The sequence below is a fragment of the Boleophthalmus pectinirostris genome, unplaced genomic scaffold (assembly GCF_026225935.1).
Source record: "Boleophthalmus pectinirostris isolate CB_2022bp ecotype Guang Dong unplaced genomic scaffold, ASM2622593v1 HiC_scaffold_1, whole genome shotgun sequence".
Taxonomy (NCBI): domain Eukaryota; kingdom Metazoa; phylum Chordata; class Actinopteri; order Gobiiformes; family Gobiidae; genus Boleophthalmus; species Boleophthalmus pectinirostris.
In genome coordinates, this window is record NW_026570970.1 from 32,044,609 (window position 1) to 32,332,966 (window position 288,358).

General features: G+C 38.2%; 9 protein-coding genes and 1 long non-coding RNA gene across 14 annotated transcripts; 6 read left to right on the forward strand and 4 right to left on the reverse strand.

The window, feature by feature from the left end:
* Nucleotides 1–445: 445 nt before the first annotated feature.
* Nucleotides 446–38,559, forward strand: hecw2a (HECT, C2 and WW domain containing E3 ubiquitin protein ligase 2a). The gene is given in 31 exon segments (XM_020925454.2): nt 446–830; nt 8,638–8,745; nt 10,988–11,088; nt 11,238–11,304; nt 11,596–11,765; nt 12,330–12,469; nt 12,567–12,658; nt 12,874–13,170; nt 13,878–14,428; nt 16,377–16,686; nt 17,303–17,395; nt 17,922–17,953; nt 17,955–18,073; nt 18,192–18,298; nt 19,013–19,137; nt 20,289–20,474; nt 21,649–21,783; nt 22,891–22,993; nt 23,700–23,796; nt 23,914–23,997; nt 24,277–24,359; nt 24,931–25,051; nt 25,295–25,408; nt 25,842–25,994; nt 27,163–27,261; nt 27,758–27,887; nt 28,427–28,573; nt 29,450–29,564; nt 32,888–32,973; nt 34,294–34,406; nt 34,890–38,559. Coding segments are annotated over 31 exon segments (4,575 nt in total). The 3' UTR covers nt 35,002–38,559.
* Nucleotides 38,560–43,242: 4,683 nt separating this feature from the next.
* On the forward strand, nt 43,243–64,226 carry stk17b (serine/threonine kinase 17b (apoptosis-inducing)). Its single transcript, XM_020925437.2, has 7 exons — nt 43,243–43,791; nt 50,123–50,335; nt 53,303–53,441; nt 55,065–55,191; nt 55,960–56,008; nt 56,129–56,308; nt 57,192–64,226. The coding sequence occupies exons 1-7, from the start codon at nt 43,661–43,663 to the stop codon at nt 57,412–57,414; spliced, it is 1,062 nt and encodes a 353-aa protein (XP_020781096.1). The 5' UTR covers nt 43,243–43,660; the 3' UTR covers nt 57,415–64,226.
* Nucleotides 64,227–65,367: 1,141 nt separating this feature from the next.
* Nucleotides 65,368–71,440, reverse strand: cunh2orf69 (chromosome unknown C2orf69 homolog). Its single transcript, XM_020925456.2, is given in 4 exon segments — nt 65,368–68,801; nt 68,992–69,230; nt 70,883–71,017; nt 71,020–71,440. Coding segments are annotated over 4 exon segments (1,002 nt in total). The 5' UTR covers nt 71,167–71,440; the 3' UTR covers nt 65,368–68,320.
* On the forward strand, nt 71,247–82,456 carry ftcdnl1 (formiminotransferase cyclodeaminase N-terminal like 1). 5 transcript variants are annotated; one of them, XM_020925445.2, is made up of 7 exons: nt 71,752–71,860; nt 71,948–72,009; nt 72,361–72,476; nt 73,013–73,108; nt 74,871–75,026; nt 79,558–79,746; nt 80,869–82,456. In XM_020925445.2, exons 3-7 carry the CDS (start codon nt 72,362–72,364, stop codon nt 81,288–81,290), a joined length of 978 nt encoding a protein of 325 aa, XP_020781104.2. In that variant the 5' UTR covers nt 71,752–71,860; nt 71,948–72,009; nt 72,361; the 3' UTR covers nt 81,291–82,456. The 5 variants fall into 5 exon arrangements, with proteins under 5 accessions (XP_020781107.2, XP_020781102.2, XP_020781104.2 ...); XM_020925448.2 differs by lacking the exons at nt 71,752–71,860; nt 71,948–72,009 and adding an exon at nt 71,247–71,286; XM_020925443.2 differs by lacking the exon at nt 71,948–72,009 and having other exon boundaries at nt 71,740–71,860; nt 72,358–72,476.
* Nucleotides 82,457–94,473: 12,017 nt separating this feature from the next.
* LOC129408668 (uncharacterized) lies at nt 94,474–96,358 on the forward strand. Its single transcript, XR_008632070.1, has 4 exons — nt 94,474–95,000; nt 95,077–95,144; nt 95,223–95,546; nt 95,637–96,358. It is a non-coding gene; the product is annotated as an uncharacterized LOC129408668 (long non-coding RNA).
* A 16,155-nt stretch (nt 96,359–112,513) lies between these two features.
* LOC129407978 (nck-associated protein 5-like) lies at nt 112,514–230,562 on the forward strand. The gene is made up of 14 exons (XM_055150638.1): nt 112,514–112,594; nt 173,077–173,222; nt 182,028–182,118; nt 185,820–185,996; nt 189,330–189,398; nt 191,337–191,375; nt 191,454–191,573; nt 210,709–210,876; nt 211,171–211,798; nt 213,287–213,791; nt 215,227–215,341; nt 216,819–216,894; nt 230,434–230,518; nt 230,556–230,562. Exons 2-14 carry the CDS (start codon nt 173,194–173,196, stop codon nt 230,560–230,562), a joined length of 2,109 nt encoding a protein of 702 aa, XP_055006613.1. The 5' UTR covers nt 112,514–112,594; nt 173,077–173,193.
* On the reverse strand, nt 121,302–129,480 carry LOC110160769 (histamine N-methyltransferase-like). The gene is made up of 6 exons (XM_055153763.1): nt 129,323–129,480; nt 128,661–128,710; nt 128,383–128,490; nt 127,181–127,311; nt 126,575–126,668; nt 121,302–123,805 (listed from the first exon to the last, which is right to left on the reverse strand). The coding sequence occupies exons 1-6, from the start codon at nt 129,457–129,459 to the stop codon at nt 123,435–123,437; spliced, it is 891 nt and encodes a 296-aa protein (XP_055009738.1). The 5' UTR covers nt 129,460–129,480; the 3' UTR covers nt 121,302–123,434.
* On the reverse strand, nt 138,147–142,190 carry LOC129407909 (histamine N-methyltransferase-like). Its single transcript, XM_055150544.1, has 5 exons — nt 142,054–142,190; nt 141,354–141,403; nt 141,092–141,199; nt 138,829–138,963; nt 138,147–138,460 (listed from the first exon to the last, which is right to left on the reverse strand). The coding sequence occupies exons 1-5, from the start codon at nt 142,188–142,190 to the stop codon at nt 138,147–138,149; spliced, it is 744 nt and encodes a 247-aa protein (XP_055006519.1).
* On the reverse strand, nt 147,247–154,525 carry LOC129407929 (histamine N-methyltransferase-like). Its single transcript, XM_055150608.1, has 6 exons — nt 154,389–154,525; nt 153,689–153,738; nt 153,411–153,518; nt 151,242–151,372; nt 150,249–150,342; nt 147,247–147,617 (listed from the first exon to the last, which is right to left on the reverse strand). Exons 1-6 carry the CDS (start codon nt 154,523–154,525, stop codon nt 147,247–147,249), a joined length of 891 nt encoding a protein of 296 aa, XP_055006583.1.
* A 25,441-nt stretch (nt 230,563–256,003) lies between the features above and the next one.
* Nucleotides 256,004–281,133, forward strand: LOC129408044 (ly6/PLAUR domain-containing protein 1-like). Its single transcript, XM_055150683.1, has 3 exons — nt 256,004–256,052; nt 257,625–257,753; nt 280,889–281,133. The coding sequence occupies exons 1-3, from the start codon at nt 256,004–256,006 to the stop codon at nt 281,131–281,133; spliced, it is 423 nt and encodes a 140-aa protein (XP_055006658.1).
* Nucleotides 281,134–288,358: the final 7,225 nt, after the last annotated feature.

The window sequence follows — 288,358 nt, forward strand, 5'->3', positions numbered from 1 at the left end:
GTGGGGTTGTATTTTGTTTCTTTCCCGCATGTTTGAGTAATCCTCCATATTAAGACTGTGTCCCTCTCATGAGCTCAAACTGCATGGGCAGAAAGCATGATGTCATTATGTGTAATCCACAGCGTGTATTCAAAATCCAGGAATGCATTTAGTAATTTGTCTTTTTATGTATGTGATGTTTGAATGTGAACAACAGCCTGTGCCTCAATTTCCCTTGGTATTAATAAACTATTTGTCTATGTCATGTCTACGTCTGCAAGTCATTCACTGATTTTATCTTTTTTTCTCTTCCTGTCTTTAGGCTGTCATTGCTACTGGATGAGCCGTACTTCTCACCGGACAAATCACCATGGCCACCCACCCAAATCCTAACCACAACAACATGCTTCTGTGGATTTCATAGCTGCTTTTTTGTCTGATAGTTGCTTTTGCTCTATACACCACCATGCGCCCATCACTTGCCACTGCGGTCTTGCCTCCCCGGACACGTGCGCACAATGCCCCTAACCTGTCAGTAGGGGGCCGCGAACACTTATCCGCCCCAAGAAGACGTAGCCCCAATCTCCGGCACACCCTTAGCCCCGAAAATTTACGAACTCTGACCGAAAGGGGGGCAACCGCAGCGGCTGTGGACAATGCATCGGTGGTGAGTGGGCCTATCGGACTAACAAGAGCCAATAGTGACACAGATCTGGTCACGTCGCAGAGTCGCTCATCGCTCACGGCGTCTACGCTCGAGTTTACCCTGAACAGAGGGCAGAATCTGGTCATATCCTGGGACATCAAGGAAGAGGTGGATGCTACAGACTGGATTGGACTCTACCACATTGGTGAGATATGTTTTTTACATTACAAACACATAACAAATCGACATCACAATTTTACCGTGTATTGTTTTTGAAAATATTTGCCAAAAACAACGTATTAACATGTTTTATAAGTTTCACTGTTGTTTTTAACACTCTCTCTCTCTGAGTCTCTCCTTGCTTTACTCATTGTGTTAAGCCACTCCGTCTTCTGAGTGCTATCACATTACAATCAACGTGCATCCCACTAATGAAACTACTGCTCATCACATAAGATTTGTCAAGTTGCAGTATACAGTTTTGTATCATGTTTTTTTAATATTTGGAGAGTGGAATAGTTGTGTGAGAGCTGGATGGTGTAGGCTTCTGGGCTGAGCATTAGACAGAGTCTTACAAACTAACTCTAAGAAGGTTCTGAATAGGGCCCGGGAGAGATTGCTAAAATACTAAAACATGCATGGATAACAACTAACGACAATATACTAATATACTGTATTTTTTGGACTATAAATCACTCTGGAGTATAAGTTGCACTAGCCAAAAAATGCGTAATGAAGAAGAAAAAAAACATAAGTCACACCAGACTATAAGTAGCACTTTTTGGGAGAAATGTATTTTATAAAATCAGAGACCAGGAACCGACATTTCATCTTGAAAGGCAAGTTATAATAATAACAATAGAACAGAGAACAACAGGCTGTTAACGTCACATATGAACAGTTCTTCAGATAACTATAGCATAAACTACATAACATAACAAGTTTACCAAACTCTCCATCTCAGTCCAAATAACTACATCCATTGAATTCTTGATCCTCAGTGTCACTTCTGAGCAACTCTGCAACCTCCGGAGGTAAACGTTTCCTCTTCTGTCTTCCTCTTCATCAGACTCAGGATCAGTTTCACAGTTCTTAAATTTTTAGAATTATTCCGGCCTTTCTAAATCCCGACAGGATGGTTTCGGTTGTCACTGAAGTCCAGGTTTGGTCGAGCCATCCAATGACTTCCAGGAAAGTTGCATGCTGCATCCTCCCGGTTGTCGCAAGTTTCTCGCTCACTCCAAACTTTCTTTCTGCTGCTCGATTACCGTTTTCAGCTGCATATTTTGCTCCTTGCAGCTTGTAATCTGCAAAATATGATTTTCTATTTGGGGGTATTTGTGTTCAGTCTTCTCAGTTGTTTTCTATGTTTGTTTGGTTGTTTTAAATTTCCAGTCGTACAGAAGTAATGGTGCAATCAACTGACATGATACCAGACAGGACAGCTGTCCTTTCTGCAAGAGACATGCACAAGTGACAGTGGTTTAGGAGTAATGGGAGTAGCAGATACTGGCACACAAGCCTAGAGCGCCCTCTCACGGCTGTCAGTGTGAACATTTTAATATATAAGTCGCACCAGAGTATTAGTTACAGGAAACACCCAAACCATGAAAAAAGTTAAAAAGTTAAAACTTATAGTCGGAAAAATACAGTATATTTATATATGTATAATATATTTTGCATAATACCCCCTCTTTAATGATGAAAAGACTGAATTTACTAATTTATGAGAATGAGTAATGCAGTTTTATGATAACAGTTATTGTAACGATTTGATATTTAACTGGACACTTTGATAAATGAGACCAATGTAATGAACAGATTACAGAATAGATACACTTTGGCACGTAGACGTGAGGTGAGGTGATGAAAGAACAGTGTGACAGATTTGTTTGGAAAAAAAATTCTCCCTGGGGCCTAGACACTGGTGACAGAAGCGATGGATAGGCTGAGGGGGCTAATGTTTCTGCTGCTGCAATGGTAGAATATTGTATAGGTGTGAACACATGTCACAGAAAATACATATTTGAATGGCATGAGAGGAAAATGTATGGACGTACACTACCGGTCAAAAGTTTTAGAACACCACACTTTATAATTTTTTTTACTGTTTATTCATCAATTTGAGCTGAAAAATGAAACATGGAATCAATTTATAGACCAAAACATATTCTAAACTTTTAACTCATGAAAGTAGCCACCTTTGGCAGCTATAACAACTGAACTCGTGGCATTCTTTTTACAATAGACATATTCTTCAGACAGTTCTTCCCAAGTCTGTTGCAGAAGTTCCCATAAATGTGTGGCACTTGTAGGTTGCTTGGCTTTCACTGTTCTGTCCAGTTCATCCAAAAACCAGCTCGATGAGGTTTAAATCTGGAGACACTTCAAGTTTTCAAGCTTTACCATCTTGTTCTTTTTTCCTGAAGTAGTTTTGGCAGAGCTTGTACTTGTGTTTTGTATCTTTTATCTTTTTTTTTAACCTCTGGTTGTTCTGTACTTACAAGTTTGTGCAAGTCCAATCTCTTCATTGGACTTGCACGACTTGAATTGCAATAAATAACTGGAAAACTTAGGGGGTTCTAAAACTTTTAACCGGTAGTGTACAGTATACGATGTAATGTATGTAATCTATGTGGTCTTATACTTGTTCTGATAAAACTCAAGTTAATTTGAAAGGTATTCAGGAAAAGATCATTTGTGATTTGGACTTTTTTTTACTACCGCTCAAATGAGTATCTAGTTTCAGTAATAGTATCCGTTTTGATTAGTATCTGATTTTTGACACTTTTGACAACCCTATCTCGAATGTCATGAAAATTTGTTACAAAGGTCAATTACAAAAGTGGATTTTTGAGAGAGTTCATTTTTTATTGAATATTTAGATTCAAAAGGATGGATGTATGAGGTATTAGTTGTTCTTGGTGTATAAGTAAATATATGAGTTATATTCTTAGGGTATCAGATCCAACTCTATCTTTAACATTGCTCTCGTATCTAGAGCTAAGTATATCCAGGAGATAGTGCCACTGCCTCAAAGTGAACCCTGAAACCGGAGCCTTTTACGCAGAGCAGAGGGCTGAGTTTGCCCCGGTGTACGATAACACACAGCCCATCACAAACCAGGGCCCTGCAGAGAAACTGTGGCCTCTCCAATAATACACGACAATCCTGCTTAGAGGCACACTTTAACGGGAGCCATAGTGATACATTGATCTGGTATGAAAGGGTCAGGAGCAAAGTGTCCATCACTGTGTAAAGTAATAGTCAAATACACCAGCGCTCATGCATCTCCACATCCATCAGAAGATATCCAACTGCAACAAACGTTCTATATGCAATATGTGATAACTAGTCTAAAAACAAAATTATTGCAATATTAAAGTATTACTGAAATGGTGAAAAAGTCATATTCAAAACGTAAAGCTTTCTTCGCAATGCACAAATTATAGACTAAGTTAAAAGCATGTATTGTTTTTTTTTTTTTTTTTTGTTTTTTTCTTACACTGAAAAGCATATCCTTACTTTGAGCACGTTTGACTCACCTCCTGCTTGTCTCCATGGAAATATTGTTTCTGTTTGGCTAATATTCCACAATATGGTGTAAACAGGTGTCTCCCACCATTTTCACAAAGTTGGGCTACAAAATGATACATGTACTATGGTAATAGTCATGTAATTAACCACATTTGTGTTTGTCAGCACAATGGTACACTACCAGTCAAAAGTTTTAGAACACCCAGATTTTTCCAGTTATTTATTATAATTCAAGTCGTGCAAGTCCAGTGAAGAGCTTGAAATGGTGCAAAGGTAAGTACTGAACTGCCAGAGATTTTAAAAAAAGATAAAATATAACAAAACACAAGTCCCAAGTTCTGCCAAGACTACTTCAGGAAAAAAGAACAAGATGGTAAACTTGAAAACATGGAGTGTTCAGCACAGTCTCCAGACTTAAACCCCATCGAGCTGGTTTATGGGATGAATTGGACAGAAGAGTGAAAGCCAAGCAACCTACAAGTGCCACACATTTATGGGAACTTCTGCAACAGACTTGGGAAGAACTTTTAGAATATTTTATTTCTATTGTAAAAACTTTCATGAATCAAAAGTTTAGAATATGTTTTGGTCAACAGTGTTCTAAAACTTTTGACCGGTAGTGTATAAGTCTGAAATCCCTTGGAAGGGGGTGGAGAGCTACTATTAGCTCCTGAGCTACAGGTTAGAGACCCTGGTGTAAAACGTATCTATCTCCAAGAGAGAAGGCAGATTTATGTTTTTAACTTCGTATTTCCGTAGAATCATGCAGGCATCATGCCACCTCCAGAAAGGTATGCTTTTACCAAGACTAATCTAGGATAAAATCACATGACTAAAATGGAATATTTGGAATATTTTAAGCACATTTTTTTTGTTTTGTTTTTTAAAGCTTGGTAAAACTGAATGAAATTGATTTCTTTATTTCTTTTCTTTCAGTATTCTGTCAGCTAATAGCTAATATAGCAATAACAACATAATACGCAGCCTGATTGGAAGGATGCATTGACCCACTCAGGAAAACTGTCCATCACTGTGAAAAGTAATAGTCAAACAGACCAGTCCTGTATCGATGCGTCTCCACATCCATCAAAATATATCCAAATGTATTGATAATTTCATTCACAATAAACGAACATGGGCAAAGTGAAGCCACAAAGGAGCAGTTTGTGTTGGTAATCAATGCTGTTAAGAGCACCGCTTTGATCACTTCTATAGATTTGTAACAGAAGTGCTGCATTTAAAAGTTGTGTTAGCTTTAACCACAATGATGTCAGTCTAGCTTATTGTTATTTCAGCCTGGACAGACTCAGACAGAAAAGCTGTATGGGAACAAAAGCGGTTTTAAGAACTTTTTCCTATTCAAAAATGATAATATTTTGCTTTTTGTCCATTGTTATGGCAACGGTCCTAGTTTTTTTATCACTCTGAAACCTATTAATATACAGTAATGTCAGTCAAGCTTATATTGTTGTGATTTCAACCTGGACAGAGCGAAACAGCTGTATGGAAAAGGTGATGCATAGGAGGTACAGAGAAGCATATAAGGTATGTAAGGTAAGTCTTTTCTTCCAGGGCCTAGACTCAGGGGGTTATCATATACAAAAATACAAATACAGATGAACTAAATGAACTAAAAGCGCTGGGGTAGAGGGTTTCTGAACTCAACAGATGACTGGAGAAGCTGAGATTTTAATACAAACTGACTAAAAAGTAACTGACTGAGACAAATGATCATGTTTTTGTTAAGTGAAATTATTTTGACCATGATGATGACAAAAAAAAATATTCAGCCCCATCCCTACTTAGTCTTTTTAGTTCATTCTGAGCACTTGATGGCACGGTGGCTGAGTGGTTAGGACTCACACTTCACAGCAAAAAGGCTCCACTGTCGAATCCCACGCTAGACCGGGCCAAGCATCTCTCTCCCTTTGTCTGATTGAGTCCCTCTGAGCGTTTTGGTTTCCCCATCAACCCAAAACATACACAATAGGTAATTAAGGTAGTCCTGACCAAGCCTAGCTCAAGATTTGGAGATGGGTCCCTGAGCGCTGTATGACTGAGGTAAATATTTCATACCTTACAAATGTTGCGTTTTCTTCTAATAAGACACATGGTGTAAAAAAAGCTATTGATTATTTACTCGACATGTTTCGGCAACTGGACTTCCGCCTTCGTCAGATGTGTCAGCTGACTGATGTGACATGTCTCTTTATAGATGTTGTTCACTATAGGCTTTATTCAGGTTTATGTCACAAACCAGGAAGACGTTTGGAAAAATGCAATTACAACTTCCCAGACCCAGTTTTCTTCATCTACATGTCATTATACCGTTCCGATAAATTCGGCTTTTACAACCATTACTCAGTTTTCATAATTTCCCCACTGACACACAACTCCGAGCACACTGGGTACATGCAATTAGAAGAAATGAGGGCGCAAAATTCAACATGATTCCAAACCGCACATATGCAGTCTTCATTTTACTGCTGATCACATTTACTTCAATGGGTTTTATCACAGTTGGTTTTTATAGATCCATGTTAGGTGAGTCCATTGTCGGTAACTACACCAGAAGTTGTAATTGCATCTTTCCAAACATCTTCTTGGTTTGTGACTGAAGTGTGAATAGAGCCTATTGTACACTTTATTAGAAGAAAAGGCATAGTTTATTATAAAAAGAAGACAAAATGAATTACCTTACATGTTACTAATTCAAAAAAATTCCCTTGGTCATATACAAACATATATCTAGTCACTTTCCCTATTTGTAAGCCTTGAAGAACATCCACAGTATTTACAGCCTCTCAGTCTGAACAGTGACCTCCAGGAACAAACCATCTGCATAAGTTACCAGGTCTATCACACAGGGAGGAGACTGAGACCTGGTGCCAGTCAGGACAGGGTCACTGCTTATTGATTATAGACCTGAAGAGACTCTATCACTTGCCCCACGCTCTAATACCCAAGAGGGGCACCAGCTTTCCTTGACTAAGCAGACATTCAATGATAAGCAGGCTGCCCTCCCCCTCAGCACTGCACTCTTTGGTCAATGTGAAACTGCTAAACACAGCGGATTCCCCCTCCCCGATATAACGGAGGAAGTTTGTGCCCGTCCTCTGGCTGAAAGGTTGTGCCGGTGCGAAGGCTATTTTGGGAAACGGATTTCACTGATTAAAGGCAAACTTGTATTTTGGAGTCAGCAGAGTAAACAGACTGTGGGTGTATTGAAAGAAAGTTACATCCTGTTTAGTGGGTGGAGTTGTTGTTGAAATTGCTGAAATATTTAGTTTATGTGTTCTTTGTAAAAAGTTTGTCATGTAAATTTGATGGTCTATCAGATATTTTTCATGTTCAAAGGAAACGCAATGATTTACAGGATATCGCATTATTATAGTAGATTGTTCATTGTTTCTGAATGAAAGTCATGTGGCAAAGAAAAACACAGGAAGATGCAGATTTGACACAGCTTTCATTTTAGATTAAAGTGGGTTACTCAACCATGTGTGAATGAAACAAAACGCAACTCCAGGGATGTTTTTGATGAGGTAACAACATTCCAACATGGGTTAAAGCTCAAAAGAGTCCATTTGCACAATATAGGGTCTTTAAATTGAACCATTTGGTCCCTACACACAGGAAATAATTGAAAAAATACAGTGTTGTTAAATAAAGTTTTTTGCTAAATAAATAATTACCTTTGCCATTTGATAATTGCACCAAGTCACTGCATTTTCATTTTGATTGCGATATATTGTATAGCCCTACCTTGGATATGTATTATGACTGTTCACACCATTTGTCATTCTGAGTACCACCAGATCAAAACTAGGTCTGTCACATGACTACTTCATTATTAAAGTAGAAAATATGCAGAGGAATTCCATTAGCGTTAATGATGTTCTAATTCAGAGGTTCTCAAACTGTGGTTCATTAGTATAACATTCTTGATAAATTGTGTCATTAGCCAGTTGACCCTTTGAGGCTGCTGTAGTTTCAGTTCTTGACCCCCTGATGATGTCACATCCTCATAATTTCAGTCAAGTAGAGGTTAAACTGTTGGCAAAGAGATCAGAACATTTTTGACAGTTTTTACCGTTAACTCAACATAACATAAGATGGGAAAAGCTAAATGTCCAGTAAAGGTACACTATGTAACTTTTTTGGAGGAAGGTGCCACCAGGATGATCCAGAGTGTGGCACTAAACAAAGTAATAGATCTGTGGAAGGGTAACTCCGCTCACAATAAGATTGTTTTTCAGTGCATTTTTGAGCAGTAAAAACAGCTGTAATTGAGTGCAAATACACATTTGTTTATCTTTCTGTGGAACATTCTTTAATGAATATCTTCTCCATAGAAACAAACAGGTGGTGTACTCTGCTGCAGAAAAGTTACATAATGCATGTTTAAATTCTCATTTCCAGTTTCCCAGCCTGAGTAGATCACTGACCAGTGAAATCTTCACTTTGTTTTCCAGATGAGACCAGCCCGTCAAATGTGTGGGACTGTAAAAACAGAGGAGTCAATGGCACCCAGAAAGGACAGATCGTTTGGAGACTCGAGGCTGGACCCTATTTCATGGAACGTAAGTCATCTTTTAAACATTGACTGTTCATTAAATATTCCAGTCCAAAACAAAGCCTTACATGAACGCATCACCAGATAATTTATTAATGATTAAGTATTTTTCATCTTTCAAGTTAAACATCATTCACTAGCACAACCACACCACAACAATTGAATATGATAAGATATTGACGATGGATAGATGTGATGGCTGGGGGAGACGTAGCGGTGGGGGTACCATCGCCAACCCAAAATGGTCACCCAGCTGATTCGGAACCTCCCCTTCTTAAAGATGATGTCTTCGGGCTGAAGGATGGACGAGAGACACAGGGTGGGATGAAGGGGGTCAAGAGAGCTGACACTCACGGTGTTGTTGGGATTAGAGCCCGACCGATATATCGGCTGGCCGATATTATCGGCCAATATGGGCACCTGGAGACATATCGGCTATCGGCCGATATGCTTGCTGGTATGGGCCGATATTTCACGTGGGCATGTTATACCTCGTTATAAATCTTAGACTCTCTAGGTTATGTTCATATACTCCAATTTATAGACAGATAAATGTCCTAATATGTGGCTCCGCATCAGTATTTATTTGCGGTGTAATTTGTCTGTGTCCGTACTGTCCCTGAACACACCCCCAGAGTGACGTCACTTCACTCACGTGCTATTGTTTACATCCGCAGCGGTGCGCAACACTGAGATTATATTCTTTTTACGGACAATCGTCTTGAGTCTGGATTAAAAGGACTTTTATTAGTGCAGACTTGTGATGTGAGGAGGAGCCTGTGTAAGCAGTGAGTGTTGGAAATATGTTAACTTTGAAGCTAGTTAGCGATTAGCTGCTGTAGCTCCCGCACATAAACAGGCTGTTTTCTATTGGCCTATTGTAAAGTGACTGTATTGTCCGTATATTTGCTACTGGACCAGCATTGATATGTAAATGAGCTGTGAATAGACGTGTGAATGATCCACATTTATGCATATAATTAATTACCGCGGTGCGCACGTTTTTACGGCTAAAGGCTAATAGCGATAGTTTATTTTCTAGCTAGGAGTTATGGGTCGGTTGCGATCGAAGCGGCTCTTAGAGCCGACTCTTTGAAGCGAACAACAGGAACATGTTTCTTATTGGGAGCCGTGTTTTCTCTTTTTCTCACTTTTTCTCTTCAAGCCGCTTGTAGACCCGTAGTTTGACAGCAGCAGCAGCTGAAAACGAAACTTTCAGAAATATGCGTGTGCATAGGATTTAAAAAAAAAAAAAGTGTATATTTGGCTGCAGGTCAGCATAAAATGAATAAACCAGGACTAATCTTCAGGTCTTGAGAGAGAGATGGAGAGAGATGGAGACCGAGTCCCGACACTCAGTCCTGGTTCAGTTCTGGTTTAGTCCTGTTTCACACATGGTTTAAATCTGTTTTAGTCCTGGTTTAGTCCTTTTTCAGTCCTGGTTCAGTTTTAGTTTAGTCCTGCTTGCAACAAAACAATCTCAAGAGTCGCTTGGGAGCCGAAAAAGCCAGCTGCTTTAGTGAGCCGAGCCAAAAGAGCCAGTTCTCCAAAAAAAAAACTGGAATACCCATCACTAGTAGCTAGAACGTAATGCAAAAATGCCATTAGGCCAATCTACTGTATGTAAATATGATGTAAAGAGTCAGAATAACAATAAATGTTGCCTAAATAAACCCAATTTAGAATCCACTAGAGCCAAACCTAAGTTTTTTAAACAATTCAAGATTTACAGTGAATTTTTACATCACTAAATATATCGGCGATTATATCGGCTATCGGCAGCGCCAACTCCCATTATATCAGTTTCATATCAGCCACAACAAAATCCATATCGGTCGGGCTCTAGTTGGGATGGCCTTATAAATAGGGCTTGTGGGTAATTGAAGGCATGGTTGAGATAAGATGTGGTTGGCTGAAGAGGAGGTTGAGGCGTGGTCCAGCTCCTGAATCTCAATTAATCACATTCACTCCACATATGAGTGGTTTTGTTCCATTACCATTTTTCAGTCATGTGTGTAAGGTTATGACAGTTTAAATGTAATGTTCATAAATAATGTTTGATGTCCTGATCCTCTAACCTGTATTCATCAGTACCTGGGCACCGCTTTGCTCCTGACAGGTTGGCCCAGCGACACTGAAGAATGGGTTCAATGCAGAGTATTAATTACTCTATAGGGAAAACAAAAATTGTATATACATTCTGAGTTTCTGATGTTTTTGCTTGTATCTCTGTTTTGTACTTTCTGTAGCTGAGACAAAGATCTGTTTTAAATACTACCATGGAGTTAGTGGAGCCCTGAGAGCCACCACCCCCTGCATCACCGTCAAGAACCCATCTGTGCCAGCTTTTGTATGTATCTACTGGATCCCTTTTTAAAATGACTTAACAAAAAGTGTTAAATTATTTCAGTCGAAACATAAAAATTTGCATTTTTGAGAATTTGAGCTTGCAATAACATTCTTATAAAATTTTATTTTTTCATTTTCTTTTTCTTTTAGGTGGAGGGTTTGGCTGAGCAGGTGGGCATAGAACACCCACGGAAACTGATCAGCTTTACTTTGACAGGTAAAAGTAACAAAGAAACTATATTTTTAATGAATATACTCTGTTTAAATCTATACTGAAAACCCACCTCTTATGCCTCGCATTTAATACTAGTTAGACATCTTGGTATTTATTTTATGTTCTTTATATATTTTTTTCTATGTATGATGTTATTTGTGTATGTCCTGACTTTGATCTAGTTGTTTTAAATGTGCTAAAAAGAGTCAGAATCAAACAGCTCCCTTTGATAGTATTGTCTATTGTCAAAAATGCACTTAAGTATGTTTTTCATTTGTAACCTCTTTAATCTAGATCTTCGAGCCACAGGCCTGAAAAAGGGCATGTTTTTTAACCCGGACCCGTATCTGAAGATGTCCATTCATCCCGGGAAGAGGAGTGTGTTTCCTGTTTTTAGTCATCATGGACAGGAGCGACGATCAGCTATCATCGCTAACACCACCAACCCTGTGTGGCACGGAGAGGTGTGGATTTTAGTTTTAAAAGTATACAATTATTATTAGGGCTGAATAATATTTAAATGTAATTCTATGGCATGCTTAGTATTATAATCTTGCACAGTATCCCCGTAACTAAATACTGTACGTATAGCCAAAACAAGGGGGCGCTCTGCGACAGTTATCCATTTTCTTTTAGTTTTATTGTTTGATTTTCTAACTTTCGGTTGGTTAAATCAACAATTCTTTAAGGTCTGTGACTGCTGTTGTGATTTTGGGCTGTACAAAAACAAATTGGATTGAATTGAATTGTAAAACTACACCTTTTCTTCCCTAAAATTGCCCTGAATAACTTTTGGTCCAATCAATACTGTAATTTTCAACAAATTAAGATTGAAGTAACAAAGGATTATGGTCTGTGTAGCTGCATCAGTTTACTACGCCACTTCAGCAACAACAATAATGCTTTTTAAACCACTTTTTACATTGCGATTTTACAATATTGTCAATATTTTTAGTAGTTAGTAGTTTTTAGTTTTTAGAATAAGCTATCCAAATTGTTGTTTATATGCAATGTTTTTCTCTTCACAGAAATACACTTTTGTGGCTCTTATGACGGACATTCTGTACATTGAAGTAAAAGACAAATTTGCCAAAAGTCGGCCAATCATCAAACGCTTCCTGGGTCAGCTGACTATACCTGTGCAACGTCTTATCGAAAAAATACCTGGGTTTGTGATTTTTAAATGAATTAAAAGCTCCTGATTGCCTTAAAACTATTTGTAGTCATAGTTATTATTATTTATTTATTTATTTATTTTTTGACAGTGTTCAGCCTGTGAGTTTCTCTCTGTGTCGGCGTTTGCCCACTGAACATGTGAGCGGTCAACTTCAGTTCAAAGTGGAGCTCACTACAACAGGTTTGAATATTGTATTTATTCCTTTATTTAGTATTATTTAGTGAGTTATTCCTCCCATTGCTCTGCAGTCTGGCCATTTTATATAAGTGTGTATTAGCTTTTTCCTTGAAATAATATAAAGTAATGAAACAATTAACATAACTCCAATAACTTTATGAATTGTTTCTAGAATTATGAGCTAATAAAGTATAAAAACTCCCATTGTGCCTGTCCAGGTGCCTCTCCAGAGTCTATCATTGGTATTTCTGCTTTGAATGGAGCTCCTGGTACACCTTCTGATGATGAAGACCTGCCCCATCACCTCCCTGGAGTCTCCTCAGTTGCTCTATCCCCCACTGGCTCGCAGGGCTCTCCAGGACCATGGGACAGTGGAGGAGCATGTGCTTATCCAGAGAAAGACCCCTCTTTCCTGGGGGCAGAGAGCAGATTCACAACTCCCGAACCCTTGTCCACTCCGGAGGTTTTGCAGCGATCGTTTACCGAAGGGTTGGATGCAATTGAAGCACCAAAAGGTCTGTACTCTGCAAGATAACATGTCATTTTTAATCATTGTCACAACTGTGTATATCAGGGGTCTCAAACCTGTAGCTCTCCAAGGGATTTCTGAATTTTGTGTATTGTCCTAAATCAAATTTGATTAAATGCCTAACTGTGCACTAAAAAATAGATCATGTTTTATGTTTTATAGTCATCTAACTCTACCCCGTCTAAGGGTTGTCGTGACTCTTATGTGTACTAAATTTTTTGCAGCTGCTAAAAAGAGTAGCTCTGTGGCTTTTTCGTTTTGTTTTGGCTCTATTTAATTTATTTCTGTATACATTTTACATATTTTAATGGTACATTATTTAACATTTTTTTGTGGAGGGTCTGCTACCTGCTTCCATGGAGATGTCATTGCTTGTCTGAAATATTCCACACATGGCATTAAACCTTGTATCTTGTATTTATTGAATTAAAAGTGCTGTACTGCTCTAAAATATTGAAAATCCTGCTGTCTGGCTGTGAATGGGCTCGACTCTCCATTGGTCTGCCCTGTAACTTGGTGGTGTCACCTGCTTGTCTCTACGGAGATAGAAACTTTAAATATCCATTTTGGGAAATATTCCAGGCAAAGCAATAACCTCACCATGGAGACAAGCACATGGCAGATTGTTAATGTTTTTCTTTTTTGCTCATTCATTAAGAGGTGACAATAAAAATACTTTTGATCTGATCTTAGGTCCTGGGGAGAGACCTTTGGGTGCTGCATCACCCAAATTACACTCCAGTTTCCCTACGCACACACGCCTTAGCGCTATGCTACATATTGATTCTGATGAGGATGAGGAAAGATCCGGGGCTAACGATATACCCCCTGTCCCACTCTCACCTTTGCTGCTAAATGGGGTCCCACCTGAAGTCACCATTCCCGAAGAGGAAGACCCTTTTCCGGACGTGGAATCGGACCAACTGGTGGTCTCAATACCCCAAGATGGCGCTTTGAGTCCTGGGATAATCATGGGTAGTATTAGTCCTATGTTAGAAATAGTCCCAGACATGGGGGGCCTAGATGTTGATGATGCACTTGAGGTAGATGTGTTTTCGGAAGCGGAGGAGGCGCCCTTTGCAGAGGCGGTATCCCAGAATGCTTTGCAACAGGGCACAGAAACACAAGAGGAAGTGAGAGGAGCAATTGAGGACCAGTCTTCAGAGATGGATTCCATGGAAACGGCGCAACAGACGGTTTTCTCAACATCAGATAGCTGTCCAGTAACGCTGACTACAGCTGTGGTGAGTTCTGCGCCTTAGGTCTACATTATATTTTTTCCCTTTTGTTTTTCCTTCCAAATTATGAGCTTGGTGGACACATGAAGTACGCAATCATAATTAAAACACATTAACTTATACCTGTTGTGACTTGGACTAGTGGCCTGTCCATTTGTACTGCAGCAAAGAATCATCTGTAGCCCACAAAGCATTTTTCCAGTAGTGCGCAAAGTAAAAATGAATTGCTCGTGACTGGCTGACAAGGCACCTACAGCTATCAAAAATGATAGATTTTATGGCGATTATTGACTATTTTCAAATCATTCAATCAAAAAATCTTCATTTAAATTCTTCAGCAACGAAGGGAGTTTTAAGAATTGGCCATGCATTGCATTATTGCAATATTAGAATTCCCACTTAACTGCCTGCTGACGACTGCTAGTCTTATTAAAAACAACGTAACATATGTTTATATATTTATATTATACAAACTGCATGTCTAGTTTTCTAACTAAAGACTGCAGTGGTGCACATTTAGTTTCAAACACTTTTGACTTGTTAGATAAATGATAAAAGCGTCACAATTTGCCCTTTACGAACCCACTGGGATGCTTGGGTTTTGACCCTCGGAGGCGACTGTACTTTGTCATTGCAGTGGAGTTTGAAGCAGTACAGTAAAGAAAAGTTTAAAGGTACAATTAAACAACAGTGTCAGCTTTTCTGTAATGAAAGTCAGACTATTCTATTCAAATGTTTCAACTTTTGACAAAATATTGTTGCATAGGTGTGATGAGCTACATTTACTGAGTAGTACCTGACTGTCTATGTGATCACTAATACTAATGTGGTTATTTTACATGCAAATTCAGTATTTTTATATGAAATAGCTTTTTACTTTCATTAATATTTATCCAGAACGGTAGAGGCATCCCTGTAGTGACATTATAATGTAGTGTTTGATATTATCAGAGGTAACAGCCCCTGCTGTGCATTATCCTTCAAATGAGATCTCTGCTGGATTTGGCCTCCTACTGTTTTTAAATGTTGATATTTTGGAAATGATTCAAGAGTAACATTTACAATATGAGAGTTTCACCAGAAGCTTCTTTTGGCATTTGGCATGTAAACTGTCCTACTATGTGTACAATTAGAGATGTTTAAAGGGAAATTAAGTGATGTACTTTATACTTTATAACATTGTGCATAGTCAGACCTGTCACGATAACACAGTTGAAGTATGATATATTGCTACAGAGAAATACTGCAATAAATGATAATATGGAAACTACTTTATGCCACTGATACAATAACAATAAAGCAGGATAACCCAGTGAACTGTTTATTTAATTTTTAAAAATGTTTTATATTGTATCATTAACAGGCCTAAGCTTCAACAAATAAATAACAGAATGAAGCAATAATTAGCTATAGAAGATACTTATTCAACCCTCTACAGCTTAAATCTTATCATAGTACAACTAAAACATGGGTGTTCAAATTAAGTGCTTCCTACAGAATTGGCCCAAATGATTATAGGCAATACTTTTTGCTTGAAATGTAAGTGTACAACTTTAACCTCAATACCATCACATTCTATTCTTATACGGGCCTAAAATTTGTATTCAAATACATTTTGAAGATACAATGGCTTTGTAAAATCTATGTAAAATGCTTCCATCTGAAAGACTAGTAGCCTTCAAGTTTTGACACCCCTGAACTAAAATAACAAAACTCCCCACTACAGCAAAGAAATGTACACACGATAAATATTGAACTCAGTGTATTAAGCATGATAATAAGTAGACTGTTAATAAGTAGATTAAATGTTGTATTCATGAGTTTCAGAATGATGAAAAACTATATTTTGAATGGTGAAAAGTCCTTGAAATGTTGCCTTTAAACAGGAAAATCCATGAACAATTAATGTTGTCAAATAGATGAATTAATAAAATTTTCTTTGTGATGTTTTTAGGAGCCAGAGGAGGGAGCAGAGGCAGCCATAGACCCAGGGGGAGAGGGAGTGTCCCGTGCTCCTCCAGACCCTCAGGACATTGGGGCAGAGGGATCCGGGGTGGTCCCGGAGGCAGATGGAGCAGAGCTGTCTGTGAGCGGGCGACTGGAGGAGGTGGAGGTCATCACTGTGAGGAGGCTGAGTCTGCAGGCCACAGGGGGAGGAGGGGGAGGGGAGGGGAGAGAGGAGCAGGAGCGACCGGACCCCAAACCAGAGGAGGAAGGGCCGGCTGCAGACAGTGAAGCCAATGCGGAGACTGACGGTGATGAGGGTACGTTCATTACCAATGTGCAAAAAGGAATTGTGAAATGTCAAAGTAAACATTAAAGGGCCCATATTACGATAATAATAAAGGGTTATTGAAACATGTGTGATTGAAACAAAACACAGCCCCAGGTATTTTTTTTGGGAAGGTTACAGCATTATAACTTGGCTTAAAGCTCACAAGAGTCAATTTTATGTAGTATGGGATCTTTAATGTTACATTATTGGTAAATAATGTAAAATAAATAAAGCGAGAGATACTGATATGGGCTTTTGTTTAGCTAACACAATATCCAATTGGTCTTGCTGTTGCACAAATAAAGTGAAGTTGTAATTAAGTTCACAAATTGCTTTTCCTTAAAAATTATCACAAAATGTGTGCATTTTTGTCCTGTGGTTGTTTACCTTTCAATCCTAATTAGAATAGGGTGTGATTGTATGAGGAAACTAAAGGGTAAGGCAGACAGGAAACCAAGCTTTTGTCGATCTGCAAGTAATAGCAGTGTGATTGATGTTTAAATGAACAATGTACCCAAATGCACAGCAACTCTTCTGTGAAAATAAGACTAAGCCACATTTGTTATTATGTAATTTTAATTTTAAAAAAAAATGTTGTGTCCCAGGTTCCCACGTAAATGGTCACCCAGTGCGCTCCCTCCCGTCAGTTCGACAGGATATCCACCGATACCAGCGAGTGGACGAGCCTCTGCCTCCGAGTGAGTGTGTGTGTCTGCATGCACCGTCGTGTTTATATCTCTGTTTGTGTGTCTATTCTAATGCACTATACTAACCCTTCTGTTATTATGTTTTGTCTGTTTTTATGTTAGTGTTATACATGTCACAATGTCTCTTCTAGAAAACAGGCATATTATTTATGCCCATTCTCACAGGCATATAGCATTTCTAATTCTTTAGTATAATACAAAATATATATGTATTGCAAAAATGTGGAAAACTAGATGAAAAATTTTATGCATGTACTCATTTACAGGTGTCTTTATTGCTCAAAAAACATGTGTTCTCATCATGAGTGGAGTCGCCTCTCCATAGATCTGACCTGTAACCATCTGGCACTGGCACTTGCTTGTCTTCACGGATATAGATAGTGTCGTTCTGTTAGACATATCTGCAATAATATCCCAGTGTAGACAAGCAGCTGGCAAACCCTGCACTAAAAAAAGTGACATAGTGCACCTTTATTTGTGCAATTGACTGCTGTGTGACTGCTGCCTGTGCTCTCAGACTGGGAGGCTCGGATCGACAGCCATGGCCGGCATCTTCTTCGTGGACCACGTGAACAGGACCACCACGTGGCAGCGCCCCACTGGCCCCCCCGCTCCACAGGGTCTGACCCGCTCCAACTCCATTCAGCAGATGGAGCAGCTCAATCGAAGGTCTGTCAGGAAAAAAAAAAAAAAGTTTCAGTGTTCCCCTTAAAAGCCTTTGGCAGCAGTACCAGTATAAATGGAGTTGCTTTGTTCATGATAGCAATGTTAAATTTCTTGTCCTCAGATACCAGAGCATCAGGAGGACCATTACCAACAGTGACCGATCCGAGGAGAGCTCCGTGGACCTTCTTCCTGAACCAGAATCAGAACTATTGCCACATTCACTCGCTGGTTTGTGATAAACTTAAACAGTTTAATTCAATATTTACGTTTAAGTTTTTAACTAGTTTTGATGGCTCTCAGACTTGATGAATTGACCCAAATTACCATAAGCAGTTGTTTTATATATAAAATTCCTTCGATTAACCTCAAAAACAAAGATTTTGGTGTGGGACAAACCACGCATTAAGGTTCCAAGCCTGACTTACATACTAATGGCCATAATTGATTTAGAGCATACAGGCTATTGCTCTCAACCTCAACTTGAAGCATCAGCATTGATCAAGTTACAGTGTCAACATTTCATACTACTAATAAAATAGACAAAAATGAAACTTGTTGTTCCATGGTCTATAGGGGGGAGGTATCATTAAAATGATGTCAAATAAGTTTTAAGATCATCTGAAAACTCAACTCACTTAACTGTGGTTAATTCAAGTGTTCATGGTTCTGTTTTGGTGTTAAATGATCAACCTAAAGGTGAGAGTGACTTACTGAAAAACTGTTGGCTAATTCTTGTGACTGTAATGTTATTTGAGAGGGGCTTATGGTAATTACAGTTTAGCAAAGCCTCAAACAGAGCAGAGCCTACAGTTAGCATCACATACCCAGGGAATTTTTGTGACTTCAGCTGCAAAGTATGAATATAGCTCCATACAGTACTAGGAGATAGAAATCAATAAATAAATATGAAAAAATAATATGTTATTTCTTTCTCTTTGACAGAGTACAGGAGAGAGAGTGGTGTGGCTCACTCCAGCGCGCGCTCTCGTCTGTCTCTGCTGCTTCAGTCGCCCAGCGCAAAGTTCCTCTGCAGCCCCGACTTCTTCACCGTGCTGCATTCAAACCCCGTCAGTATCTTTGAATATTTCATCACTTTAATATATAATTCACAGTGTAATTACCAAAAATGTCCTTTCTATTTCCAGGACTGAGACAGGGCCTAAGTGACATTCTGAGTATAATTAGTCGTAGCTAAATACATTGCACGTTGAAGCTTACACTGAGCTGTATTCACTGCCAAAATATCACAAAATGGCTCATGTGTTTGGCTCATTTTTTCTTCTAAGTGTTAAAGGTCCTATATTATGCAAATTTGACTCTTATAAGCTTTAATCCATGTTATAATGTTGTTGCCTCCTCAAAAATATACCCAAAGTTGTGTTTTCATTGATTCACACGTTTGAGATATTCTTTATTATTAGTCTGTCTACATCTCAGAGCTCAAAATGCTCTGTTCCACCTTGTGATGTCATGAGTTAACAGTTGTCTTTTACTTTTTGTTTTGAGACTGGCAATTCCAGGGCTGAAATTGTTCAAATAATTGGAGTGAAATATGAAATGACTATATTTAGATTATCACTACTTAGTTTAGTCACACTTTCCAATAACTAGACCTTAATAAACCTTAATAAAGCATTAACAAAGACTTAATTAATAATGAACAAATAGTATATTACACATTTTTAGGCATAAGTTAGGAGTATCACACAGGAGCCTGAATCAGTCTTTGTTCATACTTTATTGAAAGTGTATTTAGTGTTGCCAAAAGATTATTCAAATTCTTTCAAGTTTAAAATCTCAAAGGTCTTAATGTTTAAGAAATGTGACCTTGTATGTTACCCTTTTTTAAAATTAACATGAGTTAATGACCATGAAAATATCTTGATTCTCAGACTTTGGCATTGAAACTTTGCAGTGACATCATGATAGGGGTTTTCTATATGTATCTCTATTGGGGAATGTTCAGCGGTTGCCACAGAGACACGCACGAATCAGCTCATCTGTTGTAGTTCCAGCTAAGTTCGTTATTTCTGGTCAGACGGTGTTAAAACAAACTTCTGATTAAAGTCTAACAGAGCCTCAAACAGAGCAGAGCGTCTAGTTAATGTCACACCCCCAAGAAATGTTGATGACATCAGCTGCAAAGTGTCTATATCTGTACCGTTTGAAGCTAAATGCATTGTTTATTTATTTCTCCTCCTCCCTCCCCTTTTGCCAGAGTGCCTATCGCATGTTTACGAGTAACACCTGTCTGAAGCACATGATCAGTAAGGTTCGGCGCGATGCTCACTACTTCGAGCGTTACCAGCACAACCGAGACCTCGTCACCTTCCTCAACATGTTCTCCAACAAACAACTGGAGCTGCCCCGAGGCTGGGAGATGAAGCATGACCACACAGGAAAGGTACAGTGCAATATTTAGGGTTTGTGTGCTTAAAGGTGCACTACGTAACTTTTCTTGTTGGGGATCTGCCACTATGGAGATGCTATTGCTTTGCTTGGAATGTTCCACAATATGGTATTGAACTTATTTAACATGCATTTATTCAGTTATGGATACTTTAATTGCTCAAAACTATCTTCAAGAACATACTGTTTTATTACTATATCTAACTGTGAACTGTGTCATCTCTTCACAGATCTGACCTGTAAATTGGCCTGATAGCATCTCCTACTTGTCTCCATGGGGGTTAATAACTTAAAATGTCATACTTTTGAACATTCCAGGCAAAGCAACAAAATCTTCAGGAAAACAAGCAACTGGCATGCTCTCTACTAGAAAAGTTAACATTTAAGATTTAAGAATCTAGGGCTGGATGATCTGGTGAAAAAATCTAATTGTCATCTAATTTTGTGCACTTTTGCACTATTTACATTTATTATTTATTTATTCACATGGGAGCGTGAAACACAATTGCGATTTTTTACATGTTTTTCACATGAAACATTTTTTACAATTTTTTTTAACTTTGAACTTTAAATTCTGTGAGAATTAGCTTTTTTGGTAAAACAGATCATACAGTGGTTCACTCATTTTCTGTTAAATTTAGCTCTCTGCTTAAAAAAAGACACTTTTCTTCACCCACTTCTCCTATTGGTTAACCTCTATATGTTCTGAGTGACTGACAGGTGGATTTAACCAGTCACAGTGAAGTGTCAACCTTCTGGAGAAACAAAACACTTTCCTCTCTTCACTCTTCAAGGCAATATAAAGATTATAGGTGTTGATGATTTGTGATAAAACCTAAATCTGACTCCAGGAAAATTGTGAAAACCACTAAAATGCCTACTTTGACTTCTGTCCTTTGATGTTTGTGTAAATGGAATGGTGGGCTATTACTCTCAGAGACAAAACAACTGAACTGTTCAATTATCAGCATGTGCAGTATTGTGCAGTAGCCTACTTTCCAGTTTATTCAGGTCATTTCTTGACTGGGTTCATTGGTTTATATTAAGTTGTTTCTGAAAGTGTGATACCCTTTGGTAAACTCTGCAGTTATGAATGAATGGTGTTAAAACACTTGTCTTTTGCTAACACTATAGTTATTTGAGACTTGAGTCTTGGTCCTGTTCCTCAGCCTTTCTTTGTGGATCACAACTGTCGCTCCACGACCTTCATCGACCCGCGGCTGCCACTCCAGAGCTCACGATCCACCGGGCTCCTGGCCCATCGCCAACACCTGAGCCGCCAACGCAGCCACAGTGCCGGAGAGGTAACGCTAACACTCATCTACTGTCATGGACTCTGAGCCTCTGTTTGGGACATTAGGGGCAAAATAGACTTAGGATTGTGTTGTTGAATTGCAACAAATTTCCAGTAAGCCTTAAAGAGTACTAATTAGTTACTAATGGAGAAGTAGCATTCACTTCACAAACTATGTCTATGTTCACAATCCCTTTTATTAAAATCTAGATTTGTATTTTTTCATTATCCAAAAATTGTAATTGATCAATCTGAGGAAAATAATTAAGAATGTTTTGTCGTATTGCCTAACCTTATGGCTGACCACTGGGTTTAGTTATTGGGACAATATAGTAGAGACAGTATACACTACCTGAGAGTGGTCAATGCTAATCTACTCTAAACTCACACAGTAAGCTTTCTACATGCTATGTTTAGATGCACTACATATTAGAGGCTGCCACAGAATCAATACTTTGTTTACATGGCATAGTAAAGGTATAATGCAGTTTGCTTGGTCCTTGTTGTCCTTCTTTTGTATAGTAGGATGGAGTAATTCATTTAACCATTTATTTCAAGGCAGTAATTCACTTGATTCAAATGTGTACGTTCATTCTTGGGAAAAAGAAATGAACTGTGGGAATTATGTTAAATACCAGTACCAGTAAAGAACAAAGGAATTGTCAATGTAGAATCCTCAAGAACCACTATGTAGCCTGCTTGTCTCCATGGACATGCTTCCATTGTGTGGCATTAAACCTATCCATGGAGAAGAGCATATAATCCCATTAGGCCAATTTACAGGTCAGATCTGTGGAGAAGTGACCCTGCACACTATAAAAATGCATGAATAAATGACTGAATAAATGCATGGTAGATATGGTTAATGCCATACTGTGGAACATTTCAGGTATCTCCATATCATTTTTATAGACAAGTAGGTGGTAGACCTTTCACCAGAAAAGTTACGCAGTACCACTGCACCATTTCACGTATATAGTGTCACAGATATAGTGACCAAAAGAAACACATTAAACGAACAGTGCTCTTATAGTTCAGTTGTGTGTTGTTGTCTGTCTGGAGGATTGAGGGCAGAGCTAAGATGCGAGCTGAGCTGTAGTCTGTGCTGTGCTCTCAGGTAGTGGATGACTCTCGACAGACCAACCCCCCCCTCCTGCCCCGCCCCTCCAGCACCTTCAGTGGGTCCAGTCGGAGCCAGTACCACGACCTGGTGCCTGTTGGTCAGTCACTTTGTTAATGTTTTTTGTTAAGTATTGTGAGAAAACCTTTACTGATCGCAATCTAATCGAAATTGTAATTTGAATGGACATATTACCAAATCACAAAGGCTGCAGTCTTTGAAGTACCATCATATCCTCCACAACCAATTTATCTTAAGGAGTTTAGATATGAAAAGTGATTTCAGTTCAAGATTTCAGTGAACGGAATCCTATTTTTTTAAAACATAAATCACAAGAAAAACAATTGCAATCGCAATGCTTATCAGAGAACTCACAATTAGATAGTTTTCTGTAATTGTGCAGCCTTAGTTGCAATGCAAGAACTACAGACTGAGATTACATGTTTCTCTCCATGTTGTTGGGTTTCCTCCAGGCACACTGGGTTCCCCCATCAACCCAGTTAAGGTAGTTCTGACCAAGACAAACTCATGATCAGGAGATGGGTTCCCACTGCTCCTGAAAGACTGTCCCCGTGACATTGAAGGATGGGTCAAATGCAGAGGACAAATTTCTCAATAACATGTATCTTAATCATAACCTAAAAATTTGCAGTAGTCTGTACTGGTTAAATTGACTGATACATGTGGAGTCCTTTTTCACTCCATCTTGGTGTGGTCTTGGTTTAGTTATGTTTTTGTTCTGGTTTTGTCAGCAAGCCAGTTTGAATTTTGTGTAATATTTTTATTTATTTATTTTTTCTCTATAGCCTACAATGATAAGATAGTTGCGTTTCTACGGCAACCCAACATCTTTGAGATCCTGCAAGAAAGACAGCCAGAGCTCGCCAGAAATCACTCACTCAAGTACAGCTTTTATTCACTCTATAAATGTCTAAACTAAAAATTCAACCTTAGACACATTTTTGTACGTGCAACATTTAAACTTTTCATCAGTTTTATTTTTACGTCTGAATTTCACAGGGAGAAAGTGCAGTTCATTCGCAGTGAAGGGGTAAACGGATTGGCGCGTCTCTCAAGTGATGCTGATCTAGTCATGTTGTTGAGGTAAGAAATAATGGATTTAAATTTATTTCAGAATGTATGGAATTACTTTATAATAACAACACCTTAATAGTAATTATAATGATTCAGGCCGGGTCACTACTTATTTAGCGACTGGTGTTCGGACATTAATTAAGAAATGATTAATCTTTCAATCATTCTTGTTAATTCCGAATTAGGACTTTGTTATTGCTTTATATGATTTATTATAATGTATTTATTTTTCACAAACCAAATTTGTATGACATAATTACTAAATCTGTTTGCATTTTGTGTCTGCAGTTTATTTGAAGAGGAGGTCATGTCATATGTGCCACCGTTACTTCATCCAGGTTACTGCCTCTCGTCCCCTCAAAGCTCCCCTGGTAATCCTGTCTGTCTGTGTGTCTGCAATAAGGTCACTGCTGTACCCATACCATATAGAAAGTATAAGAACAATACTTGATCTGGTTTTGGTCTTGATCTGGTATGTTTTTCTCATAATTTCATTTTTTTATAGCTTTTCTGTGCATTAAGGGTTTAGAGATATCACAATGAGTTAAATTTGCAGTCATATTCTATTCTAAAATCTACAGAGACCTTAAGTACATCCTCATACATATCTATAATACTCTGCATAATTATAATTTTGATACAGTATTTTATTTAGGGGATCTTGAACTTTTCAAAGCCCCAAAATAACCATGCAACCAAGCCAGGACCCACACAGCAATCAAGACATTAAGATCATGTTTAAAAACATTTATTTTAGAAGACATTATTTGACCCATTTTCACACATGTTTTTAGTTAAAAGATAGATTGAATATTCTTTTTTTTTTTATTATTATTTTGAAATCATCTTTCCACCCCCAGCTCAATCCCAGCTCTCAATGTAGGCACCTTTGTTTTAACACAGTATTCTTCTTTCTTCTTTGCTCCCTCGTTTGTTTTACAGGGACCCAAAGAGCCAATGCCCGTGCCCCAGCTCCATATAAGAGAGATTTTGAGGCCAAGCTCAGAAACTTTTATCGAAAATTGGAGACGAAAGGTTATGGCCAAGGCCCTGGGAAAGTCAAGTAAGTTTTTTGCTTCTTGCTTTTTGCTTAAAATCACAAATAGTAAAGCTGTCGGGGGTAAATATTCTTTCCTTTTACATTATAGCATGTAATAATTCATAGTCAAATGAAAATTTTGTAACTAGTATTTTAAAATTTTCAATACAAAAGTCAATATATTGTTAAAACATGTTGTACAAAGTTTCTGTTTTTAAGGACATTTTTTGTTTGGGTTACATCATGTTTTTGTTTCTATGCTTCCAGACTAATCATTCGCAGAGACCACCTTCTGGAGGACGCCTTTAATCAGATCATGTGTTACTCTCGGAAAGATCTACAGAGAAGTAAACTCTACGTCAGCTTTGTGGGAGAGGACGGGTCAGTTAATCACTGGCATTGTGTAACTAAATATGTCAGACAAAAAGGTTGAAGTAAAAAATTTGAAGCATCTTTATAGAAAGTCTTAGGAATTTACATTGAATCATCAGATAAAAATATAAATAACCAAAGATTAGAATAGCATAGTACAAGCTCCTCTAATTTGACACTTAAAGGTACACTATGTAACTTTTCTGCCACCTGCTGTTATTGCTCTGCCTTGATTGTTCACAGCACACTTTTAATTAAATAAATGCAGATAAAATAGGTTTATACCATACGGTGGCATATTTCAGGCAAAGATAAAGCATCTCCACTGAAACCAGAAAAGTTAGATAGTACACTTTATTTTCATATAAAAATAATAATTAATAGCTTCTTATATTTCGGCATAAAGATATAAATACCTTTATCTCTCTCATTATCTCTGCAGCCTGGACTACAGTGGCCCCTCGAGGGAGTTCTTTTTCCTGGTTTCTCGGGAGCTGTTTAACCCGTACTATGGCCTGTTTGAGTATTCTGCCAATGACACGTACACGGTCCAGATCAGCCCCATGTCCGCCTTTGTTGACAACCATCACGAGTGGTGAGATCACTGTTGCCCATAGTATTTGTTATTTTTTCGCTAATTTTATTTCATTCAGCTCAGCAGTTACCACCTGCTTCCAAGAATACATTTTTTATTTATTCATTTTCCCCATAGACCTTTTGAAAAAAAATGTATTATTTTAGAGTTCAAAGGCCTCTAGGCTAACAAATATCCATGACGTTTTAAGCACATTTAAAACATAAGACTCGAAAAAAATATATTTTAATAACTTGGCAGTTTATAAAGTTTTAGAAACAGATTTTAAATAAATGTATAGGGCTTGTGGTCATTAGTTACCACGTAGACCTGAGTTTTCCAACTATTAATATTATTTTTGTTCATAAGAAACTCTATGAGATAAATGGATGAGTAATATCCTTCGGAACCGGGGGGTGGGGGGTCACTGTTGAGATTCATTTGTTTAGTATAAATGCCACTTACTGCCTATATTTAAAACACTGGGTGAGATGTCTGCTTGCTCTTTAGATTTAAGAGGACCAATCATCTTATGCCCCCTGATGCCATACTGGACCTAATAGCTAATTTAAACAAATGCAAACTCCAAAGGAAATATAACATAACTGCTTAAATCATCAGTATTTATTTTTTAGGAGATTCTTAGTTTATTAACTGTTTATTCCCTTTATAAGTCTGTGAAAAGCCATGGAAAAAGCCTTTAGATAGAACCTTTATATTGTAATTAAATTGTATAGTTTATTATTAAAATAATACAAATCATGTCAATATTCTAAATATAACATAATAAAACTAAACATAAACAATTATTTAAGATTTTCACAACTAATTTAATAATGAATTTTTATTTCACATGTTAATTCTCCACTGACATCTCTCCATTGTATTTGAGTCTGGAGGCTGCATGGAAATAAATCCAGCTTAGTTGAGGTAATAAAAGCAGAAAGTCAATTTTAATGTTGTACAAACGATTTAAGAGGATGCGTGTTCTGCTTGTTGACTCTGCATGTGTTTGATGTTTTGTTATTAAAATGAGTTGATGTATTTTGCCTTTCTCTCTCTCTTTCTCACTCTCTCTCTGTCTCTCTCTGTCCCTCATTCTGTCTCTCTATTTCCCTCTCTTCTTCTCTCTTATCCATTTCTTTCACTCCCTCCCATCTCTCTCCCTCTCTCCTCATCCTCTCTCCAGGTTCAGATTTAGTGGGCGGATCCTGGGGTTGGCTCTTGTCCATCAGTACCTCCTGGATGCTTTTTTCACACGACCGTTTTACAAAGGACTCCTGCGCATGTAAGCCCTGACACGCTTGTCAAACTATACAAACAATAAATAGAAGTATAACAATGAAATAGCAAAAGCATGCATACATTCTATGAGCCTGAGATCAACATGTTTATCATAACAATAGTCCAGCAAAGGAAATTATCAATACTAAGTTTTTTTGCATTAAGTTAAAGGTACAATATGTAACTTTCTGGAGGTGGCATGTCACCCATGGAAATAGAAAGTTAAAACCATACTTTGGAACATTCTGCATGGAGATTGAGAGGTATTATGCCATGTTGGGAAGATTATAGCCAATGGAACAACAAAAGTTGGATTTGTAGAGTTGCAAGCCCAACACATGTTTCATACCTTTTTCAATATAAAAACATCCAAAATTATAAATTATATACTGTGCCTTTAACTAATCATTTGAGAGTTGTGTGATTAAAGCCAATTTAATTTGACAGAAGATAGAACTTTTTGTAGCAAGTTAACATCATTATATACCTTGTTGATGCAGCCCGTGTGACCTGAGCGACCTGGAGTTCCTGGATGAGGAGTTTCACCAGAGTCTGCAGTGGATGAAGGACAATGACATCGAGGACATGTTGGACCTCACCTTTACTGTCAATGAGGAGGTCTTTGGACAGGTGCATGGAAAACTAAACTAGATTTTCATAACTTAGTTATTAAAGCTACCATCTGCAAGTTTATTTGATTTTATTTTCACCAGCCAATGGCAGATGTGAAACCTGTTCCTATAGCAGTAGCGTAGATAGCTAAATACAGACAGCTTCAATTCTTAAGATTTCAGTTTTCCAAATTATATTATTATCCTGCCACTGTCAGGAAAATTACTTGTTTGAAGCTAGTGAATAAAAAATGAATGTCTGCTTGTCTGCTACTTCCTAGTCTCCCTATATCTATAAAAATACTTTGAAAAACATGCATTCTTATGCAAGCGAGGTCGCTTCTCTGCAGATCTGACATGTAACTTGTTCACCTTCATGGACTATGTAAGTGTAATGACAAATTATTTAACATCTTAGGCAAAAGAAAAACATCTCCATGGAGACAAACTAGTAAATAAATCCCGATTAATATTCTGAAGTCAATTAGAGTAATGTAGATTTTGCCTTTGTGCCAAATAGACTCTTAAATGTATATAAATGTATTTGCCGTTGTTTAGATCACAGAGAGAGAGTTGAAGCCGGGCGGCGCTGGGATCCCTGTGTCAGAGAAGAATAAAAAAGAATACATTGAGAGGATGGTGAAGTGGAGGATCGAGAGAGGAGTGGCCCAGCAGACGGAAAGCCTGGTCAGGGGCTTCTATGAGGTACAAAACATGACACTGTGTTTTGATGTAGCAGCAGTTTTAATAGTTTAAATGTTTTACACATTACATATTACATTATTTTCTGATCTATGTTATAATGTTGTCATCAGAAATATACCTTGAATTGTGTTTTGTTTCATTCACACATGTTTTACACACATTCTGCATATTTAGGCTGAATTCTTCTTTCAAACTGAAAACATTCTTTTCCTTGATCTTGTGATGTCATTTGATAATACAGGAAGTGCTCCAGAAGTTGTGATTTATTTCACACATTCACACATGTTTGAGTAATCATGCATTATTAGTCTGATTAAATCTCCAAGGCACAAAATACTCACAATATGTTCCACACTGTGATGTCATGAAGCGATAGTTTCCATGTTAACAGCTGTCTTTTGCCTTTTGTTCAGTAGAGATTGGTATTTCAAGAGCTGATATTATCCAAAAGATTCTAGTGAAGGTGCTTCATCACAAAGTGGAACAGAGTGTTTTCTGTTTGAGAAAAGAACACCTAAATATGCAGAGTTTGTGTGTTAAAGATGTGTGAATGATGTCTGTATGTTTGTGATGAGGAAATAACATTATAACATAAGAAAAAAGTGTAATATGGACCTTTAATATAGGATTTGTGGCACTTGCTTGATGAAATAAAACAAACATTTTATGTGTCCTGCTATATTTTTGGTGCATTATTATCCAGCTAAACATTAGAATTAAGAAATTTATATTATGTGGATACTAAACTATGCAAGACAGTTTTCTAACAAGGTCCTGATGTGACTCATGTATAGTTGAGGTTGCAAATGCAGTCCACGTTTGCTAAGTTTGGATAGATACATGTAATCTAAATGAGTTTCTTTTGTGCTTCTGTAGGTGGTGGATGTGCGGTTGGTGTCTGTGTTTGATGCTCGTGAGCTGGAGCTGGTGATCGCAGGAACAGCTGAAATCGACTTGTCAGACTGGAGGAACAACACAGAGTACAGAGGAGGTACAAAGAGAACATATGACTAAGTACAAGAGATACAACTACAGTGTGTTAAAATGCAGATTGTTGTTATAATCCAGTGAAATCTAATAGAAATGATCAGGTTCAACATTAGTGAATTTACCTTTTAGATATTTCAACAGAAAATACAGTGTAATAATTAATAGGAAAATCTGTCTCTTACCCCCCATCGAGAAGTATAACAGCATCACATTCGAGAATCTGAAAACTACCAGTCAGGTACAAAGGTACAGAGGTAGGACCAAAATATTGCTATTAGTCCAGATAAGTAAACAATAAAATAAATAATAATGAATAATAAGTAGTAGTCAAGTACTTTTTGCAATTGTGACATAGATCCTAGCTCAAGATTTAGACATGGTCCTAGGTGCTCCAAAGTCTGTCTTGCCCCATGAAGAGATATAATTTTTAAGCACTTCTAGCTGCATCTAATTATAAATTGATTTATTGTCTATATATAAAATCAGGAGGTGTGTGGTCAGTATGCTAGCTGTTGTTAGCTTTACCATCATGGCAAAACTGAGAGTTGTGAAAAAGCTCATCACAGTGAATAAGTAGGATGCTCAAAATGCATAAGGTAAGTGAGGTTTAAAATAAATTAGTTCTGTTTTTCAGAATTTTAAGACAGTAAAATCAGGTACAGCTCCTTTAAGACATTGTTTCCCAAAGCAACTCTCAGGTGGGTCACAAGAGATTTTTTAGGTCGCTTTGTCACGATCTGCATGTTGGTCTGCAATATACAGTTCTGACATGTTGAAAGGTTAAGACACGCTCTGTATAATTTCTAATCTTTTTGTAATTATTTTATTGACTATTTTGTTCCAATATTGCTGGTTCAATTGAACATTGAAAAGAAAAAAAAAATATTGTTCAAATAGGCGACTTATGGATCCTTTTATTGCTGGTTCAACTACAGTTTTTCATTGTTTAAAACTTGAGTAATACTAATTGTTCAGAGAGACACAATCACTCAGTCAACAATTAAATATTCTTATTAAATATTGGTCAAATCTACCTTTAATATGGGTCTCCAGAAAAAAAAGTTTGTGGAAACACTGCTTTAAGGCACAAGTTAAAGGATGGAGTAAATGTAGAGGCTACATTTCTTTACAGAGCCTAGGACAATATAATATACGAATGTGAATACAAGTAAAAAAAAAAAACACATTTCTAACTTCTTACAAATAAGATATGATGCCACACACATCAACAAGTCAAATTATTCCTCTAGTGCTGCATGTCATTTTACAAATTTGTGATAATCACACTGAACACATTTGCAATGTTTTAATTACCACTCACAGATAGTTCTTACAGCATCTTGGAAAGATGATTAGCAAAACTGTTCATATGCACTTTTAATGGTCCTGGAAATATGTATTTATGTTTTAGCCCAATCACAACCAGTTCTTGGTTGCTTATTTGCAATCTCATTGTATCCAGAAACAGTCTATAGGTAATTATCTTGTGTGTTTTGAATAGTTCAGAGTTAAAGGAAATATTACACAAAATTGAGAAAAAACATACTTGGAGTTGTCGTTTGTTTCAATCATACATGTTTGAGCAGTCCTTTATTATTAATCTGTCTGCTCAAAATGCTCTGCAATGCTATATTACTCTAGCCTGATTCATCAGCTGGTTTCACTTCATGGAAACCATCTGGCCTTGCAGCATTAGATAGGAAGATAGGAACTTTTAAAATTTAACCAATAGCTGCTACTTGGTTGTGATGTATGTAATGCACCAGAACACTCAATGGTGTCCAAGTAACTGCCGGCACAACACAGCAGAGTGAACATGTCTGTCAATGATCATTATCGTTTCTGGGAGATGAACTTGTGAATTAAAGTTGCAATAAAAAAATGCAAAGTTTGTATTTGACAAAGGAGGTCCAAAGGAGGATAGCATATGTAGTCTGCAATCGCAACTCTGTTTGGTTCAGCTCTTCGCTGATTGGCCGGTGCGCGGTTTACAACTTCCTAGGTTCTTGCAAACCGCTATTCTGATTGCTGTCCTAGTCGTTGAAGAGAAATGAAATTGAGTGGAGGCACTAGGTGGTGCCAGCCTGGCATGTCTTTGATAAGGAAACAACATTACAGCTCAGCTTAGCTTATAGATCAGAAAATAGCTTAATATTTGCCCTTTAAGCAAATATTGAATCTGCAGAGGACCTCAGTTTGTGAAACACTGCAGTGCACTATGGTTGCACAATATTTTAATTTGAATGCAGGAGTATACAATTATAATACATACAGAGGACCAGGTGGGTTGAGACAATTGCTCAGTGAATTATGCAAAAATCAAAGCGACACTCACAACAATACATCCATTTCCAAAGATCATTTTAAAAGGTTTTTTGAGGTCAGAGCTCCAGTAATTGAACCTGGGCCAGAATCTTAGACAAAAGACTCATGCTCTCGAGCGCTTAGGAACAGTCTGGAGTTTTTTATTTGACCCAGTGACAGCTCCTTCTGCCATTAAACATTAAAGACCAGGGTCCATTGAAAAGTCACTGAGAGACACAACTTCTTATTTCAGGCTAATTTCTTTGTCGATGGGGTAAGAAAATCGCCCTTAGCTCATTACCAGATTTCCTGCTTCCTAATTCGTAATTACCTTGAAATCTATCAGAAAAGTTATTAAACAAGTAAAATAATTCTATTGTTCTCAGTTAAATCAAATGCCATAATATTCAAATCAACATTAAAAGTACCCTGTAACTTTTCTAGTGGAGGGCTCACCACCTGCTTGTTTCGTTAGAGGTGTTATTGCTTTGCCTGGAATCTTCCACAGTATGGCATGAAACAAATCTATTGCCATGGAGACAAGTGGGTTTCTAGACCTAGTTGTAAGTCTGATCTGTGGAGAGGTGACCCTGCACATGTTTTTTTTTTTTTTTTTGCAGTTAAACACTTGCAATTTCTTAAATGCAAGATAGATATTCCCGACAAGGAAAAGTTACTTAGTGCACCTTTAGAACAACACATAATATAGAAACTTTTACACTGGAAAATTGGTTGTTTTTATCATCTACTACTGCTACTACTAGTATTGTTACTGCATACTATTTTGATTCTATGATAGTGCAACTGGTAGTGATCAGAGCAGGTTGTAGGCACAGAATCGCTGTCACACCTCTGTCCTTTTGTCTTCCTGCGACTACAGCCACAGAAATGCATCAGGACCTTTTCTAAAATCATAGTTCAGAAATAGGAGCAGAAACACAGAGGGCTTATTTGTTATTCATCTGACTCATGCTCCTCCATCTTCCTCTCTCTCTTTCCTCCTCTTCCTCCTCTCTACAGGTTACCATGACAACCACATAGTGATTCGCTGGTTCTGGGCGGCGGTGGAGCGCTTCAACAACGAGCAGAGGCTGAGGCTATTGCAGGTATAACCGCGCTGATGCTGAACGAGACACACGTACTATAGATAAGTGCTGCCATCATGTGGACGGATAGGGATCTGCATGTGATCATTAGTAGCTTAACATCACTGGGTTTATTTACATGACCAGTAAAGATCAATAATCAGATAACAAACTAATTAGATGGAATATTGGTGTGTGTTGTGGTGGTGTCAGTTAAATACATTTTAGAAGTGATTTTTTTTCCCCTGTGCATCATTTGTTTCTTTAACAATTAACATACCAAAGAACAAACATGCCGGTTAGTCAACAAAAAGTAAAACAAGACCACAACCTAACCTAACCAACTATCCTTTTCTACATAAAAGTGTGGTGAGTGTGGTACTTCTCCTGATGTAAGGTATATAAAAAAAACAAATATAAAAAATCCTACAGCTATTAGCAATGGTGAAAACAACCTGCATAGGCTTATAAAGTCATGTCATGCCATAAGAGGGATCAGGACTGAACCAGGACTGAACCAGGAGGAGTAAACCAGGACCCAACCAGGACTAAACCACGACTAAAACAGGACTAAACTAGAACTAACCCAGAACTGAACCAGAGCTGAGTGCTGGGATGGGCATGGAGGTGCGCCTGCATAGACTGTCAGGTGACCGCAGGAGAAAGGACCGAGCAGAGCTCCGTGACCCACGGGGCTAAGCACAGCCGTTGCCCAATCATGCTTTGCTTTTCTCAAGTCAAAGATTAGTCCTGGTTTAGTCTTGGTTTAGTCCTGGTTTAAACCTGGTTTAGTCCTGATGTAGTCCTGGTTTAGACCTGGTTTAGTCCTGGTTTAGCCCTGGTTTAGTTCTGGTTTAGTCCTGGTTTCAGTCCTGGTTCATGTGTTGTAGTCTATGATTTATGTTCTGTAGGTGATTATGAATGGCGGTAATATTAATAATGTGATTCTGCATGATTTTGAGTAAAAAAAAAACATTGAATATTCCAGATTTTTACCGGGCTGGCACCTTTATGTATGTACTGAAAGTGATTTTTTTTTAAACAAATATCTTCATCAAATCGATGACGTCACAAATCGCGTACCCCCATTTAAAAAATCCCCAGTACACTGCTGTAAAAGTATAATTTCCTTCCTAAGAGTTGCCATATATTGTAACTAAGCTATTAAAAAAGAGGTGTAACTCTGCAAGAGAATCATGGTATTAACCCTAGCGGCTGGATTTTTGCTTAATTTGTATAATGGTAAAAAGGTTTCAAAAGTAGTCATCTGAACAGTGTTTTTGAATCAAGTTGAAAAGCTGTAGGTGGTGTGAATATTTATTTGTGTCTTCTTTTGTTTAGTTTGTCACAGGCACGTCCAGTATTCCTTATGAGGGCTTTGCTTCTCTTCGCGGCAGTAATGGACCTCGCAGATTCTGTGTGGAAAAGTGGGGCAAAATCACCTCATTACCCAGGTACAAATAAAACTCTGCCTATGAACTGAACTAACATTTGTGAGTTGGCACCAAACCCTCTGGCTTTCAAATAGCAATGAGAATAGTTGGGCTCTTGGCCTTTTGTTGCGTAGTTGATTAGCTTGTCGATGGTGTCTTAGTCGAAATTTTTATCAGGTGACTCATTATTATCTGCAGATTATAAAAGACTGATGTGGTCAACTGCAGAAAGAAGAGAGGAGTCAGTTAGCTAGAGATTTGGAATGAAATGTGCCTTTTTTCATACAAAAAAGCAATTCACTTGGGGTCAAATTGGATCATAGAAATAGTTTTGAGACTTTTATTTATGCCATGTCTCCACTTTTAATGGACCAGTCATCAGAGATTTTTTTTTGTAAATTAGAGCCGTAGAAAATAGGTCGGCTCCAATATTTTATAACATTATTTTCAGCAGTAGTTAGTGTCTTTTGTCTCTTTTTTACACAAATCTTTCCGTCTCTTCAGGGCACACACTTGCTTTAACCGCCTGGACCTTCCTCCGTATCCTTCGTTTTCAATGCTCTACGAGAAGCTTGTGACCGCTGTGGAGGAGACCAGCACTTTTGGCCTTGAATAACTCAGCGAGGTAAACTCACAAGAGAGAAGAAAGAGGAGAGACATGTTTAATTAAGACTGACTTTTTTTAGCCGAAATCACCAAAACCACTTCACATTTTCTGCCTTTTTACTTTTGACTTTCACTGATAAAAGACAGTGGAATTTTTTGTTTATTTTTCACTTTTTGTTCCTATTCGAGCCACATGTGCTTTGAGTTAACAGCCTTGGAATTACAGCTCTTCTTTTCCTCCTCGTCATCAAAAAGACAGATTTTTTCCCTTTTCCCCCCTCTTCCTGGACCTCAAAACTGTGTCCCATGTCCTCCTCTGGGCTGCAGTGGAATAAAGACCTATAATACACTCACACACACTTTACACTAACAAAAGCAGGACAAACTCAAATCTAAGCATTTATTTTTACAGTGCAGGTCAATATGATAAATGGTGAGACGCAAATGAGTTGATAAATCGGTTTTCAGATCAGATATACATGGATACTAATTTTGACGGGATTTAAAGATGATTGTACCGAACTAAGCTGTGATAGAATGTATGTAGTTAGATACACCATAAAATGTACATTAAAGGGCCTATACCAACCTTTTATTTCTTCTAGTTTGAGCATTGAAAGTATTGATCCGAAAATATTGCTATTTCGATTCTGACCGCGACCTGGCCCCAGATAAAGCGGAAAAAAATCTATGGAAGATACTGACAAGGTATCGAGAAGAGTATTGATTCTCGTGCAAAAACATGATTACTTTTTATCTTTTATTTTGATTTTGATTGAAGTGAATAATGATACTCTCTACACACCAAAGTAAAATTCTTTAAAATTCAATTAATTTTAACACAAAACTCATCAATACTGTGATCAAATCAATACTGAAACAAAAAACGCTGGTATCGCCAACCTTTTACTCCTTAAAAACATTATTATTTGACTGAACAATATTGCCTTACGTACATTTTTAAATAAATTTAGTTGAATGAGAACCATTTGGAAACAACTGCCAGTAACAGCCAGTTGTATGTAATCAGACTTTGTTGGATGTGAACCATTTGGAAACAGCTGTTGGTGATTATTCCCGACAGATGTTTCTCGTGGTTCAACATTAGAGTGAAATAAGGGATTAAGTGGGCGGGGCTTAAAGTTCATTACATCTTTATTTATGGTTCAGGATTGGGTACAGGCCCTTTAAAATGCTATCACCTTATTTTTCAGTATAAACCAATGAATTTTGATGTTGATTTTGATGTAAAACTGCATTAGAATGGACTACAATAAGGAAGTACACCTGAAGGTTTATCACAATTTAATAATTTTACACAAATAGTATAGATTTCATCATAAACATTGTATTCTTTGAGTTACTGGATAATGAAGCTTAATCAAGTAGAACCAGTAGCATATGAATGTCATGGATAACCTCATGGGGGCACCAGAGTTTAGTTTTTATTCTAACAGCACATAAAAGAGTGTGATGTTTTCAATACTTTATCGCCTTTAAGGAAGATAATAATATCAACCTATTTACGTTACAATATCAGCAAAAGTTAGTGCACAAACTCACACACGTTTACAGACACACAAACACAGTATTTTCTATGGGTGCATGCAAGATTACACCTTCTGTACAAAGTCTTATCTGAGCTAGACCGCAAAAAGAACTGGGAATAGTTAGCTAAAATCAAATTAGCTAAACATTTCCACTCGTCTTTAGCCCAAACCTTCTGCATGTGACTCTCTGGGGGTCCTCCTGGTCAGCTCTGTGAGTTGGCCTAAGGAGGTAACACTCCTCTAGGTGGCGTTGTGTCATAGCTCGATATTGCATGCTGAAATTGTGTCCTTACTAGCTTTTTGCATGAGGATATCGCCGTCCATCAGAACAAATGAGCAGGTCATATTGTGTCACTTTACATTGAAGCGTGCTGCTAAAGAGAAACTAACCGTATACACTAATCATAATCAGAGGTGGGGAGGGTGAGAGTTATTTTAATTTACTTATGGCATTCAGTCATTTTTTGGCCTTTTTATTTATCTTAAAGGAGTCAGCCCTGTGTTCCCTCAGCTCTATGTTTCTTTATTTCTAAGATTTATTCTCAAAAATAAACTCTAAATCAAGTCATTTTTATTTTTATACTGCATTTAAAGGGATGATTCAGAGTACTTTCAACCTAGGATCCTTTGCATCATGAACTCTACATTACAATTGTAGTTAACTGCTGCTGGATAATGTTGTCGAAGTTTTCAGCTTGTCCAAGAAAGGGTGGACGTAAAAGGCTGGAGACCAACTGGATGTCTTAAGCAGGAGAAGTTTATTTACCATCAGTAATACAGGCCTGTGAGGACTTCAAAAGTCAACATAGCATGATTTCAAAAGAGAACATAGTATGATCTTTGAGTGTTCACGCCCCTTTACTCTGCTTTCGGAGGAGGAGGTTTATAAAGCAAGTGGTGACACTATGAAGGTCAGTAGACACCAGTTAGACAGAAATATGCCACAATTTAGATAATGGTATTTCAATGATATGCCAAGGGAAGATCATGGTGTAAATATAGCTTTTGTGTCAATGTTAAACTGAGATATACGTGGAAGATAAATTACTTAAATTCTCTTACAGATAATCGGTTGGTTGTAATTGATGACCAAACTGGGAGAAATGGGGATAAATTCTGATGCAAACTGATGATAAAGGAAATGTGGGAACATGGGACCAAATTTTGGAAACCCCCCCAAAACTTCAGAACATAAGGCTGAGGGAGCATAGGCACGTTCCCTTATTAAATGTTATTGCATTTATCTGTTTTAACTATTTCCAAAGATGAATACATTAAAAATACCCATTTGTTAAGATGTCACTGAAACGATTTCTATTATTAAGCAGTGTTGAGCCAATATTGCAGTTTACAATTCACAAAATGTACATTGATTATCCTGAAAACTAGTATAATGTGTCTTCTTTGATTTGTAGATAGGCCTAGTTATTAGCCTATAAGTTGGGTATGCATTTATTATTCAAATATTAACATCAGTCAGGGTATACTTTAAAAGGGCACATTTTTTGCCATTCCACCCACCTCTACTTATAATGGTAAGTGAAGAAGATATTTTGATATTTTTAGAGTGAAATGAAGAAATATATTCCATTGACAGTGTATTGGTGAGTTTCCATGGCAACACGCTTTATATTAGTTTTACATGTGCAAGTCTGCCTATCTTAGTAATAGGTGAAGGTTACTGTCCATATCTCTTGAATGGGCTAATGTTAAAGTATAGGGCTGTTATGATCCTTGCAAGAGCACATGTCCGTGTACATTGAGTGCAGTCCTATTTGTCTCTGTATATAACTGTACATGTCTGTCGCGTTCTGTGTCAATGATATATTATATTTTGCACCGAATCTACCAAAGTTTGGGGCTTGCAACCATATTTAGGCCAATTTTCACTCTTAAAACCACATAACATGATCCGAAAATCCACAATAAAGTCAAGGAACAGTGCATTTTTCACATAAATTGGTTACTTAAATCACTTACCACACAAAAACAGTTGAACCACACTGTCTTTTCTTGTACATTTGATCCACTCCAGATTTCACTCTATGCAAAGCTCCTGTATGTGTGTCTTCATTTCACTGATGATTGTAATAAAAGAGAAGAAATGGCTAATTTTAATTGACCAATCATGTGTCTGTTTATTTCAACAAAGCGGTCAACTCATAAAAGTATTACACAAAATACTGATACTGTGAAGCTGATGTCATCAACATTCCCTAACTGTAGGCTCTGCCCTGTCTGAAGCACTTGGAACACTTTTTTTTACTCAGTTTTACCAAAAAGAATTGACTTAGCTGAAACTAGAACAAGTGAGATGATTTGTTCTGTTAAACAAGTCTCTCTCAAATAACATTAGTCACAAGCATTTTTTACATCAGCTTGCAGGGACTCCAGGTGGGAATTACAACTTTTGCAGTAACCCTACTTCCTTTGTTGCATTAGTTTGTTGTGTTGTTTTTATGTAGCCCTACCTAGTGCCTCCGATTGAATCAAAATACACTAGATGGTTTGCAAGAACCCTGGAAATTGTAGACCGCACATCGGCCAATCAGCGAAGAGCTGTGAAGCCATGATGTTAAACTCAAGTGCCTGTCTGGGTCCCTTTTTGTGGTACAGCACAACAGTAAACAAAGCGTTTGAGATGGATGTAGAAGAAGACAGACATTCTGTGTTGGCAACAATTCCTGAGATCGAGGATTTAAAGCTGGAACAAAGTGAATTTTATCAAGGGGAAAGATGCTATTGCTCTTCTTCCTACAGTACTTGGGAAAAGCTTAATATACCAGTTAGGTATATTGGTTGGTTAAAAAAGTACCCGCCTACCGTCGAGCGAATTAATCCTATTGCTGTGAGGTCAGGTTTCCATGAAGTAAAACTGACTGATGAATCCTTCTAGTTTTTATGTGCATTGTGCCTGAAATATAAACAACTAAACTAAATGCATTTGCCCATTGCACCTGACATTTTGCCCCAGTGACATTGAAGAATGGGTTAAATGCAGAGAAATTTTCCAATGGGGCAAATATAATTATAGATTTTTTTAATTTTTTTTTTTTATTTTTATAGGAGAAATTGACTGGTACATGTTTTCTTTTCAGTTTTAGACTATTGCATCTCTTGGATCTTCTCTCGCACAAAGAATAACTAACAGCCTCTTTCGCAAAATTGACTCTTGTGAATTTTAAGCCATGTTAGAATCCTGTTACCCTCTCAAAAACATATCTCGAGTTGTGTTTCATTTCTTTCACACATGTTTACAGTTTAAGTAATGCTTTGTTGACATATCTCAAGCTTTTACATTTTGTTTAGTAGAGAACATGTAACAGCATTTTCTGTTTGAGAGAAAAACTCTGCCTAAGTAAGCAGTATTTGTGTGAATGACACAAAACAAAACTCCAGATATGTTTTTGATGAAGAAACATTATAACAGATTGGAAAATAACACAATATTGTCCCTTTAATATGTTTTAGCTCTTTTTGCAGCGTTGATTTAGGTCATGTGCGTTTTAGTATTTGGGTTGCATCAATCATAACAAACTAATCCTTCCCCTTATTTAGGTCTATTGTAATAAAGGCTCTGTAATACCAACATTTAAGGTGGATTTCAAAGTGGCCCTACTTAAACCATAGTATTTTCACAGGCATCCAGGTCATGAGGACTGAAAGAATTAAGCATCATTATGTCTCCATGCACCATTGTTGCTCCACTATGTTTAAGGAATTGTTGAAGATACAAAATATAAGGTACGTACTTGCAATCAAAGAACCACCAAATCTACTACTAGTGCTCAAAAATAATAAAAATATACCAGGACACAGGATAGTAAACAGGGGGGACAAGGGGGTCTGTTGTCCCCAGGTTTTTAGGACCCCAGAATTGGATCCTCTTCACATTAATTTATATTAGAGGGGGCTCTTGTAAGGATTCTTGCCCCTGGCCCCAAAATTTCTGTTGACAGCCCTGCTGAGACACACCAAATTAGGGTAACCAGAACTTCAAAATAAAAAACTGGGACATCCCCGTTTTTGTTTTTTTTTGTTTTTTTTGGTGGTTGGTAATAATAATGTTGTTGGATAATTGTTATGCAGAGACCGTTCATGACTAACATGTGAGCCAGTATAGTCACATTTTCTTTGTGTTTTCATCATTTTTAAGCAGAATTTTTGTATTTTACCTAAACAAATTACAATGTATGCCTCTCTATACTCTTGGCAGGTATCAAATTGGTCAAAAATAGGGACACCTGAGGCATTTCTTGTATAAAACTGGGACAAATCAATAGTTTTGGATAAATCCACAGGGACGCCACCCAGTGCCTCCGCTCAATTTCATGTCTCTCCAGCGACTAGGTCAGGAATCAGAATACAACAGACGGTTCATAAAAACCCCGGAAGTGCAAGTTCGAGCACCAGCCAATCAGTGAAGAGTCATATATTCAGTGCTGTCAACAATTCCCAAGATCAAGGATTTAAAGCCTGAATAAAGAGAATGTTTGGTGAATTTTATCAAGGGGAAAGACGTTATTGCCCTTCTTCCTACGGGATTTGGGAAAGTCTTTTTATACCAGTTATCCCCGTTAGCGGTGCATTCGATACGTCATGACCAAATAGCAGCGATTGGTTAAATTAAAAAAGTACCCGCCTACCATCGAGTGAACGAATTCTATCGTGGGTCAAACAGTTTCTATGAAGTGAAACTGGCTGATGAATCAGGCTACAGGGACAGGGGACACATGGCTCAACACTGGGACTGTCCCGGGAAAACAGGGACATCTGGGGCCTCATTTATAAAAACTGCGCAGGAGTTGTCGTAAGTTAGTGCATACGCCTAGTAGCTACGACAAGGCGTGCGTATGGCCACGCAAACTCCATATTTAGAAAACCCACCGCACGCACCAAACCACGCAATCTTTGCTTTATAAATCCCACCTGCAACTACAATTTGCGCACGTAAACCTACGTCACGTCACGCCCTCTCCACACCTCCACCTCACCATAAAAGGAGCATGTAAAGTGACTCGTGAATGAGATTTCCCTAAACGTGAGCCGATAATCAGTGGGTTTGACCGAGACACGCGGGACAGAGGGAGGAGGAGGCTCCACGCAGCACCACGTGATCACGTCAAAGACTTTATTAAAGACTTTATTAAACCTTGTTTAATAAATAAATACAAAACTAAAAGTGACAACAATGACTCATCTGTTCATTTAATCATATTTTATAATATTTAGGCAGAACATTTTTGCAGTAAAGCCCATGTGTTTTTTCGCTGTTTCAAGAGTTTTATCGCTATATTTTTAAGTCTGTCTATGAAGTGTGTGAGGACTGGCCCTGTGTATTTATGCACATACACGTAGATACGTGCACGCGCTGATCTGAATGGTCAAATTATGAGCGCGTGCGAGAGATTCAGATGCCCTCCCTGGAGAGGGAAAGGAGCGAGGGAGGGACACAAGGATACGAGGACACAGATTTAGCACGAAACACATCAGATACAGATGTTATTCTGCCAATTAAAGTCCACACGAAACATCCAAACTGCTCACCTGTGAGTGTGGGTCTGGGTCGGGACGGGCACGGGCATTATTCTGTTCTTCATACAGTCAGAGAGCAGCTCTCATGTACAAGAGTTCCCCATTACACAAAAATGTAGGGAAGATTTTGGTTGGGGTCAGGTTCGGGCAGTGGGCTTCGTGTTGTCCGCAGACTCAGGTCACTCTGGCGCTCGGTGCGTAAAGACTAAAGTAAAAGTGTTAAAATTGCGTTCATTAAATCAAAGCCTGGCTCCAGCTGCGTCCAAGGGAAGAGTTTTCTCTCAGGTTGGGTCATTATTTCGTCCTCTGTGTTGGTCACAGTCTGTGTTCTATAGAAGTCTATGGTCGCGGTGTGGACTGTGGGACTCTGCGCTACACGAGTCCGGGAACGTGGCCGCGCTCGTGCACGAGTGTCAAATGTATAATATTGTGGAGAATAATGAGTGGAATAAACAGCCCTTCTCCGTATTTTGGCGAACCAAACACTTAAATGCGCAAATCAGAAGGTAATTCTTCTATATACGTGGATTTTCTGATCAAACACTTCCTCAAACTCTGTTCACTTTTGCTTCTCTCCACGAGTGTCGCTTTTTCCCCGTGTCTCCAGACTTTGCGTAGAACTTACAGGAGGTCCCGAGTTGGCGTAGAGTTAAGCAAAGAGCCACGCCTTCGGCGAGTTTTATAAATACCACGCGGTTGGCGTAAGAAGCGCGCACGCACGGATTTTTGCGTAAGCAAGCTTTATAAATGAGGCCCCTGGTCACCTTATGGTAATTTCACATGTGTTTTATAGCCTACATATTTTTATAATAGAAAACACTGGGAACAAACCAAAAACAACCAAGTAGTAGATTTATACATCCTCAGGCTCATTACAGATTTATTTTGAAGAAAAGCTACTGTAACATAGTTCTTAGTTGCATATTGTATCTGTGCAGAGGCCTGTATGCCCCTTGTTTACACTGGGCCCTTTGTTATCGCCTAAAGCCACTGCAGTAGTCCGTATATAGGTCACGGTCGCATTGTAGCATAGGCCTGCCCAGTGCTTACAGTCAGCTCTGCACATTGGCCTTCAGCATGGCCTGCCCTCTGCATGGGACCAAACAATTTCAAATCTTTTCAAATCACTACCACCCAACACGCATGCGCAGTCAGTGACGTGTCCACAAAGCGTCTGTCAGGCAGAAGGGATGCAGGAGGAGCGAAGGGTCTCTGCAAAAACTTCCAAACCTTGCACTTTTATCCATGCTGTAACTTTGGGAAATAGTTTACTTAAATCGTGTGTTGTTTGGGATTTTTGATGCCAGTTAGTGTGGCGTTTTGAAGCCGTTTAATTTAGTTTTTAGCCACTTTTCAGTCACTGACCTTCGTGCTAACTCAGCGAGCTAAGTCGGTAAACTAACCTAAACAAACACCGGTGTAGTTAGCGATAATATGTAACAATTATAACGTTAGAGATGTTAAATTTAGCTAGCACGTAGTTTAGGTTTTATATTTTTATTTTGTGGTGGAGTACCGAGCGTGAGAAATCGCTTGCTGGAGGTTTGACTGTCAGCGGGACTGCGATCACACACGAAGCCGAGGATGATGTCTCGAAGGCGGATAGATTGTCGGAGTGGACCCGCTACCACCACGGGGCTCCTCAGTGACATCCACACTCCTATCTCCTCTGATTCTTTCGAAAGTGTCTATGAAATCACCGGAGAACTGGGGAGGTAAGTGGCCAAGACCTTAAAATAATTTAAATAATAAGTTTTTACAGAAATATTTTTTGTTTTGGTCTGGACTATGGACCTTGAAACGACATATAGTTCAATGAAGTGGGTCTGGAGTTTGCATGCATGGGTACACATTGATAAATTTATGAAAGTATAATTTATTACACTATGTTGACGCTTGCATTGGCATTCTTGTGCTTTTTTTACAATTTGGGGCAATTCTTACTCATTTGTGTCTTTTATTTCTAACACCTACAACAATATTTCAATCAAAATACCAATTTATTGTATGACTTAAGTGGCCCTTTTGAAATCCGCTTTGTTTACTTTACAGTACTCCTCCTGTCATTGTGGTTTAATGATTGCTCATGCTTGATAGCTTTGTAATGGCAAAGATCCAGCATTGCCTTTCGTGGCATTTGATAAGCTTATTTCTTCTTATTTATGTATTTCTTTATTTATGTGTAAAGGGACAGCACATATTCATAAATTTAAAATGTATTTAAAATGTAAATGTGCAAAGATTATAGCAAGCGTGGTTAATTTCCATCTTCAGTCCCTCGGCAGGTTGATGTGAAATCATCTACAGGACAGGGAAAAGTACAGCAACAATCACTCAAAAGTACATAACACCAGCACACTCACTGTACACTCACTGTACACTTACTGTACACTTACTGTATACTCATTGTACACTCACTCACTGTATACTCACTGCACACTTATAGTACAGACAATTAATTTCAGACAGTTCGGAGTTAAGAGTTAAAGTGTTAAACCAACAACCCCTCAGTATAAAAAATGTAATTTTGTTAAACATGTTGACATATTTAACCATTGGGCAACCACTTTTTTAAAGCTTTAGAAAATGCTGCAGTGTTGAAAGTTCTCCTATATGATCTGCACTGTATTCCATGTTTGACCTGCTCAATAAGCAAAAGAGAGTTGTCCAAAGGCACTTTTCGTAAACAGCACAGAGCAGTCACCTCTAGAGCTGCTCTTGTTGTTCGATTTTAATTTCTTTTCACAAACTCCTTTAGAGGAGGTGGAGACAGATTATTAAAAACTTTGTATACCAAAATTAAATCTGCATATTTGAATGTGTTATCCCAATTAAGAAATTTGTATTTGTCAAGTATTCTGCAATAGTGATAGCTTTTTGTCTAATATCTTAAGTATTTTCTTTATCGATAATTTCAGTTAATTTAAAAGTAGTTTTGCTTGTCAGAGTCCAAATAGTAATGCAGTAATTTAGGTGCGACAAAATCATGGAATTTAAATACATCATTTTATGACTTATTGTTAGGACCATAAATCTATATTATATTCTACAGTAGTGTTCTGTTAATAGTTAAGAGTTAGGGATGTTAATGAATGAAGAAACCTTGTATATGACCGGTGAGACCTGTTTTATTATAGGAGAAGTCGTGACTTAGTCATGTTTCCTATTAAAAGTGACAGTATAGTAATGGTCATCCAGTAGTCAGTTTCCTCATTCGTTATCTAAACAAGCTGGATAATAAATTGACGTTACAAAATATAAAGCATTATATATTTGTTTTCTGTTGCCTTTTCACAAACATATAAAAGTAACTACTGCAAAAGTAATAAGTTAGACTGCTATTCAAAATATGTGTTATTGTGATTCAAATATGCATCACCAAAACGTGTAAAAGTGGAAAGCAATAGGTTAAGGGAGGTAAGTTACTTGAACTTACTTTGCTCGATGTTTGACTCATTATTGTACCAGTTTTTGTAATGACTTTATGGAGAAGTGTGCTTTTCTGTTTTTTTAAGAGATTAATTATGATTATTTATCTTAATTTATGCATTTTTCTTCACTCAAACTCAAAATACATGAATCAGTCACACCTTTTTTGTTGTGTGATGACACCTATTCACATGCGTAGATACAACTGCACGTGTCGTCACTCATTTGAACTTTTCCAGTAACACGCTGCCAACATAGAGATAGTTACGTAATAGTTTATTGCTCTGAAAACCAACAGCATGCTCCCTCCTTTGTACCTGTTTCATACATAATATTACATAAGAATAATCAGATTTGTTTGGTTTGAGCCACAGGAAATCGATATTTCTACATAACATTAAGCAGATTATAGTGAGTGGAAAGCCTCTGCAAAAAGTAACACAATGGGCATCAGTAAGGTGTATCTGATAGTAGTTTTTACTGTTACTAAAATGACAATTATAGAATGTTGAGCTCAAATTCATATTTATCTCAATTACATTTAAAGTGCATTGTTGTTAATTAGTTAGTGGACTCTTTCTCTATGAAAATTACACAAATGACTATAGAGAAAATGCAATAATATTTCTTGAATGAAAAATTGTTGCTTGTTTAAGAAGGATTTTGGAGTGCTTTTTTTTTTTTTTTTAGCAAAGATCCAGTGTAAAAATGTGACATCATCTTACGGGTTAAGAATAGACTGGAGCACCATAAAAACCTATCTGGACACAATGGCTGGGAATGACCATATTGTTGCCAATGTAGCTAATGTAGTTTAAAGAGCCCATATTACACTTTGTTCTGATGAGTTCTGAGTTCCTCTTTCAAAATGAAAACACTCTGTTCACTGTTGGAGATGTAGACAGACCAATAATTCAGGGTTACCAAATGTGTGTGAATGAAACAAAACAAAACTCCAGGTATGTTTTTAACCATTTTAACATGGGTTTAAGCTCATAAGGCTCTTTTTTGTGTCATCTAGGACCTTTGATACTATCTAATATGCTAAATAAAGATTTAAAAATGTTAAAATATAAATATTTAGTTTGATAAATAAAAGCTTATGATTTAATAATACATTTTATTTATAGAGATTTGAGGACACTCAAAGACGCTTACTGTATTCTTTGATGTAAAGTCTGCAGATTATATTTTCACAATGTGTTACTGAAAGGCCGTATTGATAGCTGGTACAGGGCAGTGCTAAGTTCAAGGGTTTATGAGGAAATCAGTCATATGGAGCAGGAAATACATCTTAATACCTTTCTATGTAACACACCCTCCAACGGATTACAGCTTTCAATCCATTTACTGACTGTATAGTGCAAAGCCTGTGTCACTGCTCCTGTCTGCACCAGCACAGGACTCACAAACAGGAAAACTGTGCTTAAACACCCCCTAATTTTAATATTATACTGCCCCCTTTGATGAATTCTAGAACTGGCCTCTCAACCCTGATCTTTGTTCAATGGTTTTACTGTACGGCTTTATTTACAGAAACAACTGAGCTTTATTAGTTCAAATATTCTACCAAATGAAAGGGCTATAACCGACTGAACAAAGCGCCCCAGAGAGTACATCACTAAATGCAGCTTTTATCAAATCGTAAAGTGTTTTCATCAACTGTGAACCAGGAAGTAAGGCTAGTGCGCTGTTATCATAGATAATGTTTTCAAGAAATGTAAGATGAGTTACTTTGTGGTCACCAACCAGAAGGTAGGTGGTTCAAAACTTAATTGAGTGTAGTTAAGTCACTGAGCAAGGCACTTCCATGACCAACTTTATAAAATTATTGGGTATGTAATGGAATGGATGGTTGCTAATGGAAGGCAAAGTTGACAACCTCAGTTTAAGGGAAACTTTTGTACAAAAAGCCAAAATGTAAATAAAAATGCTGTAAATGTATTATGGTTTAAAAATGCAGCTGTATTATTTTATATATTTAGTATTTTATCTATGTACTTCAGATAACAATTAACAAGTATCAACATACATGTCTCTGTACTAGTGACAATTATTCTGATTAATTGTTGCGGCCCTATAAAATATATTTGATTTAAATGTAAACATTTTTACAGTTTCATACTCCTAGTCTACACATGTTTACGTAAACTTGAACCTCCCCCACCCCAGTGAACCTGTATGTAAACAATAGACTGTGTAACTGTAATGCATGAGCTCATAGGTTACATTAGACCTTTGTAATCCCAGTGTCTTTGAATGCATCACAGACACAGCACAAAGATGGCTCTGTGTGGTCTGCTGGGATCATGAAGCAAACCTGTGATTGTCTATGACCAGAGTAATGTGATGTCTTCTGAGCATTTCTGGTGGTTTCAAAACACGAGGAAGGAAGTGCGCTCATGTAGAAACTTAAAAAAGGGGAAATTACTTTAGCCTTGCAAAGTGTGTGAATTTTTTGGAAAAAGATGCTTAAATAGTTGCGCACATTGTGAGCTATAGCCAAATATGTAGGAACAGCTAATTTCTGACTACATTGTGACTAGTTGCTCTGCCTACACTTGTAACAATAAAATCAGAGAGGTGGATGGATGATGGATGGATGGATTTTGTAGTGGGGGTTGGAGATGTTCTTGCTTTACCTGGATGTTCCTCAGTGTAGCATTAAACATGTAGTGGATGTCTAGTTCTATGAGGGTCTATGTGTTTTATTGCTTAAGACATACATTCTTACTGTGTACATCTTGCTACAGATCTGACTAGTAACTTGGCTTAGTGGGATTACCTGCTTGTTTCCATAGAGAGACAAGTTTAATGTCATACCGTAGATCATTGCAGGCAAAGGTAGATAATGGCTTCTGGTTTGTGCCAAAACGTCAAAAACAGTGTCCCTTTTCTTCCTTGGACCATAGTATATTTTTAAAGGACCTATAACATGCTATGTTCTTATCTTGATTATAATGTTCTTTCCTCATCTAAAACATACCTGGAGTTGAGTTTTGTTTCATTCACACTTGTTTAAATCCATAGGTCTTCACTAGAATAATTTGAAATAATTTCAGCCCTGGTCGTGTCTGTCTCTACTGAACAAAGCATGTTGAGCTTTGGAGATGAAGACTAATAACAAAGGATTACTTAAATCTGTGTGAAGGAAACAAATCACTGCTCCAGATATGTTTTTTGATGAGATAACAACATTATAATGGCTTAAATCTCACAAGAGTCATTTTATTACAATAATTTTAAGTTTTGTTCAATTTTCAGAGGTTCAAATAAAACATTAGCAACCTCAGATTTTCGTGTTAACTATTTTGTATTTATATTCATGGGTTTAGACTTCCTGGTGTATGTAAATTCCTGAGGACTTCCCCATTGAAAGATATAATATTTTCTTTGAATTGGTTATTGCTGTGGCAATAGTTATAATTTCTTATCATTGTGAAAACCATTAATTTGTCAAGACATTTCACGGCCCTACCTTGCCGGCCAAATGTTTGTTTACATCTTTCTTATCTCTGTTGCGTGAGAACAGAAGCTAGCTTAGATAAACTAAATGCTGCTAATTGGTCTCTATAATGTTTCGTAAACATGTCTGTCATAGAGTTGGATTGTTGATGTTCAGGTTTTTCGGCTCCTGTGAATTTTGACACTTTAATCTGAATAGGCCCTATGCAGGTGGTTACCATAACAACAACTATGATCCCATCAAAACAAAACAGAAGCCATATAATCTGACCGGAATGTCTCTGTATTGAGTTCCTATGAAAACCATGTCTATTATCTGTGCAGTTGTAGCTTTAGGGCCATGACAAATAATATGTGATCATGGAAGTGAAGTCATAAGTGAAGTAGTAGTCTCCAGTTTTTCAATGGTATGAATTTTATTTTTTATATATATACATTTTTTGTCAAGTTCCCATAGTGAATCAGACGCACAGTAATGAAATTTGACTTCAGATGCCCTTCGTTTTGCAGCCATCCATTTGCATATGTTGTCATGTTACAAAACGTAGGGTGTCTTAACACTTACGTGCGATGATGAGATTCAAAAAATGAGATTAGACTTTACTCCATTATGGGTTAGTTTTATAAACACAGGGTTGTGGATGTTTAAACATAATTTCAATTGAAAATTCTTTTTCCTTATTATAGTTTCATTATGCAGAGTAGTAAACAGTATAGACAATATTTATGTTAGTTGTAATTTGAAATCATATATTTTTGGGGCAAATTATCAAAATCGGCTCTACGTAACGGACATATTATAAACTGAATATCCCAAGTACATTGAAGCTTCTTTGTAGCCGTTGCCCCGTTTGACCCAGTTTTACCCCTTCCCCCTCAGATGGAATCCCTGTTGAATGTGGGACATGGCTTTGTGCATGACCCAAACAAAACAAATACAGTGAGAACCCAAATAACAGAACAATATGAGGCTTAGAAATATATAAATAATAAAAACCGAAATCATTCAAACTAGATAGGAAATGACTGGCTTATGATTTAGGATACTGTTGTTTCATTCACATATGTTTGAGTAATCCGACTGTGCTACCATTGTACTGTTGTACTAACGAAAAATCTGACCATATATTCTTCTCTTCGTCTCTTGTCCAGGGGTAAGTTTGCGGTGGTGAGGCGCTGTGTGGAGAAAGCCTCAGGTAAAGTGTTTGCTGCTAAGTTCCTGAAGAAGAGGAGACGAGGGCGTGACTGCAGAGCAGAGGTAGTCCATGAGATGGCTGTCCTGGAGATGACCCGAAACAACGCCCGAGTGGTGAACCTGCACGCCGCCTACGAGACCGACCACGACATCGTCCTGGTGCTAGAATAGTGAGTCTACACAAAACTGTTCTATTGATACTTCTACATGTATCTCTATTGGTGGAATATTCAGCAGTTACTTTGGTGACACAAAGAAAACACAGACTAAAAAGTTTTAAGATAGTCTGAAAACTCCAAGAAAAAATACAAAATGCATTTAAACAGCACATTTTTAGCAGAAGAGCGTTCATGGTCCTATTTAGGCCTTTGATTTTCATTTTTCTCTTTCTGGTCAGATCGTGTTAAAACAAAGGTCAGTTTGAAGTTTAACTTGAGTAACAGAGCTTCTAACAGAATAGTGCTTTAGTTGGCATCACACCCCCAGAGAATGTTAAAGACATCAGCTGCATAGTAACACTTATTTAAAGCTTTCAACTGTAAGAGTACCAATACCAGATGTGAAAACTGTTCTTAGGCCTGTCCAGATAAATACCATATCAAGTTATCGTTCCGTACACGGCAAATGGAATAATAATTTTTGGAGGTCACTATTTGTCATGGGTACTTTTTCTTTACACTAGTGGGAAAATTTTGGCCTGCTTCATCAGCTGGTTTCACTTCATGGAAACTGCCTGACCTCGCAGCATTAGGATTTGTTCGCTCAATGGTAGGGGGTACCTTTTTTATTTAACCAGTTGCTTCTGTTTGGTCGTGACGTATGTACTAACGGGGCTAACTGGTATATTAAGCTTTTTCCAAATCCTGTAGGAAGAGGGCAATAACTTCTTTCCCCTTGATAAAATTCACCAAACATTCTCTTTGTTCTGGCTTTAAATCCTCGATCTTGGGAATCATTGCCAGCACAGAATGTATGGCTTCGTCCATTTTGACCACTTTGTTGTGCTGTACCACAAAAGGGACACAGTCATGGCTTCACAGCTCTTCGCTGATTGGCCGGTGCGCGGTCTACAACCTCCGGGGTTCTTGCAAACCGTCTACTGTATTCCTGACCTAGTCACTGGAGAGAAATGAAATAGAGTGGAGGCACTAGGTGGAGCTAGCCTGGCTAGGAATATTGTGGTTATTTTTCTGTTCTATGATAATATATGAGCTGTAGAAGAGTGAATTATGAACTTCTGTGACTCATTATAGATACAAACTAACGGTCATTGCAGCTTTTTTTAAACAATGTTGTTCATTTAGAGCACATTTTGATGATACTTCTTTATGGTTTGGTTTAAATATTACTGTTCATCGTCAATATTTACTTCAACAATATATTACACTTAAAAATATGTTTTTGTGACAGGCCTGTCTGTTCCCTCATCTGACCTTTGTTCAGGCTCACCAGTGCTCTCTGCTCTTTTCAGGCCAAAGCAGTACACTAGCAGACAGCAGTAACATAGATAGCATCTAGGTGGTGATATGTGTGAATACACCAGTCACGGGTGAAGTTTCTTGTGTCTTAATTGAGGACACAAGTTAACAACAGTATTGATACCGAAAAAAACACACAAATAGAATGCATTTTGACCTTTCTTGATCTATATCAGAATTATTCTAAGACCACACAGTACTGTTAAATATACTACTAATATTGTGTTTAGAACATTTCAAACCTTTTCCTTAGTATCTAGGTCAAGTTTAAAAATGTATTAGCGTGACAAGGACAAATCGATACTCACATTTGACAAACCAAATTTTTCAGTGTCATTTTTCAAACATAGGTGTTAAGTATTAATATGATTTGTGAAGGTACTTAAAGCCTATAATGATATGGCGCTGTTATCTGGCCAAACCTTTTACTAATCTTTTGCTTTTGTCTCGTGAGCTTTTCTTCAAATGCGAAAGTCCAAAGTCCTGTTTAGTTTTAAAACTAAACAGAAACTAAACCGACATGTTCCCATTACATTTATCTGAACTGTATTTTACCCGACCAACCCTTGAAACTCTTTATGTTTTTAAATCAGCTTTATCTGACACTTACCGGTAATTCATCACCTATTTAAACTGACAATCGAAGTACATTGACGGACAGCTCTTCAATAGGTCAATACTGTGTTATTGGCTGTCATTTGGGAAAGGCGTGCTTGGTTCTTTCTTGTTGCAAATATTTTCTTAAATCAAAAAGCAAAAAAACAATTGACTTTGAACCTGTTGACATCAGCTGATCCTAAAAATATACATGAACTAAGAACTAACCACATTAATAGTTATAATGTTGTTTAGTTTGCGTAGAGCTTAGACGTCTTGGCTGTGGAGTTGTCAATAATAATTTGCAGATCAGATGCAACAATGACTTTGCAATATTTTATTTGAAATCTCATTGTACACATGTTGGTCAATTATATTAGGAGAAAACAAATTTAAAGGTGGACCACTAAGTCACTTTTCTGTAGATGTTATTGCTTTGCCTTGCTTGTGTCATCAATGGCTGACTTAGTAACTATTAAAAAGAATCAATTCTTACTTTACATCCTCATTTTGTGCGTTTTGTTTACCAGTACCAGACTAAAATCTTTATGATCCTCTACGGGACTTGTTATTTCGGTAGTTGATCCTTTGCAAACCTGAATAACTAGAAGGGCATTAAAAAGAGGGGCACAGAAGGGTTGGTCTGTTTAGTCAGTGATAAACCATGAGTGAGTAATCAGGAAACTCTTGCACGACTCTTGCTCAAAGTTGTGCCATAGCCTGTTTATGAAATGACTAATATGAAAAAATAGTGATTGAGAAATCCACTAGATGATAACACGCAAAAATGAAAGAGTCTGCAGTTCGTCTGGTCATGATAACACATTTTGACATTGTTGAAGAAAACATGATGATAAACGAAAATACTGATACAAATTTTTGCCACTGACACAAAAAACACTCTGATCTAAACAAACAGTATGGTTAAAACAAACATGAACTGCAATAAATAAACAGTAGAATGAAGAACTTTTAGTTATATTTCTGCAGGATAAGAAGATTTGAGCTGTAGAAGGTTGAGGGTGATCATGTTCTAACCACATATTTTCCTCTTGTCTTCAGTGCTGCCGGAGGAGAGATCTTCGACCACTGTATTTCTGATGAGCTACTCCCCGAGGCTCAGATCACTCGTCTCATCAGACAGACACTGGAGGGAGTGCACTACCTCCACCAGAGCAGCCTTGTGCATCTGGACCTCAAGGTACAGTACACACCAATATATAATAATACATTGCCATGGTTACGTGCAGACTAGGGTTGTCAAAAGTATTGCAACTCTGATACCAATCAATACTAAAACTAGTATTGAAACTAGATACTCATTTGAGTGTATTGATAATAAAACACACACATTCACATTCACAGGACAGAAATGAGCCTTTCCTGAATAGTTTTAGAATGATCTTGAGCTGTATCAGAACAAGTGTGAAACCAAATAGACTAGTATACCACTATGGACCACAATGGAAGCTACCTGGACAAATAACTGTTACCTAGCAACCGTAATATTAATAAGGGCCAAAACTTGTCTAAATTGCACAATAGTTATGATTTGACTTACAAAGATGACAACATCTTTGTTAAATGAAGATGGATGGATGGAATTTTCTGTGTTTTAGAACGCTGCATTACTTCCTGTATATATTTTACACAAACTGCCACTTGACTGATGTAAAACTATGATAAATATTTACCACTTTGGTGGGCTACCAAACCAAGTAATAATTAGAAAAACATGAAAATATATGTACTTTTAAGATGCATTTGTAGTGTATTGGACAATACAATTAGATTAGCAGAATATATTGGTAATGGCAGCTTTGAGTCACTCATGTAAATAGTATAATTTACAACAATACTATTATAGTCTAATTAAAGATGTGCTACACTGTAATCATCATACACACTACACGGTGACTGGCTCAGGACTGTAATTACTCTAAATGTGTGATCTCATAGTTTTCTCCTACTGTCTATTGACCAATATTATTCAGAACTATTATGTGGAATTGATTTAATTGTTCAGCAAATGTCAGGTTAGTCATGTTGTTGATGCAATTTTGACTCTTGAGTAAAATATGTTCTCAAACTGGGTATAGTAAACACAGCCAATCCTCTGTCTATAAAACATGTGGGTTGGAGCAGAGAACAGATTTAGGAATAAGAATTTGTTTTGTTTTATACTTGTTTATGTTCAAGAAATGAATATTGAAATCTTGTATTTGTTTTTATAGTAAACCATTAGATTGTGATCTATTTGAAGGCTAGCTAGTATAATTCAAGAAGATATTAAAAAGACAAGTTAAAACACAAAATAATAAAAAAGGAGTAGGTACAAGTGAAACTATAGAACTTACTCCTTTTGTGTAATATTGACTTACTTCATTTAAAGCCACAGTATGTAACTTTATAGTCAAATAGAATTGCATCTCCACAAACCTGACTCTCATTTGGCCTGGAGGAGGGCCTCATCCTGCTTGTTTTCATGAAAATGCTGTTCCTTTTTGCCATAATATACCACATTATGGCATAAAACGTATCTGTCTCTATTGAGGAATGTGCTGAAGTAAGATGTTCACTTTCTATTTCCGTGGAATCATGTAGTTGATTTTCCACCTCCAGAAAGTTATATATAGTACCTTTAAGAAGACAATACAATGTTACATACATACATAAACATTATTTAGTCTGTTTGCTTTACAGAATTGACTTTTCAAATGTCTTATTTCTTGCACACATTTATAAAACATTTCCATCTTTGCTCCATTCAGAATGTAACTGTGAACTGCTTATTTCACATAACTAATCCTTTCTCTCTTCTCAGCCTCAGAACATCCTCCTGACCAGTCTGACTCCAGTGGGCGACATTAAAATCGTGGACTTTGGTTTGGCTCGACGGCTTGGAGCGGTCGGAGAGCTCAGGGAGATCCTGGGCACACCTGAATATGTGGGTAAGGACTGAACACGTGCACCATAGACCACTGGGTAATAATTATACATTTTATTTATATAACGCTTTTCCAGACACTCAGACTCTGCTAAAATTGTGCTATATTAAAAACATGGAAAGCAGTACAACATTTAGGCTTCAAAATTTGTTATTGTGATAGGTGTGACTCAAACTTGCTCAAACTTCTCACTCACGTCTCATCTCTCAGAGCTCCAATCTACTTCTGTCTCTTCTCCGAAAGCCCTGATGCCCTGTTTTTGGATTGAACCACTCATTTTCATATTAAATTCTCTTTTTATAGATAAACAAACATTGAAAGTAGCATACGGAACATTTTTGTCCATACGTTTGAGACCCCTGAACCACAGACCAGTGAGTGAAAGAGCTTCAGTTTGGATTTAGCTGAAGTCAAAACCACGAAAATATGTATAATGTCTGCGAATGTCATTTTAACTTAGAAACTGTATTAGTAATTAGGAGACATATGGCAAATAGATTTCATTTGTATCATATTTATCCGACAAAATGAAGGCAACCTGAGCAGGGATGTCTATGGTGAGATCCAAACATAACAAAGTTTTGTATGTAGAGAGTTAATCTTTCACGAAATGTGTGATTAAAGTGCATATAATTATTTTGTTGTTTAGGAGAAAAGACTGTAGGCATACTATTTAAACTTGAATCAAAATTAATACAAATCTGGGCCAAAAAAATTACCTATTAATAAATAAATGTGAAATGAATAAATAATGTTCTGTTTTGTCTTTAGCTCCTGAGATCTTGAACTATGAGCCCATCACAACAGCCACAGACCTATGGTGAGTCAAACCCAAATCCAAACTATATATTTTCACCCACCTCAAATCTAAACTCTTCACCCTTCACTGCTGTTGCATGTTTAAATAAAGCTTAATTCTGTGTTGTTTTTTTCTTTTTAGGAGCGTGGGGGTGATCGCGTACATGCTAGTGACCGGAGAGAGTCCTTTTGTGGGGGACGATAAACAGGAGACCTATTTAAACGTGTCTCAGGTCAATGTGGACTATAGCCGCGAAGCCTTCTCTAGAGTCTCTGAGCTCGCTGTGGACTTCATCAGAAAACTGCTTGTCAAAGCCCCAGAGTAAGTGAAACGGTGTAATCTTTAAAGGTGCTATTCTATGCATAACCTTCTCTACATACAACATTTCTTTCTTACTTTTGCATATCGTACACTCTCTGATCACTCACTACTTGTTTTTAGGTTAATTTAACTGACCTAAAAGCTATGGACAAGTATTAATTGAATCTGATTTGCCCAGTTTAATTTGGTTGTGATATTTGGTCTGATTAAAATATTTGTGTTATGAAAATCTGGGGGTGGAAAGTCAACTGTATAACTCCATGGAAATACAATGGAAAGTTATGCAAGTTGTTTCTATATCTTTCAGTTCAATAAACACATCAATAATGAAAAAAACTGCTTTTATTTTAGTCTATTTTTGGCACACACAAAAAAAGTTACATAAGAGAAAATACAATAGAATCCAAAATCTTTAACAATGTATATATAGTGATGCATATATTTGCAATATCAGCCATACCAGTTTGTCAAAGCCTGATCCTGTCAGATCTCAGAAGCTAAGCGAGGCCGGGCCTGGTTAGTACATGGATGAGAGACTGCTGGGAAAATCAGGTGCCACAGTGGGGCGCCAGTCGCAAAAACTGTTGTTGTGTCCTTAGACAAGAAACTTCACCCACAATGCCTAGTATTAAGGTGGTGTGTGTGAGTGATGGTGATCGGTGGTGCCGATGGCGTAGATTCACAGCCGTGCTTCCCTCAGCTGTAGCTACAATAGTATCTTACCACCACCAGGTATGAAGTGAATGAATAATGATCTATGAAACGTCTTTGTGACATATGTTTGTGAAAAGTTCTCTATAAATTAAAACTTACTTACTTACATATCGCCCGAGACAATTATAAACACATCAATTTTGAACCATCTCCTCTCTCTCCTCTTCAGAGATCGTCCCAGCGCCGCAGAGTGCATGAGCCACCCCTGGTTATGGCAGCAGTCCCTCTCGTTGACCTCTGACCCCTCCTGTGCCCTCCGCCCTGTCCGTGAGCGCAGCTGTGGCACCAAATGGACCATCCCACCCGAGGACACAGAAGACAAGGAGAACATGATCGACTCGCCTCACTCTCACGCCAAAAAGTTCAGGTTGGAAGAAGACGGGGACTTTTGAGATATGGAGAAATCTTTTTTTTTTTAATATATATATATATTAAGCTTTTAAATTGTTTTATTATTATTATTGTTAAGACTGTGCAAAACCAGAGGCTCGATGCTCACTGCCCGCATTCAATATAATCTGCTATAAGCTCTGCATTTCAGCCAAAGATAACATGTGAGATGCATTACTGATTCAGTGATAGTCAAGTGTTTTGTTTTCTGTCAAAATCCATTATAACAGCTTCAGTCTCAAAAAGAAGTATATGCTACACTGAAGAAATAGGTTATGTCTTCATCATCTGTCCATGGGTTTTAGAAGTATCAAAAATGATTAAAATCTTAAACTATATCTTTCGAATGGTGAAAATTCCTCAAAACGTCACTTGTAAATTATCAAATATAATCAGAAGTTGGAGAGAAGCACAGGTCTTAGTGTGTGTACAAAATATCTAAAATGCTCTGGACCCAGTTTTGTAGTACATAGTCTTAAGTACTGTGATAGCTTTCCAAATTTTAGCCATTTTTCTTGAATATTTCTTAGATAGCACATTAAATTAAAATAGCGTTGAAGATTTTGTCAGAATTCCAATATGAACTAGAGAAAGATCCACTTCCAGATTTGTGTCTTTAGCATAGCAACCAATTAGCATAGCAGCCAATTAGCATAGCAGCTTAGCCTTACATTGTTTAGCCATTATTCTGAGCTGTCTTGTTCCTCTCCGCTAAAAATGTATTGGTAAAATTATGTCTAATAGACTCAAAAATACAAAACACTTGACTATCCTCACCTCTTGATTAAATGGTGTAAATAATTCCAGGTTAGACCAGCGTGTGTAATCTAAGTATTTAATGATAGCTGTTTAATTGTCTGTTATTCTTAAAAAGGGGGATTTTTAAACCCACTCCTGGATGAGTGTTAGTTGTCCCTGTTCAAATGAAGGCTAGTATTTTGAATATTTGTTGTATTTTTCTATGCAATAAGTCAAGTTTTAAATGTCTTTTAAATTAAACAATATCATAGCAATAGCAATGATAGTATAATACCAGCATTTATTATTTTTACTATTAAAGGGCCAGGCAGCGTTAAATATAGCACAAAATGAATGACTGCATACATAGTTTTATATAAAATGTGGTTAAATATATTCCTGTTGCGTGTTCCAACATTCCTATTGCACTTCCAACGAAAACTTTCATTTACAGATTTTCTTTCAACATTCCTACAGTTTATTTTGCTTTTTCAAAACATATTGGATTGCCCTTCTGTTTTAATAGTACGCTTTTTTTCCTTTGTATTGAGTGTCCTTCTGAAGAACCATTGGTAGGTATTACTGCACGTTCCTCAAGATAGATTTCCCCTTCACAATAAAAGTATTGGGTATGTTTTTAAATTTACTACTATTTAATATGATACATTCCTCATATCCTCCCCTTCACAATAAAAGTCTCAAGTGTGATGCATTGAAAAACCTTGATCATTAGTACATAACTTGAACCTATATGTAATATAGTTTTTTCTTACATATGTCTTATCAGTTTTCCCTTTTTAAGGAAATATGTGAAAAATAAACAATTATTACTACTTGAAAGCACAAAGCATTCCTAACGGATACAACAGAAACCTGCAAAATCTAATATTTTAACTTTTTAATTCTAAAGAGAAACCTGAGCCATTTTATGTCACCAATTTTCTCCCCACTGGTAGAAAATTATCACTTTAAAGGAGCACAGTGTAACTGGTGGAGGGTCAACCAAAAAAAATGTTATTCCACAGTGTGGCATTTGACTTATCCATCTCCATGGAGACAAGCAGGTGACACAACCAATTAATAGTCGGATCTGTGGAGAAGTGAGCTCGCTCAGAGCAGGAGTGCATGTTTTTCAAGATATTTCTGAGCAGTAAAATGCCTGTAATTAAATAAATGGGAGTTAGATTTGTTAAATGTCATACTGTGGACCATTCCATGCACATCAACCAATATCTCCCTGGAGACAAGCCATCTCTTCAAAAAAGTTACATAGTGCACCTGTAAATGAGAAAATTATACTTATTTGACTACTCAAAATAAGATTAACATTCAGAAGAAGTAATTTAAAGAGATGCTTCATTTTTGCTGTGCTGTTTCTATTCACGAATCTTTGCGTCATCATTATTAGCCAACCGTAAGTTAAAGGACATTTTGTTCACATGCTGCCCGTGCACTTAGTCAGATAATTTCATCATAAATATCAGTTCCTATTTCTTTATTTACAAAAATTGGCACTTAGCTTAAACTGATAAGGCAACACGAATTTCACTTCCTGAATTGTAATCTTACATTTAGTTTTTCTCTGGTGCCTGAAGTTATATATCTATCTCAATACTCAGGACAGTATGTTAACTTTATTTTGAAAAATTTAAAGGCCTACTATACTTATTTATGTGCTGGACTTTTATTTTGGTGTAAATATATTGTGGTCTTAAAACTAAAGGAAGAGGGGAAACAAGTTGGTGGAAATTGCTAGAAATTAGGTGATGTTTTAAAATGAGAGTATTGGTTGGTTAGTGGTTGCTATAGTGACATAAAGGTGAAGTGAATTGATCATTTTGAAAGTTGAAGGATTGTGAAAGTAGGGTTTGTAACTCAGGGTTCCCACATTTAAAACAAGCGTGTTACAATTTATATATTTTAAATTTCTAGTTTTTAACAGTCCCTGCCCTCTAGCTTTCAGAAATGTTATAATTTATAGGATAGGTTTAAAATGTTAAATTTCTTTGCTTGTTTGACCCTATATTTCGATATCCTAATTATTTACTGCAATGAGTTTATACGTGCTTTTTACAACTCTCAGACCAGAGCAGATTTTTGCCGTCATCTTCAGCTGGCATTCTAACAGTGCATGTCCTGATTATCGAAACAAACAAATGAAAACGCTTTATAATCGGCGACAGACCTCACACTTATTTTGACCTGAAGAGCTGCTGCTCTGTATTGGGGCAAGACATGTTTTGCTCAAATGCATGGGATAAAAATCAGGTACATGGCCTTTATTAGGTCAAATTGTATAGAAAATAACCTTTTATATTTTCCTAGAAAGAGATTTATTGAAAACTGTGGGAACCCTGATCGTGAATGGACAAGAATGTGGATCGAAACGTGATATGAGTGTTCGTGTTTTGTTGCGAGGAAAGAGGAATTTCACGAAGGCGTTGTCAGAAAGCTGAGATATGTAAGAAAAGAAGGTTTAGGACGAAGAGCTTGAATTGAACGGACATTTTTTATTGTGCGGATTTGAGAAGTATTAAGAATGATCCACTGTACAGACTGTGCAGCATGAGGAGCTATTGATGTGGGATTAACCAGCTTTTGTTAAATTGTAATGGATTTCTACTTCATAACAATCAACCAAAACATTATAACGTTACAAAGAGTAATTTGTCCTCATATTTGTATGTGTTCTGATCGTGAAAAATGGGAGAGTTTTTGAGCAAGTTTGATCAAATGTGATGGCTACACAACTGGGTCAGAGCACCTCCAATACTGCAGCTCTATCGGGCATGTTTCCAGTCTGTAGAAGTGCTGTAGACCTTGGTTTAGTCCAGTGTAGGAACTGCTTTAGTCCTAGATCTTGTGGTAGACCTGGGTTAGACCTGGTGAAGTCCTAGTTTAGACCTGGTTTAGTACCAATCTCTTGTTTTTTTTTCTGTCTGCACTGTCAATCTAAAATGCTTTAGACCTGGTTTAGTCTTGGTGTAGTCCTAGTGTTTCCAGTCTCCAGTGGTCAGTATCTGTCAGTGCGGTCAGTGTTTAGTTCTGGTTTAGTCCCATAATAGACCTAGTTCAGACTTGAATTAGACCATTTTTAGAGGTTTAGAGCTGGTTTAGTCCTGTTTTTTATTGCAGCCCTTGCCAGGTCTTCCCATCTGCTGTGGTTCATATCTTAAAGTGCTTTAGGTTTAGACCTAGTTTAGACCTGGTTTAGACCTGGTTTAGACCTGGTTTAGCTTAGTTTAGGGCAGTTTTTGTGAGTTTTTCTGTGTCTACAATGGTCAGTAATGTCAAAAGTTCCCCAAGGAAGGAACAATAGATCTTTAGAACAGGTGTAGTGAAGAGTGTACCTCAAATTGCTGAAACGTACTCTATAATCTAATAGAGAGCTATGTTAATCAGTTGCATTTGAAGTTTCATTATAAATCAGTTAGTCATAATGTTTTGGTTGATTAGTTTAAGATTGCAGGCAGCTCTGGGCCCATTCCCTCTCATGTTATGAGGTGCCAAACATAAAGTCTATTGTATCCACGTTGTATTGTTGTGGTTGGGACAATAGCTGTTCTTTCTTTGTGGAGAGGGGCGTCCACAGCCACTGATCTCATCTCCATTGAATGCTGTCATCGAAAAACTGTACAAAATCAAAAATAAGGCTGCTTAGAAAGAACTCGGTGCTTGAAAGTAAAGTTTGTATATTTATGCTGCGTTCATGTGGTCTTTGAAAAATTATATAATTAAATATAAAAATGCATTATGTTGTGGTGTGATATGACAGTAGTTTCTAAGGAACTACTTGGACAATTTAGGATTACAACAATTTGTCTTAGCTTCCTCTTTGAGGTTAGGTAGGTTACCATAGTAATTACCAAACTGTACCAATTTTGCTAAACAGTTTTTGTACAATCTGGACAGTGTTCTTTTAGAATAGACACCGGATAACCACTGACTTTTGATTTCATCGAAATAAGTATTGGTTCGTATTAGTATACGGTTGTGCAATTAGTCAGATTTTAAGATTGACTCATTTTTATTAGGAAATACTGAGCTTGGATCTTTTTAATGGAGAGGTTCACAGCCAGTCAGTAAAAGCATGTGGTTTGGAGCAGAGTTCAGACTGTGGAGGAATAAATAGTGTTTTTGTGTTAAATGATTAAATTAACATTGAAGACAAAAAAAGCTATTCATTTTTTCTATTTTCCAGCCTTTCTAGCATTCAGTTAAATCGAATTGAACTATTATAGACAGCAACACCACCATAACGTCATTAATAATTTGTATATAGCACAGTTAGTTGTCTGGCAACTCGATCAAACCCTTTGCAGACCACACGAAAGCAGCATATTGGTATTTAATGAAGCAGGGCCAGTACTACTTCCTGTTTGGTCCACCACTGTAAAAGGAAGTCACTTGAAACAGTCGCTCATCTCAATACTTTAATTTAAACGATATAATAAAGATTTCATTGTAGACCTCTTTAAGTTTGTATATAAGGATTGTGTGTGTCAACTATAGCTCCTGTTCATGAACTAAAAGCTGGTGATTTCATACAGCATTGTGCAAATGGCTTCAGCAGGTTTGAAATTAATTTACCACGCTGATCGCAGGATGATTTCAAGATATGACGCTAAAATTTTTACACTGTTTTTGATGCATTAAATATTTTGATCTAGTGTGTCTATTTTGATCTGGAGTGTAGCGGTTCAAATCCTACTCTCGACATAAAAACATCGGTAGAGTGATCAGATCCACAGACCTACAGGATTATGATTATCTTGAAGGCCTATTTTATACAACACAATATACATTTCCTTTTGCGTTTCCTACCTGTTAAAGCCTTTTGCACCGTGCTGTATGTTTAAAACGCACGTCTAATTGAGTTGTACTGTATTGAATGGTCACATATATTGCTGGTATAAGTCTCCATTGTGTCTGTGTCACTTGACCATGACTTATGCTGCGGGCTGGTTTGTTTTCATTCTGTTATTTTCAGCGTTCGTGTGAGAGTCCATTGTTTTGAATAGGTGGGGCTGAGTCGGGGAGCCCCTACAGTAGTTTAGTCATACTATAAATATAAACAGAGGAAAGTGGAGCTATTTTTGTTTGTTTTGGAGGCCACTTCAGATCTTGCATTGAAATCTGTAAACCTATAAGAGCATAACATGGCAGCTTGGGAATTGGAATTTGATGCATTGAAAATGAATGGGAGTCCAATTTGAAATGAAAATTGTAGATTTCTTTTTACGGTGAATGGTTAAGTCAAGCATTCAATAAAAAAGTAGTTATATTGTTAAAAAAAGACTTAGTACATACTGTATTTCTAAAACCTAAATCAAGATCAAACCAGGATTATAGCCAGACTAAACCTTGAGTATATCATTACAATACTAACCCAGAATCAAACCAGGACTGTACTAAGCCTAAAATTGTTCCAAACCTAGACTAAACCTCCAGTAATATATGTTTATTAAACTAAGCAAGAACCAAATCAGGTCTAAACCAGGACTAAAGCAAGACTAAAGCAGGACTACAGGATGAGGAGTCTAACCCAGAACTAAACCAGGATTATACAGACTGAATCAAATCTGGACTATAACAATATTAATATATCCTAAACTAGAACTAAGCAAGGACTAAACTAGGTCTTAACCAGTGAAACAGGAGCAAAACCAGGACTAAACAGGGGCTTAACCAGGACTAAAGTGAAATAATATCAGGAGTAGAACATAAATGCTGACCGGGGAATACATATTTAGTATGTAGTATACAAGATCTTTTTTTTTTTTTTCAAAATCTTGAGTTCAGATTTTGATGCAAGGTCTGATGGGAGCTTTAGAGACTGAAAGATCTAATAAAAGTCAAAACCAGCCACAAGCACAAATGTATTGTTCACGAAATGTTTGTTTATTTTGCATTTTATTTTATATCTATTTTTATTATTGTTTGATTGTTATTGAGCGATGATGATTTGAAAAGACTAAAAAAATAATCTGTGTTGTACTCTGATCTGCTGCAGGCTAATTCCTAGAGGCATTACGACGCAAAACTGGAAAATACATTAAAGATTGTAGAAAATGTATCATGGTGTCTTGTGTTCATTATTAATTAAGGTTTTGCTTCCCCCTACAGGTATAAACTATCAACAACTGTGATTCTTTGATCGCTCTCATAAAAGGTGTATTGTGACACTTTTCTGGTATTTGTAACTGCTTGTCCATCAGATGGTCATTTTAAGTATATAATAAGGAACTTTTCAGGTAAAGCAATAACATCTATAACACCTCCATGGAGACAAGCAGGTGGCATACCCTATACTAGATAGAATACATTGTGCATCTTGAATTCATAATTCATAACATTTTACATAGTTTATTATGCACTACATATTCCATACTTTACTTATTTGGGTAAAAGTTTTTGTTCCTCTTCCCACTGTGAATAAATCTACAAGCGACAAAAGCTTTGAGTTGACCAAATTAAATAATTTGTACACTTGTATTTCTTGCACTGTTCCTTTAGATATGATTGTTATTTATTTATTTATATATTTGATCTTTTGTGTAAATCCTTTGAAAAAAGCAGACTTTGTGCACAGTTTAATGTTTTGCCATTTTAATAAAATTAACCTCAATTTACAAAGGCAGTAATTCTAACATCAGTAGCAGTTTTCTCAAATACATTTTTACTATCACTTGACTAATTTACTTGTACCACAACTTTGTATTACTATTAGCTAGGGATGTAACAATAACTAAAATATTGTGATACTGTATCGACAAAAGTCTTAATAATATTGTGGGACATCACAATATATCAAGCCTTTTTGCTTAAATGAATAATTATTGTGCAGCAATGGCTAAAAAGCAGATAGAACAACATAGACCATGATCCTTTGCTCTGTATTAGTCCAGACGTCATGAAGAAATAACTGTTCTAAGCACTTTTAAAGGACATTTTAAAAGGAAAAAGTATTATTCATAGTTTTCTTAGTCTCCAAAAAAATCGTACCGTGAGATACAATATCGTGAAAATATCGTCAGATTAGAGATTTGGATATCGTTACATCCCCACAATTAGCCAACATTATTTTGAAGTAACAGCACTTTTAGGCTACTTGAATTTTAATACATTTTAAGTAGCCAGTTAAATATGTGGCCACTCTCTCCACGTCATACCCTATAGAAACAAAAACAAAACAAAAAAAGAAACAACGCTTGAACTTTTATGTGCATGGTCATTTATTGCGATTCAGAAATCCTCCAGCAGATGGCAGACTCTTAGTAAACATGAAGAGGGAATGATGCGGCAGTACATTCAGCAGATACAGCGCTAAAGTGCAAAGATGCTACATACGTTTGAGTCACACTGAAAACCACCTGAAAAGGTTCACATGCTCACATCAAAACAGTTTATATGAAATAAATCTGCTGAAAAATATACAAACTCGCTCAAATTGTTTAAAAACAAAAAACCTGGCAGATTCACTACACAGAGCATATGTTTTCATTTTTGAATAGTTATTAGCTTTGGGTAAGTGCTAGCGATGGAAGACAGAACAGCAGCATGCTAGCAGTTCAATATTTTGTTAACATTTGTATATTTTTGCATATTAAAGTGCACTGAGCGACTTTTCTGGTGGATTGTAATCATTTGCTAGTCTGCATGGAGATGTTAATAGCTTTGCCTGGAATATTTCACAATATGTTATTAAACGTTCCGCATGGAGATAAGCAGGCGCTACCAGACCAAGTTACAGACAGTGTTGGGAAGGTGACTTTTAAAATGTATTCCCCTACAGATTACAGATTATATACCCCAAAATGTAGTTTGTAACGTAATCCATTAAATTACTTAAAGTGAGAAATGTAATTGATTACTTTGGATTACTTGATATTGTTATGCTTTTTAAAACTACATGAGTGTACCAACCACATCCTGAAAATTCTTGTTCTCTTCAAATTCTCTGTTGAGCCCAAGTCTCCATGAATAAGCAACTGTTTGCTGTAGAGAAGCAAAGACCAGGAAATCATAACATAATTGTCTGCTAAAAGAAAATAAAAAACCCAGTCTTTACTTAAGCATATAAAAAATATTATTGATAGAGAAATGATTTCTATATGAGATCACTGCTGCCTTAAATTATGTTCACTCTACTGTTAGGTGTCATATTGTTTAGACCTAGTTTAGGCCTGGTTTAGTCCTGATTTAGTTCTGGTTTAGTCCTGGTTTTAGACCTGATTTTAGTCCTGCATTAGTCCTGTTTTAGTCCTGCTTTTAGACCTGGTTTAGTCCATCTTTTAGACCTGGTTTAATACTGGTTTAGTCCTGGTTTTAGACCTGGTTAGTCCTGCTTTTAGTCCTGGTTTTAGTCCTGGTTTAGCCCAAAATGTGAAAACCGGAAAATACCGCCATGTAATCCATTTATTTCAACGAAGTAACTGTAATCCAATTACCACTCACTGAAACAGTAACTGTAACTGAATACAGTTACTCATAATTTGTATTCTGATTACGTAATCCCGGTACATGTAATCTGTTACTCCCCAACACTGGTTACAGGTCAGATCTGTAGAGAGGCGACCCTGCTCACAGTAAGATTTAGTTGTAAAAACTGAAAAATTATGAAATAATGTTCATACTGTGGAACATTCCAGGCAAAGCAATAACATCTTCATGACTTAGACTTAGGCAAACGTTTTTGATCCACAAGGGAAATTATTTGGAAAATGAGCAGGGAAATGTAAAAGTTCCGTAGTACACCTTTATGTTCTCCATCTTGAATGGGAAGAGCAGACAGGAGCGTACTGAAAACTCTTATAATAAAGTATCTAAAGGCTTTTTTTTTGACAATTAAAAAATACTATTGGCATGTAATTATTTTTGGAAGAAAGTACATTCAACTTCTCTGATGTACTTCTTTGGAAAATATTAACGACTATTATTAACAAAACATTGGACCAAGCCAAAAGTGCAGAAATTGGAACTTAAGGAATGATAGCGTGAGCATCTTTACCATTAGGGGTTGACACTTATTGTATTTTAGAAGTTAAGCAGACAGCCAAACCATTTGCAATTAGCCTCAACATGCTCAGAGTATTGAGCAAAACAATGTAAACTCAACTCACACAATAATGTAGCTTCAGTCAAAACAAAGCATTAGTTTAAACACTTGTAAACATTTGATGCAACATGATTTCATTCATGTTTAAAATCACTTTGCTGCATTTTAGAGCTCAGACATTTACTTAAGCCAGTGATTCAAGACAAAGATACCAATAGAGGAGCCAGTATGAGTATGTGGCTCTATTCACATTTTTGTAAGAAAAATACATAATTAAAGTTTTAATAACCTTCCTTGCAAAATTTCTGGTGCTTTCTACTTGTGACAATGTTAACTTAAAACAATTCTTGATGAAGTGTGCTGTGTACCCTAAGGGAAATATGTATCGTTGACTATACTCCAACTTATATAGAATTTGTTGTGTTTTGAACGGTATGTTGTTAATATACTTGAATTCAACATGTAAGTGTTTATGGATATTTTGTTTTTAATGATCACGTGTTTGGGTTCATGGCCCCTATAAACAGTCACACCTGCTGCTCATTCTGTCAGCCCTGATAAAGACTCATAAGTAGTCGAAACCCGCTCATGACCATCAATAAATACACCGCAAATAAGAGTGCCTCTGCCATCCTCTTTCTACTCCACAAGAAGTAATAGCCCTCTGGTCTGATGAGCACCTGTAAATTCTGATCCAGTGCAGCACTCCAATATCATAATTTTTACATAATTAAAGTGTGTTTTAATTACTGTAGAAACACAGTAGATTGCCTTAACTGATTTGGTGTGTGTTTTGATTTGGTACACTAGTATGGAGCACAACAATGATTGCCTGCATTTTCCATTCATTTTTCCCATAAACTTTTTAATATTCCAAATATTATGAGGGGATATAGCCTGAACTTACACGAAGATAATCTGAAATACAGTGAAATTTGAAATTGAAAAACTGGATCCATAATAATTTGATAAAGACAATATATTTTTTAAGAATCACTGGTTTAAGATTCATAATTAAGAAGCTGTTACCTCCTAAAACCCCCTCTCTCTCTACCTCCCCTCTCTACCCTCTCTTAAGACTTAATACATTCACTACTCGCTTTAATAATAACTCAAAACTCCTGTATAACCCTGAAGTGGTTTTCGATGGAGGGCGGCTCATCTTCGAAGTGTAGTTTCTTACTGGGGCAGGCCCCAAACTCCTCTAGCGTTTTCACAAACAGCTCATGCTCCCTCCCCACCCACGCCCTCATTGGGTCGCATACCTCGTAGGGCGTCACGTGGGCGTGCACCGAAATCCCCGAAGATGCTAGCTCTTTCAGTACTTCCTTATTCGTCACCCAAGTCTCGCTACCTCCAGGATGCCCTCCATCCAGCCAAAACATGTCCGAAATACAATGCACGAACTTGGACATGAGAGGGTCAGACTGGGCCCCCGGGAGCTCGTACACTAGCTGGTTCAGGACCACACAGCCCTTACTGAAGCCCACCAGAGTCAGAGAGAAGCCGGGTGGGATGGTGGTGTCAGCGCTCTCTGGTGGTGGAAGAGGATGAGGCAGGCTGGCACGATTCATGGCATTACTCAGCAGGGATCTGAAAGAGCGAATGCATACGTTAGATGCAGTTTACCTAATTTTTTCTCTGAAACTTGTATATTGATACTGTGCATTCCTTTACATTTGCAGATCTGATACAGTATATGATTCTGTCCTAGGCCTGGCCATAACAGCTTTCTTCTAATACATAAAGTGCTACAATATCCATAAAAAAAAGTAAAAACAACCTGAGATGACAGAAGGCGCCTTGCCCAGGTGCATACGCTGAATGCTCTGGCGCTCCGAACATGTTGCACTGCACAAAGTGTTGGTAGCAACTGAACTTGTGCAGGTACATCCTCGAGGCTCGGACCACCCATATGTGACTGTCCGGAAACCTACGCCCCAGCACCTGCCCCACCTGCTCCAGGGACCAGCCTATCCACTGAGCTGCATCCGAGTGAAGGCTCATCTCCTCCTGAAAGTTCTGCAGAGATACACAATTAGTCAGAAGATAAGGGTCACTTTAATGCTTTATTACGTAACTTTTCTGGTGGAGCTTGCCTCTATGGAAATGTCATGTTGCCTGGAATGTTATTCCACAGTATGGCATTAAAAGTAGTTCTCTATCAGGTTGTGTCCATGGAGATATTCAAGTCTTGAATGTTTAACATTAAAACTAGAGATCAACTGATTTGTTTTTTTTCATGGCCAATGCACATACTGTTTGTTTAGAATCCAGAGCAACCGATAGTCAATAAGCTCTGACAATACTTTTGGGCCAATAAGTAGGGTTGATTTTGATTATTTTCCCCAAATTCTGAAATGTACATTTACTACACAGCTTGTTTTTATTACAAAACTATATTTTGTGCAGTTATCGCTTTACATTTAAGTGAAATAAAGCTTTTCGACTTTTTGATATTTTTAGGCAGCAGGTTGGCTGCCTAATGGTATATTTGTGCAAACAAATATGCAAGTATGATACATTTAATTAAACAGTGTGGAACATTTCAAGCAATGCAAAAATATATCATTACAGACATATACCACAAGAGCGTTACAATTGATGTTCCTAGTCCAGATTGAGAAAAACTTCTTGCTTCTGCTTCTGACCCATCAATCAATCCAGCAGAGGGCAACTGCAGTGCAGCACCAGTGACCCTTCTACAGATTCTGAAATAGGTTTCAAATGGCAATAACTTTATGCCCAAAGTTGTCATTTTCCCTATTTTGCAATTCATGGAGAAAGAAATGCTCACACATTTGTGATGCCATCTTGTTAATACCATTCCAATTTATAATGATCTCAAAGGCACAATATTTTCAGTATATTTTAGCCCAGAATATTTTGTAGTATTTTAAGAATTTCCTTTATTTAGTTTATAACTGAATCCAAATAAAAAAATTAAAAAATAAATCAGCTGCAATACAATAATAATACCAATGTTTGTACTGTGAACACAGACATGCTGGTTTAGGAAGGATTACAGTTGAAACTCTTAATGCACTTATCCTTCTACATGATCCTGCATTTAGCTAACAGGTTATGACCACAGCATGAGTTAGGATAGGAGTATAAATAGAACATTTCTAAAATTGCAAGAGTGTATTTTGTCTTATCAATATGTCCAAAGTCTACCAACTGAAATGAGCCTTTAAAAGTACATATTTACGAAGATTCCTCACATAAAATAAGTTAGTCAGTAACGACATGACATGTGGGACAAATAACCTCTCTTAATTTTCTAGTTAATGTTCAGGTAGGGTCACGAGTGTAGAACTGTGTGTGCAATTAATTAACTTTTTTTTTTTTTATCATTATTACAAATCTTGCTCTAATCAAGTTTAAATGGATTTGAAAATGAAGTACACTGTTCTGAATGATACTGATGCTGGGGTTTCAAATCATACAGCACAAAACATCACTAAGATGATAAAGCCTCTTCTAGGACTTTTACATTTGTCAACATAAATAATCGTATCAAATAATCGTAACTGATTTTTGTTTAAGTCACATAATAGTGATTGCATTATTTTACCCATCGTAGAGCTGCCAAAATATGAATTATGCACAATTTAATGACTTAACACCTAATTATTATTAATCTTTATTTCTTCTACTCGTCCTGTCCTCACCTGAATATCCCCATGGAAGAACACCACATGTTTGGATGCACTGCTGTTGTCTTGTGTTTGTGATCGGAGTAGCAGCAGCTCGTTGGTTCTGCTCGGGTCACATCCAGGCACTGCACCCAGCCTCTGCAGCTCCTGAGGCGGGCTGTCAGGCGCACAGCGTCCCGGGTACCTGATGATGATCCCAAACCCCTAGATCCAGAGCACGTTGATCCGAGTAAACTGCTCATGGTCTTGGCTACAGATGCGAGTGTCACTCCCCACGCCACAACACGAACAGATAACATTAAATGGCACCAAATTAATGATTTATTTTAAGCCTGATTGCTCCATGCCGTAGTAGGCTAATGCTAAGAGCTAGCGATTCTTCAAAGTAGCAACGTAGACTCGATCGCTTACGTAAAACGGTACGCAATCAGACGCTATTTATAAAAACATATTTTAATGTATATTTTATCTACATCTTCTGCCATTTTATATTTTTAGAGTATCGGAATCAGGCTGCATGTTTATTGTTTATTTTGACAGCTCTACGTTTGCGTTGTATCCACGAAGAGGCGCTGTCCGTCACTGTTTAGGCGTTCCCCAAATGCTATTAACGCAAATGAGAATAACTCAATACTTCCTGGTTGGTTTACAGCCTATAATAAATTCTTAGCTTAAAATACTTTCAGTTTAATAACACCATGCCATCACATTGATATTTAATGCATTAAAATATATATTGGTATTGTTATACACGGTGCGGCATACAAATTACTAATATTTCCGCTTACTTTGACGATTGGATTTAACTATCTTTGTACGTTCTTCTCTTTCTTTATCTCGCAAATAAACGTGTCCATAGTGTATGGTCCATGGGTCCATGCTAAAGTTGTATGAACGTGAACGCGTCATTTCATAACAAAATATATTGTATACCATTCGTTCTGTGAAGTGCAACACAGCCGCTTCTGCATCAGGGTTAAGTACTTACTGCAGGTACTATTTCATTTGCATGTCACATTGTAGAAAGTTAGCTTCTTAATTTTGTACTTTGAACATGTTTTGTAACTGTTTGCACTGCAGATAGATTCAGATATAAACCAGGACAAATGGCCAGGACACACAAGGGCAGATTCAAAATTACAGTACATGTATAACTTTACTTTTGAGCAACTGACAGAAATGTTTAAAACTCTTATTAACTCTTTTATAACTCTGCTTCAGTCCTATAAAATGAAATGAATGATACAATTTGTAAGATTTTTGCCAAGCTAATACTGTATAGCCTACAAATTAAACAAGTAAAAGTCTAAGCAAGCTTATAACAACAGTTTATTTAAAAAGTCTTGTAGAATCAAACTAAAGACTGGGATGCAAATGTCTTATTGTTATTATGTTATGTGTTATTGACTATAACATAAATCTCCACTTTAGACTGTACACTGCAATTGCCTAAATATCCAGCACCTTAATGATGTAACTTTATCTGGCAGCAGAATGGCATCTACATCTGTGGGCAGACGCCTCGTTGCTTGTCTCCTCAACATCTCTGAAGCTCGAAGGAAAGATCTGGTGGAAACTGTGGCCAAAGCAGCTCTGTATGACCCTAAAGGTAAAGATTTGAGTAGCATCAAACTTAGTGACTTTACCTATTTGAAGATGATCAAATTCTTCACAGACCTGTGGATGCTCTCATTGTGTCCTTGGGCAAGCCACTAAATTCCCCTTGTTTGTTTATCTATGCATGAGTTGGTGATGGCACGAGAGGCAGAACATACCCCTTCTGTGCCCCGATAGAGTGTGATGTGAAAACGAGAACAAAAGTGGTTATAAGCTAGGATTAAAACAGAGTTATTGAAAAACAAATATATATAACTGCTACTATAATTTTAAAATTAGTCCTTACGATCTAACTAGCTGTGAAAATTGAACTTTCAAGGCCATTTTTTTTTCAGAAAAGTGAGTTTAAAAGTATTTCTTCTTAACTCCCTGGAATGTCACTTATGCCCCAAAACAGGTTAACCAATGTAACCCATTTAGATTTAAACCAGGATTAAAGCAGGTCTATAACACATCTTAAAACAATAAAAATACCCACATCACAATATTGATTAATTCATCTTAATTTGAACACATCTCCCCCTGCAGGCCTCAGAAGAGAAGGCACCACAGTTCTGAACATTTTTAACGACCACGACTATAACCGCTCCGTCATCACTATTGTGTCGGCCATCGACTCCATCCGTGAGTATTGATTTCTCTTAAATTATGGCTGTCCAATGCAAAACTGACATACAAGTATTTTTCTATGTATATTTATTAGTTTTATGCCCCCAGACCTGGTTGAACTACTAATTATAATGTAATGTTAAATTATTTTTTGCATTGAATTATTTATGTTCACAACTTATAGACATTTTGTACAATTGACAGATTGGCTAATGCACTTGATAATGTAATAATTATTTAAAAATCTTATCTGGACAATACATTTAATTTACATTAATATTTGATTTAGTTAACCTGATAAGAGTGATGAGGTGTGTTACCGTGTTCACCCACAAACCAGCTGGAAGCTTTTTCAAACTTAACCTGCACTCAGACTGTTTTTGTGTTGTTGTTTTTTTGTGCCCTGTGCAACATTTCTCACTTTTATTACAATGTATCAGGCTATTTGGAAAAGGAAACATAAAAAATATATACTGTGTTAACACTTCTGGTGTTTGTTTGTCTCCATGGAAATGTTATTGATTTGTGTGAAATGCTCCACAGTATGGCATTAAACCTAATAAACACATGTTTTGTTGTTTGTTTTTTTTACTGATAAATGCAATAAATGCAAGATGGATAAATTTAACAATATACTGTGGAAATTCAAGACATGGCCATAACATCTCCACTGAGACAGGCAGATGACAGACCTATAATGCTGTTGATATAAATAAGTGTATAATATGTGTGTGCAAATGTCTTTCTTGTTCTATAAAAAGCTTGTAGTGATCCCTTTGAGGCAGAAGTCACGGTTGTGTGGTGGTCTGCTGCTTCTCTCAATCCTCAGGGAGCAAAAGTAAAATCCTGTAATAGGCTTTGTCAGGGATTTAAATACAAAAACTGCAAGAAGAACATTTTCCATCACAGTTTATCACACTGAGCTCCATATACAGAGCAAGCACACTGACAGACTCAATACAAAGTAGTAAAAATGTGCAAATCCTTCTTTTTATTTTGTGACAATTGTCATACCACCAACAATTATACCTGACATTGTCATCTAGGCTTCTTATGTGATTGGATGTCCTCAAGGCTGTGAATCATGTTTCACTGGCCTTGTTCACATGCACACTGAAAACCTGATTATAATCTGATTTCTGCACCTTTAAGATTACTTAAATGAAATGTCAATCAAATACAGTTGCTGAGCAAAATGTAAATGATATCTGTTACCTCTTCATAAACATACTTGGAGCTGTATTTTTTCATTCACACATGTATGAGTAACCCTTTATTTTTAGGATGTCTATATCTCCAAAGCTCAAAATGCTCTGTTCCACTTTGTGATGTCATGAAGTTGTTGTTTTCCAGGGATGAAATTGTCCAAATTATTCTAATGAAGGTGTATTTGTTTAAAAACACAGTGAAGCACTTCCTGTATTACCACATGACATCACAAGGTGGAGCAGAGTGTTTTCTGTCTGAGAGAAGTACACAGTCTAAATATACAGGGTTTGTATGTATGTTCATTGTAGTGCAGAAATGTCACACATTTATATCTTTATTTCATAGTTTACTCTTTTTTCATTTCTTAAGCATTTTGACTGTAAATAATATACTCAATTTTAAAATGTTGCATATCCTTTTATCAAAATTCCTGATATTTTCCGAATCTAACTACCTCAAATTGCAATATACATTAAAAAGGGAATTAGACTTATATGCAAAATTTTGTTAGTTTGTTTTGTTTTTCCAGAGCTAAATACTTAAAAGTGTATTTGTATGTTTGTCATAGGGGAGGTAGTACTTTCTGCCTGCGAAAAAGCCTGTACTCTCATAGACATGCGTTCACACAGAGGAATTCACCCGTGCCTCGGAGCTGTGGACCTCATCCCCATTTACCCCCTCGGTGAAGAAGTCCTGCCCCAAGACTGTGCCAAAGAGGCCAGAGGTACAATATTTTAATATTCTGGTCTTCGACTGTATAAAAGAAGTGGACTAATCGAGTGTGACGTCACCCATAGCGTTCAGCGCCACTCAAATGAGGCTCGTGATGTAGCATCACGAGCCTCATTTCAGTCAGAGCCTCCTGGTGAACTTCCTATTTGGCACGTGGCGGCTAGTGCGTTAGCTATGACCACACCTATATATACATTATATATGGTTCTGGTCTGGTTGTTTATTGTTTGAGCACAAGAGCTGAGTCTCAAAGCCCATTTCCAAATTAATAAGTAACTGACAATGTAACCTTCACATCAGCTTGTCGGCATAGCAACCAAGTTTCACATATATGTAACTTTTCCGGTGGAAGGTCTGTCACTTGTTGTTTCCATGGAGATGTTATTGCTTTGCACGAAATGTTTCACAATATGGTATGAAACTTATCCATCTTCATGGGAACAAGCAGGTGACAACACAGTTGCAAAGTTACAGGTAAAAAGGGAACCGCATTTTCATGTCAAGGCCAGACAAATGTGATTGTGCAATCAGATTCTTTTTTTTTTTAGTGACATGTTTTTCAGTCCACTATGATACTTTTTCCAATTTGGACGGTGACCAGACTCACATCTTTGTAAAGTCTTGAAGAAGTGTATTATTTTGGATCCCAGGCAACACACACAATGTATATTGAGCCCAAAAAATACTGTTCCAAGTTCCAGCTATTATTTAGTGACAATAAGACAGTATAATAATTACCGTGACAGGCCTCCAATCAACTGTAGTAGGTCTATCAACGTGATGATATTAAAGAAGGTACTAATGTTGTATTGGAAATAACATTTGTCTTAAAGTAGGTAATTAAGATAGTGATACTGAAATTGAGTATTGAAATTTTTCCTTAGTATCAAGGCTGACAAACCTGTACCCGGGTTTGGCGATGGTGCCTGCTTGTCGCCCTGATGATAGATAAGTAGATGTGGAACATTTCAGTCAAAGCAATGACATCTCCACACAAGAAACGTTTTATAGTGCAACCTTTAAATAAACCAAACTAAAGAGTGTATAACTTGATTTAAACCTTTGCCACTTCAGTGATTACCACTACCTTGGACACCTTTTAGCATTATGTGTTCTCGGCAGTGATTGTAACTATGTGGAAATGGTGATTGACTTCAGGAAGAAGAGGACACCAGTAGAGCCTGTCACCATTCAGGGCCATGAGGTGGAAATAGTGGACTGTTACAAGTACCTTAGAGTCCATGTGAACAACAGGCTGGACAGGAGGGACAACAGCAATGCTGTGCACAAGAAGAGCAGTAGACTGTACTTCCTAAGAAAGCTCTGGTCTTTCAATGGGGGAAGCATGTCACTGGAGATCTTCTACCAGTCTGTGGTGGGCTGCACCCTGTACTTCACTGTGGTCTGCAGGGGGAGCTGGGGGAGCTGGAGACATTTGTCACAGTGAGGGACAGGAGGACACTGGACAAACTGCTCTCCATCATGGACACTCCTGCTCCCCCACTGCACCAGACTATAGAGGGACAGATAATACTCCCTACAACTGTACAACAACTCCCCCACTGCACCAGACTATAGAGGGACAGATAATACTCCCTACAACTGTACAACAACTCACCCACTGTACCAGACTTTAGAGGGACAGATAATACTCCCTACAACTGTACAACAACTCACTCTTATGTAACAGATAAGCCTATGTTCTGTCAATCATATCATCTTTGCCCTGTTTCCTTATGACCTCTTGTATATAACTGTGATATACTGTATTTATATTACAATACAATACAATACAATACAATATGTACTTATTGTACATACATTTATAGAATTATTGACACTAATCACTTGCTATTTTTATTGCTACTTATTTAGAAGTTTATTGCATTTTTTATATATATATATTTTTTTTTTACTGTTATTTTAATATACTGTGATGTCTGAGCTACTGTGTCCAAGTAATTTCCCTTGTGGATCAGTAAAGTCAGTCTACATATAAACCTAAATCAAATGATTTTTCTCAGAACATCAGAATACTCAGAAAAACAGACTGCTGCATAGAAAACTATTATTAGGCATATTTGCATAGAGAAATGCTGCAATGTACTGCATATATTTACAACAAAGTGACAAAGCTAAACTTCTTTGAATTGTGTCTGTTTTATCCACAGTTTAGTTTTCTTGCAACGATAAGACTGTAAGAGAATATAGTTAATCTAGAACTATTTCAATAAGCCAGGAAAAGGAGGACTAAACCAGGACACCAGCCAACAAGGTCAAGTCGGGCTCAGGACTAAAATGATGCAAACTTAATTTAGTCCTCAGAATCTGAATAAGCAAAATAAATAAATAAATAAATAAATAAAAGGCAATAAGGTGCTGGGACCACGTAAGATGCCTGCATAAAATAAGGTTTTGGAACTAAAATAGACCTAGTCCTGGTTTAGTTCTGGGACAGTCTACATTAAATTGGGGCTTAAGTTTGATGAACCAGAAAAGTTACACAGTACATCTTTAACAACCAGAAAGTCAGAATTGGATTTTGACCACCAATTTAACCCTGAACAAAAATATCAACGTATTAGGCTAAAATGTGGGTAGGGATGAGCGATATATTGGTTCCAATTTCACTAACGGATGATATCAGATAGTTTTTGCAGATACCTGTATCAGCTGATATTTGGCATCAATATTTTTTGCATCTGTCAGTCTCTGTGTTCCCATGTATCCCAGGATGTTCACAGTGCATCAGATTTGTCTCTTTGAACAAACTAGACCAGAGTAAAAATGGAAATAAAAACTCAGACTAAAATATATGTTTACACAATGATGCAAAAAATAGTTTATTTCAAACATGAAAAGTTAACTTGTGGTCTTTATTTAAGATACAGTTGTGGGCCTTTCTTTGGATTTTAAAAGCTAAATAGTCAAAAGCAGCAAGCCAAATATCCGATATCTAGACTGTATCGGCTCAAATATCCTTGTTGAAATGTCTCTACCATTGATACAAAGATAAGATACAGCTAACACTATCCATGCTCTTTTAGTCTTCAAACCACTTTACTAAATAGCTTAATTTCCATCAACATCCCATAATATAGCTTTAATACAGCCTACTTTCCATGTAAATGTCTGTCCTCTCCTCTTTATCCCAGCCCCTCTCTTGTCACTGCTGATGATTAATTACACAGTTTACGGCTCCTTGTGTCTCTGTGTGATCTCTCAGCCTGAGGAGCACTCACAGTATGCTAATATGTGTACTTTGCCTAATAAGAATTGGCAGAGTCTCTAACAAGCTCTGCGCACAAGCACGTGATGATAAGTGGGGCCATAAATTAGCTTTTCCCATGAGAGGTTTGGTCCTATTAGCCCTGTATGCCTCTGCTGACATACACTCAATTTGTGGTTTAACTAACATGTCCAAGCACAGACTTAACTGGTAACGTTGCATGTGCTGACTTGAGGAAGCTAGAGAAGAGCGTGTAGCAGGAATAAAATTGATGTAGGTCTGGTTTGGACCGGGAATAGTCTCCTCTTTAGACACAAAATAGTATTGGTGTAGTTCTAGCTTTGTCCCAATGTTGGCTTGGTCAGTGTAGTCCGAGTTCACTCCTAGTTTAGTCCTGTTTACTGTAGTTCGAGTGCTGGTTTAGTCTGGATGTAGTCCTGCTTTGGTCTATTTATAGTTTTGTTTTAGCCCCAGTTTAGTCCTAGTTAAGGCCTGTGTTAGTTCTGGGTTAGTCCTGTTAAGTACTAGTTTAGGCCTAATTTTTTACTACTCTATTCCCAGTTCATCCAGATTTAGTCTAGTTATAGTCCTGGTCTAGTCCTGGGCTAGGTCTGGTTTGGTTTAGTCTAGTTATAGTCCTGGTCTAGTCCTGGGCTAGGTCTGGTTTGGTTTAGTCTAGTTATAGTCCTGGTCTAGTCCTGGGCTAGGTCTGGTTTGGTTTAGTCTAGTTATAGTCCTGGTCTAGTCCTGGGCTAGGTCTGCTTTGGTTTAGTCTAGTTATAGTCCTGGGCTAGGTCTGGTTTGGTTTAGTCTAGTTATAGTTCTGGTTTAGTCCTGGTCTAGGCCTGATTTCATTTAGTTATAGTCCTGGTTTAGTCTTAGGCTAGACCTGGTTTTGTTTAGACTGGTTATAGTCCTGGTCTAGTCCTGGGCTAGGTCTGGTTTGGTTTAGTCTAGTTATAGTCCTGGTCTAGTCCTGGGCTAGGCCTGGTGTGGTTTAGTTTAGTTATAGTCCTGGTTTAGTCTTAGGCTAGACCTGGTTTGGTTTAGTCTAGTTATAGTCCTGGTTTAGTCCTAGTTTATTCCTGGTTTATTTATAGCATAGTTTTGGTTTAGTCCTATATCATTCTGGTTTAATCCTGGTTTATTCTTGTAAAATTATTAGGAGGTGAGGTTCATAGTGAGGTACGTAGCTCAGTTGTCACCCAAATAATAAACTATTATCAAGAGTTTTTCACTGACCATATGAAATTTTAAATGCAAATATTAAGTATCAACACGTTTTGTTTTGTAGCTGTAGCAGAGGGCCTGACAGAACGCGTCCAGGGCACCAGTGTCTTCCTGTTCGGGTGGGCTGACTCCCCTCTGCAGCGTGGTCTGGCCCAGAGGAGGAAGGAGATGAAGTGGTTTAAGAAGTGTCCGGACTTAAACCAGATCAAACCAGACCTGGGCCCTGCTCCTGAGAGACAGTACGGACTAACAGGTAATGGACATGTAGGCCCGTCACACACATATTTTGAAGAGTTATATATTGATGAAGTAAATATAGTGAAACTAATTTATACCACTGGCACAATAACCCAAGAGCAGATTTAAAACACAAAAACGATTCTAAATTTACAATACTGTTAAAAAACCATGAGCTGTAATAAATAAATAGCAGAATAAAACACTTGAGTACTTAAGTTGCATCTCTCTTAGTTTGTATTTAATCAACCTTTACGTCTTAAATTTTATTAAATAGCTAAAAAATAACCCAAAATTCCCCAGCAGTGCAAAGAAAATAAACCCACTATAAATACTGACATCAAAAAGTATTGTTCCTTCTATCATATATTGAACAATAAGATATCATAAAGTTATTGTAATATAGTTGCATCTAAATGTGTATGTATATGTATTTTGTACCTGCTTGCCTCCATGATGATATTTTTTCTTTGCCTGGACTGTTCCACATTGCATTAAATAATCTGTCTTACTGTCATGCAATTACAGGTGTGTTCTTTATGTGGGTCAAAAATACTATAAACATAGATAAATAATTCTGCTCAATACAAGACAATTTTGTCAAATGGAATTCTAAAATAAAATCCAACAGACCATATCTATGAAAATATATACCGTACAATACATGATACCGACATGACATTTTCCAGTAGCTGTGTTGGTTTTTATTCTGGACTGAGGAGAGGCTGTGTGGTCTCAAAGTGGTCCACTCCACTAAATAATTAAACACGTCATAAATGGATAACTGGTCTATGATAGATTTTCTAAATTCAACACAGTTTTTCCGAGAATACAATTTTACATCTTAGCAGAATTTAGTTTTACACATTTTAAAATTCCTGCTTATTATTGTTGTCATATTTTTAATTAATTAAAACATCTGTAATGGAATAAATCCAAAATAGACATTTAGTGCCATACTGTGAAAAATTCTAGCCAATACAGTCATATCTCCATGGAGACAAGCAGGTGGTGGACCCCTCTTCCAGATATGTTACACAGTGCACCTTGAAGTAAGATTTTCACTGAATGGCTAAGTCACCTGTCTTGCTTCATATAATTTGTCCCTCCTCTCTAAAAATTGCACTTTGTTGTGTAGGTGTTGGTGCCAGCCCTTATGTCATGAACTGTAACGTCACCATTGACTCTCAGGACATTTCACTGGGTCGCAGCATTGCCTCTGCCATTCGAGAGTCCACTGAAGGAGGGATCCCAGGGGTGCAAGTCCTGGCCCTCCCACATGAGGGTGCTGTGGAGATCGCCTGTAACGTAGAAAGTGTTAAAGGAGAACCACCTAGTCAAGAATGGCCTGTTTTTGATATCGGAGGTCAGCCATACTGCCATGCTCCTGCTTCGGTTATCACAAAGCGAGTTTCAGAGTTAGCAGCGGCGAAGGGGGTGGAGACCAAAGGTACGGCGATCGTGGGGTTTACTCCTGGAGAGTGCAGGGGCCTGGCGGAGCTGGCACTGTCCCGGAACATTGGAGAGTTTTGGAGGGAGCAGCGGAGAATTCGAATGTGAAACAAATGAGGAGGACCACTGGGCTACAAAATTCCTATATTAGAAAAAAATGACTCTTGTTAGCTTCAAGTAATTTTATAATGCTGTTACATCCTCAAAAACATACCTGGAGCTGTGTTGTGTTTTGTTTCATTCACACAGGCCTGAATTTACAGGGTTTTTGGGTTAAACATGCAACAAAAAGTCCACCTATGCTTTTGGTGAGAAAACAACATTTTAATATAAATCAGAAAATAGCATAACACAGACCCTCTTTAGACAAATTTCTATTTGAATGGTTGAATTGAGCTAATCACAAAAGCAGCAATTATTTATTAACATTTGTTGTCTATGGATCTCAACAGTCAATGCCTTTTGTGCAATTTTGAATGTAACTCTTACTCTTATTGTTTATGCTGATTTATCAAATACAGGAAGTCAAACTGGCATCTGTAAATGCTATTTTGATGTTACTTCTTGTTTTCTTCCCCTTTTATTATTATGGAGCAAGGCTTACTACTGTGTCAGATGCCCTCCCATCCTTATATGTCCCTTTGTTAATAATCATAATAATAAAAGTATGTATTGGAATGATATAACACATTTGAAGACACTCAAAGGGGCTTTAGTACAGTGCATTATTCTTTCACTCCACATTGTGGTGGTAAGCTGCTACTGTAGTCACAGCTGTCCTGGGGCCGTCCTGGGGCCGTCCTGTCCTGTCCTGTTCTTTCCTGATAGAAGCGAGGCTGTCCCTCCAAACACCAGCACTCACACACACTCTATAATCACACTAGACAATGTAGATGAAGAATTTTGCCTAAGTGCGCCAGAAGTACAGGACCATTCTCCTTTATGTTTGTTGTAAAGCCATTGCTATGTCAAGCTGCACAGAATTCAGGAAGACGCCATGTGTAGCACCACATCAAACTATGTGGAGGTTGCCAGGTGAGCTTTATCTGTGTCTGTGCATATGCCATCATTATTACTGTCTATGTTTTAAATGCAATGATTTATCGAAAAACTGGAAAAAGCAAAAATGCATCAAACAAATGTGTGCAGCCTCATGCCCTGAGTGTGATGAAAGGAGTGCAAATGGAAAGGCCTCTTGAATAAAGTGCAAAACACGCAAATGTTTTGTCAATAAAATGAAGGTTATGATCCCAGACAACATGCTCTTGAAACACAAAAGCACCGCGTGTCTCAAATAAAAGAATCTCTGCAACTTTGAATGAAAATGTGTGAAAAAGCCATCACTGCTGCTTCTGCCAAAGGATAAAACTGAAAAAATGAATGGTTTTTTACACATAATGCGCCTCAGTGAAGGATTTAAAATATACACAAACATGGATTAACGAAATGGAACACAGTGACTCAGTGACAAAAGAATGGAATCCAAACATGAAATATATGGAGGAGGAGCAATGACCTGCTTCAAATACTGGAGTAAATTCTAAATATTTTAAAGCAAGAACATTCTTTGAAAGCTTAGCTTTTAATATTAATATTCTATCCCTTCAACAGATTACACTGGTTTTATTGGTCTGTTCATGCAGACCCAGGTGACAGCCAATGTGAACCTTGTATTATCGTAAAACTGTCTTTAGTTTTGAGCCCAAACCAGTCTAAAAAATGCATTAGCACCAGTTAAAGGAATCACCTCTAAATCCAAGAAGTGAACTACTGTATAAAGTACAGGACCCATTTCTCTGTATTTTGCGACACAAGGGATATTTATTTGAAGGCTATTGCTACATCGAGCCACATTAAACTGGTCTAAACATGGTCCAGATTTTAAACATTGGCACACTTCCCTTTTTGAGCCAATTTTTCAGTCTTGCGACTGTTTTGGGGATCGGAACGACTTTTAGCTTAATCGTGTATGGTGTTTCAAGTTGTATACAGGCAGTAACGAGAACTGATTAATACCTCATGGCCAGCTTCCGATCAGTAATTGTAAGTCGTAAGAATATCAAACCTGCTTAAATCCACTTGCTCGTGAGGGTTGCATCCGAGCATCGGATCGTATAGTGTAAGAACATGAATGGTGAGCTGTGAACTTTTAAACCCTGTGATTGGGGCGTACAGTTTTAGCTGGGGCTGAGTGAAACGATTGAAAATATCGCACAGTGTTGTTGGCGTGTTCCAATTGTAGAAAATAATGACTGGAATCGATCGATTGAAATCACAAAAATATATTCCCTATTCAATACAATTCTAATACAGAGCTCTGGGTCAAATCACTGTCCCTGAAGGCCTATTCTACACAGGATTTACAATCAGGTAATCTGATGCCTGCGTCTGTCCCTTCACCCAGTAATATACATTCACAGAAATATGCAAATGATATGTTGACCAGGTTCACGCCTTGGCTCCTCCTTGAAGCCTCTCCGTTTATGGGAATGACCAGATCTATTTAGGTTTAGTGCCAGCCAGGATGACCCCATGTCAGCTGCTCTGTAAAGAATGTCCTTAAAAAGACACAACCTACACAGCAGTATCTTTAAACACATATATCAGATTTCAGTAGTTAAACATTAATTGTGTAACTTCATTAACAATATATAATATCAGTATTTAATAATTGCATGTGGTATACTCACGGCACTTTATTATTTGTTACGGCCTTCAGTGTGTATCCGGCTTTAGGCTTACTTTACTCTTAGCAAGTTATACTTTGTTAGTTCTTTGTGACAGAAATCTTTACTTTTCATATCGCTGGTTTTAACCTGTCAGGTGTAGTGAGCTTCTGTTGTACAGCACTCGGTGACGCAGATCCAGAGATAGAGGTTGGTTAGTTTACCTAATTTTGTAACCTGTGAAGAAACTGCAAAGGTAAAATATAGGCAGTATACTCCTGAGATTAAATATACAAGCGCTTGTTGAGCACTCCTAGTTTGAGTTGTGTGAAAACATTACTGTAAATGTTACTAAGGATGTCCCTGTGTTTGCAGGTTCGGGAGGCATCTTTTACAGGCAGCACTAAAGTTTTATTATTGAAACATTCATACTGGTAAATTAAATCTTTATTTTTTCCATCATGTAAGCTAAAGTGAAATCTACTTCAGGTCTTGTAACTGTGAGAAAATCATCTGCGGAAACTGTAACAGATGTCAGCCAATGATGTAGTTCTAAGCTAATGTCTTATTTTACTGAATAGTGACTAACCTTTGAGTTTTCAGGTTTTAGTCGGGCGTCTAACCTTAACATTCTAACTCTTCCATAGGTTGGATGTAGGACGTCTTGCAACTGTAAGTCATAAGATTTACCTGCTGCAATTGTAGCAGATATTAACTAATGTAGTTAATGTGACTTGATGTTTTAGCTTAGCAACAGTTTTGTGACTAACCTTTGAGTTTCAGGTATTAGGATTGCATCTAACCTTAAAATTCTAACTCTTCAATAGGTTGTTCCTGTTTCTTTGACACTGTTAAGCTTAATCATGCTGACTTTAATTGCTTTTAGTTGTAAGATAAAACACTTCTATAATATCTAAATGACTAGCAAGTTTTCAAGGTTTGCTGTAGTCTAACCTTAATCTTAACCCTTTTACAGAATGTTTACCAAAAAATCTAACTCCGCCTATATTTGAAGTTTTAAAAGATATCCATAAATGAATCAGGAATACAAAAAACTCAAAGTAAATGCTGAACAGATAAAGGATGAAGGGGGGAAAAAATGAAGAAGAGAAGAGAAAATTGTTATAAGATTGGATGAATTCAGTTTTTGGACCCATACCAAAGAAAGCAAACACCTTGAAGTTTAACAATGCCAGCACCGTTGCATTGTTAACTTATTAAAACCACAAAATCAGGACCGGCAGTTGGGATGGATGAAAAAGACATTAATCAATACAGAGTTTGTTTTTACCAGTACAACTGTGAGTGCCGTAAAGCCTTGTGCCATCCAATGATAATACACAGAGCTGGCTACATACTGAAGTGATGAACAGGGGAATGTGAGGAGCTGCTGTTGAGCCAACTAACAGTGTAAAAGCTGGATGGACTGGAGAACACAGTGACAATACCATTAAACATTTATACATCAGAAAATGTATGGATTTAATTTGTACTGTAAGTGGTGTTGTCGTTCTGCTACAAACTGCAAAGAATAGAGCAGGGTAATGATTGATACAGTCGGCTTATGAGGGAACGCCCACTAACGGAAGTTAGTGGGCAGAGTTCAAACTCTGTAAAAGAAGTAATCCATTCATTTTAATGGAGAAGGGCTGTTCTGTTCCCCACTGTTAAACTACAAGAACAGTCAGTAATCTTTTGGATCTTTGGATATGCACCAAATACAGACAAACATATGGAAAAAGAAAAAGTGGTCCAACGGCTCAACTTTGTATATAAAAGCACTAGGGGTGTAATGATATCCAAGTCTCACGATACGACATCGTCACGGTATGATATCATGGGAAAGTTCACAATATGGTGGGGAGGCTCACAATTAAGGATGTAACAATATCCAAATCTCTCTGTTCGATGTTTTCACAATATTTTGTGGAGGCTAAAAAAACTGTTAATATTCTACTTTTTCCTCTTAAAATGCCTTGACAAGATTTAATCCAAAGAGCTAAGACTTAAAAGTGCTTAGAACTGTTGTTTCTTCATGTAATCTACACTCAAATGGAGCAAAGGATCATGGTCTATGTAGTTCTCTGTCTTTTTTTTTTTTTTTTTTTAGCTATTGCTGCACCATAACTCTTAATTTAAGCAAAGAGACTTGTTAATAGCCACGGATGCTACTATGATGCTAGCTGCCTGGTGTATTTTTACATCAACAGAACAATCAGTTTGCCTCTCTTCTCTGGGGTAATGCCATGTCAACATAGCACTTTTCTGGACACTCAAAGATGCGACTTGCTTTGAATTATTTGTTTAAAATACACCTAATCCACCAGGAAACGTCAAAATGCAGAACATATTCAGCCAGAATATAAGATTGAAACCAGATGGAGAAAACCTGATGTGGAAGGCCACGTCTGTTCAAACCTGTTCAAACCTAATCATGTTAAATGGATGATCACGTTCATGAGTTTGGTCCAAAAGTTGAAGTCCTTGTTTAACTTTTGGAGACTAAACTAATCCAAAACTCTGCCTCTTCTACATGTGGTTTTATTGGGCTGTTTGTGCAGACTTGAATCCAGGCAAGTAAAATAAGGTCTGAAAGGCCTCAATGGCCCAATTCACTTACCTGGTAAAATATTGAATAAGAAAAAGAACAATATGATGATGAGTCCACATGATAATTTATGGTCTAAGGCTTTAGTTTTGGGCCTAATCTGGTCCAAATGCGGGCCAGATTCTAGATTTGTTTGGAGACTGCATGGTCTCTTTTGGGCTGATCTGGTCTAAATATGAATGGTGGATTTGGACAGACTGGTAAGGTTTTATTCTAAGACAACACTTCTACAGGTTAAACTTCCAAACTTTATTTGTCAGTTGATTTGGTTCATTCTACATCTGAATTCTCAGTCTTGGGTTTTTACTTTGTCTTTTGTATTTCTGTACTGGTTTAAACGAGGGCCATATTTGGACTGGTTTATAAAGTGTGATGGCTCTGGTCCTAACCCTTACACTGACATACTGTTTATTCTAATCTACAGTAACTCTTCCACTCTTTGTACTGGTGGCCAGTCTGTTCTATTGTTGCTTGTTAATTGTTTTGGGCCTTAAGTGCTTCAAATGTGAGTCTAATTTTAATGTTTTCTCTTTGCAGACCTAATCCACTTCTACAGATTAAACTCATTTTCTTTGTTCATTTTTATTTCCAACCAGGTCTGAAACTGACAGTCTTGGTTTTTGAGGGAAATGTGTTTTATTATGCTTGGTTTGAACTGTGTGATGATTGAATCCTAATCTATTTTTTCCACAAGTTGTGGAAGAGTTATCAGCCTGTTCATTTGGACCTTAAACCAGTTTAAAATATGTCAGCTGAAGTGGTTCAAATGTGAGCTGAATTATATTTTCATTGTGTAACATTTTGTCTTCACAGGTCACAAGATGAAGATATTTTGCTTGTCTTCCCCTAAGACTGAAGTTTGTGAGCAGTACATTTACACTTACTAACACAATACCCCTGTACAAGCACAGTCGGTGGGTCTAATGCAGCCACAGAGGGCGCTGTGTGTCCCTTTGTGTCACTCCCTAGCCTGGACAAGAGTTGCTTTGGCATAAAATCTGCCTTTTCAGTCCAATCTCAAATATTATGCGATAATTACTTTTTTGTTAAGTTTGTTACAAGCATTTATTTACACAGCACCTTTCAAGACATCCTAAGCACTTTACAATATTCATTCACTCCACACTCTGATGGCTTCCAATCTGCACCATCAGCCGTTCCAACCACCACCAACACTCACCTTCACACCAAATTCATATTAGGCAATGTGAAAGTGAAATGATTTGGCAAAGGGCACAACAGTAGTTATGACTACAGTGACTCTGCCTCCCAGTGGCACTTGGTGTTCCTAGCGATCCAATTTTAAAAATGGTGCAGATAGATAGATTAGGGTGACCAAACGTCGGTTTTTCCCCGGAGAAGTCCGTACTTAGAGTCTTGTCCTGGGCGTCCAGGTTTTTTTTTTTTTAAAGTGATGGAAATGTCCGGGTTTTCATTACAGTTCATTGGGGGCATTAAATTGATCAGCTTTCATAGTTCTCTGTGACTCAGAAGGAGCGAGCAAACACAAACAGTCGGTCAGCCTGCAACATACCGAGGCGTAAATGTGCATTTAACAATGACATGTAAAAGAAATTCTCTGTTTTCCGTCCCGGTCGGGACAAGTGAGAGGCCATGTGCACAGGTTTCGAGTGAGAGTACAGTGGTCCCTTGTTTATCGCGGGGTTCCGTTCTAAAAATAACCCGTGATAGGTGAAATCGACGAAGTAGTCACCTTTATATTTTACAATTATTATATCTGTTTTAAAGCTGTAAAACCCCTCACCACACTTTATACACTTTTCTCACACAGGACAGTTACAACCCTTTTTGCATCCTTCTTCAAACTTATTGCTGCTGTCGTCCTTTTGTTATTTTCCTCCTTCTTTATGTAACGAACCCAAGATTCATTTATTCCGTAATAGAGCCCTACAGTGCAGAGGCCTGCACGGGTCCATTTTTGGAGACCTGCAGTACAACACCGCACCCGCCGGTTAACCCGTGATTATATCAAGCTTTTGCGCTGCCTACACCATGGACTGAACCAGGACTGAACCAGGACTGAACCATGGACTGAACCAGGACTGAACCAGGACTGAACCAGGAGTCAGTGTCGGGATGGGCCGGAGGTGACCGCAGGAGAAGGGACCGATGGAGAGCTCCACACCTCACGGAGGTAAACGCGGCAATTGCGTGTTCGCGCTTTGCAGACAAACTGCTCGGCGTTTTCCCCCTTAAAGGTTGTATAGAGGATTTTCCAAGGAACGAGAAATCCAGCGACTGTTTGTCCTTTTTCAAATGTTGCACATGCGTGAAACCCCCCCCCCCCACAGCTCCTACGTAGAAACGCCTTCTCCCTCCTCCTCCTTACGCCAGAAACAGGATTGTTTACAGCCGGTGCGCTGCACATGACTTGTAAACAACTAACTACAGTGTTGGTTAGGCAAGGCGGAGAAGTGAGGAGCGGGTGCGCGGACATTTCGTGCGCGGACGAGAAGTAGAGGTAAGATCTTAAGACCGAGCCCAAGCCCGACCCGACCCGACCCGAATTCTAAAATGTCAATCATTACTTCGGGTCAGGTCGGGCTCGGGCTTCAAATAAATATATGTTTATAAAATGTATGCTAAAATGATGTGTGGATACTAAACTAAGGAATACTTGTTATAAAATAAATAATATGGATAAAACAGAGAAGTAATGTAATGTAATTGCTATTTAACTACTAAACAGGATCCGCAGAGCCAGAGCTCTGCGCACGTGAACGCCCCCTCTTAATTTAATAATCTTCCCCTCCGCAAGTTTGCATCTATTTTGACCTGGTATCCCCAATATGGAGGAGGAAGAAGTTAAACTAAAGGCAGGAGAACTGAAAAGACAAACACACACCGGTAAGAGTGAGGTGTGGAAAAGCTTCAAATTGATTGTTGAAAATGCTACAGAAACTTGCGTTGGCTTCGCTGAATGTCGTCAATGTGGCGCTTTGCTTTCATACGAGAGCAAAAAGACTGGCACCTCGACGCTGAGCACTGCTCCTCCTCCCGAGTCCTCACAAATAAAATATGACATTTCGGGTTTGCTTCGGGCTCGGGCCTGCAAATCAAGTTAATTGGTCGGGCTCGGGCCGGGTCGGGTTTTAATACCCGCGGGCCGGGTCGGGTCGGGCTGGATTTTTTAGGCCCGATCTCACCTCTAACGAGAAGTGAGGAGCAGAGAGAAGAGCGGAGCAGGGAGCAGGGAGAGGAGAGAGGAGAGGAGAGGGGAGCGGTGCGCGGAGATTCCGTGCCCGGAGAAGTGAGGAGCAGGGGGAAGAGCGGAACGGGCAGCGGGGACAGGAGCAGTAAGGGGAGCAGAGAAGGTTGCGCGGAGATTCAGTGCGAATGAACTAGCTACAACACGCAGCAGCAAGCGGACTCTTTCTTTGCATTGAAAATTACGTTTTCAGACATAGGATATCGCTTTCGTGTCCTGAAAAACGTTTGACTAGCTCTTGGAAATAAAGTACGTTTTCATAATAAGCAGAAGTTTCCTGTCCAGGAGTAATTTGGCGACCAATGCGTCGGTCTTTAGACCCTGCGTCTGCTTCAGTTGCGCCATCGCTGGAATGAATCTTCAAGAATCACCTTAGTTTGGCTTCGCTGCTTTTCCCCTTGTCTTCTTCTTTCAGCGACCTCAAAAACTGACTTTCTTTTGCGGCGAACTGCTCCTGGATTCTTGTCGCCATTGCAACAAACTTTGTGCGAACTGCGAGGAAGATATAGGTCAAAAAAGCCGCTAAGAACTGTTGTGTTGGTGGAGTAAACAGCGTCTGTGCGGCTTGCGTCTGTGGACTGCGTGACAGGCGTACGTAAACCACGTACCGGCAGCACGCAGGCAAGTCAGTTACGCTAGAAACGTAGGGAGATTGATTGACAACCTGTCACCTAACAGATAACGAGGCAGTGTCGTTATCTATTGGCAAATGTTTAGCTGGCCCCACCACGTCCAGAGTTGATGAATTTTTATTCTCTTTTTTTTGGTCATCATAATTACAAGGCTACTGCATCTCTATAATGCTATCATTGACAATTTGAAACAAAAAAAAATCCTCCATACAACCTTTAAGTCCAAGATTAGTCCTGGTTTAGACCTGGTTTAGTCCTGACCCACCCATGGGTTAAAAAATTAAAAATAAAAAATCAGCGAGACCATGAAAGGTGAACCGCGATATTGTGAGGGACGACTGTAGCCCCCGTAAGGTGTCCGGGTTTTCACAAATGGAAATATGGTCACCCTATACTAGTGTAACCCTAAACTGTTGTCTGTACCAGTCTCTTGAGGCTGTGGGTATGGGGGTTACACTTGGATTTGAAATGTTGTATTTTCTTGATGTCTTCCTTGTTTACAAAATACCAACACGGCAGGACAGTGTACAACTCGTTTTATTCAGCATCTTCTCTCTCTCTCTCTCTCCCTGCGTTCAGTTTTATTAAAACCCCGGTGCGCTGATCAAATGCGCTCCACTGAAACAATAGAACTACACTATAGAACTCAACATAATGTAATAATGAATTATTAATTAAATAAATGCAAAGTAATCTAAATTAATTATCAAAATAATATACAAAATAATAATTACCCAAATTAATGTTAATAAAAATCAAATAATACGTGAAATAATATGTGTCAAATTAATCAAAGGTTACGCTAGAAGTCAATAAATTAGTTTCACTTGTCACTTTTCTTTCCAAACGTTAAAAGTGGCCTGCTGTTACATCAAATCGATTTCTCATCTAACCTCTGGTCAAAGTTAAAATTAATGTTAAAGTTTAAGTAAATTCTTCCTAAACCCGGTGAACGGGGAGCGGCACGTCCGTGCGTCGGTGTCATAGCAACGCGCGGTTTAAATCGGTCTGTTTCACTTGAACGCTCGAGTGGGATTCTTAACCCGAAACTCTGCTGCTGGTAAAATACGTTTTTAGAGTTCTTAAAACAAATATTTGTTTAAAGAAAATACACTTAAAGTATCAGCACACTCTCTAATCCTAATTTGTTAACTCTTTTCAAGGTTTGCAACTGGAACTCTGCCTTCAACTCAGCCATGGGCCGCCGTGGTGAACACCTGACCTTCTTGGACCATCTTGGAGGTAAAATAAGTCACTGAAATATTCGTGAATAGAGAAAAAAATTAACGAAATGCTACAGGTTATCAACAGTTTCTACTCGGCCAATGTTAGGGTCACATGGTACCATAGGTCGAAGCTTATGAAACTGAATCATTTGAGAGGTTATGACTTTCAGTCGACGATTTCTTAATGTAGTTGAAAAATACAAAGTCAAAGGGGCCTATTTTTCTTGGTATGGGTGCAAAGTAACAGGTTATCAAAGCATTTTCTAGAGAATTGGCTTATTTTAGTTTGTAGATGTCAAAATTCATCCGCAAAAAAAAGATGGCAGCCAAAGATTCTACACTAGAATATTTGCTGAGATGTAGATTTTATGTTGAAAGTGATCATGTTATGAGGTTTTGATTGAGTTTTACTTGAGTTTTAGGGATGAATGGGATTACTGAGGTGCACTGCACACTGTCAGATGCACTACAGATTTGAGCAAGAGAAGCCAGACAGACCTCTCTGTTTAGAGTCTTGTAGGCCTGTATATAGACCTAAAACCTTGTTGGTATAGTAATATTTCAGGATGTGAGCCAAGGAAAAAGGAGTTATAGGCTACTAAATTGCACTGACTAGCAGCTCTTGTCTTTCTCTGTTTTTATAATTAGGCTGTGTAGAATCACTTGTGTGTAAAAGTTTGTCTGGCTCCTTGTACCATCTACACAACAGCAGGAAAACCTTTGTATGGAGCAAGTTGTTAAAGTTGTAAAATTTTGCAGCGCCTCACGACGTGTGGTTTCCTCCTGTTGTGGATGTCCCGCCAGACGAGGGCGACGCAGGTGTGGCGGCGGTAAGTATGCCTTTTGGTTTTGCGCGTCTCTTTCCGTTTTGGACAGAGGAGGTGCAAGGACAAGAGGAAGAGGAGGAGGATGATGAAGAGGAAGTGGAAGTGGGCTGGAGGGCTGAAAAGGAAGAGGACTGGAGCGAAGAAAAGGAGGAGGACTGGAGTGAAGAAGAGGAGGAGGACTGGAGCGAAGAAGAGGAGGAGGACTCTGGCTACGACAGTGTCTCCGAAGAAGACAGTGACGAAGATGAAGATACGGACGTGGAGGCGGAAGAGGATGACCAGGTTTTCCCTCCAGAGGAGTTTTGGGCCGGCTGGCACCAGAGGGCTCCTCCTGCTCAAGCTGTGGAAGTGGTGGGTCATCGAGCAGAGAGCCCTTCTCCTCCGTCCAGTCGCATCTTTGAAGAGGAACGTCGCCCGTCTTCTCTCGCTGCTGTCCCCCCTGCGCCCTCCTGCAGTCCTGCTGCTTGCCTTCCCCCTGTGGGCCCTGCTCTGGACGTCCTGCGTCTCGGTGGATCCAAGCGCCACAGGGATGAAGGTGAGGATGAAGAGGGAGACCCCAGCTCCAAGAAGCTACGCCTTTCCTCGTCTGAAGACCACTCCCAAGGCCCTGCGCCCTCCTCATCTTCTGGGACGACTCTGAGCCTCCCGTGGTACTTCCGCCCCCTGCTCCAAGACCCTGAGTCGGACGATGACTGAATTCAGTCTCTGAGACTCTGGGCTTGGTCACATCACATCGGCAACATTTACCACCTTCAACACCGCCGATTTAATCTCATGTATATAGTTTTTCAATTTATTATCTTAGCTGTGTGTTAAGTAGTAATAGACAGTGTGTGCCAAAATAATTTTTCATCTTCTGTGTGAGAGAAAGCAAGCAATAGTATGTAGGATTTCTAAAACTTGAAATTCTGAATAGTCTTAAAATAAAAAATAAATAAAAAAAAGTTAAAACCTGATCAGTAAGTAAATAGTGAGAGATAAACCAAATTTACGATGCAGTGTCACAAATGTCCTGCATAGTACGCCTTTGCATTCTACTCTGGGCATAGGTGGTGTCGTAGTAGTGGGGTCGCTGGTGCGATTCCCGCTCGTTTGCTGTGTTTGTGTGTTGAAAGAGAAGGAATATTATGTAGGAACGTAACAGACACAGCACAAATAAATTCTGTAAATCTCCTCAGTGATTAAATTCTAATTGAGAAAAAAGACAGTCTGACAGTTATGTGTCGTTTCCTGCATAGTACGCCTTGCCTTGTGTTTACTTTGAGCTGGTTCCACTCTGGCCATAGGAGGGTTAACTACTCAACTCATTAATATTATTTTTAAAATAATAAATAATATTCATTTTAAGTATAACTTAATTAATTTTAAGTATAACTTCAATTAAATCCCTCACTGGAGGAAATATTTCCCTGTCTTCGTTAGGAGACTTGTGTTTGTCCACTCATTCAGCAGTTGGTCAGACACTTTTTTGTTTTGTTGTTTTTTGCTTTTTTTTCAGTAATTGCAATTTAAGGTTGTATGTAGATTTAGCACAACCATTGTCAGCTGTTGGGACACTCCCTACTTCTTCTGTTTAAGTTGTTGTTTTATGATTATTTGTACTACAAGTAGTATACAAATGAACAAATGTATACTATATTGTAACGTTACACTCCTGTAAACAGTCTCTGTGGAGATTGTATTTTTATTTTATTTTATAATGATTTGTAAGATGTGGAGACTTGGATTTGTCCAATCACTAGAGAATTAGTGGGACACTCAGTTTCTCTCTTTTTTTTCTTTTGTTGGTTTTGTTTTTTTTTATTTTTCAGGAATTGTAATTTAAGGTTAATATGTAGATTTAGCACAACATGGTATTTAGAACTAAACCGTTTACACTACATGTGTATCAGTGTTATTGTGTCTATTCTGTAAACTATTAAAACTGATTTGTAATGTTACACTCCTGTAAACAGTCTCTGTGGAGATTGTATTTTTATTTTATTTTATAATGATTTGTAAGATGTGGAGACTTGGATTTGTCCACTCACTAGAGAATTAGTGGGACACTCAGTTTCTCTCTTTTTTTTTCTTTTTTTTCAGTAATTTGTAAAATGTGGAGGCTTGGGTTTGTTCACTAACTTGTCGGCTGGTGGGACACTCCCTACTTCTCCCGTTTAAGTAGAATTTTAATTGTGTTTACATGATACAAAACTGTACTTGCTTCTTTGCACAGCGTATCAGTACGCAAAAGCCTCTGTTTTTCAGGATGGTTGTTCATTTAAAGGAGGGCCTAAACCAAAGTGCATCTCTATAGTATTTGTGGATTAATCCCACAGAAGGAGTGTAGATGCGCTCTTAATACTCTCTTCCTAGTTCCATAAAAAGGGCTTTAATTGGGGGGCAGGCCGCTGTGTAAGTTTGTCCAGAAATGTGTTTGAGTCAGATCCACCGTGTCCCTGGTGAGTAAAGATCAATAAGGTAATATTTGTATTAATTGCTAAAGACTGTTGTTTGCTTTTAAAAGAAAGGTGCATCTCTTTTGCTTTTAACAGAAAGGTGCGTCTCTGTTGGAGCTATCCCTGGAGTCATCCACAAAATGCAGTGAACCACCACCAGAGAGAGCCCTGATTCTAACGTCAGAACACAAGGTATTCTGAGAAAATGAGACAAACAATAATGAAATAATGATAAATAACGTGTTTTTTACTTTTATTGCAATTTTAGGATCCATAATCATCGTCATCTCTGCTAAGAGGTCTACAGCTACAATGACAGATGATCCACAGACCTCTGTAGGTTCTTATTTGAAAGTACAGTTTAAATCTGTGCGGTAAAGTAGAATATAAAGTTACACTGAACTTGTGTTTTAGGATCCAAAAACATTCCTGGAGTGTGGCCCATCAGATGCTGTCGCCCATATGAGAGGAAGAGGTGAACGAGGCCTGGTCCAATAAGAGACTCGGCCCAACACATGGGAGAAGGCCTTCAGTCTGTGTAATCTGCTGTTACTCTGAAGTTCAGTCTAATCTAAACTAAAGCACCATTCCTGATGAAGATCTCCAGAGGAACGAGAACCTCCAACAAAACTAAAGCACCACTCCTGATGAAGATCTCCAGAGGAACGAGAACCTCCAACAAAACTAAAGCACCACTCCTGATGAAGATCTCCAGAGGAACGAGAACCTCCAACAGTGGTGAGAGAAAAGAACCTATACTAAGTTTTTGCAAGTTTTACAACAAGATTTTTACTCTATGATCCCTGTGTTTATATTGTGACTGTGCAGGTGCTGAGGGGCACATTGGACCTGTGAATTTAATGGAGGAACAAAAAGAAACAAATGGCTTTTGGAGGACTCAAAAACAAGTCATGAAGCTCATCAAAAGACTGCACGCCAAGAGAAAAATGACAGTGACGATGAGACGGACTACAGGAACGATATGGGACATCTGGCCTCATGGTGACACCCAAGGAGATTATTGTGGACTTCAACAAAAATGGGCAAGATAACCACCAAACTCTGTGTCGGCACTGAGGTAGCAGAGAGGGTGATCGTGACTGAGGACCTGTCCTGACACATTCACACTGCCTCCGCTCTGGGGAAAGCCCAACAACGCCTTTACTACTTGAGGAAACTGAGGAGCGCCAACATCCCCAGTCCAGTGATGGTGAACTACTACAACTGTGCCATCAGAAGTGTTCTGACATCTGGATTTTTAGTGTGGTTCTCTGCTGCTCTAAGGCCCATCTACAGGCTCTCCAGCGGGTGGTAAAAACAGCAGGGAAAATCACTGGGGCGCCTCTCCTTCAGATCAGTAGCATCTACGCCACTCGCGGTCTGCCTGACCGACACCACTCTGCTCATCACCTTTTCCACCTGCTGCCCTCAAGTACAAAGTACAGGTCCATAGAGTCCAGAACAACCAGACTGACCAACAGCCTGTATACCTCGGCTGTGAGGATGCTGAACAGTGCCCCTTTCCCCTCTTGGCCTTTCTCCCTTGGACAATAACCACATCCACCAATAAAATATTGAACTGGACTTTCCATTGTTGCATTATTACAATTGTGCTGCACTGAATGTCCTTATTGTGCAAATGTTTACACTGGAGTTATTTAAGGGGTTATTGGGTGGGGTCTTGCACCTGTAGTATTGCACTTTACATCCAAACTATGCAGTGTTTGAAGCTCTAAACGTATTTTTGTTGTTTTCTCTGACAGTGACAAAAAAATCTCTTGAATCTGAAATAAATAAAGATAATCATCTAAATCTTTCCTTATTGTCTAGTATATTAATAGTGTATTTATAATATTAGCTCTTTGACACTACATGGCTAATGGGAATACGCTAAGGCTGCAACTGATGATTATATAGCGATATAGCGAGGGATGACTGTAGCTCAATGTCGAGGCTCCACCTCCCCCCCAGTAAAGTGTCCAGGTTTTCACAAATGGAAATATGGTCTCCCTAAGATAGATAGAGAGATAGGTATATCAACAGACAGATAGATAGTACTTTATTGATCCCCAAGGGGAAATTCAGTATTCAATATTTGTAATTGATCACCATGACAGGGTGGACTTAAGTTTGACCTCCTAAAACAAAATGATGATTGTGGAAAATCTGTGGACTGGAGTCTGATTCATTTGAGTGAAATTGTCTCTAACTGAGCTATCACATCAGTCTGTCTCTGAGAGGAACAGTATTATTTTAAAGTGCATGTATCCTTTTTTTTTCTTGCCCCACAACAAGCAGATTTTGACTGCTGTTTTTTTTTTTTTTTTTTTTTCAGTCTAGACCATTTCTTTACTTTACAAATTTCAGAGGCATTCATCATCTTTGTGTCTCCATTGCTCTTGAGTCATTTCCTGTTTGGATCAAAGAGGACATTCATGTTTACTTTGCTCCTGATGGGCTTTTTCCCATAGTTCTCTTCTGTTTTCAGGAGTGCGGAATGTCGACACAAATGTACTCAAGATAACAATGAGGTTAAGTCAAAGTAGGAAGTACATATTAATTATTGCAGTACTCAGTGAACGAAAATACTCAAAAACAAAATATTAGATTCACATTTTACTTTTGAGGTACAAACCAACAATGAAACTTTATTATAGGTCTTATTTAATAAATTTACATTCAGTTAACAGTGGATTCTGTTTTTTTTTTTCAAACTGCAGAAGCTCATAACATCAAACATTAATTAATTACAAGCCTGCAAAAGCGCTATCTGTACCAATTCTGCCTGTTTTAACCATTATTCATCAAACAACAAAAACTGCCACAGTAAAAAAGACAATTTTAAAAGATTTTAGATGTCATCCATGCATGTTTCAGTATTTTAGCGATCTCTCTTGGGCCATATTCAAACCCTTTTTACAGTTAGCAGTAAGATTCTGCCCAAAGCTCAGCTCACAAGCCTACGTCATCCTTGCTCCCACATGACAATTCTCCAGAAATAAACCAAAACATGATACAAAACTGTGCACAACAGCCTCTCAAACCTGATGCAATGTGTAGTAGTTTCTTTAGCAGGATGTACGCTGATTGTGTTGTGATGACATTGTGAAGGACTGGAGTGTCGTGGTATTTTCAAAACAAAGGGTAACAATATAGTGATCTAAATATATTCCATGTTAGCAGTTGATACCCCATAAACATGAAATTGCCCCATTTTAAAAGTTTACAAATTTTAAAACCACAAAACGTGTCTCCTTTATCCATTTTGCCCAATTCCATTTTGTCCTTGTTCTTCTGTTTCTGGCTCACACTTTTGTACATGCCAAAATTAAACCTTAAATTCTCGTTCTTGTAAATTGCTGCTTAAGCTTTGAAATGCGCAGGATTAACCGTTTCAAGAACATTGTAAGTTTGGCCCGGGGACAGGTCAGGCAATATCTAGGCCAAGAAGAATCCCTTCATATGTCGCACTATAATGCTTTGAATAGCCGCATTCACTCTCGTATGGAAATAGATCATTAAGTAATAATACATGGGACCGTATGGAGCCTATAGGCGACACAAATGCAAGGTCAGGATATAGAAACACTGAGGAGGTCTTGAATGTAAGGTTTCATTTTTAGTGTAAAGCAAATTGAATAATCCTTTGGTGGTTGTAAGGTTTTTAATCAGCTCACAGTGAGTAGGAGGAGAGTGACGCATCAAATCCTCCAGTGAAATCCTACACAGTTTCAGAGGCCATTTTCTGTTGTTGAATATTTCTATGCACATTCTTTGAAGTGGGAGAGATAATTAAACATGTAATGAAGTAAAATGGCTTTCAAATGATCATAATTTATGCATAAGTGGTTGGTGTGTCTTTTAGTCAGATGTATTATCTGTTGTGAGTTTAATTGCATTTATTTTAGTCTATTGAGCTCATTTTAGCTTTTCCCAATTTTTTTTCCAGTGGGTATTATAGTAAAACATCTGATGCATATGATGTTTTGCCCCGTGACATGTCCATTCAAGGGACGTTTGAGCTTCCTTCGCTCCAGATGCTGGGTTAATGCTCACTATGTCATATCTACTTCTCACACGATCTCTGAACAGTGTTTTATAACCTGCATATTTTAACCGGATCAGAAACAATCAAATCAAATCCAAGTTTATTTATAGAGCACATTTAAAACAGTTACTTTAAAGTGGATTTAACTGGGTACATAATAGACCAAACCAAGATTTCACAGGACCAAACCAGGATTAGGACTCAACCAGGACTAGGACTCAACTAGAACTAGGACTCAACTAGGACTCAACTAGAACTAGGACTCAACCAGGACTAGGATCCAATCAGGACTCAACCAGGACTAAGACTCAACCAGGACTCAACCAGAACTAGGATCCAATCGGGACTCAACCATGACTCAACCAGGACTAGGACTCAACTAGAACTAAACTAGGATTAGGACTCAACTAGGACTCAATTAGGTCTCATCCAGGACTCATCCAGGACTCAACCAAAACTCAAACAGGACTAGGACTCAACTAGAACTAGGACTCAACCAGGACTAGAACTCAACTAGGACTCAACCAGGACTAGGACTCAACTAGAACTAGGACTCAACTAGGATTAGGACTCAACTAGGACTCAACTAGGTCTCATCCAGGACTCATCCAGGACCCAACCAAGACTCAAACAGGACTAGGACTCAACTCTAAGAGTCAGCTAAGACTAGGACTCAACCAGGACTCAACCAGGATAAGGACTCAACTAGGACTAGGACTCAACTAGGACTCAACTATGACTAGGACTCAACCAGGACTGGGACTCAACTAGGACTAGGACTCTATTCTAGGACTCAACCAGGACTAGAACTCAACTAGGTCTAGGACTCTTCTCTAGGACTCAACCAGGACTAGGTCTCAAATCTAGGAGTCAACCAGGACTAGGACTCAACCGGGATTAGGAGTAAACCGAGACTCATCCAGTTAAATGTGTGTGTTTCCGTATCCAGGCTGCTGCTGCTTGGTGTGTGTGGCGTGTGACAGAGGCTGAGGAGCCACAGAGGAGCTTATGCAAAGAGCCGTGACGATGACGTGGATCAGAGCAAAGAACAGAGACACTGAAAGAGCAACTCACGCAATAACAGAGGCAGCCTTACAGTGACGCAAATGTGACAGAGAAAACAACACAAGACAAATGAGAATGCGGGTGATTTGGGAAAGCAGAGGTGAGTGGTATAGAAATAAAGCATGCAGTAAATGGACCATAAACTTCAAAGAGCTCTATTATTACAAAAAATATGTTGACATTGAAATGGGGCTGCGTCTCAATTCTCTTTCCTCGATTCTTTCTCCTTGATTCGTCCCCTCGATCCTCCATTTTTTGGCTGTCGATCAAATGCAATGCTAAATCATATTAAGTGTCCCAAAGCTCAGAGGAGAAAAGGGAAGGAAACCACAGAGGAAACATAAGAGAGGAGTCACAATACATCAAATAATATAACTTTTTGTCTCACAGTGAGGACTTTAAATTGTTGTAACAACACACGTACAGGGAAAGCAGCAAAGGATGTGAATGTGAGAAGATGTTCAAACACAGTTATCTGAACGTTGGTCTGACATTGGTTTAAAAGTCCTGGAATAATAGAAATAAAATAAGACTGGGTATAGTCCTCACTACACGGTCAGTTTGGTCAGAACCAGTGCCTGAGGAAAGGCTTGACTCTCAACTTAGTGTGTCCTCCATGCCTCTCTCCTCTACTCCTCTGCTCCTCTCTCTCCTTATCCTCTGCTCCTCTCTCACCTCTGCACCTCTCTTCTCTCTCCTGTCTCTCCTCTATTCCACTCTCCTCTGCTCCTCTCTCTCCTCTCTCTTCTCTGCCCCTCTCTCTGCTCTATTCCTCTCTCTCCTCTCTTCTCTGCTCCTCTCTCTCCTTTCTTTCCTGTCTCTGCTCTCTCCTCTGCTCCTCTCCCTCCTCTGTTCCTCTCTCCTCCCTCTCCTCTGCGTCTCTCTTCTCTCTCCTGTCTCTCCTCTATTCCACTCTCTCTCTTCTCTGCTCCTCTCTCTTCTCCTCCTCTGCTCCTTTCTCTGTTCTGCTCCTCTCTCCTCTCTCTCCTCCTCCTCTGCTCTCTCTCCTCTACAGCTCTCTCCTCTCCTCTTCTGCTCCTCTCTCTCATCTGCTCCTCTATCCTCTGTTCCTCTCTCCTCTGCTCCGCTCTCTCCTGTCTCTCCTCTCTCTGCTCTGTTCCTCTCTCTCCTCTGCACCTCTCTCTTCTCTCTCCTGTCTCTCCTCTATTCCACTCTCCTCTGCTCCTCTCTCTTCTCTGCTCCTCTCTCTCGTCTGCTCCTCTCTCTCCTCTCTCCTCTGCTTCTCTTCTCCTCTCACCCCTCACTCCTCTATTCCTCTCTCCCCTGTTCCTCTCCGTGTCTCCTCTGTTGCTGGGACGTCCTCACCCTCCTGTCCTGCAGAATCAAGGCGAGAAGAATCAAGGAGCCATTTTCAACGGGAAATTGAAAATGAAAAAAAGATGCATTAAATGGAAACATATTTATATCGAATCTTGTATAGAGCAGTTTTAGTTTTGGATCTGATTTGGTTCTAGTCTCAGGATCATTTAGTTTTAGTTTTGGTTTAGTTCTGGTTTTAGTTTAGTCTTTATGACCCATTATTTCTGAGACACGTAACCTAAATTGTCATTGATTTCCATTAAGCTACACTGTTTTCTGGCAGTCAGTGTAGCTTAATGGTGTAGCAGTGTCAGTTAAAATGGAAATGCACACGTTTGGGGAAACTTGACACATGGATTTTAATGACAAATCTATAGAAGCAAATCATTGTGGGCCTGAAAGATAGACCTGGTTAAGACCTGGTTTAGTCTTCATATAGTCCAAATGAAATTGTGGTGAAACCCTATTTACATCTAGATTGGCTGTGTCTGTTGGCTGCTATTTTGGTCCAAATTATACCTATTTTAGCCTCGTGTTTTTGTAGATTTTCAACTACAATTTCAGTCCAGTTAAATTAAAATACATTTCAAATCAAAACACTAAAACTAAAGCAGAAAATCAAGACCTGATCAGCACTAATACTGCACTTTTCAATATGATAAGCTCATTTGATGGTATGTGTTGAGATTTTAGTGAATTTTATTAGCCTATTTAGTATTTTTTATTTCTTGTGATTTGTTATGATACTTTTTTCCCCACTGCTGCCTTACTTTTTGTTACAACACTGCAATTTCATTCCTCTGCTTCTTTTAGGCTGCATATAGAAAAATGATGACTAAAAAAACAGTATATTTACTTTCTGTCAATATGGATATGAACTAAATACTATAAATAAGTTTGCGATATATTGTACAGCCCTAGATGGCAGCAGTAAAAAGACTTGTCGTGCTTTAGTCTCTCTCTCCCTTTCTATCGCTCTGTCTCCCTCTCTTCCTCTTCCTCCTCCTCCTCCTCCTCCTCCTCCTCCTCTTCCTCCTCTTCCTCCTCCTCCTCCTCTTCCTCCGCTCTGTCTCTGCCAGGGCTCGGAGCATCATGTCCTAATCTAGGTCACAGCATAAACCCAGAGGTATAGGCTAACACTATACTGCACACACACACACACACACACACACACACACACACACACACGCACACACACATATACACGCACGTTGGGTTTTCATGCTTCTTTGGGACATTATTCACTTCCATTTATTTCCTGGAGACTGGTGATAACCTTAAAGTGCATATGACATGTTTTCACATCTTTCTCATTTTTTATTACTTGGTTTGGTGGGATAGTAGCGGTGGTCAGTATTCATCATAGTCTTGTCCTGTTAACTGCAACAACTGCAAAAATCTGACATGAAAAGTACAAAAATACAAAATATAATTGTAGTTGATTGATAAACTCTAAATCTAACCTATTTGAACTCGCATCTGATCTTTAAATCACGTTGTTGATCAAATAATAAAGGTTTAACATCATGGGGAGCTCATTTTTCTCTCCATAAATTGAGTGTGTGTGTAGATTTTAGTCACCACAATGTAATTTATACATGCAAACACACGCACGTTTACGCATTTATAAATTAGCAGTCTCAAGCTCCCATCCTGCAGCTGAGGTTATGTTTATATGATGACGATCTGAACAGAAGACGCAAAAGTGGCATCGGGTCTTCTCTTTTTATTTTGCATTTAGACAAGCGTTTTCGGGAGGAAATCTGCGTGCATACGGTGACGCAAAAGTGTGTAGAATATATAGGCCGTGGAATTTGATTGGGAATGCATGCCAGGCGGTTAGGTAGTGATGTTAGGTGGAGATGTACGTGATGATATGATGAACGCAACATGAGCAGATCCGAACAGAGTTTTGCGTCTTGGGCAGTGTAGACGGAAATGCAACGGCAGAGCGTATTCAACTTTTCCACTCAAGAAGGTAGTTTCAGATTTTTGCATTTTTAAGCCCCAAAAATGCTGTCACCACCTAAACAAAAGGCACTTTCGATAAAATATTTTGTCGTTTTTACCCTCAAGCGTAAACAGGCCCTGCTATCCATTTGGAATGCTCCAGATTTGCCTTATAGGTCAATGTCATTAAATGTCCCTATTTCCATACTGTGGTTTTAGTACTTATGAGCACATTATCTTGAATTAAATGTCTGTGGATGTTTTGGTGTAGTAATAATAATAATATTTTTAATCTATTTTTGAGCCTTGAAATTGCTTAATTTTTTTATGTAGAGTTTTTGTGCTTGCTTTAGGACTGTGTAATTGTTAATCATCTTGTAATTGAGATTGGAAAAAAATGCACCAGTAATTTACAAAACATACAAATTAAATCGTAATAATATGGGTTCTGCTATGTATGATCTTTCATAGGCCTTGAATTTGATTATTTTACATGTTTTTGAACAAAATTTTTCTTGCCCCAGTACAAATATAAGCAGCTCTTGAAGCCAAAATAAGTCTGCTGTTTACTGATTATAAAGTACTCTATTGCGAATAATAAGAAAGTTCACAGATAACATGCTAGTTGTTGTTAGTAGTCTTTCCTTGTCTTTCCAAAAAGCATATGTCCAGCACTGATTTCTGTTTTACTCTGCATATATTGACAGTCAATTAAAATGGAAATGTTCTAGTTTTAGCTTAAATGTCAGGCCCATGTTGGAGTCAGTGAGCCTGGTTAACTAATGTGGGTGTAATGGGCTGTCACTAAGTGCTTGGAAGATAAGCTGGTGATGCATTAAGTGCGTCCTACAAGCCAAAAGGTTATTACTGCCTTCGTGTCCTTGGGCAAGACATTCCGCCCACTTTGCTTATATGGAACAGTGCGATTGGTGGTGGTCGAGATCTTAACATTACAGGCTTTGGAAATGGTAGAATTTTAGATAGAATAGAGTGGCGGACTGTGATAAACTAAAAATCTGTCTGCATCTAATTATAAAGCTTTATATTGTCCGAGAATCAGGGAGTGCACAATTAGTATTCTAGTTGTTGTTAGCATTTCCATTATGGCAAAACTCCTCTCTGGCCTCTGAAAGCTGTGGAAAATGATCTTTTATGACTCTGCAAAGTGCTGTAATCCTATACTGTTGTCGTGTCACAGGGCAAGACATTTCGTGCTTGCACTTTGACTATATGGCTCTGTTGTGCGTTGGACTGTTGATGGTCGGAGAGATTGTGGTCTCTCTTTGGCATCTGCTTCTCGTCACAACGGCCTGTGATGGACCATATGTTATAATGAATGATTAATGAAGCCTAAGACGTCATGGAGCTGCTTAAATCTGTTATGTAATAGTAGTTCAAAAGAATTGTCACTAAAAACAGGTACCCTAGAAGTCAAGATGCAATGAGATGCAATGATTACACAGTGTATACCCAGAAAAACAATGGTTTGCCGTTAAATCCCAGCTCAAGCCAATCATGCCGTCATTCTGTCCTTTGGTAAGACACTTCATCCACCTTGCCCTGGATGTATTCATGAGTGATTGCAGTTGCAATTTTGAAGAATCTCTGGTTTCAAGGGGCCCATATTACGCTATTTTCTGAGCTATGTTATATAATCTTGTTTCCTCATCAAAAACATGCCCAGAGTTGTGTTTTGTTTCATTCACATATGTTTAAAGCACAAATCCTGCATATTTAGTTCCTCTCTCAAACGGAAAACACTCTGGTCCACCTTGTGATGTCATAGTAGTAATACAGGAAGTGCTCCATACACCTTTTGGATGATTTCAGATTTGGAATACCCAATCTCTGTCGAACTAAATGTAAAAAGCTCTTCAATTCAGTTCTCTGCAGCAAGTGATTGGAACCACCTTCAACAGACTTTAAAACTTAGTTTGTTTTTATCTCTGTCGACTTTTAAAAACTCCATCCAGAGTATTTTACAAGATCATTTTAACACTTTTATATCTTTAATCTGCAAATGTTTCACTGTCTTATATCTCTATTCACTGTTTCATGTTATGGTGAATGTGTAAGTGTGCTCTGTTTGTGCTTTTGTTTTATACTGCCTCTTGGCCAGGTTGTCATTGCAAATCAGAAGGTGTTCTCAGCTGACTTACCTGGTTAAATATTGAATAAATTAAACATTACATGAGATCACAAGGTGGAACAGAGCATCTTGAGCTTTGGTGTAGACTAATAATAAATAATTATCCAGACTTGTGTGAATGAAACAAAACACAACTACGGACCTCATTTCACCTCAGTGTTGGAGACGTGTGGAGACACTTTTTTAAATATTCCATCCAGTCCTTGTATTTGTCTTACCCACTCCACAAAACACTATTATTACGCCAGACTGTCGATGTGAATGTCTGTGTTGATAGAATAATGTTTGAAATAAAACTAACCTTGCATCACATGAATTGTCGCATGTTAAATAACTATTTTCTGAACAGCAGTGGAAATTTACTTTGCCGGTAAGATTGGTGCTAGGTGAAATCAGTCCACTGCTGCCAATCAGGAAGTACAACTCACTGCTGCTGCTCAGACATAAATCCTTCAAAAGCAAGCTAGTTTTACTTCTAAAATTATTCTATCAACACATTCACATCGATAGTCTGGTGTAATAATTGTTTTGCTTCGGGTGTTTTGTGGAGTGGGTAAGACTATTTTTAGTGACAGGATAACTATGACCTGGTACTATGGCATGCACTAGCCTAGCACCAGTGACCTCTGCAAAGATAAGAACAGGATGGAATTTTTAAAAAGGTGTTTCTCCAACACTCTGGCTCACTAGGAAATGAGGTCCTATGTCCAAAATTGTGGACTGTCCCTTTAAAGAGTCAATTTTGGGTAATACAGGACCTTTAATTGGTATAAGGGCCTGATGGGGCCATTATTCTAGCATCAACAGGACATTCAATCACTAGTGGTTTTATTCTATGTGAACTCAGTGAATAGGCCCTGCTCATGTGATTTCGAGCTGTACAGAAAATACACTGAATTGAAATTAAATTGAATAACTCACTTGCTCTGGACCTTCCCTTTTTTGTGCTGCAGTTGCCTATTTTATTTAGAAGTCATATGTTTTTTTCTGTAAATTCAGTCACACAGTTCATCACAATTTGCATATTTCCTGGACAAGTGTTACAGTTAACCTAATAGCTAGACGGGTTTATGTACAATTGACAATGTTGAATGGTTTGACTACTCTATACTCTGTGTTTCTATACTATGCCATTGTGAGATAGTGCTTCCATAGACTCACTTTAAGCGCATTTACAGTCTTCTTCTTTAAGAGCTGACCTCTGTGATCTGACCCAGGCTGACAGCGAATGATCCGAGCACGACCACGTGTCACTCTCCACCGGAAAATGAGGAGCTTATTTCTCTACACTCGTCTATAAATACTCTCTCTTTCTCTGTCCTCCTCTGTCTCTTCCTCTCTCTTATTCATCCTCCCCCGATCATCATTTGTTCTTTTTGTGTCCCGCTGGTTCGCTGTCACATAATACTGAGATGTGTCTTTTATTCAAACAAGAAAAGTGTTAAGCTCCGATCGGCACTCTTTTGTCAGGGGTATGAATGCGTATCTCACTGGCTTGTTTCTTGATTTGGCTGGTAAAAGTTGAGAAAAGGACATCGTTTCAACATCAACACCCATAAACAAACACTTTTTCTAAGCTTTAAATGCGCCCTACAAGCCAAAAGGTTATTACTGCCTTCGTGTACTTGGGCAAGTCATTCCACCCACTTGTGATTAGTGGTGTTTGGGCTCTTGAAGGACCTATATTATGCTGTTTTCTGGTCTACTGTAAGCTATAATGTTGTTTCCTCACCCAAAACATACTTGGAGTTGTGTTTGTTTTATTTAGACCTGCTTAACACACAAATCCTGCGTATTTAGGCTGAGTTCTTCTCTCAGAACCACCTCATGATGTCATGTGGTGATACAGGAAGTCAGGAAGTACTCGATTGTGTTTTTGAACTCCATACAACTTCACTAGAATCATTTGGATAATTTTAAGTCCTGGAAGTGTCCATCTCTCCTAAACAAAAGGTAAAACATAATTCAGATGAAGAAAAAGAGGTAGATTGTTTCATTGGGTCATAAAAGAGTTAAAAATAGCAGTACAAGTGCTCTATGAGGGTTAAAACGGTAGTCTTTACACAGAAAGTTACCCTTACTGTAAAATGGAAAAGTGGGCAAGGTATGAGCAAGGTATGACAGTCTTTGTCATGGCGTTGGCGTCCCTTCATGCAATAAAGGACTTTTAATATATTCAGTTGGATTGCCTCGGGTTTGTACCTTGCCCACTTTTACATTTTCCAGCAAGAGTAACTTTCTGTTTAAAGTAAAACATAACTGTTCACTTGAAAACTGCCACTACGTGACATCACAATGTGGAAAAGAGCATTTTGAGCTTTCAAGATACAGATAGACTAATAATAAAAGGTCACTCAGACATCTGTGAATGAAATAAAACACAAGTCCAGGTATGTTTTTGAGGCAGCAACACTATTCTAACATGCCATAAAGCTCACGAGAATGTTGTGTAATATAGGACTTATAACATTCTAGGCCCTTAAAACCTTCAACATCATTTTGATAGAACAGACTATAGACACATAACATAAACTAAAAATCAGGTGACTGTGGTTCATTTTAGTAATGCTACTGTGTAATGTTGGCATCTAATTATAAAGTGTTTTATTGTCTGATAATCAGGCAGTGCAAAGTTAACATGCTAGTGGTTGTCCACTCTGGCCTTTGAAAGTGCTGACAAGCTCTTATAAACCCAGGCAATAGAAGTGAAAATTATGAATGTTCAGTTACATTTTTAGTGAAAATGATTTAAGATGCAACCTTTTGTCCTGTGGTAAAGCTTACTATAATCCATTCACATTTTTGGTTAGTTTCGCTATAAAGTTTTAAATATTTTTTTGCATTTACTGTAAAACTCCTCTTAGGTGTAATTATAACCACACACCAGTGAATGCCTCAGTCCCACCTTCAGTCGGTGTATGGTGCTGACTCACTCACTCTTTCCGTGTGGAGTTTGCATGTTTCTCCCTGTGTCTGAGTGGGTTTTTCCAGGCACTCAGATTCCCCTCATTAACCCAAACCTGCCCCACAGGTAAAATCCTCCAGCTAAGCAAATCCTGACCAAGACTAGCTCTTATGGAGATGGGTCACACTGCTCCTGACAAGCTTCCCCAGCAGCACTGGTTGAAGGATGGGTCACATGCTGACGCTGAATTTCAATCATGAGTGATCAGTAAAGTGTACTTAAAGGTGCATTATGTAACATCCTGGTCCTTGTAGGAATGCATATTTTCTGTAGTATTTTTGTAGTAAAACACCTGTAAACGTAAATATGCCATAGGTGAGTTTAATGCCATACTGTAAGATCTTTCAGGGAAACAATAAACAAGCTCATGGCAGACGCTTACCAGAGAAGTTACACAGTGCACCTTTAACCTTATATTTTTGGGTAATACTTGCTGTTTAATAAAACTCCCAGCATTATTATTGTTTTCCTATCAGTCCTTTTGTGAAACATTTAAACTCTGTCATTTTAAAGTGGTGACATCTATAAGCTGTATTTTCCCACTGATTTGATGGACGGGTTTAAAGTGCAGCTAAAGTGAAGTCTTTAATCTGATCGACAGTTGCTCATATGTTTCTTAGGGATTTTGTGCTGAAAAGAGGCCAAGGCGATATTATCTCCAACAGTCACTCAAGAAGACTGAGGATGTGACTCACAAAGCAATGTTAAACACAGGAAGAACGCAACTGTACCATCTTAATGAGCAAGTACGCATTTTTTCTTTTAGCTGAGGAAAAGATGGCATAAGACGGGTACAAGATCTGTATACAGCTTTGTAGAGAAGAATATTTATGTTATTTATTTATTTAAAATCAGTGTAATGCTGTAACATGCGCTTCAGTTCATGTAACAATCAGGTTAAATTATATCACAGAGAGACCTTTTGAATTTAATACCAACTGTTTTTTGTTGTAGGATCTGTCAACCCCAAAGTGAGGGGCTCATTCTGCGTTCTGAAGAATTAATTGGATCCAAAACATTGACGCAAGCAATAAACATATGCAATGTAATATGTACTTGGATATTGAACCTTACAATTGTGACAGTGAAATCCATATTTGCTTTGGACATGCTGCAATACAGATAAGCATACAGATAAATATACTGCCACACAAAGGCAAAAGACCTTAACTCTCTAGAGTGTGAAACTGACAAAAATGACTTCAAAGATTCAGTTTTGTCCAGACAAAAGTATAATAGGTAGGGCTCCCAAAATTTGACAATTACCGACTATAATGAACAAATGTGTGTATGTGAAAAATATTGAGCTCAAAATTGACCTTCTATCCTCATTTGTCAGTTCCTGTTCTCTGCCTTTGTATCATGAGACAGAAATAAGGAGTCGCGCAAAAGCAAAAGGCAGGAACTGACGTGATCATTATTTGATTGATTTTCTCCAGACTTCCATCCATTATAAGAACACCTCACCAAGGTCGAGTCATCATGGTGTTTGTTTGAAATGATATAGAAGAGCTTTGGATTTCCTGTTTAGTACTGATCAAGATCGTGCAGCAACACTTACACAGTTAAACAGTTTGACAGACAAGTGATTTTGCAGTATATTATGTACCGTTTGAATAAATACACCAAATACTTTCACATTAAAGATAATTGATGTCTAACTGAATACAAAGGTATATTTTTAACGTGTTTAAACCCCGTGCAAAAGCCCCAACAAAAAGAAGAAGGCCAGAGGTTGGATTTTAAATAAAATATATTTATTAACTAATTCACAAACCAACATACACTGTTTCTGCCTTTTGTCTTTGCACGACTCCTTCTTTTTGACACATGATACAAAGGCAGAGTACAGGAACTGACAAATAAGGGTCAAAGGTAAATTTTGAGCTCAGTATTTTTCACTATATTTATTCACATGATAAAGGAGGTCTCAAATACAAACAAAATGACATTAACTAATTTTTGACCAAACATGATGTTACGGCGTTCTGTCTTTGTAGGGCAGTAAAGGTATTAAGTAATGTGACATATTAAAGAAAAAACATACCACTTGTAATAACAATATCACATTAATTTTAAATACTGCCTGTGAAATGACCTTTTGTCTATAATGAAAGGACATGTTCCACTTAATAAAAACTGGTGGTGGTGGATGGTTGCCAGAGCTGTCCTGGGGGCAAATGGCTGAGATGTGGCAGCCTTAGATGAACACTCACCCACTGTGCCAACTGGACACTATGTCGGTGAAGTGTCTTGCCTGAGGACACAAAAGAAGTATGTCACCAGATAGTGTAACCAGTTTGTCACTATAGGGCTGGGTATCATTAAGAAGTTGCCGATACGATACAAACCTCGATACATAGGCCACGATATGATACATACCTCGATACAGTGCACTTTCGGTTCGATACGATACATTTCAAATCCGTTCAATAAGGTTCAATAAAAATAATGTCAAATAATCAAAGTCAAATATGTGTTGCATAAATGAGTTTCATTCCTCTGAACAAGCAACAAAAATGTAGCTCTGATAAATAATTTATTAAAATATACCAAAAAATACTCTTGGTGATATTGATACAGCATCATCACTTTAAACCATAGTTTTCCAAAGACTGGGTTGCAACCCTTTGGTGAGTCGCAAGAGATTTTTTTTGGGGTGACCTTGTCACAATCTACATGTAGGTCTGCAATATACAGTTCTGCTGATACGCCTGATATGCGTGTTGTGCTTTCCTCCTGCACCCCAGACTAGCCTGATTCATCAGCCGGTTTTACTTTGTTTCACTTCGTACAAACCGTCGAACCTCGCAGCCTTAGATTCCGTTCGCTCGACAGTAGGCGGGTACTTTTTATCATCTAACCAATCGCTGCTGTTTGGTCGTGATGTATGTAATGCACCGTTAACGGGGCTAACTGGTGTATTAAGCTTTTCCTAAATCCCATAGGAAGAAGAGCAGTAACGTCTTTCCCCTTGATAAAACTCACCAAACATTCTCTTTGTTCCGGCTTTAAATCCTTGATCTTGGGAATCGTTCACAACACTGAATATATTTTGTATAATTTCTAGTCTTTTTGGAATTATTTTATTGAATATTTTGTTCCAATATTATTTTTTTTTTCAATTAAAGGCTGAAAAGAAAAAGAAATATGTCCTTTTATTGCTGTTTCAATGATTGTTTTTCATTGTTTAAAACTTGAGTATTATTAATTGTTCAGAGAGACACGATCACTCAGTCAACAATAAAATATCCTCATTAATGTTCAATAATGGTCAAATCCATTTTTATTTTGTGATTTACGAATAATGTCTGTTTACTTGGGTCGTGAAGGTTTGTGACTTTTAAAATATGTGTGCCCAGAAAAAACGTTTAAGAAGCACTGCATTAAACGATACGATATATAGATAATTCGATATTTTTTCCACACCATATTTATCGTTACATTTATCATACTCTTCTCTGAGCGACTTATGTTTTAACCTAATATTTTTTGGAAAGGCATTTTACATGTTAAGCCAGCAATCTAACTAACCTATATTTTGATCCTGGTGAAACTGCACGGCAAGCTAAAACTGTACAATATTCAGTCCCGCCCCGAGTCTGAAAAATGCATATCTTTGTCCTCTATAACCTCTCGTATCACGGAAGAAGAAATGCATGCTAAAGGACCGTGCCACCTACGAAGCCATCAGCAGCAGCAGCAGCAGCAGTAGCGGCGATGCCCAACCCCCAACCCACATTCAGCACATGTTTAACAACCCCGGGCGCACGGAGCTGAGAGAGGGGAGAGAGAGAGCGCGCTCAGCCAAGTGTAAATGTGGACTAGCATCATAGGAGGACAGAAATAGAGCGATAACGCCGTGAATTAGGCAGGAGAGGAACGGAAGAGGCGGAGGATAGCGAAAAAAGAGAGAGAGAGAGAAAAAAAAAACTGACGCCGTTACGCACAAGGTGACAGTCTGCATCCGACCTTTGCCGTGTTATGGATTTCTCCCATTGGTCAAAGCGCGTAGCCACATCTGGATCGCGAGGATGGCGCTATGGATGCTGATGGGATAGCTACCTCTACGCGTACGTGTGGGCCACCGTGTACTCAGCGCGCGTACTGACCAACAGCGGCTATCTTCTGCGTTAGGATGGCCCGAGTGGCATTGACCCAGTTTGCTAAGAAGCGCATTCTCGATTTATGAATGCGGTAAGCTACGTTTAAAGGCATGCACGGCTTCTCCTCTTGCACATCTGGATAGCGACTGCACGGACTGGACACCTCGCTCTGCAACCTGTGAGGTAAGGATGCTAAAATGGCACGACAATATTGGGGCGCATTGGGGTGCTGTTGTTTCGCGTGCGTAAACAAACCAGCTCCATCTTGCTAGAATTCATTTCCTCTATATACTAGGCTAGATATTGTTAAACTGCATTTTTTCCCTTTCCACGTAGCCTATATGCGTCTGTCTATGTATAATTTATGATAGGAAAGAGATAAAAATCAACAAGTCAACGCGTTCCCCCAAGTGCCAAGCAAAGTAGGCTAGGATGGCAAACGTAGATCATCGCATAAATTATTGATCGCTGTTCTTTTGGGCTCTGAAGAAGGCATTTAGATGGCTCTTGCGTGGTTGGAGTACTATGCTTGCGTGCTGGTGACGGTGTAGCCAAAATAGTGCGCTCCGACTAGCCCCCCTGGTCATCTAGTGGTTCAGCTAGGGTCAGACAAGCGAGTTTGAGTCACATTATTTGACATTAAGTAAGGCTAGGGCAACTCGCCAAGCCAAATGCGCCATGTAGGATGTTGTCTGTCCGCTAAATAGGATGCTAGCTGATGGTCCAAGGCCGTGGAATTTGACCGGTTGCCAAAGAAGGAGGTCAGTGAGTTCATTGGGGTAAAATGTGAATTATGATGGTTCATGAAACAATTTTGATGCACGGTTATGGTATTCATGCGTTTGTGTCATTGCTTCCTGTTATTGGTGACGTTTTGAGGACTTTTCATTGCCCAAAAGATATATTTTGTTTTGGAAAAGATTTGGCTTCGTAGCTGCTTTGTTCTGGTTTAGCGCTGATGAAGCCAAATAATTAGTTGTAATGATACAAAATGTACTTGTTTTTGGAGCTTTCTACCATGTTATAATGTTGTTACCTCATTAAAAACATGCCGGAAGAGGTTGTAGTTATCATTCATGCATGTCTGAGTAATTTAGTGATCTCTCCCATGCCTGATTTAAACCCTCTTTATGTTTATCTGTAAGATTTGTCCACAAGTCTACATCATCCTTGCTCCCACATGACAATTCCCCTTTGATTTCATTTTGTCAGCACAAATCTGTATCAAAATCACTAGATTTGAAGCTTTATTAGATCTCAAAATCTTTTACTTTTACTTTAGTATTTGCTTCGATATCGGTACTTTTATTGACTACTTCCTCCACCACTGTTTATTAAGGCTATTAAACATGTTATTATAGTGTAGGTCATTATAAGGTGTTACCCTTTATAGTGTATGTTGGCTAAAGGTATTTAATGTTGAAAGCAGGTGGGTGACCATGTTCCCTCAGCCTTATGTTCTCTCATTTCTAAAGTGATTCTTTTTGTCTTTACAAAATTAGGTCCTGTGTTCCAACATATTTCTTTTATCATCAATATGCATCAGAATTTATCCCCATTTCTCCCAACCTATTATCCAGCAGACTACTGACTACAGATGTAATGTAGAAGTCATGGTGCGAAGGATTCTAGGTTGAAATGACTCTGAATCATCCCTTTAAATGCAGTATGAAAATAACGTGATTTAGAAAAAATCTTAAGAATAAGAAAAATCTTAAAAATAAGGGAACATAGGGCTGACCCTGTTAAGTAGAGCCAAATTAACATTTTCTCATGGTAGCTCTCACCTTTACACCAACTGGATTTAGTTCAGACTTTTACAGAGAAAAGGGAAAATCTCCCTCATCATTGGCCCTTCTCATCAGACACATTGCCTTAACAAATGTGCTTGAAGCTAACCACAGTTTCTTTATAGGCCCAGATTCCTTACTTCCATTAGCGCTTGTGGCTTCTATAAACTTGGACGACGAGGTAATTACAAAGCCCACAGAAACACTAAAGCAGGCCTGGATACAAACAACCACCCAGACACAGCAAACACGAGACATGTGTTTCTTAAATGCTCACTTTTGTTTTCTACTTTTAAAAATGGTGCTAAGAATCACATTTAATGAACTTATAGCAAGCCTTTACATGTTATACTTAAAGGGCCCATATTGTGCTGTTTCCTGATCTATGTTATAATGGTGTTTCCTCAGGCTGAGTTCTTCTCTCAAACTGAAAACTCTCTGTTCCACCTTGTGATTTCATGTGGTAATACAGGACATGTGTTTTTAAACTCCATACACCTTCACTAGAATCATTTGGTTAATTTAAACCCTGGAATTGCCAATCTGTAAAACTCAATCTACCGCTTCATGACAACACAAGGTGGACTGGAGCATTTTGAGCTTTAAATATGTAAACAGGTTAATAATAAAGGATTACTCAAACATGTGTGAATGAAACAAAACTCCAGGTGTGGTTTTGATGAGGTAACAACGTTCTAAGATGATTTAAAGCTCACAAGAGTCAATTTTGCGTAATATAGAGTAACACCTGCTTGTGTCCATGTAATTCGCAGTAACAATGATATTGCTAAGAGACCCTGTATACCGACTTATTGAAGCTCCTCACGATCAATAAAGTCTCAGGTCAAGGTTAGAGGTGAAAGAGGCAGTGGTAATAAGGAGAGGTGCTACAGGAGCAAATGGCGTCTCATGAGCACGATGATAAATACTAGGTCAAACAAAGACTATGGCTGTTTACTTTTGTGTCTTAATCTTAGTCATAAAGTTGTTGTGTTTATTGTTTTCATGCTGTGTAATATTAGTGTGAGCAAAATTTGTCAGTGTTTTATTGTCAGATAATCAGGAAGAGTATGTTAGTATGCTAGTTGTTTGTCACTGAGAGTTGTGAAAAGCACTATAAAGTCATCATGGTGAGTAACGTTTTTTGGACGGTAAAAATCAGGTACAACACGTTCTAATAAAATGTATTATTTTATTTTTTATTTTTTATTTTTTGACATGACTGGACTTGACTGACAGTTAATGTTTGTTTGCCCAGTGTTTTTGTGTAGTTTTGTGTGTGTTGATTGAATGCGAGGAAAAGTTTTTTGTTTGTTTTTTACTATTTTTGTTTTCATTACGTATCATTTCAAAGCTGAAAATAATAAATCACTCAGTAGTTTATATTTTTTGTTTTCATTTATTATTATTTTTCATATACAGTATTTCTTCTTAATTTATTTTTTAACTAAGTGGCCCCAGCGATGTGCACCAACAGCCAACCCAACCTCTTGAACTTGACCCGGCATTGTACCAGCGCATCAATCTCCTTATGAAAGCAGAGGAGACGCGTAAAGGGAATATCCAACATGGCCGCCCGTTGACCTATAAACTGTAGGGTATACAGAGCGGTGGGGAGTGAGTGGAAGCACTGGAGCAGACAGGAGATGATCAGGGCCATAGAGGAGCTCATTGTACAGTATGATAAAGGGGACAGCAGTGGCCTTAAGACAAGATAGGAGCCAAGGACTGCATCCAGGCCTGTCAATGACAATCACTTTTTGAAGTGTGATATATTACTGAAAGTACAGAAAACGGAGATGATTAATGATATTAAAACTAATTTATGCCATTGACACAATAACTCTAAAGTAGAATTATCCCAAAAAAACGATTGTAGATGTACAATATTGTTAAAAATCATGAATAGCAATGAATAAAAATAGATGAATGAAACACTTTAGCAGTTAGTTTGTATCTGTGATGAGTTTGATCATAGAACAGAAAATCTATTCAAAGCTCCTAACCCCAAAACAAATGAATCGACTGTTTTGTTCCTAGCTGTTTTTATTTCTATATTTCTTTTTTGCTCAAAATACAGTTGTGTTAAAAATAAACCCCTCAGCATTTTCAGTGGGTCTCAAACAATAATCAAAATACATTTACTTTTCAGCCCTGTTCAAGTAAAGTACTAGCCAGGCTGGTGCCACTTAGTGCCTCCGCTCGATTTCATTTCTCTCCAGCGACTAGATCAGGAGTCAGAATACACTAGACGGTTTGCAAGAATCTCGGAAGTTGTAGAACACAGCGAAGAGCTGTGAAGCCACGACGCCTTTTGTGGTACAACACAACAGTAAACAAAGTGCTCGAGATGGATGTAGATGAAGCCAGACATTCTGTGTTGGCCAAAATTCCCGAGATTGAGGATTTAAAGCCAGAACAAAGAGAATGTTTGGTGAATTTTATCAAGGGGACAGACGTTATTGCCCTTCTTCCTATGGGATTTGGCACATTTCATACGTCACGACCAAACAGCCGCGAGTGGTTAAATAAAAAAAGTACCCGCCTACCATCGAGTGAACGAATTCTAATTCTGTGAGGTCAGACTGATGAATCAGGGTAGTAAAGTACATATACCTGCTCTCGAATGTAGTGAAGTAAAAGTAAAATTCACTTTAAAATGTACTTAAGTAAAGTACAGATACGTAAAATGTATACTTAAGGACAGTACTTTACGACTTTGACTTTGTTACGTTCCACCACTGATCAGTGTTTTGAAATGTGATTTTTGTAATATTTTGTCATATTTCAGTCTTTTTCAATAGATGTAAAAATGTAAACTATTATTATCTCTGACCTATTATTAAAACATAAATCGCAAATCTAATCATGATCACAATGCTTGTCAGAAAAGTTGCATTGGACATTTTCCCCTAATCGTTCTTTTCTGATAGATTTTCACAAAGATGTTTCTAGTATATGGCATTGAACTTCACTATCTAGGCCAAATTACAGGTGCGTTCTGTGGAGAGGCGCCCGGGGGAAAACATCTCGAGAGTGGCCATAGCTCAGTCAGTAGTAGTAGTGTTCATCCTCTGATCCGGAGGCGTAAACATCGTCGGTAGATCCTCTGGTGGCTTGATCCTAGCGAACGCAGATGAATACTGTTGTTGTTGTGTCCTTGGGCAAGACACTTAACCCGCCTCGACCCGAGCCTGTGCGCAGACTGCTGTATGAATTTAATGTGTGGGTTAATGGGTGAGTGGTTCTTTGATGTAAAGTGCTGGGAGTGCCTTGAAGGTAGAAATGCACTATCGGAGTTTGACCCAGGACGACCCTTTTTAGGATTTTACCTTTTGTGTTTGTTTTGGGTTAATGGGAGAATAAGGAGCCTTTTTTGTGTGAGGTGATAGCGCTAGTCTTTACATGAAAGGACCCATATTATGCTTTTTTCTGATCTATGTTATAATGTTGTTTTCTCAACAAAAACATATATGGAGTTGCGTTTTGTTTCATTCACTCGTTTGAGTAATCATGCATTATTAGTCTGTCATGTAGTGGTAATTTTCAAGTTAAAAAGCTAAATTTTATCTTTAGTTCAGTAGAGATCGGCAATTCCAGGGCAGAAGTTATCCAAATGATTCTAGTGAAGGTGTTTGGCATGTGTATGAAATTTAAAAACACAGTGGAGCACTTCCTGACATCACAAGAAGGAACAGAGCATTTTGAGCTTTTTTCCATTTGAGGGAAGAAAACCTGCAGAATTTGTGTATTAAACATGTGTGAAAGAAACAAAACAAATCCGTATATCATTCATCCACCAAAATAAGAAAATGAAAAAAAAAAAGATTTTTTTCATTATTTGTCTCCAAAATCAAAATGAAAAACAGATAACCATTAGTTTTTTTCAGTTTTTGATATTGTGTTTAAATGAATAATGGAAAAAAAAGTTGATAACAGCTGTGAAAGTTTCTGCAAGTTAAACTGTGAAGCCGGACTTTTGTGCCACATAGAGACTGAACCAGGACTGAACCAGGACTAAACCAGGACTGATCCCAGGAGTGAACCAGGACTGATCCCAGGAGTGAACCAGTACTAAAACGGGACTAAACCAAGTCTAAACCAGAACTGAACCAGGACTGAACCAGAATGGTCTACGCGGGCGCACCTCCGGGCCTGTCCCGACACTCCTGGTTCAGTTCTGGTTCTGTTCTGGTTTAGTCCTGATTTAGTCCTGTTTTAGTCCAGTTTTAGTACTAGTTCAGTCCTAGTCCTACTGGTTCAGTCTTGGGATCAGTCCTGGTTTAGTCCTGCTTTAGTCCTGTTTTAGTCCTGGTTCAGTCCTGGTTCAGTCTTCCTGGTCTAGTCTTGGGATCAATCCTGGTTAAGTCCTGAATCAATCCTGGTTCAATCTGTATGCGGCGCAAAAGACCAACGTCTTGATCGATGTTTCTTCTTCTCAATAAATAATACCTGTGAAGTGATGACATATTTTCAGTCGCTTCTGTAAATTCGTATTTAATAAGCATAATCGGAAATTTTCATTTCGTGATTGTTGTTCTTGATGCCATAACTTTTCAATTCATATTATGATTGATAAAATACTCACTTTATTTATTATATGCTCAACTACAGCCAAATATGCACTGATTTCTAGTCTATGCCCACGAATATTTCTGAAAGCTTAATAACTCCACATCTGTCAGATGCAGAACAGATACAGAAACTGCGATCCTGTCCTGTCATCAATACATAAGGTAAGTGCGTAAGTGCAAGCTATGCATATACACTTTTCATATAAATACATATTTTTTGGCAATAGTGTTATTTTGTTAACATAATCACCTAAAATGTTAGACAAGCGCAGTTTAAGTCGCGGAAACGAGAAACGGACGTTATTTGTTTTTTCCATTATTCATTTAAACACAAAATCAAAAACCGAAAACGAACCGTTATCCGTTATTTTGTTGTTGTTTTTTTCATTTCAGTTTTGGAGACAAATACTGAAGAAAAAGGTTGTTTTTTCATTTTCTTATTTTTGATTTTATTTTGAAAAATAAATGAACGAATGATACACAGATTAACTCATCCAAATCATCCAAATATGTAAATAGCGTGATATGTGCCCCTTAATACGCAGTCCACGGATTGATCGGCAGAGTATATTTTTAGTCCACCAATATTTACAGCTTTACCACTAAGCCCCAGGTCAACTGTTAACCATAAACTTACTCAAAAATATGAAGATGCCTCCTAAGAACATGTCTAATATCTTAATTTCTGTGTTTTTTATTGTTTGTCTCTCTCATCTGTATTTCTTGCATCATCTCACTTTGTTTTACACATAAACAACACCATAATAACCTGCCCTCTCTAATCTAAAAGGGGTAAAGCTAAAACTAGATTCTCCGCTACAGACTGCAAGCTAATTAAAACAGTAACACGAGAGGATCTGCGAAAAGCGCACGCTGTTCCTCTGAATCATCCGTACAAATATAACGCAAAGTGAGACAAATCTGTAAAAAAAGAACTCATCAAATGTTGAACCTGGCGTCTGCAGAAATGAAAAAACCGGAGAGCAGCAAAGACAGAATGGTACCAGCCAGTTAAAACCTTTGCAACATCAAGGACGCATAAAAAATAGTGCAATGCTAAAAATATCCTCAAACCAAGGTCTATTTGGGGAATGAAAGCAGCGAAAACGCATCAGATCTGCATGTTTAAGAGAAGATCTGAAACACTCACACTGCAGTGGAGACAACAGGGAGGGGTCAGTGGGTTTGACTGTGATTTAAGCAGAGGTTACAAAGGCATGATTGGATGAATACTGACTTCCTTTGTATCAAGACATATCTGTTTGTGTCCAAGTGTGAATTGAAAGATCCTATATGACGCAAAATTGACTCTTGTGAGCTTTAAGCCGTTTTAGAATGTTGTTACCTCCTCAGAAACATACCTGCAGTTGTGTTTTCTTTCATTCACACATGGTTGAGTAATCCCACATTATTATCATGTCGACATCTTTACTTTTAGTTCAGTAGAGATCGTCAATTCCAGGGCTGAAATTATCCAAATGATTCTCGTGAAGGTGTGTGGAATTTAAAAACACAGTGAAGAATGAGTTTACAAGGTGGAACTCAGCCTAAATATGCAGGAGATGTGTGTTAAACATGTGTGAATGAAATAAAACACAACTCCAGGTATGTTTTTGATGAGTAAACATTATACCATAGATCAGAAATGAGCATAATATGGGCATTTTAAGTAATTTGTTTGTTTAATTTTAGTTCATACTTCAATCTTCTACAGCTCAAACCAAATTGCAGAAAATAATAACCAAACATTTCTCACTAGTATAAAGAAAAAGTCCCCACTATAAATACTACGGCTGGGTATCATTAAGAAGTTGCTGATACAATATATACTTTGATACATAGGCCACGATACAATACATATCTCAATACAGTGCACTTTCGATTCAATACAATCGATTCAATACGGTTCTATAAGAAATAAAGGCTAAATCATGGCTGTGATACTTAAAGTCTTTGTTAAACCACTTTTTGTGCAAAGTGAGAAACACAAACATTTTAATCATCAAAACAGTGAAAATGTCAAATGTGTTGCATAAATGAGTTTTTTCCTCTAAACAAGCAACAAAACTGTAGCGGGGTAACAAATAATTTAGTAAAATATACCAAAACATACTCTTGGTGATATGTATCGATACAGCACTCCCTGATATCAGTACTGTATCATTACATAAAACAATACGATATATTGATATTTTTGCACACCCCTAATAAATACTGACCACCAAATATAGTTCCATCTGACATATATTGAACGATAAGTCAATCTAGTATTTATCGTGACAGGCCTACATGGACAGTGCAATAGGCTGTTCACACAGACACCACAGCCACAGAGTATACCACAGAAACTCAGATCTAGCCAAGTAACAATCACTTCAGTTAAGAAAGTTTTATGATGATTTGAGTCAATTTCACTTGACAAGTAAATTTATCTATTTATCTGCCTTTTGTAGTTAAAATATGAACATACATCTTGCTACACTTAAGATAAGAAAAACACAACTCTATGCTCTTAAGTGAGTAAGTAAGCCGATATTTATTTAGCACTTTTCACAGATAAATAATCACAAAGTGCTTTACAGTGCAACATATACAGAAAGAGAGGAATTACACAGTCAAATAAAAGCCTGTTTAAAAAGCAGTGTATTGAACTGCTTTTTGAAACAGTCTACAGACTCTGCCTCATGGAGGGCTAGGGGCAGGTCATTCCATAATTTGGGGGCCACAGCCTGAAAGACGTCCCCCGAGTGAAGATAAAATTGGTGTAATGTGAATTCGCCTGTTACAAACCTTGCAGCCTGGTTTTGTACAAGTTGCAGCTGCTTAAGTGTAAAAGCATTAAAACAAGTAAACGAGAATTACAAAAATCTAAACGAGATGAAATAAAAGCGTGAGCAGTTATTTCAAGTTCATCAGTTAATAAAATTGGTCTCAGTTTAGTGATGTTCTGTAGCTGATCTTATCTTAAAATTTACTGCTGCCCGAATTAAAAAGTATATATATCATTGGTAGATAATTTTACTTGTCAAGTTGCGACTCAAATAAAGTACAATTTTCTTAATTTAAGTAATTTTAATGTAGCTAGATATTGCTTTTTGCAGTTTACATATTTGCTTTGGAGTTTGTTTAGAGACTAAATCCATATGATCAGAGGTGATATTTTGGTTTTGTATATTGTAGTGTAATCCTGTGAGCAGGAGCCTGTAGAACAGGATCTGGAGATGGGACCCTGGGCTCTGCTCTGTTATCACCCACTGCACTGGTAAAAGAATCTGCAATAACATGGCTTTTGTGCAAATGAGGCTTTGTTAGTGCAAGTGCTGAATCATAACCTGATTTTACAAAGTAGATTACACTGCGTCTTACTCTGTCACTGCAGCTTTTAACGAAAGATAAAATGAAGATTTTTATATTGGATTTTAGAATTATTCTTAAACGGCCAATCTTTAAAGTTAGTTATTCAGTTCATAATCATGATTTTCTCACTTAAATGTGAGAGAAATTAAAACTATTTTAATCTGCTTTCCGTACTCTGCACAATCCAGTTTATAATACTTTTAATTGACTGAATATCCCTCATCATGAGCTTGACCTAGTTTAAATTGTGTTATTTGTATTCCATGTTTCGTTGTTCCTATTTTCCAAACATTGAAATAGTAATTCCCAGGCACCTTGTCGTGACCCACTTTTGGGCCCAACCCTCCATTTGGGAATCGCTCCTGACTGTAGCCGAGCCAAGTCTTAATCATGTCATACTGAAAGCCAAAACACTGCATCAAAACAGTTTGTGTTTGCTGTTCTGTTGTTGTTTTTGGTCGAAGCATTGTGTTGAAAACAGTCTGTGCTTTGTACAATGATGAGGTTAGTGTTAGAGGGTCAGGTTAACTCTTATTACAGAATTCTTATCTTGCACTGAACGCATGTGTTATTGTGGCTTCAGGGTGTACCTGTGTCGGGTGTACCACTGAACACACAGTCAACACACATTTGAAGTGCTGTGCTTCGGTGCTATGGCAATACTCTGTAAAATACAACATGGGTCCCCATGACTTTTTTAGCCGAGATTATATGAAGAGTCACTGTGTCAAGTTTTCCCTTCTTCCTTCTTTTTTTATTTAATTAATGGGACATTTCAGTACCACTTTACAATAATGTGGGCCCTGTGGGGCATCGCCATGGCAACAACATGCAAAATACAACATCGTTGTTGTTATTATTTTTAGTTCTTACAGTTATATTGTGACCTCAATAATCACAATTTTCAATTAAACTAATGATAAAAATATCCCTAAACTGGGCAGTAGGTCTGTAATGATAAATACCATATCGACTTATGATTCAGTACATGACAGATGGAACAATTATTTTTGTCAGTTGATACAGTCAGTAAAGTTTTCTTTGTACAAGTGGGAAATGTTTGCATATTTTTTGGACTTCGCTGAATATTTGAGTTGCAGAGGTTTAATCTGATAACTTCTATTAATTGTTCCATTTATTTATTTCAGCTAATTTTGTGGGGAAATCCTGCTTCAGGGTCCTGTCAGTGGTATAATGGCATTTAATATCATCCTCTATAGTTTCATCACCAATATTATTTCAATAACAGGCCTACAAACAAGCACCAAACCACGATAAGTCTAAAGGCACCATAAAATCACATTAATCGGTTGCTTCCACGATAATGAACTCCTCCCATTTATTAAACAGAATTCTTCCATTTTTCTCCATACTGCACTGAGGGTCTCGCAGCATCCTCAGTACCCCCTCTCTGAGCTCATGTGGGGCTGTCTTTCTAAAGTTCACTGTCTCTGTGATGAAGTTTAGAATCAGCTCTCCAGTCTCATGTCCTTCAGTGAAACAGTCGGTGATGTCCAGCATAGACGGCACCTTATAACTCTGGTACGGGACTCCAGCTTCATCTAGCAGCTGCTTTATTTCTGCTGTGTTCCGTTGTGGAAACCAAGTACGAGTCCCTGGGGGGCTCAGCTGAGTGTAGAAGGTTCTCCACATCTTCACCCAGCCAGACTCAGCTGTAACAAAAAATAACACAAAAAATCACAATCACAATCACGAAGAATTTATGTGTTAAACATCTGTGAATGAAACGAAACACAACTCCAGGTGTCTTTTTCATGAGGTAACAACATTATAACACAGATCAGAAAGCAGTGTAATATGGGCCCTCGAACACTAAACTAAATTATAATAAATGACATCTTCATTTTCAACATGATTAGAATCTAATCCTGTTTAGTACAGTGGAAACACTTGCAGCCCAAACCAACCTGCTCCACAGTCAACCAATGGAAACGAAAGAGACAGATACAGATACAGAGAAAGACAGAGAGAGAGAGATACTTTATTGATCCTGAGATAAGTTTAAGTTTTGCTGCAACAACATTTACAGTGTGTCTTAGTCAAAGGTCTCAGGTCAGTTTAACAGGATGACTGTTCAAGGAGGGTCAGCAGATCTGTGTCAGGACAATTTGAGGAGAGGAAGAGCCAAAACTGTCCCTCCTCTGTGTCCTGCAGCATCACAGTGTTCAAGGGGAATGAGGTGAACACAACAGGAAAGGCCTCACTTTGATGTTTATTTTATTATTAGGTCAGTGATGAAATGGTTCATTCCCTCAAAATATTTCTCTGGAACATCTGCTACATTTCCACTTATGGCGTAAAAGCCTGTGGCACAAGGGTCACTAACTGGCGGGCTGTGGTCCGAGTCTGGACCCATACGGACCCGGACAGGGTCAGCCCGATGTTCCGGGTAAACAGCGGTATCTCCTATTACGAAAGATATCTATGCTCCCCATTAATGCCGTCCTCATCTCAAGTCATCATCATGAGCTCATAAAACAGCAGCATGTAGAACTTTGTACGGAACTTACCGCACATCAGCCCAGAGCAGAAGCACTGAGTTCAGGTAACAGCAACAGCCGACAGCGCTAAAGACACAGGAGCATCTGATGTAGCGTTCAACCCCTCAGGACGAGGCTGGGGGTCCGGTCCTTGGTCTTGTGCCGTCCTCTGAGCGCATTGGTCAGATAGGTCTGGAGGATTTGTCCTCCATGTGCTGGTTTCGAGACGGGGGCGAGCAAGACCAGTGTGCAATAAACTGGGTCTGAGCAGTTCTGTGCTGTCCTCTGCGCGCTGGTTCCATGTGGGGAAAGTGAGAATGCTCTGTGGGCTACAGATCCGGCGGGTTGCTCCAGTTCTTCGTCCTCAAGGACTGCGGCTGGTTCTGAGGTGGTGCAATGCATCCGGACAGAAGCAAAAATCCAGTTTGGTTCGTTATATGTTGTTCTGAACAGTCTGTCCTCCGCACATTTGTTTCTTCCCTGGGAAAGTGCTTCTCAGGCTGAGGCACCTAACATCACTCCCCGCTCCAGCTCATCTGAGCCCAGTCTGAACACTAGGCTAAATGCAGTTCATTTTATAAGTTGAATCAATTGAATAAGGCCTATTCAGTTTAGAGTCTAAACTTTACACCACTGTATTAATGGACCAAGGAACATACAAACTAATCATGACGCTACTGAGCCAATCAAATCTGTGCATTCAAGGTGATCACAACTCTGAATGCAGACACAGAGGAAAGAGGGTTTGAGATATTTGTTGAAAAATGTATTGAGACTGTTAAGTCGAAATGTCAAAGGTAAAGAAAAAGGGAAACTCAAGATGCTGCTATTTCTTTTTTTTTTTTACTGAGGTTAAGCACTTTGTTTTAAGATGCACAATTTAGCCATTTTATTTATTTTATCTAATTTATTTTAAACTGCAGCCCTGTATCTAATGTAGGCCTACTGTGTGTTTCAGTGTTAACAATACATTTCGTTGAAATGTTTTAACTTGTATTTTTGTTGATTTGACAGTCTGTTGCTCATACATTTAGACAATGATAAAACCAGGCTACTTTTGTATCACAATCATAATGCAAGTTAGACATTATGATGTCCTGGTCCTCTGCTTGAGGAGATTTTCTCTAACAAGACCTGCTCAAATTTTAGTTGAATACCCCTGCTGTAGTATCTCAAATGTCCATAGCTAACTCCTTAGCTAGCCAGTCTCAATGGATACGGGAAAAACAAACAGTTAATTTCACGCAGTCCTTGGCGGGGAGCAGTTAGGAAGGGGCCACCTCCACCCAGGGAGCGTTTCCATGATAATGGGCTGAGGTCGGTTTGGGTGTTACTCCGATCTATAAGACACACCCAATGGCGTGACGTAGGATCGCCATCAGAACTGAGCAGAGCACCTGACCTGATCTGTATGTGGTCTACAGTTGGAGATGATGGACCTGAAAAGCGCCCATGCTCACTTCCTATTTGGAACACAACGCGTAGGACGCTCCTAAATGTAGTTAATATGATTAACTGAGATTCAGGAGCAGGACCACGCCTCAACCGCCCTCTCCTCTCACCAGTGAACCACAACTCACCTCGACCACGCCTCTAATTTCCCAGAAGCCGATATGTAGCAGCCTTTCCCATCATCCCAGTTTGTCTCGGCTAACTTGACCCCACCCTCCCATCCCCTATTTTGTCTTTCAGTCATAAGACCTCTACAGGAGGTCCTGTTCCGGCTGGGCCAATTGAAGATTGAGACGGAGCTCCCACCGAGAGTCTCAACCCAGCCATCTCTGCCCCGCTTTGTACATTATCAATAAACTTCTTCACACTATATCATTGTTGGTGTGGTCCTAGCTAGTGAATCTCATTTTATGAACTCATCCCTGTGTCAATCTCACCCACCCCTGTGTAGAGAGATTTTGACATGCTTGTATTCTGCATTCCTCTTACCTGACAATAAAATTATCAGCATTTTGCCGTTCTTCTTCAGGAGACTCTGATAGAATCTGACGGTAGCTCCAAGATCCTCAACATAGTACAGCATCTGTGGATTCAGATACACAAATACAAGGGCTGATGTAATACGTATAATGTAATACTTCCATGCACTTTTCTATTGATATTTTTGATTTAGAATTTTTTTTTTTCCCTACTGCCAACAGTCATTCCCAAAGTAAAGACACACTCATGGCGAGGCGTCTTTCCAGTACTATGGCTCTCGTCTGTGGACACACACACCACTTTCTTACCATGCAATGTGGATAAAGAGTCTTCCTTAAGGACACAGTGACACTTTTTGCCACAGGCGGCCCACTGTGGCACCTGATTTTCCCAGTGGTCTCCCATCCAAGTACTAAGCAGGTCCGACATTTCTTAGCTTCTGAAATATGACGAGATCAGGCTTTGCTGGTATGCTAAGATGGATTCTTGTGAGTTTGTGAACTCACAAATATCGTGTGAATCTGTCTTGCTGTGCAAGGTTAAGAAAGTGTACCTTTCCCACAATTTATATGTTGATGACCATTGTAAAGTATCATTTGAAGAGAGCGTACATACATGGAGCATGTGGATGAAGTCGACCTTCTTGGTGATATTTCTCTGTCTCCACTGCTCCTCAAACTCGGAGGCCGTCATCTGGTGCCAGGTGAAGTTGACTGGGTCCAAGTGGAACATCTGAGCCGCCCTCTCTGCACCACACACACAGAAATTAGAAGAATACAAATATTTAGATTCGATTTGTGATGTTTAAAGTGGAACTTAACACCTCAACTCTTCTCATGGCCACATTTCAAGCTGATAAACTGGGCAGTACCTATTATTAACCTTGTAGGGGAGAGTGAAGGGGGAGTAAGGACAAGGTCAGGGTGGTATAAGGAACAGTGTGATTGGTCTAACAGGTATCCACACTTTAAACTCTGCCCCTGCAGGTTGTATTCAGGGCAGTCCAGTGTGATGTCACAAAGCACTTGAACTTGCTGTGGTCACACCTACAATGTAGTTTGCTCTAAAATTGCGACCCAAAAAGGGCTACGAGCAGTAGATAAGAACACCATATGCACAGTTCTCAAGTTGATTCAGTGCTTAGTTCCACTTTAAAGACCCTGTACTAAGTGTTTCTCATGTGTTTGAACAAAATTTGCCTTACATCAGTACAGATATATTGTAAGAGCAGGTTTTGAGGTCAGAATAAGTCTAAGTCTAATAATCATAAAAATATGCTGACTGCATCTAATTACATGTTAGCACTGTTAGCATGCTAATTGTTGCTAACTTTACCATCACAGTAACTCCACTCTTGTCTCTGAAATGTTTAAAAGGTGCTTATAAACTCATCCCGGGGAATCAGGGCTGCCTGCAGGATTTTGTGGGAAGGTATGCACAGCAAAGTGGGTGACAGACCCTCCACAATAGCCCAATGCCAAAAACAACAGGTTTTACAGTTTTACAGCCCGGTCCTCTGTAAAAAAAAAAACAAAAAAAGTGAACACTTTGGTCAGTAATCACTGTGGCGCTCCTCTGTGCGTAACGTCTTAGCACATTCAAGGTACACACAGTGCATACAGGTGTTCTCCTGTAGGCGCCACTGCAGGAATAATTAGGATGCTTGGAATAAGTTAGAAATAATTTTGGACAACTGAAAACCATTTAAACCATTTAAAATGAACTCATTCTGTTTTTCATGTTTTTAATCAGTGGCATAACATTGTACTGTAGACACCTTTGAACACAGTGACACAGATTATATATTTCTTCTGTACCTTTATATTTGTGAATCAGAAGTGCACTTGGCTCCACCACCTCGTTATCCAGCAGCACCCCTGGGTGCTTCAGATGCATCTGGGAGAGCATCTCTATGTCATAATCACCTACATCATAAAACAACATCATTTTATGTTCCCAGGACTCTAGGTTTTCATGGCTTTGTTCTCCTGCATTTAAAAGAGCTCAAAACCAGGCACTTATTCTGACATCACTATTTAATGATTATTCAACATCTACAGTTATAGTGTAACGCACTCATGTGATAAACTCTTACCTTCTCCAGTCCCAAGTCCAATGATCTTTATCGATTTCCCATCCCCAATGCTAAGAGACACAATACAGTTACAGAGTACAATTTACTTTTCTTCAAGATGCTGGTCTGAGTCATTTTTGGGGTTTGTCTTACTGTCAACATTTTTTGCAGACTTTCAGCAATTTTCTTATTGATAATAATTAGCATTTATTTATTAATTTTGATATGATCTTGTTTCATAGCACACACCTAAACATATAACTAATACTTATTCAAATGACTATTTAAACAAAAAGGAATCTTTGCACAGTGCAAATCCTATTAACAAATAATTGGATTAAATTATAAATTCAATTGTTAAGCAATCCTGACTCCACCAAACGAAGACATCGTATTAAATTTAAAATACTCAGGTATGACTAGTACCCACTTTCTTTTTGAGCAATAAAGAACTAGAATAGAACATCCACCCCGTAAACAAAAAAAATTACTTAACATAAGATTAAAATATGTTTTTTCTTCTTTTAAGTGTAATTATACCCAATTTCCCTTATGAAAATAAATAAGCAAATGTTGACTCCAGATCATTTCTATGAGTGACAAAACTACTTTAAAACAAAAACATTTATTTTAACAATTCACCTTTCAGTGGGACTAAAATATATAAATAATTAGCACATTACCTGGCCAGATGGTCAGGTAGAATCTTGCGAATGAAGTCTTCTCTGTACTGTTGTGCATCTGTATGCATCCTATACACAGCGTAGGACTTGTCATAACATTCATCATCATGAACGAGGGACTTGAAAGGAGAAGCCATGGTGCTCTGTGCTGGGCTCACAAAGAAGGGCTGGAGCTCTACTGACTACTGAGAATGTGTCAATATTTATAGTCACCGCCTCCTCACAGCCAGCCAGTCACGTTTCTAAATTTATGGAGGTGAAAAGTCAGCTGCATGATTCCTGGAAATTAAAGAAAGTTAAAACTTTACTTCAGAACATTCTCCATTGAGATAGATAAGTTATAGTGATAACATACATTCAAGGATGCTTCTTCTTCAGTTCTTCTTGCGATAACTGTTTTGACCCTTAACCATAAAAACTGTCCTGCTGGTGGGTCAGCAGTATTTGCCAGTCACTACTCACTTTCTCCTGGCTGCCAACTCATCTCCTCCCTCCTGTTCCAAACCCAACAGGAGGCTCTCTCTGCTCACGGAGTCTTTGCATTTTCTTTCTCCTTCCTTCTCCTCTTAGTCCAATTTCTGTCAGCAGTTTCCAAAGCGATGGTGCTGAGAATCCCCTGCATCCCACATCAACAGCGTACAACCACGTCTGCCACCCTTTATTTCGACAATCCTGCAACAGCTCCTTATAGACGGGTAATCACACTACGTCACTTCACACTCTACTGCGCATGTCTCTTACAGAAAGAGCCACTGTCTTTCTTGTATCATCTCAGTGTCTAGGATTTCAGCAGATTTCAAACTCTCCCAGAGGCAGGGCTAGTTGTATCAATCAGGTATGAATGGACGTCCATCTACTGAAGTTTCAGCCATTTTTTTTTTACATTTCTAATTCATCTCACAAAAGCTAAAATTCCCATATTTCAATTTCTTGATTGGCCCTTTTCAAACTTTTTGCCTTGTGTGTACCACCATGCTGCTCTAACACCAAGCCAACAACATGGACCATCCCCCACTCTAGAACAAAAATAGGGAATCTATAACAAGACTCAACGACTAGCAGTGCTGGTGGAATCAGCTCCTCCAAACTTCAAATTTGAATCTGAAACATGAGGAAACAAAAAGGGTGGTCACTTTTTAGAGATCATTTAATTACACACAGGTTGTCATTTGGGGTTTGATTGAAGCCCCACTAGATTTCCAAAGTCTGTGCTTAACGTTTTGCTTTCACCACTCTCTCCCACAGTTAACGTGTTGTCACTTCAATCTGGAACATTCCCAAAAGTTTTGTAAGCTGCATTCATCTCTGTAAAAAAGTGAACAATTTGGTCAATAATCACTGTCACACTCCTCGATGCGTAACATCTTAGGACATGCAAGGTAGAGTGTACACTAAACACTAGACTTGATGAAAATAGCAAATAATGTAGGTCTGAAAGTTGAATAAATTGTTGTAAAAGCTGAAAAAAATCATGGAACTTGAATTTGTCTTTTCTATCTGTGTGACCTGTCCAGCTGACACCTGCCCCTCCCTCACACAGAGCCCAGCCAAAAACCCAACAAAGCAACATCAAAATTCACCACAACAAGCAAAATAAATTAGGCCATTCATTTGTTTTTTAATCTGGCTTTTGAACAGAGTGCAACATCTCGTGTAACAAGCAACAAAACAATCTCCCAAGATTCTTTGTTCTTAATGAACTCTGGAAATGTGTCTTTTTGCTACCAATCTGCAACCAACATGGGTGTAGTTACATAAAAGTCATAGTAGGGCTGCAAAATTCAGTGCAATTGAAACTCAATTGAATATTTGAATGAATGGAATTAGCAAATTGCAGAGTACAATAATTTACTCCTCAAATTTCTTATTCTGCATAAAAACAGCAATCGCAGTCACAAAGGTTGTCAGAAAAATTGCAAGTCATTCAGCCCTAACTCATAATTTGACATAGAAGCACTACTTTTACTGACAATAAATCAGATCTAACCTGTAATTGTAATAGTGGGGTGACCTGCTTGTCTTCATAGAGAGAGATACGTTTAATGCCATACTGTGGAATATTTGTGGCAAAGCAGTAATATCTATGAAGACAAGCTGGTGGGGAGCCCTTCACCAGAAAGGTTCTATGGTGTCCCTTTAAAATGTATATTGATAAAAAACAAACAAAAAAAAAAAACCATGGAAGTACATTGGAAGTAACTGTAATTAAGTAAATCTCAGTGATGTGTCTGTCTCCATTTGAAAGACATGGCACTGTATAGAATTGGCACACAGTGAGTATATGGGCCTATATTTTGTTTGGCATGCTCTGGTGAAGACGTTTTAATCCTGTTATGAGTCATGAAGATGCCTATTCACATCTCAATAAGTTCTTTTTTCTGTTCCACTGAAGGATCAAAGCTATCTATTCTTAGAAATGTACCACATCTTTGGCTGAAAGCTACAGGGCATTTGTAGCATGAATATTGTATCTTCTACATTGTAATGGCCATATATTCGCTTTCAATTGAGAGTAATAATAGTCAGTGATTGTCAGTGGCTAAGTTCTTTTGCCTTAAAGGGCCCATATTGCCCTATTTTCTGATCTTATAATTATAGATCAGAATAATGTTGTATCCTCATGGAAAACATACGTGGAGTTGTGTTTTGTTTCAGGCCCCGTTTACACATACACGGGTATTTTAAAAAACTGAGACTTTTCCCATCGTTTGTACCCATCTTTACATGCAATCTTTCTAGTAGTCTGTAGTCTTTCTAAAAATTCTAGAAATTCTGGAAAACTACAGTTTTGCATTTGTATGTACAGTGATATAAATGGAGTTTTACGCAACTGATGTGCCAAAAGTGTGTTTAGCTTTTGCTAGTGGTCCAAACTCTTTTCATGTGTTTGCATTTGCACACACAGCTGATGTATCATATCAATGACCAGAGACAAATAAGGCTCAGAGGTCAGCAATTTTGCCACTTCTGTAACATATCTGTGGAGAGGCGAGTCCACTCACTGATGTACATTTTCCAAGGTAGTTTTGAGTAGTACTTACAACTGTTACAATGAAATAAATGCTACAGGTTTTAATCTAATCCAGGAGCCGCCCACGAACTTGGTGTAGTTATGATGGTGCTTGATGGTCTATTTATGCGGGTTGATGTAAACGAAAACTTTTTTGAAAACAATGCTATGTGCACGATGTTATTTTGGAAAACGGAGGGAGGGAAATATTTGTTTCTCAACATACTTGGTGTAAACGTAGCCTCAGTTGCAGATGTTTAACACACAAACCCTGCATATTTACAGTTCTTCTCCCAAACAGAAATTCAGAAATGTTTCTTAATCTGGTGGAATAATACATGTTGTAAATATAATTGATATTTTTATATCAGTCAAGAAACAATTTGTGAAGGAAAGTTGAAAAATATGTTTAAAATGACAGGAAATAGAGAGTTTTCTTATATTTTTATAAGTGCTTTGTGTAACTTTTCTCTGTGTTGATATTATTGCTTTGTTTGGAATGTTTCACAGTATGGCATTAAACCTTTCTTACCTTATCTTCATGGAGACCAAAACTAGACCAATTATAGGTCAGATCTGTGGAGACAAGACCAAGAATTTTAAAGGTTGAGACGAGACAAGACCGGGACTTTTAAAGACCGAGTCCGAGACAAGACCAAGACCACGACCCATCGAGACCAGATCGAGACCATCTTTGTAATTTTTGACATTTATTTGTATTTTACAGTTATTTTGGTGCATATATAGCAACATTTTTATAAATCTATCTCCATTTTATCACTTCTCGAGTGTCAGACCTCGAGACCGAGACAAGTCCGAGTCCAAATGCGGTCGAGTCCGAGACGAGACCAAGACCACAAAAAACAGTCTCAAGGCCGGTCTCGAGATTATGACACTAGTCCCCATAGAGATAGATCATTTAATCTCACAGTCCCGACAAAGCAGTAACATAGAAATAGAAATCTTACGCAGTTCCCTTTAAGAACTTTTGCATGAGTGTATTATTTTCTTTTCACAGTAGAAGCTCAAAACAGCTTTCCATCTCTGCCCCATGTTCCCATCTCCAGTGTTACAGTACTGTGTGACTCACTGTGTGCGTGGAGCTGAAGCCGGATGTGATCTGGAGAAGTATGTGTCTATTAAAACCCAGGAGGCCAAGTCTGAGCCAAAACTCTGTCCCTGTGAAATGAGGAGAATAGTTAGTACAAGCTGATCTATTTTTGACTCACTTTCATTGAGATTCACATCTTTACAACAGTACTGCATTCCAATATTCACACACTCTTTGGCAGAATGCTCCTTTTCATTTTCCATGCATTTTCTTAAACAAAGAAACCATTATTAATTTCCTTTATTATAATTTTTATTTTATTTTATTTATTTAATCTGTTCATAAACCATAAAAAGGGAGCCCGCCTGATGACGTGTGCGAAAAAAGATATTAAATCGTGGCCTCAAATTACTATTTTGTTCCCACAATATGTAAGCTTTAGCTAATTCGTTCCCGTGTTTTAGCCAATTCGTACACATCACTACAGGGTCAGCCCATAGGTCCTGGTGTAGTCCTGGCGATTGGCTCTGCGGTTGCGGTGTGTATCTAAATATATACACTTATAATATATATTTATAATCTGCTAATGACACAGTGTAAATTTTCTTGTTCTGGCTTCCCTCTGTGGTGTGGCTCTGTAAACGAACGAGAATTTCATCCACACTCCAAATGTATGTTTATCCTCAGCACGTTATAAGTCATCCATGCATATCTACTGTGCATGGTCGGACTATTGGGCTTTCGGACTATTGGGCTGTTGGACCAATTGGTTGACCCCGTAGTGATGTGTATGAATTGGCTAAAACGTGGGAACGTATAAGCTAAAGTGTGGGAACAAAATTGTATTTTGAGGCCACAATTTAGTATCTTTTTTGAGCATGTCATTAGGCAGGCTCCCTAAAAAAGACATTAACAGTATCCTAACATTAAACATACCAAAAATGAATGAAAAGGAGCAGAAAGAAGGGTAATCTTATGTTACCTGCCTCCTTTTCCAGACAATACCATTAACACTGATGGATACTTAGAAACATTTCAAATCAATACATTTCATTTAAATCACAAATATTAATCAATTGCAGACAGAAATCTTAACTTTTATGCACAACAGCTAAGTTTTCTTTTTAATGCATACATATTACACTGGATTTTATGTATTTTATGATTTTCTAATCCTCTAACATTACCACCCCATAAATGATACCTTTAACTTGAATATAATGGAAGTAGTATCATCTGTAAAGGAAGTAGCAATACTTTTTATTGTAGTGTCGTCATATTCAAATTTCTAACTCAATTTCAAATGTAAGGAAAAGTCTTGATACTTGAAAATTACGTTGATACCCCCAATGGTAAAAATAGTCTTTTTGGACAGTAGCTAGTCATTTACAACACTAAATGACAGTAATTTCTTTAACCATGTGGTGTGATGCTAGTTCTGCTGTAGGTCAGGACCTTTCTAAAACTATTCAGAAAAGGTCCTTTTATGTCCCTTTTTATGTAACTTGTTCAAATGAGTATCTAGTTTTGATACTGTAGTTTTAGTATTGATTAGTATCTGAGTATAAATACTTTTCACATCCTTAGCAGAATAACATTATTCAAGTCAGACACTGGTTTCACTGGAGTCATTATTTTTAAACGTCCTACACTGCGCAAAATTGACTCCTGTGAGCTTTAAGGGACAGTTCGGAATTTTGGACATAGAACCTCATTTCCTAGTGAGCCAGAGTGTTGGAGACGTGTGGAGACACTTCTTAAAAAATTCCTTCCAGTCCTTGTATTTGCAGAGGTCTCTGGTGCTAGGCTAGTGCATGTCAATGGCCATAGTTAGCCTGCCACTAAAAACAGTCTTACCCACTCCACAAAACACCTAAAGCAAATCTATTCTATATAAATAATAATAATAATCTATATAAATAAAAGTAACCTTGCATCGCATGAATCGTCTCATAATGAGGGACTATTTTCTCATATATCAGTCGCCGCTGCCAAGCCTTCTATCAGGAAGTACAACTCGCTGCTGCTGCTCAGACATAAATCCTTCAAATGCAAGGTTGGTTTTACTTCTAAAGTTATCTATCAACACAGACATTCACATCGACAGTCTGGCGTAATAATAGATTTGCTTCAGGTGCTTTGTGGAGTGTATAAGACTATTTTTAGTAGCAGGCTAACTATGGCCATTGACACAGCATCAGCGATCTCTGCAAATACAAGGACTGGATGGAATAAGCGTCTCCACATGTCTCCAACAGTCTGGCTCACGAGGAAATGAGGTCCTATGTCCAAAATTCCAGGCTGTTCCTTTAAGTCATGTTATAATGTTGTTAGCTCTTCAAAAACATACCTGGAGTTGTATTTAGTTTCATTCACAAATTTGAGTAACCCTTTAGTTTGTCTTCTTCAAACATCTTCAAAGCTCAAAATGCTCTGTTACTTAAGGTGGAATAAGTTAAATAAAACATAACTTGAGTTATATTTGTGATGAGTAAACAACATTATAACCTAGAAAGTGTTGAAATATGGGCCCTTTAATATTGCCACTTGAACAGTATCATTTTCAAGTACTTTTAGTTATTGTGGCTCAGGGTGTACCTGTGTCGGGTGTACCACACACAGTCAACATACATGTGAACTGTTGTGTTTCAGCGCTATGGCAATACCATGCAAAATACGACATGGGTCCCTGTGACTTTTTTAGCTGAGATTATATCAAGAGTCACTGTCAAGTTTTCCCTTCTTCCTTCTTTTTTTATTTAATTAATGGGACATTTCGGTACCACTTTACAATAACGTGGGCCCTATGGGGCATCACCATGGTAACAACATGCAAAATACAAAATCGTCCACCTCTAGACTTTTTGATGTGGATGACCTGAAGAGTCACAGTGCAAAATGAAGCCCAGGCTCTCATTGTTGCAAAATGAATTGGCCCTAACTAAACATATTTAAGCAAACATGACAAGTGGGGATGCAGTCTTGCTACTATAGATTATACACACAGTATATAAATGGATTTAACTTGCTACCCGCTGTGTTCCAAATATTAAGTAAGTATAGGTGCGCTTCCAGCTCCATCAACTATAATTCACTTTCTATTTAAAAATGTCACCCCTCTTTGCTACTGCTGCTGTCAGGCTTGTCATTCTGACCTTAAAATGTTTGTATTAACCCACTGTACATGATCCTGGTGTTTGTATTTCACTATTTTGTCCCTAAATCATCATCATTGAACATTAATAACAGACAAAACAGCGGTCTTCTTTCCCCGAGGTCACTGCCGCTGGCATTAGCAACAGGTTTGAGTGATAGAGTTTATGAGCCCCACTAACCCAGCGGTGCGGGTGGGAAGGGGCATTGGAGCAGTGCAGCCTCACTCATGATTGGATCTTCTTTGCTATGACACTCGTGGTCAGAATTCCAAACATGGAATTCGGCTCCAAATTCGCCACTATAACTGCTTGCCTTGGTGAGCTTTATTTGACTACTCCCATAATCCAATTCTTTATACAAAACTTCAAGAACACTACAAGAACTTCACATTTGATTTTTATAAATGTATTTATTTCAGCTGAGTGAACTTTATTCTTCTTCTAACGACATTAACCCTTAAGCAGGACCTGTCACTCAACCAAAGCAAAACGACATCAGGACTATATGTCACATGATCACATTTTAATGTTATTTTATTGTGAGAAGAAACAGAATGATTATTCACGATTATTGACACCATGAACAGTGAAATCATTCATTTTATTCCATTCACACCAGTCTGACAAGTTACTGTTCCTCTTGTATGTAACATTTAGGTATACCTTTTAGAATAGAATAGACTGAATTGAAAAAGTCTTAATTTTGCTTCAAAAACTGTCACGATTATTATTATTTTTAGTTCTTACAATTATATTGTGACCTCAATAATCACGATTTTCAATTAACCTAATGATAAAAATATCCCTAAACTGGGCAGTAGGTCTGTAATGATAAATACCATATCGACTTACGATTCAGTACATGACAGATGGAACAATTATTTTTGGGAGTCGATGTAGTCAGTAAAGTTTTCTTTGTACAAGTGGGAAGCGTTTGGATATTTTTTTGGACTTTACTGAATATTTGGGTTGCAGAGGATTAATTTGATAACTTCTATTAATTGTTCCATTTATTTATTTCAGCTCATTTTGTGGGGAAATTCTGCTTTAGGGTCATGTCAGTGATATAGTAGCATTTAATATCATCCTCTATAATTTCATCACCAATAATGGTATTTCAATAACAGGCCTACAAACTAGTAACCAGGCTGGTGCCACCTCAATTTAAGTGGCTCAATTTAATTTCTCTCCAGCAACTAGGTTAGAAATCAAAATACACTAGATGGTTCCCAAAAACACCGGAAGTGCAAGTTCGGGCACCAGTCAGTCTGCAAAGAGCCATATATTCTGTGTTGCCAACAGTTCTTGAGATGGAGGATTTAAAAAATATAAAGAGAATGTTTGGTGAATCTCATCAAGGGGAAAGACGTTATTGCCCTTCTTCCTACGGGATTTGGGAAAAGCTTAATATACCAGTTAGAGCTGTTACATATGTGACTACCAAATAGCAGCAATTGGTTAAATGATAAAAAGTACCCGCCTACCGTCAAGTGAATAAATTCTAACACTGCAAGGTCAGGTGGTTTCTATGAAGTGAAACCGGCTCATGAATCAAGCTAACAAACAAGCACCAAACCAGGATAAGTCTAAAGGCACCATAAACTCACATTAATCGGTTGCTTCCACGATAATGAACTCTTCACAAGTATTTAACAGAATTCTTCCATTTTTCTCCATACTGCACTGAGGGTCTTGCAGCATCCTCAGTACCCCCTCTCTGAGCTCATGTGGGGCTGTCTTTCTAAAGTTAACCATCTCTGTGATGAAGTTTAGAATCAGCTCTCCAGTTTCATGTCCTTCAGTGAAACAGTCGGTGATGTCCAGCATAGCCGGCACCTTATAACTCTGGTACGGGACTCCAGCTTCGTCCAGCAGCTGCTTTATATCTGCTGTGTTCCGTTGTGGAAACCAAGTACGAGTCCCTGGGGGGCAGACTGACAGAAGTGAGGCCACCAATCTAACCATCACACACACACCACTTTCTTACCATGCAATGTGGATAAAGAGTCTTCCTTAAGGACACAGTGACAGTTTTTGCCACAGGCGGCCCACTGTGGCACCTGATTTTCCCAGTGGTCTCCCATCCAAGTACTAAGCAGGTCCGACATTTCTTAGCTTCTGAAATATGACGAGATCAGGCTTTGCTGGTATGCTAAGATGAATTCTCGTGAGTTTGCGAACTCACAAATATCGTGTGAATCTGTCTTGCTGTGCAAGGTTAAGAAAGTGTACCTTTCCCACAATTTATATGTTGATGACCATTGTAAAGTATCATTTGAAGAGAGCGTACATACATGGAGCATGTGGATGAAGTCGACCTTCTTGGTGATATTTCTCTGTCTCCACTGCTCCTCAAACTTGGAGGCCGTCATCTGGTGCCAGGTGAAGTTGACTGGGTCCAAGTGGGACATCTGAGCCGCCCTCTCTGCACCACACACACAGAAATGAGAAGAATATAAATATTTAGATTTGATTTGTGACGTTTAAAGTGGAACTTAACACCTCAACTCTTCTCATGGCCACATTTCAAGCTGATAAACTGGGCAGTACCTATTATTAGCCTTGTAGGGGAGAGTGAAGGGGGAGTAAGGACGAGGTCAGGGTGGTATAAGGAACAGTGTGATTGGTCTAACAGGTATCCACACTTTAAACTCTGCCCCTGCAGGTTGTATTCAGGGCAGTCCAGTGTGATGTCACAAAGCACTTGAACTTGCTGTGGTCACACCTACAATGTAGTTTGCTCTAAAATTGCGACCCAAAAAGGGCTACGAGCAGTAGATAAGAACACCATATGCACAGTTCTCAAGTTGATTCAGTGCTTAGTTCCACTTTAAAGACCCTGTACTAAGTTTTTCTCATGTATTTGAACATAATTTGCCTTACATCAGTACAGATATATTGTAAGAGCAGGTTTTGAGGTCAGAATAAGTCTAAGTCTAATAATCATAAAAATATGCTGACTGCATCTAATTACATGTTAGCACTGTTAGCATGCTAATTGTTGCTAACTTTACCATCACAGTAACTCCACTCTTGTCTCTGAAATGTTTAAAAGGTGCTTATAAACTCATCCCGGGGAATCAGGGCTGCCTGCAGGATTTTGTGGGAAGGTATGCACAGCAAAGTGGGTGACAGACCCTCCACAATAGCCCAATATTACTGCATTTAAAATGTAAGACATTACATTACTATTGCGTTACTTTTAATTTACTCTCACCAAAATAACTGCGAAGATGCTGAAGTTTTTCACCATATATGGACTGAACGAGGACTAAACCAGGTCTAAATCAGGACTAAACCAAGACTAAACTAGAACTAAACCAGAACTGAACCAGGACTAAACCAGAACTAAACCAGGACTAAACCAGGACTACCCCAGGACTAAACCATGTTTGAACCAGGACCAAACTAGGACTAAACCAGAACTGAATCAGGACTGTACCAGGACTAAACCAGAACTGAACCAGGACTAAACCAGAACTAAACCAGGGCTGAATCAGGACTAAACTAGGTCTAAACCAGGACTGAACCAGGACTTAACCAGAAATAAACAAGGACTAAACCAGAACTAAACCAGGACTAAACCAGAACTGAACCAGGACTAAACCAGAACTGAACCAGGACTAAACCAGAACTAAACCAGAACTGAACCAGGACTGAACCAGGATTGAACCAGAACTGAACCAGGACTAAACCAGTACTAAACCAGGACTGAATCAGGACTGAACCAGGACTAAACTAGGTCTGAACCAGGACTGAACCAGGACTAAACCAGTACTAAACCTGGACTAAACCAGCACTAATCCAGAACTGAACCAGGACTAAAACAGAACTAAATCAGAACTAAACCAGGACTGAACCGAGGACTAAACCAGAACTGAACCAGGTCTAAACTAGAACTGGCCCAGGTCTAAACCAGGTCTAAACAAGGACTAAATCAGGTCTAAACCAGGACCAAACCAGGACTAATCTCGGACTAGAACTTGGAACGCAATTGGGCGTCAGCTGCTCTTCGCCTCGTGGAGCGTGGAGTTCTGCGCTGGTCCTTTTTCCCGCAGTTACCTGATGCCTACATGGGTGCGTCTCTGGCGTTTCACCGCTGCTGATATCTTGGTGATTTTAGTGAATTTGTATCAAGAAAAAGCCACCACTTCAATCCACGTTAGAAATGCATTGTAACACGCGTTACTGACATTTGTACCAAAGTAAAATATTAAATTTTTTTTCCCCTGTAATGCTGAACATTACTGCGTTACAGCAAAAAGCAATACATTACAGTAATTTGTTACTTATATAACGTGTTACTCCCAACACTGTGCATAAAGTCTTAGCACATTCAAGGTACACACAGTGCATACAGGTGTTCTCCTGTAGGCGCCACTGCAGGAATAATTACGATGCTTGTTAAGTTAGAAATTATTTTGGACAACTGAAAACCATTTAAACCATTTAAAATGAACTCGTTCTGTTTTTCATGTTTTTAATTAGTGGCATAACATTGTACTGGAGACACCTTTGAACACAGTGACACAGATTATATATTTCTTCTGTACCTTTATATTTGTAAATCCGAAGTGCACTTGGCTCCACCACCTCGTTATCCAGCAGCACCCCTGGGTGCTTCAGACGCATATGGGAGAGCATCTCTATGTCATAATCACCTACATCATAAAACAACATCATTTTATGTTCCCAGGGCTTTGTTCTCCTGCATTTAAAAGAGCTCAAAACCAGGCACTTATTCTGACATCACTATTTAATGATTATTCACCATCTACAGTTAGAGCATAACACACTCGTGTGATAAACTCTTACCTTCTCCAGTCCCAAGTCCAATGATCTTTATCGATTTCCCGTCCCCAATGCTAAGAGACACAATACAGTTACAGAGTACAATTTACTTTTCTTTTTTCTTTTTCTTTCTTTTCTGAGTCATTTTGGGGTTTGTCTTAATGCCAACATTTGTTCATGGTTTTGATATGATCTTGTTTCATAGCACGCGCCTAAACATATAACTAATACTTATTCAAATTATTATTTAAACAGGAAGGAATCTTGCAAATCCTATAAAAATAATTGGATTAAATAATAACCCACTTTATTTTTGAGCAATAAAGTTGGGTAATTGAAAAAATACTAAATATAGTATAGTATTTCAAAGTTTAATATTCTGTGTAACATTCTAGGGAAAGTAAAAGCATCTCAGATTGGATATTGTGTAATGTATTGGGACCTAAAATAGTTCCTCATACATAATACAATAGAACATCCACCCCGCAAAAAAGAAAAAAAAAATTACTTAACATAAGATTAAAATATATTTTTTCTTCTTTTAAGTGTAATTATACCCAGTTTCCCTTAAGAAACTCACATTATTGTATAATGTAAGTTAAATAAACAAATGCTGACTCCAGATCATTTCTATTATTGACAAGACTATTTTAAAACAAAAAACATTTATTTTAACAATTCACATTTCAGCGGAACAATAATATATAAATAATTTGCATGTTACCTGGCCAGATGGTCAGGCAGAGTCTTGCAGATGAAGTCTTTTTTGTACTGATGTGCATCTATATGCATCTTAAACACAGCGAAGGACTTGTCATAACATTCATCATCATGAACAAGGGACTTGAAAGGAGAAGCCATGGTGCTCTGTGCTGGGCTCACAAAGAAGGGCTGGAGCTCTACTGACTACTGAGAATGTGTCAGTATTTATAGTCACCGCCTCCTCACAGCCAGCCAGTCACGTTTCTAAATTTATGGAGGTGATTCCTGGAAAATTAAAGAAAGTTAAAACTTTACTTCAGAACATTCTCCTTTGAGATAGATAAGTTATAGTTATAACATACATCCAAGGATGCTTCTTCATCAGTTCTTCTTGCGATAACTGTTTTGACCCTTAACCATAACACTGTCCTGCTGGTGGGTCAGCAGTATTTGCCAGTCACTACTCACTTTCTCCTGGCTGCCAACTCATCTCCTTCCTCCTGTTCCAAACCCAACAGGAGGCTCTCTCTGCTCACGAAGTCTTTGCATTTTCTTTCTCCTTCCTTCTCCTCTTAGTCCAATTTCTGTCAGCAGTTTCTAAAGCGATGGTGCTGAGTATCCCCTGCATCCCACATCAACAGCGTACAACCACGTCTGCCACCCTTTATTTTGACAATCCCGCACCAGCTCCGTATAGACGGGTAATCACACTACGTCACTTCACACTCTACTGCGCATGTCTCTTATAGAAAGAGCCACTGTCTTTCTTGTATCATCTCAGTGTCTTGTAGGATTTCAGCAGATTTCATACTCTCCTGGGGACAGGGCTAGTTGCATGGATCAGGTATGAATGGACGTCCATCTACTGAAGTTTCAGCCATTTCTTAATTTTTAATTAATCTCACAAAAGCAAAATTTCCTATATTTCAATTTCTTGATTGAATTGGCCTTTTTCAAACTTTTTGATTTTAAAATCTCATGTGTGTACCATCATGCTGCTCGAACACCAAGCAAACAACATCCCCCACTCCTAATATCCTCACCTTATTTGACACATTTGTTTGACCATTCACCTTTTAAGATACTGAAACTAAGATATAGGAAATTATGAGTGTGTGATGTGAATTTATATTGTGGAAAGATTTCTCTCAATCTGCCTTTGTGTAATTTAATGTGATTTCTACCTGAGACCAGTCATTAAAATGTGTAAAGGCTCAACAGACACATCTGTCCCCAACCCCACAGGAAACTCTTAGTTGTCTTCGCTGTCCTCAAATGTATGTTAAGTTGATTAACACCAGCCTGTGAGACAAGTGACACTGCTTTGATATAACTTGTATTTCTGTATAAATTCTCAGAGCTCAGATGCTCTGGGGCAGATACATGGGCAGAGACTCGGGTAAAATGTGGCAGGGATAAGAGAGGCTGTTGTTCTGTGGCCAGGGGAGACATAGGCCCTGTCCATATGTGCTGTAACAAGAATAAACCTTGGTCTGTGTTCCAAAAACTCATCGGGCTTTGCAAACGGATTAATTATTTATCATCAAGAGATACGTAATTTTTGCCACAAGTGCTAAAATAAAAATAGGGAATCTATAACAAGACTCAACAATTAGCAGTGCTAGAGGAATCAGCTCCTCCAAACTTCAAATTTGAATCTGAAACATGAGGAAACAAAAAGGGTGTGCACTTTTTATACATCATTTAATTACACACAGATTGTCATTTGGGATGTTTTCATCATTTGTGTATGTTTCCTTTAAAATGGAGCTAAAACAATCACCCTCCATATTCTGAGGTTCTAGACACCTTTGCCTCGATGAAGGTTAAATCAGTCTTCCAGGGTAAATCATAGTTCATCTACATGAAGCCCCCATGAGATTGAAGCCCCAATAGATTTCCAAAGTCTGTGCTTTGCTATCACCACTCTCTCCCACAGTAAACATGTTGTCACTTCAATCTGGAACATTCCCCAAAGTTTTGTAAGCTGCATTCATTTCTGTAAAAAAGTGAACAATTTGGTCAATAATCACTGTTACGCTCCTCAGTGCGTAACATCTTAGGGCATGCAAGGTAGAAGGTACACTAAACACTAGACTTGATGAAAATAGCAGATAATGTAGTTCTGAAAGTTGAATAGATTGTTGTAAATGTTGAAAAAGCGTGGAACTTGAATTTGTCTTTTCTGTCTGTGTGACCTGTCCAGCTGACACCTGCCCCTCCCTCACACAGAGCCCGGCCAAAAACCCAACAAAGCAACATCAAAATTCACCACAACAAGTAAAATAAATTAGGCCATTCATTTGTTTTTTAATCTGGCTTTTGAACAGAGTGCAACATCTCGTGTAACAACCAACAAAACAATCTCCCAAGATTCTTTGTTCCTAATGAACTCTGGAAATGTGTCTTTTTGCTACCAATCTGCAACCAACATGGGTGTAGTTACATAAAAGTCATAGTAGGGCTGCAAAATTCAGTGCAATTGAAACGAAATTGAATATTTGAATGAATGGATTTAGCAAACTGCAGAGTACAATAATTTACTCCTCAAATTTCTTATTTCTTATAAAAACAGCAATCGCAGTCACAAAGGTTGTCAGAAAAATTGCAAGTCACTGCCCTAAGTGGCAGACTAACTATGGCCATTGACATAGCACCAGCAACCTCTGCAAATACAAGGACTGGATGGAATAAGTGTCTCCGCATGTCTCCAACACTCTGGCTCACTAGGAAATGAGGCCCTATGTCCAAAATTCCAGGCTGTTCCTTTAAGTCATGTTATAATGTTGTTAGCTCTTCAAAAACATACCTGGAGTTGTGTTTTGTTTCATTCACAAATTTGAGTAACCCTTTAGTTTGTCTTCTTCAAACATCTTCAAAGCTCAAAATGTTCTGTTACTCAAGGTGGAATAAGTGAAATAAAACACAACTTGAATTATATTTGTGATGAGTAAACAACATTATAACCTAGAAAGTGTTGAAATATGGGCCCTTTAATATTGCCACTTGAACAGTATCATTTTCAAGTACTTTTATTTATTGTGGCTCAGGGTGTACCTGTGTCGGGTGTACCACACACAGTCAACATACATGTGAAGTGTTGTGTTTCAGCGCTATGGCAATACCATGCAAAATACGACATGGGTCCCCATGACTTTTTTAGCCGAGATTATATGAAGAGTCACTGTGTCAAGTTTTCCCTCCTTCCTTCTTTTTTATTTAATTAATGGGACATTTCGGTACCACTTTAAAATAACGTGTGCCCTATACAAAATACAACATCGTCCACCTCTAGACTTTTTTGATGTGGATGACCTGAAGAGTCACAGTGCAAAATGAAGCCCAGGCTCTCATTGTTGCAAAATGAATTGGCCCTAACTAAACATATTTAAGCAAACATGACAAGTGGGGATGCAGTCTTGCTACTATAGATTATACACACAGTATATAAATGGATTTAACTAACTTGCTACCTGCTGTGTTCCAAATATTAAGTAAGTATAGGTGCGCTTCCAGCTCCATCAACTATAATTCACTTTCTATTTAAAAATGTCACCCCTCTCTTTGCTACTGCTGCTGTCAGGCTTGTCATTCTGACCTTAAAATGTTTGTATTAACCCACTGTACATGATCCTGGTGTTTGTATTTCACTATTTTGTCCCTAAATCATCATCATTGAACATTAATAACAGACAAAACAGCGGTCTTCTTTCCCCGAGGTCACTGCCGCTGGCATTAGCAACAGGTTTGAGTGATAGAGTTTATGAGCCCCACTAACCCAGCGGTGCGGGTGGGAAGGGGCATTGGAGCAGTGCAGCCTCACTCATGATTGGATCTTCTTTGCTATGACACTCGTGGTCAGAATTCCAAACATGGAATTCGGCTCCAAATTCGCCACTATAACTGCTTGCCTTGGTGAGCTTCATTTGACTACTCCCATAATCCAATTCTTTATACAAAACTTCAAGAACACTACAAGAACTTCACATTTGATTTTTATAAATGTATTTATTTCAGCTGAGTGAACTTTATTCTTCTTCTAACGACATTAACCCTTAAGCAGGACCTGTCACTCAACCAAAGCAAAACGACATCAGGACTATATGTCACATGATCACATTTTAATGTTATTTTATTGTGAGAAGAAACAGAATGATTATTCACGATTACTGACACCATGAACAGTGAAATCATTCATTTTATTCCATTCACACCAGTCTGACAAGTTACTGTTCCTCTTGTATGTAACATTTAGGTATACCTTTTAGAATAGAATAGACTGAATTGAAAAAGTCTTAATTTTGCTTCAAAAACTGTCACGATTATTATTATTTTTAGTTCTTACAATTATATTGTGACCTCAATAATCACGATTTTCAATTAACCTAATGATAAAAAATATCCCTAAACTGGGCAGTAGGTCTGTAATGATAAATACCATATCGACTTACGATTCAGTACATGACAGAAGGAACAATTATTTTTGGGAGTCGATGTAGTCAGTAAAGTTTTCTTTGTACAAGTGGGAAGCGTTTGGATATTTTTTTGGACTTTACTGAATATTTGAGTTGCAGAGGATTAATTTGATAACTTCTATTAATTGTTCCATTTATTTATTTCAGCTCATTTTTGTGGGGAAATTCTGCTTTAGGGTCATGTCAGTGATATAGTAGCATTTAGCATTTAATATCATCCTCTATAATTTCATTACCAATAATGGTATTTCAATAACAGGCCTACAAACTAGTAACCAGGCTGGTGCCACCTCAATTTAAGTGGCTCAATTTAATTTCTCTCCAGCAACTAGGTTAGAAATCAAAATACACTAGATGGTTCCCAAAAACACCGGAAGTGCAAGTTCGGGCACCAGTCAGTCTGCAAAGAGCCATATATTCTGTGTTGCCAACAGTTCTTGAGATGGAGGATTTAAAAAATATAAAGAGAATGTTTGGTGAATCTCATCAAGGGGAAAGACGTTATTGCCCTTCTTCCTACGGGATTTGGGAAAAAGCTTAATATACCAGTTAGCCCCGTTACATATGTGACAGCATGTAGCAGCAATTGGTTAAATGATAAAAAGTACCCGCCTACCGTCAAGTGAATGAATTCTAACACTGCAAGGTCAGGTGGTTTCTATGAAGTGAAACCGGCTCATGAATCAAGCTAACAAACAAGCACCAAACCAGGATAAGTCTAAAGGCACCATAAACTCACATTAATCGGTTGCTTCCACGATAATGAACTCCTCACAAATATTTAACAGAATTCTTCCATTTTTCTCCATACTGCACTGAGGGTCTTGCAGCATCCTCAGTACCCCCTCTCTGAGCTCATGTGGGGCTGTCTTTCTAAAGTTAACCATCTCTGTGATGAAATTTAGAATCAGCTCTCCAGTTTCATGTCCTTCAGTGAAACAGTCGGTGATGTCCAGCATAGACGGCACCTTATAACTCTGGTACGGGACTCCAGCTTCATCTAGCAGCTGCTTTATATCTGCTGTGTTCCGTTGTGGAAAACAAGTACGAGTCCCTGGGGGGCTCAGCTGAGTGTAGAAGGTTCTCCACATCTTCACCCAGCCAGACTCAGCTGTAACAAAAAAAAAAACCACAATCACAATCAAGAAGAATTTATGTGTTAAACATCTGTGAATGAAACGAAACACAACTCCAAGTATCTTTTTCATGAGGTAACAACATTATAACACAGATCAGAAGTAGTGTAATATGGGCCCTCGAACACTAAACTAAATTATAATAAATGACATCTTCATTTTCAACATGATTAGAATCTAATACCCAACCATACTCATTTCTTGTCTATGTTTAATTTCCTAAATATCTTCACTGTTTTGTTATCATGTCACGTCTTGTCCCGTTTAGTACAGTGGAAACACTTGCAGCCTGAACCAACCTGCTCCACAGTCAACCAATGGAAACAAAAGAGACAGATACAGAGAAAGAGAAAGACAGAGAGAGAGAGATACTTTATTGATCCTGAGGGAAATTTAGGTTTTGCTGCAGCAACATTTACAGTGTGTCTCAGTGACCTATGTGTCTCAGTCAAAGGTCTCAGGTCAGTTTAACAGGACGACTGGTCAAGGAGGGTTAGTAGATCTGTGTCAGGGCAGATTGAGAAGAGGAAGAGCCAAAACTGTCCCTCCTCTGTGTCCTGCAGCGTTACAGCAGTGTTCAGGGAAGAACGAGGTGAACACAACAGGAAAAGCCTCACTCTTACTCCACTCTGGTGTTTAGGTCAGTGATGAAATGATTCATTCCCAGTATTTCTCTGTAACATCTGCTACATTGCCACTTATGGTGTAAAAGCCTGTAGCACAGGGGTCACTAACTGGTGGGCTGCGGTCCGAGTCTGGACCCAGACGCCATCACATACAGACCCGGACAGGGTCAACCTGATGTTCCCCTTACCTCATCCCTGGTGCGTATGATCCTCGGGGTAACAGTGGTACCTCCTATTATGAAAGATATCTATGCACCCCGTTAACACCGTCCTCATCTCAAGTCATCATCATGAGCTCATAAAACAGCAGCATGTAGAACTTTGTACGGAACTCATCGCACATCAGCCCAGAGCAGAAGTACTGAGTTCAGGTAACAGCAACAGCCAACAGCACTAAAGACACAGGAGCATCTGATGTAGCGTGCAGCCCCTCAGGACGGGGCTGGAGGTCTGGTCCTTGGTCTTGTGCCGTCCTCTGAGCATGTTGGTCAGATAGGTCCGGAGGCTTTGTCCTCCATGTGCTGGTTCCAGATGGGGGTGAGCAAGACCAGTGCTCAATGGACTGTGTCTGAGCAGTTCTGTGCTGTCCTCTGCATGTTGGTTCCATGCAGGGAACGCGAGAATGCTCTGTGGACTACAGATCCGGCGGGTTGCAGTTCCAGTTCACCGTCCTCGAGGACTGCGGCTGGTTCTGAGGTCTTGCAATTCATCCAGACAGAAGCAAAAATCCAGTTTGGTTCATTATATGTTGTTCTGAACAGTCTGTCCTCCGCACATTTGGTTCTTCTCAGGCTGAGGCACCTAAGACCACTCCCCGCTCTAGCTCATCTGAGCCCGGCCTGAACACTAGGCTAAATGCAGTTCATTTTATAAGTTTAATCAATTGAATAGGGCCTATTCAGTTTAGAGTCTAAACTTTACACCACTGTATTAATGGACCAAGGAACATACAAACCAATCATGACGCTACTGAGCCAATCAAATCTGTGCATTCAAGGCGATCACAACTCTGAATGCAGACACAGAGGAAAGAGGGTTTGAGATATTTGTTGAAAAATGTATTGAGACTGTTAAGTCGAAATGTCAAAGGTAAAGAAAAAGGAAAACTCAAGATGCTGTTATTTTATTTTTTATTTTTTTACTGAGGTTAAGCACTTGGTTTTAAGATACACAATTTAGCCATTTTATTTATTTTATCTAATTTATTTTAAACTGCAGCCCTATATCTAATTGTTGAAATGTTTTAACTTGTATTTTTGTTGATTTGACAGTCTCTTGCTCATACATTTAGACAATGATAAAACCAGGCTACTTTTGTATCACAATCATAATGCAAGTTAGACATTATGATGTCCTTGCACCTCTGCTTGAGGAGATTTTCTCTAACAAGACCTGCTCAAATTTTTTGTTGAATACCCCTGCTGTAGTATCTCAAATGTCCATAGCTAACTCCTTAGCTAGCCAGTCTCAATGGATATGGGAAAAACAAACAGTTAATTTCACGCAGTCCAGAGCCTCATTTCCACTGGCATGGTTCGCTTGGAGCCTCCTTGGCGGGGAGCAGTTAGGAAGGAGCCACCTCCACCCAGGGAGCGTTTCCATGATAATGGGCCGAGGTCGGTTTGGGTGTTTCTCCGATCTATAAGACACACCCAATGGCGTGACGTAGGCCTGTGCCACGAGCCACTGGACAACTGTCAAAAAAAAACTGTGCTAAACTAAAGGAGTATCAACACTGATCGATGTTCAAATATAACTCACAACAAAATGCACATGCAAATGAACCAGAGCACCTGACCTGATCTGTATGTAGTCTACAGTTGGAGACGATGGACCTGAAAAGCGCCCGTGCTCACTTCCTATTTGGAATGTAGTGCCGAGGACGCTCCTCATCTCATTTTATAAACTCATCACTGTGTCAATCTCACCCACCCCTGTGTAGAGAGATCTTGACATGCCTGTATTCTGCGTTCCTCTCACCTGATACTATATATATCAGCATTTTGCCGTTCTTCTTCAGGAGGCTCTGATAGAATCTGAGGGTCGCTCCAAGATCCTCAACATAGTACAGCATCTGTGGATTTAAATACACAAATACAAGTGCTGAGGATTAATATGTATAATGTAATACTTCCATGGACATTTCTATTGATATTTTTGTTTTTGATTTTTTTCCCCCACTGCCAACAGACCCGTAGTCATTCCCAAAGTGAAGACACACTCATGGCGAGGCGTCTTTCCAGTACTATGGCTCTCGTCTGTGGATGTAGTTTGTCCATAAATGTGTTTTTAGGCACAAATCTGTAATGGTCTTTAGTGTAAAACAATGTCAACTTTTGTAAAGTTGCATTGAAAACACCAGCCTAGAAACAGTGGACGTTGGCAGTCTTTTTGCAGGTCACTGTTTGTTTACTTTTCAGGACCTGTGGATGGACACGAGTCATGTGTGGGTCCTCTTGTTGGAGGGCATGCCAAGATGAATGAATGAATTAATCATTGCATTAATATAGTGCCTTTCAAGACACCCAAAACACTTTACAGAGCATTATTCATTCACTCCACACTCGGTGGTGATGAGCTACTATTGTAGCCACAGCTGCCCTGGGGCAGACTGACAGAAGTGAGGCCACCAATCTAACCATCACACACACACACCACTTTCTTACCATGCAATGTGGATAAAGAGTCTTCCTTAAGGACACAGTGACAGTTTTTGCCACAGGCGGCCCACTGTGGCACCTGATTTTCCCAGTGGTCTCCCATCCAAGTATCAACCAGGTCCGACATTTCTTAGCTTCTGAAATATGACGAGATCAGGCTTTGCTGGTATGCTAAGATGAATTCTCGTGAGTTTGCGAACTCACAAATATCGTGTGAATCTGTCTTGCTGTGCAAGGTTAAGAAAGTGTACCTTTCCCACAATTTATATGTTGATGACCATTGTAAAGTATCATTTGAAGAGAGCGTACATACATGGAGCATGTGGATGAAGTCGACCTTCTTGGTGATATTTCTCTGTCTCCACTGCTCCTCAAACTTGGAGGCCGTCATCTGGTGCCAGGTGAAGTTGACTGGGTCCAAGTGGGACATCTGAGCCGCCCTCTCTGCACCACACACACAGAAATGAGAAGAATATAAATATTTAGATTTGATTTGTGACGTTTAAAGTGGAACTTAACACCTCAACTCTTCTCATGGCCACATTTCAAGCTGATAAACTGGGCAGTACCTATTATTAACCTTGTAGGGGAGAGTGAAGGGGGAGTAAGGACGAGGTCAGGGTGGTATAAGGAACAGTGTGATTGGTCTAACAGGTATCCACACTTTAAACTCCGCCCCTGCAGGTTGTATTCAGGGCAGTCCAGTGTGATGTCACAAAGCACTTGAACTTGCTGTGGTCACACTCAGTTTTTTAACCAGAAATCTACAGTGGAGTTTGCTCTAAAATTGCCACACAAAAAAGGGCTACGAGCAGTAGATAAGAACACCATATGCACAGTTCTCAAGTTGATTCAGTGCTTAGTTCCACTTTAAAGACCCTGTACTAATTTTTTTCATGTATTTGAACAAAATTTGCCTTACATCAGTACAGATATATTGTATGAGCAGGTTTTGAGGTCAGAATAAGTCTAAGTCTAATAATCATAAAAATATGCTGACTGCATCTAATTACATGTTAGCACTGTTAGCATGCTAATTGTTGCTAACTTTACCATCACAGTAACTCCACTCTTGTCTCTGAAATGTTTAAAAGGTGCTTATAAACTCATCCCGGGGAATCAGGGCTGCCTGCAGGATTTTGTGGGAAGGTATGCACAGCAAAGTGGGTGACAGACCCTCCACAATAGCCCAATATTACAGCATTTAAAATGTAAGACATTACATTACTATTGCGTTACTTTTAATTTACTCTCACCAAAATAACTGCGAAGATGCTGAAGTTTTTCACCATATATGGACTGAACGAGGACTAAACCAGGTCTAAATCAGGACTAAACCAAGACTAAACTAGAACTAAACCAGAACTGAACCAGGACTAAACCAGAACTAAACCAGGACTAAACCAGGACTACCCCAGGACTAAACCACGTTTGAACCAGGACCAAACTAGGACTAAACCAGAACTAAACCAGAACTGAATCAGGACTGTACCAGGACTAAACCAGAACTGAACCAGGACTAAACCAGAACTAAACTAGGGCTGAATCAGGACTGAACCAGGACTAAACCAGAACTAAACCAGGGCTGAATCAGGACTGAACCAGGACTAAACCAGAACTAAACCAGGGCTGAATCAGGACTGAACCAGGACTAAACTAGGTCTAAACCAGGACTGAACCAGGACTTAACCAGAAATAAACAAGGACTAAACCAGAACTAAACCAGGACTAAACCAGCACTAAACCAGAACTGAACCAGGACTAAAACAGAACTAAATCAGAACTAAACCAGGACTGAACCGAGGACTAAACCAGAACTGAACCAGGTCTAAACTAGAACTGGCCCAGGTCTAAACAAAGACTAAATCAGGTCTAAACCAGGACCAAACCAGGACTAATCTCGGACTAGAACTTGGAACGCAATTGGGCGTCAGCTGCTCTTCGCCTCGTGGAGCGTGGAGTTCTGCGCTGGTCCTTTTTCCCGCAGTTACCTGATGCCTACATGGGTGCGTCTCTGGCGTTTCACCGCTGCTGATATCTTGGTGATTTTAGTGAATTTGTATCAAGAAAAAGCCACCACTTCAATCCACGTTAGAAATGCATTGTAACACGCGTTACTGACATTTGTACCAAAGTAAAATATTAAAATTTTTTTCCCCTGTAATGCTGAACATTACTGCGTTACAGCAAAAAGCAATACATTACAGTAATTTGTTACTTATATAACGTGTTACTCCCAACACTGTGCATAAAGTCTTAGCACATTCAAGGTACACACAGTGCATACAGGTGTTCTCCTGTAGGCGCCACTGCAGGAATAATTACGATGCTTGTTAAGTTAGAAATAATTTTGGACAACTGAAAACCATTTAAACCATTTAAAATGAACTCGTTCTGTTTTTCATGTTTTTAATTAGTGGCATAACATTGTACTGGAGACACCTTTGAACACAGTGACACAGATTATATATTTCTTCTGTACCTTTATATTTGTGAATCCGAAGTGCACTTGGCTCCACCACCTCGTTATCCAGTAGCACCCCTGGGTGCTTCAGACGCATATGGGAGAGCATCTCTATGTCATAATCACCTACATCATAAAACAACATCATTTTATGTTCCCAGGACTCTAGGTTTTCATGGCTTTGTTCTCCTGCATTTAAAAGAGCTCAAAACCAGGCACTTATTCTGACATCACTATTTAATGATTATTCACCATCTACAGTTAGAGCATAACACACTCGTGTGATAAACTCTTACCTTCTCCAGTCCCAAGTCCAATGATCTTTATCGATTTCCCGTCCCCAATGCTAAGAGACACAATACAGTTACAGAGTACAATTTACTTTTCTTTTTTCTTTTTCTTTCTTTTCTGAGTCATTTTGGGGTTTGTCTTAATGCCAACATTTGTTCATGGTTTTGATATGATCTTGTTTCATAGCACGCGCCTAAACATATAACTAATACTTATTCAAATTACTATTTAAACAGGAAGGAATCTTGCAAATCCTATAAAAATAATTGGATTAAATAATAACCCACTTTATTTTTGAGCAATAAAGTTGGGTAATTGAAAAAATACTAAATATAGTATAGTATTTCAAAGTTTAATATTCTGTGTAACATTCTAGGGAAAGTAAAAGCATCTCATATTGGATATTGTGTAATGTATTGGGACCTAAAATAGTTCCTCATACATAATACAATAGAACATCCACCCCGCAAAAAAGAAAAAAAAAAAAACTTAACATAAGATTAAAATATATTTTTTCTTCTTTTAAGTGTAATTATACCCAGTTTCCCTTAAGAAACTCACATTATTGTATAATGTAAGTTAAATAAACAAATGCTGACTCCAGATAATTTCTATTATTGACAAGACTATTTTAAAACAAAAAACATTTATTTTAACAATTCACATTTTAGCGGAACAATAATATATTAATAATTAGCATGTTACCTGGCCAGATGGTCAGGCAGAGTCTTGCAGATGAAGTCTTTTTTGTACTGATGTGCATCTATATGCATCTTAAACACAGCGAAGGACTTGTCATAACATTCATCATCATGAACGAGGGACTTGAAAGGAGAAGCCATGGTGCTCTGTGCTGGGCTCACAAAGAAGGGCTGGAGCTCTACTGACTACTGAGAATGTGTCAGTATTTATAGTCACCGCCTCCTCACAGCCAGCCAGTCACGTTTCTAAATTTATGGAGGTGAAAAGTCAGCTGCATGATTCCTGGAAATTAAAGAAAGTTAAAACTTTACTTCAGAACATTCTCCTTTGAGATAGATAAGTTATAGTTATAACATACATCCAAGGATGCTTCTTCATCAGTTCTTCTTGCGATAACTGTTTTGACCCTTAACCATAACACTGTCCTGCTGGTGGGTCAGCAGTATTTGCCAGTCACTACTCACCCAATCATCTCCTTCCTCCTGTTCCAAACCCAACAGGAGGCTCTCTCTCTGCTCACGAAGTCTTTGCATTTTCTTTCTCCTTCCTTCTCCTCTTAGTCCAATTTCTGTCAGCAGTTTCTAAAGCGATGGTGCTGAGTATCCCCTGCATCCCACATCAACAGCGTACAACCACGTCTGCCACCCTTTATTTTGACAATCCCGCACCAGCTCCGTATAGACGGGTAATCACACTACGTCACTTCACACTCTACTGCGCATGTCTCTTATAGAAAGAGCCACTGTCTTTCTTGTATCATCTCAGTGTCTTGTAGGATTTCAGCAGATTTCATACTCTCCTGGGGACAGGGCTAGTTGCATGGATCAGGTATGAATGGACGTCCATCTACTGAAGTTTCAGCCATTTCTTAATTTTTAATTAATCTCACAAAAGCAAAATTTCCTATATTTCAATTTCTTGATTGAATTGGCCTTTTTCAAACTTTTTTGATTTTAAAATCTCATGTGTGTACCATCATGCTGCTCGAACACCAAGCAAACAACATCCCCCACTCCTAATATCCTCACCTTATTTGACACATTTGTTTGACCATTCACCTTTTAAGATACTGAAACTAAGATATAGGAAATTATGAGTGTGTGATGTGAATTTATATTGTGGAAAGATTTCTCTCAATCTGCCTTTGTGTAATTTAATGTGATTTCTACCTGAGACCAGTCATTAAAATGTGTAAAGGCTCAACAGACACATCTGTCCCCAACCCCACAGGAAACTCTTAGTTGTCTTCGCTGTCCTCAAATGTATGTTAAGTTGATTAACACCAGCCTGTGAGACAAGTGACACTGCTTTGATATAACTTGTATTTCTGTATAAATTCTCAGAGCTCAGATGCTCTGGGGCAGATACATGGGCAGAGACTCGGGTAAAATGTGGCAGGGATAAGAGAGGCTGTTGTTCTGTGGCCAGGGGAGACATAGGCCCTGTCCATATGTGCTGTAACAAGAATAAACCTTGGTCTGTGTTCCAAAAACTCATCGGGCTTTGCAAACGGATTAATTATCATCAAGAGATACGTAATTTTTGCCACAAGTGCTAAAATAAAAATAGGGAATCTATAACAAGACTCAACAATTAGCAGTGCTAGAGGAATCAGCTCCTCCTAACTTCAAATTTGAATCTGAAACATGAGGAAACAAAAAGGGTGTGCACTTTTTATACATCATTTAATTACACACAGATTGTCATTTGGGATGTTTTCATCATTTGTGTATGTTTCCTTTAAAATGGAGCTAAAACAATCACCCTCCATATTCTGAGGTTCTAGACACCTTTGCCTCGATGAAGGTTAAATCAGTCTTCCAGGGTAAATCATAGTTCATCTACATGAAGCCCCCATGAGATTGAAGCCCCAATAGATTTCCAAAGTCTGTGCTTTGCTATCACCACTCTCTCCCACAGTAAACATGTTGTCACTTCAATCTGGAACATTCCCAAAAGTTTTGTAAGCTGCATTCATCTCTGTAAAAAAGTGAACAATTTGGTCAATAATCACTGTCACTCTCCTCGATGCGTAACATCTTAGGACATGCAAGGTAGAAGGTACACTAAACTTGATGAAAATAGTAGATATTGTAGTTCTGAAAGTTGAATAGATTATTGTAAATGCTGAAAAAGCGTGGAACTTGAATTTGTCTTTTCTATCTGTGTGACCTGTCCAGCTGACACCTGCCCCTCCCTCACACAGAGCCCAGCCAAAAACCCAACAAAGCAACATCAAAATTCACCACAACAAGCAAAATAAATTAGGCCAGTCATTTGTTTTTTAATCTGGCTTTTGAACAGAGTGCAACAACATCTGCAACAAGATCTCCCAAGATTCTTTGTTCCTAATGAACTCGGGAAATTTTTGCTACCAGTCTACAACCAACATGGGTGTAGTTACATAAAAGTCATACATAGTAGGGCTGCAAAATTCAATGCAATCAAAACTAAATTGAATCTAAGGCTGCGAGGTCAGGCGGTTTGTACGAAGTGATACGAAGTAAAACCGGCTGATGAATCAGGCTAGTTTTATTTGTGATGAGCAAACAACATTATAACCTAGATCAGAAAGTGTTGTAATATGGGCCCTTTACAATTGCCACTTGAACAGTATCATTTTCAAGTACTTTTACTCACCAGTGCTTGATCAGGGCCTAATCTCATTCACAAACATGAGTGGCTCTCGTGATAAAAGTCCATTTAAAGGCCTCCCACCCAAAAGGAAGAGTGTAATTACAGTGTTTACAGAGGCCTGTGTTCCTCTGGATCAGTAAACACACACTCATTGCTTTATACTGTTGGGATGGAGCTCAATGATGAATGCTCGTATATGGGCAGTGGTGGATGAAGTACTCAGTTTTGTTACTGACGTACAAGTATAGATATAAAAGTTAGAGTAAAAGTTACTCAAGTAAAAGTATCACATGCAAAAAAGTATTAAAGTATCCGTTTAAAAATGTACTTTAAGACTAAAAAGCATATCACACAAGTGTTGTTGATTTGTAAAAATGTACTGATATTGATTAAAACATTATACATATATTCATAGCAACTAATTAATTTCTTATTTTTCTCATGAATTTTGTGTATTTTTTGTTTGCTCAAAGTAAAAGCTTGAATTAAAAAATGTAGTCCAGATGTTACCACAAACATGGTAAAATAACCTCTAAAATCATTTGAAAAGTACTTTACTTTTCAGTCCAGTAAAAAAATGTAGTGGAGTAGAAAGTACAGATACCTTCTTTCTAATGTAGTGAAGCAAAATGTAGTACAGATATGTAAAAATTCTACTTGAGTACAGTACTTTACTACTTGTAACTCGTTACCTTCCATCCGTATATAGTCCGACAGAAAAACTATAACAATGCTACAGTATGAATCACAGCTGAATCGAAATTGGAAAATTGCAATTTGAATAGACATAATTCGTGAAGGTTGCTATTTTTTAAGTAACAAAATGTCCTCCACAAACAACAAAATATACTTATTCTGCATAAAAACTACTAACACTACTTTAGATCTGCATGAACTGTTCTGAAATGTGACTCTTGTATTAGTTTGTCAGTCCATATTTTGGTATTTGAGTCAGTACTTCTGGATGTTTTTAAAATGTGAACTTTTACAGAATCCTTTCACAAATTTAATTGAAATGCTTGTAAGAAAAATTGCAATTAGATATTTTTCTCACATCATTGCATCCTAGAGAATACATATATTATAGGCTATAGCTGCAGTCTGTCTTTAAAAAACTGGCACAGGTCCAGAAATGTTAAAAAGTTTAATTATAGAGAAAAGCATGAGGCAGGTGAGACTCCAGCTGCTCTTCTTGTCATATGGTTACACTTTATGTTATATGGAGGCATTATTAGAGTTTATAAGGTCAGTGTATGTTTTTATAGCAAAATGAACCTCGCACTACATCCTCTGTCTAAATGATGCGTGCAGACTCGGGGGCATCAGAGAACTGATGGTATATTAAGGAAAACAGGTGAAAGCTATTTAGTTGTTTTTGTGCATATATCCACTGTTGCCAGCAGAGGGCACATGGAGGGTTAATTAAGGTTAATAAAATAGCCTCGAGCAGGACATGCTCTGTGTCCAGGCTCAGTACCAACATTAATTAGTGGAAAGTACTTTAAAGTTGCCTAGGATCCAGAATACACACTTCTCCAGTACTTTACACAGATGTGAATCTGAATCTCCTTGTTTTTAGATGGGTTTGATTGACAGGTGGATTAGCCAGTCAGGGTCACGCATGGTCTGTCCATGTCAAAACAAATATGCGCGTTTACAAGGAACAAAGAAAGGGGAAAAAAATCATAGGTTGAAAAACATGGTGGATATTTGTGGACATTGCGGATTGTGGAACTTTTTTTTTTTTCTTTGTAGAATGATCGGTGGCCAATGAGTTCCTTGATTTGGCCGCTACATGCTGGTCCTCCTCTTTATAATGGCATTTCATCAATTCAAACAGGAAGAAGAAGAATCTCTGACACAGAATCTTAAATAGAGATAAAATTCCCTAGATTTATATTTGGTTTGGACAAAAAAGAGGTAACTTTGCTGAGTTATATCTTTTTAGAAGCTGTACTTAGAAAAATCAGTGCTACAATTACAGCAACAAAAATTGTGGCCTGGATCCATAGACATGGGAGTAGATTTATATATAAATGGACATAGCTACCCCTCCTTGAACCGTCACCTTATCGTGGTGGAGGGGTTTGAGTGCCCGAATGATCCCGGGAGCTATGTTGTCGGGGGCTTCATGCCCCTGGTAGGGTCACCCAAAGCAAACAGGTCCGGGGGGGACGGGTCAGACGAAGAACGGTTCAGAAGCCCCTTATGATGAGTGCAACACAGAGGCCAGTTACGTCGCCCGGATTGGCGTCACCGGGGCCTCACCCTGGAGCCAGGCCTGGGGTGGGTGCTCGTCAGCGAGCGCCTGGTGGCCGGGCCTTCCCCCACGGGGCCCGGCCGGGCTTAGCCCGAAGGAGCGACGTGGGGCCGTCCTCACGTGGGCCCACCACCCGCGGGAGGAGCCATATGGGGCCGGTGCAGAGAGATCTGGGCGGCAGTCGACGGCGGGGGCCTCGACGACCGGATCTCCGGACATGGAGACTAGCTCTGGGGACATGGAATGTCACCTCGCTGGGGGGGAAGGAGCCTGAGCTTGTGCGGGAGGTTGAGCGTTACCGACTAGATATAGTCGGCCTCACCTCCACGCACAGTTTGGGCTCTGGAACCCAACTCCTTGAGAGGGGCTGGACTCTCCATTTCTCTGGCGTTGGCCGCGGGGAGCGGCGGCGGGCTGGTGTGGGCCTGCTCATTGCCCCACAGCTCAGCTGCTGTATGTTGGAGTTCACCCCGGTGAACGAGAGGGTCGCGTCCCTGCGCGCCTTCGGGTCGGGGACAGGTCTCTCACTGTGGTGTCGGCCTACGGGCCGAACAGCAGTGCTGAGTACCCGGCCTTCTTGGAGTCCTTGGGAGGGGTACTAGACAGTGCACCGACCGGGGACTCCGTTGTTCTCCCTGGGGGACTTCAACGCCCACGTGGGCAACGACAGTGACACTTGAAGGGGTGATTGGGAGGAACGGCCTCCCTGATCTGAACCCGAGTGGTGTTCTGTTATTGGACTTCTGTGCTAGTCATGGTTTGTCCATAACAAACACCATGTTCGAGCACAAGGGTGTCCATAAGTGCACGTGGCACCAGGACACCCTAGGCCGGAGGTCGATGATCGACTTTGTAGTCATGTCATCTGATCTCCGGCCGCGTGTCTTGGACACTCGGGTGAAGAGAGGGGCTGAGCTGTCAACTGATCACCACCTGGTTGTGAGTTGGGTTCGCTGGCGGAGGAGGAAGCCAGAAAGACCTGGCAGGACCCAAGCGTGTAGTGAGGGTCTGTTGGGAACGTCTGGCGGAGCCCTCTGTCAGAGGGACTTCAACTCGCACCTCCGGGAGGACTTCTCCCAGATTCCGGGGGAGGCTGGAGATATGGAGTCCGAGTGGGCTTCATTCTCGGCCTCTATTGTCGATGCGGCTGCTCGAGAGCTGTGGGCGTAAGGTCTGTGGTGCCTGTCGCGGCGGCAATCCCCGAACCCGGTGGTGGACACCGGAAGTAAGGGATGCCGTCAAGCTGAAGAAGGAGTCCTATCGGGCCTTGCTGGCTCGGGGGACTCCTGAAGCAGCTGACGGGTACCGGCGGGCCAAGCATTGCTGCAGCCCGTGCGGTTGCGGAGGCAAAAACTCGGAGCTGGGAGGAGTTCGGGGAGGCCATGGAGAAGGACTATCGGACGGCCTCAAAGAGATTCTGGCAAACCGTCCGGCGCCTCAGGAGAGGGAAGAAGTTCTTCGCCAACACTGTTTACAGTGCAGGGGGAGAGCTGCTGACCTCGACTGGGGACGTTGTCCGGCGGTGGAAGGAATACTTTGAGGATCTCCTCAATCCCACCGTCACGTCTTCCGAGGAGGAGGCCGAGGCTGGGGACTCGGAGGCGGACTCATCCATCACCCAGGCTGAAGTCACTGAGGTGGTTGGAAAGCTCCTTGGTGGCAAGGCTCCGGGGTTGGATGAGATCCGTCCTGAGTACCTTAAGTCTCTGGATGTTGTGGGGCTGTCTTGGCTGACACGCCTCTTCAACATCGCGTGGCGGTCGGGGACAGTACCTCTGGACTGGCAAACCGGGGTGGTGGATCCCTCTGTATAAGAAGGGGGACCGGAGGGTGTGCTCCAACTATAGGGGGATCACACTCCTCAGCCTTCCCGGTAAGGTCTATGCCAGGGTACTGGAGAGGAGAATCCGGCCGATAGTCGAACCTCAGATCCAGGAAGAGCAGTGTGGTTTTCGTCCGGGCCGTGGAACACTGGACCAGCTCTACACTCTCCATAGGGTGCTCGAGGGTTCATGGGAGTTTGCCCAACCAGTCCACATGTGCTTTGTGGACTTGGAGAAGGCATTCGACCGTGTCCCTCGTGGTGTCCTGTGGGGGGTGCTCTGGGAGTATGGGGTTCGGGGCCCTTTGCTAAGGGCTGTCCGGTCCCTGTATGACCGGAGCAGGAGCTGTGTTTGCATTGCCGGCAGTAAGTCAGACCTGTTCCCGGTGCATGTTGGACTCCGCCAGGGCTGCCCTTTGTCACCGGATTCTGTTCATTGTATTTATGGACAGAATTTCTAGGCGCAGTCAGGGGCCGGAGGGGGTCCGGTTTGGGGACCACAGGATCTCATCTCTGCTGTTTGCGGATGATGTTGTCCTGTTGGCTTCATCGAACCAGGACCTGCAATGTGCACTGGGGCGGTTTGCAGCCGAGTGTGAAGCGGCTGGGATGAAGATCAGCTCTTCTAAGTCTGAGGCCATGGTTCTCGACCGGAAAAAGGTGGCTTGCCCTCTCCGGGTGGGTGGGGAGTCTTTGCCTCAAGTGGAGGAGTTCAAGTATCTCGGGGTCTTGTTCACGAGTGAGGGAAGGAAGGAACGGGAGATTGACAGGCGGATCGGTGCAGCTTCGGCAGTGATGCGGTCACTGTATCGGACCGTTGTGGTGAAGAGGGAGCTGAGCCGAAAGGCGAAGCTCTCAATTTACCAGTCAGTCTTCGTTCCTACTCTCACCTATGGTCATGAGCTCTGGGTAGTGACCGAAAGGATGAGATCGCGGATACAAGCGCTTGAAATGGGTTTCCTCCGCAGGGTGGCTGGGTGCTCCCTTAGAGATAGGGTGAGGAGCTCAGTCACACGGGAGGAGCTCGGAGTAGAGCCGCTGCTCCTCCACGTCGAGAGGAGCCAGTTGAGGTGGCTCGGGCATCTGTTCTAGATGCCTCCTGGGCGCCTCCCTCGGGAGGTGTTCTGGGCATGTCCCACCGGGAGGAGGCCCCGGGGAAGACCCAGGACACGCTGGAGGGACTATGTCTCTCGGCTGGCCTGGGAACACCTCGGGGTCCCCCCGGAGGAGCTGGAGGACGTGTCTGGGGTGAAGGAAGTCTGGGAGTCCCTGCTTAGGCTGCTGCCCCCGCGACCTGGCCCCGGATAAGCGGACGAAAATGGATGGATGGATGGATGGACATAGCTATGTCCATTTTCCAGCTATGTCCATTTTCACATGCAGGCTCTTCCAGCTCTGGTTCCACTGACTTACATTGGAATATTGCTCTACATGATCCTGGTGTTTTTATTTCACTATTTTGTCCATTAATAAATCCTATTCATTACATAGAACCTGGCTTCAAATTCGCCAGCTATGTGTGACCTCACACACACTTAGTTTGTTTGTATTTATTTATTGAAGGGACAATGCATATTAAAAGACAAGATAATGTAAGAGACAAACATGTACTTCAAATGTGCAGGATTTTAGCCCAAAAAAAATTTCATCCTTAGTCTCCTGCTTAGTCCACTTCTTTATACAGTCTGTGACTGAAGCACACAATTTATTTATTATAAAACCTATTCTTGTCTTGTCTCGTTCTTTTGGACCCAGTCCTGTGTCTTGTCTCATCCCTATTCATACTTTTCAGTGATTTCATGCTGGGGGTGTTCTACATGTTTGCATATTTGTGGAATGTTCACCAGTTACCAAGGAGACACTATGCGCATTAGCAAACATTGTCAAATAACTTTTAAGATCATCTGAACATTAAAAATAAAAATACAAAATGGATTTAAACAGCATCTTTCAGTATGAGCACAGTTGTGTAGCTAATATTGTAAAGTGGAGAATATTACATGATGCAGACCGAGAAACTTATTTAGATTTACTAACTGGCAACAAACAAATGCTAAACCAAACCCTTTTGTCCCTAACGTCCTCTGAGTCTTTCCCAGACGCTCCTCTTCATGTGAGCAGAATTTCAGAGAGCAAACTGAATCAAACTAAACCAAAATCCAATCAAGGACACAAGTGACTCAGCCCAATGTCACATGGAGGGTAATGTTTATTATGAGAGCCAGACTATGCCCGGTGTGGCTTAATGACAAAGAGATCAAATAATAAATGTTTTGTTCTTTTTAAACTATTACCAGAATGACAAGCGAAGTCTAGTCAGCTGACATGTACCAAGACATCTGTGTCCAGAGACAAGTGATGGGACTTTCGGCTCCTTTGTGGGATCCGAATCTTTTGGATCGGCTCATGTCAAAGAGCTGATCAAAGGACATGCTCTTTTTTTCATATTTATTTATATGACAGAAAAGAACGCAACAACAAACTAACCACAGAGAAAAATGACCAAGGCCCAGATCTGTTTAAAATAGTTCAAACTGAGAGTGGGAGTTTGTTTACCTTTTGAGATTATGACATTCTAAATCATTCTAAATAATTATTCAAAAACTGTTATCATAATGCTTTTTTTTTTGTGTGTGCACAAAGTTCTCATTCATGTTCCCTGCTCTTTTTCAGGGCTGATTCTTGTGGTTGGTTCAGCATTAATCAGTGTAAAAATCAAATAGATTAAATGGTAAAAATGCATAAAATTAGAAAGAAAAAGATTTGATTCTTTTAAGAAAGGAACCGTTCAAAAGAGCCGACTTATTCACGAACATGACATGACTAGAGACCCAGACAACATTTACATAACCAAGTCCGAGACAAGAGTGTTCATACTTGTGCACACATCAAGGAAAATTGAGACTAAACCCTGAACTAAACCTGGACTAGACCAGAGCTAAAGTAGGACTAGGTCTCATTTTGGAAAAAACGGGACTCAAACCAGGACCAAGTTGTAGAGTTGTGAATCCACTGTATTTTAAAACTCTATACACTTTAACTATAATCATTTGGTTAATATAAACATTTAAAAATCTGTAATGAACAAAAGGTAAACTTGAAAACTACCACTATATGACATCACAAGGTGGAACAGAGCATTTTGAGCTTTGTAGATGTAAGCAGGGGTGTAGTGAGCGTGATACACAGGGGTACGAGGTTCACCCACTTCTCCCGATGTGAAATATAAAAAAAATAACAAATATAAAATAGCCTACAACTTCAATGGCAAACAGAAGCTATGAGTAATGGAACCTGCATAGGCTCATGATATCTGCACTACTGTCCCAGGAGTGAACCAGGACTGAAGCAGGACTAAAACAGGACAAATTCAGAACTAAACCAGGTCTAAACCAGAACTAAACCAGGACTGAGTGTCAGGACGGGCCCAGAGGTGTGCGCACGTAGACTGTTAGTTGACTGCAGGAGGACTGGCACAGAGCTCCGTGCTCCACCAGGCTAAGTGCATCACTCGATCGCGCTTTGTGGACACCCTGCTCCGCGAGCTTGGGCTTCTTTCTATCGCGCTAAAGTCCAAGATTAGTCCTAGTTTAGTCTTGGTTTAGTCCTGGTTTAGACGTTGTTTAGTGCTGGTTTAGTCCTGGTTTAGACCTTGTTTAGTCTTCGTTTAGTCCTGGTTTAGACCTGGTTTAGTCCTGCTTCAGTCCTGGTTCAGTTCTGGTTGAGTTCTGGTTCAGTCCTGTTTTAGTCTTGGTTTACTCCTGGTTTAGTCCTGTTTTAATCCTGGTTTAGTCCTGTTTTAGTCCTGATTTAGTCCTGGTTTAGACCTGGTTTAGTCCTGGTTTAGTCTTGGTTTAGTCCTGGTTTAGTCCTGTTTTAGTCCTAGTTTAGTCCTGGTTTAGACCTGGTTTAGTCCTGGTTTAGTCTTGGTTTAGTCCTGTTTTAGTCCCGTTTTAGTTGGTTCAGTCCTGAGCACACGTGTTGTAGTCTCTGATTTATGTTCTGTAGGTGATTATGAATGACACTAATGTTAATAACATGATTCCACATCATTTTGAGAAAAAACATCAAATATTACAGATTTTTAAAGGGCTGGCGCCAAGCAGACTAAAAATGCAGCATTCCTAAACATGTGTGATTGAAACAAAACGCAAATCCAGGTTTGTTTTTGAGAAGGTAAAACATCAATATAACATGGCTTAAAGCTCACAGGAGTAAATTTTGCATAACATAGGGCAGATTTTACAATATTTACTTAAAAAAAAACAACATTTAGTCAACTCAGTGACATTATTTGCATAAAGTTACAGATCTATGGAGTTGGATTTGAAAAGAAAACCTCCCTTGCATTTCCCATTCTACAGTATAGTTCTATCACAATAGTTTATGTAGTAGTGATGAGGAAAGCCAGGACTTCCCTTTAAGCTTGTGTCTGTTTATTTGAACGTAGTGATGACAGGAAGCGTGTATTTAGCTCATAGCATGTTAGCATCTGTCTGCAGTCTCAGCTAAATATAACACAGCCCACAACATGGCTCCGTTTGATAGCTCGCATATTTATATAGCCTGGAGTTTATGTAACCTTCTTCTCTGCCTGCTTTTCTCTCACACAAACTAATTTTTTTTTCTATTTGACCACATCCAGAAATATCCTCTTTGGTCTTCCTCATGGTTTCTGATTTCCAGTGTTCGGAAGTAACTGAATACATGTACCGAATATTTCATCTGGTAGTATACAGTTACTTTCCTGAAATCAAAGGAATATACAGTATTACGATCCTGGAATACTGCACACTTTAGGTTTGTGCATTTTCTTCTTTAAAGGGGCACTATTTTCTTGTAACTTTTCTTGTGAAGGGTCCAATGCGTGCTTGTCATGCTTGAAGATGTTTTTGTGATCATTTTTGCCTGAAATGTTCCGCAGTATTGCATTAAATCAGTGGTCACCAAACTTTTTTCTCTGGGGGCCACATTATCGCTCCTGACTGTGATGAGGGGTAAGGGTTGATTAGACCATGTAACAGAATTGTATGACCCTGACGATGCAGGTTATATTCTGTGAAAACCGCCACACTTTTCCACTGTTCTTTGAAAACCTGGCACTCTCTGTCAACTTTTCATACTTTAACACTAGCCATTTTGCTGTCTTTAACTGCACTAAACTGTACAAAAATTAATTAAAAAAATAGGCCATGACAACTTTTGAGGATTGTATCTTAGGGCCAGTTCAAGTGGTGAGGGGCAGAGGGGCTGGGGGAGGCAGTCAAAGGGGCGTGGAGGGCCGGAGACAGCCTTAGTTTGATGACCCCTGCATTAAAGGGTCAATATTACACTAGTTTCTGATCTATGTTATCAATTCACATATGTTTAAGACACAAATCCTGCGTATTTTGGCTGAGTTGCTTTCTCAAACTGTTCCAGCTTGTGATGTCATATGGTAATACAGGAAGTGCTCAACTATGTTCTGTTATGATGTTTTGTTACTGTAATAAAAAAAAAAAAGATGTAGGCCGCATGAGATATTTTCCGGAAATGGCAGCTCTCAAAATAAAACTCCAAACTGCTCTCGCAAAAAAAAACAAAAAAAAACAACAAAAAAAACAACAACTATATTTTTAAACTCCATACAGCTGCACTAGAGTAATTTGGGTCATTTCAGAGCTGGAATTGTCAATCTCTACTGAACAAAAGATAAAAGGTAGCTGTTTACTCTCATTCAACTTGCGCCACTTAGTGCCTCCGCTCAATTTCATTTCTCTCCAGCAACTAGATCATGAATCAAAATACAATAGACGGTTTGCAAGAAACCCGGAAGTGCAAGTCCGGGCACTAGCCAATCAGCGAAGAGCCACACATTCTGTGTTGGCAATGATTCCCGAGATCGAGGAATTAAAGCCGGAACAAAGAATGTTTGGTGAATTTTATCAAGGGGAAAGATGTTATTGACCTTCTTCCTACGGGATTTGGGGAAAACTTAATATATCAGTTAGCCTCGTTAGCGACGTATTACATACATCACGACCAAATAGCAGCGATTGATTAAATTAAAAAAGTACCTGCCTACTGTTGAGAGAACAAATCCTAATGCTGTGAGGTCAGACGGTTTCCAAGAAGTGAAACTGGCTGATGAATCAGGTTATCATTCAGCACCGATATACAAACAATTACAAACAAAATTTCACATGACTTAAAATTACTTTACCAGTCCATCAATTGTTTTAGCTTTTTTGTCAGAAAAAAGATTATCTCACAATTAATTCTTCCCAGCCTCCGGCCACTCAATGTTTTCTCTAACAGTCTGCAGAATCATTCATTCTGTTCTCCCGATGTCAACTTCACTGATTATTATTTATCTTTAAATGCATTAATCTCAGTTCTCCTGAATATTTCAAAAAATATTTAATTCCATTCAGATCCTCTTACAGTTTACATCATGCAGATCAGATATAATTTGTTGTCTCAAGAGTCAAAAAAACAAATAGGAAAACACTCATTTAAATATAAAGCTCCCTCATCGATTCGCACATTAACTTCTGTCCCTTCATTTAAAAATGCTCTTGTTCAATATTTACATAACCTGTGTAATTGTTTTTGATCATTTTGTTAAATTTTGTTGTTCATCTTGTTGTATTTTGTGACTCTATTTGAACTCTGTCTAAGTTTTTGTTCAAACAGTCAAGTGTGAGTGAGTGTGTGTATGGTTGTGTTGATTTTGTTGTTTTGTTGGTCAAATAAATTCAAATTCAAACTATGATTTCATGATATCACAAGGTGGAACTGAGCATTTTTAGCTTTGGAGATGAAGACAGACTGTAACTATATAACTAAATATGTATTCTTCCCAACATTGCCTGTTTTCTGTATCTGTAACCTCAGCATAGTGTTGGCATGATACTAAAATTTCAAACTTTATTTCGAAACTAAGGAATAGACTCGATACTCAATACTAATGCCAATACCACGATGATGAAACACTCTTTATTTACCCAATAGAATAACATTAAATCACAGTGTTTTGTGTTTAGTATCGATACCTGCTCAAATGTTTAGTCAGTCTAGTATCTGATTTTTGATACTTTTGACAACCATATCTCAGCAGTCATCTTAATATTCACCATACTCCATCCATACAAACCATGTCAGTCTGGAAATGGCATCTATAATAAGATATTTTAAACAAAGTACATTTAATTTACATATTCTCTAAGCATTATTTCATGTTTTGATGTCATTTAGTAACATAGTTGTCCACTGCTGCTTATCTATTATATAAAGTCCCATAGGAGCCGCTAAGGCAGATGTGAAAGTGGATTCATGGGACAATCAACACAGCTGCTCCACTCACAGAGGAAATATGTCATTTAAATATAATTAAAGTTCAATAGGTTTAGTTATATACTCAACACAATGTCCTCCAATAATGATTCTCCTTTGCAAATATGAGCATAGAATAAGACTGTAAACTGGTAATATTGTTTAGAGGTCCTATATTACATAAAAAGGACTCTTGTGAGCTTTAAGCCATGTTATAATGTTGTTACCTCCTCAAAAACAGACCTGGAATTGTGTTTTGCTTCATTCATTAGTCTGTCTACATGGACAAATCACAGAATGCTCTGATGTATTTTGTGATGTCATTTAGTGATAGTTTTAAGCTTCCTTTTGTTTTTTGTTAAAAGGTATTACTTCTTGTATTACTACATGACATCACAAGGTGGAACAGAGTTTTTTCTGTTTGAGAGAAAAAGTCAGCCTAAATATGCAGGATTTGTGTGTTAGACATGTGGGAATGTGTTGATGAGGAAACATTATAAACATTATAACATAAATCAGAAAGAGCTTTAAAGAGCTGCTCACATGGACTTATTCAAACATTAACTGCAGATAACTTAAGCATGCAATAAATTGTGCCTTATTTATTTATTTGCAAAGGGACAGCACATATAAATGATTATGATTAAAGATTATAGCCAACGTGGCTAATTTTCATCCTTAATCCCAGGTTGATCTAAAATAATCTATCAGGACAGGGAAAGGTACATCAACAATCATACAAAAGTACACGTAACATAAGCCTGCTCACTAATCACTATACACAGGGGCATCAGACTGGGGGTAAAGGGTACTGTGTACCCAGGGTCCAGTAAGTAATCTTATTTCAACTTGAAATTGAAATCTTATTTCAATTTATGCATTTTTCATTAGACAACATGTAGTGTTGATAATTTGTACCTAGGGTCAAGAATTTAGTCCTACACCCTGACTATACATATAATTAATTTCAGACAGTTCATTGGAAGTTCGAAGTCAAAAGTGAAAATCTGTACTCTATTTGCTTCAAACCATCAAACAGCAAAATTAGCATAAGCCAGACAAAGGCAAAGTCAATTTGAGTTTGCAGTCTCCCTTGTTTCAGTCACACATGTTTAAACGACAAACCCTGCATATTTAGACTGAGTTCTTCTCTCAAACAGAAAACACTTGTAATGTCATTTAGTAATACAGGAAGTGCTCTACTGTGTTTTTAAACTCCACACACCCTCACTAGAATAATTTGGATGATTTCAGACCTGGAATTGCCAAGCTCTTCTGAATAAAAGATGTTAACTTGAAAACTACTGCTTCATGATACCACAAGGTGGAACAGAGTATTTTGAAATACACAACTCCAGGTATATTTTTGATGAGGAAACATTGTTGACAAGAGTCAGTTTCATGTAATACAGGATCTTTAAATTATATGAAACATTTTGTGGCAAAGACAGTCTCCGGTTCATCCATCAGTGAAAGACTGTTTGTCTGTGCTGTGTCTGTAGTGAGTGCTATAATGACATGACAGAAGGCCTGGTTGTTCTGGGATATTGTGAATGTTTGCTCTCCTTTTATTCAGCGTACAATGGAGATGCTGCATGGACTCTTTGTATTTTCACAAAGACCTGAGGAGTGTGGAGTGACTTGTGTTTTGTTTCATTCACACATGTTTGACTAACCCTTTATTATTAGTCTGTCTACATCTCCAAAGCTCACATTGGTCTGTTCCACCTTGTGATTCATGATGCAAACATTTCCAATTTAGCAGCTACCTTTTTCCTTTAGTTCAGTGGAGATTGGCAATTCCAAGACTGAAGTTATCCAATTTTTTTAGTCCAGGTTTAGTGCCGGTTTTAGTCCTAATATTGATTTAGTGCTTAGCCATATAATTTCACATGTATAACTAAGATGCACTGTCTTCATAAAATTAAACATGTGAATTCTTTTGTTGAGACCTGTCATTTTCAGTTGTCTCTGTGGCGATAATAATAGACTATAATATAAAGATGAAAGAGGCAGCAGATGATTTCATGTCTCATTTGAGTTGAAGCAGTGACTCATCTTTAGCTCCAGATTCAAAGACAAAACAAAAGCTCCAAATGTGCAATTATGAAACAACGTCTGTGTAGCAGTACCAGGGCAGGACGACAGCTCCATCTAGTGGACAAACATGAACTGACACACAGTATGGCGCTCAACAATGACCCGTACACCCTTTATTTTAGTTTTTAAAAGTCTTAAAAGCTCAGGTAAGTAAGATCATGCTGTAAATTTATTTAAAATCTATTTCTGAAACTTTATAAACAGCTAAATTATTAAAACATTTTGCAGAATCTTGTGTTTTCAAATGTGCTTTTTGGACTTAGTCGTTCCCACGTGACGTGTTAGCCTCCTCGATGAACTTTTAATGTCTGATCTTTTTTAAAAGGTGGAAAAATAAATTCAAAATGTACTTCCTGAACCGGATTGGACGGTCTCTGTGGAGTTCCATCGAGGGAAAATTATGAAATAAGTAATGGATTTATTTACTTTCCTGTGCGCTATTTTCTGGCTCACAAGGCTTACAAAAAAGGACAATTTGAATAGTATTGAAAAATAGGTTTAATTTTTGACATTCTAACATTCTAACAATTTACAGTCTGTCTTTATTCTTGGGGCCGGACGAGTTATCTAATTTTAATCTAAATTTTGTTTCAGTCATTTCTAAACATGGTATCAACTTTGGGGTTTTTCATGAAGAGCTCTACAGCCAGTCTTCTGTCAGTAATAGCATGTGGTTTGGAGCAGAGTTCAGACTTTGGAGGGAGAAATACATTTTTGTGATAAATGAGTCAAGTGATTTCAAAATGTGTCTTGTTTATAGAATTGTCTATTGGTTTAAAAATGACATTAGCTTTTGTGAACCTCCATAACGACCACTAGATGGCAGTGCTGGCTTGTTGCATTTCTAGTATTAGTTCAAGATAACATCAATGACAGAAACACAATGTTAGGAAACAAACAAACAAACCAATTTTACTATTTTGTAGTTTTCTCTTTTATATGGGTAAAAGGTTGTTTTTATTCTCTGCTCTTGTTAAATTAAAGGTGCATTGCATAACTTTTCTGGTTAAGAGGATCTGTCTCCTGCTTGTAACCACGGAGATGTTACTCCTTTCCCGTAATGTTACTCAGTATGGCACAAAAGTAGGCTATATATCTCGCACTTGTTCAACTAAACATGTATTCTTACTTTGAGTGGGATTGCCTCTCCACAGATCTGATCTGGCCTGGTGGTGTCACCTGTTTGTCTCCATGTAGATGTATAAATTTAATGACATACCTCATTGCAGGGAAAGCATAACATCACCATGGTAACAAACAGGTGTCTGACCCTCCAGTTACATAGTGCACCTTTAAAGGTCATATGTTTCTCAACACTGACTCATGTTAAGTGCCTTAAAACATGCTTGGAGTTGTGTTTTGTTTCATTCACACATGTTTACACATATATTATTAGTCTGTCTACGTCTCCAAAGCTCAAAATGCTCTGTTCCACCTTGTGATGTCATGAAGTGGTAATTTTCAATTTAATAGCTACCTTTTACCTTTTGTTTAGCAGAAATTGTCAGTTCCAGGTCTGAATCATTGGAATGATTCTAAGTGAAGTGCTGTTTTAAGTTTCTACACTGGTATCGGTTGATATCGGGTATTGGCATACATCGGCAAAAAAGAGCTTCTTAATCTTAACAGCGTTTTTCCAGTTGAATAAAATGAATGCATTTGACCCTAAGGCGCAGTACCCCGCAGTGTCCTGGTGACAGAGCAGTTTGTCTGGGAGCAGCAGGATTTTCAGACTGGATTATTTCAGAGGGTTTGGTGACACTTTCCTCAGGCGATTTTAAAATGTCACTAAACTCAGATCTGCACACATCATGTCCCACTACAGCACTGTTAGACAGGAGCGAGGGAGAGGGAAAGGGAGAGAGTGGGTACGGGGGCTCTACTACACTGTAAAAATGGAATATCTTTAACTTGAGTTTGACCGATCTGTATTTATAGTCAGTCGTTGTGATGTTTCAAGATACTTGGTTTGTTTGTGTGTGTTTTCGTGTCTACAGCAAATGTATCAGTCTGTCGATTATTTTCTTCCCTAATTAAATATAATGTGTTTATTTATTTAAGTTTTCAAATCAACAAAACAAAACAACTAACTATAATTATATAGTCTACTATATTGTGCATACAAGTCAAAACTACTCAAAACAAGATTCATTTTCTTTATTCAGGTTACGGATGCACTGGTATTTTGATACCGATGTCAATATTTTGGCTTTGATTATCTAATATTAACTGATACTAGTGCAGAGACTGAGAATATATTTTATTTCCATTAAAAACTAACAGCATATGATAAAAATGATCCCATTTGTGATTCAAAATGATTAAAATTTAATATTATGAGACGTTTTGGGCCAACCTTGACCAGTAAACTGGATTGAATCACTATAAAGTTAAGACATTACATAATACCTGTCCCTTACTCTAGTCTAGAATTAAAGTGATACATGAAAAGTCACTTGTGTTGACAGGAAACTTCAGTTAAACCGTTCATTATTGTCTTCTATGAATGATTTAAGCATTCAAGTATTTATTTCAGTTTGTTTCTTTCTCCCCTGCAGCGCTGCCTCCCAGACTGATCCAAGACTAGTCTCTTTGGACCAAAACAACATCTGTGAAAGCGAGAGAAAGAGAGAGAAAGAGAGAGAGAAGAGGAGGAGAGAGAGGGCGATCGGCAGATGGTGACACTGCAGCAGCCCTTCTCCAGGTACACCGCCTCACAGCTATACTCAGCCATGCTCTAATAACGTGATAATGTAATAATAATGACACATGTACGGGGATTAGAGAAGTTTAATTATAGAGGAGGACACGAAAAGGCACAGAATTACAAAACGACTGGGACTGAACTTATTACGGCAACATGGAGATAAGTTTGTTTTACTCTCAGAAGTACTTGGAGACGTGTACCAAAGCAAAACAGAACAGATAACAACAGTGAATCAATTCAGCAACAATTTGATTGATTACAGTTATGATGCATTAAAGGGTCCATATTATTATTATTATTTTCTTTATCTAGGTCATAATGTTGTTTCCTCACCAAAAACGTCCCAGGAGTTGTGTTTTGTTTCATTTACACATGTTTTAACACTCAAATCCTGCTTATTTACTTCACTTCTCCTCTCAAACAGAAAATGCTCTCTTCCACCTTGTGATGTCAGGCAGTAATTCAGGAAGTGCTCCACTGTGTTTTAAAGCTCCATACACCTTCACTAGAATCATGCGGATCATTTCAGCCCTGGAACAGAACATTTTGAGCTTTGGAGATGTAGACAGACTAATAATAAATAAAGGGTTACCAGCATGTGTGAATGAAACAAAACACAACTCCGGGTGTGTTTTTGTTGAAGTTACAGCTTTAAGGTCACAAGAGTCAATTTCGTGTAACATAGGAGCTTTAAAAACTACTATACTGTAGTTGTAATTTTAACACTAATTTAACAACGTGCCGTGTAATTTTTCTGGAAAAGAGCAAGCAACTGTTTGTTTTATATGCAATGTTTCACAGTATGCCATAAAACTTATCATCTTGCTTTTATTCAATTGCAGGTGATTGCTCTACTGCTCTACAAACACAGTAGTGGTATTAGTAGTAACCTACAACCATAACCCTAACCTATTTGTATAAGCAATAGGGATGGGCATGATTAATCGATTAATCGATAATTGATCATTAAGAATTTCATTAATTACGTTAATTTTAATCGACAAACCAAATGTATGTTGCTGTGCGTAGTGTGACCAAACAGGGGTCTGTACATGTGTCTCTCTGCACTCAGAAGGAGCGAGACACAAACAGTCGGTCAGTCTGCAGCGTACCGAAGCACAAATGCGTATTTAACAATGATTTGTACAAGAAATTCCAGGCTTTCCGTTGCGTTCGGGACAAGTGTAAGTCCATGTGCACAGTGAACAAAGCAGCACATATGTTTCGGTGTCCAGTGGGAAAAAGCTTTACCAGGTGAGAGTTGCGCAATGTCGAGGACGAGTCTCCAACTCCCACCCCCCGTACGGTGTCCTGGTTTTGACAAACGCAAATATTGTCACATTAACCAGAAACTGACCGCATCAGCGACACAAGAGCTGTAGTTTTATCTTCGCTGAGTTTATGCAAATTAGCGATGCGGTTTTAAGTTTTGTTTCTGTGAGAGTTGCGCAAAACTGAATTAAACACATTATAATGTCAAACGGATTGATGTGGCTCTAGAGTCATTACGGTTTATATGTCGTAAAGTTGAATTTATTTATGCAGATTAGTAGTGCAGATAGTAATAATAATGATGATCATTTTAATATAAAAACGTTAATGATTAATCGATAATCGATCGTTAATTCTTCCGATGATCGATTAAGAAAATTTCATCGAATGCCCATCCCTAATAAGCAGTAGTATTAATAGTAGCAGTATTAGTAAATTATAGTAGTATCCTAGTACCTTAACCTTAACCTTGTAGTAGTAGACCTAATTATAGCAGTAGTGATCTAGTACACTAAAATAGTAGCAGTGGTAATAGTAGCAGTAGTAGTAGTAATAGCCGTCGTAGTAGTCTAGGACCTTAGTAGTAGAAGTAGTAGCAGTAGTAGTAGTAATAGTAGTCGTAGTAGTCTAGAACCATAGTTGTAGTATTAGTAGCAGTAGTAGTAATAGTTGTTGTAGTAGTCTAGAACCTTAGTAGTAGAAGTAGTAGCAGTAGTAGTTATAAATATAGTCATAGTATTCTAGAACCTTTGTAGTAGAAGTAATAGTAGTATTAATAATAGTAGTTGTAGTAGTCTAGAACCTTAGTAGAAGTAGTAACAGTAGTAGTAGTAATAGTAGTAGTAGTAGTCTAGAGGTTGTAGCAGTAGTAGCAGCAGCAGTAGTACTAGTAGTAGTAGTAGTAGTAGTAGGTTTGGACTACTAGGTCATGTTGTCCTCACACTTAGAGGACAGCAGCACACACATGTATTCCCTCCATATCTCCACTGCTCAAAGTTCATATTCACTTTTTGTGTCAGATCAAACTAATGAAGCTCTTAACTTAATGAAATATCCGGAGTCGTCCATCACAGTATTATGGATGTGTGTATAGGTTATATTGGCTCCGGGCTTCAGTGTTTGTCATCTGTTATTACCACACTTTCATTTTGTAAGACACTGCAAAGACAGGCGCTTTATGAAAAATGAGACTTTATAATTTATAATCATACCTCATGATTTAAAATAGTTACAGTTAGTTATCTATAGGTAAATATTTTCAGTTCAGGGTTGGGTACTGTTACTTCAATATTATTAAAGGGTCCATATTACACTATTTTCTGATCTATATTATAATGTAGTTTCCTCATCACAAACAGACCTGGAGTTGGGAGTTCTTCACTCAGACTTAATGCACTTCCACCTTGGGATCTTATTTGGTAATACAGGAAGTGCTCCAATGTGTTTTTAAACTCCATACACCTTCACGAGAATCACATGGATGATTTCACATGGATGATTGAACCTAGTAGTAGTAGTAGTAGAAGTAGTAGCTGTAGTAGTAGTAATAGTAGTCGTAGTAGTCTAGAACCTTAGTAGAAGTAGTAGCAGTAGTAATAGTAGTCATAGTAGTCTAGAACCTTAGCAGTAGAAGTAGTAGCAGTAGAAGTAGTAATAGTACTTGTAGTAGTCTTGAACCTTAGCAGTAGAAGTAGTAGCAGTAAAAGTAGTAATAGTACTTGTAGTAGTCTTGAACCTTAGCAGTAGAAGTAGTAGCAGTAGAAGTAGTAATAGTACTTGTAGTAGTCTTGAACCTTAGCAGTAGAAGTAGTAGCAGTAGAAGTAGTAATAGTACTTGTAGTAGTCTTGAACCTTAGCAGTAGAAGTAGTAGCAGTAGTAGTAGTAGTCGTAGTTTCCTCATCACAAACAGAACTGGAGTTGTGTTTTGTTTCATTCATACATGTTTAACACACAAACCCTGCAAGTTCTTCTCTCAAACTTAATACACTATGTTTCATTTTGGGATCTTATGTAGTAATACAGGAAGTGCTACAATGTGTTTATAAACTCTGTACATCTTCACTAGAATCATTTGGATGATTTCTGCCCTGGAATTGCCAATCTTTACTGAACTAAAGGTAAAATGTAGCTGTAAACTTGAAATCTATCACTACATGAGATCACAAGGTGTAACAGAGCATTTTGAGCTTTGGAGACGTAGACTAATAGACTAATAATAAAGGGTTACTCAAACATCTGTGAATGAAACAAAACACAACTCCAGGAATGTTTTTGATGAGGTAACAACATTATAACATGTCTTAAAATGATTTTCCATAATATAGGTCCTTTAATTCTGAACTCTTAGGTTGTCAATCTGAGTTTAATAATTCTTTCATAATACTTCATTAAACTTGTACACAATATCTCCATGGAGACAAGATGTTTAAGTCACCACCAGGCCAAGTTTTGGATCTGTGGAGAGGTGGGCCCATTCACATTAAAAAAGCATGTCCAAGGTATTTTCTGGACAACTGTGGAATTTTTCAGCTAAAGGTATAAACACTGGATTTGTCACTTTTGTAAATTTCTAGTAATATTAGCTGTTTTTGCATGAACTCCTGTGCAGGTGTAGTCTTGTGAGTGCAGTTTGGGTACACAGAGATACATAATAGTTTTGAGAGCTCTTTCTGGTCAAAAACAGGACATGTCTTAAGTGGACCAAGAATTTCTAGTCAACTACAACATTAGTAGTAGTACTTGAGTGAATTGTTTAGAGAACCACTGCTCTTACAAACCAGTAGCTTCTCATATCCGTGTGTAATTTGTTAATTTGTTTTTCAAAATAAAACCAAAAATAAGAAAACCTAAAAACTTACGAAAAAATGTTTGCCTCCAAAACCAAAATGGCGAGACTAATACCAGACAGGGACAAGATCAGGACTGAGACCAGGACTGAGACCGGGACCAGACCAAGACTGTGACCAGGACCAGACCAGACCAGGACTGAGACCAGGACAGAGATCGGTTTAGTCCTGGTTTAGTCCTGGTTTAGTCCTTGTTCAATCCTGGTTTAGTCCTGGTTCAGTCCTTGTTCAGTTCTGGTTTAGACCTGGTTGAGACATGGTTTAGTCTTGGTTCACTCCTGGTTTAGTCCTGGTTTAGACCTGTTTTAGTCCTGTTTTGGTCCTGTTTTAGTTCTGATTCAGTCCCAGTTCAGTACATATGCGATGCAAAAGTCCGGCATCGCAGTTTAAGTCACAGAAACGGGAAACAAAATCGAAAAGTGAAAAAATGTTTATCTGTTTTTTCATTTTGGTTTTGGAGACAAATAATAGAAAAGAAAATTGCTTTTTTTTCGTTCTCTTATTTTTGGTTTATTTGGAAAACAAATGAACGAATGATACACGGATTTTCTCAAACTCCTCTTATATACTTGTCCATGGCTTGAGGAGAATTGGGTTAAGAGGTCACGATCACACAGAGATTGAAAGTAGGCCAGTCTTCACATGTTGTTACTGTTCATAGACTTAAACTGAGGCTTTGTAAACAAGATCTATAGTGAAATGTCACACAGAAACAGCCTTTGGTCATTTGCATGTTCTAACAGTCATTGGAGGAAGTCAGTGATAAAGCAGGACTATAGGCAAAAGAGAACACTGTCTCTTCATATTCTGTATTTAGGTTGATCCAGTACAGTGTTTGTCAGTTGTTTGCAGGAGTTTTATTCAAATTCCTTGGAGGTTTAGTAACTATATTATTTAGATATGGATTTTATACCAAATCAGGTGAGAGACTTTATATCTATTTTATTACCTCTGCCAAGGAGGTTTTGTTTTTGCCGGCGTTTGTCTGTTTGTTTGTTTGTTTGTTTGTCTGTTAGCAACATAACTCAAAAAGTTATGGACCGATTTTGATGAAATTTTCAGGATTTGTTGGAAATGTGAAAAGGAAGAACTGATTTCATTTTGGGGGTGATTCGGAAGAAATCCTGGATCACTTTGAAATTTTAGTTAACATTGTGGTAAATGGGGCCAAAAATTTTGTTTCTCAATATCTCGGTTAATTATTGACCAAACCCCATGAAATTTGACTCAGGGATGGACAATGGGATCCTCTTTCATATTCCAAAGGCTGATCCGGATCTGATCCAGAAGACTGATTTTATTGCAATTTATATAAAAAATGGGGGTAGTCCTTGGCGGAGGTCTGCGCTCTCTGAGTGCTTTTCTAGTTATATATCTTACCCTCAGCATATTTTGTGACTTGTCCCCATTTCCTGTATTACACAAAATGGACTCTTGTGGGTTTTAAGCCATGTTATAATGCTGTTACCTCCTCAAAAAACATACAGAGTGGTGTTTTGTTTCATTTCACATGTTTGAGTAAGGCTGGCTATCATCAAGGAGTTGCTGATATGATACATACCTCGATGCATAAGCCTTGATACAATAAATATCTCGATATGATACGATATAGTTCAAACCGATTCCATACGGTTCAGTAAAAATAATGGCTAAATCATGGCTGTGATACTAAAACAAGTTTCCTTCCTCTAAACAACTATAGCGCTGTAACAAAATAATTTCGTAGAATATACCAAAAAAATATTCTTGGCGATATATCGATACAACAGGCCACGATATCGATACCGTGTCATCACATTAAACTATACGATATACTGAAATTTTGATATTTTTGCACATTCCTGTATTTGAGTAATCATTTATTATTCTACATCTCCAAAGTGTATGCTTGTGAAGGTGTTAGGAGGTATATTTAAAAACACAATGGAGCACTCCCTGCATTACCACATGACATCACAAGGTGGAACAGAGTGTTTTCTGTCTAAGAGAAGAGGTGCAAAGGGTGCATTGGAACCTCAGTGTGGAGAGAGGGGTGGTTTGTGTGAGTTTTTTTTTTTTTTTTTTCTGTTCTATTTTTTGTTTTGTTATATATATTAACTTCTTAGGTCCTTTTTATTACATACACTGAAAAAAAACTAAAACAAGTTAAGTTAAAAAGACTTAAATTAAGAACATTTAACTTTATTTGAGTAGATTACACTTGACAAGTAAAATTATTTACTAATGGAATAAATGTGCTTTTCTTAATTCAAGCAAAACTATTTAGTTTCTTAATTTAAATGCAGCAAGATGTATTTTCATATTAAATACAAAAAGTCTTATTCCACTGGCAGATAATCTTACTTGTCAAGTGAAATTTACTCAAATCATGATAAAACTTTCTTAATTCAAGTCATCTGAACTTGACTAGATTTTGTTTTTTGCAGTGTATAATTTCAAAATTGAAAAAAAAAAAAAAAAAAAAAGTTTGTACCCTAATTTCAGGTGCCTAAAATAATGTCACTTAATGAGAGCTTATTATGTTTGTGCCCTTTTGAAACTCAGATGCACCCAGTGTGAATGAAACAAAGCACTGTTCTGTTTCTGGTGAGAAAACAACATTAGACAACATAGATCAGAAAATAGCATAAGATAGGCCCTTTAAACAATCTGTTGTGTATATTTAGGTGTCTACGATTCGATGATTTTTGTAGCCTTCCCTTTAAAAACTATCCTGTGAAAATCTTTTGAATAGACCTCTGGTGATAAAAATAGATTAAGATACTTTTCATGTTAGAAATGAATAAAACAGAAGGAGCCTCGTAGCTTTTGACAGTTTCAGATTAAGAAATGTGATCTTCTCCCAAAACTGTCCAGATGCATGCACCTTTTAGCAGAATTACTCATATGAGTTTGAATATAGGCCACAGACAGGAGCAGGCAGGAGCGGATAGGAGCAGAAAGGAGAGGACAGGAGCAGACAGGGGCAGATGAGCAGACAGGAGTGGACAGGAGCAAACAGAAACAGAGGAGCAGGCAGGAGCAAACAGGAGCGAAAAGGAGCTGGTAGGAGTGGACAGGAGCAAGCAGGAGCATTCAGGAGCAGGCAGGTGCTCTCAGATGGACTTACCATATTTTTCGGACTATAAGTTGCTCCGGAGTATAAGTTGCACCAGCCAAAAAAAAAAAGAAGAAAAAAACATATATAAGTTGCACCGGACTATAAGTCACATTTTTTGGGAGAAATTTATTTTATAAAATTTGAGACCAGAAACCGACATTTCATCTTGAAAGTCAAGTTCTAGTAATAACAACAGAACAGAGAACAACAGACTGTTAACGTCACATATGAACAGTTCTTCAGACTATAGCATAAACAACAAAACAGAACAAGTTTACCAGACTCCCCATCTCACTCCAAATCACTAAATCCATTCAATTCTTCATTCTCGATGTCACTTCTGAGCAACTCCGCGACCTCCGGAAGTAAACAGAGTGCCGCTTCCTCTTCTGTGAAGCTGTCATCAAACTCAGCATCAGTTCCAGTTAGAATTATTACAGCCTTTCTGAATCCCGACAGGATGGTTTCAATTGTCTGAAGTCCAGGCTTTATCGATCCATCCAGTGACTTCAGGAAAGTTTCATGGTGCATCCTCCTGGTTGTCACAAGTTTCTCACTCACTCCAAACTTTCTTTGTGATGTTTGATTACCATTTTCGGCTGCATATTTCGCTACTTGCAACTTGTTATTTTCTTTTTGGGGGCATTTGTGTTCAGTCTTCTCAGTCGTCTTTATATAAGTTTGTTTAGATTTAAAATTTTCAGTGGTACAGAAGTAATGGTGCAATCGACTGACATGATTCCAGACAGAACAAAGGCTCTTTCTGCAGGAGACATGCCAAGTGACAGTGGTACAGGAGTAATAGGAGCAGCAGATACTGACACACAAGCCTAGAGCGCCCTCTCGTGGCTGTCAGTGTGAAAATTTTAATATATAAGTCACACCGGAGTATAAGTTGCAGGACCACCCAAACCATGAAAAAAAGTGCCACTTATAGTCTGAGAAATACAGTAATGTCCCCATGGTTCACAGAGGAGGCCTAGTTTCCCTTGAGTGCCCAATCACAAAACATTACATGCATAATTTGTAGTAGCAGAGTGCTCAGAGTGCCACAGTATGAGTAGTAGTAATAATAATATCTGTTGCCTATAGCCTTCTCTCTACACTCAGAATAGACTTGTTATTGAATGGAAATGATAGTGGATGGTGCCATATATGCTGTTTATCAAGTTAAAACTGTTTACTGTTGCAAATCAGTTACATAAAAGTGTGGTATAGTCGGTTTAGTTTAGATAATAAACCCACTGCACAAGAATTGGAATGAAATAGAATTTAAGACCTGTCCATGAAAAACTAAATATTATATCTTCTGTTTGTTAAAAGTCCTCAAAATGTTCCATATAAAAGGACACTGAAACTGAAAGCTGAATACCTACAGTCTAAGAAAATAGCGAAATCATCAGTACATTTTTTTTTTCTATTTAGGCTATTGTATAACTTTGAATAGTTATGAATCCACTGCTAACAAATACACCAAAATAAAAAAATTCAGTTCTGAGTTAAGTTGACCGTGACAAAAGTAGGATTTTAAACAGAGGATTTGGTCAAAGCGTTCTAACCCCACTGTGCTGTTTCCTGTACAGTATGGAGGAGACAGTGAGGACCATACTCCAGAACCAGGACTCAATGGAAGGCCCTAAAGTTGACCCACTGGACCTCATGAAAGCTTACAAGGTGAGACACACAAAGAAATATATGTGGATTTGCTCTATCTTACTAGTATATAGTAGTATAAACATTTCAAACTCTATTTTGATTTTGATACCAATTTCAATACCACAATGATAAAGAAATCATCAAAAGTTTAAGAAAGGTCCAATTTTGTTTATTTTATTATTATTTTTCAGGATAGATACTGTCCTTCAAATGAGTATCTAGTTTTGATACTAGTTTGAGTATCAATTATGTCATGTCCAAAGTATGGCCTGGCCCACAGACCAATTTTTATTGGTGAATATTACCTTTAATAGAACTGCAAGTATTTGAAAATCTACCGTGATAAAGTAAATATAAAATAGTTTCTGTGTCCTATTGAGGATCTAAGCATGACTAAAGGTCTAGTAGATCAGTCTACCTGTTATAAATGCACATATTTGAATTATTCACTGTACTGGCCACCCGTCTATGGCCTTCGATCAGCCCTCTCCTTTGTCTATGTTTTGATATGATCCTTGATGAAACAAGTTTATTTATTTATTTTATTTATTTATTTATTTGAGACAAGGACAGCGCACAATTTTCGCATTAACCTTGACAGGAGAGATGCATTGTACATCAGGTTGTAGCATCAGTGCTAATTTCCACCTGTAGTCCCTGGACAGGTTCATTGATTGATTGTATTTAACTGACCTTGACTATCAACTGTTCTGGAGACCTGTAGCATGTTTTGGGTTTTTGGACACCCCTGTTATCTGTTGTGTAGTGGGAATTTTTTTAAGTGGGGGTATGCAATTCCTGACGTCATCAATGTGATTGTTTGTTTATTAAAAAAAACAAAACTCACTTTCAGTACAAACATAAAGGCCCCAGCCCAGTAAAAATCATTAATATCATAAATCATAGACTACAACACAGGACTGACCAGGACTGAACCATGACTAAACCAGGACTGAACCATAACTAAACCAGGACGGCGTACCCCCACGTACTACACCCACTACACCCCTGCCTGTTATATATGATCACATGACCTTGTTAAAGTCCTGATTCATTGGTTTTCTGGTGGAGGGTCTGTCATGGTCACAAGGGGGTGACCATGACAGAGGCACAGATCAGGTCAGAGGCAGAGCAGAGGCAACCCCGCTCATAGTAACAATCTATGTTTTACTAGATGTTTTTGAGCAATAAAAACATGCGCATTTGAATAGATGCAAAATAAATCATTTCAATGCCATACTGTGAAACATTCCAGTCAAAAAGAACTGACTTTTAAGCTATTTTTGTAATATTGTGTCTCATCAAAAACATACTCACAGTTAGAAATCCCCCAGATTATCCTGTCAAACTACTTTGAGATTGAATGTGTCTTTATAATGGTATATGTGACATTTCTAACCGATTGTTCAGAATTGTGGAGTGATTATGATAGCGTGCGCACATGTCTGAAACAATATCATTTTAAACTATACAATAAAAGCAGATGGGGTATTGATTTTAGCCTTTCTTTTCATCTTTTAAATTGCAGGTCGACCACTTCAAAAACACAGCATGCCTTTGATAATAAATGGATTTTACTAGAAATAATAATGTCTTCAAGTATCCACACTGATTATAGCTTTAGACTGTGGATAAGGTTGGGTTTCAATGTGCATGTGAATTAGGGCATTTTCAGCATCTGACTATTTTTAAAAACTAAATCGAATACTTTTACTGTAGTTCAGGCGGTACAGCTCTGCTACTAAGTTGTTTTTGCATCATTAAAGAAATAACAACTTCTTACAAATCAACATGGTTTAGAGCCGGTATGCAAATTTTGAATAAATAATATATCCACTTAAGGTGCACTAACATTTCTGGTGGCTTGCTGCTTGTTCCCATGGAGATTTTATGTTTCATGTATGGCATTAAACTTTTTCATTATTTTTTTTCTTCCCAGCTGTTTTTATTGCTCAAAAATTGTCAAAATTGCCCTTGCCAAATGTGCTTTCTTACTGTGTTTTGGACAGTAACTTGGCCTGTTTCATCACCTTCTCCATGAAAACAGATGGCTTTAATGTCTTACTATGGAACGTTCTATTCACAGAAAAGTTAAAAATTTTTTTTTATTATTTAGTGATATTTTTATTACCACACCAATTTAAAACAGTAATAATATTTTCTGTCTGATTCATTCCCATACTGGCATATTAGTCCCACTTGGGTAATTTAGTATTTTAACTCAGATCCTTTTTGTTATAATATGCATGGGTAACTGTGTATATGTTATGAATATATCACGATGGACTGCACACAATCTCCATATTAACTTTCCGCAGCCATTGCCAAACATAAGTGTGCCCTTGACCCTCTTGTTTAGTGAATTACTTTTCACTGTTGGGAGCTCGGGCATCTTACTCAATCAAGTCATGGGTTGAGACAAACTACAGCTGTGCACCAGGCAGTCAGAGGGACCACTCCTGTTTGAACACCTGGTACACCCCATCCATTAGGAGTTTAAAGCATCATTCAGACAAATGGACACCAAGACCAAGGATAATACATGTATCCACTGTCATAGAGATGTGTGTACCTTTTAAAGGCCCTGTATTACACAAAATGGATTCTTCTGAGATTTAAGCCATGTTATAATGTTATTAGCTCCTCAGAAACAGACCTGGAGTTGTGCTTTGTTTCATTCACACATCCCTTTATGATTAGTCTGACTATATCTCCAAAAGTTCAAAATGCTCTGTTCCACCTTGTGATGTCATGAAGTGGTAGTTTTCAAATTAACAGCTACTATTTACCTTTAGTTCAATAGAGATGATGATTTTAGTGAAGTTGTATGGAGTTTAAAAACACGGTGGAGTGCTTGCTGTATTACCACAACATCACAAGGTGAAACAGAGTCTTTTGATGAGGAAAAAACATTATAACGCATCATCATAATTAGGAAATAGTCTAATATGGGCCCTTTAAAGCTCCACTGTGTACCTTTTAAGCCCAGACTAAAATAAAAGCATGCTTTTTACATTTTGGACTCTGAAAAACTGAGAAACTGAAAAACATGCGTTCTGACTGTGAGTGGGCTTGCATCTTCGCAAGATGGACTCTTTTTTAGCCTGAAGGAGGACCACCTGCTTGTCTCCATGGAAATGTTGTTACATTGGTTATAATATTCCACAATATGATATAAAACTCATCTATCTTCGTGGAGAATGTTCTGTTGTATGGTTTTAACTTTCTTTTTCTATGGAATCACCCCCACCTACAGAAAATAACACAGTGTTGCTTTAATAAAAACTAAAATTACATAGAGAAACTAGTCTACATCAGAGCTTAACAGGGCTAAAACCTGGACCAAACCAGATCAAAGTGTGAACTCACCCATAGACATGTAATAATGTAATGAATAAATGATCTGAATGTTGTAATGCTAGCAGAGTGTTAGTTTAAAATAATTCTCTCAACTCAAAAAGCTGAAAGCTGAACTATTTAAAACAAAATATTGTAACTTTTGAATGGTCAAAAGTACTCAAAATGGCACCTATTAATACTGCACATTTTGTTTTTTATTCAAACTATATGATCACGTGTTGACTTCATTTGCAGTTACATACAGAGAATACACATTTACCAAGTATAACCAATTTAACTCCACCTTTCCAAGTTCACCTTCCAGTTTACACCAGTATCTTATAATATTATACTGTCCCCCCTGTGCTTATGTGTCCCAGGACAAGCTGCTGGAGGAGATGTGGAAGCAGCAGGACAGTCTGGAGTCCGTCCCCGTCGCCACGGAGACATCTGTCCCTGTCGCCACGGAGACAGCAGCATCCGAGGAGACACACAGCGGATCTGACGAGGACAGCAAGGACAGCAACCCCCTGTTAGAGAGGCTCAGGGCTCTGGAGGTAAATGTATTCAGTGTTATTACTGCACACGTGTCCTGACCTATAGCCGTGGGAAAAGGTTTCAACACATGTGACTGCCCAACCTTCAAAAAATTTCATAGATTGAGTATCATGGTAATTCTTTTATATGTTGTAATCATTATTCCCTCATTAAAAACATACCTGGAGATGTCTTTTATACATGTATCAGTAATTTAGTGATCTATTCCAGGCCCTATTCAAATCTTTCTTGGGGTTAGCTGTAAGATCCTGTCCATTGCTCAGCCCACAAGTCTGCTCCGTGCTCCCACATGACAATTCTCCAAATAATAACACGTCTGCATCTTGTATTATGACAATTTTCAATTAAAAATTATACTTATATGAAGTATTTATATTTATATTTGAATAATTATTTGACCCATTTACATTTGCCGCCAAATTTCCTGCCAAATTTTCGTCACCTGACAAGCGTGAGATTAAACAGTGACAGTCAAGTCAGAGTTCTGTAGTGCAGTTAAGGACAGCGAAATGGCTCGTGTTAAAGCACAAAACGTTGACAGAGAGTGTTGAGTTTTCAAAGAACACTGGACAACCGAGTATTTTTTTGTTTAGTGTAAGGACTGTGCAATTTGTCTGATATATAAAGAAAGTGTGGCGGTTTTCAAAGAATATAATCTGCGTCGTCGGGATCATACAATTCTGTTATACAGCCGACCCGACCCCGACCCTCCATCACAGTCAGGAGAGATAATGTGGCCCCCAGAGAAAAAAGTTTGGTGACTCCTGCTTTAGTGGGATGCCGCTGATTGTGTTGTAATAGCGCTCTGAAGGAGAAGAACTTAAGATCTAATTTTGTCCCTCTTTAGACATGGTTAGAGCTGGTTTTCTCTTATACTTTTTGTCGGTAATAATTTTGTGGGTAACTGTGTAAATGTTATTATCTCATCACAGAAGACAAACAATCTTTATTAACTTTCCTCAGTCCTTGCCTAACATAAGCACTTTAATTTCCTTATATCATGCCAATGCAAAAGTTGTTTCACTTCACCATTTACGCACCTGAAGTTTTATTTGCAGTGATTTGTGCGCCTTTAGTGGCTTATTTTTAAGATGCCATATTTCTTTATCAGTGATAGACGTAGAATTTGGAAGCGCTGCGTAGTCATTTTGAGACAAAAGAGAAAAAAAAATCTATTACTTGCTAGTGTGATCTGCAGCTATCCATAGGAGAGGCCCACAACTTCCCAGCTCTTTGTTGTGATGACGTTTACGGAGACCACAGTTTTTAACGCAGAAGCCAGTTATTGTATTGAATATTATGATTTAAAATGTGTAAATCATAACATTAATGACCCACGGGTGACATAGACTATAACTATATAGCAGACACAAGCACAATATGTCTTCTTTAAATTCATCATTTTATCTTTTTATGTATTCCTTGCACTTTCTTTATCCTCCTCCATCGAACCAAGCACTTGGAGACATAAGCTCAGGTGTTGTTGATGCATTTTGAAGGGCCTCTCTGCTCAGTGTCCTCTCCTGCCTCCCATTACCGGCCCTTTCTGTGAACTTGTCTTCGCCTCCAGTGAAAACAACCAGCAAAGATTTAACGGATTAATCATTTCAGCCCAAAGTCACGTCCCGAGTACCCATAATGCTTTGTGTTCCCCGACGGGAGCAACCTGGGCCTGTAATTGAATCATACTTGGAGGTACTTGAGGAGATAGGAGAGGAGAGGGTGGAGGAAATTTAAAGCATCATTTGTTTAGCAGCGTCTCTCTCCATTGAGCAGACAGGGCCATGGGGAAAAGCCACTATTTGTCAGGTTTAAATCAAAGGCGATGGACAAAAACAGAGGACATGCCCCGGACAAGCTGGACTTTTGGGTTGAACTTTGGGCACACACACTTTCTTTTTTCTGTTAATATATGTTTATTAATTCATTTCACTGGAGATGTTCAGTGTCCATTTAGTTATAAATACACAAATACATACATACAGATATACACACACACCGCATATACACACACACATCTACACTTCATACTCATGTACATATGTTCAAATCAATATATATTTTAATTACATCCCTTTCATATTTTATACTGTATTATAACAGATAGAGCATAATATTATCAATGTATAATACTCTACCTCTTTTTTTTCTTAATCCCTTCCCTCCATTAATTAGTGACCCCTGACCAAAAAAAAAAGAAAAATTATAATACTAATATTAATAATAAATGAATAAACACACATACACATAGACTTTCACATACACTTTCACTCACACCCATACACCCATACTCTAGGGTTGTAACAATAACCAAAATATCGTGATATCGTATCGTCAAAGTTCTCACAATAATATCGTGGACCATCACAATGTCAAATTATAAGTCTCTTTGCTTAAATTAAGTGTTATGGTGCAGCAATAGCTAAAAAAAAAAACAGAGGGAACTACATAGACCATGATTCTTTGCACCATTTCAGTGCAGAGTACATGAAGAAATAACCATTTCAAGCACTTGTAAGTCTTCGTTCTTTGAATTAAGTCTTGTCAAGGCATTTTAAGAGGAAAAAGTAGCATATTAACAGTTTTATCAGGCTCCACAAAATATCTCAATAAATATCGTACCGTGAAATGTACATCGTGAAAATATTGTACCGAGATATTTGGATATTGTTACAGCCCTAATCGTGAGCCTCCCCAACATATCATGAGCTTTTCATGATATCGCAATAAATACCGTACTGTGAGGTTCATACCATGACGATATCATATAATGAGACTTGGATATCGTTACACCCCTTCCATACACCCATACACACACAAACAAAAGGTAGGGTACATATCATTTTGCCTCTTGTATTACAGGTGCCCATAATGCTTCAAATTTCTTCATTTTAAATTCCAGTCTTGCTCTTACTCTTTCCATTTCCATCACATCTTTAACCTGCACACACACTTTCTATTGTGGCAACAATCAATGCAACAAGAAAAAACAATTTATTTGACCAGTATGCTTTGACCACATTGTGACATTAGACACACCATGGATATTAATACTGAGATTTAAAATGTCCAAAAAATGAAATCATGAACTATGGACGGCATAGACCCATTTGTGCTTTTTGTAAAGTATAATTATGTTTGTATTGTGCTTCTTCTGTGTGAAGCACTTTGTAACTGGTGTTATTATTACATTATATTATAACGTTACAGAAAAACAAACGCATTATCTACTAATATCACAAAACAAACAAACATGCTTTTCTATTAGTTTTTTTTTTTTGCCTAAAATATGATGTACTGTGACTTTAAAGAGTTTGTTTCTCTTTTTACAGGCAGAAAACTCAGCTCTGTCCATTGAGAACGACAACCAAAGGAAGCAGTATGAGCGCTGCCTAGATGAGGTGAGCGACATGTTTAAAATCCATTTCTAAAAAAAACAAACAATAATACAAATCTTGTCATTTCATAATTTGTTTTTGTCATCTTTTCATGTTTTATTCTGTTTACTGAAAATATGTGCTATGTTCTATTCTTAATCCAACTCAAACTCAAATGTCATGTATTCTTCTGTAATGCAGTCACAGTTGTTGAGTTGCTTCTTTTAGTTGGAGGGACTTAAACCAAAGTAAATCCTTAGAAATGAAGTGGCATTTTGTGACATTTGTGCTTGGACACGGTCTGGACACACTAATGCACTCTCTATTTCACCATTATTCACATGTTTTCTGCGTACGCTACATACGTCTGCCTTTGTTACCACTGGCCTCTACAAATGTTACTATAAGACTATTTTAAACATACGTAAGGAGTTTAAAAAAGGTGCACTGTGTAACTTTTCTGTTTGAGCGTCCACCACTGATTGTCTCCATGGAGATGTTCTTGATTTGCCTGGAGTATTCCACAGTATGGCATTACTCATCCGTATCCGCAGAGCTCACAGTAATGATTTACAAGGTACTTTTTAGCATGAAAGATGAATTGAATGAATGCAAGATGGATAAGTATAATGCCCCTCTGTGGTGCGTTTCAGACATAACGCCTCCATGGATACAAGAAAACCAGAAAAGTTGCACAGTGCACCTTTAACTTAAATCAACACTGCTTTATAACCACAGCTTTTACTATTACTACATAGTACTACATGGCATAATACTATTACTTTATGAAACAGTATTTATTTTAACAACTAGTCAGTGGATTCCAGAATGATGAAAAAATAACCGTTGCCATAGTGCTTAACAATTTAAAGAAAGAAAAGTCTGTGAAATGTTCCATGTATTAGGAGTTTTAAAGGCATGTATTCACTGAAAAAAACATTACATTTCTTAATTAGACTGTGGTAAGTTTTGGCTTTTGATTTGATTTCATCACTGTGCTGAGGTCTTCATTGAGGTCTTGCTAGTTCAGACTCCAGCCGTGAGACTCTGGTCTGCTCAGTTTTTCTCAGTGATGGCTCATGGTTTTATTGAGGTTTAAAGAGAGAAGAGTAAGTACTGCTAATTAAAGCTGTTTTCTTGGGCAACACGGGGGGTCCAAGAGTCTAAAAGTTTTTTATATAGGCTATCAGCACTTATTATATTGCCTATTAAACTCTTTTTAGACAATAAACATTTTGAATAGCTTTATGATTTAAAATTGTTGATACAAAAAGTTATGTTCAAATAAATAGTGCCATTTATTTAGAACTAAAAACTCTTATTGGGTTTAATATACAGAACTGCATATGCTGATTAAGGCAGCAGAATTTGTTGCTATCAACTCAGAATTGCAATTTGGACAGTCACTATTATCAAATCATTAAAAAATCAATCAGAAAAATAATAATTATTTTAATTAAAGGTACTAGCTGCAAATTTATTAGATTTTTTTCACCAGCAGACAGCAGATGTGAAACCTGTTCCCCCCTCACCTGACTTTTGTTCAGACTCACCTGTGCTCTCTGCTCTTCTTCTGTCAGACCAAAGCTGTGGGGGTGGGTCGGCCTATCTAATTAAAGATGGTAGCTTTAAGCACCATAACAACCTTTTGTTTAAAGAAAAAATATATTTTATGTAAAAACATACTAATCCTGCAGTTTAGACCTCTACAAATTATTTCTGAAATGCGGGGGATTCTATTAGTATTTGAGCTGTTCATATTTCAGTTTCTTCTCAAATACTCATGTTACTGGGTGTATTTAAAATGCCTGAGAACAGTCCGATATTGTTCCAAAGTAGTTCTGCCCTACTGCTGCTATTTCCTAGTAAGGGAAATCAGTTTGGAAAGTTTTCATTAAAATATGACTGATTTCAGAGTACAGATGTGCAGTTACTCATGGGTCATATGTTTTGTGTTTATAGGTGGCGAATCAAGTGGTCCAAGCTCTCCTTACTCAGAAGGTTTGTGTTATTGTATGAAATAATATACCAAAGGTGTTTATAGGCATTATTCATGTTTCTGCTGATTTTTGGTCCCAGGACCTGAAGGAGGAGTGTGTGAAGCTGAGGACTCGTGTGTTTGACCTGGAGCAGCAGAATCGTATACTCAGCGTTCTCTTCCAGCAGCGAGTCAAGATGGCCGCCACGCCGCACTCCCAGGTAGTACTATTATTCAGGGTGCATGGTGTAACATACAAACACATGCTGTACAAACAGGCTGACAGGACCTGACCGCCAGGAGGCATTTTACATGCAAGGGCACACTTCTAAAGGTTACAGCTTTAAAAAGGCAAGAGCAGAGAGACCTGTGGACAATGATCTGGAGCTTTTGGACAGAGAGTTCACTGTATAGTTAGGTTTAAAATAGCTCACAGTGTGAGATTAAAAGATTGAGTTACATTGTGTCTTCAAGTCACTTTTAAACTTGCAATAAGTGTAATAGTAAGAGCCTAAATACTTACATTATAAACCACTTTTTTGTTTAGATTAGGCTGGTTACATTTTGTGTAAGTGTTGCTAATGCTTTAAAAGTTAAATGACTTAGTCTTCATACATTTTGATAAAATGCAAAATGACCTGTCATGACTTAATTACCAAGTTGCCATTGAGTAATATATGGCACTTGTCAACACATCAGTTAAATGGATCAACATCTCAAAAAAGAAGTGTACATTTATTAGGGCAGCCATGTGTTTTGAAAGGTCAAAATATCAAGCAATTAATGACTCAAAACAAAAATCCTCAGGAAAGTGAAACCCATGAAGAGTCAAGTAAGTTCTAAACAGAATTTTGTTCTGAGTTTTTCAAACATATGGTCGGTCACCAGTCGTAGTGTTTATACCAGTCCCAGGCCTGGATAACCAGTCACAGTCCTAGACCTAGAAAACTGAACAGTTGATGGTGGGAACTAGCCTACTGCATACTTGCTGAGTAGTTAGATTACTTGCCTTTGAGCTAGATGGTTCTGGGTTTAATTACCAGAGCCCATATGTTATTCATGAGTTTCAACCCCCTGTTATTTGCAACATGCAATATGCAAGGACTTTTTCTCCATTCAAAAGTATTTCATTTTTAATTTGTTAAAGTTTCTATAATGCACAAAATTGATTCTTGTGAGCTTTAAGCCATCTTATACTGCTGCTCCTCTTGTGATGTCTTATAGTGGTAGTTTTCAAGTTCAAGTTCGGTTCAGATTGGCAATTCCAGCACTGAAATTATCCAAATGATTCTAGTGAATGTGTACAGGGGCGGGCTGGCAATCTTGGTCAATTTGTGAAAAACTCCAGGGCAGTTTTTTGGTCCCAGTCCACCACCTGAATGTGTATCGAGTTTAAAAACACAGTGGAGCGCCTGTATTACCACATGACATCGCAAGGTGTAAGAGAGTGTTTTCTGTTTGAAGGATGAACTCATGAATGGTTTGAGTGTTAAAGATGTACGAATGAAACAAAACACAGCTTCAGGTATGTTTTTGATGAAGAACAACATTTGCATCTTTAATCGCTGTATCTTTGATTGCTATGGAATTGGTCCCAGTTCTTCAAAATTCAGAAACCAATGGATAGTCGTCATGAAATAGAAAGAATATAAGGATATGGCTAGTGCCCCTTATGTAACAGGCTCAGTGTATGCAGATTAAAGAGCGGTCTCATACTTGCCGTGTTTAATTAGTGGGCTGGTTGTCCCTGTGTTCTGCATGGCTGCGCGTGTAGTTCATCAGTCCTGTATTAGCCTCTCCCCCTCGCGCTAATTGTGACAGATTTGAACCAGAGCTTTATAATCCAGCTCCAACTAAAATGTCATTGAAGTCTGTGGACGCTGCTCCGACTATGTAGCACAAATTGGCTCTCACTCAACCGTGAAGCTCCCAAGGTGACCAAGCACTAAACTGATGCTTTCAATACTAGATATTATTTTTTATAAAGAATTCTGCAAAGGCGGGTAGCAGTAGAGTCTGACGTTACCCATAGCGTTTAGCCCCAGTCAAATGAAACTCATCAAGGCTTGCAATTAGCAAAGAGCAAATTTGGAGCCAGTTCCATATTAGGAATAGGAACTTATTTATGGACAAAATTGAGAGGGAGCTGGATGGAGTCGATGGAGCCAGAAGCCTATCTGTCCATTTATATATACAGTGTATGGGTAGTACTCACTTCTTAAATATACGCTATGTAACTTTTCAGGAGGAGCGTGTGCAGCGTTCTTGTCTCCATAGTATGGAGATGATAATGCTTTGCCTAGAATGTCTCATATAACTTGTATTTACAAAATTACAGGTGTTTTCATTGCTTAAAAATACCTTGAAAAACATGCATAGTAGGGGTATAATGATATCCAAATCTCACGATATCGTCACGGTATGAACCTCACCATATGCTATTTATTGTGATATCATGGGAAAGCTCACAATATGATGGAGAGGGTCAAGATTAGGAATGTAACAATATCAAAATCTCTCAGCACAATATTTTCACGGTAAGATATTTATTGAGATATTTTGTGGAGCCTAACAAAACTGTTAATATGCTACTTTTTCCTCTTAAAATGCCTTGACAAGACTTAATCCAAAGAACTAAGACTTAAAAGTGCTTAGAATTAATTTCTTCTTGTAGTCTACGCTGAAACAGAGCAAAGGATCATGGTCTATGTAGTTCCCTCTGTTATTTTTTAGCTATTGCTGCACCATAACTCTTAATTTAAGCAAAGAGACTTGTGATTTGATATATTGTGATGGTCCATGATATTATTGTGAGAACTTTGATGATACGATATCACGATATTTCAGTTATTGTTACATCCCTAATGCATAGTTACATGGTTACAAAAGTTACATATTATATATAATTATAGAGAAATGTAGAGAAATACAATAAAGCATATCTTACCTCATGGAACTTACAGATTAACTATAACCCTCAATTATACGATGTGTATTTATATACTAATGGGTATAAATATTACTTTGTACATGGGTCAGTCTGTGGGTGTAGGTGTGTGTGTGTGTGTGTATGAACATCGATTTTGTGTCTGTATTGTGTATGTGTGTATACCAAGAATGAAGTAGGTATTCTTTCCTGCACTCATAAAAGATGAGTTTTGTGTTTTCTGTAAATAGTTCTGCCGTCTTGTATCCTGTTCTATATGTTAATAGGGTTAAAACTTCAGCCTAAACTCCTTCGGTTTCCAGAATAACTTTAGTGACATGCATAATTTCTGTGTCAGATCATTGTAATATGATTAATGATTATATTAATTGACCGAAGAAAAACTAAACTAAGCATAGTACATCTTTAACAGAGTCCATACTTTTACTCCTTTTACTTGAGTAAAATAATTTACAGGGTAACAACAGTACTGAGTAAAAGTTTGGGTTACTTCTTCTTGTTTATATCGGGGTGCTCAATACGTCGATCGCGATCTACAAAGGTCGTGTGGGTAGATCACCGTGTCTCGTCTTGGACTTGCGTTTGGACTCGGTCTTGTCTCTCACTCAAGGTCTGACACTCAACAAGTGTGATCATATTTCATTACGGACGCTGCTGTTGGCAATAAACTTGTAGCGGGGTGCAGGAGCGTGTGGGGCGTCTCAGTGCAGCCTGTGCGCTCATTTGAAACACGCGGAGGCTCTACGGCACATCACAGATACACAGTACACCTGCTCCCCTATGCACGGCTCGTCTGCACCCCTGGTTTATATACACATATATTTTCTGGTTGGTTAACTGTATTGTGCATATGTGTTCAGTCTTTTTGTGGTTTGGTTCTGATATGAGCACAGTTTTTCTATTGATCAATGTTTTTTCATTGTGTTGATTTTATTGGAAAGCACTTTGGCCACATTGTGTGTTAAGGGCTCAAGAAATAAAGATTGATTGCGTTTAGTGCAGACTTATTTCTGGTGTAGCCCAGAACTGTGGAGAGCACTTAAACGCACTTTAAAAAAAAACTTGTTTAGATGAATTAATGAATTTATGTTTTGCTTATACACTGATCAGGATTAAGGTTAAATTGCATGAAATTTGTACTTTGCATTTGACCCATCTTCAGATTTTGAGGACTTTGGTCAGGACTAGGTGGGTGATAGCTAATTGTGGACGTTTTACTGTAGGTGCCTGGGTGAAATTGTAAAGCCTATAGGAAAACACAGGCACACACACTCTGTCTGTGAATATAATTGAACCTGTTATTGTGAATTTAGACATCTGCTTAGTGTACGTGTGCATTTCATGATTTAGATCTGATGTAATCAAAGGAGAACCTGCAGAGCCTGTGTCTTTTAACTTACTGCTAACATGTTTTTCTTGAACATGTATTTTTTTTTCTTCGCGTTTCTCTCCTGGCTCCTCTTTGATCAGCCCTGTTCTGTTCATTTAGCAGTTTGTTTATAAAACCTTCCTTAGGCCTAGTTTTAAAGCTTTGATCATTGGTGAAATAATAATGCTGCTGCTACCCACACACAGAAACAAGACTCAACCAACCTCCATGAGAAACTGCCATTACTCTGTTATCTTTACTCAAATAAATTGGCCCACCACTCTGTAGGATACGTGATATACATTGTAGAAGGATGGAAAGGGTTAGTAATGACTTCATCAGATGTTTTGGACATAAAGTTTCCAGTTAAAGGGCCTATATTACACTATTATCTATGTTATAATATTGTTTCCTCATCACAAACAGACCTGGAGTTGTGTTTTGTTTCATTCATTAACACACAAATCCTGCATATTTAGGATGTGTTTTTTTCTCAAACAGAAAACACCCTGTTCCACCTTGTGATGTCATGTGGTAATAAAGAAAGTGCTCAACTGTGTTTTAAAACTTCATACACTTTCACTAGAAACATCTGGAAAATTTCAGCCCCGGAATTGCCAATCTCTACCAAACAAAAGGTAAACAATTGCTGTTAACTTGAAAACTATCACTTCATGACATCACAAAGTGGAACAGAGCATTTTGAGCTTTGGAGATGTAGACTAATAATGCAAGGTTACTCAAACATGTGAATGAAACAAAACACAACTCCTTGTATGTTTGTCTTAAAGCTCACAAGAGTCAATTCTACATGGACATAAAAATAATGAAGGTTGATTAATTTGTTTGTCTGTTACTGACAAATGATAGTTTCATTGTTTGATTTGATAGCTCTCTGTTAAATCAACAAGTTAGCTGATTGTTTGTTTAATTTTCTTATGTAATTTAAATGTACTACAAACTCCCTCCAAGCCCCTTTTTTAAACACATCTACAAGAGAGCTGTGTAGTTGCCTTTGTGCAGATATGTCTTCATTTTAAAGTGAATATAAAGCTTTGTGTGTGTTTTTTAGGCAGCAGTTTGACCATATTCCAAAAAGTCCAAATACTGGCCAACTGATATATCGGTCTAGCCTGATTTTTCAGCTGGTTTCACTTTGTGGAAATTGTCTGACCTTGCAGCATTAGGATATAAAGCTTTTCCCAAATCCCATAGTAAGAAGGGCAATAACGTCTTTCCCCTTGATAAAATTCTCTTTATTCTGGCTTTAAATCCTCGATCTCGGGAATCGTTGCCAACACAGAATATATGGCTCTTCACTGATGGGCTGGTGCCCCGATTCGCGCTTCTGGGGTTCTTGCAAACTGTCTATTGTATTCCAATTCCTGATCTAGTTGCTGGAGAGAAAAGAAATTGAACTGAGGCACTAGTTGGCACCAGCCTGGCTAATATCGGTCTGTCTCTAATTGAAATATACAACAATAAACCTAACTTATATATACGGCTTGGAGTTATATCTAAGATGTATATGGAGTTAGACCTTTAAAGGCTCTTGATGGACTTCATTGTTCATTCACACTTAGTTTTTCCAAAGCCACAGCTGCCCTGGGGCAAACTGACAAAGATGTGTCCTGAATTTTATTAAATTACAGTGTAGTGACCCAAACAGAGAAATGAAGACAAGGTATAAAAAATAAGTTAAATTAAGTCAAAAGAGATGTAATTTATCAAAGGCTCAAATTAGGTAAATCATTAATTAAGAAGAAGCTGGGCTCAACTGGAGTAACTTAAATCAAACTGAACAGAATAAAACTAACCCAACCAGACAAAGAACAGGGATGTTTAAATATATGAGGGCCAACTAAAACTGAACACAAGAAGGGGAATTACACAAATTAATTAACTAAAACTACTAACCTAAACAAAGTAACAAGAATGCCTTTCTTCAGTGTGGATGGTCTCTGCCAATGGTCCTCAGTCTGACCACTCAAATAAAAAAAAGAACAAGTGTAAGTGATAATTCAGACTTATATTAACTAAAATGTGTGTACCCAAATTAGAATATAAGTATAAATAAAGGAATTAAATTGAATGATGTGTGCTGTATTTAACTTAATGTAAATGTAAATTAAATAATATTAACACTGTGGAGTGATGGCAGAGATATCCACTACATACAGATATAAGACTGTAGTTTCACCTTACACCTTGCAATGCTAGGGGCTTTTGTACTGTTCAGCTGGCTCTGCCCTCTCCTTGGCTTCACTGTGGCTTGATGTGTGAACAAAAGATCCATGTTGCAATGAAAAGTAACGTGTTTTCCTCATAGTGAAGTCAGTGCAACACCTAGAAACACTCAGATCTGATATAAGATTGACAGATTCACCTCCAGGAAAACTCAGGAAAGTCCTTCAGAAATCCACGCCTGAGCTGATAATTGAGCCAGTGAGGAGTTAGGATATTTTGGTCTACTTTTGTCTCCTCTGGTTCAGACAGAATTGTGTGTAAAAATATGAAATGCTGGCTTTTAAGATTCTATAATAGCATCGCATCAATATAACTAAAATGTAATTCAGTATAATCTGGGGTTGCCAAATGCTTTGTCAATAACTTTCGCTTGGAGGATGAATATAGGATTACATTAAAACCTTGAAGAAATACTTTGAAAGATAAGCAGTATAAAGCAGTCTTATTATGCAAAATCAACTTTTTAACAACGTTATAGTTCTCTCCACTTCTCATTTACCCACTCAAAGTTGTATTTGGAGTGAGTTGTGCATGTTTGAGCAGTTTTTAATCAGTTATTTTCATACTCCCGATCAACCTCTGTTTTCACCGCCACTGGCGTATGCCCACTGCTCTGTACTAACTTTGTTCTCCAATCTTATTTTCTTAATTTACGATGCACGTGGGATTCTGCTAGCCTAATTCATTAGACAGTTTCGCTTCGTGGAAACCGTATGACCTCGCAGGTACTTTTGTTATTCAACCAATCACTTCTATTTGGTCATGACGTATGTAATGCGCCAAATCCCGTAGTAAAACGGGCAACAACGTCTTTCGTCTTGAAAAAATTCACCAAACATTCTCTGTTCCAGCTTTAAATCCTCAATCTCGGAAATCATTGTCAGCACAGAATGTCTGTCTTCTTCTACATCCATCTCAACCGCTTTGTTTACTGTTGTGCTGTACCACATAAAGAACCCAGACAGGTGTTTGAGTTTAATGTCTTGGCTTCACAGCTCTTCACTGATTGGCAGGTGTGTGGTCTACAACTTCTGGGGTTCTTGCAAATCGTCTAGTGTATTCCGATTCCTGACCTAATCACTGGAGAGAAATTAAATTGAGCGGAGGCACTAGGTGTAGTCAGCCTGGCTAGGATTCTGCAGCGTCACATTGTCATTTTGGTACAAATAAAAAAAAACAAAAACACTATTGCAGCTATCCATCTGAGTTGCCGACTCTTTCTTGTGATGATGTTCAACTCTCACTGGACACCACAGTGCAAATTGTATAATGGTCCACAGGTGTCGTAGATTATAATTTTATAGCAGACACAGTATTTGTTCTTTAACCATGACACATTTACATTTACCATGCTACATTTGAAATACAGCACATGTTACAAACTTTTCAGTAAAAAAACACATACTTGTCTAGTCTTCTGCCATTGTTGTTGTATCCTTAGGCAACACTTCACCCACTTTGCCTATGTATGAATATGATGTGTGAGTGAGTGTTGGTCTTGGTCAGAGGAACAGATGGCTCAGATTGGCAGCCTGACTTTTGTCGGTCTACCCTGGCATACTCTATATAAATCCAATGTATTATTATTATCATTATCATTGCTTTGAAAATAATAAGCTGTCAAAGTCACATACATTGTTCTGAGTTTGCATACTTCCTAAGCTCTTACTTAAGCGTGATAAGTGCCCCTCATTATGAACCAGGGCACAGTGGTTCTGATGTTAACTATGATGAATGCAGCAGCGCTTCACACTCAGCTCAGACTCTGCCCTTTAACTCAAAGGTCAGAGATGAAGTCCTGTTTACTGCTCCACTGGACTCAAGACAGCTACAATCATCTGGACTGGCCTCCTTTGTGTTATATGTAATTATAGATGTTAAAGCTAAGATAAGAGAACCATTATTTGTCTCACAATGGGGAAATTTCAGTATTTGTCTTTATTTATCAAATGGACAATGTGTGAAAAAGAAAATGTGAAATCCTAAAACTGTAAATATGCAGAATTGTAGCCAAAGCTAATTTCCATCCCCTGTTGGACTAAGGACAAGCACACAACTCTTAAAACATGACAAAACTGTCAAATGTGTACAATGTAAAACACAGGCATACACATTTACAACATTAAGATTACAGGTAAATGTACAGGTCACATTCATACAAGTCTGGGCAGGTCAAAAATAAATGAGAGGTGGTTTCATTTTTCAGTTCCCAAAATGTTCAGTTTGTGTCCATTGTCCTTCTAAGATGATTCTTTAGCGGATAACAGTGATGTAGAAGTTTGTAGCAGATTTGTCAAAGTTTGGTGCGCAGCGTCTTCACTCACACCTGCTTAAGCCGCCATCTTCAGGTGCTGGCCCTGTTCTGCCGCTTCCCCAGTTTAGGCTCCTGACTCCATTAATGACATCACTCTGTTGCAGCCAATGAAATAGCGGCAGGTGTAACCCTGTCATCATCACTGAATATATTCCAGAATGTCTAATAAACAAAATGTGAACTAAAATGTGTTATATTAATACTACTGAATTTGGAAAAATATCAGAATAGACTTATATTTTGTTTATTAAAATAAAATGTCAGATATTGGTAGGGACTATTTTGTCTTCCCCAAATATTGGTTGTGACATGTCCCCATCGTCCCTATGCAAACCTACATCCTTGCTTCATACAATCGAAAGTACAAAAACAGCAGGAGAAAAAATGAAAAACAGACTTAACAATTTGTAGTTTGTTCAGAATATTCAAAATATATTCAGAGAGTAATGACATAGATATTCTTAGAAAATGAATTTATTTTCAACCTGCACAAACTGTATTGATCTGTGTACCGCTTTGTTCTGCCCATGACATAGCTTGAAATATGTTGCTAATATAAAAATATATTAAAAGGTCTATATTACAATATTTTCTGATTTGTTATAATGTTGTTTCATCAACACAAACACACCGGAGTTGTGTTTTGTTTCATTTTCACATGTCTAACACACAAAACCTGCATATTTAGGCTGAGGTCTTCTCTCAAATGGAAAACACTCAGTTCTACCTTGTGATGTCATGTGGTAAAACAGGAAGTGCTCCACTGTGTTTTTAAACTCCATGCACCTTCACTAAAATCATTTGGATAATTTCAGCCCTGAAATTGGCAATCTCTACTGAACTAAAGTTGAAATGTAGCTGTGAACTTGAAAACTACCTCTTCATGACAGCAATTTGAGCTTTGGAGACAAGACTAATAACAAAGAGCTACTCAGACATGTGTAAATGAAACAAAACACAACTCCACGTCTGTTTTTCGGCAGTTAACAGCATTATAACATGAAGCTCACAAGAATACATTTTTCATATATGACATTATAGGACATTAAATTTAACATCCAGTCCATATGAAAGTTGTGGTCTTAGTGCAGAAAAGTAGAAGAGCTGTTTACGCGCTGAGTTTGAAAGACTGGTTTAGATCACTGAGCAGGTGTAACCTTGCTGAGGGCCGCTGTGATCCACACGAGTGCGTTCTGATGAGGAGCTCAAAGTAAAACGTGCATAAAGTGTCTGGTCCTTGTGCTTTTCCGGTCTGATGAGCTTGCCTCGGCTTTACTGTTCTACTCACGGCAGCTCCATGGAAAATCATTTCAGTGTCCTTAACATGCAGCCATTGTGTCTCTCCCTCAGGTCCAAACAGATCTGAAGACACACAGAGGGGATCAATGTTGAACGCTTCAAATATACAACCGATTGTGGTCTGATATTTTAAAGGCAATTTCGTATTTAGTGCTTTTCGGACATGCTTTATGTAATAATTTAATTTAATAATAATATGAAGTTTTGTAAAATATAATAAAGCAATGAAGTACTAGTAATAGTAGTAGTAGTAGTAATAGCAGTAGTAGTAGTTGAAGTATTAGTAGTTGTAGTAGTACAGGGAATAAATGTTAAATGCTTAAAAAAAAAAAAAAAAATACTACCTCTTGTGGTCTAATATTTTAAAGGCTATTTCATTTTTGAGTGTTTTTTGGGTATACTTTTATTTACAATATGAAATTTTGTTGTAATTGGTAAAGCAGGGAAGAAGAAGAAGTATGTGAATAATTTACACTTCAAATGTAGATACTACTACCTCAAATACTACAACTATGTCAACTACTACTGCTGGTGCTACTACTACTATTTCTACTACTACTGCTACTACTACTACTACTACTACTACTACGGCCACTACTTCAAATACTACTGCTACAGATGAGACTCCTATAACTATCTCTACAACCACTACTACTGATACTTCAAACACCAGTAATCTAGTTCAACTACTACTTACAACTACACGTATTTATAGTAGGAGTTGTTGAAGTGGTAGTAGTAGTAACAGTGGTTGAAGTAGTGCAGTAATAATAGTAGTAGTAGTAGTAGTAGTAGTAGTAGTAGTAGTAGTATTAGTAGTAGTAGTGGTGGTGGTTGAAGTTATAGTAGTAGAGGTTGAAATAGTCGTGATTGAAGTTTGAATTTGAATTTATTTGTTTGGAGGATAAGCCCCTTGTGATGTCTCGCCATCTCGTTTTCGAGGGGGTCCTCATAAATACAACAACAAAAGATTGATACAGTAGGGCAGACAGTAGAATACATAAATTCAAATAAGCATCAAGACAACAAAATCAACACAACCACAAACACACACACACACACACACTCACACACTCACTCTCACTCACACTTGACTGTTTGACTCATAAAACATCAAAGATAATCACAAAATACAACAAGATGAACAACAAAATTCAACAAAATGATCAAAAACAATTACACAGGTTATGTAAATATTGCACCAGAGCATTTTTAAATGACGGGACAGAAGGTAATGCACGAATCGATGAGAGAAGATTGTTCCAATCAGAGGGAGCTTTATATTTAAATGAGTGTTTTCCTATTTGATTTTTGACTCTTGGGACAACTAAAAATATCTGATCTGCTTGACGTAAACTGTAAGAGGACCTGAATGGAATTAAATATTGTTTGAGATATTCAGGATAACTGAGATTAATGTATTTAAAGATAAATAATAACCAGTGAAGTTAACGTTGGGAGAACAGAGTAAACAGGACAGTTGGTGATACATCGTACAGTGGTGAGTTCTGAAGGGACAACGGAGAATGAATCTGCACAGACTGTTATAGCTAACATTGAGTGGTTGGAGGATAGAAGTTGTAGTATTTTGATAAATGATATCACAGTAATATAAAATGGGAAGAATTAGGTGCGAGACAATCTTTTTCCTAACAGAAAAGCTAAAACGATTGTTGGACTGATAAAGTAATTTTAAGCCATATGAAATTTTGTTTGTAATAGTTTGTATATGGGCATTGAATGAGAGTGACGGGTCAAGCCATAAACCAAGATATTTAAATGTATCTACTGCTATAATTAGCGATGAATCGGTAAATGTCAAATTTATATCATGCGTAGTAGCAGTGGTTGAAGTGGTAGTGGCTGAAGTAGTAGTAGCGGTAGTATTTGTAGTATTAGTTTTAGAGAGGGAATAAATGTTAAATGTTTAAAATGTACTACCGCTTGTGGTCTAATATTTTAAAGACTTTCTTATTTTAGTGCCTTTGTGACATGTTTTCATTTTTATTTATAATATGAAGTTTTGTAGTAATTGGTAAATCACCGAAGTAAAACGGATATGTGAATAATTTGCACTTTTCATAATTGTTCAATAAACGTTTAAACTTTTATCAATGCACGCTTGAAGTAGTATTTGTTTTGGAAAATGTGTTCATTAGTCAGCACAGTGGATTAGTGGTTAGGACTTGCCCCATCATGAGAAAGTCCGAAATTTTATTCTAGAATTTGAATGTTGTTTCTGTGTTTGTGTTTTTTTGGCAATGGATGCACTTAAGCAAGATCCTAACTCAAGACCTGGAGACAAAATCATAGACTGTGTAAAGTAGTGGACAAAGGGAGTGTGATGTCACCCATAGCGCTCAGCTCCAGTCAAATGAAGCTCCCCAAGGCTAGCGGATATAGAGTCAAATTTGGAGCCGAGTTCTTGGACAAAATTTATGGACAAAATTCTAAATAAAAACACCGGGATCATACGAACATTTTAAGACCTAAATGAGGGGCCAGTATAAAGTGAATTGAGTTTGCATTATTTGGTGGTGGCATTGATGCTAAATGAGTAGATTTTAAGTAGTAGATTTAACACACAAAAAAATTGCTAGTTCAATAACTATTACAAGACCTGCACTTCCTATGTGTCCTTGGGCAAGACACTTCATCTGACTTGCCTGTATAAATGTGTTATTGATCAGTTTGACAAAGAGGCTACAGGTGAGGAATGGCAGCCATGTTTCAGTCAGTTTGCCTCAGAGCTGTGGTTAGTTGCTTTTCAAACACTATACTTTTTTAATATTATGTTTTACCAATATTTTAATGTTACATCTGACGTATACATTTTTATTTAATTTTTTTTATAATGAGAAAAGGCTCCAACACTACTTTTACATATTACACTTAAACAAATGCAGCAGGTCAGTGTGTCCAGCAACCCAATTAAAGGTTCCATATTACACAGTTTTTTTAATCTATGTTATAATGTTGTTACCTCATCAAAAAACACGAGAATTTCTAATCTCTTCTAAGCAAAAGGTAAAACCTAGCTGCTGAAAACTATCACTTCATGATAAGGTTGTGCAATTAATTGAATTTTGATCGTGATTTTGATTTCTGTGTCAAACGTTCTCCAAACTCATATAACTGAGTTGAAATGAAAGTTTAACAAAGTTTATTTTGGGATATTTTTAATATAAATAAGCATATTTATTTTATTTTTTAAATATAAAGATTGTAGAACAGCTAGATATATAGTTTAGTTTGTATACATTTATGCCATTCTATACCTTATTTCATGTTCAAAGTATATTTCATTCATTTTATACATTGCAAAACTGCTTGAAGGTATATATTTGCAGCCTATATTTATTTTCAATTGAAAGTTTTGTATAAATTATCAATAACAAAGTGTTTTTGGAGAGAGAAATGCTGAATAAATGCATTGTGTAACTAAAAAATAATTGTTTGAATAATCATGATTTCAGTATGGACCAAAATAATCAAGATAATGATTTTTTCATAATCGAGCAGCCTTACTTCATGACATCACAAGGTGGAACAGAGCATTTTGATCTTTGGAGAATTAGACAAACTGATAATGCAGGATTACTCAAACATGTGTGAATGAAACAAAACACAAGTCCAAGTATGTTTTCGAGAACGTAACAACATTCTAACCTGACTTAAGGCTCACAAGAGTCAATTTTGCGTAATGTAAGATGTTTAAAACAAGGGCATGCACAAAATTTTGAACTCCGAATAATGTTTGTAAAAGTTTTGTCCATTGCATTATCAAAATTATTACTGAAATCAAAGGATGCAAGACATAACAGAGCATTTTATTACACTGTACTTAAACAAACTGCCTTGGCCTTGGCCTGTGAAGCTCTATGGACATTTGTGAGTGAGCATTTTGTTAAACTTTATCGCTGGTGTCAGATCTGCAATAACCCCCGACACCATTCCTGTAATTAGCGACGAGATTGTTCCCAGCGCTGTCTTCTTTCACAATGTACCAGATTGAAAAGAGCAGCCAGTACAATCAAATAATACGCGCATATCAATGAATGGAGCAAATGAGTTAAGTCCCCAGCTCCCTCGTGCAATTAATTCACATTCACATTAATTATTGCTAACAGATGACACTAACGACTTTGAGAGGAAGAGGCAGTACAAACGATCAATGCGCTTTTAAATGGGGTCATGGCATTAAGAACTGCAGGTCGCCGTCTGCAGAATTGTATGAGTGTGAGCCTGCTTTGAAAGATCTGAAGAGTGAGAAAAGTAATGCAACTTTATGGAGAAGAAACAACAAGAAAATGGGTGCCTGTGTTTCGAAATTGTTCGGTTAAGATCCAAAAGGCTGTGCTCACAAGAACTTCTGAGTTGCAATCAGCACCAGTATTGTCATGATGCTGAAATATCAAAGGCTATGTTCAGATGGCAGGGCTTAATGCTCAATTCAGATTTTTTTGTGAAATCAGATTTTTTTGTGAGGTTGTTCACATTTCCAAATAAATGCAACTTGTATGTGATCTCCAGTGTGAACTTTAAACACCCCAAAAGTGTCCCGCATGTGCATTGGAGAACACGATGACGTCACATGCACGAGCGTGCTCAGTGTTTATGGAAGTCGCCTAAATGTTGCGCTTGTCTCCCAAAATACGGTCCAGTTCTTCATAAAATGAACAGGTTACACATCCACTGCCACTTCCTTTGTTTGAGTCTTTATCCTCCTTGTATTTAGCTCGCAGGCTCTTTATTTTTTGTTAACTTTGGAGCCAGAACCGCCTGTAGCTGCACTCGGCCATTTCTTTGGCAACCATTTCAAAATCCGCCCGGTTCTGATAAGACCCCTCCAATTTGGCCTGAATACAGTGATCCTCCCAAGTATTAACAAACTCGCTAACCTTGCTTTCCCTCCATTGACCTGGCTGTTCAGACTGAATTCACATGTCAAAAGATTGGATATGTATCGGTTTTAGGAGCACATATCCAAGTGGCCTGGATCGCCTTTGAAAAAAATTGGATCTGTATCTTTCAGTCATTAAAAGATCAGATACAGGTTGCACATGGGCCGGATTTGGGTCACTTCAGGCTGCAGTCTGAATGTAGCCAAAGCCAGTTTTGATACTAGCAATTGATGCTTTGTATTGTCTTCATGCAGAATGTTCAGTACTATTACATAGACAAAAAAAGTTTTAAGTAAAAAAAACAACAACAAAAAACTAAACTTTAAAAACTCAATAAAAAATGCACAATGGATTTAAATGCACAATTTAAACAACTAACTAACTCAGGAGTCTGTGATCAATACGAGTGTTATTGGTCCTTTTTAGGTGTTTAATGTTCAACAAAAAGGTGACTAACTGAAAAACTTTTGGCTAATGCTCGCTAGTGACTGTAATGTTATTTGAAAGGGACTTGTTTAACACCTGATGTAGTTGATAAAACAACTCAGATTAAAGTTTAACTTGAGTAACAGAGCTTCAGACAGAGCAGTGTCCCCAGTTAGCATCACACCCCTAGAGAATGTTGATGACATCAGCTGCAAGGTATCAATAGCGGGGATGTAACAATATTCAAATCTCTCGTTACGATATTATCACAATATGCATCTCACTGTATGATATTTATTGCATTATTTTGAAGAGGCTAATATAATTGTAGATGAGACACATTTATGCTTCTAAAATACCTTGATAAGATTTTGGTGTGAATTATTACTGTCATAATCTCAAGAACTCAATTAAAAAACATATTTCTTCATGTTGTCTACACTGAAATGAATTATGGGATATGCAGTTCCCTATGTTTATAAGCTGTTGCTACTGTAAAACCATGCATAGGAACTTGTGATTTGATATATGGTGACAGTCATATTATTGTGAGACTTTTAACGATACAATATCATGATATTTCAGTTATTGTTACATCCTTAATCAACAGTGCTGATACTTGTTCAAATGAGTATCTAATTTCAATACTAAAATCTGATTTTTGACAGCACTAATCAGCACTGTAAAAAAACATCTAAACAAGTAAATTTTCTTTTTCTTTTTCTTGGGGTCTCCTTTTTCCTGTCCTGCAAAAATGAGTGTATATGAACAACAGGATAATCTTCGAGCTTGGTACTCTTAAGCAAGATACTCGCTCAAGATCTGGAGATTGATCCTTGGCAGAGATATAGTAGTTATTGCTGTGCCTAGAATGTTCCACAGTACAACACTGAACTTATCTATCTCCGTGGAGACAAGACCGCCAAATTAAAAGTTAGACCTGTGAGGTGGAAGATCAGCTGAGCTCACAGTAAGAATGCATGGTTTTCAAAGTATTTTATCAATAGAAATGGACCTGTAATGGATTCAATGATCAATGGGTATTGTTAATATTTGTAACATTGTGACATTTCAGGCAAAGCAATAACATCTCCATGGAGACAAGCAGAAAAAATACTTAGTCTGTCTTAAAAATGCAATGAACAAATGTATCAAACACAGGTATATCAGAGTCTACCCTTGCCCTAATATGTATGCACAAAATCAAATAGACAAAAGGATTCAGTCTAGGTCTTATCTTAATGTTTGTTAAAAATAACACTTTTTCTTCACATTAAAATGTAAATGTCTTATCCGAAACACAAAAGCATTTGATAAAAATGTAATCTATATTTCTTTCAAAACCACTTTTTAAAACTTTGCACACGGGCTTTGTCCATTATCCATGGTTGACATTTCAGTAGAACGCGCAGTCCTCAGATATCAATGCACTGTCTGAGTCTAGAGCTAAAACTAATGAGGTTTTACAGGTTTCCGAGGTACTTTGATTCTCCATTGTTGGTTGGCTGGAGTTCACTGCATGTTGACGCTGATGGTGAGAGGAATAGCTAATCAAAAGATTTAAAACCCTAAGAAGTGGAAGAAAAAACACAGTGTGCAAGTGGGTGCCATTTTAAGGTAATTTACAAAGCCCTGGTCTTATTTGGTTAGAGTTACTTACAGTTCTGTTTTCTAGGTATAAAATAGTAAAAAAAAAAAAAAGTATTGTTATTTTACTATCAATCACTCAAACTTATGTTTTCATGTAGCACTTTGTAACAACATTTAATCGATAATGGTTAATTGGTCCTGTAAAATATCACATTTAGAGGTGCTATACCTGATTTAAAATGTGATAAACACAGAACTAGTTTTAATTTTAAACTGTTTGCTATGGTCCAAATGTATTCCTCACTTTCTTATCGCATTCCAAGTATCATCATAATTCACTGTGATGAGTTTATCAATGCTTTTCACATCTTTCAGAGGTGACAACTAGCATTCTAACAACACACAAGGCTTACTTTCTGGTTTGCTGACAATAAAATCACTATATAATTGCAAACAGTACTTCCTTGTCGATATATGTACTGGAGCAATCAATCAATCTTTATTTATAGAGCGCTTTATAACACTAAAGGTGACCAAAGTGCTTTCCATTAAAATCAAAATAGCAAATTATTAAAGAATGAAATAAAAACTGTGCAAAGTGTCACTGCTGTGTGTTGCCTGTCTGAATAGATAAGTTTTGAGTCTGGGTTTGTGGGTAAGATCCTGTTTGAATACAAATGGTACTTTACTGCATGAAAAAATGGATACAGCCTCTTAAAAAAAACAAAATACTGAAACTCATGAATATCTCCATAAAAAAATCTGTCATACTTTACCACCATTATACACATTGTACTTGGCGCGGTGTAAGTTTACCAAAGTTTATTCTTTCAATTAACTATTCATTGCATCTCCTAACACTCTTCTTAACTACTTCAGCTGGGACAAAGTCTACAACAACACTTTGTATTTTAAAACCAGGTCCATAAAACCTGCAGAGTGGAAAATGTCAATTCATTTTTCAATTAGCCTGGGGATGAGAAGAGACAGCGGTGTGTCCAGTATATTGATTCACAGAGAGGCGTGACAGGGACAAATAGACCGCCCAGGGCCCGAGCAGAGCTGTTCTATATATTGTTCAGACAGTGGAACGATATTGAGAAAAAGGAAATAGATATTGGAAAACTTAACATCAGGAAATAAAAGGTATGACATGGAATAAAAGAGGTTCACGTCAGCTTCTGTGAAATGAGTGTGTAGTTTGTTTACATGCAATAATGGTTTTAGACAGTTTTAGACATCTTAGCTGAATTGGTGGTTTTCAGATTCCACATACTCCCAGATGAGGGCAAGAGACAGATTTCCCCTATTAATAACATTGCACTTTGCCATGAGATATCCAAAAGGTAAATAGACCCAAGAGCCCTCTGTGTTGCAATATTCATCTGCATTTTAACAATATCTTTATTAAATATTGCTGGCCTATAGAATGTTCCCATGTCATCTGAAACCAAGCAGTAAATTTGCATTCACATCAGATCAAGTTAAACTGGGACTGAACCTAGAACTAAACCTGGACTACACCAGGACTAAACCAGGGCATAAAGAGCCAAGCCAAGTCTAGCTTTAGGATTTGTTCACTCGACGGTAGGCAGGTACCTTTTTATTTAACCAACCACTGCTATTTGGTCGTGACATATGTAATTCGCCAAATCCCATAGGAAGAAGAGCAATAACGTCTTTCCCCTTGATAAAATTCATCAAACATTCTCTTTGTCCCAGCTTTAAATCCTCAATGTCGAGAATCGTTGCCAACACAGAATGTCTGTCTTCATCTACATCCATCTCAACCTCTTTGTTTACTGCTGTGTTGTACCACAAAAAGGACCCAGACAGGCTCTTCAGTTTGACGTCATGGCTTCACAGCTCTTCGCTGATTGTGCAGCGCGCAGCCTACAACTTCTGGGGTTCTTGTAAACCGTCTAGTGTATTCTGATTCCTGATCTAGTTGCTGGAGAGAAATTAAATTGAGCAGAGGCACTAGGTGGCGCCAGCCTGGCTAAGCCAAGTCTACATCAGGACAAAACTGGGCTAAAACCAGAAGAAGTGTTAAAAATTAAATCTTGACTTAAAATTATGTGATCTTACTACTTATAATTATTTTTGTAAACCAACTAACATAAAATATTTAAACAGAAAAAATATAATACAGTTATTATTAACAGTTTAAATTTTGATGGGTTAATGAAAGAAACAAGGCTGAATATGTTGCTTCTTGTTTAAATTAAAACTAACCAGTAATTCCATATCTATCTTTCAGGATCTGCAGAGGAACGGTAAAGCCAGTGTCCCGGTGGGCAGGTGGCCCAGTCTGCTCAGCCTCACCTGTCCCAGGAGCAGTGGCAGTGACCAGTCCCTGTCGAGCGGCTGCAGCGAGTACTCCTCAGGATCACACACCTGGGCAGAGGGGAGGGGCTTATCAAAACAGGTGAGTACAATTACTAATACAAATCAACAATAGGCTCTATTCCAGGAAGACGTTTGGAAAGATGCGATTACAACTTCTGGCAGGCTCTGTTCTAGTAAAAATTAGAAAATGATCAAGTTTTCTTCATCTACATCTACATGTAATTGTAGTGTTCCGTTACAACCATACCTATGTTCATAATTTCATCTTGTTTTGAACAAACACGCCGATACACTGCTCCCTATCCTGGTGAAAGGTGTCACTGCCCCCATAATCAGCTCTTAGTAACCCTATTTTGTTTGACTTTCTTTACAGTGTGGTGGAGGGCGAGACAAACGTCTGAGCAGTGGATCCTTCTCCAGCAACCAGTCTGCTCCCATTGAACCCACAGAGCTCGGCTGGAAAGAGGGTCACATACTGAAAGGACTGAAACGTCTTCAGATGTGTCCCAAAGAGGCTTCCTTGCACCCCTCCAGTCCGCACTGCAAGGACTGTATGACGTCTAACGAAGGCATATACTCTTTCGGGATGAAGTGCGGACAGAAAGTTAGCGCGACCAAGCAAGTGACGCCTGCTAGCAAGACTAATAAAGAAGTGGCTGAAGATGTAGCAGCTAACGTGGCTAACAGTGAGGCTAGTGAGCAACCGGCGAAAGAGCCAATTAGTCTGGATAAACTTGGCAGTTCAAAAGCAGCCGATACTGGTCTTTTGCTATCACCCGTGACCGATAATTTCTCATTTTTGCCCACGGTTAAGCCAGGAGTTAGCCCGACAGATGGCTTGCTGCAAATGGATGATGACAATTCACTAGAAAGGCAGAAATGTTTGAAGTTAAGTGATAAGAATAATAACCAAGAAAAGACAACGGATAGAAAGTCTAGGCTGGATCAGGTTAAAAAGCAGCAAGGCGGTTTGAAGCAAGTGGAGAAAGGAAGTATTCAAAGTACTGCTACTAGGGCCCTAAGTAGTGAGGCCAGACAGAGGAGCTCATCTATGGAAGTACCTCAATGTAGGGACCAAGCAAGTCAAGTCGAAAACCAGGAAAATGGAACAGCCGAATGTTCGCAACTGGGATTTAAGTTAGATATTAGCGATTCAGCGAGGAGGGCGTTCATTTTGAGGAGTAAGAGTGCAGATGGAGGACAAGATCAAACAAAACATACCCACTCACCTCTGCACCAAAAACTTATCAAGGATCATAAGCAGAAAGCACAAACCAGTACTCCTGGGCAAAGCGTAGCAAGTAAACGTACAAGTTACAGCAAAACTCACGGTGCAAGCAAAAATCAGTTCGGCAAAATTGAAAGAGACGAGCATGAAGTAGTGACAACTTCAAAATCTCTTGATAATGTACAAAATCGATCCCCTCTCGCATCTCCGGTAAAAAATTCAAAGCCATTTAAGACTCAGGAAGGTTTGAAGAGTCCAACTAAAATCCCGATGCAAATTACAAGATGCCAGTCAAATAATGAAACGATTGAAGATGGTGTTTATGATAATTTACTGTGTTCGCCCCGAAAGCAAAGAAGACAAGATTACGATGTTCCGAATTCTGAGCATAGGTCTCCCTCTCCCCCGCCACCTCCTGGACGAAGTACTTCACTGCTTCTTAGATCGAGCTCAGATTCCAAAACTCAAATGCCGCTTGGGGTCAAAACATCAAATTCAGCTAAGTCCAACCAGCTACTTTGTGGGCCTGACAATCAATATGCAAAACTAGACACGCATATCGGTTCAGCGAGAATTTTTCAAGTTCATGAATCGCAAGCTGGTCCGTCAGTGGTCACTTGCCACAATGAAAACGGACCACATTTTATATTAGCAAGTCAAAATATCCTCCAGCGATCTCAACAAAGCATCAGTGAGCCAAAGCTATCCGAAGCGCTTCCACATACATATTCAAATGTTTACTATCACGGCATTGTTCATAACCCGCAAAGTTCAACATCTAGAGCTGTTAAAATGGCCATCCCAGTCAATGCAAAGTCCCATGAAGCAATCGCTGGACAAGAAAGCAATACTTTTCTTGTTTTTGAACGCCCAGGCAAAGATGAAACAAAATGCCTCAAAACTTTTCAGTCTTTTTCCTGCGATCCTCAAAAGATGCAAGATGAAAAAGCTCGCCGTAGAGTTGACATGCGTTGTAATTCGTTGGATTCGGAGCCTTGTGTACAACCACTAGCTCCCGAACATGGCGTAATGTTGGATTGGGGATTTGACGAAGAAGGCTGGCTGTTCAAAAGATCAGTTTCGGTATCGACTAGACCTCCTTTCAAGCCTGTAATGGGTATGAACGGTGCTAAAGCACGTAGCCAGAGTTTTGGAGCACGCTACATGGACAGACCAAGTTTCAATCGGTCTGGTAAAGTTCGAACGCAAATCAAAACCCACTCAGGAAGTTCGTTAAATTCTCTGGGCGATGTCCTTCCAGGTAGTATGAGCTGTTCCAGTAGCTACCACTGCCCCATGAATCGATCGCTCTTGAATAACTTTTTAATTGAAGAGGGTCTATCTGCTCCTTCCCATTTGGCGTCATCCAGTGAAAGATTACAAAGCTTAAAACTACAACGTGAACAAGCAAGAAGATTACAAATCGAACAACAGTTTTCCAGCGCTTTTGGAGAGCCAGTATCTGAAGAACCGGAAAGACAAAGTACAATTACCACTATAGAAGAGAAGGTTATGATTGGGATCGAGGAAAATTTGCACAAGTCGCAAGAGCAAGAAAGAACCACGGAAGTGAAGCAGAAATCAGGGTCAAGTTTGGCAAATTGGTTTGGGTTTAGAAAGAGCAAACTGCCAGCGCCAAGTAAAAAGACGGAAGCACCGAAAGTAAAAGAGGAGAAGAGGGAGCAGAAGATTACGTCATTGCTTGGAGGGAAACAGACCAAGGCCGACAAGAAGAGAGAAAGACGGAAAAGTGAAGGCAAAGAAATGTAAGAAACTAAATGCATTTGATATCAGTGTTGTCTATTTAGTGAGGTGTGTGGTTGAGTGATACTATAGAACAGGTAAACAAGTAAACACAAACAACCACATCTGCCATTTACTGGTTAAAAAAACATCTTTAAGTGAGTTTGAAGTACTTCTATATAAAATGCCATACTATAGCAATCTATTTCTTGCTTGGTGTTGCCTGTAAACATGTACTGTATTTTCAGATGGACAATTCATGATTATATTGTTGATATAGATTTATTAGCCTTCTGAATTTGGACAAAAAAATAGTAGAACTTTCCTACATTATGTTTTGATTGTAGTGCTTAGACTACTGAAGTTCTAACCACACTTTTTGAATTTAGGGATTACCATGAAATATATTAACATTAAAACTCTTAATTCCTCTAAATCTCTTTAACCTGTCTGCCATGATATCAGTTATTTTACTCAATACAGTGAGAAGAGTAATTTTTTTTTCACAATTATTGACACCATGACTAAACAACTGGGAACTATTTTTTCTCATAGATTACCAATCTTTTGAGACCAACTTCCCGAATGATGCAATAAAGTTAGCGTGACATAAAAAGCCACATAATCACTTAATATTTATAACATTATAATAACGTTTTTGGAATATAAATGGAATAATTTTGATATTATTGTGACCTAAATAATCCTGATTTTCAATTAACCATTTACCATACCACAACACTTACAAAATTTACTCAATTTTAAGCCACGTTATCTTCTTAAAAACAAACCTGGCGTTGTGTGTTGTTTCTTTCTCACATGTTTGAGTAATCTATTATTATTAGTCTGTCACCTTGTGGTGTCATCAAGCTGTAGTTTTCAAGTACTTTTTTACCTTTTATTCAGTAGAGATCAGCAATTCCAGGGCTAGAATTATCAAAATGATTCTAGTGAAGATATGGAGTTTAAAAACACAGTGGAATTTTCAGTTTGAGAGAACTCAGCCTATACGTTTGTGTCTTAAACATTTGTGAAGAAACACAAGACAACGGCAGCTATGTTTTATTCATAAATTAGAAAATAGCGTATATATGGGCCCTTTAACCAAATAATCTTCTGTACCACACCACTTAACTTTTAAACTTTGCCTTGTGCTCTTCCATTTATATGAACTATTGACATCTCCATCTCATCTCATCACTGCCCAAAGCTTCAATCAGATAAATTGGCCGATATCACTTAGTCCAATATTATTATTTACTGCCTTATATGCTTAAATCTATCATACTATCTTAGACACATCAGTCATTCTCTCCCCTGAAACAAGTTGTGACACATTTTATAAAGATTCTTGCCAGGTTTTCAGAGATAGAGGTTCATCCATCAGTAGAAAGCACTCTAGGCATGTTGGGGCTTTGTCTATGGATGCTTTTGTTGATAAATGTTTATTTCTCACAGCTCCGTTACGAGGAGAGAGCCCCATGATGCAGTGCGCTCTTGTATCTCAATGCCATGTCCTGGAATGTCCCTCAATGACCTACAAGCACATGCAGACATCACTGGAGACCCAAAGGTAATCTACAAGGCAATGTATGGTGTAAAGCCAATGGGAGTTTGGCGGTTTTGAATTGGTAATTTTACTTTTCACACGTTTTAGTATTGCTTGGCCAGAAAGTTGTAGTAGGCCTATATTAAACCTGAGGTACCTGAATTAAAGTTATAGTATGTAACTTTGTGGAGGTGGAAAGTCATAATTTCATGCAAATAAATAGTTAAAAACAGACTTCAAAATATTACAAGATTATCATGGAAACAAGCAGGTAGAGGCCTTCCTCCAGGCCAAATAAGAATCAGGTTTGTGGAGATGCAAGGCCACTTACAGTAAGAATGATGTTCTTACACATTTTCCAGTGCAATAAAAACATCCATAAACCACATGCTTTAATTTTAGTTTATATTTTGGCAAAAAAGTTACACACTATAACAAGTAATAAAAGTTGTGTTATTCTCCAAAGGGAATAATGTAACAGCAGCACTTTACTATTAGATGCAGATGGTGTGCATTTTGGAACAAAGTGTTTTTATTTCTCTTCAACCTAGAAGTAAGGACCAACTTGCACTTGGGCGGTACATCCCAGTTTCACTTTGCCATCCAAACATTGTTAATTCAAAATATATATGCCAGTCACACCAGCCAAAAAATGCATAATGAAGAAGAAAAAATGTATACAAGTCGCACCAAACTATAAGCACTTTTTGCGGAATATGTATTTTATAAAATCAGAAACCAGGAATCGATATTTCATCTTGAGATAGTTATAGTAATAACAATAGAACAGAGAACAACAGGCTGTTAACATAACATATGAACAGTTCTTCAGATAACTATAGCATAAACAACACAATTCACTTCTGTGCATTTCCACGACCTCCGGAGGTAAATGGAGTGCCACTTTTCTGAATTTCGACAGGATGGTTTCGGTTGTCACTGAAGTTCAGGCTTTGATCCATCCAGTGACTTCAAGAAAGTTACATGCCACACCCTCCCGGTTGTTACAAGTAACTCACTCACTCTAAACTGTCTTTCTGCTGCTCATTTACCATTTTCAGCTGCAGATTTCACCACTTGAAGCTTGTAATCTGCAAAACATTATTTTAATTTTGGGAGCATTTGTGTTCAGTCTTCTCAGTTTTTATGAGTTTGTTTTAAATTTTAAATTTTCAGTGGTGCAGAAGTAATGGTGCGATCGACTGACATGATACAGACAGGACAGAGGCTTTCTGCAGCCGACATGCTCAGTAGAACCAAGTGACAGTGGTACAGGAGTAATAGGAGTAGCAGATACTAACACACAAGCCTAGAGCGCCCTCTCGCGGCTGTCAGTGTGAAAATTTTGATATATAAATCGCACCGGAGTATAAATCACAGGACCACCCAAACCTGGAAAAAAGTTTAACTTATAGTCTGAAAAATACAGTAATATGATTGTATTAATTTCCTATATTTAATGATGAAATGTTTTGCTAACTTTGATTTATTTCTCCCAAAGATGCCGATGTTGAACAGGAGATCTGACAGTGAGAACGGATCCGCAGTGACAAGCCCCTCCCAAGACGCCATCATAGGTCTGAATAACATTTTTCTATCTTCTTCCTAACCACAAAATGTGACTTTTTAGCTACTTGTTTCAGCTTTAAGAATCCACTATGTGTGCTTTACCATTTTACAGTTTGCAGACAGAAGTGAAGACCAAAAATGAATATTATGTGTAAGTCTTGACTATGGTGAACTTGCTGTTAGCAGTGAGACGTGCTCGATGCTAACGTCAGCCTGTGTGCTCCATGTTTCTTTTTCTCATTTGCTTGTTGTGCTGTTTTTTATGCATTTGTAACACTTATTTAACCAAAACATTTGTATATTAACAGTGGGTTTGAGACCTGATTGCTTGTCGTCATAGCTTCATTCAGTAAAAGTTGCATGCACAGATTCAGGCATGGTGAAGGCACTTGCTTTAAACTGTTCTATTGAGTTGCTTTGAGAATGGATTACAAGGCTGTTTACTTAAAATTATTCTCTTCTTCACTTGCCTTTTATAATTTGCTTTTGGGTGTATTCCAAACCAGCATCTTTTCAAAAACAATTACCTCTGTAGACTAATCTGTGTCTATATACTTTTCATCCACGCAATTTCACAAATTCTTTCAGGCAAAGTGGATGGAGTATTTTACTTAATGTTACAGCAAACCAATGCTTCAGATTCCTATGAAAATATCTTTACCAACTTTGACATTACCACACCACACGTTTCTATTAATACATGTAGTATTATAGAAGTTGTAGTAATAGTGGTAGCAGCAGCAGTAGCAGTACTATTAAAAGAAACAAATATGCAACTACTGTAACAACCAGGGATGTAACAATAACGGAAATATCGCAATATTGTATCATCAAAGTTCTCACAATAATATCGTGGACCATCACAAGTCTACAGAATTACAAGTCTCTTTGCTTAAATTAAGAATTATGGTGCAGCAATAGCTAAAAAAGACAGAGAGAACTACATAAACCATGATCCTTTGCTCCATTTCGGTGTAGACTACATGAAGAGATAACAGCACTTTTAAGTGGTTCTTTGGATTAAGTCTTAATCATTAATCATGAGCCTCCTCACCATATGTGAGCTTTCCCACAATATTGCAATAAATATCATACCGTGAGGTTCATACCATGACAATATCGTATCGTGAGACTTACATATCGTTACACCCATATAACAACTGTTTCTGTTACAGTGTTGTTTTCTCATCAAAAATATATATTTCATTTACACATGTTTAACACACAAACTCTGCATATTTAGGTGTGAAAAACACAGAAAACACTGTCCCACCATGTGATGTTATGTGATTAGGAAGTGCTCCACTGTGTTTTAGAACTTCATACACCTTCACTAGAGTCATATGGATATTTTCAGCTCTAGAATTGCCTCTCAATTAAACAAAAAGTAAAAGGATGTTACCTTGAAAAGTACTTTGAGTTTTGGAGATGTAGATAGAACAATAACAAAGGATTACTCAAACATGTGTGAATGAAACAAATTTTTTTTTAAACAACATTGTAACTGGGGATGTGCAAAAATATCGAAATACCGAAATATCAATATATCGTATTGTTTAATGTGATGATACACTATCAATTTCAGGGAGTTTTTGTGTATGTATTAACTGTGGTTTAACAAAGACTTTTAGTATCACAGCCATCATTTAGCCTTTATTTTTTATTGAACCATATCAAATCGATTTGAAATATATCGAATCGAATCAAAAGCTCACTGTATCGAGATATGTATCGTATTGTGGCCTATGTATCAAGGTATGTAAAGTATCGGCAACTTCTTAATGATACTCAGCCCTAATTATAACATGGCTTAATGCTCACAAGAGTCAAGTTTGTGTAATATAGGACCTTTAATCCCTTTATATTAAGACCTGGTTTAGTCCTCGTTTTATTTGTTTTATTTAGCAGGGACAGTGTACATTAATCAAAATCTCTATAAATGTACCAGAATTTTCCATCTGTAGTCCCTGGACAGATGGCAAAAGTGGTCACAGGATTAGAGTTGTATAGTTCTGTTTTAGACCAGGTGGTAGTGGTAGTTATGTGGCACTTCTTCTGCTCTCTGGGCAAACCAGGTCAAGACTCTGCTTGTGTTTTCCATTGTTGGCTTCAGTGTTTTTAAAGGAAATGTAGATTGGCACACACAGTACTGTCTCCCCCACTCATTGCAAATATCAAACATTCTCTTGACCTAGAGGGAAGGGTGAAATGTCTTAACTACACTGCAAAAAAACTAACAAAATCTAGTCAAGTTAAGATGACTTAAATTATAAATGTTTTATCATGATTTGAGTAAATTTCACTTGACAAGTAAAATTATCTGCCAGTGGAAGACTTTTTGTACTTATAAATGCATCTTGCTACACTTAAAATAAGAAAAACAACAACTGTTTGCACTTAACATAAGAAACACAATCAAATGTTGCTTGAATTAAGAAAAATACACTTGTTCCATTGGTAGATGATTCTACTTGTCAAGTTGAATCTACTCAAATAAAGTAAAATGTTCTTAATTTTAGTAATTTTAACTTACCTAGATATTGTTTTTTTTTCCAGTGTAGTAATAGCAGTAGTTTGTTGTTTTAATAGCAGTAGTAGTAGTAGTAGTAGTAGTAGTAGTCGTAGCAGTAGCAGTAGTGGTGGCAGTAGTACCAGTAGTAGTTGTTGTGGCAGCAGCATTATTTTTTGAACAGTGCAAACCAGGTCAACACGCTGCTAAGTATTTTCCATTTCTTAAAGGACAGGTATGAAAATGGACATATTTAATCAAAACCCAGTATAACAGTAGTTGTTGTAGTTGTTTTGCTGTGATAGTAATAGTAGTAGTATCATCCGTCATTGTTGTAGTAGTGGTAGTAGCAGTAATAGTAGCAGCAGCAGTTTTACCTTTTGGCCAGTGCAAACCAGGTCAGGACACTAAGCATGTCCCATATCTTAAAGGACAGGTAGAGGACTTTCTGATTGGCTGTACAACACACCACTATCACAGCTCTCATAGCAAATATCAAACATGGCTGACTCGGACCTTCTCTTGCCCTGGAGGGTTAATCACCTCATTAAAATTTCATTGGTGCTCGCCTAAGCTCACTCATCCGAGCCACTAGTCGGTGAATTAGCGCTGCCTTCAGCTCTTGTTGTGATCGGAATAGATTTAAGCTGCCTGGACTCGGGTCACGCTCCGCAGCCCTGATATGCACTTGGTCGATCGGTTGACGACGCAGTTTTTTAATTTGACGGTTTAAGACAACTAGAGAAAGCAAAGAAGAGGCAGTGTCCCGGGATGTCAGGAGTGAAGTTAAATATTTTGTGCTGATGAATAGTTGAGGGTGGAAGGATGGAGGTTACACCAAGAATACTAGTGTGAAATTACAACAGCAGGTACCTCATAATGAGATCATTGATTGCAATATATATGCGAGTGATATTTTTTATAAACGTACACAGGTGGCACCTTAAATACTGGCGCCACTTTGAATTCATATGCACGACATAGTTCACTTCAAAAGTATTTTTAGGGATGCACCTCTCCAGCGCTTTCAGGTCCGATGCAGTTCTGATTCTATAGCTCTAAGTATCTGCGGATATCCCATATGAACCGATACCAGTGCACAGAAAGTAAACAGCATTTATTTTCTTAAAACGAAAGTAAACAAAGACAAAATGTGTTATGTAGCTGTAATTTATTTTGCAAGTAGCTACAGAACAACTTTGTATAAATAAAAGTTCAAACATTATGAGACTTTCTGGACAAATACTACCAGTAAACAGTCCTATTACTATTATTATCAGTTTATATTTCCACCCAGAATATTGGCTGAAATGATATCTGGAAACCGATATGCGATCCTGCTAATGTTTCAGTATCGACGCCAATATCCGATGCATCACAAATTTTTATTCATACATTTTTTTTAACCCCATTGTTTTTTCAAGGAACAGGCAATATTCCTAGCCTGATTTATTTCGTAGAAACCGTCTGACCTCGCAGTGTTAGAATTTGTTTGCTCATCGGTAGGCGGGTACTTTTTATCATTTAACCAATCGCTGCTATTTGGTCGTGACGTATGTAATGCGCTGCTAACGGAGCTAACTGGTATATTAAGCTTTTCCCAAATCCCGTAGGAAGTCTTTCCCCTTGATGAAATTCACCAAACATTCTCTTTATTCCGCCTTTAAATCCTCGATCTCGGGAATCGTTCACAACACTGAATATATGACTTTTCACTGATTGGCTGGTGCCCAAACTCGCACTTTCAGGGTTTTTGCGAACTATGTAGTGTATTTTGATTCATGACCTAGTCGCTGGAGACAAATTAAATTGAGTGGAGGCACTAGGTGGCGCCATCCTGGCTACAATATTCCTGTTTATATTACGCTATTGTCTGAGCTATTTTATAATGTTGTTTCCTCATCAAAAACATAAGCAGTTGTTTTTCATGATGATGTCATTTGGTATACAAGTGTTCCAGTGGTTTTTAAAACTTTACTAGAATAATTTCGAGAATTTCAGAACTGCCAATCTCTACTGAACTAAAGGTAAAAGATAGTTAATAATTTGAAAATTACCGCTTCATGACACCACTTTGAGCTTTGAGATGTAGACTGACTAATAATAAAGGGCTACTCAAACATGTGTGAATGAAACAAAACACAACTTCAGGTATGTTTTTGATGTAACAACATTATAACATGGCACATGGCAACATGGTTCTCAATAGTCAATTTTACGTAATATAGTACTATGTTTGACAGTGAATATTTATAGTACATTTATGGTGAACAGATAAAAGGTTATTGTGTGAGAGGAGAGGAAGTAGAATGATACTGGATGAACTGCAAAACTATTTATTCTAAAAACATCTAAACTTATACAAAATGTTAGTCCTTGTAGGTAAAGCTCCAGAGAGTCTGCACCACTCCCACTATTTGGTTTACATTGGATTTCATCATAACATGACCTCCAGACATTTCTAAATGATTTAACACAGACTACCCTAAAACTCTATTTGTTCTACTGTGTTTACCATTAATCTCAGTGAGGATGTCATTTGTTTCTTAAACAGGTGTGCTAATGTTTCAGACTCATTTGTGCACTATATTTAAAAAATCATAATTCACTTCAAAGGCAGCTGCAGCTTTAAGAATAAGTGATGTTAGTCCTAAACTTTTCACACCAATGTAATGAAAACAGTTTTACTTCTCATTGCTACAAGGTGGGAATTTTTTTATCTAACTTAAATCTGGACTAAACTAGTTCAAAACTTAACCAGGGCTGCACCGGTATAAACCACGGTAATAAGTAGGACTAAACCAGGACCATATTCACACTAATATACTAAAGCGCAAAGCCTATAATTCATGCCAGAATCCAGGAAGAAACCAGGTAAAGACTAAATCATGGTCTACATTATATCAAGGACTAAATGAGATCTAAACCGGGTCTAAATAGGGACATAGCTAAAATCTTTTAAACAGTATAAAATAGTGGAACTAAACCAGATCTGAACCAGGTCTGAAACAGTTCTCACATAGCCTTAACTCATAAGTGACTAAAACGGCAATTCTACTACTAACACTATAGTATTACTGTCATCATTGCTAAGTATTTGTCAGTCATATCCTTGAGGTGACAGTAGCTGAGTTGAGTGTTTGACAAACCACTGATCCAAAGGTTGGCAGTTCCAATCTCGCTTTTTGACATAAACATCATTGGTAGGGGTGTGCAAAAATATCGAAATATCAATATATAGTATCCGTCCAATGAGATTCATTTGGTCTTTCGATATTTTATCTTATTAGGTTCTTTTTACAGACCAAGAGTTTGTTTTTCATACCTGAGAGGTTCGACTGCTCACTAGCGCTCTTCCTCAGAGTGGTCACGTGATGTTGCTGTGATGTGTAGGAAGACAGCGCCAAAACCTGTATAAATCAGCTGAGCGACACATCAAAGCAGCATCACGTGACCACTCTGAGGAAGAGCGCTAGTGAGCAGTCGAAACTGTCAGGAATGAAAAATAAACTCTTGGTCTGTAAAAAGAACCTAATAACATATCAATATATTGTATCCTTTGATGTGATGATACAGTATCCATATCGGGGGCTGTTGTATTGATATATCTGAAAGAGTATTTTTTGGTATATTTTGCTAAATTATTTTGCTACAATTTTGTTGCTTATTCAGAGGAAGGAAACTCATTTATGTGTCACATTTGACATATTTACCATTTTGATTATTTAAAATGTATGTGTTTAATTTGAACACTTTTAGTATCACAGACATGATTTTGTCTTTATTATTGAATCAATTTGAAATATAGTGTATCAAATTGAATGTGCACTGTATCGAGATATGTATCGTATCGTGGGCTGTGTATCAACGTATGCATTGTATCTGCAACTTCTTAATGATACCCATTGGTTAAGCGGTCGGATGCACTGTTGGCGCGATTCCAGCCTCCACAGATGAATGCTATTATTATGTCCTTGGGCAAGACACATAACCCCCAGTCTCTGCGGACACTGGTGTGTGAATGGGTGAGTGGTTCCTTGATGCAAAGTGCTTTGAGTGCCTTGAAGGTAGAAAGGCGCTGCATAAAAATGTGACTACTTACCGTATTCTTGTAGAGTTCTAACAGATATTCAGCTGTGAGTTGCTTAGCTGTGTGGCCCTAACACAATTTGTACACATTAGAAGTTACTAGAACCACTATTACTATTACTGCTACTCTTACTACTACTGATATAACTGCTACTACTGCTGCTGTTATGTATTTGTAAGGTTTGTAATCAAGTTTATAGACAGAGTAGCCAAAATACACACATGAAGCAACTATTTCTGCTACTACTACTACTACTACTACTACTACTACTACTACTACTACTACTACTACTACGTTACCATATAGTCTTAGTTTTGACATAAATCCAGGCCATTTAAAAACAATTCAGGAAAGGTCCATTTGGGTCCTATTTATGTGATTTCTTTTTCAGTACTGATACTTGTTCAAATGAGTATGCAGTTTCGATACAGTTTTATTATCAATTAGTATCTGGGTATCAATTTCTCAACAATCCTTTTTCTCTTCGTTATAATCTTTGGCGTATTTGGCCTAACATATGCATTGAAAACTATTCTCTTTCTGCTATTAATACTACTGCTATTACGACCACTCAGCCACCAATCATTTCTCCAACAATCTTGTAAGCTTTGACACGCACAGTTCTTCTTATTGACAGCGTTGCTTGAATACAACACGGTGGAAGCTTGTGGAGACCAATCAATCGTCTGTAATTCTGCTTTTCCAGACAACACCATGCCACATCGGCGCGTGTTAAACTCCCAAGTAAAGACTCTGCTAATCAATATGGCTACGGCTCTGTCCTGTGGCTCCTCACTTCAATTATTCCCTCTTCTTCTTGTTTACACTGTGATAGAAATAACAATTTTCATCTGAGTTGTTATGGCAACGTGGGCTGACATAAAGACAATATTTACGTAATTAGAATTCAAATAAGAGAGATTTTATGTGACGTGCATAGAATAATATTAGCTGTAAATTATGTGGTTTGAAACTTAAATTGAAGCACAGCAGTTTACAAATGAGCTATTGTAATATAGAGTGGGGTACCATAAGGAAACAGAAACACCAATTTTAACTGAAGCACTAGATTTTGATAGGAAAAAGTCCCTGAAATGTTGCATATAATAGAAAGCTAAAACCCATAAATAGCAGAATGGGTTTACAATATGGTTGTCAAAAGTATCTAAAATCAAATATTATCAATAGTAAAGTAGTATCAGATCTAGATAATCCTTTAAGCAAGCGATAATAAAAAAAAGTCACATTCATAGGACAGAAATTAACCTTTCCTGAATAGCTTTACTTGAGCTGTATCATGACACAGATCCGATTATTTCAAATGCGACTCATGCCACATGGATATGTGCTCCTAACCGATACATATCCAATCTTTTGACATGCAACTTCAGTCTGAACGGCCAGGTCACATTCATTCAGCCTACACATCACAAATGTACAGAGACGTTCTTCTCGTCATCTGAAAATTGTGTATGAACTAATTGAATAAATATGAACTAATTTCACAAAAAAATCCAAATTGAGCATTAAGCCCTGCAGTTTGAACATAACCAAAGACTAGTTTACCCCCATGGACCACTATGGAACCTAATTGAATGACTGAAGGATTACACAGATATAAGGACACATGGTAATATAAAAGAAAGTACAATGATTTAATGTTCAAAATCACATTCTATTGTCTAAAGAAGGAATGTTTTTTATTATCATTGCGGTATCGGAATCAGTATTGAGTAATGAGTATCGTTTCTGTTCCTCAGTATCAAATCAAGTTTGAAATTTTTGTATCAGCACTAAATTACAAAAATTAAAAAGTCATAGTTTTGTGAGAGTACAACTGTCTCAAACAAAAATTGACAACAAAAGTTTGATAGAACAACATTTAGGGCTATAATTGTTTGGGTGCATTATCTGTTTTCCCAATATCGCATTGTAATCAGACGAAATCAAATGACTAACTTTTCAGCCCCAAGTTGAACCTGATAGAGGATCTTCCACAAGTACCAAAACATTGCAATATTTCCTCCAATTTATCTTATTTTGTTTTTATTTTCCATCGTCACATTATGAAGTGACAGAAGGCTCAATGTACCTTTTCTGAATGAACTAATCAAGGGTTTTGGAGAAGCAGATGTCTATGCGTTATGTTGTGCCAAACGATTCACTTGGCAATCAGCAGTTCACAAAAGTGCATCTTTGAATATTAAGTAGATTTCTTTATTTTCAGATCCACACTACACTACCTGCATTTATGGAATAATAACAGCCAGTGACTTTTTTAATATTTACAGTGACATGCCGACCAAACTTCTTAAATATTCATTAGAAATATGGCTTTTGTTCGAGGTTAAAATATGAATAACTTTTTCTCTGTATAATATTCACATTCAGTGAACAGTTCAGTCACATTGCCATTAAAGGTATTATATTACACAAAAACTGACTCTTATGAACTTTAAGCCATGTTATAATGCTGTTACTTCCTCAAAAACAGACCTGGAGTTGTGTTTTGTTTCATTCTCACATGTTTGAGTAATCCTGGTTTATTAGTCTGTCTACATCTCCAAAGTTTAAAATGCTCTGTTCCACCTTGTGATGTCTCTTTAGGGCTGAAGATATGTGTATTTATGTATGTATGTGTATGTGTATGTGTGTATGTGTATGTGTGAGGGTGTATGGATTTTAAAAACACAGTGGAGCACTTTCGATATTACAACATGGTATCACAAAGTGGAAGAGACCATTTTTTTTTCTTGTTTGTGAGAAGAAATCAGGCTAAATATGAAGAGTTTGTGTGTTATATAAAACGTGTGTGTGTTGTTTAGGGCTGATGAACGATCTATCATTTTGGACCGAAAATCGCGATTGGGAGCGTCATAACTGCGTTTTTTTGCAGTGCTCCTAAAGCCCAATTTAAGGGCAAAATATAGTTCTGCGTCAACTTAATGCACACTGCTGCCATCGCCTTGTCGCCGTCGTTTTTGATTTATGAGGTCTGCGCCGAGGTCTATGCACTGCAAAGTAACTCACCACAACGCTGGGAGGCTAGGATTTAAACCTGCCGTTCATGTAATATTTTACATGCATCATCAACATATCCTCTGTCACAGAAGAACACTCATATTCCACTGAGTCGTGTCCTTTAGTCCGACAGAAGCTGAACCGCATCACGGCACAAGGAATGAGTTTTGGTTCTGTAAAACGTAAACAAATGTGTGCAAACGGTCCAGTGTCAAAGCGTCGGTGCAGGACTCTGGTATGACGTCAGTTTCTGTGATGTTTGCAAATGTTCACGTGCACTCAAATTTGATATGAAAAGTTTGGTGGATGCAATCAAAATCATAATATCTGCTAGAAAAATCGCAATACAATTTTTTCTTAAAATCATTCAGTCCTAGTGTTGTTATGTGTGAATGAAACAAAACTCAACTCCTGGTATGTTTTTGATGAAGAAACATTAGAACATAATAATAATGTATTACTATAATCTATAGTGTCTATTATCTATTATTACGGTCACAGCTATCCTAACAGAGATCCTAACTGACAGAGATGTGGCTTTCAATCTGTGCTCCTGACTCCTCGATCATCAAAAACATGATCACACTAACACATTTTTATTGGTCAGAAGGAACTGAAAGTATTCGATACACATTTATTAAGCTAAAGTTAAAGGTGCGCTATGTAACTTTTATGAAAGATGTTACACCACAAGTTTGTCTCCTTTTAAAATGTTATTGCTTTGCATGGAATGTCATTCAATTTATCTTACTTACTTAATTTTATTTCCTTACAGGTGTTTTTATTGTTTGTAAATCCCTTTTAAAAAAAGCATTCTTAATCGGGGGTTTCCTCTCCACAGATCTGACCTATAATTTATCCTAGTGGTGTGTCGCCTGCTTATCTTCATGACGAAAGATAATGCCACATTCGAGGAAAGGCAATAGCATTGTTATGAAGACAAGCAGGAGGCAATGACCAGAAAAGTTACATAGTGCACCTTTAAATTAAGTTTGAGTTGAATTATGAAGTTTGTGCATTTGTAAAATCAAGTGGAAGTTTCCATGGAGATGTTTCAATGAATAAATTGGTAGCAGCAGCTGTCTCTGCTCCTGTGTTAGTGCCTACAGCTCAATGCTATGGGCTAATCTCAAAGTCTGTGGCTGTAGCTTCGAGAAATCCCATAATAATTCACTTTCACTGCAAAAAGTAATAACTGGATAAGTTAAAATGACTGGAATTAAGACTATGTTATCTTGATTTGAGTAGATTTGACTTGCCAATGGAACAATATATTTTTCTTAGATCAAACAATTTAAGATCCCCTGCTATATAGTTATAATTTGACACCCATGGATCATTATGTTATAATTTGGACTTTTTAAACCACAATATTCATCTAAAACAAAGAGGAGAGCCATGACCGTAGCTGCACATCACACTAGCGAGTAGCAGATTATCTTTTAATTTGTGCTAAAATTACTATGCTGCCGAATCCTCTGTGTATTACCGATTAAGAAAATCAAATTGGAGAACAGAGTAATTATAAAGCAGTGAGCATGTACGCTGGTGATTGAAAACGGGGGTTGATTGAGACTGAAATTACGCAAACATGCATGAATCAACAACTTCGAGAGGGTAAATGAGAAGGGACAACTTTAACAATGTAAAAACTCAAACTGGTCGATTTTATATACCGTATTTTTCAGACTACAAGTCGCTCTGGAGTATAAGGCACACTTTTTTGGGGAAATTTATTTTATAAAATCAGAGACCAGGAACTGACATTTCATCTTGAAAGGCAAGTTATAATAATAACAATAGAACAGAGAACAACAGGCTGTTAACGTCACATATGAACAGTTCTTCAAATAACTATAGCATAAACAACAGAACAGAACAAGTTTACCAAACTCTCCATCTCACTCCAAATCACTAAATCCACTGAATTCTTCATCCTCGGTGTCACTTCTGAGTAACTCCATGACCTCTGAAGGTAAACGGAGCGCCGCTTTCTCTTCTACATAGCTGCGTCAGACTCAGCATCAGTTCCAGTTAGAATTATTCTGGCCTTTCTGAATCCCGACAGGATGTTTTCAGTTGTCACTGAAGTCCATACTTCATCGATCCACCCAATGACTTCCAGGAAAGTTACATGGCTTATCCTCCCAGTTGCTGCAGAGCTGTTTTCTCCATCCCCGCTTTCTGCCAGTCTCTCACAAGTTTCTTGCTTGCTCCAAACTTTATTTCTGCTGCTTGATTATTGTTTTCGGCTGCACATTTCACTACTTACAGCAGGACATCAGCTCTTTCTGCAGGAGACATGAACAGTAGAGCCAAGTGACAGTGGTACAAGAGTAATAAGAGTAACAGATATTGGCACACAAGCCTAGAGCCACTTGCGGCTGTCAGTTTGAAAATTTTAATATATAAGTCGCACCGGAGTATAAGTTGCAGGACCACCCAAACCATGAAAAAAAGTGCGACTTATAGTCCAAAAAATATGGTAATCGTCTGCTTTAAGTATAACAAGATGTTTAGTTAAGCCTGACGCTTTTAACATGCCAAGTCCAATCTACTCAAGTCAAAATAAAGTAGTCTTAATTCAAGTAATGTGAACTGACCTAGAAATTACTTTTTGTGGTGTTCTTTTTTCAAGATATGCAACTAATGTGTGAGTGCTTCCTGTATTACAATGTTCCTTGATGGTGTAACTCATGTATTTCTGTCTAAATACATGCGTTTGTGGTGTATTGGTGGATATGCCATGACATGCATTTAATATTGAATGTGACTGGTGCATGCAACTAACCCTAACCCTGACAATACTGTGTGTATCAAAAACAGTGGTTCAAGTGGGTTTTATATTCACAAAATCGCTCTTAGTGTTTTGGTTATTTAAATTATAATAGTGCCTCGCTGTTGTAATTGGATTGGCCCCAACCACCATTTTTCATTTAGAAACATTGGCCAAGAGAAATAATGAGTTTGGAAATGTTAACTATAGCTTGCCTGTTTACTTATAATAGAGCAACAATAGCGCTCTCTATACAATAAATAATTCATGTAATTTTTTAGTTTGTTGACCAATGGGACCAGTCTCACAAATGTGGGTGAAATGCAGTGTGTTTATTTAAATACAAGGAGTAACAAAACATCATCATTTTGTGTTTGTAGTCTCTTCTACAGCTAACCCAATCTGTCGGGAGAAATATCATCAGCCATAATAGATCTTAAAGCTTTTATATTACACAAAATTGACTTTTGTGAGCTTCGTCAAAACATACAGTTGTGTTTTGTTTCATTCACACATCCTCCAAATCCTTTATTATTAGGCTGTCCACATCGACAAAGCTCAAAATGCTCCATTCCACCTTGAGATGTCATGAAGCGGTAATTTTCAAGTTAACAGCCTTTTACCTTTTAGTTCAGTAGAGAGTGGCAAAGTCAGGGCTGAAATTATCCCAATGATTCTAGTGAAGGTGAATGGAGTTTAAAATGACAGTGGAGCACTTCCTGTATTGCCACATGACATCAAAAGGTGGAACAGAGTGTTTTCAGTTTGAGAGAAGTCTGCCTAAATATGCAGGGTTTCTGTGTTAAGCATGTGTGAATGAAACAAAACACAACTTCGGGTATGTTTTTGATGACAACATTATAACATAGATTAGAAAATAATGTAATAAATAGGAGTAAGGCTTTAGTAGTTAGTTAGTATTTATGATGAAACATAGAAGTTCATAATTCAACCTTCTACAGCTCAAACCTCATCATAGTACAGAAAAATGACCCAAATGTTAGTCGTCTTAAGTGTTTACTTGTGAGACTGGCCCCTGGTTTACTATAGACACTCATTATTTCCACTTAAACCATAGATCTGTTGTTTTCCTGCTCGTCCTCCTGTCCTCCGCCTGTTTGTTGAACCACAAATGCTCTGCTTGTGCTCAGGCTCTGGATGCACGATGCGAACATTGGACAGTGGAATTGGGACCATCCCCCTTCCTGAATCCTGCTCCTTCTTCTCCTCCATCCTGCACCTCCTCCCTAAGTCCTCCTCCAACCCGGAGCAGGCCCTGAGCCCCCCCTGCGTCCCGGGCGGCCCCTCCCCCCTCCCCCGCTGGAGAGTCCCGTCCGGCTCCAAGGACCAAGCGGGGATGCCCAGTTCTCTGTCCGACTCGTCCGTGCCCCTCCTCCAGTCAGTGCCTTTCCCCCATGTGGCCTTCCTCCAGCCTGCCCCCCTGACCTCTGACCCCCGAGTGACTGCAATGTGCGAGCCCCACAGCCGCCTGCCCCGCCCACAATCAGGTATAGTACACAAGCCACTCCCACAATTTGCTCTAGCCCCGCCCATAATTAGGTATAGTTCTCAGTCTACGCCTGTCTGTAGAGATTGGCAATTCCAGGGCTGAAATTATCCAAATGAATCTAGTGAAGGTGTATGGAGTTTAAAAACACAGTGGAGCACTTCCTGTATGACAACATCAAGAAATAGAAGGAGTATTTTTTGTTTGAGAACCTAAATAATATGCAGGATGTGTGTTAAACGCGTGAATGAAACACACTTCCAGGTTTTTGATGAGGAAACATTAAAACACAGATGAGAAAATAGCGTAGTTATATGGGCCCGTTAATGATAAGGAAGCACCATTTTAACATGATTAAAAAGTCTTTTCTTTTCACAATATGTCCCTTTAAACTTAATGGTGCAAAAGGTCCAATGTCTCCACCAAACTGAAACCACAACATTGTCCTTGGTGACTTTAGTGCACTTTGAATTAATGAAAGCCATTTGTGACCCAGCAGTTGGGAACCTTCTTAATTAAACGCATTAGACAGTTTTAAGTGAACTCTGAGTCACTTTTTTCATCACATACTCTGGGATAGGCAAAGAATCTTAGACGCACCTATGCTGAAAACACACAAATATGGTATTTTAAAGGTCCTTTATTATTTTAAATCATGTTATAATGCTGTTATCTCCACAAAAACATACCTGAAATTGTGTTTTGTTTCATTCACATGTTTGAGTAACCCTTTATTATTAGTCTATCTTCATCTTTAAAGCTCAAAATGCTCTGTTCCAACTTGTGATGTCATGAAGCGATAGTTTTTAGGTTTACAACTACCATTTACTTCTAATTTAGTAGATGATGTAAATGATTATAGTGATGTATGGAGTTTAAAAACACTGAGGAGCACCACATGACATCATAAATTGGAACAGAGTGTTTTCAGTTTGAGGGAAGAAAATATATGCAGGATTTGTGTGTCAAACATGTGTGAAGGAAATTAAAAATAGCCCCAGGTATGTTTGTGATGAAGAAATAACATTATAACATTGCTCAGAAAACAACCTAATATGAGCTCTTTAATTCTTCTAAATAAAACTGCTAGCAGTAATTTATCTTTTCAAAATAACCCACTGGTGTGTTTTTTTAACTTTTAACTTCCACCCACCTGTTGCTGTGGTTTTTAGACATCAGTTTTGAACATAATGTCTGTTAAAAGCCCCAATAGCTTTCTAAATTCATTGATGTGAAAGTGTATTGCATATTTATAAGGGATGAATCATCGGTCACTTAGTTAGTTGGCATGGGCCTAGGTGGTATCTTTCTGTTACAAATTGGAACATCTCTAGTATTATTGGTTGTTATAAATATTCCTTTGTGTGTGCGTGCGTGTGTTAAACATGGGTAAATTAAACAAAACACAACTCCATGTATGCTTGTAATGAGGAAACAACATCATGACATAGATAGGAAAATAGCATCATATGGGCCCTTTAATACCACATATTGTCTGCAATAGGGATGTAACAATAACCGAAATATTGTGATATTGTATCATCAAAAGTCTCACAATAATATCGCAGGCTGTCACAATATTTCAAATTACAAGTTCCTTTGCTTAAATGCATGGTTTTATAGTTGCAGCAACTTATGAACATAGGGAACTACATATCCCATGATCCATTTCAGCGCAGACAACCTGAAGAAATATGTTTTTTACTTGAATTCTTGGGAATTCACACCAAAATCTTGTCCAGGTATTTTTAAAGCAAAAAAGTGTCACATCTACAATAATATTAGCCTCTCCAAAATATCGCAATAAATATCATACTGTGAGATGCATATTGTGAATATCGTCCTGAGAGATTTGGATATGGTTGCATCCTTACTCTGTGATGTATTTAACTCCTCTTTCTTACAAAAGGCAGAATAAAGTTAAAAGAACCAAGTGCCAAATCTGTGTGTGGTACATTTGTTGTTTCTGTTTCAGGCGACATGGAACCAAAGAAGATGAACTATGTCAAATCCAAACCCAGGCCCACTCCAAGTCAACAGAAAGAACAGAGCCGCCTGCAGCTCGCCAACTGTAAGACACACATGCAGTACAGTCTTTTAAAGGTGCACCATGGAACTTTTCTGGGCGAGGGTCTGCCACCTGCCTGTCTACATGGAGATGCTATAGCTTTGCCCGGAATATTTGACAGGATGATGCTAAATATATTGATGTAGCAAAGTAGATTATAAAGCTTGCATTGTTACTGTGAGTGGAGTCACCTCTCCACAGATCTGCCTTGCACTTTTGTCTGCAATGACACCTGCTTGGCTTCATGTCGATTGAAAAGGTTAATGCCATACCGTGGAAGGAAAAAGGAGAAATTCAATTTGTCAATTGGACAAAAGATTATTTGGTCGAATACTTTTCACAGCTCATCCAAGCTGCTTCAGTTCCGGTCAAAGTGTGGGTGGACTCTTCCTTATATCTGCCTGAAGGGAGGAGCTAACTACAATGAAACAACCCTGAAACTAACACACCTACTTGTTTACAGTTTCTGTTAGTTTTATTTTATTTATTTATTTATTTATTCAATATTTTACCAGGTAAGTCAGTTGAGAACACCTTCTCATTTACAATGACAACTTGGCCAAGAGGCAGTGTAAAACAAAAGCACAAACAGAAAACACTCACACATTTACTATAACATGAAACAGTGAATAGAGACATAAGACAGTAAAACATTTGCAGATTAAAGATATAAAAATGTTAAGAACATGTGCAATTATCCTGTAAAATACTCTAGATTTACCTAAAACAAGGTAAAAACGAAATAAGTTTTAAAGTCTGTTGAAGGTAGTTAAGAGGTGTGTTACCCCGAATTCACACCAGGAGCTGCAGCTGCGCTTAACGTAGGCGGAGCTGCGCGTACGCGTAAATTTCAAAGTTTCAATTCACACCAGAACGTCAGAGACACTCCTGCTACGCAGCCTGCACATCTTCTCACTGTTTTCAGACATCACATTTTGTACTTGCTTTTTATCATTTATTTTATGTTAAAGTGTATTAAGTTAGAATGTGTATTAAGTGTATTGTGAATTAAGTGTACAACTGCAACGCATTTGCGTTTAATGAGGTTTAAATCTATTAGCACGCACATTAAACACCTCAGTTTTTTTCCCCTTAATAAGGTAAAATCACGTATAATTAACATACATTATGAGCGTGATTAAAATCTTATGTCCGTCCAGGTAATAAGGCCTATACTTTTATATGTTGATACAGATGGATAAGGGAAAATAGTCGCTGAAACGGGCGAGTTTTAACGTTCTGGAATTTTAAGGGCGTGTCAGGACTAATTCAGGTGTAAACCAGGTCTAAACCACGTCTAAACCATGACTAAACCCGGACTAAACCAGGTCTAAACCAGGTCTTATCCTGGAGAGAGAGAGAGAGATAGCGAACCCTGAGCCCCGCGGAGCAGGTGTCCGAAAAGCGCGACAGCTGCACGTACCTCTTCACCAAGCTCTGCACCGGTTCTTTCGCCCGCGGACACTCAGGGCTAAACGGAAGGACCTCCGAGCACATTCAGACATGAGTCTTGGTTCTGGTTTTGTCCTGGGTTAGTCCTGAGTCCTTATAGAATTGGTGTCTGACATCGTAAATCACGTGCGCGTTGTTTACGTCGCTGTCTTGACTATGGTTAAATTATTTTGAAAGGGCATCGGAAGTTTATTTTGACACCGCGTGTTTATTTCCTGTCTTTCCCCTGCTAAAAACCTTGGAGACGCGCCGTTGACGCTGCAAAATTAGAAGTTCAACCTATCTCGAGCAGCGCGTCAGCGTCAGACGCTCGTTGGACGCGCGTATGACACTGTCGGTGTGAACTGTCAGACCGGTTAAAATGGAGTCCTAAAGCAGCGTGTCTGCTGCTCGTGTGCTGTGCTGCTGCGCTTACGAACCGTTGCGCTTTGGTGTGAATTGGGGGTTAGTTTTAGAGTAGTTTCTTTGTAGTTAGCTCCTCCGTTCAGGCAGATATAAGAAAGTGTCCACCAGCATTTTGACCAGAACTGAAGAAGCAGCTTGGATGAGCTGCGAAGCAAATTCGACCAAATAAACTTTTGACCAGCTGACAAATTGAATTTCTGCTTTTGCCATGGATTCTAACTGGACGACTGAGGAATTTTACACTAAACAGACTGTGGAACATTTCAGACAAAGCAATGACATTTTCCTCAAGGTTTTTCTTTATCATCAGAAACATCAGAATAAATGCAAAATAGTTAAGTTTAAGGTCATACTATGGAATATTGTAACCAATGCAAGAACATTTCCATGGAGACAAGTCAGCGGTATACCAGAAATGTTCAGTAGTGCACTAACAATAACTTCAAATATTTCTGCAGAGGAACGCAAATCTATTACAGAAATCTTTTTTTAATTGATGAACTCTTTCTTATTATAATATTATAATATTATGAACAACCTGAAACTTGAAAAAAAATTCAATTTCAGCACAATGTTTTAACAATAACTTGTTTGCAAACAGGAATAAGTCCATTTTTCTTGGAAAATTCTGCACTCGGCTCCACTTTTCTCATGTTAGACATTTTGCTGATGAGGGTGTCACGGTCAACAGTCAAAACGATCGTCCTTTAAGAGCGTTTGGAAAGAGACAAGTCTTCATTTGTGCTGCTCTGGTGGGAGGGGCCACGTACAGAGACGCTGGAGACGCTGCTGATAAACACCACAGAAAATTACCAATATTTTAATAGAAAATATAATTAAAATATTTTAGAAGAAAATCACCCAAGGGCCACATTAAAGGTCTTGGAGGGCCGGATCTGGCCCCCAGGCCGCATGTTTGACACCTGTGAACTGCATTATTAGACACCAACCAAATACATAGAGCTACACTACTATATTCAGTACTATTCAGAATAGGCATACGGTACTATGAAATCTTTAAAAGTAAAAGTGATAGGTCTCTTTTGGCTAATGTAAATGTTACACTTTGCTGGAGAATATCATTTCTTTAACTGCGTCTTGCTTCATAGAAATCCTAATGACCAGACCCCAGCACATGACTTACAAGGTTCCTCTGACCATTTGCTTTGCACACAGCTCATTAACACCGGGATAACTGTCAAACTGTATGATCCATAGCCGTACATTTAGGTAGTAATTTCAATATTTGCAGGATTAGTCAGGAGCAAAACTAATTTTACAAGTTCTTTAGTAATTGTAGTCAGGAGCATGTGAAATTATAGTAGGGGGAGTTGGTGTGATATGAATAATTCCACAAATAACTTTTTAAACCAAATTGTAGAACTTGTACTAATAGTAAAATAGCCCTATTAGTACCAAATAGTAACAGTACCAAGTGTAATTTATGATTAAAGATGCTCCTGCTTGTCTCCATGGAGATCACTGCTTTGCATAGAATTATTTATCTCCAGTAAGTGATATCGCCAGGTCAAACTACAAGAGAGCCAGCCATATTCACAGAAAGAGCATCTGTTTTTCAATTTGTGTTTGAGAAATAAACATAGCTATAGTAAAATAAATGCAAGATAGATTATGTTTACTGCCACACTGTGTCAGGCAAAGCAATAGCATCGCCATGAAAACAAACCCTCCACATCACCAGAAATGTTAAAGAGTGCACCTTTATATTTTTTTTTTCTTTACAACATAATATGAGTAAATTTAAAGGACCACTTTAACTTTCTGATTTTTCCAATATTTTCATTGCAGAATTTGTCCTGAAACTGATCCTACAATTGAAGACTACAGCCCCTCTCACATGGAGGACCTCTGCATCTCACGTTTACAAACAAGGTTAAGCAGGAAAAAATGGACCAAAAGTGGACCAAAACTTTCATTTCTGGATTTAACAAGAGCTCACTGTAGCAAGGATAAAATACAGATACTGCACTTACTGTTTACTGTAGCCAATCCAGAGAAATACTCACACATTAACCATTATAATATAGTAGCTTTGGTACAGCATAACACATTGTAGCCATATTGTGTCAAACTCTTCTGGTATCTTCAAGTTTATTGTTGAAATAGGTAAATATGAAAAGGGATGCACATCTGTGAAGAAAAAAAAAATCAGTTGCAACTTTTTCTGAATCCTGTGGTAGACAATACTCTACAGGCCAGGACAACAGATGCCCTAAGAAGCCAACAACTTGCCCTTTTAGCTAAACTATTTGCTGGGCCAAATTGCAGCACATCTAAGCAGTATTTGACCTTTCTTAAAATGTCATCCAGATTTGAAGATTTGCCGATCGCTTTAAGTTAACTTGGAGATTGCGTTGAGTAAACTTGTTTTCAAGCTGGCCAACAATGCAACCAGCAACTATGGTTAATCCCAAAGTAACAACAAAGTAAAAGTGGTAAAGTACCGTGCTTAAGTATACATTTTAGGTATCTGTAGATTTTAGAAGTTTTGACTTTTACTTTACTACATTTGAGAGCAGGTATCTTTACTTTCTACTCCACTAAACTTTTAAACTGAATGGAAAAGTAAAGTTATTATTGTTTGAAACCTGCTGTAAAGGCTGCGGGGTAATTTTTTAGCACATTTGTAGCTTGAGCAAACACAAATATACAAATAAAAACAGCTAGAATAAAACTATCAATTAAGTTGTTTCTGTTGAACAAAATTTAGCCCAATTCTTTGCTAAAATCACTACATTTGAAACTTTATTAGCTCTCAAAATCTGTGCAAAATACTTTCAGTTTTAACTCTTGAAGTATATTTTTGAACAGGTACTTTAATACTTTTACTTAAATAGATCTTTTCATGAGATACTTTTACTTGAGATTTTTTTTTTTTTTTTTTTTTTTTTTTGCTCCGGTATCTGTAGTTTTCTTCTTCCACGACTAATAAGGATATGTGGCATCTAACTACCTGGAACTAGTCAAGTATTCGACTAGTTGGTTCTCTACGATATTATTAGCAACAGAAGTTTTGACATAAACAAAACTGATAAAAACTATGGTAACTTAATTATTCATACCTTTCACATTATCACCCATAGCCATTTGTCAATCATGTTACTTGTAGCAAAACAGCAGCTAGACTGACAAGGCTTCCACTGGACTATCCTCAACTTTGCAATGAAGAAATCTTACACTGGTTTCGTATGCATTTATAGCTTAACATAAAACTGTATTGACCGGTGCCATAAAGTTGTGAATGCAGCAGGCCTCCTTCTTTCCCCAATGCAAGATCCACAGAACTGAATTATAATGTGTGGCCACTTCCTACTATTTAACCCATGTCTGCACTAGTCCATGTAAGTAATGCTATATTTTGAATAGAAAATGCAAAGTTTGAAGGCCCTATCCTCACCTTAATGATATCTTTGTACAGCACTTACTACTGATTACCATTCAAGAGCTCTATACCAGACTGAGTAATGTGAATTTTTAAAGTGTGCACTAAACTTGTTGGATTTTTTACTTTTCACAATGTATTTAAAAACCTGCATGCATCCATTTTCCACTCTACAGCGATCAGGCAAAACAATATGACAACTGGAGAACACAGATGATGTCTATGTTAATGTTGATGTTGTGTTAATGTTGATGTATATATTTTCTTATAATCAAGAGAGTGGGTAAGGCTTACATTTGGGTTTTCTTAGTCTGTAGTGGTTAGGATCTATTGGAGGGGATTTAGACCTGAGTTAGACCTAGTTTAGTTCTTGTTTAGTCCTGGATTAGACCTGGTTAAATCCTGGTTTAGTCCTGGTTTAGTGTAGTTCTTGTTGCCTGTTCCCAGTTCTGTAGTGGTCAGTACTAAACAGAAATGCTTTATTCCATATCTGGTGTTATACCTGGTTTAGTCCTGGTTTCTGGATTAGATTTAGTTTAGTCCTGGATTAGATCTGGTTAAATCCTGGTTTAATCTTGGATTAGTGTAGGTCTTGTTGGGTTCTCCCGGTCTGTAGTGGCCAGTATCAAACAAAAATGCTTTAGATCCGGGTTAGTCATGAGCTCAACCTAGTATAGTCCTGGTTACTTGCTAAGATCTGGTCCCAAAATAGTCCTTCTTTAGTGTAGGTCATGTTGGGTGTTCCTGGTCTGTGGTCAGTGCTTTAGACCAGGGTCAGTCCTGGGGTAGACCTGGTTTACTCCTGGTTAGTTATTTAGACTTGGTTTAGTCAGTTACTGGGTCAGACGTGGTTTAGTCCTGGGTTCAGAGGCGGTGCTACCATTAGGCAAAAGTAGGCGGCTGCCCAGGGCCCCCGAACCTGGAGGGGCCCCCAACCAGTTACCCTCAATGCCACTAATGGCCGAGGCCTCAGAGTTATTTGTTTTTCTCTCAATATGACATGAGAGTAGTGTACTTTTAAACAAATAATACCACCATCAAAATAGAATCTGATTGTCAAATCTATTTTAACTGTCAAAGCGTTTGCCCCTTTCACGTTAGACTGAACAAGTCAGTTTGACCCTGATTTGAACATAATCATAACATAATAATAATCATATGTAAAAGATGTAAACAAAAATGTTATAAAAAAAACTACTTTCAGCTCTGGTTAGTAGGCGACCAAACTAATAAGACAAGTTTCCAATCCACCATAATTCAAACAAAGATGTGTATGTCTTAAGCACAAAAATAAACAAACTTTTTATATAAAAATATACAAACAAAAAACCAAAACAACTAAACATTTCATTATAATGAGGGCCCTAAACTCAAGTTCGCCTAGAGCCCCCACATTGTTAACTCTGCCACTGCCTGGGTTAGACCTGGTTTAGTCCTGGGTTAGACCTGGTTTAGACCTGAGTTAGACCTGGTTTAGTCCTGGGTTAGACCTGGCTTAGTCCTTGTTTAGACTTGGTTTAGTTCTGTGTTAGACCTGGATTAGTCCTTGTTTAAACCTGGTTTAGTCCTAGGTTAGTCCTAGTTTAGTCCTGGGTTAGACCTGATTTAGTCCTGGGTTAGACCTGGTTTATCCAGGGAAGGGACAGTGAGCCAGCATTAGATGACACATTGGGGAGTGAATATTATCTCCAAATTTCGCTGCTTGCTTGTATGATCTGAAGATGTCATAACACTTATAATAGCTGCATGTTACCCAAGCGGTCGTATTGTTTTGCCTGATTGGTGTAACTCTCTCTATCTTCCTACTTCTCATGTAAAACAATGAAGAGTCTGATCAGAAGAGGTACATTATATTTATCCATTTAGATGCATGTTTAAGATTAGAATGCCTCTTAACTTCAGCTCTTCACTGGTGCACCCACAGTTATGACATCAAGACAAAGAGAGATTTTGCATGTTGTTCTGCACCCTAAGGCGACACGTGTAGGTGGGGTAGTTGTACTAGCTCAGGGAATATTGTAACGTTTTACATTGTCTGATAGAAGCTGTGGATCTCACTCTTTTCTAATGAACATATCTTTGTAACAGTGGGTACTATAGGGTTGTCCAGATAGCATCATTTTTTGATAGTAATTGAGTTTCTTGTACTCTATTCGCTACACTTAAAGCTGCATTGTGTAACTTTTCTGGCAGAGGGTCTGTCATCTGATTTTTTTCCACGGAGATGTTATTGCTTTGCCTGAAATGTTCCACAGTATTGCATTAAATGTATCTATCTTACATTTATTCAGTTACAAGTGTTTTTATTGCTTGAGCAAAGTCGCCTCTCCACAGATCTGACATGTATTTTGGCTTGGTAGTGTCACTCTTTTGTCTCCACGGAGATCCATACATTTAATGCAATACTGTGGAGTAACATCTCCATGGAAACGAGAAGGTAACGGACCCTTCACCAGAAAAGTTATGTTTTTTGTTTTTTGAGCTATAAAATCATCTGTAATGAATAAATAAAAGATAAAGCTTAATGCCATACTGTGAAACATTCCAGGCAGAAACAAGCAAGCAACCAACCAAGAAGTTACATAGTGTACCTTTAAGTAATCTTTAAAAAAATAAATAAAAAATCTGATTATAATGAGATGTTGATGTGCATGTGAACTAGATCCAAATATTACCAAAATGTATTAAAGTAAATTTGTTTTATTTTATTATTTTTATATCAAACCTTTTTATCAGTTTTTGTATGATATTTTTAAAATGCATTTATTTATTTATTTATTTTAGAGAGTCAAGATAGAAGTGAGAAATATTAGTTAGTACTTGCTGTGTTCGAGATAATGAATGAATTTGCATGTGAACACTTTTAATCAGAATAATACTTTTAATTAATAGAAAATGGATTTAAAAGTAATACCAATTAAACATGAACATTTGAATATGGTACTAACATGCTTTCAGTTCATTTGGTACTGGAAGAATTCTTTTGTTATCTGGACAGCCCTATCCAAATCCAATGTTTTCTCAATTTCAGTATTTATTGTGGTTTGTTGTACATTTCTCTGTAAAATACTGCACTGTTTCTCTAAATGTGTCTTTTATTACTGCAGTTTTTGGTGTTTTTGATGCATCTTGTTGAAAGGTTTTAGCTAATGTTCCTTACACTTACTTTATCAGCTTTGACTTCCATGTTAACTTCACTTTTACGTACTGTACATTGCCAAATTCTGAGCTTGTTATTTCAGTAACGTGTACACAAAATGAATGCAACGATTTATATATCAGACCCGCAACCCAAACTTCCACTGCCGTTTAAGTGTATTTTTTATTGTAAATTTCCTGTCAGCTTATACATAAAACACTTGCGAAAGTTGAACTGAGTTAAAATATGAGCACAAGCTACTAAAATAAAAATCATTTTCAGAAAGTAGGCTATAAGATTTGACTGTGAACGCATTTATTTCAGTATCCTTCACAAAAATAGGAGCCATGAATTACAAAGCCAATAACAAAATCAGATAGGCTACGTTCAGCTGCAGCCTAAAGTGACTCAAATCCGATTTTTTTGCCCCCATGCAACCTGTATCTGATCTTTTAATGCCAGTCTGAATGACACAGATCCGATTTTTTCAAATGCGACCCAGGCCACTTGGATATGTGCTGTTAGAACCGATACATATCTTATCTTTTGACATGTGACTTCAGTCTGAAGGTCTAGGTCACATTCATCCCACCTACACGTCAGGCTCGGAGTCAAGTCAATGGAGGGAAAGTGAAGTTAGCGAGTTAATTAATACTTGGGGGGATCGCTGTATTCAGGCCAAATTGGAGGGGTCTTATCAGAACTGGGCGTTTTTTGAAATGATTGCCAAAGAAATGTCCAAGCACGGCTACAGGTGGTCCTGGCTCCAATGTCAACAAAAAATAAAGAGGCTGCGAGCCAAATACAAGGAGGATAAAGACTCAAACAAATGAAGTGGCCGTGGATGTGTAACCTGTCCATTTTATTAGGAACTATATGGTCCTATTTTGGGAGACAATCCCAGTTTTTAGGAGCCAGACTGGCGCCACCTAGTGCCTCCGCTCAATTTCATTTCTCTCCTGCAACTACGTCAGGAATCAAAATACACTAGACAGTTCGAAAAAACCCCGAAAGTGCAAGTTCGGGCACCAGGCAATCAGTGAAGAACCATACATTCTGTGTTGTCAACAATTCCTGAGATCGAGGATTTAAAGCCGGAATAAAGAGAATGTTTGGTGAATTTCATCAAGGGAAAGATGTTATTGTCCTTCTTACATTACATATGTCATGACCAAATAGCAGCGATTGGTTAAATGATAAAAAGTACCCGCCTACCATCGAGCGAACAAATTCTAACACTGCGAGGTCAGACAGTTTCTATGAAGTGAAACCATCTGATGAATCAGGCTAAGCATTTAGGCAACTTCCATAAACTCTGAGCACGCTTGCTGCATGTGACGTTGTCATGTCCTCCAATGTGACACTTTTGTGGCGTTTAAAGTTCACACTGGAGATCACATACAAGTCGCTTTTAATTGGAAATGTCAACGACCTCGCAAAAAAATTGGATTTCACAAAAAAATCCAAATTGAGCATGAAGCCCTGCAGTCTGAACGTAGCCTTAGTCTCTTTACAGTGTTATTATGGTAAATGCCGCATATTACGCTATTTTACACTATGTATGTTATAATGTTGTTTCCACATCACAAACATACCTGTGGTCCATACGCCTTGACTTGGATAATTCCAGCCCTAGAATTGCCAATCTCTACTTAACTGAACGTTAAAAGTGGTTTTAAACTTGAACCCTACTACTTCATGACCTCACACGGTAGAACAGAGCACTTTGAGCATGAAACAAAACACAACTCCAGGTCTGTTTGTGAAATGATAACAACATTCTAACATGGTTTAAAGCTCACGAGACAAATGTGTGTAATATCGGATCGTTAAATAACATGACATGCATTATATCTTATTATAGTATTACTGAACTCTGCCATAGTACTCAGGCTCGCACAGTATCCTTGTGTTTTTATTGAAACACAAGATCAACACTATTGTACTTTTATACTTTTCAACTAAATCTGTGTTGATTTTAAGTGAAGCTTGGGTTGCAGTGTTACCATGATACCTATAGCCATACTCTCTGTGCTATCACCTCATACACTGTTGCCCGTAAAGTAAAATGACATTATTCGTGCTTTCTGCTATACTCAAAGCAATGAAATGTTGACAGAAAATACATGTATTGCATTTGTTTCATATTTAAATATTTGAGCTCAATTGTATTTGAAGTACATAAGAACACGCAAATAGTTGGACAAAAATCACATAATAATACATATTCCATTTAAGATATAACTGATTATAGGGTGCGTTCACACTTGCACACAGACGTCAATCGTGCGACTAATTTTGTAACTAATCCTGGACTAGATCAAGACCAAAACAAGTCTATATCTGGATCCAACCAAAGCGTGTGAATGCATCCTTAATGTGCTTGATGTATTTAATTTTATGGGCAACTTAAACTACCATAAAGTGCTGTCATATTGCACAATAACATTAAAGTTCCCATATTACGTGATTTCATGATTTGTTATTATGTTGTTTCCTCATTACCAACATGCCTGGAGTTGTGTTTTGCTTTATTCTTCCACAAATCCTGCATATTTAGGCTTAGTTTCCTCTCTTAAACTGAAAACACACACATTTTCTGAGGTTTGGAGACCAATAAATAATGTGTGAATGAAACAAAACACAACTCCAGGTATGTTTTTGAGGAGTTAACAACATTCTAACATGGCTTAAAGCTCACAAGAGTCAGTTTTGCGTACTATCGGATCTTTAAGCATTGTCTGGTTACCTCTGTTCAAATCTCACATGTACAGTATTCAAAGGCAGCATTAGCCATGGTAGCAACACAACTGTATTCATTTATGTAGCTAATATAAGGTGGTGTTCAGGGATCTGATTGGCTGAAATAATACGGGTAGGCGGAGCATGGTGTCTGTTGTCATTTAAAGAGCACCTCTCACAAGAGTATTGTATTTTTCTAATGCTCACCTTGTTTTTGAACTCAGCACCTGTACAATGTAATAAACCACTTCGACAGTATTGCACATATTCACAATAATAACTCCTCATTCAATCTGTTTATGAAGCCGATAATTTCAGTGATGTTCTTGTGTGAGTCACCTTCAGTAGCAATTATCAGACTGTATATGATCTTTGGTTTATGTAAAAGATGAATGGAAAATAAACTATTTCAATACCTACTTTTTGTCTTTGTTTGGGCTTTGATTTGGTAACACTTTATGACAAACATACCATAATTCAGGGTTCTCGCGGTCACGGAAATCCTGGAAAAGTCATGGAAATTGAAAATGGCATTTTCCAAGCCTGAAAAAGTCATGGAATTTTAATATCTCTTTCACACAACTACAGCGTTCTGTTAAGTCCTCATTAGGCTATTATGATTATTTCTGAATGTCTTTGCCTTTTGTTTAAGAGACGACAATAAATACACTGACAGTATTTTGAATGTTTGTTTGTTTTTATTTAGATCCTCATTAGCTACTGAAAAACAGTAACTATTCTTCCTGGGGTCAGTGACAGGCTATAAATGCATTTTTATTATTATTTTTTTCCCTGTAGGTGAGTTTCAGCTGACGTCATTGTTATTAAAAGCCCGCGTTGCATGCTGGGAAATATTTTGGTCGGAGGCAAGAAACACGATAGCGTCAAACACAGTGCGTAACCTCGCGGATTTATCCCCGATAATGGTGAATTCCTGCTGCATTATCGGATGCACAAATGGCAGCACAGAAGAAGAAAAATGTATTTTTTGTATTCTGAGTGAAAAGAACCGCTAACGTGAATTAAACGGCTTTCAAACACCCACAGAGCAAACGTAGAAGATCCTAGCAAACCGTGGACTCCAACAAGTTCAACAACACATCGAGACTCTTGGAGGTTTTCATCTTTTCTGCTGTGAATGGCCCAGGAGTTTCCACCAAGTCATTGTGGATATCAATCGAAGTGAATATTTAGCCAGGTAGTTGGCGATTCCGACCAGAAATTTGGTTTGTTCCAGGCTTTGTCGGGGTTGAAAAGGGTGATTTGTCGTCCATCGATGCTTATGACCAATTTCTGGTCAAATGGTCTTGGGTCCTCTGCCGTTAGAGTGGATAAATAACCGAGATCAATACCCTTTACGTGCTTTCTCACTCCTTCCGTCATGTTGAATTAGTGTTTCTTGCTGCCAACCAAAATAATTCCCAGCATGCAACGTGCGTTTTTGTCAACAATGAAACTCGCCTATAGAAAACAGACAGGATGTATATGCACCACATTCACACGAACAAAAATAACAATAATCCTGATAATCAAAATTTTAAAATTAAAAATACTACTACTACTACTCAATCAATCAAACTTTATTTGTATAGCACTTTTCATACATTTGAAATGGAGCATGACAATAATTAAAAACAACAGCAACCCCACCCCCCACCCCAGTGTTTCATCCATATATACAACAATTTAAACAAACATAAACATAAAGCTCCTAAAGGTTATAGTATAAAATAAAAATGGAGAGCTAAGAGCAGATGAAGACTAAGTAAAATAGTAATGATAATTTAATTTAAAACTAATATAATAATAAGAATAATAATAATCATTTAAGTTAAAACAAGTAAAAGTTTCAATTAAAAGCTAAAATTAAAAGTTTTTTTTTTTACTTTTAAAGATATGAACACTCACAGCGGACTTCAGATCCTCAGGCAGACTGTTCCACAGATGGGGCCCATAAAAACTGAATGACACCTCACCGTGAGTTTTAGTTTGGACTCTTGGGATAGTTAAAAGATGATTACCTGAGGACCTGAGAGTCTGAGTACTCATACTACTACTGCTAATAATAATAATAATAATAATAATAATAATAATAATAATAATAATAATGATATAATAATAATAGCTCTACTTCTGTTCTGATTAGAAACAGCACAAGTCAATTATTCAATCATTAAGCCCTCCACAAGTCTGCAGTACAAAGCTCACAAAATCACAACTATTTCAACCAAGTTATAGATGAAAATGAACAGTCTGAGCATTTTATTGAAACTAAGCGTCCACATCCCTGAGATGAGAAACTGTGGGAGTGAGTTCCATGCCAGCATTGCTCTATAGCGCACTATCAGCACTAGAGTGACAGGCTCGTAACAGAAAGCGACTCTCACCTGACTCTCGGGTGCAGTACTGATGCACGTCACTGAACATGGTTAATTTACGATACAGTAGTTCTGTTTTTGTGGTTATCAGGTTTCTAATGAATTTAATCAATGAGTACTTGATCCTTCTTCCAAAACTGTTAGAGAACTATAATACCAAACAATAAGGTGAGTGGAAAGGATTAACATTACATATTTAGACCTAAAAGGCTGATCAATTCTACACATGAAGGTGCCGTAAAGTCATGGAAAATTCACTTTCGGTCATGAAAAAGTCATGGAAAAGTTTTGAAATGTTTGTCAGTGAAAGTGAAAAGAGTGGGAACCGTGATAATTAGTCATAAGAATGCATGAAGAAAGCCTTAATTAACAATGAACAGGAAGTTTTTTAATGACACTCTTCTAAAAATGTTTGTATTAACCTGCTCTGTATGATCATGGTGTTTTTTTTCGCTATTTTGTCTGTAAATAAATTTCTTTTTCTATTTCTGCCTCTATAACTGCTAGTCTCGTGTGCGCTACAGGTTAAGTTACACTCCTTTTATGCACTTTTTTAATCCAGACTATGGCCTAGAGAGGATGCTCAGAGCTGGACTTGAACCAGGACCTCTGAATGCACCTGCTTCCTTCACTTCTGTTGTAGACTTGGTGTTGACAGTTTGGACAGTTGGATTGTGAGGCTCAACTCCAGGAGAGAGAGAAAAATGTTTCCTCAGCACACACATCCATCATCAGAACAGCAACAACAAGAAAAGGGTTTATAGTGGTCCACCATCGCCTCAGTATGAACTGTACACAATATTACGGGCAGACGACAATAAAAGAACAACAGTTTAGAATACAAAAGTTACTCCAAGTCATTTATGCCGTTTATGTCGTTATTTAAAATGTAATTGAGCAAAATGTTTCTTGCACCGGTACAGATATATGGTATAAGCAGCTCTTCAAATAAGTCCACTGTGTACAATTATGAAGCATTTTTTAAAGATCGGATAATCAGGACGTGCACTGTTAGCATATTAGTTGTTGTGAGCATTCCAATCATGTCAATAAACTCTTATACACTCATTGTGGTGAATAATCAGGATGTTGAAGTGAAGTGAGGAGTAACTTTAGAACAATGCAAACTATTTAAAATGAACTTGTTTTGTTTTTCACATTTTAAAACAACATACAATAGGTACAGCGTCTTTAAAAAGCACCTCTCACCTGAGTATTGTTGTTTTCTAATGGCTTATATAGCACACATTTTAAAGGAGAACTATGTCACTTTTTAAACTTTTCTTTTTTGTTTTAATTGTCCAAAAAATACTTGATTTTGTGGCATTGTTTGCTTAACCTGATTCATCAGCCTGTTGCACTTCGTGGAAACCGCCTGACCTCGCAGCATTAGAATTTGTTCGCTCGACGGTATGTGGATACTTTTTTATTTAACCAATCGCTGCTGTTTGGTCGTGACATATGTAATGTGCTGCTAATGGGGCTAACTGGTATATTAAGCTTTTCCCAAATCCCATAGGAAGAAGGGCAATAATAACTTTCCCCTTGATAAAATTCAGCAAACATTCTCTTTGTTCCAGCTTTAAATCCTCGATCTCGGGAATCGTTGCCAACACAGAATGTATGGCTCTTTGCTGATTGGCTGGTGCCCAAACTCACACTTCCGTTGTTCTAGTAAACTGTCTAATGTATTCTGATTCCTGACCTAGTCACTGGAGAGAAATGAAATTGAGCAGAGATTGTTAAGTTTTATCTATGGAACATTTCATTCTAAGCAACATCTATGTGGAGCGCAAAAAGAATTCGGACCCTCCACCTAAACACTCATAAAGCCCCTTTAAATCATCCTGCTTTGTTTCTGTAGTCATTAGTTCCAGTTAGTATTAGTTATATCATTTCTGCAGTATTTGATATGATGTGGTGTATAATATATTTCGGAGACAGTCAGTTGGAAGATTTGGTATTTAATTGTAACTTTGTAAAAGTTTGACCACTTCAGCCTGAGGACATTGTGGGGAAAAATGGCTCCTTCTCTATTTCAAATGTGTTCATTTTCACTGAATCGATAGCACTGTTTCCTGACTCTCTGCATGGAGTTTGTAAGTTTTCCTCATAGGTTTCCTCAAGTTCCTCTGGTCCAATCCTCCAGCCAAGCACTCCTCCTCATCTTCACCTAGGACTGGACAGGACCTGGTTCAAGATGCACTGTGGAACTTTACTGGTGAAGAGTCCCGTACTGCTGGTCTCCGTGGTGATGTTATTGCTTTACTTGGAATGGCTTAAATGTATCTGTATGACATTTATTGAACAACTTTTTTTTTCATGCTGTAGAAATTGCATTGCATCCTAGGTAAAACATAAAAAACATTTCCATTGATTTGACGAATAGAAAAATGACATAGTGCACTTGTATTTGTGTTTAAATCTCTTTACATTTTTCTACAGCCTAAACATCAACCAGACAAACTCATTCAGCTGCACATTCAAATAAACTTTATTGAAAATGCACCGTCACACTTGCTGCTCATGACTAATGCCTAATAGCACCACTCAGAGATGGGAATTAACTAAAACCTATAGATTTATGTAATGGAACTGGTCACATGGAAAAAGCTGAACTGTTTTAATCAAATGAAAGTGGAAGCAGTACAGACAGCAAAGTTTTAAAGGTGCACTGTGTAACTCTGTTTGTTCCTGGAGATCTATAGCCTTGTTCCACACCACATTAAACTGCTTTTATTCAATTACAAGTGCTTGAAATAAATGAAAAACTTGCAATCTTACTGTTACTGATAAAAGTCTTTCCACAGATTTGACCAGGAACTTGGCTCACTTGTCTCCATGGAGATAGACATGTTTAAATATATCTTTCAAGCATTTCTTCCATAAGGTCTTTTTATCATTTTATCATTCTTACTTCAAACAGACCCACCTCTCCATAGATCTGATCTGTAACATGTCCTATTACTATCACCTGTTTGTCTCCATGGAAACATGTTGTGAATGTTTCTGAAGAAAAAAAATGTATTTATTATGGACATTTTTTTACACTGTCCTGGGAAATAGATGCAAGAAGCAGACTGAAGCTCCACAAACAAACTAACTGGCAAAAACATGGTTGCCAATCTAAAGTAGAAAGTGTCTTGCCAAAGGACTCAACAAGACTATGAACCTGGAACCAAACTGTCAAGAAGATCACTTTACTTACTACACCATTGTACTTTAAAAGACACCAAATTGTACATCATTATTTGCTTTAAAATGGTAAGTTTGTTTTTTTTTTTGTTTGTTTGTTTTTTTTATCTATGTATAATGTTGTTGTTATTTCCTCATCATAAATAGACCCGGAGTTGTGTTTTGTTTCATTCACACATGTTTAAAGTGACAGCCCACAATTTTGGACATAGGACCTGATTTCTTAGTGAACCAGAGTGTTGGAGACGTGTGGAGACACTTTTTTAAATATTCCACCCAGTCCTGGTATTTGCAGAGGTCGCTGGTGCTAGGCCATAGGCCATCAATGGCCATAGTTATCCTGCCACTAAAAACTGTCTTATCCACTCCACAAAGCACCCGAAGCAAATCTGTTATTATGCCAGTCTGTCGATGTAAATGCCTGTGTTGATAGAATAATTTTAGAAGTAAAACCAAACTTGCATTTGAAGGATTTATGTCTGAGCAGCAGCAGCGAGTTGTACTTCCTGATAAAAAGCTTGGCAGCGGCGACTGATATATGAGAAAATAGTCCCTCAACATGCGAAGATTCATGCGATGCAAGGTTAGTTTTATTTCAAACATTATTCTATCAACACAGACATTCACATCGACAGACTGGCATAATAATAGATTTGCTTCGGGTGTTTTGTGGAGTGGGTAAGAGTGTTTTTAGTGGCAGGATAACTATGGCCATTGACATGCACTAGCCTAGCACCAGAGATCTCTGCAAATACAAGGACTGGAAGGAATATTTTAAAAAGTGTCTCTGCATAGGCCCTATGTCTAAAATTCTGGACTGTCATTTTAACACGCAAATCCTGCATTTTAGGGTTGAGTTTTTCTCTCAAACAGAAAACTTCTTGTGATGTCATGTGGTAATACAGGAAGCGCTCCATACGCTTTCACTAGAATCATTTGGATAATTTGAGGAAAGAATTGCAATAATTGAATCTTCTACTAAAGGTAAAGGGCAGCTGTTAACTTGAAAACTACCACCATGTGACATCACAGGGTAAAATACAGCATTTTGAGCAATAAATAACATTTTAACATGACTTAAAGCCCATAAGAGTCCATTTGGTGTGCTCTTTTTTGGAGTCCTTAGTGTTAAACTATAACAAACGTCATAATTTTACATTATGTTCATTGGAAACTTAAATCTGTGAGAATTAAATCAGTTTAATTCAGAAAAAAATGTGCGTTCACTTTCTGTTCAAAACTACAGAAATGATAGGCCCTGCCCTTTCATCCACAGATCTGACTTATAACTTAACATGGGACGGAACATCCACCAGAAAAGTTGCATAGCAGCCCTTTTAAGGTTTGTACTCTGAAAATTGTGATTTCAAATTGTTCTTTTGCAGTTTTCTTGCTCTATATAGAAATTATATTATCCGGTGGAGCAGTTTTGAAGCAGCTAATCCATCTTGTGAGTGTGGAAGTCTGTGGCCTCCTCTCCAAAACTCTCCCTGACAGAGTTATTAGTTTGTGGAAAGGCTCTGTACCTTGCTCCACAATGGTCTTATCAACTGAACTCTGAGCCAAATGCTGAACTTTACAGCACTTAGTTTTTCTGTTCACACATAACCTCTAATGCATTATGCATTAAGTCGTAGTTTTGCAAGTCTCAAGTGAGCCTCAAGTCTTTCACCTCAAGTCCGAATCAAGTCCCAAGTCAAAGACAGGCATGTCCAAGTCACATCTTGAATCACAGGCTCATAAGTCCAAGTCAAATCCAAGTCATCTGCTTTGAGCATCAAGTCATTTCACGTCTTTAAATCTAAGTATAGCCTAGATTTTTGCAATTTAAATGGTAAATGGTCACATTTTTATAAAGTGCTTTGCCACCTTCAAGACACTCAAAGCGCTTTACAACAAGGAACCACTCACCCATTCACACACACATTCATACACCAGTGTACACAGACATTGGGGGTGAGGTAGGTTTAAGTGTTATGCCCAAGGACACAATGACAGCTTTATCTGTGGGCGCTGGAATCATACCAGCCAACCTGTGGGTTAGTGAATTTGACTGCTTGACTAATGATGTTTATGTTGAGAGCCAGATTCTAACCGTCAACCTTCAGATCAGTGGACAAACTCTCTACCAACTGAGCAACTGCCACTTTTTTAAATATGAATTTTAAACAAAATTGTACTTAAAAAGTCATGGTATATTTATATATGAGTATTTAAACAGTTAACAGTTGATAGCCAAGGTCAGTTAAATACAATCAATCAATGAATCTGCCCAGGGACGACAGGTGGAAATTAGCACTGATGCTACAACCTGCTACAATGCATCTCTCCTGTTAAGGTTAATGTAAAAATTGTGCGCTGTCCCTGTCGCAAATAAATTAATAAATAAATTAATTAATTAAATAAGAGTTGTAGAAATGCTAATTTTTCCTTTTTAAATGTCTTGACAAGAGTGTGAATCATTACAGTCAGAATAGAAAGAATTCAGATTCAGAAGTGCTAAATAACAGTTATTTTGTCATGAAGTCTGCACTGAAATGAAAAGATCATGTTCTTTGTAGTTCCCTCTGTTTTACTGTATTGTACTCTATATACTGTACTGTATTGTATAGTACTGTATATTACTGTATTGTACTGTATATTACTGTAGTACATTTGAGGATTCCACATCACAGTACTTCAGTTACTGTTGCCATAGTAACAAATAGAAAAGAGAGAGGGACATGTTCCAGCTTGTTCTATTAAAATTAAGCACCACATGTATCAGCTGTAAAGAGAAAAGGATTTTCTAAAAACATATATTTTTTGTAGGAGAAGGATTAAGTCTTCTCAAGTCACAGGCCTCAAGTCCGAGTCAACTGTCAAGTCACGGACCTTCAAATCCAAGTCGATTCTGAAGTCTTAGACCATTTTATCAAGTCAAGTCTCAAGTCCTAAAAGCTGTGACTCAAGTCTGACGCGAGTCCAAGTCACGACTTGCAAGTCCCCAGCTCTTCTTCTATCTTGATTTTACTGTCATGGGATGTCTGTGATCGCTTGTGAAAAGAAATTAACCAGCGCATACTAATGAGGAACTCATGAGCTTTATGAGAGCAAGTGAAGGTAATTGTGTAAAGATTTCATGGGACCTGCAGTTAAGAACTGTACAGAACAGATAGAGAGAATTGGGGTAGAGAATGGGGAGAGACATTCAGAGATGATACTAACACCTGAAACACACAACCAACAACAGGTTCAAGTGGGACTAAACACCTACACTCCTCCCACAACCGCATTTCAAATAGAGCTGCTAAACTGGGCAGTACCTAGCCTGATTCATCAGCCGGTTTCACTTCGTGGAAACCATGCTCGCTCAGCAATTTTTTCATTTAACAATCGCTGCTATTTGGTTGTGACATATGAAATGCCTACTAACGGGGCTAACTGGTATATTAAGCTTTTCCCAAATCCCGTAGGAAGAAGGGCAATAACGTCTTTCCCCTTGATAAAATTCACTAAACATTCTCTTTGTTCCAGCTTTAAATCCTTGATCTTGGGAATCGTTACCAACACAGAATTTATGGCTTCGTCAACATCCATCTCGACTGCTTTGTTTACTGTTGTGCTGTACCACAAAAAGGGACCCAGTTATGGCTTCACAGCTCTTCGCTGATTGGCCAGTGTGCAGTCTACAACTTCTGGGGTTCTTGCAAAAAGTCCAATATATTCCGATTCCTGACCTAGTCGCTGGAGAGAAATGAAATTAAGGGGAGGCACTAGGTGGCGGAGGATTCACGAAAAGAGTGAGGAGATGGAGAGGCAGAGTCTGTGAGTATAAGAACAATGTGTCCAACAGGTATCTCCATTTCAAAATTAGCTCCTGGTGATCATAATCAGAGACACCAGGCCGTAATCAGGGAAGTCCTGTGTAATGTCACATAGTGCTTGAAATTGCTGTGACCACTGGAGGCAGTACACATTAAGTTTTTACCTTTTTTGACCAGAAAACTGCAAATCTGTTCTACAAAATTGCCAACCTAAAAACCTAAAACACCATATATAGAGTTTAGTGGGGGAAAAGTGGATTTAGGGTTTAGTTCTGCCTCATTTAAGTTAAGAATTTATTGAAAGGAGGAGAAGTGAGGACCATGCATCTCCAGAACTTAAGCCAGTCTTGGTCAGGACTATCTTAGCTGAACAATTTTAGTGATGGTTCAGGTTTTGCGTTGATGAGGGAACCTGGAGCACCACATGTTTGAGTAGCCCCTGTCAGTATAGGTCAGTAAAACTTCTGTTTAGTCCAAGGACGTGTGGGGCATGTGTGTCGTGATGTAACCCGTAGACCATCTGCAGAACCCAAAATGACTGTTCTCACGTGGATCCACTGAGCAGAATGAGGACGATTCAGTGATCTAAGCGTTAGACAAACTGTAGCAGAGGAGCTGACCTGAGAGAAGGACACTGTTTACTGCTGTGAGGAGAAAACAAAGTCACGTTTAGTCGAGTGAACAAGAGCTTTTTAATTAAACAGTGAAAAAAAAAACACTAAGCCGCTTCTTGTGAGCCCGTATAATTGTAATTAAGACACGCCAATACACTGTTCAATTTGTATTAGGTCAATGTTTTTGTTTCTTATTAGAGAATTAAAGGTGCACTATGGAACTTTTCTGGTGAAGAGTCTGTCCCCTGCTTGGAGATGGTATTGCTTTGCCTGGAATGTTCCACACTACGGCATTAAACTTATATCTGAGAAGATGCTCAGATAATGCCATTAAGCCAAGCTACAGGTCAGATCTGTGGAGAGGTGACCCCACAGAATCACAGAATGCATGTTTTTCAAGGCAATTTTGTGCAATAAAATACCTTGAAGTCAATCAATAAAAACTTAATTTATCCCAAAAGGGCAATTTAGGTGAATTTAAAGTTTTATTGTATACTCTGGAACATTACAGGGAAAGCAATTAAAGCTCTATGGAGACAAGCAGATGGCAGAACTCCCACCAGACGACCACGCAAAAACTGCTTTCATAGGTTTAGACTGGGATTTATCTGGTATACCTAGAGGATAAGTATCTTTTTTAATCAAAGAATAGGCTTGGTCAGATTAATATTGAACATAATATTGAAATCAAATCCTACAGCAAGCAGGAGCACAGTGCCAGCCAAAATGTTATTTAATAGCATTTGACTTGTTGGCAAAATGCTGTAATGTTCAAGATGTTTTTAAAAGTGTGAAGACCTGACCTGGCTTACCACAAGTGCCGTAAAAACAACTGAATAAAACCGGCCTATACTTAACTGTACATAAAGCAGCAACTTCACTTTTCTTCTCAAAGTGATGTGAGCAAATAAAAACACAAGCATCAAGGATTAAATTTCAAGGACCTATAAAATGGCCATAGAAGATAACTGGGTCAGAGCACCTCCAAAACTAGGGTGTTGCAGTAGCAGGCTATCATTCACACTCAGGTATGGAGTATAGAGGTCACAGTGAGATTATTGGTCCCATACAAGGACAGACGATATATCACTGAGTGTGCAAGTTTGCACAGGGAGGACAGGATAGCCTAGTGATCATAGCTAAGTATTTTTTATTTATTTATTTTTTTCCATTTTCTTCTGCTTATCCGGAACCGGGTCGCGAGAGCAGCTGTTTAAGCAGGGACTCCCCGGCTTCCCTCACCCGGGACACTTCCTCCAGCTCCTCCAGGGGGACACCAAGGCGTTCCCAGGCCCAGAGACATATTCCCTCCAGCGTGTCTTCCCCGGGGCCTCCTTCTGGTGTGACATACCCAGAACAGCTCCCGAGGGAGGTGCCCAGGAGGCATCCGAAACAGATGCCCGAGCCACCTCAGCTGCTCTTCTCGACGTGGAGGAGCAGCGGCTCTACTCCGAGCTCCTCCCGTGTGACAGAGCTCCTGACCCTATCTCTAAGGGAGCGCCCAGACACCCTGCAGAGGAAACTCATTTCGGCTGCTTTCTCTGCGATCTTGTCCTTTCGATCATTACCCAGAGCTCATGACCATAGGTGAGGTGAGGAATGTACATTGACCTGTAAATCGAGAGCTTTGCCTTTTGACTCAGCTCCCTCTTCACCACAACAGTCCGAAACAGCGACCGCATCACTGCAGACGCTGCACCGACCCACCAGTTTTTTTTATTTTATTTTTTTTGTTTTGTTTTAATAATTACACGAATTCTCTCACATTCCAATCTTCCCAACTCACTCTCTGACCACGTGCCAGAGCTGGTGACATGTGTGTGCGTGTGCGCGCTTGCGTGTGTGTTCTCGTGCGCTCGGTCGTTATTTAAGAGCTGAGGTGTCGAGGCACGAGGAGGTGGCAGGCAGGCTCACCATGGCACGCGGCCCCACGCTCCTCCGTCTCCGTGCGCGCGCCCCGGACTCTCTGCCGCGCGGCGCACGCTGGAGCTGAAGGCGCACGCTGCACGACCATGCGGCTGCTCGCGCTCTCCGCTCTGCTCCTGCTCTGCTCCAGGACAGGTACAGTACGGAACATTTTTTTCGCATGATGGATGGATATATCAAAGGGCGCGTGGTGTTTAGAAGTAAAGGAGACGTAGCGTAAAGACTTTGGGTAGATTACGCAGCGGTTTATTTAGTCTGGAGAGGTGCACACGTGTCTTAATCGTAGTATTTGAATAGAAAATTGTTCGCTGTGGTAAATTTGACATCCTTAATTTAATTTTTGAGGATTTTGCACAACAATGGAGTAGGCTGTAAGTGTAATAATTGGTTAAACGCAGATAATGAATGCTCTATACCTGAATTTGGAGATACTCGGAGTCAGAGAAAGCTTCGATAGCAAGATAGAAAGATAGATTTTTTTTATTTTGAAGACAGCAAGTGACGTTTTACTGACTTTTATGAACAAATATGTGAACGGAGCATCGCAGTTAGCCACATCCACAACCTGCAGTCTGTATTGTTAATGGTATTTTGATACAAGTCCTGTAGCCTGTGAATTAGTTCTGTAAAGTTTAAAATCCTCTTCGCACAACGTGGATATAGATATACGATCTGGTTATGTTTTTGGATTAGAGGTACGCGTTTTATGTGAGAAAAAAGAGCTATGCAACAGGCAGGTGCCCATTCTGTCTTGTACAAATGTTAAGGATAGATTTAATTATGGTAAATTCAGTTAGAAACTTTTTGTCTCATGCACTGGTGATTTTGGATCGCTTTTGAATGACAACATAAGAAAATGCACGCCATTTTCAGATGCAGTTACTAAAATATCTGTCTCACCTCCTGTTGAGAGCGCAGTGCTGAAAACAAAATAAACAATGTTATATATATATATATATATATATATATATATATATATATATATATATATATATATATATATATATATATATATATATATATATATATTATAGCCTTAATTCAACCTATAGTGTGATTGATATATTTTTGAAACTTAACACACAAACGATACTCAACATTGTTCTGTATTAATCTAATTTTGAAAGTTAAAATACAATTTACAATGGTCAGTTTATTTAATTTAAGTTTAACACCCCTGCTTTAAGCCATGTTAAAACGTTGTTATCTCTTCAAAAACAGACCTGGAGTTGTGTTTTGTTTCATTCACACACGCTTCAGTAAGCCTTTATTATTAGTGTGTCTACATCTCCAAAGCTCAAAATGCTCTGTTCCACCTTGTGATGTCATGTAGTGGTAGAAGTTAACAGCTATTTGTTCAGTAGAGATTGGCAATTCCTGGGCTAAAATTATCTAGATGATTCTAGTGAAGGTGCATGTAGCTTAAAAGCACAGTGGAACACTTCCTGATTTACCACATGACATCACAAGGTAGAACAGAGTGTTTTCTGTTAGAGAGAAGAACTTAGCTTAAAATATGCAGGATTTGTGTGTTAAACATGTGTGAATGGAACAAAACACAACTCCAGGTATGTTTGTGATGAGGAAACAACATTGTAACAGATCAGAAACTGGTGTAATTTAGGCTCTTTAACCCATTTTGTCCAATCCAAATGTAAACAGATGGAAAATGTTCACCAGTTCATTGTGCTGGTGGTTTTGTTCCAGGGCGGTCTCTGCAGATCCAGTGTTATCAGTGTGAGATGACCCAGGACTGCTCCGCTCCAGAGTTCATCGTAAACTGCACCGTCAACGTACAGGACATGTGCCAGAAAGAAGTACTGGTGATGGACGATGGTGAGTCTATGTAATCTTCATTTATTTAAAGATCCTATATTACGCAAAATTGACTCTTGTGAGCTTTAAGCCATGTTATAATGCTGTTACCTCCTCAAAAACATACCTGGAGTTGTTCTTGTTTGAGTTTGAGTAATCCTTTATTTGTCTGTCTGCATCTCCAAAGCTGACAACGTGATGGTTTTCAAGTTAACAGCTACCTTTAACTTTAATTCAGTAGAGATATTGTACATCCAAATGATTCTAGTGAAAGTGTATGGAGTTTAAAAACACAGTGGAGAACTTCTTGTATTACCACCTGGCATCACAAGGTGGAGTGTTTTCAGTTTGAGGGAAGAACTCAGTCTAAATGTGCAGGGTTTGTGTGTTAAACGTGTGTGAATGAACCAAAACACAACTCCAGTCTTAATTTGTATGTTTGTGATGAGGAAACATTATAACATAGATCAGAAAATAACGTAATATGGGCCCTTTAATCAGTCTGAGGAGCATCAACAATCTTCTCATCTCATCTCCTCTCATATAAAATACTGTACATCATTTGTCTTCTGTGTTTGGCCCATCCTTCTATGTCACTGGGGTAACCTGTCAGGAACAGTGGACCCAGATTTCAGATTTTGAGATATAGTAGGTTTGGTCAGGGTGAATTGTAGCCTGATTCATCAGCCGGTTTCACTTTGTAGAAACCGTCTGTCCTCGCAGCATAGGATTCGTTTCTGTACATTTTTTATTTAACCAATCGCTGCTATTTGGTCGTAATGTATGTATTGCCCCGGAATGCTCAAGGGTGTCCAAGTAATTGCCAGCACAACAGCAAAGCAGAGAGTGAACATGTCTGTCAACGGTCATAGTCGTTTCTGCGAGATGATCTTGCGAATTAGGTGAAATAAAAAATCCGAAGTCTGTATTGTCTACGCCCATCTCGTCCGCTTTGTTTACTGTTGTGCTGTACCACAAAAGGGACCCAGACAGGCGCTTGAGTTTGACGTCATGATTTCACAGCTCTTGCAAACCGTCTAGTGTTTTCTGATTCCTGACCTAGTCGCTGGAGAGAAATTAAATTGAGCGGCGACACTAGGTTGCACCAGCCTGGCTACGTCAATTGTGCATACAAGCAGAACTAATACATATTTATTTGATTGGTTTTCAAATTTGAATCTGCTCATTCTCTATAGTAATATGATAGAAGAAATACTCAAAAGCAGATTTCATAAAAGTTGTTTGGATCATTTCATATACTGCAAACAGGAGTACATAGTTCTGGTGGTGCAGCAATATTATACTCGATCAGTGGTTGGCATACTGTAATAATATTTTCATTGGCAGAGCTGTATTAGAGAAAAGTGTACAAAGAAAAGTATTAATAGTTTGTCCTTAAGTATGCATTGAACCCAACCTTTTCACTAGTCTGATATCAGCCGGTTCTACTTCACAGGTACTTTTTTTATTTAACCAGTCTCTGCTATTTGGTCATGATGTATGTAATGTGCTGCTAATGGAGCTAACTGGTATATTAAGCTTTTCCCAAATCCCGTAGGAAGAAGGGTAATAACGTCTTTCCCCTTGATAAAATTCACCAAACATTCTTTTTGTTCTGGTTTTAAATACTTGATCTCAGGAATCGTTGCCAACACAGAATATATGGCTCTTTGCTGATTGGCTGGTGCCTGGACTCGCACTTCTGGGGTTTCTGCGAACCATCTACTGTATTCTGATTCCAGACCTAGTCCCTAGAGAGAAATGGAATTGAGCGGAGGCACTAGATGGCACCACTTCTACTTCTTCACTGCTTCTTGTGTTAAAATCTTTGTCACGATACAAAAATTTCATTCATTTAACTCGATTTTGATACTAAGGAATAGACTGGATACTGGATTAAAAAAACAAGACACTCTTTATTTCTACAATAGGATCTGATTTTCAATATTAAATGGTACTTTCTTTTATATTACCTTAGTGGTGGTCTATGTATACCAGTCTATGTGGTCTCATACTTGCTCTGATACAGCTCAAGGTCATTCTAAAGACACTCAGGAAAGCTTCATTTCTGTCCTGTTGATGTGGCTTTTTTCTGGCATCAGTGCCTTCTCAAATCTAGTTTCAGTATTAGTTTTAATATCGATTCCTATCTGCTTTCCGATACTTTTGACAAATCTAGAGATGAGTACCAAACTGAAGACATTTCGTTTGATTGATGGGGGAGACTGTGTACCTGCTAAACCAGTCCAGCAATTAATTAATGAAGGCTCTGTTTAGTCACTCTGAATGAAGATTATATTTGTTTACTTTAACATTCATAATCCAGGGAGAAGATTATATAGTCCAGGGATTTGGGATTAGACTCTTGTTTGATGATGCTATTATAAACGGAAGTGCTGTGTGCTTTGTAGATTGTGCAGACATACACTTATGGGAGTCAGGTTGGATTTGCTAATTGTTTCTTTATCGTTTTTGGATTGATTTTAGCTGTGTTCATGCTTGGGGATTTGAGACTAAACCTGGAACCAAAACAAAACTAAACCAGGACTTGATCCGGACTAAACCGATGAACCAAAAGATAGTATTTATCAGTGATCAAATATGTTAAAACACAATAGAGTCAAACAGCCTTTTCAGAAGTGTCTGCTGATAGCATTTATATTCTGTGCAACACAAATTCATTTTGGGCCTATCTGAAATGACGCTATAATTAACTGTCTGAAATGCATACACAACTACAACTGATGCACCCCACAAGACCTGCTGTGGACTAGGATTTAACCAGAACTAAACCAGGTCTAGCCCAGGACTAAACCAGGTCTGACCCAGGACTAAATAATGATTAAACCAGGTCTAACCCAGGACTAAACCAGGTCTGACCAAGGATTAAACCAGGTCTAACTCAAGACTAAACCAGGTCTATCTCAGGACTAAACCAAGACTAAACCAGGTCTAACCCAGGACTAAACCAGGTCTAATTCAGAACTAAACTAGGTCTAAACCAGGAGTAAACCAGGTCTATCTAAGGAATAAACCAGGTCTGACCAAGAACTAAACCAGGTCTAACCCAGGACTAAACCAGGTCTAATCCAGGATTAAACCTGGGCTAAACCAGGACTAAACCAGGTTTAACTAAGAGCTAAACCAGGTCTAACCCAGGACTAAACCCGATCTGACCCAGAACTAAACCAGGTTTCACCAAGGACTAACCCAGGACTAAACCAGAACTAAACCATGACTAACCCAGGACTAAATCAGGTGTAACCCAGGAGTAAACCAGGACTAAACTTAAACCAGGACTAAACCAGGTCTAATCCAGGACAAAACCAGTTCTAAACCAGGTCTAACCCAGAACTAAACCAGGACTAAACCAGAACTAAACCAGGTCTAACCCAGGCCTCAACCTGTCAGTTCTGAAGCACCTCTGTAGACCCCTGTAGCCCCGAAATATTCCACAAGAGATGCACTAAACCAAGTCGAATGCAGGTCTAAATTAGGACTAAACCAGGACTAAACCAAAACAATCTACAGACAAAATACACACTAGTTTTGTAATTAAAAGTCATCAATGATGAGATAATCTGTTAGTAAAGTTAAAGTTATGAATATCATTTAATATACCTTCAGCTCCTTTCAGAAAAGAATCTATTGAAAAAGGATCTATCTAAAAATAGTGGACTCTGGCTGTGAAAACAAATGGGCTGGATGGTCATTACCGGATCACTCTTATCAGTTTGTCTGTGGATGGAATAGAGGATAAATGTGTCCTACCTCCATCTGTGCACCAGGGGGAGCAGCTGTGATTTATGGGAGTTTAGACCTAAAAACATCGCTCTAATATTGTTGAACAGCAGGAGAATAATGATGACTATGACTCATGTTTTCTAAAGAGGTGCACATTGTCCGTTTATTTTGTGCTTTATCTCATGTTTTGTCCTTCCACTTACATTTCTTTCATATAAGTCATTATTTATGTCCAGATAATTACACTTTTACAATTGATCTTTGTTAGTTAGAAGTTTTCCCAACTTTTTACTCTTACTTGAGTCGTTTCTTGGACCAGATCTTTATAGTGATAATATAATGGAGTAATAAAACAAACCATTACATGTTCTGAATGGTTAAAGTTGTTTAAGGAAGCTGAAACCCATAAAGCAGATTGAGATTCCAAACATGCAAAAAGTGGTGCCTATTACTTAATCAATAAGCCAACACTAAGCTAAGGTCAAAATGTTTTAAGCAGCGTGTTTTCGTTTGGAATGATTCTAACTCAGTCAGAATCCAAGCCATTTCATTTTAGCAGTGAATACATGTATGTTTATTGCCCACTGACAAACCCTTATGAGACTGAATTGCTTCAGTGATCTCTCTATGAGCTCTGTACAAAGCAATAAGACCTCATCCATTTCCATCAAATAAAGAGTGCCCCTGGCCCGGTGCATTTGGGAGAGAGAAACATCATTAAAACATTCACTATTTAGACACTGCCTTTTGTGTTGCGTTTCTGCCTGAATTCACCGTTATTGTAAAAATCTTGGCTTTTAGATTTCATAATATTGCCAAAAACTGCTTCATTTGAATGCTTCTCCACTGGCGACGGCTGCAGAGGCAGGAAGTCAATTTACTCACACAATTTTTCTCATCTGCAAAAGGCTTCCACTGCATATCTTTACTCAGCTGTATAGATGTCTGAAAGAAAAGGCAGTGAAAAGTATATGTAAAAAAAAAAAAAAGAAAAAAAAGTACTGTGGTCCAAAGCAAGAAAACAAGGGGGAAAATGTGATGAAGGCTTTCAGCCAAAAGCTTATCTCAAACTAAAAAAAGTGCTGGACATCAGCCATTTAAGTGTGCTATGCAGCTTTTTGTTTTGTTTTTTTTGGAAGTTTATGGTCCTTGGATTTGCACTTCTATAAAGACATTAGTGTGTGTTTTTTGTTTGATTTGAGGCTATAGGATATGTCCAGGAATTATTAATATTATTTACATTTATTTATTATTTTGATTAGATTTTTTTATTTCAATTGGATTTATTTAACTTCTCAACTACTGTTATATCTAGAGCCAAGTAATAAGTCTGTTGTTGCACTATGTCAGAATAGTTTTAGGGGGAAAATAGATCTCATCTTCAGTCTTTTCTTCCATGAAGTATTGTGTCTGTCTTGTATAATTTCTTGAGTTATTAAACTCTCAGTGTGCGCACATTCAGGCCTTGATGACTTCTCCACAATGGTCAGGGGAGTCGTCTGTGCATCCTCTGGTGTATTGGGGATCTCAGTCTCGCAGCAACCTTAACTGCTATACCTGTTTACACTGGATTGCTACAAGGCTCTAGCCTGATTCATCAGCCAGTTTCACTTCGTGGAAACCGTCTGACCTCGCATCATTAGAATTCGTTTGCTTGACGGTAGGCAGGTGCTGTTTTTTAATTTAACTAAACGCTGCTATTTGGTTTATAAATCCCACAGGAAGAAGGGCAATAACGTCTGTCCCCTTGATAAAATTCACCAAGACATTCTCTTTGTTCCGACTTTAAATCCTCGATCTCAGAAATTATTGCCAATACAGACTGTATGGCTCTTCATTGATTGGCTGGTGCTCGAACTCGCACTTCTGAGGTTCTTGCAAACCGTCTAGTGTATTTTGATTCCTGACCTAGTCCCTGGAGAGAAATGATATTGAGCGGAGGCACTAGGTGGCACCAGCCTGGCTAACAGGGCTCTATGCCTTTAGTGGTGCTTAATTCGGACAATGGTGTTTTAGTTGATTCATTATTCTATTTAAATTGTAAGGATTTATATGAGACAACAGCAGAAAGGTTAGTGATTGAGTGACTTTTTACATACATTTTGCATGAGCTCCCATGCAGGTGTAGCCTTGAGTGAGTGAGTGCAGTTTGAGTCAGATACACATAATAGTTTTGAGCACTTTTGCCACATCCCCTTTTTAGTCAGTTTGATCAGCAAGACATGTTTTTAGTCGACAAAGAAGTTCTTTAGTCGACTGCTCACCTCTCACCTTATCCTCATCTCCATGGAGGCAAGATATTGTCATCATCCCTGTTAAAAAGTCACAGAGTGCATCTTCAAGTGATGTAAATAATCCATTATTAGTGTTAATTTCTAATGTCTATATTAGATTACAAGTAACTGGTCTGGCATTTTCTATACATTTCACACTGTTATGCCTATGTGAATATTTTTGTGCGGTTAGCTGCTAAAGGTCATCCACAGCCAAATCTCAGCTCTGTTTTCAGACTGAATTAGCCCTTCATTTTTCCTCTGAAGCTCATCTACAAAAGCAATAAGCCCAGTCTTTGAGCCGCCCTCCTCATCCAAAGGGCACCGCACACTTGTGAAATGGGAACTTCCTGCTTCAGTGAACATGTACAACCCCAGCCCATGTCTCTCTGTGTAATATATACATTATGCTGTGTAAAAATGAAGTACGTTTTTATTGAAAGTGAGTAGGTTTTAGTGTTGTCATGATACTAAAATAATTTCGATATTATTTTGATACTAAGGAATAGACTCGATACTCATTACTGATCTGATACCATGATGACAACAGAAAACACTCTAATTAGACAACAGCATGTGATTTTCAGCATTAAATTGTAATACTTTCTTTTATATTATCATGTGGTCTTATATCTGTATAATCCCTCTGTGGTCCAGGTCAGAGTCCTGCATGGGGCCATTTTTGGAGACCCGCACCCGCCCACACCCGTGCAGTACAGCACCACACTCCTCCATGATTATATCAAAGTTAAATCCGCACCTGCCCGGACCTGTTAACATTCCATCCGTTACCCGCCCGTGCCCTTGATAAATCACACACAAATTAAAAGCATTCTAACTGAAGCATTCATCAGAATATGAATTGAAAAGAATTACAATCAATTCAAGAATTACAATTACAAAATGAAATGAAATGGTTACGCTTTCTTCAGTACAAATAGGAATTCACAGACTCGACTCTACTGTCATCACTTCACAGGCATTATTTACTGAGCAGAAGAGACATTGATCGAGATGCCACATTTTTGCATCGCACATGCCACGAACTGAACCAAGATTAAACCAGGACTGAACCAGGAGGACTAAAACAGAACTAAAACAGGACTAAACCAGGACTAAAACAGGACTAAAACAGGACTAAAACAGAACTAAAACAGGACTAAAACAGGACTAAAACAGAACTAAACCAGGACTAAAACAGCACTAAACCAGGATTAAAACAGGACTAAAATAGAACTAAAACAGGACTAAAACAGCACTAAACCAGGATTAAAACAGGACTAAAATAGAACTAAAACAGGACTAAAACAGCACTAAACCGATTAAAACAGGACTAAAATAGAACTAAAACAGGACTAAACATGACTAAACCAGAACTGAACCAGGACTCATTGTCAGGATGGGCTCAGAGGTGCGCCCGTGTAAACCAGCGAGTGACCGCGAGCGAAAGGACCGACCATTTCCGCACCCCACGGAGGTAAACGCAGCAGTCGCCTGATCACGCTTTGCGGACACCCTGCTCCACGGTCTCGGGGTTCTCCCTCTTTCTGAAGTCCAAGGTTAGTCCTGGTGTAGTCCTGGTTTAATCCTGATTTAGTCCTGATCCAACCGTGTGTAATTACTACCCGCCCGCATACCTGCCTGTAAAATTCGAGAATGTTAAGAACCGTCCGTTTCACCGTTTTTCACTCTGGTCTCGGTAGGTTCCACAGTGCAGTGGTCCATGGGTGTATACTAGGCTATGTGCTCTTATACTTGTTCTGATACAGCTCAAGACCATTCTAAAGCTATTCAGGAAAGCATTTGTGTCATTTGTGTCCTATGAATGTGACGTTTTTTTAGTGTCGCTGATCAAATGAGTATTTAGTTGGTTATTAAATTGAAAGTTTTGAGGTATTTGTGAAGAGAGTTGCTTAAGGGTGAATGTAAGTTTTGGTGGAGAACGTGCTACTAGTCCATGGAAATGTTAATGCTTTGTCTGGAATGATCTACAGTATGGCATTAAACTTATCTATTTCCAAGTAGACAAGTAGACAAACAGGAGCCAAGTAACAGAACCACCAGAAAAGTTACATAGTGCACATATAACTGGTGGTTAGTCCTGGTTCAGATTGAGTTTTGTGTGTGTGTTTGTGTGAGTATGCGTGTGTGTATATAATGATAATATATAATTTAGGCTATTCATTTTTGTCCTAGTTTGGTCCTGTTTTGAGCACAGTTTATTCCTGATGTAGATTTGGCTTAGTTTGGGACCAGATACTCACAGTGAGAAATCAAGTGCTAGTGAAGGACACAAGTAAATTCAAATACCCATTGTTCTGGTTTACATGGTGGTGCGGTCCTTGTTTATGGATTAGATCAGGTTTAGTCATTGTTTAGTTGATTAATTGATTAGTTTAAGTTCACTAATATAGTCCTGGTTTATTCTGATTTAGTCCTAATTTAAATGTGATTAAAGGTCCCATATTATGCTATTTTCTGATCTGTTATAATCTTGTTACCTCATCAAAAATATACCTGGAGCTGTGTTGTGTTTCATTCACACATATCTTACACATTTAGATTGCATTCTTCACTCCACTCTGTACAATCATTTGGATGATTTCAGATTTCTCTACTGAACAAAAATTAAAAGGTAGCTATTAACTACCACTCACGAACATCTGAAGGTAAGATAAGATAAGATCATCTTTTATTGTTTCCCATTGAAGAAATTTATCTTAGGACAGGGGGGGTCACATGCTTTAACACAAGAAAAGCACAACAGAGCAACATAAGGATAAGGTGTAACTGAGCATTTTGAGATTTGGAGATGAAGATAATATGAAAGGATTACTCAAACATGTGTGAATGAAACAAAACACAACTCCAGGTATGTTTTTGAGGAAGTTCTATCAAGACTTAAAGCTCACAAGAGTCAATTTTGCATAATATAGAAACTTTAACTTATAATCAAGCAATATAGGATTTCTTTTGCCACTTGAATACAAATCTGTGAACATCTCCGTCTAATGCAGGTGATAATTTATGACTTCACACTTGGTTCTTGTCCATTCAAATATAGGTTTCATAAAATGTAACTTTTACAGTCTATGCCAGAGCTTTAGGTCATTTTAAAAGCCGTAGATGTGAGCGATGGTAATGATAACAGGGGAATATGTGATGTTGTAAAGATACAGTTTAATAAGGAGATATATTTTCTATGGACCTTCTAGCTCATCTTATTATACTGCCTATACAGATTGTGCCATGTGTAATTCATGACCCTAAATATAGCGTGTTTATTAAGTTATTACTGTCACCATGGCTGCACCATATGGAGACAGGACGCACTCTAACAAACAAGATCTGTGGGATTCACCTTGGTGTTTATAGGCACCAATTTGAGTATTTTTTACCCATCATTTTGAAATCCTAATTACTATGGCAACAGTGCTAATTACTATTAATTACTACTATTAATTTACTGTTCTTAGAATCCTAGATAGGCTGACATAATAAATTATAAATAAAGAGATACCTGGGGTGAAGGCAGTCTGGGACGCCCTGCTTAGACTGCTGCAACCGCGACCAGGCCCTGGATAAGTGGAAGAAAATGGATGGATGGATGGAAGAGATAACTGAGATTTTTTTTTTTTGGGGTCTCCTTGTCATGATCTGCATGTAGGTCTGCAATATACATACATCACCGCACATCCCCCACTTTTCACTTTTTCTCTGTGCACGGAATTTCCATGCAGCCTTCACCGCTCCTCACTTCCTCCACGTAGGAAATAAAAGTCTCATGTGTCGTCCGTTTGTTTCGTTTAATGCGCCTCATAATCTGGCGCACCTTATGTATGAAAATAGACAAGAGAATTCAATATTATTGATATTGCGCCTTATAATCCGGTGCACCTTATACTCTGCAAAATACTAATTGTTCAGAGAGACACGATCAATCAGTCAACAATAAAATATCCTCATTAATGTTCAATAATGGTCACAAATTAATTTTTTTGATTCTCGAATAATGTCTATTGTCTTGGCTCGTGAAGATTTGTGACTGTAAAAATATGGATCTCCAGAAAAAAGTTTGGGAAACACTGTCTTAAAGGGCTCATGTTACACTATTTTCTTATCTAAGTTATAATGTCGTTTCCTCATCAAAATCATACTAGCAGTTGTGTCTTGTTTCATTCACACATGTTTAACACACAAACCCTGTATATTTAGTTCTTCACTTAAACTGAAAAAACTCTCTTCCACCTTATGGTGTCATGTGGTAATACAGGAAGTGCTCCACTGAAACGAATCCGCGTATCACTGTATCAGCGTATCAACGTATCACCGTATCGGAAACAATCTGCGTCCACACACGTGATTTCTGTGTTCACAATCCTTCCTTATCCACACAGCTTTGAGCATATGTGTTTACGTTATACAGAAATGAAACTTAAAATCACATGGCTAAATTCCATGAACTGAGCGCTCAAAAAACAGCTCGCTATTGTTCACTGATGCAGTTCAGCTTCTGTCAAACTAAAGGACACGAGTCAGTGTCAGAATGTGAGTGTTCTTTCTGTGACAGAGGGGTGTTCTGCTGATGTGACAAGTCTGTTCAGTGCTTTTATCGTGTTGGAGATGGTTCATGTGAAACTTTTCAGAGATTATATGTCTGCAGGTCATATGCATAGACCGCATATATGAATGGACATATATTCTAGGTGGGGAATTTTCTTCACGGTGCATAGACCTACATCAGCATATCAACGTTTTTAGGAGTCCTCACGGTGCCGGATCAGATCTGTACTCAGATGAATTCGAGGGAGCTGGCTGCACCAGATCGTTCTGTCTCTGGAGTCGTTTTCCATCTGATTAGTGTGGACGAACACTGCATCCACAAAGAAAATTACTTGAATACATACTAGTGTGGATGGGGCCTGAGTTTTTAAAGTCCATACATTAGAATAATTTGGATGATTTCTGCCCTATCTACTAAATTAAAGCTAAAAGGTAACTGTTAACCGGAAAACCACTGCTTCATGACATCACAAGGTGGGACAGAGCATTATGAGCTTTGGAGTTGTAGACAGACAAATAATAAAGGATTACAAAACAACAAAACTGCTTGTGGCTTAAAGCTCACAAGAGTCAATTTTGTCTGTTAAAAAGCACTTTTTGTTGGCAGTTGCTTAGAGAACTTCTTGTTTTCAATCCCAGACTATCGATTTATTGTAAACCCATTGTTTCTTTGAGCAAGGCTCCCATTTTTTTTTCTGTATTCATGTATAGACAGTATAGGTGCACAATATCTCCCACATCTTCAGTCTTCCCAAGATCTCTTTGTCTATAGGAGTGAATGAATAATAATAAAACACTCATTAGTCTAAAAAGCCTAGACAGGTAATATAAGTCTAATGCATTATATTATAGTTTCAGTGTCCATTAACTTCAATAATATTTTCCCATCTAAACTTTGCTTTTATTGGGTGTATGTCTGAGTGATTTCAGTGCACAGCTCCTCACACTGCAGGGCTGCACGGTCTGTTCTAATGGAGATCATTATTACAGGTGTTAAAATCTGCTCATTGAAAACAGCACACTGACAATATCACTTAGGCTCCAAAACCTTTGTAAAAACCTTTGTAAACAAGCATAATGAATGTTTTAATTCATGAACTTTGGAGTTTAAGCATAGAATTGTTTATTTCTTGATGCATTATTTACTTTTTGGCTAAACATTCTGAATATTAATAATACAGAATCAAAACGAAAATAAATATTGATCAGTTATAATGGGTTGTTCTATATTAAAAGGCCCATTTACACAATTTTCTATCAGTGTGATAATGTTGTTTTCTCATCACAAACAAACGTGGAGCTGTGTCTTGTTTCATTTACACATGCTAACAGAAAAACCCTGCATATTTAGGTTGAGATCTTCTTGCCATAGTAGCTCAGTTGGTAGATAATTTGTCCACTGACCCACAGGTTGGCAGTACGATTCCAGCTCCCACAGATGAATGCTATGCTGCCAATGAGTGTGTACACATGCACATCAGTATCCCGGTTATTAGCCATATCCTGGTTATGGCAGTATTCGGGATACTGAGTACACATGCGAGCTGAGAAACCGGGATACTCATATTCGTGTGCACATGATCAAATGGAGTATCCCAGTTTCTTGACATAATCTTATGAAAGTGCAAGCGCAAAAATTATATCTTTAATAAACCAGAAAAAACACAAACAACCATGAGCTCTTTTAGCATCCGAAGCTCAGGAGGTTCCTAACCAGCCAAACACAATGTTTCCAAACACTATGGTAAAAGTTCTACACTGCAACACTGCATCCTGGTTCCTCATAACCAGGATACTGCCTTATTCAGGATACTGAATCAGGGATACTGCGTGTAGATGCGAAACCGGGATACTCAAAAAACCCAACCATAACCAGGATACTGATGTGGATGAAACAGTGAGTGTCTGTCCTGGCACATCTCATTGTGTCCTTGGGCAAGACACTTAACCTACCTCGCCCCTAGTGTCTGTGTGAATGGGTGAGTGGTTCCTTGATGTAAAGTGCTCTGAGTGCCTTGAAAGTGGAAATGCTCTCTATAAAAATAACATTAAACAGAAAACACTTTGTCATGTACAAGAAATATATACAGGAGGTGCTCCACTTTGTTTTAAAACTCCATGCATATAATAACGTATACAGTATGTGAATGAAACAAAACATAAATAGCTTTACCTGGAATGATTCACAGTATAGTATTTATTATTTGTACCTATCTTGCATTTATTCAAGTAGAGTTTTGTTTTCTTTTTTATGGCTCAAAAATACCTTCAAAAACACATTCTTACTATGAGCATGGCTGCCTCTCCACAGATTTGTCCAGCTTGTTTCCATGGAGATAGAAAGTTTAATGTTGTACTGCGGAACATTCTAGGCAAAGAATCACATCTCCATACATCTATTAAAGACAGAGAGAGAGCAGACAGAAATATAAACTGCTAATACAAGCATTAAATGCATTCAGAGCATGTGTATACAGATATTGTAGTACTTTGAATATGACAGTACTTTTATTAACACACACATATTTATTTTAACGATGTTATGCTGTTTTTGGAGTAATATTACTTCTCATAAAAACACCATTGGCATTTGAGAGTTAAAGCGTGTTTTCTCATCCTTCAATCGGTACAAAGTTTGCCTCTATAATTTGGTCGTCTGCAAAGTATAAACACGCAATAAATCCGCTAATTTGCTGCTTTGTGGACTTAGAGTTTCCAGTTTCTTGTCCGACTTATTCACTCCAAAACAGCAATTTTAGTGATCAAATAGACCCCAAAGTTGTTCTATAAATCTCCTTTAAAAGTTGAACATGAACAGCAAATCTTCCAGTTTTGACATCACAGTGTAACTTGTATTTTACACCACCAATATTTAATCTTGGAAGAATTAACACTACCAGTGTAAGTGTTGGTGTAGATTAAACTTGTTAAACTTTCAGTGTAGACTGCCTACACATCAGTGCTAAACTTGACCTCACCTTTCACTTCCAGAATTTGAAAAAGGAGCAGTTCGTGTGGCCATCATTTTTCTGCTCGTTTTTATGCTGTTTGCTTTTTCAAATTAAACAATGAATGCACATATTAACACAAGAAAGTCAAATATTTATTCTCTATCATTATTTGTGTTTATCCTACAAGAATAACTCTAGCAGTTTAGCTGTGTGTGCCCTGACCGGTTTGTTCTGCTGTTGTATCCTTGAACAAGAAACTTCTAGCCTGATTCATCAGTTGATTTTACTTAGTTTCACTTCATACAAACTGTCTGACCTCGCAGTGTTAGAATTTGTTCGCTCAATGGTAGGCGGGTACTTTTTATCATTTAACCAATCGCTGCTGTTTGGTCGTCACGTATGTAATGCGCCGCTAATGGGGCTAACTGGTACATTAAGCTTTTTCCAAATCCCGCAGGAAGAAGGCCAATAACGTCTTTCCCCTTGATAAAATTCACCAAACATTCTGTTTATTCCAACTTTAAATCCTCGATCTCGGGAATCGTTGACAACACTGAATATATGGCTCTTCACTGATTGGCTGGTGCTCGAACTCTCACTTCTGGGGTTTTTGCGAACTGTCTAGTGTATTTTGATTCCTGACCTAGTCGCTAGAGAGAAATAAAATTGAGCGGAGGCACTAGGTGGCGCCAGCCTGGCTAAGAAACTTCACTCATCTTTGGTGAATTTGGCATGCGTGCATTCTTTGTAGTGGTATGAGAAGATGATGGAGCAGATTAGCAGCCACTGTCTCAGAGCAGGTCAGGCCATAAGTATTTAACCACTAAATAATATAACAGTCAGTTACTACAAAATCAGAGAATTATTGTGACCCAAACAAGTTAGTAATGTATTTTTGTCATTTCATTTAAATGCCATTGAAAATAAAATTTACTGAGCAGGTATAACATCAGTGAAAACAAGCAAGGGATCTGTAGTGAACCAAACAGAAAGGCAAAGACAAGGTATAAAAATAAGCTTAAATTTAATAAAGTCAAAAAGGAGATAATTTAACAAAGGTTCAAATTTGGCAAATCATGAATAAAAAAAGCTGGGCCCAACTGGGGAAACTCAAATCAAACTGAACAGAACAAAACTAACCCAACCAGACAAAGGAACAGGGGTGTTTAAATATATGAGGGCCAACAAAAACTGAACACAAGAGGGAGGAATTACACTAAATAATTAACTAAAACGACTAACTTAATCAAAGTAACAAAAAGACAAATAATTATAATACAGAAAACAAGTATAAGTAAATAATCCAGACTGTAAATTCAGAGTGTAAATAAAGGAATTAAATTATGTGTAATGTTTTTAACTTAATGTAAATGAAATGAAATTTGATCACCAACTGTGGTTGGTGGTTCCAATCCTGCTCTCTACTTAGACATATGTGGGTAGAGGTTCTGACAGTTGGCAGATGAATGAATTATGTACTTGGGCATTAATGTGTGTGTGAGTGGGTGTGTACCTTGAAGCTGGAAAATGTTACCATCTTGTCTCCATGGAGGTTATTGCTTTACCAGTGTGTCATGTCATGTTTCACAATATGGCATTAAAGATCTTTGTTGCATTTCTTTTGTTACAGGTGTCATTAAAAAAAATAAAAAATTAAATAAAATCTTACTGTGAATAGGGTACTCCTCTTCCCAGATCTGACCTGTAAGCTGGTCTGATGACTTCAGCTGCTTGTCTCCAAATACAGTGTTTAAGGCCATACTGTTGAACATTTCTGGCAAAGCAATAACATCTCCATCTACACCAGTAAAGTTACATAGTGCGCCTTTAAAACTGAGAAGAAACAAGCGACACATAATATGGTTCCTCCTTTAAATGTGCTGAATTATATGAGGAGCCATAGAGGTAAACAAAGCACAACAAATCACCAGATATAGGTCCAGCTCATAGCATTATTATTATTATAGCTTAACCCAATTCCACAATCCATAATGTTCTTATTAGTACATGAACAGTTTTTCCAGATGTGGAGGTCACTCTGCTCGTCTCTCAAACCCAGAACACCATCAAAACGACTGCAGCTGCTCCTGTTTCCTCGCCTTATCTAAATTAGCTTCTGCAATTCACAAAAGTTAATTTACTGTATCAGGCCAAAGGAAATGAGAAAGTGCTTACATCCATTTGAGTCTCTGAATGTCGAACCAAGGTGTTATAATCTGCACACGGAGTCTCTTTTTACCATTTTAAATATGTTTCGATGGTGCCAAAGGAGATTGGTGAGTCGTAATAAAGACACAGGTCAAATCATTCTGTGTAGTGATTATGCTGACATCTGCTGGTTTGACTAGAGATTGTAATGTCATTTTTTTTTCATCTTTGCTGTTTCAATGTGGAGATACACAGGCCTGTAAGACTTTATAATGACTTAATTAGTCTTAATAATAAAGCATAAACCAAGACTTAATTTATAATGAACAATTAGTTTATTAAGAGTGATTACACAAAATTGAATCTCGTGTCTGATCCACCGTTTGATGTGATGAAGTGGAAGTTTTCAAGTTAATAACTATCTTTTACCTTAAGTTCAGTAGAGATGAGCAATTCCAGGGAGGAAATCATCCAGATGATTCAAGTGAAGATGTTTGACGTTTAAAATCAAAATCAAATCAAATGTATTTGTATAGAACATTTAAAACAGCCAAAGTTTACCAAAGTGCTGAACAACATTACAGTGAAATAAAACATACAATAAGCAAATAATAATAACAGCCAAGGTGATAATAATAAGGTGTCAAGGTGTCTCTTCCTAACTCTGGGCAAATGCCAAGGAGAAAAAGTGTGTTTTGAGCAAGGATTTAAAGTGCTCCAGTGACTGTGCATTTCTAATGTGCAAAGGCAAAGTGTTCCACAGGTCCCCCATCTCCTCTGGTTCTCAGCCTGGTCTTGGGGACAACCAGGAGGTGCTGGTGTGCAGAGCGCAGACCTCTGGATGGTACATGGGGCTGAAGGAGATTAAATAAACAGGAAGGTGTCATGCCATTAAGACTAAAACGATCATTAAAATGGATTCTAAAATGTACAGTGTAATTGCAGGGATTTCAGTAGGAGTGATGTGGTCCCTCTGCTTCTTTCCACTTAAATGTCTAGCTGCTGCATTCTGGACCCTCTGTAGGCGGCTGATGGGCCTGGTCAATGCAGCAGACAAAGAGTTACAGTAATCAAGTCGTAGGGTCACAAATGCAAGAATGGCCTTTTCAAAGTGCAGACGTGGAAAGTAAGATTTTGCTTAAAACCCTTAACTGATAAAAACTTGATTTAAGAACAAAGCTTACTGGCATTTCAAATTTAAAATTACAATCAAAAATGACACCAGGATTTCTAGTAAATGCTTTTTCATAGTTTAAAAACACAGTGGAGCATGTCCTGTATTATCACTTGACATCACAAGGTTGAACAGGGTGCTTTCAGTTTGACTCTCTCAGCCAAAACATGCTGATTTTTTGTGTTAAACATGTGTGAATGAAACAAAACACAACTCCATGTCTGTTTGTGACGATGAAGCAACATGACATAGATAAGAAAATAGCATTATTTGGTCCCTTTAACACCTCCAGACCTGGTCCGGCTGTGACTCCAGTGTTGGACCTGTTTCTATGGATGTGACACTTACACGAGAATCAGAGCTCTCTGTGCTGGTGCAGTTGAAGATTATTTTGTTATTAAGGGAAAAGGCTTGAGGTTGAGCTCCAGCGTCTGGGCAGCACCACCAGAGCTGCACTGTCTGACTTATTATAAAATGTAACCACAATTTCCACCATTTTGAAGTCTGTAGTTAGTTATAGGGTCAATAAAGTGGACCTAATCTAGATAAAAAGTGGTAATTGCCTACAGTTATTCCGCGGGGTCTGTATATGATGGTTATGCTGAGAGTGTCTTTCTTTAGTCCATAATCGTCAAACTTATCTAGGATCTTTACCTTTGAGAGCCTCACTTTCTTTAGTCCATAATCACCAAACTTATGAAGGCTCTTTTTTCTTGCTGTAATTTGAAGTGAATCATGAAAAACATTTTAGTGCCACAGGCTCGTGATCAATCTGGGTGTCATCTTTATGTGGCCCATATACCAACTGTCACGTCACCCTAATGCTCGTCCCATCTGATTTACATACATCATAAAACGCACTGCACCAACCCAACTACCATTTCTATACTCATTTTCAAAGTGTTAAAGGAGCACTATGTCACTTTTCCGGTGGAGAGTTTGACACCTGCATGTGCCATTGAGATGTTATTGCATTGCCTGAAATGTTCCACAGTACACCATTATTACCCTTCTATCTTGTTTTTATTGCTCCAAATACCTTTGAAAACATGCATTATTACTGTGGGCAGGATTTCTTCACCGGCTTGTCACCATGGAGATACATTTTACATATTGTGAAACAGTCCAGGCAAAGCATTAACATCTTAAAGGCACCAAAAGTTAAACAATGCACCAAAAAACAGGGATTCTGTCTTTAAAACCTTTTTATTGTTCATGTAATTTTTGTTTGTGATGCCAAAACTGTTGTCGAAGTTTTCAGCTTGTCCAAGAAAGGGTGGAAGTAAAAGGCTGGAGACCAACTGGATGTCTTAAGCAGGAGAAGTTTATTTACCATCAATAATATGGGCCCGGGGGGACTTGAACAGTGAACGTAGTATGATTTCAAAAGTGAATATAGTATGCTCTTTGAGTGTTCAAGCTTCTTTACTCTGCTTCCAGAGGAGGAGGTTTATAAAGCAAGTGGTGAAGGACAGTAGATACCAGATAGACAGCAATACACCGCCTTTTAGATAATGGTATTTCAGTGGTCAAGGGAAGATCATGGTGTAAATATAGCTTTTGTGAGTCAATGTTAAACTGAGATGTACATGGAAGATAAATTGCCATATTTTCCAGACTATAAAGCACACCGGATTATAAGTCGCAGTCTTTGCAGAAATGTATTTTGTAAAATCAGAGACCAGAAACCGTCATTTCATCTTGAAAGGCAAGTTATAGTAATAACAACAGAATATGTTAACTGTTACTATGTTAACATGACATATTAACAGTTATAGCATAAACAACATAACATAAGTTTACCAAACTCACGATCTCACTCCAAATCAGTAAATCCATTAAATTCTTCATCCTTGGTGTCACTTCTGCGCGACCTCCGGAGATAAACCATAGATTCATGAAGTAAACAGAGCGCCACTTCCTCTTCTGCGTAGCTGTTGTCAGACTCAGCATCAGTTCCAGTTACAATTATTCCAGTCTGTCTGAATCCCAACAGGATGGTTTCAGTTGTCATTGAATTTCAGGCTTTGTTGATTCAACTAGTGAAAGTTGCATGGCGCACCCGTCCAGTTGCCATGAAGCTGTGTTTTCCATTCCTACTTTCTGCCAGTCCCTCACAAGTTTCTCGCTCACTTCAAACCTTCTTTCTGCTGCTCAATTATTGTTTTCGGCTGCATATTTCACTATTTGCAGTGAGGCTATTTCTACAGGAGATGTGCAGTAGTGACAGTGATACAGGAGTAATAGGAGCAGCAGATACTGACACACAAGCCTAGAGCGCCCTCTCGCAGCTGTCAGTGTGAACATTTTAATATATAAGTCGCACTGGAGTATAAGTCATAGGACCACCCAAACCATGAAAAAATTGCAACTTATAGTCCAAAAAATATGGTACTTAAATTCTCTTACAATTTTCAAATATGAATCAAATCTGTCAAAACTCAAATTATCTATACAGACTATTACTATAAAGTAGAGATATAGTGATATCCAAATCTCATGGTACGATATTATCACGATATGCATCTCATGCTGCGATACTTATTGCGATATTTTGAAGAGGCTTATGTGATGGTACACTTTTTTGCTTTAAAAATACCTTGACAAGATTTTGGTGTGAATTATTACCGACATAATCTCATAGACCTTATATCTGAGTGGACATAGCCAACACTCTAGCCACCGCTTGCCAGATAGAAAGTTCCAGGAGGCTCTTCCGTCTCCTTCTGACCCTGGCTCCAATTGACTTACATTAGGGTCTTGTAGCTCCTCTCTCTGTAACTGCTGCAGTGAGCCTCGTCATTTTGGTCTTAAAGTGTTCGTATTATCCTGTGACACATGATCCTGATTTTTTATTTTTTATTTTTTCGCTCTTTTGTCCATCAAAAAAAAACCACAGAGCCTGACTCCAGTTTCGCTCCTGTAACTGTTAGCATCATGAGCCTCATTTGAGTGGTGCTGAACACTATGGATGACATCACACTCACTTAGCCCACTTCTTTTATACAGTCTATGTCAAGAGTCTCCAACCTGTAGCTCGGGAGCTAACCGGTAGCTCTCCATCCTGTTATAAGTAGCTCACCAAAGGATTTCTGAATTACGTATTATACTAATTAACTCGAAATTGATTATTACCACTGTAAATATGTTATTTTGAACTTTGCACACTAATAAACAGATAATGGTTTTATGTTTTAAAGGCATCTTACTGTACAACATCTAAGGCTTATACCCTTATATCCACTAAATTTCTTGCAATTGCTAAAATGAGTTGCTCTCTGGCATTTTCGTTTTCTAAAGGTAGCCCACCGGAGCATAAGGTTGGAGATCACTGGTCTGTGTGTTGTCTGCACTGAAATGAATCATGGGATATGTAGTTCCTTATATTTATGAGCTGTTGCTACTATTAAACCATGCATTTACACAAAGAAACTTGTGATTCGATATATTGTGACAGCCCACGATATTATTGTGAGACTTTTGACGATACGATATCACGATATTTCGGTTATTGTTACATCCCTACTATATAGTAATGTAACTTTGAGTGCCCAGAAAGCAATATATATAAGATAGTATAATAGTGGTTTGTTTTGTTTGTTTTTATTTAGATGCCCATTAACTACTGAAAAACTAGTAGCAGTATTAGTAGTAGTAGTGGTAGTAGTAGTAGTAGTAGCATAAGCAGCGGCATCACCACTACCCTAGAAGTAATAGCAGTACTGTAATGATAGTAGTAGTCATAGGTATGTGTGTGCATAGGTAAATGATTAGTGGTAGTAGTAGTAGTAGTAGTAGTAGTAGTCGTAGTAGTAGTAGCATAAGCAGTGATATCACCACTGCCCTAGAAGTAATCATAGCAGTACTGTAATGATAGTAGTAGTCATAGTAATAGTCTAATAATATTGTGTGCATGGGTAAATGATTAGTGGTAATAGTAGTAGTAGTATTAGTGGTAGTAGTAGTAGTAGTAGCATAAGCAGCGGCATCACCACTACCCGAGAAGTAATCATAGCAGTACTGTAATGATAGTAGTAGTCATAGTAATAGTCTAATAATATTGTGTGCATGGGTAAATGATTAGTGGTAATAGTAGTAGTAGCAGTTGTGGTAGTAGTAGTAGTAGTAGTAGTAGTAGTAGCATAAGCAGCGATATCACCACTGCCCTAGAAGTAATCATAGCAGTACTGTAATGATAGTAGTAGTCATAGTAATAGTCTAATAATATTGTGTGCATGGGTAAATGATTAGTGGTAATAGTAGTAGTAGCAGTTGTGGTAGTAGTAGTAGTAGTAGTAGTAGTAGCATAAGCAGCGATATCACCACTACCCGAGAAGTAATCATAGCAGTACTGTAATGATAGTAGTAGTCATAGTAATAGTCTAATAATATTGTGTGCATGGGTAAATGATTAGTGGTAGTAGTAGTAGTAGTAGTCGTAGTAGTAGTAGTAGTAATAGTAGTAGTGATAGCTTTAGTCTTAATAGTCTAATTACATAATAATTCCAATGTGTCATGTTACAGCTGATGTTAAGCCCCCTGTTTTGTGATGGTTTGATTTATGGGTCAGACAACCTTCTCATTAGGCTCTAGCTGCAATCAACGCTTTTCTTTTTACTACTTGAACTCATTGCTTTGCCCTGTGCATTCAGCTGTGTACATCTCATTACAATAAATCCTGCTAAAAAGTTCCCCTCAAATTAACTCAAAATGCGGACCAGAGGAGGACGTAAAATGAGTCCATAAACGGGAGAAAACGCCCTTGAGCTCAAATTGTAATGAAACTCTCATTTATTCAGCCCATAGCAGATGACAGAGTATGGAAATGTGTTTGTGGAGAATGATGGATAGACTTACACTACCAGGCCAAAGTTTATTTTTCATCAAAGTTTCTTCTTTATTTCCATGAGTATTTACATTGTAGATTCTCACTGAAGGCATCAGAATTATGAATGAACATGTTTGGAATGGATACAAAAATAAACTCAAAATAACTCCAAAATGGTTTTAGATTTTTTTTTTTTTTTTTTTTTTTTTTAAGCCACCTTTTGTTTTTATCACTGCTTTTGACTCAGACATGTGAAGTGAAAACCATTTCAGGAGACTTCATCATGAAACTCACTGAGAGAAGATCAAGGCTTTGCAACATTGTCTACAACAGAGGCCTCCAACCCTGTTATAAGTAGCTCACCAAAGGATTTCTGAATTACGTATTATATGATTAACTCAAATTTGATTAATTACCACAGTAAATTTGTTATTTTGAACTTTGCACACTAAGAAACTGATAATAGTTTTATGTTTTAAAGGCATCTCACTGTATAATATCTAAGGCTTGCCCCTTATATCTACTATTGCGATCACTAAAATGAGTACCTTATTTTTCGTACTATTAGACACTCTGGATTATAAGGCGCACTGTCATAGAATGGTCAGTTTTCGAACTTTATTCACAAATAAACCGCACCAGACTTTAAACGAAACACAACAGTTGGATGGGCCAGTGGGACTTTGTTTGTGGCGTTCACGGTGACTCTCAGCTTTGCCCAATTGTAGTGTGTAGGGAGGGTGCTGTCTGGGACCGCTGGATTGTTGGCGTGTTTGCAGTGACTCAGTTGTTCAGTTGTGTCTAGAAGTGGCACATTGCACTCGCTTTTTCGGTTCATTCCTCCGTTCTGTTCCTCATCCACGTGGAGTGATGAGTGTGTCTGTGGGTGTTTTTCTCTGTGCGGTCGCTGTCTGCTCAGTGCGTGTTTGCGTGCACTACAGGTGGTGCAGCTTTGTAGTTTACTGAAGTCATGCTGGGACACCAGAGTGGATTATAGGGCGCTCTGGATTGTGGGGCGCGCAGTGGTTTTTTGATGAGGTAAGAGGCTTAAGAGCGCTCCCTATAGTCTGGAAAATACGGTAACTCTCCGGCATTTTCATTTTCTAAAGGTAGCTCACTGGATGCAAACGGTTGGAGATCCCTGGTCTACAAAGCTAGGGGTGGATACTTTGAGGATATGATATAAAATATTTAAAACTAATATTTAGTTGGGTTATTTAACTTAAAGCACTTCCTGTATGAACACATGACATCAAAATTTTCTGTAAAAAAAAATAAAAATAGAGCCGCATTTGTGTGTTACACATGTGTGAATGAAACAAAGCACAACTCCAGGTCTGTTTGTGATGAGGAAACAACATTATAACATAGATCAGAAAATGACTAAATAAATAAATAGCATAATATGAGCTATTTAAACATCTCATATTATTTCAGTGTATATTCATCATCTCTTTTTTTGTTTCTTTTTGCAGGAACTCATTACCGTAAATCGTGTGCATCGTCTGGAGCGTGTCTCATTGCGTCTTCAGGATACCAGCAGTTCTGTACGGGTAAACTCCACTCTGTGTGCATCACCTGCTGTAACACGCCCCTGTGTAATGGACCCAGGCAGAAGAAGCGCCCCCTGCTGTCCTCCTCCACCTCCTGCACCCCCCCGTCCCAGAGCTGGATACTGCTGCTGCCATTCACACTGATGCTCGTACAGAGAATGTGCTGACAAACAAGGGGAGGAAAAGACTGTGGACTTTAAGACACATGAGTAACACTTTATACTTTCACACTTATTAATAAAGTATGAACTAAGACTGAAGTGACAATGAACAAATAGTTTATTAAAGGCCCTATATTGTGCTTTTCTCTGCTCTCTGTTATGATGTTGTTACCGACATCAAAAACAGACCTGGAGTTGTGTTTTGTTTCATTGTTCAACACAAATCCTGCATATTTAGGCTGAGTGAAACACTCTGCTCCACATTGTGACGTCATGTGGCAAAACAGGTACTCCACTGGGTTTTTAAACTCCATACACCTTCACTATACCTTCACCAGAATAATTGGGATGATTTCAACCCTGGAATTGCTACTCTCTACTGATCTAAAGGTAAAATGTAGTTGGTAACTGAAAGTTTGCTAAAAACTACCATGACATCACAATGTGGAACAGAGCATTTTGAGCTAATAATAAAGTGTTACTCACATATGTGTGAATGAAACCAAACACAACTAACTCCATGTATGTTTTTAATGAGATAAAAACAGTATAACGTGGCTGAAAGTTCACTAGAGTCAGTTTGCATAATATAAGACCTTTAAAGGTACACTATGTACTTTTTCTGGAGGGGACTTTTTTTGTTTCCATTGTATTATTGCCTTGAATGTTACAGAATATGGCATTAAACCTATCTTACATATATTCAATTGCAGGTATTTTATTCAGGGGGAAAATCCTTATAAATATGCATTCTTGCCGTAAGCGGGCTCGCCTCTCCACTGATCTTGGCCTGATCATGCCACATTCTTGTCTCCAGAGAGACGTGTATGTTAAATGTCACACTGTGGAATATTCCAGGCAAAAGAATAACATTTTAAATAAAGAGAGCAGACCCTCCATCTAAAGCGTTACATAGTGGATCTTTAAGATTGACTCATCATTTGTAACTGCTAAATGAACTAATTAAACCCTTTACCATTCCCAGGGACTGTGCGTGGGCCCTGTACTTTTTCTGAATTAATTCTCAGAATTCTCTGAAAAGTCTCATGGAACTGAATGTAACCTCTCATGGACTTTTCAGTCAAACATGGAAATTCTGTAACCCACTTATTTTCAGTCAAACCATCCATTCTGAGAAGAATATGGACCAGACTTTTATATTAAATCAGCCTGGACCTTTTTTTTTTTTTTTTGCTTAATTACAAGAGGTATGCTCATGGAAATTGTCAAGAAAAGAGCCACCAAACGCTCAGCCTGTCTCTCAGATCATCCCCAAGGACAGCAGCTATACCTATTCTTATATTTATACTTATTTTTTCAAAGAATTCAGGCACAGTTTGAAATGTGCTGTTCCTCTTGTTCCCACTTAAAATGAGTAGATCAGACTCTTATAAATCAGACTCTAAAAATGAGAGTAGATCAGACAGAGGCCAAAACTCCAGAGCCTCAGCTTCACAAAGAAGATACAGACATTTGTGTGTGCTCCAAAGGCTTCAGACACAGATTGAGTTTGAAGTGAGAGTCAAGTGAAGTAGTTACTAAGACTGAATCGTTCTTAATAAGTTATTTGACATGGATGAAGTCTTTGTTCAGACTTAATGAAGGCTAGTTAAGGTGTAGTCATTATAAAGTGCTACCAACATATTCACATCTTCTCCAGCGTTTTAAAATGCTTTGTACAGTTTTGAAGTTTCCTGCCGGCTGTCATGGCTCAAAATAATTTCATACAAAACATTTGGCGACTTCAGTGCTTGAATTGTAATGTGTCTGTTTTATATGATTATGTGGCATCAGCTTGACCTGTGTTTTTTTTTTTTTTTCAATGACATAATGATCATTGGATTTTTTAAGATTTTCAGGCCCAAAGTTTTTATTAGACAGACATGAAATGGAGCTAGAAACTGTCATACTTTGCAGATGATGTCATTAACATTCCCTGGGGGTGTGATGCTAACAGTAGGCACTGCTCTGTCTGAGACTTTATTACAACAGCTGTTCTGATTTGTGCTGTTAAACAAGTCCCTCTCAAATAACATTACAGTCTTTATACAGTTTTATAGCAAGCAAACTGTGACGAAAATGTGTGTTTAAATCCATTTTGTGTTTTCAGACAATCTAAAAACTTGTTTGGCAGTGTTTACTAATGTATGCATTGTGTCACCATGGTAACTGCTGAACATTCCTTCATAGACATGTAGAACCCCCCAGCCTGATGTCACTGCAAAGTATCAATATGTGGTTAAAACGATTCCATAGCACAGCAAATTATATTTTTTTAATTTTTTTTCAGAAAGAGATTACAAATTTAATTTAATTTTTTTTTAATTATTTGTAATCTCTTTCTGAATCTCAACCCGTTCAAAGATAGTTTAGGACACTCGTAAATGGTAGCTTATACAATGACGTGTGTGTGAATGTACTTGTAACTGAGTTTGGATTTTTTTTCCCCAAGGCTCACTACTGTTCCCTTGCACACTGGTTTAAAATCGGTGCTTTAAACTATGACTCCACGACCAAGCTCAAAGGTATGAATAGTTTTTATGTTGTCCATTGTATGCACCATCAGTCTGATCCTTATGTTATGTGTGTAGTAGAGACTGAGGTCAGTGCATTTCTGGGGACAGTCCAGAATTTTGGACATAGCACTTCATTTCCTAGTTAGCCAGAGTGTTGGAGAAGTGTGGACAGTCCTTGTATTTGCAGAGGTCACTGATGCTAGGCTAGTGCATGTCAATGGCCATAGTTAGCCTGACACTGTCTTACCCACTCCACAAAACACCCAAAGCAAATCTATTATTACACCAGACTGTCAGTATAAATAGTTTATAATTCATTCATAGTTCCAAAAATGAACTATTTCAGTATTTTTTTTTTTTTTCAATACATTGCTGCGAGCTACTAGGCCAAAATCATAAATATATATTATGAATATATGGATTATATATAGGCTATATAATACATATATTCATAAATTCATTTATATAACAAATGCCCGAAACAGACAGTCATTTTGGTCACTATTGGATGAACTGTATCTATCAGAATACAACGCACAGCCAAGTTTACGCAGCAGCACAACCTGATCCACCACTCATAACAACGTCAGCAAAACTACAGTAAGAGACTACGGTGAAAACACAAACACACGGCCTCAGAGCCGCTCCTACAGCACACGGCAGAACAACCGGAGCAGCTCCATCGCACCCACAAGGTCATTTATGCACTATTTACCTGTGAGGCTCCACCCTCAGATTTGCCCCAAACTAACAAAAACAAGCCTCTTACTTTCTCCAGAGGACGGAAGCAGAGTGTATCAAGACAAAGATGTTCATTTTGTCTTCTTATATACTTTAACTTCTTGGGTTCTTTTTAAGACATTACAGTAAAGTGTATTTATCTTGTTGAGATGTTTTAGCTGCTGCTGCAAACGATCTTCAGAACTGTCCCTGGTGTTGGTGGTGACGTGTTGTATATCAGCTGTATATCAGCTGAAGATGGTTTGCAGCTAGCAGCTGAAACATGTCCACAAGGTAAATACTCTTTACTGTATTGTCTTAAAAAGAACCCAAGAAGTTAAAGCAGAGTGTATCCTTTGTCCGGTGTCCCATTGTTTTTTTCTTCAAAAGTGTATTGTCCAATATGATGAGCTCAAACTGGTCCATGTACATTCAGGTCATAGGTTCTGTCTACAGGAGACATGCGCAGAAGAGCCAAATGTTTCGTATTGTTTTGATGGCGCCTGTGGTGATGCAACAGTGGTGGCTAGTGTTGTTGCAAGATTGAATGTTTTTTCGCTAAATAGTAAAGGCTCTTTACATTGTGTTTAGTCAGGTTTTCACCTGGAACTCTAAAAAAATCTGGCACCCTATTGAACAAAGTTTAAATAGAAGTGCATGCCGTTCACAGACACCAGAATGAACGCGTTCACAGTTCGTTCATACAGTGCGTTCAGTTCATGTTCGCCCACAATAATAATGTTCAGATACAACACTGGTGCTAGGCAATATCAGTCCGCTGCTGCCAAGCTTTCTATCAGAAAGTACAACTCGCTACTGCTGCTCGGACATAAATCCTTTAAAAGCAAGGTTGGTTTTACTTCTAAAATTATTTTATCGACACAGACATTTATAGGGACAGTCTGGTGTAATAATAGATTTGCTTCAGGTGTTTTGTGGAGTGGGTAAGACTGTTTTTAGTGGCAGGATAACTATGGCCATTGACATGCACTAGCCTAGCACCAGTGACCTCTGCAAATACAAGAACTGGATGGAATATTTAAAAAAGTGTCTCCACACGTCTCCAACACACTGGCTCACTAGGAAATGAAGTCCTTTGTTCAAAATCCGAGACTGTCCCTTTAACCTTTGTCATGCTCTGAGTGATGGACAGCTGAATCCAACCAATCAGAGCAAAGTATGAACTCACAGAAGAAGTATATCACTTTATTTACCTCTTGAAATTAGTATTCGTACAGGCCTAGTTTCACCTAAGGGCATGTGAATTTGCTGAAACATAGTTGGTAAAAATCAGAGAAACTTTCACAGACATTTTCACAAACTTGGACTATAAAGTGGAATTATTAAAAATGTAAAACAAACCCCACATGAACAGAGCTAAAGACAGCCATTAAACTTAGACTGAAATCACAATACATCTCTTTTTGGCACATTTCTTCCCCCTTTTAATTCAGCATAGCCAGTTATCACACAATATTAAATAATGAATGTGCAAACTTTACTTAGGTGCTGAAAATCTCAAGAAGTGAAACTCCACAAGTCTCTACACAAACATCTCTGATCAATGAAATAGTTTGTTTTTCTCCCAATAAATGTATAAGGTGTTCTTTGCTGGTTCAGTGACTGGGTCTGACTGGCTGTGTTGATTATTGTGAGACAATCTTGATTTCGTGGTGCAACTTTTCACCTTCAGGTGCGTCATGCTTGGGGTCATATGTCACCCTGCTGCGATCATTGATACACTGTGTTATTAATAAATACTGACAAAATCAACGTGTCCCTTCATTGTGAATTTCTTGTGTTCAAATTGCCGGTTGAGAAAGAAAACTATTGTCAAAATTGTTCTCAGACTTTGGTGCCTATGTCCTCCTTTGACTAAGCTTTTGTTCAGTGAATTATTTATTTATTTATTTATTTACTTATTTATTTAATTCTCAATTCCTGTTCCCGGTTGTGCTTAAAAATATGGTTGTTCTTAATGTTATTGTTCATGTTTTTTAGAATTCAGTTTAGGCTTAAAATAGGCATAGTTAATATAATAATGAAATAAAATAATGAAATAAATACATACATTTTGTAAATCAATAAAACTAAAGCCAGAAAAAGTATGGAAAATTATTATCCAAAAAAAAAAAAAAGTTCCAGAAAGTTCCTACACACAATATTCATATGATATTATAATAATTCAACTGTCTTTATTCTACTACTTTTTGGTGCTACTTGACAAAATAAATAAGAATAATTGAAATAATAATTTTAAAAAATTAACTAATTGACTTCCTTCTTAAAATAGCTAAATAATCCTTTGACTAATCTGGAGAGTGCTTTGTAAAATAATATAGATATCCACATGGATCGTCTCATGCTTATGTAACCATCTCTCCTTTGAGTCATTCAGATCAACTGCCTGGAGTTTCAGACCTGATGTTTTCGTATAAATAATACATGATTTAGAATCAAAGATGGACTGAGAGACAGACCAGGGGCATTCTGGGAAAAAATGTCTAGGCAACAAAAGTGATGCAAGTCAATCAATGCATTTATGAAGTTATGGTTATACTGGGTTAGGCACTGTGGCTGTCAAACTCTGGTACAGATATTGTTGTGGTACATGCTGCAGGCTTTTGACATTCAGTCTGGAGAAAGTTTTAAACCTGGTTTATACCCAGATCACACATAGTCTTTATGCAATATGTCTGGTTAAGTTCTGGTTTAAACTCTGGTGCATATGACAGGTTTCATGTTTTTCTAATGGGTAAAGTTTTAAATGAAGGTTCCTTAGAGTTAATAAGCACTAGTCATTGTTCTGAAGCATGTATAAACTTTTGATTGGAATGAACCCAGTGAAGCATCCATACAGATTTGGGAGCTGAACACGATGACATGCAAATCAAGCAGCTGTCTAACAAAAGGCTCTCTAGTGCCCTCTTAATGTTTAAAGTAAAAGTAAAGTTTAAAATAAAATCTGTTTGTCGTGGACAAATTACAGAGAGCTTATTTGTGATGTGGAACCATCTGAGAAAGTCTCATCTTTCTACATTTGATAGATTTTAAAAATAAGAATCTACAGTTATCACTGGAATTGGGTGACAAGTCTAGAGACTATTGCATCATCATCTGGGGACTCCCTGAAACTCCATGAGGGTCTCAACCTCCAGGTCGAGAATCATGTGTCTAATGAAATGAAAATCAGCAAAAACACCAAGACACAAACTCAAGCATCAAACTAAAATGTTACAAGCTTGTATAAGCAGCAGTACTCTGCTGTAAACTGTGGTGGTACCGTCACGCTCTAGGGTATTACATAATGGACTAAACCACTGCAATGAATATGTGCAGTATTTGGTGATTTGTTTTTATTAATAAAGCATTGGCCATGTGAAAGGACATAAGGTTAATTTGTTAATGTTAAAAATATGACTGATTCATGCATTTTGTTTAGTAAAACCTTAAAACCCTGATTTGAATTGGTTTGCCCAGGGGAGAGGCTGAGGGAGGATTTAAGCTCATTCTGTCTTGTTGAGTTCATGGAAAACCACCTGTTCCAAAGAGATTATTCAAACTACATATAATAACGAGTTTTAATTAAATCCTAAATGGACATTCATGATGTCTACTTGCTCCACTGATGGGAAGCTTATGGTACACTGAAATGTAAACTGTAATTATAAATCAGTTATAGTCTAAAGGCAGGAGAAGAAATAGTTTAACACCACAATAACATATTTTGCACATAACATGATGACACATCAGATCAAAATGTTGCACAAGGTATTTAATGTATAGGGAGCTCTATTGAAGCATGAGCTCCTCTAGAGGTGGGATCGAGAGTATTGAGTTCTGGTATCTCCTCAAGTACTGGGATCTTCTCGAGTCCTTGGATCTCCGCAGGTCCTGGGATGTTCTCGAGTTCAGGGATTTCCTGAAGAACAGGGGCCTTGGCAGGAGCGAGCTCCCTCCAGAGTCCATTCCACGTACGCTCCAGGTGCTGTGAA

Coding starts and splice junctions, on each gene's coding strand:
- LOC129407909 (XM_055150544.1), bottom strand. CDS start 142,190: ATGGCTTCTCCTTTCAAGTCCCTTGTTCATGATGATGAATGTTATGAC. Junction 141,404..142,053: donor CTGCCTGACCATCTGGCCAG/GTAACATGCAAA, acceptor TGTGTCTCTTAG/CATTGGGGACGGGAAATCGA. Junction 141,200..141,353: donor TGGACTTGGGACTGGAGAAG/GTAAGAGTTTAT, acceptor TTTATGATGTAG/GTGATTATGACATAGAGATG.
- stk17b (XM_020925437.2), top strand. CDS start 43,661: ATGATGTCTCGAAGGCGGATAGATTGTCGGAGTGGACCCGCTACCACC. Junction 50,336..53,302: donor ATCGTCCTGGTGCTAGAATA/GTGAGTCTACAC, acceptor TCTTGTCTTCAG/TGCTGCCGGAGGAGAGATCT. Junction 56,309..57,191: donor CTGCTTGTCAAAGCCCCAGA/GTAAGTGAAACG, acceptor TCTCCTCTTCAG/AGATCGTCCCAGCGCCGCAG.
- LOC129408044 (XM_055150683.1), top strand. CDS start 256,004: ATGCGGCTGCTCGCGCTCTCCGCTCTGCTCCTGCTCTGCTCCAGGACA. Junction 256,053..257,624: donor CCTGCTCTGCTCCAGGACAG/GTACAGTACGGA, acceptor GTTTTGTTCCAG/GGCGGTCTCTGCAGATCCAG. Junction 257,754..280,888: donor AGTACTGGTGATGGACGATG/GTGAGTCTATGT, acceptor TTCTTTTTGCAG/GAACTCATTACCGTAAATCG.
- LOC110160769 (XM_055153763.1), bottom strand. CDS start 129,459: ATGGCTTCTCCTTTCAAGTCCCTCGTTCATGATGATGAATGTTATGAC. Junction 127,312..128,382: donor TCTGATTCACAAATATAAAG/GTACAGAAGAAA, acceptor TGTGTGGTGCAG/AGAGGGCGGCTCAGATGTTC. Junction 123,806..126,574: donor GCTGATAATTTTATTGTCAG/GTAAGAGGAATG, acceptor TTTTTGTTACAG/CTGAGTCTGGCTGGGTGAAG.
- LOC129407929 (XM_055150608.1), bottom strand. CDS start 154,525: ATGGCTTCTCCTTTCAAGTCCCTCGTTCATGATGATGAATGTTATGAC. Junction 153,739..154,388: donor CTGCCTGACCATCTGGCCAG/GTAACATGCTAA, acceptor TGTGTCTCTTAG/CATTGGGGACGGGAAATCGA. Junction 150,343..151,241: donor ACTTCATCCACATGCTCCAT/GTATGTACGCTC, acceptor TTAAATCCACAG/ATGCTGTACTATGTTGAGGA.
- LOC129407978 (XM_055150638.1), top strand. CDS start 173,194: ATGGTGACACTGCAGCAGCCCTTCTCCAG. Junction 173,223..182,027: donor CTGCAGCAGCCCTTCTCCAG/GTACACCGCCTC, acceptor TTTCCTGTACAG/TATGGAGGAGACAGTGAGGA. Junction 213,792..215,226: donor AAAAGTGAAGGCAAAGAAAT/GTAAGAAACTAA, acceptor TATTTCTCACAG/CTCCGTTACGAGGAGAGAGC.
- ftcdnl1 (XM_020925448.2), top strand. CDS start 72,362: ATGGCATCTACATCTGTGGGCAGACGCCTCGTTGCTTGTCTCCTCAAC. Junction 72,477..73,012: donor AGCTCTGTATGACCCTAAAG/GTAAAGATTTGA, acceptor CTCCCCCTGCAG/GCCTCAGAAGAGAAGGCACC. Junction 79,747..80,868: donor GAGACAGTACGGACTAACAG/GTAATGGACATG, acceptor TTTGTTGTGTAG/GTGTTGGTGCCAGCCCTTAT.